At 44.2% G+C, this 278,925-nt stretch overlaps 4 protein-coding genes and 1 non-coding gene across 12 annotated transcripts; 2 read left to right on the forward strand and 3 right to left on the reverse strand.

The window, feature by feature from the left end:
• Positions 1–682: 682 nt before the first annotated feature.
• On the forward strand, positions 683–40,219 carry LOC142846496 (vomeronasal type-2 receptor 116-like). Its single transcript, XM_075967153.1, has 6 exons — positions 683–885; positions 12,546–12,834; positions 13,508–14,311; positions 27,938–28,165; positions 30,601–30,724; positions 39,303–40,219. Exons 1-6 carry the CDS (start codon positions 683–685, stop codon positions 40,217–40,219), a joined length of 2,565 nt encoding a protein of 854 aa, XP_075823268.1.
• A 13,043-nt stretch (positions 40,220–53,262) lies between these two features.
• Positions 53,263–87,913, reverse strand: Cers4 (ceramide synthase 4). Of its 7 annotated transcripts, none has more exons than XM_075970946.1 (11): positions 87,589–87,913; positions 63,611–63,784; positions 60,847–60,964; positions 58,611–58,729; positions 58,247–58,304; positions 57,434–57,484; positions 56,955–57,047; positions 56,582–56,710; positions 55,956–56,062; positions 53,824–53,980; positions 53,263–53,730 (listed from the first exon to the last, which is right to left on the reverse strand). In XM_075970946.1, the coding sequence occupies exons 2-11, from the start codon at positions 63,781–63,783 to the stop codon at positions 53,554–53,556; spliced, it is 1,182 nt and encodes a 393-aa protein (XP_075827061.1). In that variant the 5' UTR covers position 63,784; positions 87,589–87,913; the 3' UTR covers positions 53,263–53,553. The 7 variants fall into 7 exon arrangements, with proteins under 7 accessions (XP_075827061.1, XP_075827044.1, XP_075827066.1 ...); XM_075970929.1 differs by having other exon boundaries at positions 86,545–87,912; XM_075970951.1 differs by having other exon boundaries at positions 87,761–87,883.
• Fbn3 (fibrillin 3) lies at positions 83,545–235,389 on the forward strand. The gene is given in 51 exon segments (XM_075967288.1): positions 83,545–83,643; positions 86,612–87,214; positions 169,507–169,664; positions 169,849–169,905; positions 172,494–172,709; positions 172,809–172,891; positions 173,996–174,094; positions 174,264–174,362; positions 175,243–175,338; positions 179,637–179,834; positions 180,109–180,234; positions 184,024–184,176; positions 184,514–184,702; positions 185,914–186,177; positions 187,212–187,337; positions 187,744–187,872; positions 188,970–189,095; positions 190,710–190,835; positions 190,965–191,051; positions 191,217–191,390; positions 193,733–193,858; positions 195,250–195,372; positions 195,549–195,671; positions 196,603–196,728; positions 196,831–196,953; positions 198,600–198,722; positions 200,781–200,942; positions 201,525–201,593; positions 203,031–203,156; positions 205,764–205,880; positions 206,455–206,544; positions 206,547–206,603; positions 214,176–214,295; positions 215,718–215,843; positions 216,384–216,536; positions 216,683–216,748; positions 216,886–217,011; positions 218,057–218,083; positions 218,342–218,437; positions 218,562–218,684; positions 219,683–219,814; positions 219,953–220,078; positions 221,168–221,374; positions 222,698–222,823; positions 224,199–224,321; positions 224,924–225,040; positions 227,945–228,073; positions 228,170–228,289; positions 229,888–230,122; positions 232,163–232,313; positions 234,545–235,389. Coding segments are annotated over 51 exon segments (7,200 nt in total). The 3' UTR covers positions 234,869–235,389.
• Positions 211,304–211,410, reverse strand: LOC142842758 (U6 spliceosomal RNA). Its single transcript, XR_012909439.1, has one exon. It is a non-coding gene; the product is annotated as a U6 spliceosomal RNA (small nuclear RNA).
• An 8,571-nt stretch (positions 235,390–243,960) lies between the features above and the next one.
• Positions 243,961–252,013, reverse strand: Ccl25 (C-C motif chemokine ligand 25). Of its 2 annotated transcripts, none has more exons than XM_075956445.1 (7): positions 251,893–252,013; positions 251,646–251,691; positions 251,410–251,532; positions 247,694–247,811; positions 247,489–247,601; positions 245,380–245,476; positions 243,961–244,496 (listed from the first exon to the last, which is right to left on the reverse strand). In XM_075956445.1, the coding sequence occupies exons 1-7, from the start codon at positions 251,899–251,901 to the stop codon at positions 244,463–244,465; spliced, it is 540 nt and encodes a 179-aa protein (XP_075812560.1). In that variant the 5' UTR covers positions 251,902–252,013; the 3' UTR covers positions 243,961–244,462. The 2 variants fall into 2 exon arrangements, with proteins under 2 accessions (XP_075812560.1, XP_075812551.1); XM_075956436.1 differs by having other exon boundaries at positions 245,380–245,479.
• Between the last annotated feature and the right edge of the window lie 26,912 nt (positions 252,014–278,925).

Consider the following 278,925-nt stretch of genomic DNA (forward strand, 5'->3'; position numbering starts at 1 on the left):
AAAAACCACAAACATGGGCAAAATACATGCTGTGGACATATTAGATGAATTATAAGAACACTTTTTGAAACATAATCTCCAGTACAGGTAGACCTTAACCATCTAGTATATAATGATAATCTTGACCCCTGATTTTACTGTATCTTGATCTTTCAGTGGCGGGATTAGAGATGCTAAAAACAATGCTCAGTTTATGTGGTGCCAGGGATTAAACCCAAGGCTTTGTGCCTGACTAAAAATAATTTGGCTATCCACTGACTATCCTTAACTACACATCCCTCATGACAATATTTTTATCCATAACTGAAGGTAAAAGTTTCTTAGCACCAGCTTGGTCAAGTCTTTCCAGGAGGACTTCATTTCAGAAGGGAGCCCTGTTGTCAGTGGAACTGGATGAATCATGCCACTAGGGACTGGAGAAGATGAGCCTCAAGCATATTTTTAATCTTATATATTTTTTTTACCTGGTCTCCAGATGTGATGCCCCAGGATGAATGTTTTTCAGAATCCATCAGGGAAATATTAGTAATCTGAGTTGAAGGATCTTTGGGAATGAGAGTGGTCATCATAGCCAACAAAAACATTGGAATTTACATGAACAGGCACAAGTACCTGGGATATGTATACACCTGCCTGCTCTGAAAATTCAGACTCTACACAGTTTGACTTTGTAGATTCTTCCATGATGCTCCCTCTGCTTTTTATGTTTCTGGTTCTGCCGTATTCCAGCTATGTTTATTCCTTTGATCGTTCTTCCTGTGCTACAAAGACAGGAGTCAGTGTGTACAAGGGTGGGGATATGGTGCTTGCTGCATTTTTCCCACTTCACACTATTGTATATGATTCCATCACTGAAGATCCAAGCAGTGCAGGCCTCTATCATCAGTAAGTTCATTTTTTCATCTCTTTGTTTTCTGTCATATTTTCAAATAGATAATGCCTAGAAATATTATATGTGCATATATCAGTGCTGTCTACATCCTTCATTCCACTCTTTCAACTCCATATGCCAAGAACTGTTTCTACTTTATTTTTTTACTTGTTTTATTAGTTGTTTTGCTTCAACAAAACCAATTTTTTTTAATTTTTTTATTGAGAAAAGGAAAAATAAGTTTCCTCCTCCCAGCCTCCATTTTCCCTCCCCCTCCTCCCACCCTTCTCCCCCTCCCCCTACTCCTCTCCCCCTCCCTCTCCAGTCCAAAGAGCAGTCAGGGTTCCCTGCCCTGTGGAAAGTCCAAGGTCCTCCCCCCTCCGTCCATGTCTAGGAAGGTGAACATCCAAACTGGCTAGGCTCCCACAAAGCCAGAATATGAAGTAGGATCAAAACCCAGTGCCATTGTCCTTGGCTTCTCATCAGCTCTCATTGTTCGCCATGTTCAGAGAGTCCGGTTTTATCCCATGCTTTTTCAGTCACAGTCCAGCTGGCCTTGGTGAGCTCCCAATAGATCAGCCCCACTGTCTCAATGGGTGGGTGCGCCCCTCATGGTCCTGACTTCCTTGCTCATGTTCTCCCTCCTTCTGCTCCTCATTGGGACCTTGGGAGCTCAGTCCAGTGCTCCAGTGTGGGTCTCTGTCTCTATCTCCATTCATCCCCAGATGAAGGTTCTATGGTGATATGCAATATATTCGTCAGTATTGCTATAGGATAGGGTCACTTCAGGTTCCCTATCCTCAGCTGCCCAAGGAACTAACTAGGGGCATCGCCTTGGGCTCCTGAGAGCACTCTAGGTTCAAGTCTCTTGCCAACCCTAAGGAGGCTCCCTTAACTAAGAATTGTGGTTCCGTGCTCCCCTATCCAACCTTCCTTTATCCCAATCATCCTGTTTCCCCAAGTTCCCCCCATCCTCCCCTTATCACTTTTCTCTCCCCATCTCCCCGTACCCCCATCCCACCCCACCCCCAAGATCCCAATTTTCTCCCCGGCAATTTTGTCTACTTCCCATAGCCAAGAGGATAACTATATGTTTTTCCTTGGGTTCACCTTTTTATTTAGCTCCTTTAGGTTCACCAATTATAGACTCGGTGACTTTTATTTATGGCTAGAAACCAATTATGAGTGAGTACATCCCTTGTCCATCTTTTTGGGTCTGGGTTACCTAACTCAGGATAGTGTTTTCTATTTCCATCCATTTGTATGCAAAATTCGAGAAGTCATTGTTTTTTACCGCAGCGTAGTACTCTAATGTGTATATATTCAACACTGTCTTCATCCATTCTTCCATTGAAGGACATCTAGGTTGTTTCCAGGTTCTGGCCATTACTAATAATACTGCTATGAACATAGTTGAACAAATGCTTTTGTCATATGATAGGGCATCTCTTGGGTATATTCCCATGAGTGGTATTGCTAGGTCAAGAGGTAGGTTGATCCCGAATTTCCTGAGAAACCGAAACACTGCTTTCCAAAGTGGTTGCACAAGATTGCATTCTCATCAGCAATGGATGAGGGTACCCCTTCCTCCACAGCCTCTCCAGCAAAGGCTATCATTGGTGTTTTTGATATTAGCCATTCTGACAGGTTTAAGATGATATCTCAAAGTTGTTTTGATTTGCATTTCCCTGATTGCTAAGGAAGTTGAGCATGACCTTAAGTCTCTTTTGGCAATTTGAACTTCTTCTGTTGAGAATTCTCTGTTCAGTCAGTGCCCCATTTTTTAATTGGGTTAATTAGCATTTTAAAGTCTAGTTTCTTGAGTTCTCTACGTATTTTGGAGATCAGACCGTCAAGGTCCCATCAAAATTCTTCACAGATCTTGAGAGGACAATAATCAACTTTATATTAAAAAACAAAAATCCCAGGATGGCCAAAACAATCCTATACAATAAAGGACCTTCTGGAGGCATTACCATCCCTGACTTCAAACTCTATTACAGAGCTACAGTAATGAAAACAGTGTGATACTGGCAGAAAAACAGAGAAGTCGACCAATGGAATCGTATAGAAGACCCGAATTTACCCACAAACCTATGATCACTTCATTTTCGATAAAGGAGCTAAAAGTATACAATGGAAGAAAGAAAGCATCTTCAACAAATGGTGCTGGCATAACTGGATGTCAACCTGTAGAAGAATGAAAATAGACCCATATCTATCACCATGCAAAAAACTCAAGTCCAAATGGATCAAAGACCTCAATATCAGTCTGGACACACTGAACCTGATAGAAGAGAAAGTGGGAAGTACCCTACAACAGATGGGCACAGGAGATCGCTTCCTATGTATAACCCCAGCAACACAGACATTAAGGGCAACATTGAATAAATGGGACCTACTAAAACTGAGAAGCTTCTGTAAAGCTAAGGACACTGTCACTAAGACAAAAAGGCAAAATACTGAATGGGAGAAGATCTGCACCAATCCCGCAAAAACAATTTTTTTTTTAGTTTCCTTCCTTCTACCATGCCCTTTCTGAGACTCAATTCTTTCCTGATCATTCAAACATTCCTGACTGTCTTCCAGACTGTGTTGTAATTGAATGATATTCAATAGTACTATTTACAATCACAATACAAGCCTCTGGCATCGAATATTTCCAATGAGTATAAGGAACAGTCTCTTTCTTAGTAGTAAAGGATTTTTTTAGCTGTTTATATCAGCTTTTTGAGTTATTTGTATTAATTTAAGTTACTTGCACTTATATTGGTATAAAACCTCTGTCAAATGTATACTTGATAATGATTTTCTTACTCTGGGCTCTTTCTTAACCTGTTGATTACTGTGCAGAAGATTTTTAGATTTATGAAGAACCAATTGTCAACTATTGGACTTAATACTTGGACAGAATCCTTCCCTGCAATTCTAGCATGGTGGTACTGCCTATGTTTTTTTCTAACAGTTTCAGTGTTTCAGACTTCACATTACATCTTAGACCCCATTGAATTTAGTTTTTGTGCAAGCTGATAGATACAGGTTATTTTCATTTTTCTGCATGTGGACATCCAATCTTCTCAGAACCATTTATTGAAGATGCTTTCTTTTTTGGCATAGTTTTTTTTTGCATCTTAGTCAAGTACTAAGTTGGTGAAGTTACATGTACTCTTGTTTGGGATATGATTTTGTTCCATTGGTCTACATGGATGCTTTATGTCAGTACCATATCTTTTTATTACTATGGCTGTCTAATATATACTAGGATCTGGGATGGAAATCCCTCCAACATCATTCTTTTATCTCAAGATTGTATTGTAGTTTTAAATAAATTATAGAATAGATTTTTTATTTGTTATTAAGAAAAATAAGATGGGATTTTGATTGAAATTGCATTTAAATTCATTTCCTAGTGTCTTTCCTTCTTCAGAAGTTAAAAGTTTTCATTAAAGAAATCCTTTATTTCCTTGGTTTCATTTATTCTTAGTTTATTTTTCTTGAGGCCATTGTGCATGTGCTCATGGTCTTCTTTTTTGTATGTTTGTTGTTGATGTATCAAAAAAGCTATTGATTATGTAAGCTGACTCCATATCCTGCTATGTTACTGAATTTGATTATCATTTCTTTCCTGGTAGAATTTTTAGATCTCTATTCTATAGTATCATGTTATCTTTCAATAATAATAGTATACCTTATTCTTTGCTTACTTGTATTCCCCTTAATTCCTTCTCTAGATAATACTTCAAGAACAGTATTTAAAAGCAGTAGAGGTGGTAGACATTCCTGACTGGATTCTGAGAGGGATTGTCTCCATTTATGTTGATGATGTTGTCATTGGGGTATATATAAATATGGATAATCTTATTGTATTGAGGTATGTTTCCTCTAGCCCTACAATTAATGACCTTGATCTTTAATACATGAAAATGTTATCAAAGATTTTATGCATCTATGGAAATAATCATGTGATTACTATTGGGCATATATCCATTATGTGATTTATTATATTTATTTACTTGAGACATAGGTGGAACCATCCCCACATTACAGACAGAAAGCCAATTTGGACATAGTTGAAGATTTTTTTTATTGTATTCTGCTTGTAATATTTTGTTGACTATTTCTAATCTGTGTTCCTTAGGAATATTGGCCTATGCTGTTGCTATCTGTTTTTTTGTTTTTTTGTTTATTTGTTTGTTTGTTAGTTTTTAGTAGAGTGATACTGGCTTTGTAGAAGTTTGGGAGTGCTCATTCTGTTTCTTTTCTCTGTTAATAATTTAAAAAGAATCTGAAAGATTAAAAGTCTGCTAGAATTGTGTTGTGAATCCATCTGGCCCTGAACTTTTTTGGCTGAAAACTTTCCATTATTATTTTAATCTCCTCATTTTTATGGTTCTATTTAAATGTTTTATTTCTTCTTCGTTTAATGTTGGGGATTTGGCATAATATGGAAAATCATTTACTTTTTAACTCTTCCAAATTAATGAAATGCAGTTTGTAAAATTTTCCTTCATATTAGTATCAATTTCTTATGTACATGTTATAATCTTTCCCTGTTATTGCAGATTCTGCTAACTTGGTTTCACTCTTTCCCTATCTTTCTCTTTTTTTTTTTCTTTTTCGAGACAGGGTTTCTCTGTGGCTTTGGAGACTGGCCTGGAACTAGCTCTATTATATTATAATAATATCGTATCTTTCTCTTTTTAATTAGAAAAAAACAAAAATATGATATTATTATAATATAATAGTATAAGATCTTTAAAAACAAAATAGGATAAAACAAACAGGAAAAATATATTAAGACAAAGCATAAGACCTTTACAGATATAGAGACACAGCTTCACACACAGAGAAAACTCATAAAATTTGAAACTATTATGTATGTGTATATATATACACATATATATGTATCATGTATGAAGACAGAGAGACAGACAAACAATAAATAGGGAAAAAAGAAATAACTTTAAGAAAGAAATTCCAAAAAAAATGCATTAAAAACAAAAATGTCCAAGAATATTTGATTCATTTTGTGTCAGCCATCTACTGCTGGACATGTGACATTCACTTAAGTGGGGTTAGTATAACCAATGAGACTCCATTGGAAAACACCTGATTTTTCCTTCGCCAGTGGTTATCAACTGGAGATAGCTTTTGGATTAGGGAATGGGGCTTGTGTCTATGTCGACTTTCAGTGCTGAGACCTCATCTGGCTTAGACATGTGCAGGCCCTGTGAATGCTGCCAGACTATGTGAATGTGTATGTGTGTCAGTCCTGATGTGTCTACAAGTGACCGTTTCCTTGGAGTCATCCATCCCTTTTAGCTCTTACAGTCTTCCTGCCTCACCTTCCATAGGATTTCTGAGTCCTCTGGAGATGTATCTGTGGGAGACATTTCATTTATGACTGAATGTCAAAGGACTCTCTTTCTCTGCATATTTTATGTTAGCTACTTATGATTTTTATTTTCCTCTCTGTCCTTTGGGGCCTATATATTTGACCCATCTCATGTTCTGTTTTACCTGAGATAAAGTTTGAATCCCTTAGACATGAACATTAAGTTCCTGAAGACATCAATTTGGATGACAACTTTTCTGGTACAATTATTGTTATACTCTCAACTGTGTCAACCAAACCTTCAGTGACAAAGTCATTTATTTGTTTTTTAACTTTGGTCTTTGTTAATTTATAGAAGTTTACTAATATACTCACTTTATGGTTTCTCCTGATTTTTTGGGGGGTTTTTTCTTTTTAGTTGTTATATTATCCAGCTCAGTATGGTTTCTGACAATAGGCATTAGATTCATTATGCTCTGGGGAGGAATTTCCTTTATGGTTACACGAGACAACTGAATTGGATATGACATAGGGGTTTGTGAGAGGTCCCTCAAGGAGGTTCCCAATGCAAAGGATTGCATTGAATGTCTCTTGTTTATCTACATTCATTAGTCCAATGCCAGACTTTCCCATACCTTGTGTATAATCCAGAATGGAGAGACATTCTGATTGGATTATGCTTAGAAAAAACATTGTTTCTAGGAATGCAATGTTTACAATCCCTTTTAAGATGACTTGTTTACCAAATTGAAATACTTTATATTTCAATTTTCCCTTAAACTTCTGGAAGTCAACTCTTCTATCCATATATCATCAGGGTCATGAGATTTATTGTATCTCAGATGATGTGGGAGTCCCTTCTGTGTGCTGTCATTACCATTAATAAATAAATTGCCTTGGCCTGTTGAGAGGGCAGAACTGAGGTAGGTGGGGAAGACAGAACTGAATACTGGGAGGAAGGAGGGTGGAGAGAGACAGCATGGAACCACCAGAGTCAGATATGCCAAATCTTTGCCTGTAAGCCACTGCCACGTATTGATACACAGATTAACGAAGATGGGTTAAATTAAGATGAAAGAGGTAGACAATAAGAAGCTAGAGCTAATGGGACAGGCAGTGATTTAATTAATACAGCCCCTGTATGATTATTTTGATTTTAGGGTACAAGGATAAACAAGCAGCTCTCTTTCAACAAATTGGCATCCAATGTGGAGCAAACTAAATCCACTTTAAAGTTTGAGAGAGTTTAAAAAGAAATTCTAGACACACAAAAAAAAGAGAGTGAGAGTTTAACACTGCTTCTTGCTGTTTTCTGGCAGCATGCCTCAGCTCATTAAAAGAGGTTTCCAACTCAGCAGCAGCAGCAGAAACAATGCTCTGACATTTTGAAATATAGGTGTTTTGGAACGTGCTGTAAATGTGACCTCTGGCTTTTTTGGAAGACCCAGTATTTGGATGGGAATGTGAGCAGAGTGCTGTGGCTTGCTTGATGGCAACTTGTACTGGGTAATTGCCTGTAAATGGGTCTGTGTGTGTGGCTCAGAAACACAAGCAGATCCACCATGCTGGATTGAGCAGGGCAGCAGGTAGTAACATATTTGACCTAGTAATGTCACAGCATAGATTCTTAAGTGCTTAGCATTTAAGGAGCACTTCTCCTCAAAAAATAATTACAGATATGCAATAAAGACAAATTCAGAAAAAAAAAACTTATAAATGGGTCACAGTGTTGGATAAAAAGACAGTCATAGATTAAAGGAGTAAAGATAATGAAATAAATATTTAAAAACAAAAGAGTAAAAATAAGTCACATAAAAATTAGAAAATTCACAGAGAGTCTGGATTATGTACATTATTGTGTATTCTTTAAAATTTTTTACTGTAGAGGAGCTAAGTACAGAGGGACATTTCATTGTATGGGCTGCTAAGCTAAACCAGCAGGTATATTATAAAGGTATCTTGAATTTTGGTCTAAGGATAGGTTCCTTTGGAAAAAAGGTTCTTCTATCGTCTCCACAGAGGATGAGAACCTGTGGATTGCTTCCAGACTTATATGGTTTGATGGAACAAGACCCCCAGACAGGTCCCCATGAATACCCCAAAAGTACCCTCAAAAAATTACTTCACCCAATAAACAGCAGGAAGAAGTTTGGAGAGATATAACTATGCCCATATTCCCAAAATTCTTTATAATTGTTTGTTTATATTTAAAGGAAGATATGATATAGAGATTTGCATTGGTATGGATCTTGGTTTATTGATACAAATTTAAGGTCAATCTTATATTTATGCTCTTGATTAAGGTATTGTGATTGTGTAATTCATTTAAACATGGAATGTATAATTAAGAAATATAGGTTAATAGATAATCATCTATACTAGTCAAGCTTGTAGTCATGTTAGTTAGATTTTCTAGATGTACAGAAATGTATTTTAGATAAATAGGTATTCTTCAATTCTTTCAGAGACCTTCAAAATATCCTTCTGAAGTCTTTAATAGAGTTGAAAAATAAATATAGTTTTCTTTGCTTATGATAAATGACAGAGTAGATATAAATATTATAACTGTAATTCATGTTTGATACCCATTTTGTGATATGTAAATTTACTATGTTAAAGTTAAAGCCTTTCCTTTTATTGAAACAACAAAGGGGAGGTGATGTGGGAGGGAGTCCCCTATGTGTTCTGTGATTATCATTAATGAAAAAAGAAATTGCCTTGACCTTTTGAGAGGGCAGAACTTAGGTAGGCAGGGAGACAGAACTGAATGCTGGGAGAAAGGAGGGTGGATAGAGTCACCATGGAACCACCAGAGTCAGACATGCTGAATCTTTGACAGTAAGCAACTGCCATGTGACAATACACAAATTAATGGAGATGGGTTAAATTAAGATGTAAGAGTTAGGCAGTAAGAAGCTAGAGCTAATGGACCACGCAGTGACTTAATCAATACAGTTCCTGTGTGATTGTTTTGGTTCTGGCGACCAGGACAAACACGTGGCTCTCCTCCAAGACTCACATCCATTCCTCCAAAGGTGCTGACGTTGCCTTTAATGACCTAATTATTTTTACATTGAGAATTATCATTTTCAAAAGCCTGAAATTCAATTATTATTTCTCTAGTTCCTAAATTTGGTATCATTCTATTTACTGCTGATGCAAATCTTTGTAAGAAATCCAAGAAGATTTCTTTTGCGTCATTTACAAGATTTCAGTAAATGATTCAACCTTTCCTACTTCAATTCTGTACCAAGCAGTCAAAGCTGTTGCATGGCATAAAGCCAGGATGTGGCCATCATGTAGGGCTTGTCTTTCTATAATAGCATAAACTCCTTCTCCAAGAAGTTGATCTTGGGAGATTTCCATGCCTCTAGTTACACTCCATCAGAAACAGGTCCTCCATTTTGATTGTGAACCAGGTTCTAAAACAGCTTTAATTGTGTCCACCCAATCATTAGGAATAACTGTATTATAAATTGACCACAAGTTTAACATTTGCTTCACAAAAGGTGAATGCATACCAGATGAGACTATTGATTCCTTAATTTATCCTTAAATTTAACGTTGACACAGAAGTCCAATTAGCTATAACAGATCCTCTACCATTTGATAATTCCTGCAAGGTTATTCTATAATATTAAGGTTGGTTGTTTGGAAACCTTAGGTTGTTCCTCTCATTACAATGCAATGCCGAAATTCTTCTATCTGGATTTGGATAGCTCTGTGGTATGTTTTATTAAATTTTTCTAAGGCATGTATCTTGACAGTCAAGTCATACAACATTTTAAGAGACAAACCAAAGCCGGGCGGTGGTGGCACACACCTTTAATCCCAGCACTCGGGAGGCAGAGGCAGGCAGATCTCTGTGAGTTCTAGGCCAGCCTGGTCTAGAAGAGCTAGTTCCAGGACAGGAACCAAAAAGCTACAAAGAAACTCTGTCTCAAAGAGAGAGAGAGAGAGAGAGAGAGAGAGAGAGAGAGAGAGAGAGTAACCAAGAATTAACAAAGTTAGAACAAGGGTTACTAAAATGATAACAGAATGTCAATCTTAGTTTTTAATTCTTTCATTGAATTGTTCTATTTTTAAATCATGCATTACATAATCAGAAGAGACCTAACATTCACTATTGTAGTTGTGTTTTCCCACGGGTAAAGAAACTCCATTTTAACTAATTCCTCCCCTGAGAATCCTCAATTTTCTCACCAAGTAGAGCACAAATATTGTGGAGATATGTGGCTTATTGCTGTGGCATAGAACAGTAAAAGCCTGACTGAATTTCAAGGCATCTACACAGTTTGTCAACATCCCAAAAGGGGTTCAAGGGAAAACCCACCAGAAAAGAAGAAAGAAAAACCTAGCCAGTAGGGTGGTAACTCTGGCTGTGTGGAGCTCTGGCCTATACCAGAGACTGCAAAGCAAGAGGCAAATGACTTTTATTGTAAATTTGTACTCCAAAAATGGGTGTCAGATGCATCATGAATAATAAAAACCCAGAGACAGATATTTGACTTCAAACTGAATATCAAAAGCAGAGCAAGCGACCACTAGAGAGCTCTTCTACAAAATCGTCAGACTGAAAAGATAGTGAGTTTTTGTCCTATCCTGTCTCATAGTTCTCTCTAGTGCTGGTACTGAATCTATACAGCACCACTGCCTGGCCTGTATGGCTGATTAGTGTGCTTTCTGATCTTAGGAAAGTTTTATTCATTAAAACATAAGTAAAATATGAGTTTGAAAAATGTTCCATAATAATCTTCTGGAATTTACTGGAATCTGATGTATGTCCTGTTTTCATCTCTAATTTTATTTTAGAGGGCCACTATTTTTCTCCCCTTTTTGAAGTATTAAACATCTTCAATTTACTAAACAAAGATACATAGGTGCTTTTCTTGAACGTATTTCCTTGTATGCCTCCATTCCCAGCTATTCTTTCCATTTTCAAGCTGCTAGCATGCTCATAGTCTACTTTGTTCATCCAATATCATGTCTACTTTCATGTCATCTGTATACTTATCAGGTTTTATGTATCTACATGATATCTAGGACTTACCAATGATAAAACATGATATTTGTCTTCCTAGGACTGACTTAATTCACTTAATATGATTAAATTACATCCATGTTCCAACAAGTGACATAAGTTCATTCGTTATACCTAAATAAAATTCCACTGTACACATGTACCACGTTTTTTTTATTCATAGTTCTGTTATTGGACATTGAGGTTAGTTTCATAATATAGCTCCTATGAGTAGCACTGAATATAGTTTATGATAAGTGTGTGCTTCTCCTGAAAGTAGTATTTTTGGAGTACTTCTCTGTTGGAGGAGGAGCCACTTGTTCATCCCAGCCACCCCACTAGCTTAAACCCAAAATAATTAAACAGAAACTGTATTAATTAAATCACTGCTTGGCCTGTTAGCTCTAGCTTCTTATCAGCTAAATCTTAAATTAATTTCATCAGCTGTTTTTTATCATACTTCCACAGAACTCCCTGCTTGAGACTTTCCATGCACATACCCCATACTCAGGCTCATTGTTTTTATTTTGACAAAATCAAATGTTGATATATATGTCAGCCATGAGAATGTGCTTCACAGAATCCAAACACAGGGATTGCAATTTGCAGAACCCAGCTCCTCTGCACTGAAATCTGAAATTTATTCTGAATTTTTCCCCCAGGCCATGCTTCCACCTGCTTCGCTGACATAGCCAGTGACTGAATATTACCTCTGGGCCCACAGAGAGATGCTAATCTCATTCATGATACTCCATTTTCATGGCAAGATAAGATTACCTACAGAAAAATGCATCATTATTATTTCACACCAAGTGGATATAAATTTTAAAATGCTAACGTTATAAAGATACAAACATTTAATCTCTAAAAGTGATTATATTGCATGCAAAATTAATAGTCATTGTTGAATATTTCATCTGTGTAATATTTTTTCTATTAATGTGACAAAATACCATAAGAAAAGCAAGCTAAGGGAAAGGATTTGTTTTGGCTTATAATTATAGAGAGATTCTATCCATCCCGTTAGTTTGGGCATGACAACAAGAAGAGAAATCACCATGACAGGTGCAGAAATTGGGCTGGTCACATTGTATTTTCACTCAATAAATAAGAGATTGAGTCTGAACTGAAGCCAATATATAATGTCTAAAGACTTGTCTCCACTGACAAACTTCTTTTAGTAATGCTCAAACTTTTGAAAGTCCCAGAGACTTCATCAATGTCATCAGCTGAGGACAGAGTGTTTAGATGTGAATATATGGGAGATAGTTGACATTCAAAAAACAGCACACTTAAATATCCTTGTGTCCTCTGTTCAGGTTAAATATAAAGAACTACCAGATTGTCCTGGCAATGGTTTTTGCTATTGAGGAGATCAACATGAACCCTCATCTTTTACCCAATGTGTCTCTGGGGTATGATATCTATAATGTCCTGTATAGTGAATGGTTGACATTGGATAGATGCATCACTTGGCTATCAGGGAAGAAATATATAAGTAATTACAACTGCAGGAAAGAAATGAAGTCTGTTGCTGTACTCTCAGGAGTATCCTGGATAATATCTGCCCAGATAGGAACACTGCTGGGACTCTACAAATATCCACAGGTGAGGACGAGTGGAGTAGAGAGATGAAAAACAATTACAAGTTCAGGGTCATCCCAAGGTGAAAAACGAACATGAAAGAAAATTATGCTTATACATCTGCCAAAGTTTATAATCCCATAGAATAAGTGTTCAGTGACTTGGTGACATATCCACATTTCCTTGGTCTAGGACAGAGAAAAGGGATAGGCAGGAGCAGACAGTGATTACCTGGAACTGTGAGTGATGAGGAATTTCCTAGAAAGCTCTCAGAAAAGTAGGATACCAGTATTTTAATGGTATTATGATCTAGAGAGATGACTTTGGGAGTAAAGTATTTGATTCACAAGTATGAGAATCTGAGTGTGAATCTCTAGCACTCACATGAAATATGGCCATGACAGGACATATCTTTAACCTCAGTTCTGGTAAAGCAGAGAGTCTCTCATTGGAAAATCGGGCTAGCCAAAACAGTGAGCTGCAGGTTCACTTAGAGATCTATGCTCAAAAGAAAAAAATATTAAAGTAAAGAATAACAAGGTAATACTATTATCAGCCTTGACCTCGTGTACACATGTGTACAGATGTGATGATCAAATTCTCTTCATCACTCCAGCTGATTCTACAAGTCTGTCATGATTTGACCCATGCTTTATGGTTCCTCCTCTTAATTCTGCTTTTACTTCTTTCATTTTAGCTGACCATTGGGTCTTTTGATACTAACCTGAATAATCACGATCAGTTTCCCAATCTCTACCAAATGGCCTCCAAGGACACATCTCTGGCCAGTGGCATTGTCTTATTGTTGAATTATTTCCACTGGAATTGGGTGGGGTTGATTGTATCTGAAGGACAAAAAGGTGTTCAGATAATCTCAGACCTGAGGGCAGAAATGGACAGAAACAGAATATGTATAGATTTTGTGGAGATGATCCCAGTCAGTAAAGTATCCTTTTTGGCACAGGAACAATTGAATCCTACACGGGTTCTGAAATCATCAGCAAATGTGATCATCACCTATGGGGACAGTGACTTTCTGAGAGGCTTCCTGTCTTATTTAAAGCAGACTTTAGTTACAGGGAAAGTTTGGATCATGAACTCAGAATGGAATGATATCAACCATTCAAAGCATTTCATTTTGCAGTCATTGCATGGGAGCCTCATTTTCTCACATCACCACAAAGAACTCCCTGGTTTCAGAAATTTTACCCAAACTCTTCACCCTTCCAAATACCCAGAAGATTTTTACCTTCAAAGGTTCTGGTTCTACTTTTTTAACTGCTCATTTGCTGATGACTGTACTACAGTTGAGAACTGTGTGCCTAATGTTTCCTTGCATGACTCACCTAACAACCATTTTGATAAGGTCATGACTGAGTATGCTTACAATACATACAATGCTGTGTATGCTGTGGCCCGTGGCCTTCATGAGATGCTTCTTCATCAAGCAGAAGTAAAACTATTAAGAAAGACAGAAGAGTTGATGTTTTCAGCCTGGCAGGTAATTTCCCATTGGATTGCTCATAACATAAGCAATGTGATTTTTCTAAGTTTATGCTTTAGGAGGTCATACTTCTTATCTTAGATTCTCTAAGAGTACAAAATAAACTACTAGAAACACTTACAAAGGTGTAAGTAAAGGTCTATACAGAAATGATTAAAAGTAAGGGAAAAAATGTGTCTAAATCCACATCAGTATTATATATTGACAGATCACTGGTTTCTGTATAAAAAATATAGAATATATCCAATCTTGTGAGTCCCAGGAGATTCAATGGAGGCTGTGGACTTCAACTGAGAGGCCAGAGCTAATTGTGAAGGATACGGTGTCTAGGCACATGGAAGGAATCATACAACATGGAGAATGGAATCTGCAGGAAAACCTGAGGAAGGAACCAGCTGAGAGTTAATTACACTTAAGTATGTAGAGTCCCATCCATGGAGAAGAGGCTTCAAAAGAAAATGAAAGAACTGAATTGGCTAAAAAGGGATACTTCATAGGACTACCACAACATACAGCAAAGCCTGCACAGACAGACTGGGCGTTGAAGATGAATGAGGGTAGAGTTCCCAGGCATATGTGATTCCACAACATGCAATAAAGACCACAGAAGAAGGTAGGGTTATAGTTGTCACAGAGTAAGTTGCTCTGTAGATGGAGGTTTTTCTGTTCCACCCCATCTTGCCCCTGCTTTAAATACTCACCCAGAGGCTTACTTTATATATAAACTCTTTGGCCTATAGTTCAAGCTTATTAATAACTAGCTCTTATATTCAAATTAACCTATTTTTACTATATTTATTGAGCTATATATTTTTTCCATTCACCTCCCTTCCTCTCTCCTCCCCTTCTACTTTCTTCCATGATCCCCATACTCTCAGTTTACTCATGAGATCTTGTCTTTTCTACTTCCAATGTAGATTAGATCCATGCATGTCCTTTTTAGGGTTCTCTTTGCTGACTAGGTTCTCTGGGATTGTGAAATGTAGGTTGGTTTTTCTTTGCTTTATGTCTAAAAGCCACTTATGAGTAAGTACATATTATATTTGTCTTTCTGGCTTTGGGTTTTCTAGATCCATCCATTTGCCTGCAAATTTCAAGATGTCATTTTTTTCCCACTATGTAGTACTCAATTGTGTAATTGTGCCACATTTTCCTTATTCATTCTTTGGTCGAAGGGCATTTACATCATTTCCAATTTCTTGCTATAACAAATAATGGGGCTATGAACATTGTCAAGTACGTGTCTTTGTGGTGTGATTGAACATACTTTGGGTATATACCCAAAGTCTTGAGATAGACTGTTTCCTAACTTTCTGAGAAATCACCATACTGATATCCAAAGTGGTGGTATCAGTTTGCACCCCTACCAGAAATGGAGAAATGTTCCCTTTACCGCACATTCTCTCCAGCATAAGCCGTCATCAGTGTTTTTTATCTTGGCCATCATGACAAGTGTAAGATGGAATCTCAGAGTTGTTATGATTTGCATTTTTCTGATTGCTAAGGATGTTAACCATTTCCTTGAGCATCTTTCAACAATTTTATATTTGTCTGTTGAAAGTTCTATGTTTAGATCTGTACCCCACTTTTCCTGAATTATTTTAAATTAGCCCATTTCTATTAATCTATATATTGCCAAGTGGCCGTGGCATTTACTGATCTATTGGCATGTTATTTCTTGGGCAGCTGTTCATGTCTCTCTTGACTCTGCCCTTCTTCTCTTTGTATCTCTCTTTAGCATTCCTGCCTAGCTGTATTCTGCCTTGTTATAAGCAAAAGAAGATTCTTTATTAATCAACGGGAATAAAACATATCCATAGCATACAGAAGGGTTATTCCACAGCACTGCATAGACACAGACAACTAATGTGATTTCAACAGAAGTAATAAGTTAAGAACTGGGACTAAAAGATACAAAAAAGGAGAAGTCGAAACATCCTCCCTTGTAGATGATAATATTCTATACATGAGAGACCCTAAAGACTCCGTCAAAAACTCTCAGACCTGACACAGTGTAATTGCTGAGTAAGAGAGCAAGAGCCAGAATCCACTGAGGGTCTGAATATGAATCTGAGCCCTTCAAGGGAGTAGTCCTAAGCCAGAACCCCTGTGGGTCTGGGCATGAGTTTAGGACCTCCCAGGAACTAGGCCTGAGCCAGGATCTCTGCCAGTCTGGGCATGAATCTGGGACCTCTGAGAGAGTAGGCAGGAATCAGAGATCTCTGCAGGACCAGATGTGAGTCTGGGACCTCAGAGGGAGTATTCCTGAGCCGGGAGCTCAGAGGGAGTATGCCTGAGCCAGAACCTCTGTGGGTCCAGGCATTGGTTTGGGACATCAAAGGGAATAGGCAGGAACCCAGAGCCTTAGCAGGTCTGAGCATGAGTCTGTGACCTCTGAGGGAGTAACCCTGGCCCAGGTCCTCTGTGATTCTGGGTGCACCTGAGGCTGAATACTCCAAGACAGTAGACTGGAGCCAAAAACCTTTGCAGGATCAACTCCAAGGCAGGGATTTCTGCAGAGGGGATCAAGACTAGGATTTGCAGAAATAGTGGAAAGCCTGTAACCTAGGCCAAATTAGGCCTGAGACAGCAAACTCCAAGGGAGCAAAGCAAAGCACAGGAGCACTGAGCTATCTCCAGGAACATAGAGTAACCAATGGGGCAGCTAGAACTGTAGAGCTGTACCATGAGGAACAACCATCTGAACTTTGGATTCTTTGGTACCTTGAAGATTATTCAACAGAATCTCAGACAGCCTCAACCACATCTATTAGAGGAAAAGATGAGTAGAAAAGGTAAGAATGCATGTAACACCACAAAGAACAACACAACACTAATAAAACCTAAAGATCCTACAACAGAAAGACCTGAACAATCAAATATAGATGAAGCAGAAGAAAATGACCTAAACAAATCAAGAGAATGTTCAAAACTCTTAAAGAAGAAATGAGAAATTCCCTTAAAGAAATGGAGGAAGAGACAAACAAAAAGTTGGAAGACATCAGCAAATCCCTCAAAGAAAATCAAGAAAATGAAACAAAACATATGAAAGAAACTATTCAAGGTTTGAAAACTGAAATAGAGACAATAAAGAAAACATAAGCAACGGGAATTATAAAAACAGAAATCATGAGAAAAAGATCAGGAACCACAAATGCAAGCAATAACAGCATAATACTGTTATTCTAGAAGAGATAGAACAGAGAATCTCAAACACTGAATATGCAATAGAAGAAATAGATTCATCAGTTAGAGAAAACATTAAATCTAACAAAAGCTTAACCCAAAATATCCAGGAAATATAGGACACCATGAAAAGGCCAAATCTAAGAATAATAGTTATAAGAGAAGGAGAAGAAGTTCAACTCAAAAGCACAGAAACTATATTTAACAAAATCATAGAAAAAACATTCCCAACCTAAAGAAAGATATGCCTATTAAGATACAAGAAGCTTACAGAACAGCAAATATATTGGATCCAAAGAAAAAGTACTCTGACCACATAATAATCAAAGCACTATGTAGTAATAAGGAGCTGCGGCGGGGCTGCGTCCCCAACACCCCAGCCGCCTGCTCGGCTAGCTTATGCCCCGAAATAATTACACGGACACTGTATTCTTTTAAACACTGCTTGGCTCATTCCTACCTGGCCTCTTCTAGGCTAACTCTCGCACCTGGACTAGCCCATTTCTTATCATCTGTGTAGCACCGGTCTTACCAGAAGATTCTAGCCTAAGTCCATCCTGGGTCAGAGCTTCAGAGCTTCATCGCATGTGTCTGCCCAGGAGCCGGGAGCATGGTGTCTCTCTGAGGCGTCTGCCCGGAGAGGAGAGCTGTCGAGTCTGACCTTACTTCCTCTTCCTCCTGACATTCTGTTCTGTTTACTCCACCTACCTACGTCCTAACCAATAAGATGGGCCAAAGCAGTTCCTTTATTAGCCAATGACCTTCCTCCATCAGCACTAAACATACAGAGTAAAGAAAGAATATTAAGAACTGCAAAGGGAAAAGGCCAAGTAACACATACAGGTAGCCCTATCAGAATAACACTTCTCATTGGAGACAATGAAAGCCAGAAGATCATGGTCAAGCATTATGCAGACATTAAGAGACCATGAATGTCAGCCCAGACTACTATACCCAACAAAACTGTCAATCACCATAGAAGGAAAAACAAGACATTACATGACAAAACTAGATTTCACTAATAACTAGTCACAAACCCAGCCTTACACAACACATTAGAAGGAAAACTCCAACCCAAGGAAGTTGGTACACCAACAAAAAACAGAGACAACTAATGGTCTAATAGCGGCAAATCCCAAAGAAGGGGGGAAATGCACAAATTAACATCAGCAACAATGAAAACTAAGTTAACAAGAGATAGAAATCACTGGTCATTAACATCCCTTAGTGTAAATGGATTCAACTCACCTATGAAAAGACACAGGCTAACAGATTAGATATGAAAAAAATGAATATATCCTTCTTCTGCATGCAAGAAACATATCTCAACTTCAAAGACAGACATTATCTTAGAGTAAAGGGTTGGGAAAAAATATACCAATCAAATAGACCTAAGAAAGAAGCAGGTGTAGCTATCCTAATATCTAACTAAATAGATATCAAGCTAAAATCAGTCAAAAGAGATAAAGAAGGTCATTTCATATTAGTCACAGGACAAATATATCAAAAGGAAATCTCAATACTGAATATCTATGCCCCAAATACAAGGGCACCTTCATATGTAAAAGAAACACTTCTAAAGATTAAATCATACATTAAGCCCACATACTAATAGTGGGAGATTTCAACACTCCCCTCTCACCACTGGGCAGGTCAGTCAGACAAAAAAATGAATAGAGAAATAAGAGAACTAACAGATGTTATGATTCAAATGGACTTAATAGACATCTCCAGAATATTCCATCCAAACAGCAAAAACTATACCTTCTTCTCAGCACCTCATGGAACCTTCTCAAAAAAATGCTGACTTCGAGTTTCAGAAAAAAAAATCAATAAATTTATCTTGGCTTGGAATTAGGACAGACTTTCTAACAATGTCTAAAATGGTCCAAATCACACTTCTACCATTTTGTACTATGTATTTATGTGAAGCAACATATTTAGTATCGATGATTATAAAATCAAAATATCAACCAGCTCTCAAAAATATTTAGAATGTTCTGCCAAGATTTAACTCTTTGTGTAAAATAAATAAACATATCCAACACAGCAAAAAAAAATTGACCACATACTAGGTAACAAAACTAACCTCAACAAATATAAAAAAATGAAATAACTCAATGTACCTTATCAGATCATCATGGTTTAAAACTAGAAGTCAACAGCAATACTAATTCCAGAAAGCCCACAAACACAGGGAAATTAAACATTGCTCACCTAAATCATAAATGGGTTGAGAAAGAAATAAAGAGAAAAATTAAATACTTCCTAAAATTCAATGAAACTAACCACACAACATACCCAAATCTATGGGACACAATGAAAGCAGTGTTAAGAGAAAAGTTCATAGCAATAAATGCCTACGTAAAGAAGCTGGAAAAATCCCACACTAGTGAATTAACAGAACATTTGATAACTTTAGAACAAACTCTCCCAAGAGAACTAGATGGCAGGAAATAATCAATTTGAGAGCTGAAATCAACAAAATAAAAATAAAGAAAACAATACAAAGGATCAATGAGACAAAGAGTTGGTTCTTCGAGAAAATCAACAAAATAGACTAACCCTTATCCAAACTAATTAAAAGGCAGAGAGAGAATATCCAAATTAACAAAATCAGAAATGAAAAGGGTGACATAATAAAAACATGGAGGAAATACAAAGAATTATCAGGTCATATTTTGAAAACCTGTACTCCACAAAATTGTAAACATAAAGGAAATGAACAATTTCTAGATAAATATCACTTACCAAAATTAAATCAAGACCAGATAAGCAAATTAAACAGACCTATAACTGCTGAAGAAATAGAAACAGTCATCAAAAGTCTCCCAAACAAAAAAAGCCCAGGACCAGATGGTTTCAGTTCAGAATTCTACAAGACTTTCAAAGAAGAACTAATACCTCAAGTTATTCCACACAATAGAAACAGAAGGAACAATACCAAATTCTTTTTATGAGGTTAAAATCACCCTGATACTCAAACCACAGAAAGACATTAATAAGAAGGAGAATTACAGGCTAATCTCACTCATGAAAATTGATGCAAAAATACTCAATAAAATAATGGCAAATGGAATCCAAGAACACATCAGAACCATCATCCACAATGATCAAGTCAGGTTCATCCCAAAGATGCATAGATGTTTCAACATATTAAAAAAAAATCTGTCAAGGTAATCCACCATATAAACAAACTGAAAAATAAAAACCCCATTATTATCTCATTAGATGCCAAAAAGAGATTTTTTTAATTAAAAATTTCTGCCTATTCCCAGCCTCCCATTTCCCTCCCTGTCCCCCCACTCCGCTCCCCCTCCCTCTCCAGTACAAAGAGCAGTCAGGGTTCCCTGCTCTGTGGAAAGACCAAGGTCCACCCCCTCCATCCAGGTATAGGAGGTAAGCATCCAAACAGACTAGGCTCCTACAAAGCCAGTACATGCAGTAGGATCAAAACCCAGTGCCACTGTCCTTGGCTTATCAGTCAGCCCTCATTGTCAGCCACATTCAGAGAGTCCGGTTTGATCCCATGCTTTTTCAACCAACCTTGGAGCTCAACCGGCCTTGGTGAGCTCCCATTTGATCAGCCCCACCGTCTCAGTGGGTAGGTGCACCCCTAGCAGTTTTAACTTCCTTGCACATGTTCTCCCTCCTTCTGCTCCTCATTGGGACATTGGGAGATCAGTCCAGTGCCCCAGTGTGGGTCTCTGTCTCTATCTCCATCCATCGCCAGATGAAGGTCCTATGGTGATATGCAAGATATTCCTCAGTATGGCTATAGAATCGGACCATTTCAGGGTCCCTCTCCTCAGCTACCCAAGGAACGAGCTGGGGACATCTTCATGGACACCTGGGAACCCCTCTAGAGTCAAGTCTCTTGCCAACCCTAAAATGGCTCCCATAATTAAGATATATACTTCCCTGCTCCCATATCCACCCTTCCTCCATCCCAACCATCCCATTCCCCCAAGCTCTCCCCATCCTCCCCTTTTTACTTTTCTCTCCCCATTTGCCCTTACGCCCATCCTACCCCCACCCCCAAGATCCCAATTTTTGCCCAGCAATCTTCTCTACTTCCAATATCCAGGAGGATAACTATGTTTTTCTGTGGGTTCACTTTCTTATTTAGCTTCTCTAGGATCATGAATTATAGGCTCAATGTCCTGTATTTATGGCTAGAAACCAATTATGAGTGAGTACATCCCTTGTTCATCTTTTTGGGTCTGGGTTACCTCATTCAGGATAGTGTTTTATTTCTATCCATTTGCATGCAAAATTTAAGATGTCATTGTTTTTTACCGCTGAGTAGTACTCTAATATGTATATATTCCACACTTTCTTAATCCATTCTTCCATTGAAGGGCATCTAGGTTGTTTCCAGGTTCTGGCTATTACAAATAATGCTGCTATGAACATAGTTAAACAAATGCTTTTGTAGTATGATAGGGCATCTCTTGGGTATATTCCCAGGAGTGGTATTGCTGGATCCTGGGGTAGGTTGATACCAAATTTCCTGAGAAACCACCACACTGATTTCCAAAGTGGTTGCACAAGTTTGTATTCCCACCAGCAATGGATGAGTGTACCCCTTCCTCCACATCCTCTCCAGCAAAGGCTATCATAGTGTTTTTTATTTTAGCTGTTCTGACAGGTTTAAGATGGTATCTCAAAGTTGTTTTGATTTGCATTTCCCTGATCTATAAGGAGGTTGAGCATGACCTTAGGTGTTTTTTGGTAATTTGAACTTCTTCTGTTGAGAATTCTCTGTTCAGTTCAGTGCCACATTTTTTGTATTTTTTTTATTATTTAATTAAAAATTTCTACCTCCTTCCATTGCCCTCCCACTCCCCCATCCCCCTTCCCCTCTCTCTCCAGTCCAAAGAGAAGTCATGATTCCCTGCTCTGAGGGAAGTCCAAGGTCCTCCCCCCTCCATCCAGGAGTAGGAAAGTGAGCATCCAAACAGCCTAGGCTCCCACAAAGTCAGTACATGCAGTAGGACAAAACCCAGTGCCACATTTTTAATTGGGTTAATTAGCATTTTAAAGTCTAGTTTCTTGAGTTCTCTATATATTTTGGAGATCAGACCATTGTCTGTTGTGGGGTTGGTGAAGATCTTCTCCAGTCAGTAGGTAGCCTTTTTGTCTTAATGACAGTGTCCTTTGCTTTACATAAGCTTCTCAGTTTCAGGAGGTCCCATTTATTCAATGTCGCCCTTAATGTCTGTGCTGCTGGGGTTATATATAGGAAATGGTCTCCTGTGTCCATGTGTTGTAGAGTACTTCCTACTTTCTCTTCTATCAGGTTCAGTGTGTTCAGATTGATATTGAGGTCTTTAATCCATTTGGACTTGATTTTTGTGCATGGTGATAGATATGGATCTGCTTTCATTCTTCTACAGGTTGACATCCAGTTATGCCAGCACCATTTGTTGAAGATGCTTTCTTTCTTCCGTTGTATAATTTTAGCTCCTCTGTTGAAAATCAGAAGTTCATAGGTTAGTGGATTAATATCTGGATCTTCAATTCGATTCCATTGGTCAACATCTCTGTTTTTGTGCCAATACCAAGCTGTTTTCATTAATAAAGCTCTGTAATAGAGTTTGAAGTCAGGGATGGCAATGCCTCCAGACAATCCTTTATTGTATAGGATTGTTTTGGCTATCCTGGGTTTTTTGTTTTCCCATATAAAGTTGATTATTGTTCTCTTAAGGTCTGTGAAGAATTTTGATGGGATTTTGATGGGGATCGCATTGAATCTATAGATTGCTTTTGGTAGAATTGCCATTTTTACTATGTTGATCCACCCAATCCAAGAGCAAGGGAGATCCTTCCATTTTCTGGTATGCTCCTCAATTTCTCTCTTCAAAGACTTAAACTTCTTGTCAAAAAGATCTTTCACTTCCTTGGTTAGAGTTACCCCAAGATAATTTATGCTATTTGTGGCTATCGTGAAAGGTGATGTTTCTCTGATTTCCCGATCTGCTTCTTTATCCTTTGTGTATAGGAGGACAACTGATTTTTTGGAGTTGATCTTGTATCCTGCCATGTTACTAAAGGTGTTTATCAGCTGTAGGAGTTCTTTGGTAGAGTTTTTGGGGTCGTTTATGTGCACTATCATATCATCTGCAAATAAGGAAAGTTTCACTTCTTCCTTTCCAATTCGAATCCCCTGATCTCCTTATGCTGTCTTATTGCTATTGCAAAAACTTCAAGCATTATATTGAAGAGATATGGAGAGAGTTGACACCCTTGTCCTGTTCCTGATTTTAGTGGAATGGCTTTGAGTTTCTCTCCATTTAATTTGATGTTAGCTGTCGGCTTGCTGTATATTGCTTTTATTATATTTAGGTATGAAACTTATATCCCTAATCTTTCCAAGACCCTTATCATAAAAGGGTGTTGAATTTTGTCCAATGATTTTTCAGCATCTAATGAAACAATCATACGGTTTATTTCTTTCAGTTTATTCATATGATGGATTACATTGATAGATTTTTGTATGTTGAACCAGCCCTGCATCTCTGGGATGAAGCCTACTTGATCATAATGGATAATTTTTCTGATGTGTTCTTGGATTCGGTTTGCCAGTATTTTGTTGAGGATTTTTGCGTTGATGTTCATGAGTGAGATTGGCCTGTAATTCTCTTTCTTGGTTGAGTCTTTGTGTGGTTTTGGTATCAGAGTAACTGTAGCTTCATAAAAGGAATTTGGTAATGACTCTTCTCTTTCTATATTGTGAAATACATTAAGGAGTATAGGTATCAGGTCTTTTTGGAAGTTCTGGTAGAATTCCGCATTGAAACCATCTGGTCCTGGGCTTTTTTTGGTAGGGAGGTTTTTGATAACAGCTTCTAATTCTTCGCGACTAACAAGTCTATTTAGATTGTTCACCTGGTCCTGGTTTATCTTTGGTATATGGTCCATTTCTTTTACATTTTCCAGTTTTGTATCATACAGGCTTTTGTAGTAAGATCTAATGATTCTCTGAATTTCCTCTGTGTCTGTGGTTATGTCCCCCTTTTCATTTCTGATCTTATTAATTTGCATATTCTCTCTCTGCCGTTTGATTAGTTTGGATAGGGGTTTATCAATCTTGTTGATTTTCTCCAGGAACCAGCTTTTTGTTTCATTGATTCTTTGGATTGTTTTCTGTGTTTCTATTTTGTTGATTTCAGCCCTCAGTTTGATTATTTCCATTCTTCTATTCCTCCTGGGTGAGTCTGCTTCTTTTTTTTTTCTAGAGCTTTCAGGTGGGCTGTTAAGTCTCCAATGTGAGCTTTCTCTGTTTTCTTTAAGTGGGCACTTAGTGTTATGAACTTTCCTCTCAAGACTGATTTCATAGTGTCCCATAGGTTTGAGTATGCTGTCTCTTTATTTTCATTAAATTCAAGGAAGACTTTAATTTCTTTCTTTATTTCTTCCTTGATCTAAGGGTGATTCAGTAGTTGACTGTTCAGTTTCCATGAGTTTTTAGGCTTTCTGGGGGTAGCATTGTTGTTGAATTCTAGCTTTAATCCATGGTGATCCAACAAGACACAGGTGGTTACTAATATTTTTTGTATCTGTGGAAGTTTGCTTTGTTATCGACTATGTGGTCAATTTTCGAGAAGGTTCCATGAGCTGCAGAGAAGAAGGTATATTCTTTCCTATTTGGGTGGAATGCTCTATAGGTGTCTGTTAAGTCCATTTGATTGATTACCTCCATTAATTCTCTTATTTCTCTGTTAGGTTTCTGTCTGATTGACCTGTCCATTGGTGAGAGAGGTGTTTTGAAGTCTCCTACTATTAGTGTGTGTGGTTTGATGACTGCCTTGAGTTCTAGAAGTGTTTCTTTTACATAAGTGGGTGCTCTTATATTAGGGGCATAGACATTCAGGATTGAGACTTCATCCTGATGAATTATTCCAGTTATGAGTATAGAAAGTCCATCTTCATCTCTTCTGATTGATTTTAGTTTGAAGTCAATTTTGTTAGAAATTAGTATGGCCACACCCGCTTGTTTCTTAGGTCTGTTTGCTTGAAAAACCTTTTCCCAACACTTTACACTGAGTAGATGTCTCCCTTTGTAGTTGAGGTGTATTTCTTATAAACAGCAGAATGTTGGATCCTGTTTTTGTTTCCAATCTCTTAGTCTGTGCCCTTTTATAGGTGAATTGAGTCCATTGATATTAAGTGATATTAATGACCAGTGGTTGTTGACTCTGGTTTTTTTATTTATTTATTTATTTATTTATTTATTTATTTATTTATTTATTTATTGGGGGTAGTAGAGTTTGTGTGTTTCCCTTCTTTGAGTTGTGCTTGTGAAGGGTCGCTAGATGTCTGAGTTATTGTTGGCAATGTTGGATTCCTTGGGTTGTGATTTTCCTTCTATTACTTTCTGTAAGGCTGGATTTGTCGCTACGTATTGTTTAAATTTGTTTTTATCCTGGGATATTTTGTTTTTTCCATTGATAGTGAATGATAGCTTAGCTGGGTATAGTAGTCTGGGCTTGCATCCATGGTCTCTTAGTTTCTGCAGTACCTCTATCCAGGACTTTCTAGCTTTCATGGTTTCCATAGAGAAGTCCGGTGTAAATCTGATAGGTTTACCTTTATACGTTACCTGACCTTTTTCCTTTGCAGCTCTTAATATTCTTTCTTTAATCTGTATGTTTTGTGTTTTGATTATTATATGGTGAGGGGATGTTTTTATTGATCCAGTCTATTCGATGTTCTGTATGCTTCTTGAACCTTCATAGGAATATCTTTCTTTATGTTGGGAAAGTTTTCTTCTATAATTTTGTTGAATATATTTTCTGGGCCTTTGATCTGTACTGCTTCTCCTTCTTCTACCCCTATTATTCTTAGGTTTGGTCTTTTTATTGTGTCCCAGATTTCCTGAATGTTTTGTCATGAGAATTTGTTAGATTTGCTGTTTTCTTTGATCAGTGCGTTTATATTCTCTATGGTGTCTTCAGAATCTGAGATTCTTTCTTCTATCTCTTGTATTCTATTGGTAATGCTTGTTTCTGTAGTCTCTGTTCTTTTACCTAGATTTACCATATGCAGCTGGCCCTCAGTTTGTGTTTTCTTCAGTGCCTCCTTTTCAGTTTTCAATTCTTGAACTGTTTCCATTACCTGTTTGATTGTCTTTTCTTGGTTTCCCAGGATATCACTTATGGATTTACTCATTTCTTCAAACTTTTTGTTATACTTGTCATCTATTTCTTTAAGGGAGTTTTTCATATCCTGTTTAAGGGACTCTATCGCTTTCATGTCAATTTTTTCCACTTTTTCTGGATTAGGGTGTTCAAGTCCTTCTGTTGTAAGATCGCTAGGTTCTGGTGTTTTCATGTTGTTTTTCAGATTGTTGGAGGAATTCTTGCCTTGGCGCCTGTCCATCTCTTCCTTCAAATGCTCTCTGATGGCTCTTCTGGTACAGGATCAGGGCCCCTTGTTGGCCAGGGACCCCCCATGGGTCTTCTGTTGCAGGTTAAGGGCCCTTGCTATGCAGGTACCCCTCCAATGGGTCTTCTGTTACAGGATAAGGGCTCCTTGCTGGGCAGGTACCTAGCAGACAAAGGGTCTAGCTTGCCACTGGCAAGCTGAGTGAAACAAAGGAACTCCCGCCACTCACCTCTAGGTCCCAGACCCAATACAGATTGAGCTGGGGTGTCTTGTGGCCCCGAAGGAGGGGAGGGGTGCCTTAGGGAAGCTGGGATGGGATAAGAAGAGAAGGGCAGTAGCTGCAGGGAGAAGCCCCTGCAGAATGACCAGAAAGATCAGGGGGTTGAGGAATGTCTGTGCTCTGTGTCCCAGGCTTCTGCAGCCCGCCAGTCAGAAACACACTCACCCCCTCCGATTCTTGAATTCTTTATGAATTTTGAAGATCAGTCTTCTATCTGATGTTGAACTGGTGAAGATCATTTCCTGTTTTGTCAGCTGCAATTTTGTCATATTGACTGTGTCCTTTGCCTTAAAGAAACTTCTCAGTTTCAGGAGGTCCCATTTATTAATTATTGCTCTCAGTGTATTAGTGTCTGTGCTACTGGTGATATTTTAGGAAGCAGAATCCTGTGCCACTGTGTTCAATGCTACTTCCCACTTTCTCCTCTCTGAGATTCAATGAAACTGGATTTATGTTGAGGTCTTTAATCCAATACGACTTGAGTTTTGTACATGGCAATAGATGTGGAAAGCTTCCAGGTTTTCTTTCACTTATTGATTATTGTGGTGCTTATAATTGAGAATTACTATCTATTGCAAAGATAGTTATTTTCAAAAATATTTTAATATTTTAGTTAGTCATAGGCTGCCATTTGCCCTACATTCTTGATAACTATGTCAAATTTGCTTTATTCATTAAGGATTTAAACAATATAATACTTTCCCAAACACTTCAGTTCTTTCTCTTTGCTCTGGTACCAACTTCATAAAATAATATATCTTTTTCAGCTGCACTCTTTTCTAAAAGACATGGAATTTACTAATCATGCTGGAGAACAAGTGAATTTGGATGAGAAAATGAAACTGAATGTAGAGTATGATATACTCAACTACTGGAACTTTCCAGAAGGTCTAGAACTTAAGGTGAAGGTTGGACAGTTTTCTCCATATGGTCCACTGGGTCAACAATTATCTTTATCTGAGGACATGATAGAATGGGCCACAGGAATTACTGAGGTGAGTTGAGTATAATTGTAATGCTATGAACTACACATATTAAAACAGATCTCCTAAACAAAAAGCTATCTGCAATGGATACTTTCTTGTAAAGGAAACAGTAATTTCTTCCAATAGAGTCTCTCTTCGCAGAGGACTCCATTCCCAAGAATCTCGGTTTCATTTTTGTAGAGCTTTTATATCATTTTTTTTGGTTGGGAAATTTTTACCTTATTGGTCTTTTCTTTATATGTGTGTGTTTCTTGAGGGTTTTATTTGTTTTCAGTTTTGTTTGCTTGTTTTGTAAAGAAAGAGCATGGAGTTGAATGGAGGAGGAGATCTGAAAGGAATTGAAGGAAGAAGCATGATCAAGATATTTTGTGTGAAAACGTCTTTTAATGTTTTTATACTGAACTACATATTTTTCTTTATATTTTCTGTTGCCTGTCAGATTTATGATTTTATGATATACTGATATTTTAAGTTTTCTCTATAAATTTTAGAAATATAAATATATAAAATATTATATGTTTTGTTCGTGGACCCATACAAAATTTAGAATATTTCTATTTCTGTACAGAATGAAATATAAATTTTAAATTGGTATTGTATTGAATCTGTAAGTAGTTTTTGGTAAAATGGTCATTTCCACAATATTAATTCTACCAATTCTTGAATATGTGATGTCCTAACGTCTTTATGGGATTCAATTACAACAATAAATACAATGATTTGACAGAAATATTCATGTTAACTTGCAGTAGAGGACACCTGTGCATTTTTTCCTAACATGGATCAGAGATAGCATCACTAGAGTACTGATTGGAGAAGATATCATTCACAGGTTTTGAGATCTAAGGGTGTCCATAATTCCTTCAATAGTAAATTGAGAAAGGTATTGGAGAAATGGAAATAGAGAGTAAAGTATGAATAAAAATCAAAGTGTATGGTTTAAGGCCACGGATCATAGCAGTTCACCAAGGCAGCAGTAGGGGTGATTTCTGCTCAGGGAATGGTTTCAACAATGTCCAGCAGGAATCTCAGCTCCAAGCTCCTCTGCCTCATTTCAGTTCCCATCTGCCCACCCAGTTTTGCTCCAATCTGAAGGGGCGTGGTCGATCAGTATTTAGAATTAACCAGACCAGTTTAATATAATAGATTCAGCTTTTAATAAACAGAAGAAAGAGAACTTACAAAACCAGGGTTCCAGCAATCTAGGAGCGCAGGGAACAAAAAATGGAGGAGGCAAGCACACCTGGATGTTTTCTCTGTTTTTCTGTGGCCCCAGGGGGACACACCTTAAACAGAATGTGATTGGGTGAAGTTCCCCGTCACCAATCATCAATCGACTCACGGCTAGCAAACTGGGTTGACATGTTCCAGCTGCTGTTTTCTAGTGTGTCCATGTACAATTGCCCCTCATTGACGGCTACTTTTGTCCTTGACCTCATGCAAGTAAGATGGTGAAGCAGCTCTAGCTTGACTGTTCCTTTCGAAACAAAAGCGCCATGTAGGCTTATTTTGTTTTCCTTCAGTTCTTTCTCTGCTAAAAGTAGAGTCTATTTGGTTTTTTACTATGACTCTTGTGACTCTTGTCTTTTACTGAATCTTGCAAAGGCAGCGTTTAATCCATTGTCATACCCAGCAATTCCTTGAACCAAGAATGTGCTTTTTAAATTTTAGACTTCCATTTTAAGGAAGAGAATTTTCTTATATACTGTATGAAACTAGAACATGCTCATTTACCAATATGCATCTAAATGCTCACACATTTCATATGAAAATATGCACAACATCTGTTGGGGGTTTTCATTACTGACATATCTTTAGGTTGAATTTGAATGATTCTAGGACTCATAGCTGTTACTTTGGTGGGATAAGGCACTATGGTGTTGTTTGTGGCAGTAGAAGACAATCACCTCATGCCAGGAAAAAAAAGAGGTAGGATGAGTCCATTGCCCTAATACACAATCCAAGGGCAAGCCTCCAATCACTAACTTTCTCGCCTTTGAAAATTTATTTTGTTTTTATTTTCACTGTTTATATGCACATTGGAAAAAGGAACATTTATCTGCATGATGAGTGCAGGTGCCTATGGAAGCCAAAAGAGGCTGTTGGATCCCCTGGAGCTGGAGTTACAGGCAGCTTTGAGTCATGTAATGTAATTCATGAACTCTGCAAGAGCATCCCACGCTGTTAATACAGAACCATTTCTCCAACCCCAAGACCTCTCCACTTAAAGACTTCACCATGTCTCAGCAGCACCATAGGCTGAAGGTCATCACCGTTAAGGGGGCATGTGGTGTCCAAGCTATAGCAACATCCAATCAGTTGATTAGTTATGGATACAAAAACTATGTTCACTAATTTTCCAGTTCTACTAATAATGTACTACTATAGTAGTAGGTATAATTCAGATTTTGAAGTATAACTTGCTCACATCTGATTGTCTTCAGACTCCCCAGTCTGTCTGCAGTGAAAGTTGTAGTCCTGGATTCAGAAAATCCCTCCCAGAAGGAAATGTGGCTTGTTGTTTTGACTGCATTCTGTGTCCAGAGAATGAGATTTCAAACAAGACAGGTAAGAGTGTCTTATGGAGAAATTCTCTACTTCTGATTAACAGTCTTTTTATGAAGATTTTAGGCATCTAAACACTGATTCTTACATTTGTTGTTCAAACACTTTACACACTGAGCCATCTCCCTAGCCCAAGATGTTTATTAATAAGAAAAAGAATATTAAGCAAAGTGTAGAGATACACACCTTCTGCCCTCAGGAGACAGAGGCAGGCCAACTTCTGTGTGGTTACAACCAGCCTGTTCTACATAACAAGTTCCAGGACAGCCAGGGCTACATAATGAAAACTACTGTGGGACAATTGTTGTACCTTGTCAATTGTATTTGATTGGGAAGTAGCCAGGCAGGAAGCATAGGCCGGGTGAGCAGGCAGGAAGTAGAGGCAGGGCAAGGAGAATTCTGGGAAAAGAGAAGTGCATTCTGTAGTCATGATTCAGACACAGCAAGATGTGACTGCCTCACCAGAAAAAAGTACCGAGCCACGTGACTAACATAGACAAGAATTAAGGGCCCTTGTAAGTTGTAAGAATTAGTCAACAAGAAGCCTGAGCTAATGGACCAAGCAGTTTATAACTAATGTAGACCTCTATGTGATTTCTTTGGGACTTAACGACTGAGGGAACTGGGAGGACAGAAAATCAGACATCGTAAAACTGCTTCAAAAGTTATTTTAATAGCAAATAAAGTTTCTTCACATTGATGTTTTTGAAGCCAATCACAGGGCTAAGGGGACTGAAGCCTATGTGTATCCACCATCTTCTCTGTGTCTTCTGAGATGGTGTGTAACACATGTAGAATGACTAGATTGTTTAACACTCACATTCGTGCACTGTCTCTCTCAGGTTTGGGTACACAAAAGGTGATTAGCCAAAGTGATTTGAAGCTAAAAGTACTTGAAATTCCTCTTTGCTTTTTTACACACTGGAAAGAGCAGGCAGAACATTTGAAATGAGCTAGACAAAGTTTATTTACAAATTCTTCACCACCTTGAAGTCAGGTCAAATGTTCCCCTACTGGGTGTGTCTCCCAATACCTCTGAAAATGGGCAAGGGGTTGCAGATCGTCAAAGATCTGTGCTGGGAGAGAGAAGCACAAGCACATGATCTGCCAACCTCATTCCAGGAGCCCTCATACTTGACTCCTAGCTTAACACATAGGCAGCCCTCTACTCCCCCACACTCAGAAAGGCTTCATCCATTTTCAAGGGAAGCACTTTCCACCTCTCTGCAAGTCTGAATCCCCGATACTCTATAACTCTTAACAGGTTTATGTCAGAGGTGCACCCCAGATGGTGGATTATGTTGACAGATTTTCATATGTTGAACAATCCCTGCATATCTGGGATGATGCCTATTTTATCATGGTGAATGATTTTTCTGATGTGTTCTTCGATTCAATTTGCCAGTATTTTATTGAGTATTTTTTGCATCAATGTCCATGAGTGAGGTTGGTCTGTAATTCTCTTTCTTAGTCTTGTGTGGTTTGGATATCAGAGTAATTATAGCCTCATGAAAAGAGTTTTACAATGTTTCTTCTGTTTTTTTGTGTGAAACATTTGCGGAGTATTGGCATTAGTTCTTTGAAAATCTTGTAGAATTCTGAGCTGAAACCATCGCATCCTGGGCTTTTTGTTGGTTTGTTTGTTTGGTTGGTTGGTTGGTTGGTTGGTTGGTTGGTTGGTTGGTTGGTTGGGAGATTTTTGATGGCTGTTTCTACATTTTTAGGAGTTATAGGTCTACTTAATTTTATTATTTGGTCTTGATTTAATTTTGATAAGTGACATTTATCCAGAAAGTGGCCTATTTCCTTTAAGTTTTCCAATTTGGGTGAGTACAGATTTTCAAAATATGACCTAATGATTCTTGGGATTTCTTCTGTGTCTGTTTTATGTCCCCCTTTTCATTTCTGAGTTTGATAATTTGCATATTCTCTCTGCCTTTTGGCCAGTTTGTATAAAGGTTTGTCTATTTTCTTGATTTTTCTCAAAGAACCAACTCTTTGTCACATTGATTCATTGTACTGTTTTTATTGTCTCTATTTTGTTGATTTCAGCTCTGAAGTTGATTATTTCCTGCCATCTAGTTCTCCTGGGTGAGTTTGCTTCTTTTGTTATAGAATTTTCAAGTGTTCTCTTAATTCACTGGTGTGGGGTTTTTCCAGCTTTTTTATGTAGGCGTTTAGTGCTATGAACTTTCCTCTTAACATTGTTTTCATTGTGTCCCATTAACTTAAGTATGTTTCATGGTCATTTTCATTAAATTTTAGGAAGTCTTTAATTTCTTTCTTTCTTTTTTCCTTAACCCATTGGTGACTCAGATGAGCATTGTTTAATGTCCCTGTGTGTATAGGCTTTCTAGAATTACTGGAATTATTGTTGCTGTTGAATTCTAATTTTAAACCATGGTGATCTGGTAAGATATGTGGGCTTGTTCCCAATTTCATATATGTTTTAAGTTTGCTTTGTTACCTAGTATGTGGTCAACTTTTGAGAAGGTTCCATGAGGTGCTGAGTAGAAGGTATTTTCCTTTGTTTGGATGGAATGTTCTATAAATGCCTGTTAAGTCAATTTGATTCATAACATCTGTTAATTCCTTATTTCTATGCTAATTTTCTGCCTGACAGACCTGTCCATTGGTGAGAGTAGAGTGCTAAAGTCTCCCACTGTTAGTGTGTGGGGTTTAATGTGTGATTTAAGCTTTATAAGTATTTCTGTTATATATGAGGGTGCCCTTGTATTCTGGGCATAGATGTTCAGTATTGAGATTTCCTCTTGAAAGATTTTTCCTGTAACTAATATGAAATGCCCTTCTTTGTCTCTTTTGATAGATTTTAGTTTGAAGACTTTTTTTTAGATATTATGATAGCTACACCAATTTGTTTCTTTGGTCCATTTGATTGGAAAATTGTTTTTCCAACCCTTTACTCTGAAGCGATGTCTGTCTTTGAGGTTGAGGTGTGTTTCTTGTATGCAGCAGAAGGATGAATTCTGTTTTCATATCCAATCTGTTACCCTGTGTCTTTTTATAGGTGAGTTGAGTCCATTTATATTAAGGTATATTAGTGACTAATGATTGTCACATTCCTGTTATTTTAGTTTTAGTTGTTGGTGATGTTATAATGTATGTTTTCCCCTCTTTGGGATTTTCTGATGTGTGATCATCTGTGTGTTTTTTGATGTAGTCAACTCCCTTGGGTTGGAGATTTTCTTCTAGTACTTTGTATAGGCTGAGTGTGTGGCTAGGTATTGTTTGAATCTGGTTTTTCTTGGAATATCTTGTTTTATCCATCTATGGTGATTGAAAGTTTTGCTGGGTATAATAGTCTGGGCTGACATCCGGTCTCTTAATGTCTGCATAACACTTGACCAGGATCTTCTGGCTTTCATTGTTTCCATTGAGATGTCAGGTGCTGCCTTTGCATGTAACTTGGTATTTTCCCTTTGCAGCTCTTAATATTCTTTCTTTACTCTGTATGTTTTAATGTTTTGATTATTATGTGGTCAGGAGACTTTTTTGATCTAGTCTATTTGGTGTTCTGTAAGTTTCTTGTATCTTTATAGGCATGTCTTTCTTTAGTTTGGGAAAGTTTTCTTCTATGCTTTTTTAACTTATATTTTCTATGCTTTTGAGTTGGACTTCTTCTTCTATACCTATTATTCTTAAGTTTGATCTCTTCATGGTGTCCCATATTTCCTGGATATTCTGTCTTAAGCTCTTGCTAGATTTAATGTTTTCTTTGACCAGTGAGTCTATTTCCTCTATTTGAGATTCTTTCTTTCATCTCTTGTATTCTGCTGTTTAAGCTAGCATTTGTGGTTTTCAATCATTTTCTCATAATTTCCATTTCTATAATTCCCTCAGTTTATGTTTTCTTTACTGTCTCTATTTCAGTTTTCAAGTCTTGAATAGATTATTTTACTTGATTGCTTTTTCTTGGTTTTCTTTAAGGGATTTGTTGATTTCTTCCAGATTTTCATTTGTCTTTTCCTCCGTTTCTTTGAGGAAATTATTCATTTCCCCTTTAAGGGCCTCATTCTCCTAAAGTTATTTTTAGGTCTTTTTTCTGGTTTATCTATATTTGGTTGCTCAAGTCTTGCTGTTGTAGGGTCATTAGCTTTTATAGATGTCATGTTGTTCTTTGTGGTGTTGCATGTGTTCTGACCTTGTCTACTCATCTTTTCCTCTGATTAGAGTAGTTGGGACTATCTGTGTGTAGTGATAAATCTTCCAGGTGCCACTGAATCCAAGGTTCAGATGGTTGCTCCTCATGGTGCAGCCAGGGCCACAGTTTCCATTACCCCTTTGGTCACTCCATGTTCCTGGAGGTCCCTCAATGTTGCCAGGGATTGCTGTGTAATACGAAGGGTCATTTGGTGCCTGCTCCCACAGAGATTGCTTGCTTAGAGCTGTTTCTGCTGTGGTTGCTGCCTTGGACCTGCTCTAGCAAAGGTTGCTGGCTCAGGCCTGTTATCTTAGAAGTCACTGATTCACACTCGTTTACACAGAGGTCTCTGATTTGGGCTTGCTCCCTTAGTAGTGGCTTCCATGTACCTGGTCCTGAGAAGTCTCTGACTTGGTCCTTATCCTGTTATGGTCACTCCCTTGTACATGCTCCAGTGGAGTTCACTGCCACAGGCTTGCTCCAGAGAAGTTTGCTTGTTTGGGCCTGTTTCAATAGACTTCCCTGGCCTGGGCCCACTCCCATGAAATTTCTTGACTTTGGGCCCACTCCCTCAAAAGTCCCAGGCTTGGACCCAGTCCCACCGAGGTCTCTGGTTTAGTTCTACTTCCTCAGAGATCCCGGACTCATATCTGTACCGGTAGAGGTCTCAGGCTCCAGCCTGCTCCCTCAGCAGTGGCTCCCTTGTACCTGCTCTAGTGGAGTTTGCTGCCTTAGTTAGTCTAATTTCAAAAGTCTCCATAATCTATGACAGTCTCCATACAGTTTACAAGTACAAGTTCAGTTTCCTCTGAGACTCATGCAATCTCTTTAACTGTAACCCATGTAAAATCAAAATGAAAAAGCAGGTCACATACTTGCAACATACAATGGCAAAGAATATACATCACCATTCCATAAGGAAGAAAATGCAGCATACAGAGAAAATACTAGACCAAAGCAAGACCAAAAGTCAACAGAAAAACTCTAAATTCTGCATCTCTATATCTGATGCCAAAGCAATTTCCAGTACTCCAACTCCGTCCAGCTTTGTTAACTGCAAAACACACATCTCTCTCTTGGACTGGTTCCACAGCCAGTCTGCAGCTTTCCTCAGCAGGCATCTCATAACTCTGGCATCTCCAACGTCTTTGGGTCTTCAACAAATCCAGGCTACACCTTCACAACTTCATACAAAGGCGTTTCTCGGTTTACATGCACTCCCCTGACACACACCCAATCTCACAAGCTTTCCTTAACTGTGAAAGGAGATCCCATAACCTCTTTCATATATTCTTGACTCTAAAATGCAGAACCATGTAGCCAAAGCTGCCAAGTTTTACTCTTGGTAGAGCTGGAAGATGCCCCCTACTTCCATTACATTTGCACTAGCTTTCTGTTGTCATGGTTTCATTCACTGCTTAAACTTTTCTTTCATTTTTTTCCATAAGTTGGAAGATATTCTGGGTAGGGTCTTCCAGAAGTAACCACTCCCTTTATTAAATTTAGCATGGGGCTTTTCTTTAAATATTTATTTCTGTCTTAGCTAGAGTCTCTATCGCTGTGAAGAGACACCATGACCATGGCAGCCCTTATAAATAAAAACATTTAATTGGGGCTGGCTCACAGTTTAGAGGCTTAGTCCACTGTCATTGTGGCGGGAAGCATGGTGGCATACAGGCACACATTGTGCTACAGAGGTAGCTAAGAATTATACATTTTGATCTGCAGGCATCAAGAAAAGAACTGAGTGAGACATGCTGACATCTCAAAGCCCAACCCACAGTGACACACTTCCTCTAATCAAGTCATGGCTATTCTAACAAGACTACACCTCCTAATAGTACCACTTCTCTATGAACTATGGGAGGAACATTTTCATTTAAACCACCACAGTTCCCTTGAGCTCTGGATTTAGCTTCTTTACACTTCATGGTGTTGTTTTTTTCCTCATACTGTACATATTATACTTTTCGATGCTCAACTTGCTTCTTTTATTATAGATATACATAAGAGTGATCACTAATAACCATGTAACACAGTCAATTTTAAGCTGTCTTGAAATAACCTCTTCCAGGGTCATTAATCCAAAACTCTTCAATTTAGCATCAGGAGATTTTTGGGAAAAATCAGAAGATACCCAATTCTTCTGCAAAATACGAGAAAAATCTCTAAGCTATTTATTAATATTCTTCTCTGAAATTTCTTGAGACAGGCCATCAAATCTACACTGTTTGCATCACCACTGCCTTCTATTAGAATGGCCCATTAAGCCCCACTTAAATCATCCAATTACTTTGCAGGTCCAAAGTTCCAAAGTCTTCCACATTCCACCAAGAAGCATCATGGTCAGTCCTGACATAGCATTAGCCCATGCCTGGTATCATCTTCTGTATTAATCATTGATCTAATGCTATGTACCAACACCATAACCACAGCAGCTCTTATAAAATAAAGCCTTTAACTGAGGCTTGCTTACAGGTTTAGAGGTCTAGGCCACTATCATCATGGGAGGAAGCAGGGCAGAATGTAGTCCGACATGGTGCTGCAAGAGTAGCTGAGAGTTTTACATTTGGGTCTGGAGGCAAAAGGAGGAAAGCCCCTTGGCCTGGCTTGGGTTTTTGAAACTTCAATACCTACCCCCAATGACACACTTCACTTCCTCCTACAAGATCATACATCCTAATCCGTCCAAAGTAGTGCCACTTCCTGACATCTCAGTACCCAAATGTTTGTGACCTTTAAGGGACATTTTTATTCAAACCATCCCAAAATGCATAGCATAAATAAGGAAATCAAAGGCTACTTTGGGAGACCATCCAAAACCTCCAGGTGATCTTAGGCCATCTGCATCATGTGCACAAGCCCACAAACATGCACACACACACACATACACACATATATATAACTAAAATTTTAATATCTTCTTTAATAAAAATTAATCTAAAAAAGAATCCAAAAAAGAAAATAAATAAAATAATAATAAAAAGAATTCAATGTTGTTGTAATAAGGGCGGCGGGCTGCGTCCCCGGCACCCGGCCGCCCCCACTGCTAGCTTTACCCAAAATAATTACACGGAGACTGTATTCTTTTAAACACCGCTTGGCGCATTATATCTAGCCTTTTCTCGGCTAACTCTCGCACCTGGACTAGCCCATTTCTTATAATCTGTGTAGTCCACAAGCTGGCTTACCAGGAATGATCTTAACCTGCATCTGCCTGGAGTGGGAGAACCATGGCGACTCTCTGACTCAGCTTCTTTCTCCCAGCCTTCCGTTCTGTTTACTCCACCCACCTAAGGGTGGGCCTATCAAATGGGCCTAGCAGTTTCTTTATTGCTTAACCAATGAAATCAACAGATTGATATATGACACTCAAACATCACAATGTCTATATATGAAGTGAATTCCTTCCCAAAATTGTTGTGTTAACACATTTAAACAGCCCACTTTTTGGTGTTTGTTGTTATTTTCCAGAAAAGATCTCATAAAGGCCAGGCTGTGCCCTAACTTGCCAAGTAGCTGAGTCAGGCTTCGTACTTCTATTTCTCCTGATTCCACATCCCAAGTGCAAGAACTACAGATATGCACCACTATGTGGCAAACTGTTAGAATTCAATGCTTACTTACTAAAATGCATTCAGACAGAAGAAAATCAACCAGAGAAGTCAGTTCACTGAGAAGCTCCATTTGAACCCCATACCTAAAAATACCATTACAAGGAAAGAACTTGAGAAACCCCTTCTTAACTCACTAAACTTATATTGTGTGTGTGTGTGTGTGTGTGTGTGTGTGTGTGTGTGTGTGTGTGTTCAGGAGTGTGGGTGTGCACGTGTCATGGTGCACAGATGGAATTGGAGTCAGTCATCACCCTCCCTCTGCCTGAGATCACGTTTCTTCACAGATGCATCAGCCAGGCCAGATGCCCCACGAGCTCCTGGAAAATATTGTCTGTCTCTCATCTTATAGCAGGGGTGCACTGGGATTATAGAGGCTTGTGCTACAGCATCCAGCTTTTATGTGGACCCTGGGAATCCAAACTCAAATCATCAGGCTTAGGCAGCAATTCATTTACCCAGTGAATCAGCTCTCCCCAGCCCAGGAAATATTTTGTGCGAATTCATTATTGTGACCAAATGGAAGATGTATATTGTAAGTAAGTATGTAAGATTCTATAATGGGGAAAATAATGATATCAGAATCTTTTAAACAACACAGAATTGAATTAAGAGGAGAAACTGTAGCTTTGTTCATGTCACATTGCAGGAAATACACGGTAGTCATATAATTCCCCATAAAACATTCTTTCATTTGATGCCTGAAGTAACAAGGAATATCTATTAGGCTAAACTACTCAAATGAGTGGAGAAAGTGGACAAAAGAAAACTAACCTGAAATAACAAATATACATGCTTTCACCAGATGCGGATCAGTGTGTGAAGTGTCTAGATCATCAATATGCCAACACAGACCGAAACCATTGCCTCCAGAAATCTACGACCTTCCTGGACTATGACGATCCCCTGGGGAGAGGGCTGTCATGCATAGCCTTGTACTTCTCTGCACTGTCAGCTCTCGTTCTTGGGATCTTTCTGAAGCAGCAAGACACGCCCATCGTGAAGGCAAATAACCGCACTCTCAGCTACATCCTGCTCATCACCCTTAACTGCTGTTTTCTCTGCTCTTTTCTCTTCATTGGCCACCCCAACACAACCACTTGCATCCTGCAGCAGACCACATTTGGAGTGTTGTTCACTGTGGCTGTTTCCACTGTCTTAGCCAAAACTATTACTGTGGTTCTGGCCTACAAGGTCACTGCTCCAGGAAGAAGAATCAGGTGGTTGTTGGTAACACGGGCACCTAACTTCATTGTTCCCATCTGCACCTTGTTCCAGATTATCTTGTGTGGGGTCTGGCTGGGAAAATCTCCCCCCTTCATTGACACAGATGCACACTCTGAGCGTGAACACATTATCATCCTGTGCAACAAGGGCTCAGTCACTGCTTTCTACTGTGTGCTGGGATATCTGGGAGCTCTGGCCTTGGGAAGCTTCACTGTGGCTTTCCTGGCCAGAAACCTACCTGACACCTTCAATGAAGCCAAGTTCCTGACATTCAGCATGCTGGTGTTCTGCAGTGTCTGGGTCACCTTCCTCCCTGTCTACCACAGCACCAAAGGGAAGGTCATGGTGGTTGTGGAGGTCTTCTCCATCTTGGCATCCAGCGCAGGGCTCCTAGGTTGTATCTTTGCCCCCAAGTGCTACATCATTTTGTTCAGACCACAGATGAACTCTATTCAGGGTCTCAGGAACAAAATACACTATAGGTACAAAGCTTAATATATTTAGTATTAACATTAAAGTTAGCACATGAAGGAGATTTCATTATTACATTTTCATATATATATATATATATAGTCCCTAATCATCTCCCTTACATACTGATACTGCATCCCCTCTATCAACCTCTTCCTGTATCTTCCTTATCTTAAAAAAAATCCTCATTTCTACACTCATCTGTGTGTTTCTCTACCCCCTGTCTTTTCCCAACTCACCTCACATACTTTCACTCCTTTCTTGGATACCTTGTACTTTCAGGCTGAGAAGAGAGAGAGGGAGGGAGAAAAAAAGAGAGAGAGAGAGATCCAGCTCCCTGTGGTATTTATACTAATGACTATGGCTTAAGTCACCAAATTTAATAATTTCTGGTTCCAAAATTTTCCTTTTAAATGTTATGACTTTATCTACTTTAAGGCTGAAGAAATGCCACTGTGAATATGCTCCATATTTACTTTATCTATTCACCTGATAATGGATATCTGTGTGCTTCCTTTACTTATCACCATGAAAGTACAGCAATAATCATGGATATGCAATTATCTCTGTAGATGTCTTCTGGGTCTATATACCTAGGAGTGGTATGATGGATTGAATGGTACTTCTTCTTTTAATTTTGTTAGGAACTTCTACACTGTTTTCTACAGTGGCACAAACATCCTACTAAACATGTAACAAAATTCATTAAGGAAAATATAGGATGTGTGGTCAGCTTTCTAAGGAGACCAGTGAACTTGTGGTGCTGACTTTCCCTGTGATCTAAACTGCTGCTGAAATTCACCACCACCACCTCTCTAAGATGCAGGGGAGACATACAAATTAGCAGATGTGCAGACTACAAGCACAAAAAACAAGAAACATAAAATAGGAAGTCAACATAGTTTCCCTGAAAAAGTTCAACTGGTGAACTCAACATTCTGGAATAGGTAAATTATCAATAAAATTCTGGTGTAGGAAGTTCTTCTATCTATGTGTTGTTTTCATTGGTTAATAAGGGAACAGCTTTGGGCCTATAGCGGAGCTGTAGGGGAATAGAGCAAGATGGGGAAAACTAAACAGAATTCTAGGAGAAAGAAGGGCAAAGTCAGGGAAATGCCATGAAGCCACCACCATGGGAGACAAACATGCTGAAACTTTTCTGGTAGGCCACAACCTCGTGGTAATATAGAAACAAGTTAAATTAAAATGTAAGAGTTAGTCAATAAGAAGTTAAAGCTAATGAGCCGAGCAGTGATTTAATTAATACAGTTTCTGTGTGGTTATTTTGGTTCTGGGTGGCCAGGATGAACAAGTGCCTACTCCAACAAATTGGCACCCACATGGCCAAGTAAATCCACATGAACCCAAGAGGGCTTGAAAAGGAATTCTGGGAAAAAAATAAAAAAACAAACAGAGTTTAACACAGCTTCTTGCTGTTTGCTGGCAGCTTGCTGCAACTCCTTTAAGAGATGTTTTCCTAATTCAGCCTTAGCAGGAAAAAAGCCATGGTTGTTTTTAAATGCTGGCTTTCTGGGCCACACTGCCAGGAAGACCTCTATCTCTTTCAGGACACCAAGTATTTGGATGGGGTTTGTGAGCAGTGTGCTGCAACTTGCTTGCTGCAATGTGAACCAGCTTTGTACCTGGAACTGGGGTGGTGTGCACCAGCTCAGAGGCACAAGCAGCTCTGCCATGCTGGACGGCGTGGAGCAAGCAGAAAGTAGCATATATTTCAAATAATGATGCAGCTTAAGTTTTAGACTGGGCTGGAAAGCAGGAAGTACTCTGTATGCCATACTAATGGTGCAGCTTAAGATTTAAGAAGTGCTTAGCATTTTCAAAAGCTCTCTTGGACAGTAAAGAATTATAAAAATGCAATAAAGACAAATCCACCTGAGTCATAGTGTCGGATAAATGTACATAGGTTTGGGAGAGAAATGAAAAAGAGTATAGAGAGTTGAAAAAGACCAGCAGTCATAGATTAAAGGAGTAAATATAATAAAATAAATATTAAAAAGCAACAGAGTAAAAATAAGCCATGGAAAAATGGAAAATTCATAGAGACTCTGGACTATGTATATTATTGTGTTATCTTTGATTTTTTTTTTTTTTGCTGTGAATGAGCTAAGTACAGAGACATTTTATTGTATGGGCTGCTAAGCTAAACCAGCATATATATTTTAAAGGTATCTTGATTTCAGAATATGGGTCTAAGGATGTTGCTTTGGAAAATAGGTTCTTTTGTTTTCACAGAAGATGAAAACCCATGGATTGCCTCCAGACTAATATGGTTTGACACAATAAGACCCCCTGAAAGGTTGCTGTAAACACCCCCAAAAGAAAATAGTTTAACCAATAAACAGCAGAAAGCAGTTTGGAGAGAAATAACTACATGTATAATCCCAAATATTGTCTAGAAATGTTTGTTTATATTTAAAGGTGGATATACTATAGAGATGGATACTTTGCATTGGTATGGATCTTGTTTTATTGATATAAATTTAAGGTTAATTTTATTATATGTATTTCTGCTCTTGATTAAGGTATTGTGATTGTGTAGTTCATTTTTTTAATATTTATTTATTTATTTATTTATTATGTATACAATATTCTGTCAGTATACCTGAAGGCCAGAAGAGGGCGCCAGACCTCATTTCAGATGGTTGTGAGCCACCATGTGGTTGCTGGGAATTGAACTCAGGACCTTTGGAAGAGCAGGCAATGCTCTTAACCACTGAGCCATCTCTCCAGCCCCTGTGTAGTTCATTTTAAAATGTAATGTATAATTAAGAAAGATAGGTTAATAGATAATTATCTATAATAGTCAAGCTTATAGTCATGTTAGTTAGATTTTCTAGATAATATATATATGTCAGCTATATATAAGGAAAGATTATATATATATATATCAGCTAGCTACAGATTCTTCAAATCTTTCAAAGCCCACAGAATATAGCATTTAAAGTGTTTTAAAAATTTAGGACTTTTCATGACAGTGAGACACATTTGCTCCTGGCAGCACCAATGTACTTCAAAAGCAAGATGGGAATTGAAGAGGTTCCTTATGGAGTTTGTTAAGTAAACTGGATGCAGGAGCCACAGAGAAATGACTGCTCCACTTGCCTAAAGGTGAGATGGTCCTTTGGGGTTCCTGCTTCATGAAAGAGTCTGCCAGACATTCTGCAGGACACAGAAGAAGTTACTGACAAACTGCCAATATACGCTGAACTGTCTTTGAAATTTCTTGCTTCATGAAAGAGTCTGCTGGATACTATGGGCCAGCAGGCTAAAGATGTATGCCCCAACAGTACAGAGGAACTTTGGGTGACTGTCCAGACAGTGAGATGTCTCTGTCAGTTCTACAATTTTGGAAGCTGCTTGCAATGCACTTCCTGTTTACTTAAGTAATATTATATCCTTCTAGAGTCTTTGATGGAGTTGAAGAATTTATAGTTATAGTTTTCCTTAGTTAAGATAAAAATAAAGTAAATATAAATATTGTTACTATAGTTCTTGCTTTATACCTGTTTTGTTATATGTAGTTTTGCAATGTTAAAGTTAGAGCCTTCATTTTTGTTTAAACAGAAAAGGGGAAATAGTGTAGGAGGTCCTTCTATGTGTTGTGTTCATTGGTTAATAAACGTACTGCTTTGGGACTTTAGCAGAGCTGTAGGGGAACAGAGCAAGGTGGGAAAAACTAAACGGAATTCTGGAAGGAAGACGGGCAGAGTAACAGAGACTCCATGAAGCTGCTACCACTGGAGACAGACGTGCTGAAATTTTGCTGGTAGGCACAACCTCTTGATGATAAACAGATTAATAGAAATGGGTTAAATTAAGATGTACAATTTAGCCAATAAGAAGATAAAGCTAATGGGCCAAGCAGTGATTTAATTAATACAGTTTCTGTGTGCTTATTATGGTTCTGGGTGGCCGTGTGGAACAAGCACCTCCTCCAACAACAAAAAATGATCAAAGACCCGAAGGAGAATATCCACAGGCAGATTAATTCCATACATATCATCAATACCTGTAGACAAAGTTATTACTACAGAGGAAAATGGCAGCAAGACAGACAAAAACAGTAAGCACCATGAGAAAAATGTTAGCAGTGAGACTGTGATGAGGACAGAAAAAAGTGTTGAAAATTAAAAATAAATCAAATAAAAAAGCACAGTGGGAAGCATGAACAATGGACTCAAAGAAGCAAAAGAAAGACTGCCAGACAGAGAAGGGTGAAAAAATATTACATACAGATACCAAGAAGCAAAAAATAAATGAGCGTGACCACAATGTCCATGAAAGATCAAACCCAAGAACCCATAGAACTAGAAGGAGTAACATAAACACAAAAGGTGCAGGATATTCATTCAACAATATTACAGCAAAAAAAAAATCCCAAGTCTAGAAAACATTCAGACATTCAAACACAAAACACATTCAGAACCCCAAACAGTCATGACCAGAGAAGTACCTTCCCATGGCATATTACAGTCAAGATGTCAAAAATACAAAGCAAAGAAACAATATTTAATGCTGTGAAGGAAAAAGCACCAAATCACTTTGAGGTCCCACTGTGTAGGGTGGCCTTTCTGTATGGCGCTAGGCCATGTGTCAAAAACCCCTAGTCCACAATCTGAGCTCTTCACGCCATGCTAAAACTGGCTCCTGGGCTACGGCTACAATGGCTGCATCTTGGTGAGTCCCTTTTTCTTGTCTATGCTATAGGGCTTTGGGGGGACCCATTCATACTTACTTTTGTCGATCATCAGACTCTTGTCGAAGCCATCAGCTCACGCCAAGAGTTTAATCTCAGCAGTGGCCAGACCTGCAAGACTGGGCCTGGCTGAGGTGGACTTTATTTGCGCCAGGGGTGCCTAGCATTCCATTTCCATGACCCCATTAGGCCTTATAGCTATTTTAGTTGGCATGCTGTAAGAGACTTATGCCACTTGGTTGGGCATTGACTTTATGCCTCTTATAAAATCTTTATAAATTGGGCCTGTCCGATACAATGTCCCAAACAGCTAATTTCCCTATGCACTAAAATTTTTGTTACCATAAAGACAAATGAGCAGAGCTTACATATGTCCATGGTTTGGGGGCTCTGTGCTCTCACCCTTTTCTTAGTAGCAATTGTCTCAGAGCACCAGTCTTGGTGGCTAAGGCCACAATGCCTCCAAATTCTCGGTCATCTGGGAATTGGGACCCTGACAATTCTAGCTGGACCATGCAGCCAGAGGCACTGGAACCTCCCCCACCCCCTCAAGCCTATACTACTCAGCCCCCTTCTGTGGAGCAACATTCTCCACATTCCTCTCCTTCCCTGTCTACCTCCTCCCTTCTCAATCTGGAGGTTCAAGGCCAACTTCCACCTTACCCACCTTCCTCCTCTCCTCCCCCTCCTACCTCATCTCCCCACCCTTGGAACCCCTCTGTGAACTGGGCTAACCTCTCCCAAACCTCCCCAGTCTCCTCCCATACAAGATCACACCATAGCGCCACCCTTCTCTGTCCTCTCCAGGAGGTGGCAGGAGTTGATGGCATTATGAAAGTTCATGTTCCCTTTTATCTTCCATCTCTCTCTCAGATAGAAAAGAGTTTTGTTGTTTGTCTCAGACCTATGATTTTACTTGGCATGACTATTATGTCATCCAAGCTTCTACTCTTGCTTCTGAGGAGCGAAATAGAATTCAGGTAGCAGCTAGGGAATATGCAGACCAGATTCATTTGGTAGACAATACACTCCCTGTGGTATAAATGGCTGTGCAGGCCACAGAACCACACTGGGACTACCAACCTGGCCAAAGCAGCCAACAGAGGCAGGACATCATGGTCCATTGTCTTCTTTAGGGTATGGAAATTGTCTCATAAAAAAGTAGTTAATTTTGACAACATCTAGAAGTTTTTTTTTTAATTGGTTACAAGAAACCATGGTCCAATATACCAGGCTAGATCCAGCCTCCCCAGCAGGAGCCATGGTCTTGGCTACCCATTTTATTTCTCAGGCACAACCATATATTAGGAAAAAGTTAAGAAAGGTTGAGGTGGGTCCCCAAACCCTTATAAGAGAATTGATGAAAATGGCCTTTAATGTTTTTAATGCCAGAGAAAAATCGGCTGAATCTTCCCAACAGACAAGGCTACAACAGGCAGCTACTCTGCAGACCCAGGCTTTAGCAGCTGCCCTAAGATACAGGAAGGGGAACAAGGGAAGGCGCCACAGGGCTCTAACCTGAGAGAGCCCAGCCTAAGCCAACCTCACAAGTAAGCTGTTACAAGTGTGGCCTAAATGGTCATGTGGCATGATATTGCACTACACCTCCTCCAAGGTTATGCCCTATCTGATAGCAACCTGGACACAGGAAATCATAATGCCCCCATGTGGGCTTGTCCTCTATGCCATGCCACAGAGGTCCAGCCTCACCAATATCAGCAAGTGAAACTGTGCCAGCCTTTAAAATTCTCAGCCTTGCAGAGGATTGATGCTGTCCAGACTGGGTATATCCTGTAACCCTATCTGTGCCAAGGGTAAAGCTGTAGGTAGCAGATAAGTCCATTACTTTTATTTTGGACACGTGAGCTACATATTATGTTCCAACATCTCACCCAGGCCTTATGTTCTCCTCACTAATTTCAGTTATGAGGGTAGACAGGACCTGTTCCTCCCCACTTAAAACTTTGCCACTGCCCTGCATTCTTGCAGGACAATTTTTCTCATTCTTTCTTAGTGATACCTGCTTTTCCAGCACCTTTACTGGGTCAAGATATTCTTAGCTGCTCTTTGTTCCACTTCTTGGGACCCCTTTTTGACCCCACCCATCTCCAAGATCATATTTTACAGGTTCATTCATCCTACCAAATGTGTGCCCAGGCCAACCCACAGAGGGCTCTCCACATGCGTCAGTCTCTACACCAGCTTTGTGGACACCAGGACACCAACCAGACAAAGATTGGCAGGTTGATTTCACTCATATGCCTACTCATAAAAAACTCCATTATCTCTTAACACTTATGGACACTTCTACAGGATGGATAGAAGCATTTCCGGTCTCCAGGGAAATAGTAGATGTGGTGGCTCAGGTACTCTGGGACCACATCATTCCTTGGTTTGGTGTCCCACGAACCATCCAGATGGACAATGGACTCATCAAACAACAAGTAACCAAGCTCTCCATTGAACTCAGGTTACCTTGGCCTCCCTTCCCCCATTGCCCTGACTCGCCTCAGGGCCACCCCACATTCCTCTACAGGCCTAAGCCCTTCTGAGCTGCTTTATGGCAGGCCCCTTCTCCTTATCCATCACCTCCCAGCCCAAACTCCGCCACTGGCAGGGTACCTACCCTACCTCTCCCTTTTAAGGTCCCTTCTCCATTCACATGCTGACAGTTGTTTCCCTGCCCCCACACCAGTGGGCCCTAATGCCCCTAAACCTGCCCCACTCTCTTCAGGGAACAGAGTACTCCTCAAATAGTTAACTCCTAGGTCTCTCGAACCTAGATGGACAGGACCTCACACGGTAATTCTCACCACCCCTGCAGCTGCCAAGCTCCTGGGACACCCATGTTGTTACCATCTCTCTAGGCTCAAGTGGGCATCTACTCAGGAAACCTGGTCTGTGCAGCAGACAGGAACTTCCACCCTCCGGTATTCCAGGATGCCACAATGAAGGGCTTACCTTCTTTTCCACAACTGAGGAAGTTACTGGCCACCATGCCAGCACTGCAGAAGACACTAAAGGAATACTATAAGCAATAGAAGAAATTTCAGTCACTAAAGCAGAGGAAAGAATAGATTTCATGGGCAGACTAGCTGGACAAAGGTGATCTGGAAGGAGTCTATTGACAGGGGTGGGGAAGGAGGAAGAGTAACTAAGAAGAGCATGGAGGACTGGGGGCTGTGAAATGACTCTACTTGGTATTTCAGTGGTGAACACAGGTCATTACATGTTAGTCACTGAATGTAGAATACAAAAAAAAAATAGGAAGTCTAGTTTGGCGTGACAGTTCACACATGTATTTGTGGCAGTTGGGAGACTGTTGGGAGGACAAGTTTAAGGGTAATCTGGGAGACAGATAAAATCCTGAATTAAAAAAGAATAAGATGGAAAATATGAACACTAATGTGAAGTGTAGTCTTTGGGTGAGGATGTGTCATTGTGGATTATAACAAATACACCACTGTGATGGAGGATGTTGACAGTGGGAGAGGCTTACACTTGATAGGGAAAGGGAACAATGAAACCTCTGTGCCTTCCTCTCAGTGTTCTAGTAAACATCAAGCTCTAAAGAATCCTTATAAAATAAAAATAAAATTATTCTTAGATTAAAAAAACTAGATTCAACTATATATTGTCTCCAAGAAACACACCTCATTGATAAAATCAAAAGATAGAAAACATTCCATCAAGAGCATTAAAACCAACCACACCAAATGTTGGGACTCCAACTTCATAAAACAAACATTAAATGGAAAAATAGGTTCTCATATTAGTAGGTGAATTCAATACCAAAATCTCATATAGATAAGTCATCCTTACTAAAAGTCAACAAAGATGCACCACAGTTAAACTATATCATAAATCAGATGGACTTAGCATATTCCTAGAGAATATTCCACCCAATCAATATTAACCACTATATTTGGCTATAAAGTTCTTTTTAGCAGGGAATGATACCACTTAGAGTGGGCAGGTCTTCTCACTTCAATTAACCTAATCAAAATACTCCCTTACAAGTATGCTTAGAGGCCCATCTCCCAGTTGACTCTATAGCTCAACAAGCTGACAATGAAGGTTAACCATCACAACTAATCCCATTTTTAAAATCCAGAATTACTCTGCACTAAAGTTATTAGTAAGGCCATTGTGTGTTTTAAGTTTATTGGTCCTATTTTCGTTTCTTGCATTTACATAAAGAATAATGAGTTTTATTGCAGCATCTTCATACACATGAGTAGTTACATTTTGTTCTTATTCAGTCACTCTTTACACTTCCTGTTCATATTCCCCAGGTTGTCACCTCCTATTTGGTTCTCTTTCCTTTCTGTTTCCATGTCACATGTATTACATTCTTCATCTCTTTTAAGATTGCTTCCTCCTTTCTCATGATCCCTTATATTTTCATGACCTATAAACATATAAATGTAAACACATACATATGCACAAATGTTTATAATTTAAAATCTAAGTTTTTCATAAAAGAAAACATTCAGTATTTGTCCTTCAGAGTGTGGCTTATTTCACAAGACATGATTTCCTGTTGTATCAACTTTCTTGAAACTACATGATTTATTCTTTACAGCTGCATGTGTTCATGTACCTCTATGTATGTCTGCTCTGTGTTTTTTGTTGTTGCTTTTCTAGGTTGGTTCTCCTTCCCAGGCTGGCCTCAAAACATTGTAAAATAATCTTTTTGTATACTTAATATGAGTCACTATGATTGGTTTAATAAAAAGTTGACTGGCCAATAACTAGGAAGAATTTTCAGGACAGAGACAATGCTAAGAAGAAGAACAGAGTTGTGAGGAGACTCTAGAGATGCAGAGAAAGCAGCATTGGTTTCACAAAGTAAATGTAACCAAGTCATATAAAAGAACATAGATTGAAAAATATGGGTTAATTTAAGATATATGAACTAATTAGAAAGAAACAAATCTAAGCTATCAGCCAAGATTTCATAATCTTTTATTTCAAGATTAATAAGAAGTCTCTGCATCATGATACGGGAGCTGGCTGGCGGGATAGAGAAAGACTTGCAACATATGGCACCCAATGTGGGGCCACATACGGCCTGAAAAAGATTCAGAGAATTTGCAACACAGAGTCAAACATGGTTTCCTGGTGGCCATAGTCTCTCGGATAGGCTAGAGGCTAGCGGTATAGAGGCATGCCTCTTTTAAGAGGCCTTGCTAATAAGCACTTGAATAGGGTTTATGAGCAGTGGGCAGTATGCTTCTTCATAGCATGAGACTAGGTAGAAATGCCTACAGCATCATGGACATAGAAACTTCCCAGAGTTGGGGTAGTAAACATGACTCTGGTCAGTACCTCTACCATGAGCTAGGCTCTCAGAAAATAGACGGGGTGGAGCCAGCTACCAGCACACCATGAGTTAAGCTTCACTTAAGATTTTGTTCACGCAAACAGAAAAGGTTACACATATAAAGTAAAACGGGTTTAGATGGAAAATAGCCTCTATACAAGACAGAGTGCATTTAACAATGTATGTAGGTATAAGAAAGAAAGGTATAGTCATAAACAAATAAAGTAATAAAAATAATAAGTCACACAAAGATAGGAAATATACAGGAAGTCTGACCCTGTATCATTAGTATTTTATTGTGACGTCTGTGAATTTTTTTTAATGCGGATAAGCAAATGACAGCTGCTGGTAGATGAGATTGTGAAAGGGACTGCTGAAATAAACCAGCCTAGGAACTTTAAGAATGCCCTAAATAAACCAGTCTAGGAACTTTAAGAATGCCTTAACTTTCAAACAGAATTCAAAAAAAGTCTTGCTTTGGGGAAGAGGTTATCCTTTTGTTTCCTGTGGAACAGGAACAGGTTGTGGGTCTGTTCAAGATTGATAAGGGATCAGATTTGATCAGAGAAGACCCCCTGAAAGCCTGCTTACAGATATAAACCTAAAATAACTACAAGACAGACAACATATATTTTACCTGCTCAAACAAACAACAACAACAACACATCTTTGGCAGGTTCATATACAACACATATCCCATACTTGTGTTAATGTATGTTACCTTTCAAAGTTTGTGTTTTCAGAGCAAGGGGATAAGACGCCAATAAAAATGGATGACCCAGGTGATGCAGCCTCTCAGAGTGCCTCTGTTGCAGTTTCCTCAGAGTTCTGCATCCAGAACAGCTTCAAGGCTGCTGGCTGAGATGGTCCATCCTCACTGACTATTCTAACCAGAACTTTACTATTATCATAATTTTCTCACAGTCCTCCAAAGATGCCATTACCTCCAGACAACAGAAAGCAGTTTAGAGAACACAATGCACCCATTCCCAAGAGGTGGGGTGGGTGGATTTTGGGGGTTTTTTTGTTGTTATTGTTGTCATTTGTTGGGCTATAGATGCTTCTCATTACTTGGAGGGGGTTACAATTTGTTACTGGTCATGGTCAGGGAAAAAGCTAAATGAAGGAGTTTAGATTCAGGGATCTTTTTCTGAAGGTAAAAGGAGAAATACGGTATAAAAATTATGGGATAAAAGTGTGCATTGTTGAGTTTATTTTTGAACAACCACTGTTTCAAATATTTTACATTGGTATGGAATTTTTGGTATATTGATAATTGTTCTTACTGTATAGAGTTTTATTTTTTTAAAGTTAATACCTTTCTTTTCTATTTAGAAAATATCTGATAATTGTTCCTATTGTATATAGCTTTACTATGTTAGAGTAAATTTTTTTCCTTTAGACAAAAAGGGGGAAATGCTGTATAATAGTCTTTTATGCACTGTTAATATGTGCCACTAATTGGTTTGATAAAAATGGCCAATAGCTAGGCAGGACTTTCAGGACACAGAGAATACTGGGGAGAGGAAGGGCAGAGTCGTGGAGACACCATGGATACAGAAAAAGCAGCATGGGCTTCACAAAGTAAAGGTAACTGAACCACATAAAAGAATATAGATTAAAATATTTGGGTTAATTTAAGTTATAAGAACTAGTTAAAACAAACCTAAGCTATTGCTCAAGCTTTCACAATTAATAAGAAGTCTTTTGTCACAATTTGTGAGCTTAGTAGCTGTACAAACAGACTCACATCAAACCTATGGTCTTTGTGCCTTAACATCCACAGTACTGTGATTTCAGGCTTGTAGCCATACTGGTTTTGAACCTTCAAATTCTCTCAAAGCCGTTTTTATCTTTAGTATCCATCATTCTTCCTTCTCAAATGCCCCTTCCTATTCTTTCTGGGATTTCCATCCATGCACTATCTACAACATTTTTCTCTTTCTCCTTTTTTTTATTTATTCTTCCTTTCATCTCTTTCCCCTATCCCCGTTTCCTTTCCTTCTGTGATCTTGTCTTCCTGGTTCTTTCAAAAGTCTCTATGTAATCTCTGCCTGTGTTACTTAATGTTTATTCCCCTTGAATTGTTAATCTCTCAACAGAAGCTATATTTCTCCTGTTTTCTCCGGTATCTCCCAAGAAGACAAACTCCACATGTCATCTCACCACCTGCTCTACCCCGAGAGCAGGCCCACGTTCTTTGCACATTTTTTTTTATTTTATTTTAGTTGTTTCTATCTTAGATTTTAGTCCAGCTTTCTCTTCTGGGTAACTGTTCCTTGACACTCCCTCCCACTTCTTCTTTGGAGACTGGTTCCTGCTTTGTATTAGGCTTGTGTGTTTTTCCAGTCTGCTGGCTTCTTTCTTCCTGGTGTTAGATGACAGTCATAGGCTGCCATGACAGGCTCTGCTTTTTGTCCCCACAGCATTTATTTTTGGATATCCCCTGAGATGGCTCTCTACTCCCCACTGTTTCTGCTTTGCTCTCTTCCATGACACTCAGTCCCTCTTGCATACTCCTAAAGACAGCATGGTCTAACCACACACGGATCCTGTGGTTTGATTTCTGACTTAAGTGACAATGGTGACTAAACTTCCATCTTAGAAGAAGAAGTTTTCCTATAGCACTTCTGAAGACAATGACCTCACTATCCTGGGTATAAAGACCCCAGTGTGGGGCTGCAGGTTGCTTTAAGCAAGAGACTACAAGGGCATGCTTGGGTCTCTGCTCTACCTTCTGACTTGGATGAGGAATACTGTATAGCTTCAGACAGAGAAGCTGCATCTAAGCTTAATAACATCTTTCCTGTAGCCAGTGCCTATCAGCTAATAACAATGTCCTTGGAGAGCTACTCTGGAGGAGAACATGGTGAAGGCACTGACCGGGGGATGGGGAGTATCTTCAGGCCATGATACTATATGTGTGGGAATAGACATAGATCTTGATGCGGCAGTGAGGAATCCTGTCAACAGAGGAATGGAGAGGAAAAACTGTGAAGGGAACCAAAACTCTCAGGCAGAGACTTCATCTCTGTTGAAGTTTTATTGGTCCTATGAGCCAAGGCTCCCCACAGCCCCCAGGCTACAACCTGAGGGTGGCTCTGACCAAATGCAGAGTCCACTGCTCCCCCAGGCTCTGTCCAGTTGCTCAAAGGGATAAAGGGAGACGAGATAAAAAGGGAAGTGCTGGAAACAGATCACCGGTCCTCTTCCTACCTTGAGGAGGACCTCCCTGTCTCCCAGGGTCACCAGCCCAGCATCTGGATATCCATCCACAATGCTGGAGGGCAACCCTCAATGTCAGTCCTAGGTTGTCTATGTGGACTGGGTGTGCCCATTGGCCAGACGCCCAGCTGCCCGGCTCCGTGGGCCATTGGCGATGGCTGGGCCAGACCCTCGAGTCACCCCGTTCTTCATTTGAGGACTTTCAGGAACTGCCCCGTCATCACTGGAGTCTGATTCTTCTGCATCACTACGAATGTCCTTTGCCATCTGCGAAAACAGACGAGGCCAGAGCTCAGAACATAGTGAGGAGCACTGAGACAAGGAGGGGCATTGGGATCCGACCCCGTTAGGCCTCCATACCTGACCCTTCCACAGGAAACTGAAGATCATGCGCAGGATAAGACAGAACCAGTACACATGAAGGATCTGCAGCATCACCAGGAGCACATTAAAGTAATAGTAGCCGAAGAAGGGACTCTTGTTCTTGATGGAGTCAAACAGAGTGGAATAGAGGACCCTAAAGCAGGAAGCAAGGAGTTTCACCAGCCTGTATAGCTCCCCATTCTGGGAACTTGCGTGGATCATCTGTGCTCCTGAGCCTCCCTAGTGCCCACTCCTGAGATGGTATCTCCCTTGACCTGCTTATGCTAAGTCAGTGAAGCATATAAGTGTATCAACTGACCTTTCTCTACCATAACTACAAGGCAGTAACAAGTGTACCACTGGCCCTCCCAGGCAACCCTTTATTATTACCCATCTGTCCTTAGATACAGTGTAACTCTTTACATCAACCTGAGACTTACATACTCATCAGTCAGAGACAATGTTCCTGAACCCACTATACCGACTCTGCAAGGTCACAGCTCTCGTGTCCTACACATATCCTCTATCATCAAAACTAACCCTGATGCTATTTCATATGCAAGAAAGAAAAATCCAACCACATCCCCTTGATTAATCTTTGTCCCTAGCTACTTCTTTTCTTTTCCCCAATGCTCTTATGCCTTCTAGAAGACCAAATGCCTATCCCCCCTCTCCTCTGCTGCTGCTTCTGCCTCCTCTTCCTCTGCACTCTCTCCCTTCCTCCTTCTCTCCTTCCTCCCTCCTCCATACTTACCTCTCCCTCCTCCACACTCATCTCCCTCCTCCGCACTCCTCCTCCATCTTCTTCACCAACTTCCACTCCCTTCTTTAGTCTTTCCTTCCATCTTTTTTCATCTTCCTCTCCTCTTTTCATTTTCACTTTTTGCTCCATTTTATTATCCATCTTCTCCATTTACTTTCTTTCTTTTCCCCTTCCTTCTCTCTCATCCCTCTGACTCCTTCTCTCCACCCAACCCTGTACGTAAGGGGCACTGAACAAGACCTTTATCACTGAACTTCACTACTGGTCCAGTCTTCAGCTCTCGGAACTTCTCCATCTCTCTCCAACAAAAACAAGAGAGCTCTAGGAGTTGGGTTGTATCGATACTTTTGCCCCAGATGACACTGCCCAGCTCCCTGCTACAAATGCCTGCCACAGGCTGGCAACTCCTGCATTTACACACCCACCCTTCCAGACAGCCCAAGCTGACAGGCCATCTGCCTCCATGTCTACCAAGGAGCATAAGACCCTCAAAACCAGCACGGAGCAGCTAGGGTCCTGATGCCTCCGGAAGTTTCTCCTAGTTTTGATGGTGTCCCCTTCTGGTCATCTCTTCTCACCTGCTCTGGTTTATCTGCCCCAGCTTCCCACATCTGCCTCAGTCCTCCATGGCTCCCACCTCCCTTCAGATAACATCCCATAGAATCCTTCATTACTTCCCCTGGCCACCTACCTGCATGCACCTTATCCTTCTCTCTGTTCCAAACTCATTTCTGTTCTTCCAAGACTGGAACACACTCAAGTCTCGGAGTCTTTACATATGTTGCTCTCTCTTCCTCTATGATCAGTATGGTTCTTGAGCCCCATTCATTCTCTATACACAACAGCTATCAGTGAAACACCCCTGAAGAGGGACTAATCCAGGGCCAACTACCTGCAAACCTGCTTCCTTCACAGTTCCTAGTTTCATTTTCTCTTCAGTGCTATCAGTCCCTTGTGCCTTGTGGTCTGTTGCTTGCCTGTCTATCCTTTTCCTCATCCATATCAGTTAGCTCCAGGGCAGACACTTGCATTGCTCTCTCTGATATTTCTTCACTCCCTAACACAGTTCAGAGACTCAACAAATATCAAAACAAATGTTTACTAGACAATTTTAGTAACCAGGCACTCAGACAGCCTCCTCCTCTCTCTTCCTGTCTTGGGAGTGCACTCTATTAGTACTGTACTCAGTTTCTGTTTCTCTGACTCTGGGCCTTTGCATATGCTGTGCTCTGGGCCAGGCACACCATTTCCTGCCTCCTGGAAATACTTCAGCCAACACCTCCAGTTCCCTGAAGTAGAGCACCAAGGGTGAGGCCTTCATGGATCCTGAGCACACCCTCCCATCTCCCTGTCCCTCAGGACTCACTGGGTGGGGAAGAATATGAGGCGAGTGTAGAAGAAGACTAAGGAGAAGATGATGAAGAGAGCGTTGCACACTCGCCGAAAGTGGGAATAGTTGAACATCTTACAAGCCTGGGGAGAGCAGCAAAGAGAAATAGGTTTAGGACCAAGAATCCATGCAAAGTGGTGGATCAGACAAGGGGAATCCTTTACTTGGGGACAAGAAGCTATGGGGGGAGCAAGTGATTGAGCTAAGGTTGTATCTCCAGAACTATGTAGGAAGGACCAAAAAAAAAAAAGAGTGATAAGACAGGGATAAGACACAGAGTATTTCATCTCCAGGGAGACTGGAGCATGGTGCCTCAGTTCCTGAAAGGCTGGAAAAGGCAGGGTCTCACATCCAAATGAGTCAGACAGGGATAAGGACTTCCTGTCCCAGAGAGACCAAGAGGAAATGGGCCTTACGTTGCTGGGACACTAAAGAAGGAAAAGTGAGGTTTCTTCTCCCAGAGAGATTGAGGGATTAAGGCATCATCACCCTGGCAGATTAGGAGAGACAGGGTCTATCAGATAGCCCAGTTGTGGCAGGGCCTCCTCTCCATGGCCAGGAAAACAGCAGGGTTGGCAGGGCAAGTGGAGAGGTGAACCTACCTCCAGCAGGTAGTCGGAGCAATCATGCAGCAGCAGCACCACGGAGCCAATGCGCAGCAAGTTGGAGCTGTAGGAGAAAGCTATCAGCCCCACGGTCACAAAGTGGTGCACCACCTGCTCCTTGAAGTCCTGCAGAAGACAATGGGTCACCACTGGGACAAGCCTCTGTGGCTGGAGAGCCCCATGCCTGGAAGCAAGCCTTTTCAGGAGATGTATAAGGCGTCTGGATCCCATACCTTCTGCCAGGAAGCAAGAGCACCTCATAGTGCAACGCTGAGGCCAATTCATCCCACTTCAGCCTCTCCCCAGAGATTAGAGCGCATCGCCACCATGGCGCCCACACATCCAGTTTGACGTGTTACTCATAACTCACCTTGCGTTTAATGTCAAAGGGCAGAGTGATTAGCAGTGAAATGTAGAAGCCCAGCTCCAGAAGATACCACCAGTACAGGGCCAGATTCAGGGTCTATAGCAGGGTGAGGAAAGATTAATTGTGATGTGTGGCGGTGCCTCCCTGGAAGGGACCCAGATGAAGATTCCCCCAGGGGAGGAGCCTCATCATCCAAGCAACAAAAAGGGCGGGGCCTCATCATACAGGCAGCTAGTGGGGCGGAGCCTTACCATACAGGAGCTAGTGGGGTGAAGCCTCACCATATAGGCAGGGAGTGGGGCTGAGCCTCATCATACAGGAGCTGATGGGGCGGAGCCTCATCATACAGGCAGGGAGTGGGGCGGAGCCTCATCATACAGGAGCTAATGGAGCGGAGCCTCATCATACAGGCAGGGAGTGGGGTGGGGTCTCTCTTGCCTGTGACCACAGAACTGAGTTTCTCCACAGTTCACTTGACTCACCTGCTGTGGGTAATTTTCCCAGCACAATGCCAGTGTCCACAACCATGGCTCCTATGAATGAACAAAGGATCTTAAGCTCTCTAAAGGCAAAAGCCAGCCTTCTACCCTGGATCTGAACCCTCCACAACCAGGACTTCCACAGCCTTCCATGTAACGATTCCACTCTGCCCTGCTTTTATGCTTTTCAAGCAAGGGGCTCACTGTGTAGCTCACATGGTCCTCAAATCCACTGTCTGTCTGCCCACAGCGGCTGAGTGTTAGTTTTGACTGTCAACTTGACACAACTGAGAATCACCCAGGAAGGTGGTCTCAATGAGGGATTACCTCGATAAGGTTGGTCTGTGCATATGTCTACATGAGACATTTTTCCTATTTGGGTTAACTGAGATGGGAAGACCCATCCTGAATGTGGACAGCACTATTTCATAAAGCAAGCCTTGGGCTGAATGAAAAATAGTGAGCTGAACACTAACATATATGCATTCCCTAATGTCTGTTCCTGACTAGGGATGTAAGTGACTCCCTCAAGCTACTTCCCCTGCTATGGTGGACTGGGACGTCGAACCATGAGCTAAAATAAATCCTTTCTCCCTTCAGCTGCTTCTCAGAAAATTCTATCACAGCAACAGAAAAGGAAAGTAGGGCAGCATGCTCTCCCCACCATAGCTCAGCCCTGCTCTCTCCTGCTTGTTCCAGTTCTGCCTCCCACTCCTCCCCCAGCAGATTTATTCACTGCAGATGGTCAGCTCCCAGCGCAAGGAGGTCTTCAGTAAGCTTGTGGTTGTGGGATAGGTGACCCTCAGGTTTACTCACATGGTAGAGGACAGAGATGCCACCCACGAAGGAACACAGATAGAAGACAAACCTCCAGCTGCAGAGGGGGAGGAAGCTAGTGAGGCAGCTGCCAAAAGAGCAGTGTCCAGGCCCCAGAGGTGGAGCTTCATCTGACAGGGAGACTGAAAAAGGGTGGGGCCTCACATCTCAGGAAGTCTGGGAAGGGAAGGACCTCAAGTGACGAGGAGGCTAGGGAGGGGTGAAGCCTCATCACCCACAGTCTAGGAGTGGCAGGGCTTCATTATCCAGACAGATTTGGAGGGATGGGACCTCATCACCAAGGAAGGCTAGGCGTGGGGCCTTATCATTCAAAAAGGCTACCTCCCCTGCACTCCATAATTACCTAGCTTCACAGAATTTCTTGGACAGGCAAGGACGTTCCAGGTTCCGACGTCTCCTGAACCAGCGTTGAGTCTGCCGCAGTGTGAGACCACATTGGGCAGCCAGGAGGACCATCTGGGTCTGAGCAGAGGATAATGAGGGAGAAGGGTCACAGTGGCCTAGTACTGGTTTCCTACTGTTGTCCCCAGATGCATGGGTCCCGCTTTGATTCCCACCCCACCCCCCTCTGGAAGCTCATCTTTCCCACAGAGCCATATCCACTATAGTGAGAGGAAAGAGAGGTTGTATGGGTGGAGAGACCTCCAGAACACTGGTCCTGCTTATACAACACACAAGTCACTGGTGGAGCCTGGCATCAAGAATGAGACTGGAGAATGGGGGATACAGCTCTGTGGTGCTTGCCTAGCATGAACAAAGTCCTGGGTTCATCCCCGGCACAAGAACATTTATGAGGATGAGAGGCAGGCTTTTCTGCAGCACTTGGGGAGTTGAGTCTCACCCTACCTGTTGCTTAATTTTTATTGTCAACCTGGCACCACCAAGAATCAACTGGAAAAGGGTGTCTCAATACTGCCCAGAATCGTTTGGCTTATGGCCGTGTCACTGGTGAATTATCTTGATTATTGACTGATGGGAGAGCTATCACCCCTAGACAGATGGACCTGAGAGCTGTGTTAAGAAATCTGGCTGAGCACAAGCCAGAGGTAGCAAACCAGTAAGTAGTATTTCTCCATGGCCTCTGCTTCGATTCCTGCCTCAGTTTCCTGCACTCACATTCCTCAGTGATCGCCTATTACTTGAAAGCGTGATTCGGAATGAACCTTTTCTTCTCCAACTTGCATTCAATGTTGAGCACAGCAACAGAAAGCAGACTAGGCTACTACGCCAGGCAGGCATTTCGTTCTCTACTCTATAGAAGCTAACCTGCCAGCCAGGCTGTTGGTGTATGCCTTTAACCCCAGCACTTGAAAGCCAGAGCCCAGCGGACTGTGAGCTTAAGGTCAGACTGGTCTACAGAGCAAATTCGAGGACAGCCAGAGTTACACAGAGAAACCCTGTCTCAAAAAACAAAAGCAAACAAAAAAGCTACTCTGTCCCCAGCCAGGATACACAGACTTCACTTGCACCTTCCCCTAGATAACCTGGCCCAGACCAAGCCAACTGGGTAGCCCCACCAAGGATGGGAATGGAAGCAGAGTCACAGGACAGTTTCTAGCATTCCAACCACTGGAACAGACACCTTGTCTCTCTCCAGAACAGGGAAGAAACCTACTCTTCTCACTGTGATCCCAGAATCTGTTTGGTGAGTGAGCATATGGCAGATGCCCCACACTAAGAGATGTGGGGACTCATATCCCAGGAAGCCTAGCAGGGCTTCTTAAGTCCCAAGAAGTCTGGGATCATCAGGGCCTCACGGCCCAAAAAAAAACCTAGAGGTGCAGGGGCTTATTATCCCGGAATGCTGTGAGTACCAGAGCTTCCAACCCTGGGGAACCTGAGGATAGGATCTTCAAGTCTCTGGAAGACCTGAAGGGGCAGGGCCTCATGTCCCAAGAAGTCTAAGAAGGGGCAGATTCAAGCTTTGATATCTTTAAAAGGCTTCCCCAGGTCCCAGGGAGACCAAAAAGGGTGGGACTTCATAACTCAGGAAGCTTAAAAGGGGGCAGACCCTTATGGCTCAGGGAGATGAGGGGTGTGCCCTCACATCTCAGAAAGACATGAGGTGAGTGGTCCTTGGACTTCCCACAGGGCAGGGAACCCTGATTGCTCTTTGGGCTGACGAGGGAGGGGGACTTGATGGGGGAGGAAAAGGGAAATGGGAGGCGGTGGCGGGGAGGAGGCAGAAATCTTAAATACATAAATAAATCATAAAAAAAAACATTAACCAGAAAAAAAAAAAAGACATGAGGGATAGGGCTTCAAGACCTAGGGAACTGAGACTAGGAAGGGCGGTCTCATACTGGGAGAGAAGTGGTTCCAAGCTGCAGGGAGCCTGAGGAGGATATGACTGGTCTACTAGTCTTAGCACAGCGGGGAGAGGTGGAGCCTCGCATCCAGGAGATGAGGGGTAGAGCCTCAGGTACCAGGGAATCTGTGGACTCAAGTAGAATGTAGGAAGGGGGCACTTATGAGTGAGTTCAAGGTCTCTGTGCAACCTCTAATAGTACTAAAAAGGACTCTGTTTCCAGATCCCAGGGACACCCCCACATACATGTCAAGAGGATGTTGGGGCTCACCTCCACGGGTCTCTGCCCCATCCTGAGGAAGTATTTCTCCAGCACTGGGTTGGGCTTCATCTGCCTCCTGATTTGATCCCGCACACCCATCCACCGGCTCAGGGGCAAGGCCACAAATCTGAGTACAAAGGGAGACATAACCCAGGAGAACTCAAATGAATGGGGTGTGACCATAGCAGGAGGAAATGGGGGGAACCTGAGGCTCAGGCAAGCGTCATCAGCATGTATGGTTCAAATCTACTGAACAGAGGGTTTGGAAACACACAGCCAAAATGCCCACGCAGGAAGGAAATTTTCTACCACTACACTCAGCCACAGTCCCTAGACCAAACCTAGGAAAAGGGACTAGCATCATCTTCAGGATAGGGATGTTCAGGCTAACTCACAGGGAACCCATGTTCCTTCACCCATCCTCAACCAGAACAAAAGTCCTCTGCATCTTAGTCTGCCTGTATGAGGCTCCTCAAGGGAGGGGCATCACCGGTTAAGTCCTACAATCCCTACTTCAGAGAAGGAACCTGGCTAATCAGTCCCCACATTGCCCACAAGAGGGTGCCCCAAGACCACAAATGGAGATTGAACGCCATCATTAGGGTTCTAGTATCTAAACCTCACTTAAGAAACTAGTCCCTCAAAAAGGAAGGAAGGGAGGGAGGGAGGGAGGGAGGGAGGGAGGGAGGGAGGGAGGGAGGGAAAGGAAAAGGAAAAAAAGAGAAAGAAAGAAAGAAAGAAAGAAAGAAAGAAAGAAAGAAAGAAAGAAAGAAAGAAGCAAACTAGTCCCTCTGAATGTGGTTGACAGTTGGGGCAGACTGAGGGGCCAATGACAATGGCACTGGGATTTGTCTCTACTGTATGTACTGGCTTTTTGGGATGCTATTCTCTTTGGATGTATACCTTGTTCAGCCTGAATGTAGTGGGAAGGGCCTTGGACCTTCCACAGGGCAGGGTGGCTTGCTCTCTCTTAAGATTGGAGGGGGTAGGGGGGTATGTGGAGGGAGTGGGAGGGAAGTGGGAGGAGGCGAGGAAGTGGGAATTTTGATTGGTATTTTTTAAACAATAAAATAAAATAATTTTTTAAAAAAAGGAACCCGAGGCCTAGATCCATCTACTGAAAAACTCCTGTTAGATACCACAGTGGTGGAGTGGGAGACCAGTCTCTGTTGAGTACTTACCCCACATGGGGAAGTCCAAGCTATGATATCGTGTCTGCTTGCTTGCTTGCTTGCTTGCTTGCTTGCTTGCTACAGTCTCCCTATGCAGCCAGCCTATGTTCAAACTGGCAATCTTCCTGCCTCAGCCTTCCCAATGCAGGGATTACAGTCATGTACCACCATGCCCAGCCTAAGATCACCACTTAAATGTGAAAATACACCCATCTGGGCTCCAGTGGTGAAGCTGGGCACAGTACCACCCTACTCTCCTGTCCATTAAGAGGTGTGGCCTTGTTGGAGGAAGAGTGTCATGAGGGGGTGGGCTTGGAAGTCTCATATATGCTCAAGCCACACCCAGTGTCTCAGTCACTTCTTGCTGCCTGCAAGACATAGGACGACGCTCAGCTACTTCTCCAGCACCACATCTCCCTGCAAGCCACCATGTCACATGATGATAACAGAATAAACCTCTGAAAATGTAAGCCACTCAAATTAAATGCTTTTCCTTTATAAGAGTTGCCATGGTCACGGTGTTTTGTCACTGCAATAGAAACCCTAATTAAGACATCTCCCATCCCTGTTTTTCCCAGCTCCTATGGGAAAGCAACCTTCTTTGAAGGCCTGTCTAAACTGGGTTTCCCACAATTCCTACATACCCAGCTGATCTACAAATGTTACTGAACATGTTACTTAGACGTGTTACTAAAGCACTCGGTGTCTCCATTTCTTCCCTTGTAAAGCAGGACTAATAGTAGTTCCCTCTCATATATGGGCATCATGAATTGAGCTAAGACATGCAGACATCTTAGAGTTGTATATGGCAGAGGTGCCTTCAAAAGTATATGAAGGGACTAGGGAGATAGTTCAGTAAAGATGTTTACCACACAAGCATGAGGACATGAGTTCAAATCCCCAACACCCATGCAATGACCTGGATTGGCCATATGCCTGCCTGGGGGTTGTGGGTTGAGAGAAAGAAAGATCACCCGGGCTTGCTAGTCACCCTGCTGGGGGGCAGTAACATAGTGACAGGAGTATGTGCTCGACTTCTGCACACATATACACATTTAAAAATATAACTTCAGCAAATGCTCCTTAGATCACTCACATCCTGCCTGTGTTCAGGGGGCTGAGAGCTCAGAAACCCCTTGATGGTGGGAACCACAAACCAAGTGCACTTCTGGTTAGGGCTTGACGCTAAAATGGGATCCTCCTGAGACAGACCAAGGGCTCTGTCTTGAAACACAAGCTTAGGAGAATTGCAGAAGTCTGGAGATGCGACTGAGATGGCAGAATGCTTGCAGAGCACGAATCGGGAGTGGTAGCAGATGCCTATCATGAAACACTTACGAAGTGGAGGCAGGAAAGCAAGATGTTCACGGGGCTAGAGAGGTGGTTCAGCAGTTAAGAGCACTTGCTGTATTTCCAGGAATGTAGTTTAGATGCCAGCACCCAAACCAAGTGGCTCCTAACCACGTGTAACTCCACCTCTGGGGAATCTGACACCATTTTCTGACCTGTGGGCACCTGCATGCTCATAGTACACATACACACATACACATGCATGCATGCATGCAAATGCAGGGCTCCACCAGCCACAGCATGGCACTCACCTCTCAAAGACGATACGCACAGCCACCAGGACCAAAGCCACTGGCAAGGCAGCAAGCATGTGGTGAGGGTGGGCGAACACCAGGCCATCTCGGTCCTCCAGCTGTGCCCATGTGCTGTTGGGTGGTAACCAGTACTTCTCCTGCCACAGCCACTCACTGAAGCTGAACAACATGCTGTGGAGACACAATCAGGTAAGTGCAGAGCAACTCAACTAGAAGCGTGTATACCATGGAAGAGGCTGAGCATCCAAGCCACAGAGCATTCTACTTGAAGGAACGTCAGAAGAGGGAAAGACTGGAGAGAAGGCACGGTGGTTTAGAGCACGGACTGCTCTTCCCAAGGACCAGGGTTCAATTCCCGCCTCCCACACAGCAACTAACGGCCACAACTCCAGCTCTAGTGGAGTCAAGGCCTCCTGGTTCTCACAGGCACTGCACTCGTGGTGCATAGACATACATGCAGGCAAAACACCCATACACACTGGGGTGGTCTGAATGGGAATGCCTCCAGAGACTCACATATTGAATGTTTGGTCCCTAGTTGAAGGACCTTTTAATTTAAGAAGAATTAGGAGCTATGGCTTTTGGAGAAGGTGTGCCACTGAGGTGCTAACTCTAGGCCCAGTGTCCCTCTGCCTACAGGTCAGGAATATAAACTCTTAGCACCAGACTTGCCTGCCTGTTGGCACACTCCCTGCCAGAGTGATAATAAACCAACCCTCTGAAGCTGTAAGCAAGCCCCAATTAAATATGTCTTTTCCTTCCTCAAGATCCAGCAATACCACTTTGGGGTATATATCCAAAGGATGCTCAATGGTAACACAAGGACATGTGCTCAACTATGTTCATAGCAGCATTGTTTGTCATAGCCAGAAACTGGAAACAACCTAAATGTCCCTTGATTAAAGAATGGATAAGGAAAACGTGGTACATTTACACAGTGGAGTACTACACAGCAGAAAAAAATAATGACATCTTGAAATTTGCAGGCAAACGGATGGATCTAGTAAACATCATATTGAGTGAGGTAACCTAGACCAAGAAAGACAATTATCATATGTGCTCACTCATATGTGGTTTTTAAACATAAAGCAAAGAAAAACCAGCCTACAAATCACAATCCCAGAGAACCTAGACAACAATGAGGACCCTAAGAGAGATATACACAGATCTAATCTACATGAGAAGTAGAAAAAGACAAGACCTCCTGAGTAAATAGGGAGCATGGGGACCATGAGAGAGGATTGAAGGGAAGGGGAGGGGAAGAGAGGGGAGCAGAGAAAAATATATAGCACAAAAAAATCAAATAAAAAAAAAGAAAAAAGAAAGAAAAAAGTGATTAGGCAGTGGTAGAATAGCTGGACATGCTAAAGCAACATTGAGAAAAGTCATTCATGGCTATAATGACTGGACATATTTGGATGTAGAGATTACAATTACTGTGATGAGAATAAGAGTAACTAATGTAGAGTGCGCAATGCTCCATGTGTGCCACAGAAACTTGTCTGTTTTCACTGGGACAGGGAAACAGACTTGAGAGCGTCAGTAGAGTATACAGAACTGGGTTAGCAAGCCATCACCTAACAAGGACAACTAAAGAAGTTAAGAGGTTAAGTAAATTCCACACATTAGTGAAACAAAAAGTATAAAAATTAAATACAAAAAATAAAAATTCTTCTGCCTAAATGTGAAAAAAGTCAAATAGTAAAGAATTACCTAGAATAAGCACTGAAGTTCCTTTTTTTTTTTTTACAGCAACCCTGATTCTTTCCTTTGAGAAGACTTTCTTAGAGTTGGCTGTGTATTCTTCCAGACATTTCACTATCCACATGGATGAGTTTGTTTAAAGTAACTTCCTATAATAATCTTCACAAATATATGCATTTATTTGGCTTTTATTACATTTAATAATAGATATGGAGTATATTTCTATTTCAACATTACAGATCAATATTTTTCTTACTATTTTATGTTTAACTGGATATAAAGAAAATCACAGGCCGGGTGGCCGTGGTGCACGCCTTTAATCCCAGCACTCGGGAGGCAGAGGCAGGCGGATCTCTGTGAGTTCAAGGCCAACCTGGTCTACAAGAGCTAGTTCCAGGATAGGAACCAAAAGCTATGGAGAAACCCTGTCTCGAAAATCCAAAAAAAGAAAGAAAGAAAGAAAGAAAGAAAGAAAGAAAGAAAGAAAGAAAGAAAGAAAGAAAGAAAGAAAGAGCCGGGCGGTGGTGACGCATGCCTTTAATCCCAGCACTTGGGAGGTAGAGGCAGGCGGATCTCTGTGAGTTCGAGACCAGCCTGGTCTACAAGAGCTAGTTCCAGGACAGGCTCCAAAACCACAGGGAAACCCTGTCTCGAAAAACCAAATTAAAAAAAAAAAGAAAGAAAGAAAGAAAGAAAATCACAGTACAATTGCATCATCTGACTAATAAGAAACCAAAGGACTTTTCTTTTAATTCTGTAGACTTTCACTGTTTTCCTTTTATTATTGTTTGATCCCTTTGTTCTATTTGTTCTCTGAGTTAAAGTTTATTTTATAAGTTGCCACAACCATGGTGTTTCATCACAGCAATAAAACAGTAACTAAGACACACATAAAAATAAATAAATCTTTTAAAAGTCAGTAAACAATACTGTAAACAATACAGTATACAAGTCTCTGGTTTGTCTGAGAAAGCATTTCCATGGTTAGATCCTGGAAGTTCTTTTATTTATTTATTTATTTATTTATTTATTTATTTATTTATTTATTTATTAAGGATTTCTGCCTCCTCCCCTCAACCGCCTCCCATTTCCCTCCCCCTCCCCCAATCAAGTCACCCTCCCTCATCTGCTCCAAGAGCAATCAGGGTTCCCTGACCTGTGGGAAGCCCAAGGACCGCCCACCTCTATCCAGGTCTCCTAAGGTGAGCATCCAAACTGCCTAGGCTCCCCCAAAGCCAGTACATGCAGTAGGATCAAAAACCCACTGCGATTGTTCCTGAGTTCTCAGTATTCCTCATTGTCCTCTATGTTCAGCTAGTCCGGATTTATCCCATGACTCAGTGGTTCGTCTTCGATGAATACAGAAAAAAGGAGGAAGAGTGCTTAGAGGTTGCAGGGCACGTTCTTGGGGCTGCATTGTGCCTGAGCCCTGCCTCTAATCCTTTTTATCTGCTTCCTGACTATTGTGTCTCAAACTGCTCTGCTCCGCCACACCCTCCACATGATGTAATGATGCTTTCCAAGTAGAAACGGAGGATAAATCTTTTGTCCATTAAATTGTTTGATATATGTTTTGTCACAGTGATGAAACCACTTAACTTGAGGTTTGATGTCTGCTGGTGTGGTTTGGTTTTCTTTATTTTGTTTTGTTGGGAGCAGTTGTTTCATTTTTCTTTTCTTTCAATATGAAATTTAATAGAATGAACTACATAAAAGCCAGAGAGGCATAGCAATTTATCTGTAACCCCCGCCCATAGGAGGTGAAGGCAGGATTTTCCCAGAGCATGCTAGCTGATCAGAAGGGCTGAAAAAGCAAGCTCAGGTTCAGAAAAAGACCTTGCAAGGATGAGTAAGGTAAAGGGCTGATGTGGGAGTCCCCTCTGTCTGCTATCCAGGGTGACTGTACAGGCAGCAAGATGTCTCTGTCAATTTTAGAGTTTTGGAAGTTAATAACAATGCACTTCCTGCTTACTTGGGTAATATTATGTCCTTTGGGATCTTTGATGGAATTGAAGACAAGATAATTATAATTATAAACTTCAGTTATGATAAGCATTTCATTTTGGTTGGTTTAATTTCTGGCTTGGTCATGGACCAGTTACGTAACCTTGGTAGTAGATGACTTAATCTCTGTGTCTCAGCTTCCCATCTGTAAATGGGATCCACAATAATCCCTTCCAGGAGGACTGGGAGGTTGGGAAGGATGCCTCGAGCTACACAAGTGACAGTCAATAATGGTCACCAGAGAGAAAACTGATGGTCTGTGAAAGATTGAGAAGTCATTGGTATATGGCAGCTTCTGGAAGATTCTTTGTGTTGTGGGGTATATAGTGGTATATTATTTCTGTTTTAATAAATAAGCTTGCCTGAAAATCAGAGGGCAAAGCTAAACCACAAGAGGTCAGGCAGTGGTAACACACACCTTTAATCACAGGATTTGGGAGATAGAGGCAGACAAATCTCTATGAGTTCGAGGCCACCCTGGACTATACAAAATTGATCCAGAAAACAGATCCAGGTGGTGGTGGCTCGCACCTTTAATCCCAATACTAGGGATCCCATGCCTTTAATCCCAGCATTAGAGAGGTGGAGACAGGAGTGATATGGCTGGGTGGAGAGAGAAATATAAAGGGGAAGAGACAGGAACTCGCAGGAGTGTGGAGTCTGAGGTTGGTGGAGAGCACTGCAAGATTATCCCTTTGTTTGAGCCTTGGCAGAGGTTAAGATTTCTCCAGTGGCTTGACTGCTTTGATTTTCTGATCTCCATCTTGAACCCCAATATCTGTCTCTTGAGTTTTTATTATTCATGCAACAAGGTAGTATATGCATATATGTACAAGTGCACGGGCCCATGCACGCACATGTGGAGCCCAGATTATAGTGGCTACCTTCCTAACTAGCTTGTTTTCCAGCTTATTTTTTGAGACAGGGTCTCTCACTAAACCCACAGCTTGCCAGTTGACTACACTGACTAGCCAGTGAGCTCCCAAGAGCTTCCTGTCTCTGATCCCCAGTACTGGCATTACAGGCATGTCCGTGAGAGCTGGGGACTTGAACTCAAGCCCTTTGCACACTGAGTCAGCACCGAGGCCTTGGATGATTTTCTTCATGCACCTTCCCCACCCCTATCCCCAGTTCTGAGAGTAGAACCCAGGGCTTTGATCAGGCTAGGCAAATGCTCCCCAGAAGACACATCCCCAGCCCTAACTAACACACTACCATTAGCTGTGACCCTAGTCCTTCATTGGTGATTTCTAGGTTTCCATTGCTCTCAGTAGTGCATTAGGCTGAGAATCCATCAGCCACTCAGTTTTCTGGTGAGCCCAGAGGGCTCATGATCCAGTTACATTCAGCAGGCTTCCTTGCGGAACACTGACCCGCCAGGGACATAGCCCTCAACACGTGTACTTCTGGGGAATATTTATAATCCAGATCCCCACAGGAGAAAAGTTCACATGATCCAGCAGTCAAGAGACAAAGGGGTCAGGTGTGGTGGCACAGGGTCCTCTCTGCACGGAAGGCTCATACCTGGCTGCAGGGTGGCTACTGTGCCTGTGGTCCCAGACTTGTGGGGTGATGCGGAGTGAGCTGAGTCGAGAAGGAGGAAACATAGCCTGACTTGCAGATGCCTGAAGAATCTGTTTCACTAAAACACTTAATTTTTTTAACCTTTACTTTTATTTTGTGTGTATGGGTGTTTTGCTTGCATGCATGTCTGTGCACCATGTATGTACAGTGCCCACAACGGCTAGGAGAAGGCGCCAGATCCCCTGGAACTGGAATCACAGATGATTGGGAGCTGCCATGGAGGTGCTGGGAATTGAACCTGGGTCCTCTGCAAGAACAGCCTCTCTCTTAATGAGTGAGCCATCTCTTCAGCACCTCACTACAAAATCTGAAACTCAGTATGTGATGCCATTGTGTCTGTGTGGGCACACGTGTGTCACAGCGTCCATGTGGAGGCCTGAGGACAATTGAGGGAGTTAGTGCCCCCTTTCCACTCAGCAGTTGAACTCAGGTCATCGACTTAGTGGCAAGCCAGAGGGCTTGCGGAACCATCTTGCTATCCTGTTTTTATTTTTACTGTGTTGAAGCAAAGTCTGGTGTAGCATGAACTGTCCTCAAGCTGTTTAGCCAAGGGTAGTCTTGAACTTCTGATCCTGCTGCCTCTGCTTCCCACGGGTAGGGCTGGCAGTTGTACGTCATCATTCTCACGGAGTGGAGTGCTGGGCATGGAAACCAGGGCCTCGTGCATGCATTTGCGTTCTGGGGAATTGCTCTACCAACTGAGCTACAGCCTGTTCCTCTTTTTCCTTTTTCCTTTCAAAATACAGTCCAAACCGGGCGACGGTGGCGCACGCCTTTAATCTCAGCACTCGGGAGGCAGAGGCAGGCGGATCTCTGTGAGTTCGAGACCAGCCTGGTCTACAAGAGCTAGTTCCAGGACAGGCTCCAAAGCCACAGAGAAACCCTGTCTCGAAAAACCAAAAAAAAAAAAAAAAAAAATACAGTCCAAGCTGCTGACCTGGGACTTGCTTTCTTCTGGTCTCTGCTTTCTAAGGGCTGCAATGACAGATGTGTGCCAAACCCAGCTCCTAACATTAAACTTTAGAACAATTTTTGAAAGTGTGTGTGTGTGTGCGCGCGCGCACGCGTGTATGTGCGTGTGTGTGTGTGTGTGTGTGGTGTGTGTGTGTGTGTGTGTGTACGTGTGTGTGGTGTGTGTGTGTGTGTGTGTGTACGTGTGTGTGTGTACGTGTGTGTGTGTGTGTGTGTGTGTGTGTGTGTGTGGTGTGTGTGTGTGTGTGTTTCAGTCCTCCCAGCAAGGGGGTCTGAGAAGTTTTCAGCGCCTTATGAAACAATGTTTCACTGCCCATTTGTTGGCTTCTGCTCTAGGCTTTCTTCTCTCCCAGCAGGCGATTCCTGGGGGAATTCCAGTTTCTTGAGGCCCATTGTTTCAATAGTCTGATACCCGGAAGTGAGGGACACAAGTTTCTGTTCGGAGTGTGCTCATCTCTGTCCGTTGGGACTTTCAGAATAGTAAGGATCAAATTTAAATACACAGGCCCCGGTTAGGCATGTCAGGGTAGGGCTTTTAGCTCCTTTTCCACTCCCCTTGCCTTTCCTTTCTCTCCTCCTCCCTCTCTCCTCAGCTTAGCTGGCCCCTCTGTTGGGCCCTTCAGCACAAAGCCCTGGTCTCTCCCTCCTTGCATACAGGGATATTTTTAGTTAGTAAGAGGGATTATCAGCCGAGTCCCAGGTGGCAGGGGCCTGGCTGGGAGTGGGGCCAGCTAGGCTTCAAAGAGCAAGCAGGCGGGGTGTGGGTGGCATGGGGTGGGGAGGAACTCAGGGGTAGGAGGGGTTGAGGATAATAAAAGCTGAGGCTGAGCGTGCTGGCCCAGCCACCTCTGCTAACTCTCCCATTGACCTCACTCACTTTAACTTGCCTTGTGGGCTGCTCTGACCCAACCCAGTTTGAGCACAGAAGCCAGACTCTAAGGGAAGGACAATGGAGGTCGGGAGGGTTTCCAGGCAGAGTGAGCCTGCTCGGAACTGCCTAGGAATCATCTAGAAAGCCTATAGTGCTGTGTACCTTCTATCCTAGCACTGGGGAGGCAGAGACTGGGGGATTTTGAATGCCAGCATATCCTGGGAAGACCCTGAGTTTAAGAACCAGGGGCTAGGGTAGGGGTTGGCTCAATTATGAGTGCTTGCCTAGCATGTGAGGGGCCATGGGTCCTGTCCTAGCACTGCAAAAATAACAGTAATATTTTTCATGGCAGATGTGGTGATATATGCCTATTAGCATTTGAGAGGTGGAGGCCAGACTGGGCAAGATTATATCTTTTAAAGCAAAGGTTGGGGATATGGCTCAGCAGTATAGAGTTTCTACTCCTACAGTGAGAAGCTGGAAGTGTATTGCTAAGCCCAAGAGAATCTTTATCTAGAATTTACTAGGGGACTGGGCTTGCCTATAATCCTCCAATAAGAGGGTGGAGGCATGGTTTGGCAGTAGAGAACAGGCTTAGAATCCACCATTGTGGGTCTGGGAGTGTGACTCGGTGGTGGAATCCCTTCCTAGAAATCCCCAATTTACCAAAGAAGCAGGTCGCTGGTAAAAAGGCTAGCGCTCTATCTATCAATCTATCTATCAATCTATCTATATCTATCTATCTATCTGTTTCTCTGTATCCTCCCTCCCTCCTCCTCTTTCCCCCCTCCTTCTCTTTCCTCTCTGCCTCTTCTCCCTCCCTCTCTCCTCCATCTCTTGCTCTCTCCCTGTCTCTTCACTTCCGTCCTCCTCTCTCCCCTTCATCCATCTTCTCTGGACCCCATGAGGTGAGCAGTCTGCTCTGCCTCATCACAAGCCAGGGACTACGACCTCTGAAACTGAGAGCCCAAAACAAATCTTTCTGCCTTCGAAGTTAACCATCTCAGATAGTTGATCACAAATCTGGAAACCTAACACCCCTACTTAAGTCAGCACTCCAAGCACCCACCACTACCACCTCACCCCACAGCCACTTCCATGAGGCTTGGAATGAACATGGCTGGGTCTGGGTCCCCACACAGTAGCATGTCTCCAGGGGTCCCAGCATCACGGTATGTGAGAGCAGGGTCATACAGGGACAGCTGGAGATGATGGACAGGTCTGTCATCCCAGTACTTGGGAGTAATTAAGTCAGGAGGATGGTAAGTTTCAGGCAAGCTTAGGCTACAACGTGATGCCCTAGGAAGGGGCAAAAAGGAGGAGTTAAAAGGAGAAAGGAAAAGGGAAGGAAGAGGAAAGGGAGGGAGAAAGGTAGGAAAGGAAAGAAATAAAAAAGAAAAACACAAGTTGGGTGGTGGCGCACGCCTTTAATCCTAAGACTTGGACCAGTGGCAGGTGATCTCTGAGTTCCAGGCCAGCCTGGTCTACAGAGAGAATGCCAGGACAGCCAGGGCTACACAGAGAAACTCTGTCTTGAAACACCAAAAAGAAAAGGAAAACACAATAACTATGTGCTTAAAATGTGTGGTTATATACACATACACACACATTATTTTGGAAGAAGGGGTGAGAAAAGGTCTCAGTGTAGCCCAGACAACATCAAACCCACTATGTAACTGTGATTACCCATAAGCTCCTGCTTCTCCTGCCTGCACCTTCCAAGTGTTGAGAGATTACAGGCACGCACCACCACTCCCAGCATACTCTGATGTACTTTGACATGTATCAAAACCCATGACATCACTGCCTCAGTCATAATGAGCATCTTCATTCCTCCCCTGAAATGCTCTCTGTGGAACCCCTCCTTCTCTCCTAGCAGAAGCAATCCTGACGTGCAGCACTTGGTCAGAAATCTTAGGGTTCCCCACTCTAGGATGCCTCGGGAAGATTGAGGAGGGGGAGAAAGTTGTGGCTTGGATAAACCTTGGAGGCTTTTAAGTGAAAGAAGACAAGGTAAACACTGCCATGATTCCAACAACAGGAGGTCCCTGGAGCAGTCAAAAGGACAGAGGCCTGGGGACATGGCTCAGTGGGTAGAGTTTACTGTGCAAGAATGAGGGCCTGAGCTCACGACTGTCTGGAACTCCAAAATCTGATACCTCACACAGACATACATGCAGGCAAAACACCAATGTACACAAAATAAAAATAAATAAATAAATCACTTAAAAAAAATGAGGGCCTGAAGGGTATCCCCAGTACCCAAATAAGAAAATCAGGCATGCCAACATACACCTGTTATCCCAGCCCTAGAGAAGTGGAGAGAAAGACAGGGTCCCTAGGGCCAATCTAGCTGAATCAGTGAGCTCTAGGTTCAGTGTGAGACCCTGTGTTAAAAAACTAGATGAACAATTGAGGAAGACACCTGATGCCTGATGTCAACTTCTGACCTACACATGCACGTATATGCACATGTACATACACACACACACACACACACACACACACACACACACACGGACTAGAGGTTGCCAGAGCTTGGCAAGGAAGAGGGAGAACCGAGAAGTTAATGTTTAATGATTACTGCTTGAATTGTGCAAGATAAAAACATTCTGTAAACTGGGGCACAGCTATGTGAATAAATTAGGAATGCCAAACTGTGCACTGTCTGGTGTGGGTAGATCAAAGAATTAAGAAAACAAAGCAAAATGCAAGGAGACAGTAATGGCCCCATTTCTAATTTATGTAATGGAAAACCACCAGCACAGTTCAGTTTGGGGTAATGACAGAGGCAGCCTCATCAGACTCACAGATGCCAATGATATGTTTCAGGCAAAACATAAAAACACTACCTGAGTTGGGTAAGAGGCAGCATGCCAGGAAACAGAGCTAAAGGGGAAACTGAGGCAGGAGAACAGCAAGTTTCAGTAGAGACTGAACTAAAGAATGAGTTCAGTGGTAAAGAACCTACCTGGAATCCAGTAGTAATGAGCTGGGTCAAGGCTAAATGTGAACCCTTGCTTAATATACAGGAAGCCCTGGGATCAATCACCACCATCACTAATAATAATAACAACAACAACAATACCTAGAAATTCTAGTCCTTGTGCAGTTTTTTTAAATTTAATTAATTAATTACTTAGAGATAGAGTCTTGCAACTTAGCCCTGGTTAGTCTGAAATTTGTTATGGAGGCCATGATGGTTTCAAACTCTCAGTCTTACTGTCTCAGCCTCCCAAAAGCACGAGGCTATTTAAAGTTAAACCAGTTTGTCCTGGGGGCTTGGTTAGCTCAGTTGTAGAGCTCTTTCTTGCTTGCCACACTCCAGGCTCTAAGTTCCATCCCCAATAACACACACACACACACACACACACACACATGCACACACTTCCCAGAACCCACAGAACACTTGGGCATGACAGCATGCATCTGTAATTCTTGCCCTGAAGATCAGAACCAGGCATACCTCTGAGCTAGCCAGCTGGTCAATCTAGCCAAGGAAAGACCTTTCTCAAAAAAAAAAAAAAAGCAGAATACACACACTTAGTCCCTCAGCCTTACCAGCTAGATATACATTCACTGCCACGTATGACTGGCAGTCACTATGCCTGCCAGTGGTGATCATCACACAACGTGATACCAGACAGGACTGGTCTAGACAATGGCCAGAAATAAGCCAAATGAAGATTCATGTGCCTGTAATCCAGCACTCAGGAGGCTGAAGCAGGGAAATCATGAGCTAGCATTAGCTTCACAGCAAGACCCTGTCTCCTAAAAAGGGAGAGAAGGGAAGGAAGAGGAGAGGAGAAATAGGGAGAGGGCAGGGAGGGGCAAGGGAGGTCCACTTTATGTTTTACATAGTTTACCATTATGTAAGAATGGATAGGGACCATCAAAGTATCTCTGCAGGTAAAGGTGCTTGCTGTCAAGTCTGAAGCCCTGAGTTCAACCCCTAGGACTCACATGATGAAAGGAGAAAAACTGACTGAAAATTCTGCTAGAGAGAAGGCTATGGCACCCAAACACAATGAAACAAAATTTAAAAAATAAAAATAAAAATGTATACAGCCTGAGCATCTTCTAGGACAACGTCGAAAAGGTCTCTCATACACATACATAGGACTAGAAGACTAGAGGGGGGGATGACCAAGCGGATGTGGCTCAGTTGGTACAGCTCTGGCCTAGCATGCATGAAATAATGGTTCCATCCCCAGTGCTAAATAAATCCAGCTTAGGTGGTGACTTGTTATCCAGAACTGGGGAGGTAGAGGCAGGAGAATCAGAAATGTAGAAACCAGGCTCAGTCACATGAAAACCTTGTAGTAATAGGAGTGGCGGGGCTGCATCCCCAACACCCCAGCCGCCTGCTCGGCTAGCTTTTGCCCCGAAATAATTACACAGACACTGTATTCTTTTAATCACTGCTTGGCCCTTTAGCTCTAGCCCTTACTGGCTAATTCTGATATCCCGATCAACCCATCTCTAATAATCTGTGAGCACCGGTCTTACCGGGAAGATTCTAGGTCGGAGCTTCATCGCGTGTGTCTGCCCGGGAGCGGGACATGGCGTCTCTCTGAGGCGTCTGCTCCGGAGAGGAGAGCTGTCGAGTCTGAGCTCACTTCCTCTTCCTCCCAGTGTTCTGTTCTGTTTACTCCTCCCACCTATCTTCTAACCAATGAGGACCAAGCAGTTTCTTTTTATTTAACCAATGACCTTCCTCCATCAAAACCTGTCTCAAAAAAGGAAATCTTAAAGAAAATATTAAAAGGTTGGGAAGATGGCTCAATGGGTAAAGCTCTTATTGCAATAACTAACACAGCCCTTGGGTTTGGATTCCCCGTACCCCTATAAAGCCAAGAGTGTGCATAGGTGTCTACAGTATCAGCACTGCCTCATTAAGACGGGATGTTCTGGGGAAACTCATGGCTCACCTAGTAGTCACCCCACACCCTGCCTCGATCACGGAAGGCAATGGTTGTCCTTTGATCTTTACATGTGCGTGATTGGGAGAGAGGAAAAGAACTCTTGAGAGCATTGACTCAGTGCCTGGTCCATCTCATGTAAATCCATACTGGGGGCCTGTGAGGTCCATGTTACCCAGGTTCTCCTAGGAGACAGGCTAGGTTCTGAAACCAGTAGATAGAAGCAGGAGGCTAAGAAGTTCAAAGTCATCCTCTGCTAAATAGCACCCTCATAACGGCCAGGTGTGGCAGTGTGAGAGATCAAGTTAAAAAAAGGGGGGGGAGAGGGACAACTGAGGAAAATACCCAGTGTTTACTTCTGAGCTCCACATGTCTATGTGTGTGTGCAGCCACACAAATAATAGGAAACAAAATTAATTTTTAAAGAAATAAGAAAAGAAACAAAGGTTTGTTTGGTTGGTTTGGGTGCTTGCTTGGTTTTTACTAATTATTTTGTTTGTTTATTGGCACTCAGCATTTGGGCCATAACATGTGGTAGTCAGAGGACAATCTATAAGAATCCATTCTCTCTTCTACCGTGTGGACTCTGGGGACCAAGCTCAGATTGTCAGGCTTGGCAGCAAACTGCTTTACCGGCTGAGCCATCTCAATGACCATTTCTTTGTTTTAATAGTGGGTCTCTGTGGCCTCAAGGCTGATATCCTCCTGCCTCAGCCTCTTGAGCGCTGTGATAACATGTGTGCCACCATGGCCAGCTGGAAAGTAAGTACACTTCTTCACGCTTCTTCCCTACACTAAGGGCCTCACCTTTCACCAGATTCCTTGCCCGGGTTTATGGCCCTTAACAGGGCATCTAGCTATGCCCGCTTCCAAGAACCTCGGCCTTCTCGTTCACCACCTCTCCGCGACTCCCGCTCCAATCCAGGCTGTCTTGTTCCCCTCTGTCCTCAAATCATGCTAGTCTTTGATCTACTGTCACTGGCCTTGAGGAAACTCACCCACTCAGAAGCGATGTTCAGCTTTTCATGAATTTCCAGATTTCCCTGTCAAGACCAAATTCACACATCCAACACTGCCTCATCATTTCTTGTGCAGACATGTCCCCCTAAGCCATCCCCCCACTACACTTCCTTTCTTTTCTACTCATGGCTGCTGGGCCTAGACTCTACCATCTACCCAGCCTTCAAAAAAAAAAAGGAATGCAAAATACCCACCCAGTCATAAACTGGAACTTCTGGAAGTCTCAGACAAAGCACACCTCGCAGAAAGCAGACCAACACAATGATCACGGGAGCCTGTGCTGCCCGTTTATGTGATTACTATACTCTATACATTCGGGGTGGGGGTGGGCATAGAACCAGGGCTGTGTGCAAAGAAAGCACTTTACCACATGGCTACATCCCAGAACGCATTCTGTTTTTCAATTATTTATTTGATCAATTATTTATAATTTATCTATTGTGCATTTATGCATGGATACATGCCATGTGTGCATGTGGAGATCAAAGGACAGCCTTGAGGAGTTAGTTCTCTCCTTCTACAGTGTGCTCCAGGCATCAAACTCAGGTCTTCAGGCTGAGCAGCAAGCACTTTTACTCACTGAGCCATCTGAGAGACCCCCTTTTCTCATATTATCTTCCTCACCCTTCCCTACTCCCAAGTGTATTTGCATCCATGCATGCATGTGGGTGTGTTTGTGTGTCTGTCTGTATGTGTGTGTGTGTGCACACACACATTCGTGCATGCATCCAAACTTGCCATCCTCTTGCCTCATCCTCCCAAGACATGCACCAACACACCTAGTTTATAAGTTTTTAAAGAGTTTGGGTTTATTTGCTTGCTTGTTGGTTTGTTTGTTTGTTTAAAAGTTTTGTTATTATTGGGGTTTTGGGGGGTTGGGGGAGCTTTTGTTTATTTGTTTTGAGATAGGGTCCCTAAACAGCCAAATGTGATCTTGAACTTCTCATCCTGCCCTCATATTCTGAATGCTGAGATAGGGGCATGCACCACCCTGCTTGGAGTTGAACCCAGGGCTTTATGTATGCTAGGCAAGCCCTCTACCAACTGAGCTGTATCCCCAGCCCAACTGTTCTTGATTAAATTCTCTATGTTAGAACCAGAAGCCACATGGAATAAGTATTCCTATTACAAATGGACTCACCTACTGCCAAATGTCCTAGGGTGCCTCTAGGTCATTAAAGTCACGTGACTGTTGTTTATTTTCAAAAGAGACTTTTACTTCCTCCCTTAGCAAACCAGCATCTGTGCAAGGAGAGCAACGTGGCCATAAAAACAAACACAATAAATCAAAATCAAGCTCCATCCTGGCACTGCTAATTCAAGAGAAGTGGCAAGTGGCTACTGCTGTAATCTTGTTTGATTTGGTTTTAGATTTGTGTGTGTGTGTGTGTGTGTGTACTAGAACCCATAACCACACTGGTTCTAGACAAGCATCCTAGCACTGAGCCATACCTCCAACCCCTCACTGGGAGGTGCTAGGCAGATGCTCTGTCACTGAACTATATTTCCAGCCTTTTTTATTGCTTATTTTGAAAAATTATTTCATTGAATTTCCTAGGCTAGCCTTGAGTTTACAATCCTCCTGCCTCTGGCTCCAAAGTACCTGGGATAGAAGGCCTGTGCTACCATGCCTGGGGCTGTTGCTGCTTTTTGTTTCACTTTTACTAAAGATTTATTTTTAATTATATGTAATATATATGTCTATGTGTGGTTATGTACACATAAATGCAAGTGCATGAAAAAGTCAGAATCCGGTTCCCCGGAACTGGAGTTCCAGGGGTTGTGAGCCAACTGAGAGGTGCTGGGAGGCAGATCTGTCGTAGGAACCACATCCGCTCTTAACAAGTGAGCCATCTCTCCAATCCCAGGCTTGTCATGTTCTAAAAATATAACAGCATCCATGCTGCCTCTGACCCTGTACCGAGGGAAGGAAGCAGAGAGGAGAGCGGCAGTGAAGGACACCAATCTGTAGGAGGCCCTCCAGATGTCATAGACTTTGTGGCAATACCCTGTGGAGACAGGAACAGCAGTGGGCACAGGGAACGTGTCTTTCTTTTAGCTCGAATGGGTGGGCTGAGGGTCCATGCCAATGATATAGCTCAAAAAGTGGGTCCCCAGTGAAAATATCACAGCCTTAAAGGTTCAGGGGTGTGATACTCACTGATGGTAGCAGCAAGAAAGAAGGCATCCACTCTGGCCCTCCTACATCAATCCGATAGCAGCTCATAGCTCAAACCTATCTCTTCTGATCACTAACCTGAGGGTTTCTTATGGATCCTGGCCTGTCAATTAAGGTCTCCATAGTTACCTAGCTCTTCCTACCACTCCACCCAGCCCCACTGATCTCCTTGACTCTGCGGCTCTCACTCTAGGTCCACAGATTCTGAAGATCCATTCAAACTTCAGAAACAGCACGCTGGGCCAACCTATGATGCCAGGTCTTTGGCTGGGCTGCTCCCTCCAGCGGAGTCCCCCAGTCACCATTCCCACTATCTGAGACCCAGCTGAGCTTGCAGGTAAGAAACTGCCTGCAACTGCTTCCAAGAAGCCTTCAGGATACCCATGCTGGCTCAGGAGAGTCATCACTTCCAGGGACTGTAGTGCCTCTGCTGGGCTAGGATTATTTTGCCTTGCAACTACCTGCTCAGGCACCTGTCTCTTCTTCTAGAATAGGGCTACCTAAGAAGGTAGTAAATGCACCAATTCCCCCTTGATGGCTAATCTTGGTGGTCAACTTGATCAGATTGTGGAATCAGCTGAGAGAGGTGCCTCTAAGGATAAGTTGAAGGTATCCCCTGAGAGAATTAACTAAAGGGAAAGGACCCTCCCGCAGTGTGTGCAGCATCTTCTGGTGGCAGCCTAGATATAAAGAAGTCTGGGGAGAAAACGGTACTTCTTTTGCCTACTTGTCTTCACTGGCTGCTGGTGGGTGCATCTACGTTGTTGCTGTTTCTGCTGCCACCATCGTATACTGACATTAGAACCTAAACCTATCTCCTTTGACTTTCTATTGTGGACTGAAGACCCTCCAAGAATCCTTCAGGCCTTCAGTGACAAACTGGGACAACTGAGGCACTCCACCTTTAGGACTGAGCGACTACTGCGTTGTCACCCACTCCAGTGTGCAGGTAGCCACTACTGGACTGCCCGGTGTATGTTATGCGAGCCTACCTAATAAATCCCCTTTGTAACATATATTCTTCCTATAAGTTCTATTCCTCTAGAGCGGTAATCCTCAGCTTGTGGGTCTTGACCCCCACAGGGATCATACATCAGATATTTACATCATAATTCATAACAGTAGCAAAATCAGTTATAAAGCAGCAGTGAAATAATTTTATGGTGGGGGGAGGGTCACCAGTACATGAGAAACTGTATTAATGGGTCACAGGACTAGGAAGGTTGAGAACCACCACTCTAGGGAACCCTGACTAACAGTGTCTATTGCCAGCTCCAAATCCAGCCTCAGCTCAAAATGCACCTCCCAAAGAGGCCTACACCAATCAAAATAAAGGCAATCACCTCATCCTCAGGCTGCTTCTAGAAAAAAGAAAACGCAGAAAAATCTTAAATGCTCTGCTTCTGAATGTGACGTCCAGGAACCTCTGACTAAATAAGACTTATCCCTAAGTCCTTCTGGCCTCTACCTACATCTCCAGGAAGCCACAGCTGAGCCGTCCATTAAGGACTGGTTGCTTCTATCATCTTGTAGATTGCTGTGGAAACGGAGGCACAGGATCACCCAAGATCATAAAGGAGGAAGCAGAAAGCTGAGACCCAGAAGGTGGGTCTGATCTCTACTTAGGCTGTATCCACAAGTACCTGGATGCCTGTCATCATTTCCTTTGGATACCCGTCATGCACCAGATCTACACGTGGGAATCTCCACAGAGAACTGAGTAGACGATATAGCTAACTCAGGAGTTCGTGTGTTTAAAAGGGCGGGGGAGAGATACATAGTATTTTTTTGTTAATCAGTTTGTTTCATTGTATCAGCCAGCAACTAGTCCTGTGGAGAGAATAAGGCCTGGAGGAGAATGAGAAGAGGGATCCAGAGGAACCTAGAGGCTGCATTTGAAAGACCTGGGTCAGAGGAAATGGCTTCTCAGTATAGGCCACAAGCAGGAGGGCCTGAGTTTTAATCTCCAGAAAGCACTTTTTAAAAAGAAAGCCAGGCCAAGGGGTGTGCACTTGTGATCCCAGAACTTGGGAAGCAAAAACAAAGAAAGATTCCTAGGGCCTGCTGGCCAGCCAGCCTAACCTAATTGGCAAGCACCAGGTCCCAGTGAGAGGCCCAGTCTCAGAAAAGATGGATGGCGCCTGAGGAAGGACACTGAGCTTGTCCTCCTCCTGTGCTTGCAGAGACATGCACACACAAAGAAGAGAGGGAAGGGAGGAAAGGGAAGAATAAAGAAAGAGGGGAAAGGAGAAAGGAAAAAAGGACAGACAAACACTGGTCAATAAAAACTCCTTGAGAAGGCAACATTTTAAATGCAGGAGACAAAGAAGAGAAACAGGACATTCTAGCCAGAGTCAACAGCCAGTCTAAAGACCCTGAGGCAGGGCTATGCACTGGATTCAAGGAACAGACAGTGGCATGGCCACAAGAGAGGGAATAAAGTGAGAGCAGGCAAGGGTCAGCCATCCACACTGAACTGTTCTCAACAGTCGCTCAGCCTGAGACCTGCATCTCTTGCCTCTGTCATTGTCTGTGTCCCCGTCATCTCCCAGAAGTCCAGGCCCTCTGCCTCCAACCCAGAAGTAAGCCCATTACACCTGTCACATTATAGAGCAGAACCAGGGTCAAAGAGTACCTGCCACCGATTTGGACAACTGCCCAGCATACTATCCAAACTCAGGAAAGACTCATGGTGACACACACCTTTAAAGCCACCACTAGGGATGTCTGTGAATTAAAGGCCAGCCTGATCTGCATGAAGAGTTCCAGGGCAGCTAGGGCTACATTGTGAGATTCTGCCTCGAAATTAATTAATTTGGGATCTCAGGGTTTTTTTTTTTAACCCCCAGCAATTCAGATCGAAATATGCTCAGTGAAGTCAGAGCAGATGATGCCTCAGTCTGGGGTAGGAGTGGGGAGGGTGCCGAGAGCGAGTCACCAGCTCTTGCCCATGTGAAGGGTACAGGGAGAGGGCACAAGTTTCATCTCCACCTCCTGGGAAGAGAGTGGCCACTGGTCCCATCCACAGAACACATGCGCTTGGCTTCTGTGGTTTCCCCTCCAGGCTCAGCATCTTTGAGTCTCCAGGCTCCTCTTACCTGCTACTCTGCTCTATGTATTGCCTGGCCTTTATCAACCCTTGCCTCCATACCAACGGAGTTCTTCCCCTGGCTAGTTCCTTCTCTCTACCCCTGGGCAAGAAGGAAATTTGGACCCCTCTAGGAAGTTTCCCTGGGCTACCTCACCATGTACAAAGGGAAGATGTATTGCCCTGGTTGAGGGGGTGGGGAGAGGTGTAGTCAGTCCTGTCTTCCTCTTTTTTTGAGTTCATTAACACTCATATAGAACAAAATTACAAAGCAAAAAGTTCTATCTACCCACCCATCCTCTCTGGGGTAAGGATTTTCCAAGGGTCTGCTGTGGTTGGTCTTCAGGTCCTTGAGAACCTTCAGGATCTTTGCCTGTTCCTCTTAGTTCATTCTCTGTCTCTCTGTCCCCCCCCCATCTATCTATCTCTATCTATCTATCTATTTATCTATCTATCTATCTATCTATCTATCTATCTCTGTTTCAGCCATACCAGCCTCCTTGCTGTGTCTCCAGTACATACCAAGCTTGTGGTGGCCTTGTGACCTTTGCACCTGCTCGTCCCTCTGCCTGAAGTGCTCTTCCTCCACATAATTATCTAGTTTAGGCCTCATCCTTTTTCCTGTCCCTTCCCCCAAGAACACAGGTTTCCCAATACCACCCAATATAGATTTGGATACAAATAACACAAGCAGTGATGGGAGGAAGATAAAGCCAAAAAACCTGGACAAATGGGGACACCAGGATGTGACTAAGAGAGAAAAATCCCTTTTTAGACAGTCATGGAACCTTAGACCAAAATATGGCTTCAGGAGCCCAAAAGGAGCTGAGTGCTAGCCACTCTGGGACATATGATAACATCACACTAGAAAGATACAGAGTCCAAACCGAGGGAAGAGACAGGCTTCTTTACGTTCCTCTGACAAGAGCTACTCTGAGTCTGAGGTGGCTTATTAGAAAGGGACCAAAGAGGACCTAGAGAAGGTCTGAAGGAGGAGGGAGGACGGCTTCTCAGGTAAAGGCACTTGCCACCGAACGACTCAATTCAGTCACTGGGACACACATGGTAGAAAAAAAAAACTGACTCCTACAAGTTTTACACATACACACACGGGGGGGGAGGGGGGTGGCACTGTGAATAAAGTAAAAATGCTGTAAAAGGCCAGGTACAAGTGGGAGGAAGATTCCTGTCCATGAATTCCCCAAGCAGGGCATTCGGAGACAGTTTCTTACTTATATTTTAATTAAAGCATTTATTTTTGTAATGCTGGGGATGTTACCCAGGCCTTCACACACGCTAGGCAAGAGTTCTGCCTTCACCCAGGTCTCCAGCACCTCTCAGCCTTTCTCTTATTATTTTTCACAATTTTATTTTTTCATGTGGGTGTGTGGAGGTGGTTGTACAAGTGCCATCCTGCGTATGTGAAGGTCAGAGGACAACTTGCAAGAGTTGGTTCTCTCCTTCCACCATACAGATTCTGGAGATCAGCCTCAGGTCATCAGGCTTAGTAGCAGGGGCCTTTACCCAACGGCTCACCATATTGCTGGCCAGCCTTCCTCTTTACTTAACCCATAGCACCTTTGGCTCATGGCTCCTACCTACTCCCTGCCCTCTCGTCCCGCCAGCTCCATCTTCTTCCTCCAAAGCTTGCGCTTGGCCACTCCTCCACCAGCTTGCTATCCGGAGGTATGATAGGAGGCAAATACCAGAAACAGATTAACAGATTGCTGAGCTGAATGTAACCCTGTTCCCCTCACGCAAGCCACACATATCAATCAATGGCTGCCCCAGCCCACCTAGTCCATCCAAGGTCCACTGAATTCTCACCCATCCAAACCTCCATTTGATACAGTCCCATCACTTGAACCAGATTAGTCACCTCTATTCCGGTCTCCTGGCTCCTGCCCTCATAAGCATCACACACACCCAGCAGTCTGTTCTCTGGGGTCAGAATAGTCTCTAAATTCCCCACTGAGGTCTAGTTATCCTGTTATCCTCCAGACCTCAAGGTTTTTTTTGTTTGTTTGTTTGTTTTTAGAAAGAGAGAGAGAGAGAGAGAGAGAGAGAGAGAGAGAGAGAGAGAGTCCACTGCCCAAAGAGGGCAGAGGAGAGCATCAAATTCCCTGTAGCTAGAGTTATATCAGATGGTTGTAAGCCACCTGATGCGGGTGCTGGGATCTGAACGCAGGTCCTCTGCAAGCAAAAACAAGCGCTCTTACCAATGATCAACCTCTCCATCCCCCAAGGATCTCAAAGTCCTTTCATATCTCTGCTAATTAGTCCTCCAAGCACCCAGCAGTGTGCTTAGAGCCTTGTACCTCCTGATCCTTTGGTTTGCAATGCTGCCCCTCTGTCCAGTGAACACAGCTCTCCATTTTTAGCTGAATCACTGTCCCCACTCAGGATGCCTTCTCTGACTCTCCCTGGGTCAAGTCATGCTACTTACTGTACTCGGTTCTGCCCTGAGGCAAGAACTCTGCATTTAAATGGGCTGGTTTCATCAGGCGCTGATTACTAGCCAGGCTTTGTCCTCAGCTCTTTAACTATATAGGGTGTTTAAGTGGTATCATTCCCATTTTACAGCTGGGGAAAATGAGGTAAACCTACTAGCCTGAGGGCTGCAGCACTCAAACGGGAGGTAGGTACAAGCCCAGGCAGTAGAATGTGGCAGCCTGGGGCACCCAGATCACAGGGGAGCATCCCCACTGCAATGATTTCTTGTGTCATCCCAGGAGTGGGAGGAAGAGACCTTTGCTCACTCTCCTTGTCATCTTTCATAAGCCCAGAGGCTCCTTCGCTAACTGTTCACTGTCTCCGAGGCACTATGCCAATGGCCTTGGGTTTGGAGGGGGATGGTGTTCTTCTTTTCACAGACTGGAGCGTGGAGGCCACTCCCAGGACCTCAGGAGTGTAAAGGCACTGAGATTTGTCAAGCACTATCCACAGCTGAGGGCTCATTAATACTCAAAGAAAGATATTGCAGACCCATTTCCTAGATTGGCAAGCAGAAAGTTGGAACCCTTTCCCACAGGCACGGGCTCTCAGTGTATATCTATTGCCCCTTTGCTCCTTGACTCCCGGAAACACTCCCCTTTGGGAGTGAGTGAAGTGAGAAGGGAAGCAAAAAAGATCCCCAATATTCCCTGTGGCCTGGCTGGGCTCAAGGCAGGCTGAGCGATGCTCTGGGAACTCCACCCAAACAGCAGCTATGGCTGGGAGGGGCCAGCTGTACAGGCTAGTGAGCTTCCAAGGCAACTTCCCAGTCTAGGATTCCTCTTCTCCAGAGCTCCAGCCAGACAATGGGCTCAGCTCACCCCAGCAGAGGTCATGTTGGTGCCTAAGAACCTTGGCTGGGCTCAGACTGCAGTCTTGGGGAGCCCTGTGTCTCCATATCCCAGGCAGTTCATGGGTTTTGCAAGCCAGGCTGGGTCCTACAAGCCTCCTCTTACCTCCACACTCTTCTTCTTTCAGGCCCCCATCCCAGAAATAAAGGGCTCCTCCATGCCCAAATCTATGGTTTATCTGTCAACCCAGTGACAAACTAAGGTCGGAGGAATGAAAGTTCAAGGCCTGCCAGGCCAACAGAATGAGTTCAAGGCCAGAATGAACAAGTTAGTGAGACTCTTGTCTCAAAGTAAAACATAAGGGCTAGGTAGATGGCAGCTCGGTGGGTGAATTGCTGGCTATACAAGCAGAAGAACCTGAGTTCAGATTTTCAGCACCCACGGGGGAAAAAAGGGGCATTGTGATATGTGCCTGTAACTCCGGTAGGAAGCAGGCAGGAGGGAAGAGGCAGGTGGCTTGTTTTGCCAAAACATCAAGCTCCTGGTTCAGTAAGAGACCCTGTCTCAGAAAACCGGGTGGAGAGCAACTGAGGGATGCATAAGAAGTCAACCTCTGGCCTCCATACACTTGAGCTCATACACACACGTGTACACACACACACATCTACACTACATGTGAGCACACACACATAAAGGAAGGAAGCAACCAAAGTGTTTCCGTGGTGGAGTGCCCCCCTCTCATGAGGCCCTAGATTCAACCTAGTTCTAGAGAAAGAATAATAAGGCCCCTTCCATTCCCTCGGCAGCCCAGCGCTGTCTCCACACAGGCCTTCCCTCGAGGACAACTTCCAAACATGCATGAAACACAGTTCTTCTGGGAGGAAATAAAGAATTTCTAACTTCTCATGTCTTCACACACTTTCCATCAGAGATCCTGCCAGCTGCCTCTGCCCAGGTCCTTTCAACCCCCTCCCCTCCCCATATTGGCTGCAGGTTCTACCTCTCAAGACACAATAGGATGGTTGCTGCTTGCTGGCTTGAGCATCCTCCTATCCATAGCTCTGAGAATGAAACTGTGGGCTCCTCATTGTCTTCCAATCCCTTGTCAACCACTCCCTACCTTCTTTCTTCCCTGTATACACTTCTGATACGTCAGCCTCTTTTGTGATCTGCAAACACACCAACCTGGGCCTTTCCCCGGGATGTTGTTGCCCGGGTCCAGAGAGCACTCCACAGCAGGTGCTGCGGTTGGCCCTTTCCCTCACACACCCAGGGGCTCTCTCACGACACTCTAACCCTCTACCTCCAGTATTAGGATGTGTGCTCTCCACGCTCCCAGCACCAGCTGAAACGTTGCAATCCTGTTAAAGACGTTTCTCAGCGGCTGGTCTACGCGGCTCCCAGACAATGCCCTGCTGTGTCTACGGCCGTCGCCCGCTCCGTGGCACCCAGCAGGAGCTCGGCACCGATTCTCCGGTGACAGACACTCCTGTGACGCAGCGCCCGTTCATACATCCGGATTCCCCGCAACACGGGGCCACGATAGCCCCTCTTCGCTCGCGCGCATTTTCCAGTCACGTCCACCTTCACCTTCGCCCTCGGGGGCCCAAAACTCTCTGGTAAAGGTAGCCCGAGCCCCCGACCTGCTGGGAAACCCTGAGAAGTACCTAGGGGACGGAATGATAGGGAGCTCATTGACCCTACCTTGGGGCCGAGTCCGGCTGGTCTTGGCCTGGGAGGCGAGACTGGAGGTCGCTGCGAGGGTTGCTTCTAGGCCGACGCCCCCGGAGAGGGGCACTTGCTTACCTGGGGTGCAAGCGGATGTGTGGAGCCCAGGCAGGGTGGAAATCAGCAAACCCGAAGATGCCGTAGACACGCGGGTGACCGCGCTGGACCGAGGGATTATGCTCGCCACTGAGCCTCCACCCACAGGGGAGGAAATAGAGCCCAAGGGGGCCTCGGGGAGGAGTTTGGTGGGGGCTTGGGCGTGGTCTGGGCGGGGGAGGGGCGTGACTTCAGTGGGCTCTGGCCCAATGTGCTCGGACTCGGCTTGCACAAACCGCTGGGTCTAAGACCCCTGTGCCCTAAACTGCCCAACCCACGTCCTGGCCTCGCCCCCACACCACCAGGCCCCTCCCTAAAGCCCGCCCCACAATCCTCGGCCGCCTCCAGACCCCGCCCTCAGTCCCTAGCCCCGTACCCTGAGACCCCGCCTCCAGCAGACCCTGTTTTGAGAAGCCAGGCTCCGCCCCAGTCTATGTCCGGCAGCCCAGAGCTTCTAAATCTCGCCCTCAGCCCCCACCCCGGCGCCTCCAGGACCCGCCCCCAATTCCACTTGGCACTCTACCCTGCACAGCCTCGCAGCGCTCCAAACCCGCTTTCAGGCTCTTTCTCTTGCTTCCAAGGTCTGGTCCCCCGGCCCAGGCCGGCTTTGTCAGGCCCGCCCCAGCTCCGGCCCTTCTGGGCACCAGGCCTTACTCCAATCAAGCTGTTGGTTTCTGCACTACCTTATCTCTGACCTTTTAACCCAGCACCGCCTGAAGACTACTGCTTCAGCTGGTCAACTTCTGGTTCCCGCTTCCCAGTCCTAGATCTCTGTGATGCTCTAGCTTGCAGGTCCGCCTGCGTCCTGTTTTTCGGATGCACTGATAGGTTCGGCGAAAGAGGCTTGGATTCTTCCACAGGCCTGAACTTCTTGCACAATTGGAGAGCGCTCTCCCACTGAGCTGTATCCCATTACTGCCCCACCCCCACCCCAACACTCATAGACTTTCACACCCTTTATGAACTTCCCATCCATGTGAGCCTCATCTGATAGAGGGAAGTGATGATGAGCACAGGACACAGGAAGCAGCTCTGGGCTGCTCCCCTCTTCCCCTCTATGTAATTACTTTTGCTGCAATAAAACACTCTGACAAAATCAATTTAGAAAGGAAGGCTAACAGTTCCGAGATGTGCAGTCTATGCTTGAGGGGAAGTCACAGAGGCAGGAGACTGGGGCATCTGATCACACTCTATCTGCAGTCAAGAAACAGCGATGAATGCTGGTGCTTAGCTCGCCATCCCCTTTTTATATACTCTAGGACCCCAGCCACGGAGCAGTGCACAGCAGTGGACAGGTCTTCCCACTTCCATCTAATGAAGACGCCCAGGCATATCAACAGGTGTCTCTCCCAAAGCTGATAACTGAGATTGAACATTACAGCCTCCAGCTAAGGGACTGAAGCAGACACCTGTATTGATCTTCTCCAGACTTTGGGCTCATTGTGGCCAGGCTTGTAGATTGGACGCTGGACCCTGGACCCATGAAGCCTGAGCTAAACACAGTAATAGTAATTCAAAAATGATCACTGCCTTCGTTAGGGGTTCTATTATTGCTGCTATGAGACACCAAAGCCAAACGCGAGTTGGGGAGAAAAGGGTTTATTTGACTTATACTTCTACATTGTAGTTCATTATTTAAGGAAGCCAGGACAGGAATTCAAACAGGGCAAGACCCTGCAGGCAGGAGCTGATGTAGAGCCCATGGAAGGATGCTGCTTACTGGCTTGCTCTCCATGGCTTGCTCAGTCTGCTTTCTTATAGAACCCAGAACAACCAGTTCAGGGATTGTCCCACTCATAAGGGGCTGGGCCCTTCCCCATTGGTCACTAATTAAGAAAATGCTTTAGAACTGGATCTCATAGAGGTATTTCCTCAACTGAAGCTCCTTTCTCGGATGACCATAGCTTGTGCCAAGTTGGCATAAAACTGGTCAGGACAATTTGACATTGTTATGACCTCTAAAATCTGTGACTATGATACTTCAGTTTCTTTTTATATTTATTTATTTATTTGTGGGGTCACAGTCTATATGTGGGGGTCAGAAAGCAGCTTGCAAGAGTCAGTTCTGAGAACTTCCTTCCACGATGTGGGTTCCAGGGACTGAAACTCAGATCGTCAGACTTAGCAGCAAGTGCTTTGCTACCTGACCCATCTCATCAGCCCCTAAATATGTTGCTTCCTGTGGTAAACAAGATTACACGTGGCATGAAATAAAGGACCTTGAGAAGGGTGATGACTCAGAACCATCTGGGACCCCGTGTCACCACAGGGTCCTTACGGTATTGCTTGCAGACATGAACCTGAGTTCCAGAGATGCCTGCCGAATATTGGACCCCAGAGCAGACTCTGAGCCCCCACTGTGCTATCTTCTTGTACATATTTGGACTTGAGTGTAGCGAGTAAGCTGCCCTCCAACATAGTAAGAGTGTGTGCTGATGCTTTATTTTTCTATTTTTTTATCTGTATACGGGTGTGCACATGTTTTTTTGCATGTGTGGGCATGTACTGTGCATGAGTGTGTGTGCATGTGGAAGGCCAAAGTTGATGTCAGGAATATCTTTGCTCATTCTTCCACCTTGTTCATTGAGGCAGGGTCTCTCAACAACACCCAGAGTTGGCCAATGTGGCTAGTCTTGCTAGCTAACTTGCTCTGAGGATCCCCTGTCTCTACCTTCCAGAACTGGAGTTGCAGGTGGGCATCATACACTGGCTCTGGAGATCCAAACTCAGGTCCCCATACTGTGTATATCAAGTACTATAACCACAGGGCCATCTCCGCAGCCCATATGTTATTTTACTCAACAGGTTTTTGATCACTTTGTTTTCTTCTTCTATTGATAAAGGGGAGCAATATAGTCTAGGCTGTGCTAGGATTACAGGTATGCACTGCTCTACCTGGTATTTTAGTGTGGGTGTGTGTCGGGGGGGGGTGTTACTAGAGATAGAACCCAGAGCTGCTAGGAATAGAACCTAGAGCCTTGCTCCTTCCTAGTCATTTTCTTTTCTTTCTCTCTTCCTCCCCCCTCCTTCTTCTCAAGACAGAGTTTCTCTATATAGGCCAAGCTGGCCTCAAACTCATGAGTCTTCTGCCTCCACCTTCCAAGTGCTGGAATAATAAACACTACATATGCCTGACCTCTGGACCTTTTGTAAATGTCATTTTTCAGGCTGTTGTAGTGGCATGTGCTTGTCATAATAGCACTCAGGAAGTAGAATCAGGAAGATCAGGAGTTTAAGATCATCTTCTAGGCACCATCATGAGTTCAAGATCAGACTTAACTACATGAGACCACATCTTAAAAAATAAAAAATAGTTGGGCCAGTGAGATGTATTATTGGATAAAGGTGATTGCTGCCCAGCTAATAAATCGAGTTCAATGCTGGGACCCACATGGTAGGAAAAGAATGAGCTCACACAAGTTGTCCTCTGACCTCCCACATGAGTGTCGTGGCACATACAAGTAAATATAATAAAGAATAAACTCATCCTCAACTGTCGAGTCTACTACTCAGCCACATGCATGTCTGGGAACAGCTGAGATTACAAACATATACCATCACTCTGGCAGGTTTGCGAGCATTTGTGCTGGTAACAACTCTGAAAATCCTACAAACTAGAGCCTCCTGGCCCAAGATCTGCTTGCAGGATTAGCCCTTTCCAACAAGTCCTTCCATGCTCCATCCAATCTCCTGCCATGCTCCATCACCCACTCTTTCTGCCTGTCCCTAAAGCCCTGCTCTGTAAGGATGGGAGTAGCGTGCAGGGGTATGGCTAAAGCCCAGTACAGCAGCCAGAAGGACTGAAGGCTGATCACACCTGTTCTCCCTGGCATGACCTTTGCCAAGCAAGATTCCTCTTCTCTACGGGAACTAGCAAGGGGTGGGCGGGGGGGGGGGGGTAGTTCTCTGTCCCTAGAGGGATTTCTGTTAAAGATCAGCTGGTTCCCACATAAATCTTTATGTTGTGTGATTTTGAATGCTGACACAGCTTCTCTAAACCCATTGATTCCCATCTTTGGAAAGGAAAATAACCATGCTGGTCTTGAAGGAGGGGGCTGCAGATATCTAGAGGGGTGGGACCACGGTTTCTACTTGGCCTGAGTGGGGGTCAGCACAGGAACTCTTTCCTCTGCCTAGAAGGTTCTTCTGCTGCCCCTTTCTTGATCCTTTCACCCACTTTAGTCAATGGCCGTCCCCCAACAGTCTTCTCTTTCCTGGTTCTCTTTTCCTACATCCTTGGCCTCCCTAGAGAGTGCCCACTTCCAACCCCATCCATCCCAGTGCCAAAACAGCCTGGACCAGGGCCTTATGCACAGAGAGCTGCTGCAGGCTAGGATAATGGTGGGAAACTCCCTCCTGGTTGTCTGCCTGCTGCCTGATCCTGTGTGCTACTTTGTGTAATTGTGAGGGTGTGTCTGTCCCTGGGGACATTTGTCTTCAGGACTGGGTAGGTAACTTTGTGTGTTGGTTTCCTCTGTGGGTTGATCTGCTGTGTCTGCGTGTTTTTGTGTGTGTGTATCTCTGTGCATGTGTGTGTGTGTGTGTTCCTGTGTGTCTGCCTGTCCATGTATTTCCATGTGTTCGAACTGGTATGTGTGTTTCTCTGTATCTTTATTTCTGTGTGTCTGCTGTATTTCTGTATATTTTTGTTTCTGTTTCTATGTATTTCTGTCTCTGTTTCTGTGTATTTGTGTGCTTCTGTAAGTGTGTATACATTGGTATGTACCTGTGTATGTGTCTGTATATTCTTCTGTGTATGTGTGTTTCCATTGGTGTGTATTTCTATATATCTCTGTATGTATGTATGTATTTGCTTGTCTGTTCATCTGGGGACCTCTGAGAAAAGACTTTGACTTGGATCTCCCCTCTGTGGAAAGTGGTATGGGATCCTGCCTTGGCACTCACCTTAGAGATCCTGCAACCTGCTTTCATTTCTTTCTTCTTGTCTCCTCCCTACCCGCTCCTACTGTGCCTCAGTCTACTGAGTGCTAGACTTCTCTTCATCTTTCCTGAGAAAACCTGTCCAGTTTTCCAAGAGGCAGCTGGCACATGGCCCAGAGAGTTGGATAACCAGTTCATAATGGCAAGGCTTCCTGCCGGGCCAGGACCCATGACTGTTTCAATGTCTAAATGAGGTCACAGCCCAAGATAGGAAGGGGCATGGCCAAGTCATGTCCTAGAACAAGGGTCCTTAAAAATTCCCATTTTGTAGTTGGGTTCAGAGTAGAGAAGGGAAGGAGAGAGAGAGAGAGGAGATAGAGGGGTTCCGAAGGTTCTAAGATGCTTACCTATCCAATAGTGCTTTAAGCTATTAGCCCATCAATCCGTTGAAGTCAGAGCTCTCATGACTAATTGCCTGCTGCACTGGGGCCTAAGCCTTTACCACATGAAACAGGTGAGCTTTGGAGGACATTTATGACCAAAATTATTAACACATATTACTCTATTTTTAACTTTTTCAGAGCCTTGAACCTTTTTTAGCTTAACATTTCTAGGAACTCATGTTGGTGTGTCAATGTGTTTATTTTTGTATGTGTGTGTATATGATTGTATGTGTGTATATGTGTTTGTATGTGTGTATATGTGTGCTTATATGTTTGTATGTATATGTATATATGTTTGCATATGTGTATAAGTGTATGTTTGTATGTGTATGGATATGTGTGTGTATGTTCGCATGTGTTTGAATGTGTATATATCTGGATGTGTATATATATTATTTTTTGTATGTGTGTATGTATGTGTGTTTACATATGTTTGTGTGTGTCTGTGTATGTGTATATATGTTTATGTGGGTATATGTTTGCATGTGTGTATATATGTTTGTATTATGGATATGTGTGCACCTATGCATATATATACGTTTGTATGTGTGTTTGTATTTGTATGTGTGTATGTTTATATGTGTATATGTTTATATATGTATGTATATATTTGTATGTATGTATATATGTGTATGTGTATATGTTTATATGTGTGTGAGTATATATGTATGAGTGTATATGTTTGTATGTTTATATGTATGTGTATGTATATATATGTTTGTATGTGTGTTTATGTATATATGTGCGTGTACCACATATGAATGCTGGATTATAGATGAAAGTTTCTGTCCTGCCTGGTCTCACAGCTGTTCAGTCTTGAAGAAACATACAGAGGTTTAGATTAATTATAAATGTGTGACCTATTAATTAGCTCAGGTTTATTATTAACTAGCTCTTACAAGTTAAATTAACCTATAATTCTTTTCTATGTTTAACCATGTGACTTGGTACCTTTTCCCAGTAAGGCATTCTCATCTTGCTTCCTCTGCTCTGGCTGGTGACTGACTCTTTGCCTTTCCTCTCTCAGAACTCTCTTAGTCTGATCACCCCACCTGTACTTTCTGCCTGACTACTGGCCAATCAGTGTCTTATTAAATTAATATGAATGACAAATTTTACAGTGTACAAGAGCATTATCCGACATCATGGATGTAAATATTGGTTATCTTCTTTTATTGCTCTTCACTTTTTAGAATCTCTCACTACACCTGGAGCCCACTACTTTGGCTAGGTGTATTGATCAGAGAGTCCCTAAGACCTTAACCCACTCCCAGCCCTGGGATTATAAAATGAACCTCACTGTGGGAGTCAAACTCAGGTCTTCATGCTTGCACAAGTACTTTACTGAATGAGCTATCTACACAGGTCTTCAGTTTAAAATAGCATTAAAAACCAACTAGGAGGAAACTATTTCCTTCTAGACCAGAGAATAGAAACTCTGGCCTGGGTGGAGATCCAGCATTCCAGATGGGTGCATCAATCACCTGGCTAAGAATACCCCTCAAAAAGGTACATCCACCTTACGCCGTACTAAAGAGACAGGAGGACTAATTGTCCCTAAGTGAGAGGATGTGCTTGTCTTCCCAGAATCCCTACACTCTGTGATGTCTCCTATATAGCTCTGGTCCTGCAGCCTCCTAAATTGGTCTGCTTTTCTGAATTACTAAAAAAAAAAAAAGTTTAACTTTTTTTCTTTGTATCTCTTTTCCAAGCAGGCTTTCCATAAGGCTTTGGGTGTTACTCTTTCTCTAACACTCCCTCCCTCACATGAGGTACTTGTCTGCAGTGTGGCTGACCTCCATGCTGGCATGATTTCCTCTCTTACTCTTTCTGGACTTGACCGTCATTCCATCCCCCCCCCCCACCTCTGTTTCCCTTCAGAAAAGAGCAGGCCTCCCAGGGTTATCAGCCAAACATGGCAAAACAAGATCTGCATCTTATTTTAAGTTCTAATAAAATCGACATTGTGGTTTTTTTCTGAGTTCTTTTCAAATTCTTTTATTAACAAGACTAGAAGCTCAAGAAAGAACCTCAATTTCCCCAGCAACGTGTAGCGATTCCACTAGAACTTCCAAAATTTCAAGTGACACTTGGACCCTTGGAAGTAAATATTTCTTAGTGTTTGGGTTGGTTTGTTATTCTTGTCCTTTTTCCTTCCTTCCTTCCTTCCTTCCTTCCTTCCTTCCTTCCTTCTTCCTTCCTTTCTTCTTTCTCTCTTTCTTTCTTGTATTCATTAATGTGACTATTTAAAATGATCAGCTCCCAGGGGTTTTAAGCTATCCTAGGCTGGCACTTCTTACCACTGTCCTTTGGTTTATTTGTCTAAGATAGTGTTGCTGTGGAGCCCACAGACTCCTTACTAGTGGGATTGCAGGCAGATATCACTGTACCTGGCCGTCTTGTATGTGTGTGGAAGGGGGAGATCATGAGTGTGCGGGTGTGGGTACGTACATGTTTGTGAAGAACAGAGGTTAATTTCAGCTGTCATTCCCCACGCACCATCTAACTTGGGTTTCGTTTTGTTGTTTTAAGATAGGGTTTCTCATTAAGCCAAACTGACTAGCCAACAAGCCCCAGGGCTCTACCTGTATTACAGAGCTAGGACGACAAACATGCATCTCTGAGCTTGGCTTTTATGATAAAGGTTCTGGGTATCAAACTCACCTCCTCACTTTTCTCGGGCAAGCTTTTTACCAATTGAGCCATCTCCCTAGCCTACCCGCTTGTCCTTTCATATAGCTGCATAATATCACAAATGTCACACCTGAGAGGATCTTCACTTAATGACCCCCATGTTGCTTCTTACCCAGGTGACAGCAGATGGATTATCTATTATAGAAGTTTCCAAACCAATGAGCTTGTGTCCTGAATTAAATGTTTATGAGTGAAGTTACCCAGAGAGGCTGAAGGAGACATGACTCTGAACAGTATGCCAAAGGTTTCCCACAAAGATCCCCACTGTTATCAAACAGCCCTAATATCAGAGGCTTTATTAACTTGTTTCAATTTACATTTTTGTCACCTCTGTGCTTAAAAAACCAATCTGTAGTCTTTTCCTGGAAGGCTTTGTGTGATTTTTGGTTGTTGTCTTTTTTCCATATGCAAGGAGCTTGGACATACACACACACACACACACACACACACACACACACACACACACACACACACACACAGCAGTTGTTCAGCCCCATGCTGGGCTCAGAGCCCAAGGCCTTTGCTGTGTTAGTTAATTGTCCCACCTATATCCTCAGCACAAGTTGTATGTGTGTATTCATATGTGTGCATGTGGGGTAGGGGTAGAGGGTGTCATTCCTTAAGACCCACCAATCTGGGTGGGTAGGTCTGTTTGGTTTTATATATATATATATATCTGTTATTGTGCCATTTGTTTATTTAATTCAACTGCTTATGTGTGTGTTCATGGCTTGGGGCACAAGTGGAGGTCGGAGGACAACTTGCAGGGATCAGTTCTCTCTGCCTGCCCCGTGGATTCCAGGGATCAAGCACAGGTTGTCAGGCTTGGTAGCAAATCCCTTTACCTGCTTCACCATCTCATTGGTCCCCAGTCTTGCTTTTGTGAGACAAAGACTATTACTGGCCTGAGACTCATCAGTCAGGTTAAAGGGGCAGCCCCACAAGCCAGAGACCTGGCTAGTTAAAGGGCCACATCTCTTTTTATCTGTGGATTTTGGGGAGCACGCTCAGCCCACATGTTTGCATCGAAAGCTGTTTACGGGGGTGTCTCCTCGACTAAAGCTCTTTTTAATATTAAGAAATGGGATTCCTTTTCAATGTAAAATTAGATATTTGTATCTTACTTTTCTAATTATTGTTTTACTTCCTGTGTATGGGTTTTTGCTTTGCTTTGGTTTGGTTTGTCTGTTTGTTTTACCTGTATATGTGTCTGTGTACCATGTGTGTGACTGGTGCTCTCAGAAGCTAGAGGAGGCCATCGGATCCCCTGAAACTGGTGTTACAGGTAACTGTGAATGGAAATGAAACCAGGTCCTCTGGAAAAGCAAGCAGCCAGCGCTCTTAGCCATCTTTTCAGCCCTGTTTGTTGAGGGGGGGTGTTGATGTGTGTGGTTTGTTTGTTGTTTCCAAGGTTTTGTTGTTGTTGTTTAACTACTTTTGTCTCTGGGGGCAAGAGGACATCTACAAGAGTACAGTGGCCACAAAGGCCAGCAGACAGTGTCAGACCCCCTTGAGCTGGAGTCATGGCTTAGTTGTGAGGCACCAGATGTGGGTGCTGAGAATGGAGCCCAAATCTTCTGCAAGAGCAGTATAAGCTGTTGACCACTGAGCTATCTCTGCAGCCCCAAGAATTGACCTTATATTCTATGATAGGAGTGATAGTCCTTGTGCCCCTCACCCCACTTGTGCATCTTTACTTCATTTATGATGTTTCTGCTTATGAATCTATTTATGCTTTTATGAAGTGGAACTTAGTTATACTTTTTATGGCTTTTGCTTTTATTCCCTTAGAACCATATTTCCCACTTTCAAATTATTATGAGAGGAAAATATCCAAGTGTGGTTTATTACCTGGTTCTATGTTTCATCTGTGGAACTTTGATTCCTCTGGAATTGGCGTTGTGGTAAAGTTTGAGGCAGGGATGTGTTATGACTCACAAGTCCCCTCCACGTTCACACCAAACTTATTTTTTATTTTCTTCTTCTCATGGCTTCACTTCTCAACTCTTCCTCTGCTTTCCCTCCCCTCCTCTTCTACACCACCTTCTTTTTCTTTTTCAGATAGGGTCTGCTCTAGTGCTTGGGCTGGTCTTGAGATCCCGAGGACAGTTGGAACCGCAGGTTGTGCCCGACACAGGGCTCGCCATGCCCTGTAAATTGTTACTGTGACAGTGTTAAGAGGAGGGATTCCAAGAGATGATTTGGCCAGAAGGACTCTGCCCTCATGGATGGATTATTCTAACTCAGTTTCTGAATAAAAGTCCACTGTGTGCTTGTCCACCTGTGGATGGACACCTAGGATGATTCTGCTTCCTAGCTATTGTGAAGAGAGCAGCAATGAGCATGGATGTGAAATATCTCTGCATGTCCTTGGGCTACATGCCTATGAATCATATAGCTGGATCATATGACTAGTTCCATTTCTAGCTTTTGTAGTATCCCCAATACTGAGTTCCATAGTGGTCATACCAGTTTACACACCCATCAGGAGCAAATAAAGATTAAAGATGAGACTCTTTCAGAGCCAAGAGGACTCTGCTCTCCTGGATATGTTACTGTAAAAGTGGGTCCCTGATTAAATAAATTCAATGGGTCACAAAACAAAAGGAGAAAACAAACATCAAAGTGGGAGGGGCCTTGGAGGAAAAGGAGGTCAACAAGGGTGGAAGGGGGGATGAGGGAGTGGAAGTGAGTGTGGTAAGAATACATTGTATATAGCTATGAAACTGTCAGAGAATACATTTAACTTTAAAAACCTCAGGGTGTAGTAATGAAAAGAATACTTTGGCAGTAATCAACAACTCTCTAATTCGATTTAAGGCCCACTCAAAAAGAGGGAATCCGTGTCTGGTACTAGGAACCTAGCCAAATACCCAGGGCTAGGGAAGTCATGGATTGTGGAGAAATTATTTTACTAAACCAACATATCCTTAACTACGTTCTAAAAATCAATCTTTATACTTACAGATAAGTGTAGTCCTCATCCTTTATTGAGGAAACTTCTCTTTGCAACAGTTAGAGAACATTACAGAAAACCACAACCAATCAAAATGCAGAGTTGCAGAGCCCAGTTGCATTGAATACATCTGCAGTACAACTCCCACATTAAAGGCTCAGGGAACAATGCAGATGAGGCGCAGAAAGATCATAAAAGCCAGACAATCAGGGAGTTTACTGCGAGATCATATCTCCTAATAACAGCAGAAGTTACACCCATAAAGTCTCATCAATGTGACTGTATAACAATGAGCTGAACAAGGATGACACTGATCATCGCAAAGTGAACAAAAAAAAAAAAGCCCATGAGATCTCAACCGTACACAAATAGCTACAGCAAGTAAGGAGTGCTGAGAGCAGGAAAAATGGTCTTCCCTAATGAAGAGCACACCAACTGGTCATCCAATATTAAATGGTCAACCCTAAAAACATTTACATACAAGTGACATTTTATAAACTGGGCATGGTAGGGCGAGCCTTTAATCCCAGCACTCCAGAGGGAGAGGCAGGAGGATCCCTATAAACATGCCAGTCTGGTATATATGGAGTGACCCTGTCTTAAAAAAATAAGTGAAGAGCAATCGATGAAGACACCCACCAAAGACTCTGGTCTCCACGTGCACAGTGTATGCTCGCACACACACTGTGAACTGGCTAATAGCTTTCATTTTGAGAATTAGTTTATCCTTTCAATTATAACTGCATCTCATTAACTATAACAGAATGAGTTCATTGTTACTACTTGTATTTTTTTTTTAATTTACAGATTCTTCCTGCCAATGCTTCTGTTCCCTGTTCTGGGTTTTTGGTGCATGTTGTAATTGGGAAGAACCTTTTTTCTAAGAGTGAGCCAAACCTCAATAGAGTCTGCCTGCCTTAGACAGTCCAGGACAGAGCATAGAGACAAAAATATCTCAGTGGGTAAAAATGCTTGCCTTGAAAGCATGAGCTATGAGTTCAATCTCAAGAACCCACAGAAAATGCCAGCTGTGACGGGCTTGACGGATGTCTCAGTGGGTAAAGCGATTGCTGCACAGTCATGATGATCTGAGTTTGGATCCCCAGTAATCACATATAAAGCTAGGTACAATGCTGTACACCTATAATCAGAGCACTGGGTGGGTGGGTAGAGGGGAGCCAGAAACAGGCAGATTCCTGAAGCTCATTGGTCAGCAAGCCTATCTGAATGTATGAGCTACAGGCTCAGTGAGAAACCTTGCATGAAGAGATCATATACACAAGGTAACATTATACGAACTGAGTAGGTTGTGTGTCTGTGTCTCTGTAACAATAACTAAATAAATAGAGTCCATAAATTTGAGAAAGAACAAGGAGGTACATGAGAGGGGTTGGAATGAGGAAAATCAAGGAGGAATGATGTAATTATGTTATAATTTTAAAAAAATAAAAATTAATAGAATAAGTAAATAATGTGAAGATTGATTGAAGAAGATACCCGAAGTCCACCTGTGGCCTGTGTGTTGTAGTTTAGCAGAGGTGAGAACCACAATGTACAAGCCCACATGGAAGGTTATTGATAGGGGTGTAAAGAAGGGGGATCATGGAAGCCAGCCTCAAAAAGGGAAGTGGTGTAGAAAGAGTAAGGGAATGGGCAGAGCTCACTTTTAAAGGAGCTTTCCCATGCTTACAGAGATACAACCACGCAGCCCATGCACATAGATTACGTAGTGACATAGGGCCACGGGGCCCTGGGATGAGCATTTGCCTGAATACTGACAATGCATGCATGGCCATAGGATCCTGGGACTGGCTAGGATTTGCCTGAGTCCTGATAGCACATGTGCAGCCATAGGACCCCAGGGCTGGCTAGGCGATACCAGGAATGGTAACATTCTTCCCTCCTGTTCATTATAAAATGTGAGTTAGGGATAGCAAGTGGGGACAGGAAGTGGGGGCTCCGGGTTCTCGAGACTGCTTCCTGCTGACATGGGGGCATGCCATTTTGGGGAACCTGAGAAAGCAGGAGTGCTGGCCACATCCTAGGGAAGTTGGTTGTTTCACCACTGCACAGGCTCTGTGGAACCCTCTGGCACCTTTGGACCTGGCAGGATGCTGGCAGGGCAGAAGGTAAAGTTAACTTTAGGGAAAACATATTTTTCCTTAGATGCTGGTAACTGAGATAGGCAGTCCCCAAACCAGGGAAAGGAGGGATGGTACTTACCTGGAGTGAATCTGACCTGTTTTGGGTCAGCTCCTTGGAGCCTACAAGAATTTTCAGTTTACAAAAAGAGGTAAGTTCTAGACACATTAAAAGACACCCAAAGGGAATTTAAAATCCTGAGGTTGTGGCTATGATGATGTAGTGATGTAGTGTTTTGTGCTCTGCTAGAGCTAGATAAAAGCTTATCAGAATTCTATCAGTTAGTGTTTAAGTCACAGCAAGAAAGAGGAATCTGGAATATGCCTCGTTCTTTTAAAACACCTGTTCCTTCCCCGTCATCATGGAAACCCCTTAACGCTTGGGAGACACAGGTGGTTGATTGCTGAGGGCAGTCAATAGCAAAGAATTATAGTGAAGTCTGTTCTGTGAGTCTCCTTTTTGAGTTCAGGGGTGTGGATATCTCTCGGGTGGTGTTGTTTCTTACCACCCAAGCGTGTTTGACAGTCTTTATGTCTCCAGCTCTCTGGCTAATGGTTGGTAGCCCTGTAGCAACAGCTAATTAGTTTAATTAGAAATTTTGAATATCTCATTGGAGATCCATAGGGAGGAAATTGATGAAGCAGGGTGTGATTAGTAGAGACAAGGAAAAAGGAGAGAGGTCAGGAAGAAAAACATATAGGGTTCCCAATCCAGTAAAGCTGAGTACAGTTGTGGGGTGAAGCCTCATGCTTCTGGAATTGGGGACAAGGCAGTTGAGTTCAGTGTCATGGTGTCCTCTGAAACTTAAGGAAGCAGGGTCTTGTTGGAGCCACTGTCTATGAAGAAGGATTAGCTTGAGGTGGAGGGGTAAAGGGTTTGAGATAGAATAAATGAATCCAGTGAGGGAGGCCCTCAAGCTTAGCAGCTGTAGGTGTTACAAGAATTACTTTGAAAGTAATTTATGCCATTTATGGAGAAGGGGTGAGAGGCATTGGTCTGAAGGAGAGAGATCCCAGATGTTGATTGGGGATTGGCAGAGGTTGATGCATGGTCAGGGTAGGGAGTAGTCAGTTCTGTAGTAAAGTAGTAAAGTTACATAGGAGGGAGCAGACATGATAGAGCAGGAAGGTGAATAGGAGATCAGAGAGAGGTGAGGGTTTGGATGGGAGGCCAAGGGTTAGAACTGACCTTCCATACATGGGTTCAAAGGGAGACATGGAAAGGAGCAGTTTGGGGAGAGCCTGGAGCTTGAAAAGAGCCAGAGATAAGAGCATTACCAAGTCAAGGTAAGTTCCTGTGACATTTTAACAAGAATGTTTTTTAAGAAGCACTTGGCTCATTCTATCTTTCCTAAGGACTAAGGGTGATATGGAATGTGAAAATGCCAAGGGATGCTGACAGGTTTGGATAGGCTTTGGAAGATCTGGGAGGTAAACTCAGGACCATTGTCTGACTGAAAAGAGGTGGCGATTATGAATAGGGAATAATCTCCCAGAGAAGGAGGTGAGAGACTAAGCTCTTTTGTTAGTGATGGGGTATGCTTCACCCAACCTGAGAACATGTCCACTAGAACCAGGAGATACTTAGCTCATCTGACTGTGGGCATATGGGTAAAGTCAAGTTGCCAGTCAGTTCCCAGGAGGGAGCCCCTGACCTGGTGGGTAGAAAAGGGGGGCTACAATCTCCAGAGTTAGGATCTGACATTTGACGAATTTTACAAGAGGCAGTAATAGTTCTTAAGAAATGCAAGTCTTCAGGGGTAGGCTGGAGGTGAGCCTTGACAAAATGAGACAGAGCCTGGCTATTAGGGTGAGAGAGCTGGTGTAGATAGGACAGGATTTATTGAGTGTCAGGTTAGGGGTTAGGGTTAGGGTTGGGGTGACTGTGGGGATGTGGGTTGTAGTGTGTGGACTCCCTGAGATGGGTGAGGTGAGTCTGGGCCTTGGAAGGCTGCCGCTCTAGCTGCCTCTGTTATTTCCTTTAGAGATAATGGAGTTGTTGGTCTGATGCAATACATGGTGCACAGACTTACCGGTAAGTCTACATACACATAGATGTCCATACACATAAAATAAAAATAATAAACCTAAAAAAAATAAGGTGGACATCTTTTGAGTAACATTTGAGATTGTCCTCTGGCCTTCGCACAATGTGAACATATGTGCATTTGTGTGCACACATAGGTATATAGAAAGAAAGGAGAGAAGAGGAAAAGAAAGAGAGGGAAGGAGGGAGGGAGGGAGAGAGAGAGAAGAGATGGAAAGAAAGGAAGGAGATGGGGTAGGGAAGGGAAAGGAAGAAGTGAAGTGAAGGGCGGGAACGAGAGATCCAGAGCAGACTGGCAGGTGTTTGTTGGACATAGTGAACAAGGACAAGATTCAGTGTGAGAGGTGCAGAATGCAGATAATGTGGGTAGATGGGGGAGGCCAAGAGACGCATTCTGGAGGTGAGAAGAGCCGTATTCAAGGAACAGCAAATCTGTGGGCCAAAATCAACCTTTCTTCCTTAAGATGCTCTTGTTGGGTATTTTGTTACAACAGCAAATAACTTACCAGGTAAGGTGACAATGATAGCACCTAGGAATGAAAGTCCTGTGAGCAGGAGGTTTTTTGAGAAGTAATCAGGGAACACCTCTGTAAGATTCTTCCTGTCTTTCCAAGGGCTCTCTCAAGTGCCTCCCCCCTCAGCCATGTTCACATACACACAAGCAACAAAACAGGAGAAACACCTGGTCCTCAGCATCTTCTATCCCTTTCTAGTGCTAAGATTATATACACACACTACATCTGGCTTTTACATGGATGCTAGGGATCTGAACTCTGGTCCGCAGGAGGATTTTTCAGTCACAAGAAAGGCCTAGAAACAAAACTTGGATCCTGCTGGGCATGGTGACACACGCTTGTCATCACAGAATTTGAGAACACAGAGATAGGTTCAAGAGTAGCCTGAGCTGTAGCAAGACCCTGACTCAAAAAGAAAAGGGAGGTTGAGTATATAGCTACTGGTAGAGCGCTTGCCTAGCACACGCAAAAACTTGGTTTCCATCCCTGGCACCTACATAACTCGCCATGGTGACCCAGCTGTAATCCCAGCACTCAAAAGATAAACACAAGGGGATCAAGAGTTCAAGAATGAACTTGTGAATTTGAGGCCAGCTTGAGCTATCTCAGGGTGGGGGAATTCCTCCTGTATCCCACTAGATAAATATAACAAAATATCAAATAAACTTTAAATAAAATGTTTCATGAAAACACTATCCATATTGTTTGAAAGATCTAAAGATGGCCCATCCAGATGGCTCAGAAAGTTAAGATTCTTGAACTAAGCCTCACCACCAGAGTTTGATCTTTGGAGGAAGAGAATGAACTCCCACAAGAGACGTTGTTTAGTTCTTTCAAAAGATCTATAACGGGAGGCACCGGCATACAGGCGCAGCGGATGCGGGATAGTCCAAGCATGAAACAGTGAAGCCCACACTGAGAGCAGATCACCCCACTACAATTAAATCAAGTAGGTTTTTTGGGGCCAGGCCTCCAGAGTGGTAGGCCTTTTATTGGCGAGGTCCACGGGCGAACAGGGAGTCTGGTCCTGTCCCTGAAAACCCTCCTGAGTGGGGAGAGTGTTCTTGGCCTGTGGTGGGACAAGAAAACGGAGCGGGTGCATTCCCCGAACCTCTTGAACCCGGGGCTGGTACCCTCTGCTGGGGCTGCTCCTCCTCTACTGTGACCTCTCTCTCCCTGACCCATCCCAGCTTGCACCCAGGGGCCTCCTTCACTCCCCCTCCCTACCGCGCTGGGCCTTGGGATCACCCAGTTTAGCCTGTTTGGGCGCTGGGTGGGGAGCTTGGGGCAGAGGGCAGCTGGAGTTTCTCTGTTTTGGTGGCTGACCTTTTGTTGGTGAGGTCCCTGGCGAGCAGGGAGCCTGGCCCTGGTCCTGAAGACCCTTCTGAGTGGTGAGAGGGATCTTGGCCTGCAGCTGGAACCCAGGAAACGGAGCGAGGGCATTTTGTAAGCAGGGCCCCTGGCCAGCAGGGAAACCTGATCCTGTTTTAAAAGTCTGTCTCTAAAAATAAAAAAAAAAAGACCCATTAGATAGCATCGATAGGAGGAGATGGGTAGGCGCCAAGGCAAGAATTCACCCAACAATCTGAAAAACAACATGAAAACACCAGAACCCAATGATCTTACAACAGAAGGACTTGAACGCCCTAACACAGAAGAAGAGGAAAAAAATGACTTTAGGAAAGCAATGGAGTCCCTTAAACAACATGTAAAAAAACGCCCTTATAGAAATGGATGAGAAGTATAACAAAAAGTTTGAAGAAATGAGTAAATACGTAAATGATACCCTGGGAAACCAAGAAAAAACAATCAAACAGGTAATGGAAACAGTTCAAGACTTAAAAACTGAAATGGAAGCAAGGAAGAAAACACAAACTGAGGACCAGCTGGATATGGAAAATCTAGGTAGACTACAGACTACAGAAACAAGCATAATCAATAGAATACAAGAGATAGAAGAAAGAATCTCAGATTCTGAAGACACCATAGAGAAAATAAATGCCCTGATCAAAGAAAACAACAAAGCCAACAAATTCTCATCACAAAACATTCAGGAAATATGGGACACAATAAAAAGACCAAACCTAAGAATAATACGGATATAAGAAGGAGAAGAGTCACAGCTCAAAGGCCCAGAAAATATTTTTAACAAAATTATGTGAGAAAACTTTCCCAACATAAAGAAAGATATTCCTTTGAATATTCAAGAAGCATAGAGAACACCAAGCAGACTGGAGCAAAAAAAAAATCTCGCCATATAATAATCAAAACACAAAATATACAGATTAAAGAAAGAATATTAAGAGCTGCAAAAGAAAAAGGGCAAGTAACTTATAAAGGTAAACCAATCAGACTTACACCTGACTTCTCTATGGAAACCATGAAAGCCAGAAGGTCCTGGATAGAGGTACTGCAGAAGCTGAGAGACCATGGATGCAAACCCAAACTACTATACCCAGCCAAGCTATCGTTCACTATCAATGGAGAAAACAAGACATCCAGGAAAAGAAGAAATTTAAAAAATACGTAGCCACAAATCCAGCCTTACAGAAAGTAATAGAAGGGAAAATCACAACCCAAGGAATCCAACATTGCCAACACTGCCTACAATAACTGAGGCATCTAGCGACCCTTCACTAGCACAACTCAAAGAAGGGAGACACACAAATTCTACTACCAAAAACAATAAGAATAACTGGAGTAAACAACCACTGGTCATTAATATCACTTAATATTAATGGTCTCAATTCACCTATAATAAGGCACAGGCTAAGAGATTGGATACGAAAACAGGATCCAACATTCTGCTGTTTGCAAGAAACACATCTCAACCACAAAGCCAGGTATCTACTCAGAGTAAAGGGTTGGGAAAAGGTTTTTCAAGCAAATGGTCCTAAGAAAAAAGCAGGTGTGGCCATACTAATTTCTAACAAAACTGACTTCAAACTAAAATCAATCAGAAGAGATCGAGATGGACACTTTATACTCATAACAGGAACAATTCATCAGGATGAAGTCTCAATCCTGAATATCTATGCCCCTAATATAAAAGCACCCACTTATGTAAAAGAAATATTACTAAAAAAAACTCAAGGCAGACATCAAACCACACACACTAGTAGTAGGAGACTTCAACACACCTCTCTCACCAATGGACAGGTCAATCAGACAGAAACCTAATAGAGAATTAAGAGAATTGTTGCAGGTAATGAAGCAAATGGATTTAACAGACATCTATAGAACACTCCACCCAAATAGGAAAGAATATACCTTCTTCTCTGCAGCTCATAGAACCTTCTTGAAAATTGACCATATACTCGGAAACAAAGGAAACCTCCACAGATACAAAAAAAATCAGTGTCCACCTGTGTCTTATCAGATCACCACGGATTAAAGTTAAAAGGCAACAACAATGCTAGCCCCAGAAAGCCGACAAACTCATGGAAACTGAACAGTCAACTACTGAACAACACCTGGGTCAAGGAAGAAATTAAGAAAGAAATCAAAGTCTTCCTTGAATTTAATGAAAATAAAGAGACAGCATACTCAAACCTATGGGACACGATGAAAGCAGTGATAAGAGGAAAGCTCATAGCACTAAGTGCCCACTTAAAGAAAAAGGAGAATGCATACATTGAGGACTTAACAGCAAACCTAAGAGCTCTAGAAAAAAAAAAAGAAGCAGACGCTCCCAGGAGGAGTAGAAGACTGGAAATAATCAAACTGAGGGCTGAAATCAACAAAATAGAAACAAAGAAAACAGTCCAAAGAATCAATGAAACAAAAAGTTGGTTCTTGGAGAAAATCAACAAGATTGACAAACGCCTATCCAAACTAATTAAACAACAGAGAGAGAGCACGCAAATAAATAAGATCAGAAATGAAGGGGCTGGAGAGATGGCTCAGAGGTTAAGAGCATTGCCTGTTCTTCCAAAGGTCCTGAGTTCAATTCCCAGCAACCTCATGGTGGCTCACAACCATCTGTAATGGGGTCTGGTACCCTCTTCTGGCTTGCAGGCATACATTCAGACAGAATATTGTATACATAATAAATAAATAAATATTAAAAAAAGAAATGAAAAGGGAGACATAACCACAGACACAGAGGAAATTCAGAGAATCATTAGATATTACTACAAAAGCCTGTATGCCACAAAACTGGAAAATGCCAAAGAAATGGACATTTTTTTAGATAAGTACCATATACCAAAGCTTAACAAAGACCAGGTGAATGATCTAAATAGACCTGTTAGTCGCGAAGAATTAGAAACTGTTATCAAAAATCTCCCTTCCAAAAAAAGCCCAGGACCAGATGGTTTCAATGAAGAATTCTACCAGAACTTCCAAGAAGAGCTTATACCTATACTCCTTAATGTATTTCACAATATAGAAACAGAAGAGTCATTGCCAAATTCCTTTTATGAAGCTACAGTCACTCTGATACCAAAACCACACAAAGACTCAACCAAGAAAGAGAATTACAGGCCAATCTCACTCATGAACATCGACGCAAAAATCCTCAACAAAATACTGGCAAACCGTATCCAAGAACACATTAGAAAAATTATCCATTATGATCAAGTAGGCTTCATCCCAGAGATGCAGGGCTGGTTCAACATATGCAAATCTATCAATGTAATCCACCATATAAATAAAGTGAAAGAAAAAAACATATGATCATTTCATTAGATGCTGAAAAAGCATTCAACAAAATTCAACATCCCTTTATGATAAAAGTCTTGGAGAGATTATGGATACAAGGGTCATACCTAAATAAAATAAAAGCTATTTACAGCAAGCCGACAGCTAACATTAAATTAAATGGGAAAAAAAATCCCACTAAAATCAGGAACACAACAAGGATGTCCACTCTCTCCATACCTCTTCAATATAGTGCTTGAAGTTTTAGCAATAGCAATAAGACAACATAAGGGGATCAAGGGGATTCGTATTGGAAAGGAAGAAGTTAAACTTTCGTTATTTGCAGATGATATGATAGTATACATAAGCGACCCCAAAAACTCTACTAAAGAACTCCTACAGCTGATAAACACCTTTGGTAATGTGGCAGGATACACGATCAACTCCAAAAAATCAGTTGCCTTCCTATACACTAAGGATAAGGAAGCAGAGAGGGAAATCAGAGAAGCATCACCTTTCACGATAGCCACAAATAGCATAAAATATCTTGGGGTAACTCTAATCAAGGAAGTGAAAGATCTATTTGACAAGAACTTTAAGTCTTTGAAGAAGGAAATTGAAGAGGACACCAGAAAATGGAAGGATCTCCCTTGCTCTTGGATTGGGAGGATCAACATAGTAAAAATGGCAATTCTACCAAAAGCAATCTATAGATTCAATGCAATCCCCATCAAAATTCTTCACAGATCTGGAGAAGACAATAATCAACTTTATATGGAAAAACAAAAAACCCAGGATAGCCAAAACAATCTTATATAATAAAGGAACTTCTGGAGGCATTACCATCCCTGAATTCAAACTCTATTACAGAGCTACAGTATTGAAAACAGCTTGGTATTGGCATAAAAACAGAGAAGTCAACCAATGGAATCGAATAGAAGACCCGGGCTTTAACCCACAAACCTATGAACAACTGATTTTCGATAAAGGAGCTAAAAGTATACAATGGAAAAAAAGAGAGCATCTTCAACAAATTGTGCTGGCAAAACTGGATGTCAATCTGTAGAAGAATGAAAATAGATCCATATGTATCACCATGCACAAAACTCAAGTCCAAATGGGTTAAAGACCTCAATATCAGTCCGAACACACTGAACCTGATAGAAGAGAAAGTGGGAAGTACTCTACAACACATGGGCACAGGAGACCACTTCCTAGGTATAACCCCAGCAGCACAGACATTAAGGGCCTCATTGAATAAATGGGACCTCCTGAGGCTGAGAAGCTTCTGTAAAGCAAAGGACATTGTCATTAAGACAAAAAGGCAACCCACTGACTGGGAGAAGATTTTCACCAACCCCGCAACTGACAAAGGTCTGATCTCCAAAATATATAAGGAACTCAAGAAATTAGACCGTAAAAGGCTAATCAACCCAATTATAAAATGGGGCACTGAGCTGAACAGAGAATTCTCAACAGAAGAAGTTCAAATGGCCAAAAGACACTTAAGGTCATGCTCAACCTCCTTAGCGATCAGGGAAATGCAAATCAAGACAACTTTAAGATACCGTCTTACACCTGTCAGAATGGCTAAAATCAGAAACATCAATGATAGCCTTTGCTGGATAGGTTGTGGAGAAAGGGGTACACTCATCTATTGCTGGTGGGAATGCAAACTTGTGCAACCACTCTGGAAAGCAGTGTGGCAGTTTCTCAGGAAATTCGGGATCAACCTAGCCCTGGACCCAGCAATACCACTCTTGGGAATATACCCAAGAGAGGCCCTATCATACAACAAAAGTATATGCTCAACTATGTTCATAGCAGCATTGTTTATAATAGCCAGAACCTGGAAACAACCTTCAATGGAAGAATGGATGAAGAAAGTATGGAATATATACATATTAGAGTACTACTTAGCAGTAAAAAACAATGACTTCTTGAATTGTGCATACAGATGGATGGAAATAGAAAACACTATCCTGAGTGAGCATGGAATGTTCTCACTCATATTTGGTTTCTAGCCATAAATAAAGGACATTGAGCCTATAATTCGTGATCCTAGAGAAACTAATTAAGAAGGTGAACCCAAAGACAAACATATACGCATACTCCTGAATATTAACCTTCATCAGGCGATGAAAGGAGACTGAGACAGAGACCCACATTGGAGCACCGGACAGAAATCTCAAGGTCCAAATCAGGAGCAGATGGAGAGAGAGCATGAGCAAGGAACTCAGGACCGAGAGGAGTGCACCCACACACTGAGACAATGGGAACTCACCAAGGCCAGCTGGCCCGGGTTTGAAAAAGCCTGGGATAAAACCGGACTCGCTGAACATAGCGAACAATGAGGACTACTGAGAACTCAAGAACAATGGCAATGGGTTTTTGATCCAATGCACGTACTGGCTTTGGGGGAGCCTAGGCAGTTTGGATGCTCACCTTACTAGACCTGGATGGAGGTGGGGGTTCCTTGGACTTCCCACAGGGCAGGGAACCCTGATTGCTCCTTGGGCTGACGAGGGAGGGAGACTTGACCGGGGGAGGGGGAAGGAAATGGGAGGCAGTGGCGGGGAGGATGCAGAAATCTTTAATAAATAACTAATAAAAAAAAAAGATCTATAACCATGTTAAGTGGCCGTATCACCTACTCTATGTGTTACTGTCCTATTTTCACTAAATACATGTGCCAGCAAAGTAGTAACAGGACACTCCGGCAAGGCTCATTGTCTGTAAATACTTGCCGGTTTCTCGTGTTCCTCCCACACGGATTCTCAGAAGTGGAAAGACTGGCTTGAAAAGGCAGCCTGCTACTATTCCTGCTACGTGGAGCCAAGTGCTGGCCCAAAGTCAGCAATGTACACCAGGAGGAGCAAACTGACACAGGATTCTACAATGAGTAGATGCTATTAAAACCTACAAATTCTGCATCGTTTTTATTGACGATTAGCATCTTTTTGTGACCGTAATATTGATTCTTTTCACTGTTGTATTTGTCAATTGCTGGGCTCATTTTTTTTTCCTGATTGCCCTGTGTTTTGTTGTTTATTTTGAAACAGTGTCTCACTATTGATGTGGATTCCCCTCTATATGCTGTGAATATGTTTTGTTACAATTTGTTAGTAAAGAAGCTGTTCCTGCTAATGGCTTAGCAGAGTAAAGCCAGGCAGGAAACCTGAACAGAGATAGAGAGAGAAAGTAGGCGGAATCAGGGAGACACCATGTAGCTGCTGAAGGAGACAGATGCCTGATCCTTACCAGTAAGCCACAGCCTCATGCCAATACATAGATAAATAGAAATGGGTTAATTTAAGATGTAAGAGCTATCTATAAATATGCCTGAATCATTAGCCGAATAGTGTTGTAATTAAGATTACACGTTGTGAGTACACGTTGTGATTATTCGGGTCTGAGCAGTTGGGAAATGAAAAGGCAGTCTCCATCAACATACTATGTAGCTTCGGCATTCCGAAACTCTCTGTGTAGATCAGGTTGACCTGGAACTCATAGAAATCTATTGTCTTTTATTTTCAGGCATCAGAATGAAGCCAGGGCTTTCTGCAAACTAAACAAGTACTATTCTAATGACCTATGTCCTAGGCCTGTGTATACTCACTCTAAGTTAGGAGTTCTTGCTGTTCTTGTCTCAACACCTACATCAGACATCTCACAACAATCTCTAACTCCAAATCTAAGAGAATCTCACAACGCTAGGTTCCATAAGCACCTGCGATCACATACATAAACATACACAGAGACACTTACATTTTTGGTGCTACCCTAACTTGTGGTAGGAAAACACTCCACCATTGTGCTATAGTCCCAGTCCACATACACATAATCAAAAATGAATCTTTCAAACAATTCAGTGCCAATTTGAATGGAAGGCTCTAGCAAGGGAGTTATCAATGGAGTTGGATGTCACACAGGATGCTGTCTCTGAATCCTTGACTGAGACTGCAGGATTCGCTTTGAAGGTAACACATTTCCTGGCTTGCCCAGTTGGCACCAGATGTTTGTGGGAGGCCTCTCCACAGGACTGCTGGAGCATCCTTGCATGGCAGATGCTTTGTTCATATCAAATAATCCAAAAGACCAGATCTAACTGGAGCCCTTGCGGTGAGGCTGGAGGAAGCACAACCCTAGAAACATAGCCAAAAGATTCTGCATGGTCTTGGGTTCCCTCCCCGTTCTGCTTCCTGTCCCATGTAATGTGATCAGCCTCCACCTCTACACATGGCTCCCACCATGATGTTTAGGCTGACCTCAAATTCAGAGTAATGGAGACAAACCACCAAAGACTGAACTATTTGAAGCCATAAGCCACATAAGTCTCCACTCTCGATATTTAATCACAACAATGAAAACTGGTGAATACATTAATTTACGAATCTCTGCTCTTTCCTTTAAAATTCTGAAAACTATGTCTTTGTGCATAGGTGTGTGTTCATGAGTACAGGTATCTGATCTAGAGGCAACTGAACCAGGTCCTCCCCAAAAACAGTGTATATACTTAACCACTGAGCCATCTCTCCAGAACATCCAAATCACCCATTCTCATTTCTTTCTGTGTGGAATATAGTTGTCATGTCTGGAAGTGCAGCAGTTGTCTTGAGACCCTGTAGAGGGTCGGTTTTGAACTGCATAGAAACTCTGTGCAAGGGAGACTTGAGGTAGCATTCTTGCTGATAGGCTTGGCAAACCAAGTTGGGAGGTGGCAAACCTCTCCCATCAGTAGAGTGCCTTGCCAATGGTCAGTCCTTGAGAACACAGATGTGCACTGTAGTTCAAAGGCTCTGATTAGGTTATGGCTTGTCTTCTGATGAGGTGTTTTTACATATTATATTACAGCAAGTGTTTTTCTCATAACACCGAACTTTTTGTTTAGATTAGCTAGGACACGAAGCCCTCTAAATTAGTGGCAACCAAGTGACTAGTCTATGAAACTATTTTCATGTATTTTGGGAACCTAGCTTGAATCATGATTTGAGTATTATAAAAAGAGCCCTGGCTTTGCAATAAAGTATGCAGTTGTATCTCCTACTCTGCATTCCCTGCATCCTGATTTCTGTGGCACTACCCAGGGTCTTCCATAACCGAGGAAGTTGGGGAAGGGTTCCCAACAAGACCCTAAAGACAAACCCCAGATGCAAAGGAGGATAGGGCAATAAGATGGAAAAGGAGGTCACAGCTGGCTTCATGCATCCTCTGTATCATAACTGGATTCATCTGTTATGTGATAAAAAAGCAAACCATGCCTTTCCAGCCCTGCTTTCTTTCCATTCAGTGAGTTAGATTTTCTTGGTTTCTTCTTTTCTTTTTCTTTTTTAAAATTTTGATCATACATAATCAAATGTAATTCCAAACCTTTCCTGATATATTATGAAGCAAGGATGCGTATTTTGTTCTTAAATGATTAACTACAGACTTACAATGGTTTCAAAAAACAATTTTCAACTTTATGATGGTGTGAAAGCGATATGCGTTCAAAGAGAAGGTGTACTCTGAACTTTCATCTTTTTATGGGCTACTGATATGAGATATTATCTTCATGTGCTGGTTGGGTATAATAAGCTGCAGCTTCTAGCCAGTCATCTGATAACAAGGAAGCACAACCAGTGCCACAGAGTCACGACACAAGCCTAAGCACAAGCCCCAAGCATAGAGCCTGACACAGAACTCAGCCACAGAGCCAACTCAACCATAAGCTCCAGCCAGAGACCCACACAAAACCCACTGCAGAATCAAGATCCAAACTCTATTATGAAACCCATCCTCAGAATAAAGCCACAAGCCCAACTATAGAACACAGTCATAAAACCCAGTAACAGAATCTAACATGAAACCATGCCATAGAACCAAATTACAGAATCCAGTCATGAAATGTAAACACAAAGACAACCAAGTCATAGAACTCAACTACAAAATCCAACATAAAACCCAACTATAAAATTGAGCCACAAAATTCAACCATAAAATGCATGCCTAAATCCCAGCCTGAGAGCCCAACATGAAAGGAGCCACACAACACAGACATAGAACCAACGCTACCACAGGATTCATTAAGAGAGGGGAGGTATCAGGGTCACCAAAGGGTGCCTATGTGATTAATAACCAAAGAAACATTGTGATAGAATATTTCATGCTTACTGGATTTGTCACCATGGCTGTGCGCCTGGAGAAGAGTCCCTAGAGCCTGCTCTTACTCTTAAATGCAGCCCAAAGTGAGGGTTTCCCTAGCCAGGAACCAATTCCAGCCACCTGACTTCTTGATTCATCTGGCATTGTTAATTATCTACACCATTTTTTTTAACTTTTGGATTTTAGTTTTTAACCTTTTTTTTTGCACAACATAATGTTTTTGTTGTTAATACAAGTATTTAAGGAGCAAGCCCTAAAACAGTAAACTATGCTGTTGTCAGTATGACCATTACCTAGCAAAGTTTCTCTGTCTTTCCTCTTTACCTCCATTCCTTTTTATTTCTTTTATTTTTTTAAAATTTTGTCTAATTAACATTTTTCACTTATTTTACATAGGGACCACAGTTTTCTCTCCATCCTCTCTTCTTGTTCCTGCCCCCACACTGATCTACCCACCTCCCCATCCATTCCTCCTCCTCATCATTAAAAAAGGGACAGCCCTCCCATGGGCTTAAACAAAACATGGCACATCAAGGCTGGGCAAGATAATTAGTATGGGGAACAGGTTCCCAAAAGCCAACTAAGCCCCAGGAGCAAGTTCTGATCCCACTGCTAGGAGCCCTACGAACAGACCAAGCTACACAACTGTCACAAACGTACATGCAAGGGCCTACGTCCGTCCCATGCAGGCTCCCTAACTGATGGTCCAGAGTCCATGTGCTCCCAGGAGCTCAGGTCCACTGTCTCTGTGGATTTCCCCATCATAACCTTGACCCACTTGACTTGTACAATCCCTCCTCCCTTTCCTCGGAAGGACTCCGGAGATGGGCTCAGTGTTTGGTTGTGGATCTCTATGTCTGCTTCCATCAGTTCCTGGATCAAGACTCTCTGATGACAATTATGGTGGTCACCAATTTGATTACAGTAGATGGTCAGTCAGGCACTCAGGCACTCTCTCCACTATTGCTAGGATTCTTACCTTCTTAGTTGGGGTCATTCTTGTGGATTCCTGGGAGTTTCCTGGCACCAGGTTTCTCCCTAACTCCAAAATGCCCCCCATCAAGATGTTTCTATTCTTATTCTCCCCATCCATCCTGCCCCCAACCTGCCTCATGCACCCAGCCTGCCCAACATGCTCCCTCAAGTTCTTATACCTCATACTCCCCACCCCCAACCCCAGTTTACCCAGGAGATATCTTCTATTGCCAGAAAAATTCATGCATCTCTCTTTGGGCTCTCTTTGTTATCTAGCCTCTCTGGGGCTGTGGATTGCAAGTTTGTCACCCCCTTCTTTATGCTTAATATTCACTTATGAGTGAGAACACACCATGTTTCTTTATGGGTCTGGACTCTGTTCGCTAGAAACAAGCAAAGGCATGATTCTTTTAAGAGAATGCTTCTTGACTCAGTGGTAGCAGCAAAAACTGGATGGCTCCTTTAAAAAGGATTCCTGGTTTGCCAGCAAGAAGAGCTCTGACTCTTTCAGGAGGTCCAGCTATGGAGCATTTAAGTGGGGTCTGTGAGCAGAGTGCTGCAATTTGCTTAATGGCAACCCAATGTGTACCTTAAAATGGCTCTCAGAGGCAGTGAACATGCCTCCGCCATGTTGGACTAGGTGGAGCAAGTAGGCAGGGCTGTGTTGGCCCTAGTCATGCCCAGTTAGCATTTTAAAAATCATGAAAGATTTACTACTGGGTTAGTTATGGGCGTTGGATATTAGTTAATGCTGGCTGATGCTCCAGATAGCAAAATCGAAGGGCTATAGGCAGAGATCAAAGACAGTTGTTTACCTAATAGGTGAAATGCCCAGGGCTGCAGAGACAACGCATCAGAAGATGGAATGAGGTTGGAACTGATGGTAGAGTGCTTCTTATAACGAAGCACCACAGTATCACATGAGTCAGGCAGAGCAGTACGTGCCTGTCTTTCCAGGGCTCAGGAAGTGGAAACAGATCCAAAAGTTCACAGTCATCCTTGATCACATAGAGGGTTCAGTTATGGCCTGGACTACATAAAGAGACCCTGACTCAGATCGATAGATAGATAGATAGATAGATAGATAGATAGATAGATAGATAGATAGATAGATAGATAGATAGATAGATAGAGTTCAGTCAGTAAAATGTTTGCTGTGCAAGAATGAGGACCTGAGTTCAATCTCTCCAAACCTATGTAAAAAATATGGGCTCCTTGGCACAGGCCTGTAATTCCCATGCCAGAGAAGTATGGCCATTCAGTCTTAGTTGAATTAATGAACTCCAGCTTCAGTGAAAGTACTTGTCTCAAAAAATAAGGTGGAGAGTGATTGAGAAAGATACCAACTATAGTGCACACACGCGTGCACGCACACACACACACACAGGGTGACACACAGAGCTCTTCTTCCTTATAAATCTGATCACCTGTCTTTCTGCACCTTACACCTCTTCTCTGTCTCAGCCCCTTGTTCAGCTTGCTTTTCTTTAAAGACAGGACTCTGGGCCTGGGGAGATGGCTCAACAGCTAAGGAACTTTCTGAATAAACTTAAGGATCTGAGTTCAGATCCCTAGAACCTATGTCAACTCAGAGTGGGCATGGAAACCCACTTATAACTCCCTGAAGGTGAAGAAGGGACTCCCAGAGCAAGCTGGTTAGGGAGTCTGGCCAGTGGAATGATCCACATTGTAGACCTCTGCATTTGATCGGCAGACCTGGCCTTCATAGTGGAAGACTGATTCCTGATATTAACTACAGATCTCCATGTGCAAGCACACACATGTGTGCCTACACACGTGCAAGATAGAGGAGGCAGAGTAAAGACAGGACTCCGTCACCAGCCCTGTCTGCCTCTCCAGTCTGGATCCGTCGGGTTCTAACATGTGTGATTTCTGCTGTTTCTATCTTTCCCGGAGCTCCAGCTGTCTAAGTCCAATTTCCCAAATATATCCCAGAACCTACATGAACATTGTCATCAAACCCAAGATGCAGACTGAGTAGCATCTGACTCCGCTATAATATAGGCACTTAGAAGATGTTTGGGGGGGGAGACTACATGGTTGCCTCTCCTAGCCCACAGAGAAGTAAACGCATGGCCAATGCCTGACAGCTGCCTCTATCTCCTTTACTTCAGTCAGTCATGGACCTGTAACTCACTGTGTTGGTCAGCCAAGGAGTAGCTATCTAGAAACTGGTGATGGGACCTGATAAGTGGCTCAGGGATTAAGAGCATATAGTGCTCTTTCTGATGACCCAAATTCAGTTTCCATCACCCACATCAGGCAGCCCACAACTTCCTGTGACTCCAGTTCCTGAGGATCCAATACTCTCTTTGGATCTTATGGGCATTTTCACCCGAATGCTCACACCTGTACACTGACATGCATAAACTTAAAAATATATAGAAATAGTCTTCAATACCTAGCCTGTCTCGTCCCCCTTCAATGCTGAAGGCTCAAACATAAGAGTAACTTAATCATCTTGAGCACATGTGTGTGCACCCATGCATGTTCATGGGGAAGTATGTATGTGTGTTCTGGTGCACATGTACATGTATGTATATGCACATATATATGTTTGCATGAGCATATATAAGCCAGAGAACAATCTCTGGTGTCACTCTTCAGGTTCTGTCCCCCGTTTTGAAGTGTGTTTGTTTGTTTGTTTGTTTGTTTGAAACTGAGTCTCAGCCAGGTAGTGGTAGTGCGCACCTTTAATCCCAGCACTTGGGAGGCGGAAGCAAAAGAATCTCTATGAGTTCAGGCCAGCCTGGTCTACAGAGCAAGTTCCAGGACAGTTAGGGCTGTTACACAGCGAAGCCCTGTCTCAAAAAAAGATTAAAAGAGAAAGAAAGAAAAGAAAAGAAACTGGGCCTCTCATTGGTTTAAAACTTACCAGGTAGACTAAGCCATCTGGTCAGCAAGCCTTAAAGATCATCCTGTCTCCATTTTCCCAGCTTGGGGATTACAGGTCTATTCTGTATTCCGGTTTTCCTTAAACATTGTCTTTTGTGTTTGAACTCAGATCCTCACATGTGCATGGCAGGCACTTTTTGGCCTGAGCCACCTCTCCAGCCTCACTGAACTACCTCTGCTTTCCAAACATCCAAATCACTTAAAAGTGGCCTCCAGTCATTGTCCTCAGCCTGCAGCAGTCCCTGGATTTCTGGGAATAAACCTTTGTGGGACACACCATAACCGAAATGAGGACAGCGTCTGCAATGATGAAGCTGCACTTTGCTTATCCTCCCAAGAACAAGGCCTCTTCCAGCCACTTGTGGAACCATAACTCAAACAAGGAACACCCACACCCTGTCTATAAGAACACTGCTTAATTTTGCATACCTCTTTCCCTTTGCCACATATTCTTTATTTGTTTAAACCTAAGACTCATGCCAGGTCCCCAACGACAGACTCACGGTCACTGGAACCCTTTCTTTTTTTCTTTCCCCAATGTGGCCACATTCATCCAAATTTTCTGCTTTTCACCGGTACTCGTCTATATTTTTTGACATTTATTTATGTATCTTTGTGTGAAGACAGCTTGCAAGAGTCAGTTCTCTCCTTCCACCACGAGGGTCCCAGGGTGAAACTGTGTCTTCAGACGTGGCAGCAATCACCTTTACCCATGGAACCTTCTCCCTGGCTTAATTATCTATTTGACTGGGGTACTGGGAAGTTGGCTCAGCCTGTCCTCTGTAACTCCCACCAACAGGAGCAGTAACTAACAAGCTCTTAAAATCTCAGGCTGCTCCCACGGCTGTCATACCTGCAATGAATGCGTTCCCATGCCAAACTCTGGTTCTCAAAATCTGCTCTTGGCCAATATGATACCAGATTGTAGGTGACCTTGAGGAAGACAGAGGAAAAAGAGGAGGAGGATCTGTCCCAGAGGCAAGACAGCCTACCTTTCAGTCCGTGAAAGAAGTTAAGAGTTGTCTCGAAGTTTCTGCTATTGCTACATAACCTTATAGGCTGAGGCAGCCAAGATGTTGCCACTATTTCTCAAAGACGTTCCTAGTATGTCAGAACACAACCAAAAGGTAACAAAATGTAAGCAAGTTTGAGTTACATTCATCTTGTTGATGGGCACATTTTCCTGCTGTAATAATTCTCTCATGAGAGCCCAGGGTTTGTGGCTTAGTCACCTTGTAAAGATATCAACTTTGGAGAGAATACTGAGATAAAAAGATTTAAACAGAGATAGTAGTCTGTGAGGAGGAAGAGAGGTCAACCCAAACTACATGTATGTAAAAGAACTGAAAGGAAACTTGCTACTGTGCAAGCTAATTTAAAAATATTTCTTTGCAAATCAAAGCAACTTTGAGATACCATCTTACACTGTCAGAATGGCTAAAATCAAAAACACCAATGATAGCCTTTGCTGGAGAGGATGTGGAGTAAGGGGAACATTCATCCATTGGTGGGAATGCACACTTGTACAACCACTTTAGAAATCAGTGTGGTGGTTTCTCAGAAATTCAGGATCAACCTACCCCAGGATCCAGCAATACCACTCTTGGGAATATACCCAAGAGATGCCCTATGATACTACAAAAGCATTTGTTCAACTATGTTCACAGCAGCATTATTTGTAATAGCCAGAACCTGGAAACAACCTAGATGCCCCTCAATGGAAGAATGGATAAAGAAAATGTGGAATATATATGCATTAGAGTACTACTCAGCGGTAAAAAAACAATGACATCTTGAATTTTGCACGCAAATGGATGGAAATAGAAAACACTATCCTGAGTGAGGTAACCCAGACCCAAAAAGATGAATATGGTACGTACTCACTCATAAGTGGATTCTAGCCATAATTAAAGGACATTGATCCTATAATTCATGATCCTAGAGAAGCTAAATAAGAAGGTGAACCCAAAGAAAAACATGTAGTTATCCTCCTGGATATTGGAAGTAGACAAGATTGCCAGGCAAAAATTGGGAGATTGGAAGTGGGGTGGGGTGGGGGTAATGGGAGATGGGGAGAGAGAAGTGAGAAGGGAAGGATGGGGAGAGCTTGGGGGAATGGGACGGTTGGGAATGGAGGAAGAGTGGATTATGGGAGCAGGGAAGTATATATCTTAATTGAGGGAGCCATTTTAGGGTTGGCAAGAGACTTGACTCTAGAGGGGTTCCCAGGTGTCCAAGGAGATGTCCCCAGTTTGTTCCTTGGGCAGCTGAGGAGAGGGCGCCTGAACTGGCCCTATCCTATAGCCATACTGATGAATATCTTGCATATCACCATAGAACCTTCATCTGGTGATGGATGGAGATAGAGACAGAGACCCACATTGGGGCACTGAACTGAGCTTCCAAGGTCCAAATGAGGAGCAGAAGGAGGGAGAACATGAACAAGGAAGTCAGGACCGGGAGGGATGCACCCACCCACAGAGACAGTGGGGCTGATCTAATGGGAGCTCACCAAGGCCACCTGGACTGGAACTGATGGAGCATGCGATCAAACCAGACTCTCTGAATGTGGCTGACAATGAGGGCTGCCTGAGAAGCCAAGGACAATTGCACTGGGTTTTGATTCTACTGCATGTACTGGCTTTGTGGGAGCCTAGTCTGTTTGGATGCTCATTTTCCTAGACCTGGATGGAGGGGGGAGGACCTTGAATTTCCCACAGGGCAGGGAACCCTGACTGCTCTTTGGACTGGAGAGGGAGGGGGACGGGAGAAGGAGGGAGAGGGAAATGGGAGGAGTTGGAAATTCTTAATAAAAAAATATTTCTTAATCTTCTTCCTATTTAGTTAGTTAGTTTGCAGTATTGGGAATGGACCCAGAGTCTACATCAAGATAGGCAAGATTCTAAGCAATGAGCCAGGACCAGAGCACCTCACTAGGGTTTTCTAGGCAGAGGCTCTACCACTGAGCCATGGTTCCAGACCCAAATTGTTACAATGGAAATTCTTTCTCCATATGTGGGTTGAGGAGGTTGCTTGAGGGCAGGGCACTTATCTAGCATGCACGGAGTTCTAGGTTCCATTTTCATCACCACAAACACAATATTTTTTTATTTTTATTTTAGTGATTATATAAAATTACATTTCTCCCTTCCCTTTCCTGCCTTCAAACTCTTCCTTATACCTTTCTTTGCTCTTTCAAATTCATATACTCTTTTTTCATTAATTATTATATATATTTTATAAGTGTATTATATTTACATACATGCATATATTTAACATATATATTCCTAACTATAACTTGCTCACTCTGTATAATGTTACTTTGTATATGTTTTCAGAGCCGATCATTGGTATTGAATAACCAGTTGATATTGTTCTTCCTTGGGGAAGGCTATTTCTCCCACACCCAGCATTTCTCCATTGCTTGCAGTTCTTTGTATGGGACTGGGGCCTCATGGGCTTTTTTTTTGTCTGCTTCAGTATGTCCATTGATGTTTTCCTTGTTCATGATTGTTTAGACAATTGTGTTGGTGAGACATTATATGTATAGCTTCTGATATTCCTAGGAGATACAATCTATCCTCTCACTCTTAAAGAGCTTTCTGTCCTTTCTTCTACAGTGTTCACTGGACTTTACATGCAGGAGTTGAGGTGTAGAGGTATCCATTGAGAGTGGGCTTCACAACCCTGCATTTTGACTGGCTATGGTTTTCTGTAATGGTCTCTTTCTATTGCAAAGAGAAAGTTGTTTGACAAGGGGTGAAGACTACACTTGTCTGATGGAAGAAGGTCATTGGTTAATAAAGAAACTGCCTTGGCCCATTTGATAGGCCAGTCCTTAGGTGGGTGGAGTAGACAGAATAGAATGCTGGGAAGAAGGAAGTGAGGTCAGAGATGCCATGCCGCTACTCTCCAGGTCAGACACGATGAAGCAAGCCACCAGGTCAGACATGCCGAATCTTTCCCGGTAAGACTGGTGCTACACAGATTACTAAATATGGGTTAGGCAAGATAAGTCACCACCTTGTGGTGTTACACACATTAATAGAAATGGGCCAAGCAGTGTTTATATGAATACAGTTTGTGTGTTGTTATTTTGGGGCGTAAGCTAGCCAGGCCGGGAGCTGGGTGGCAGGAACGCAGTCTACAGCTCCTTCTACACTTGTCTGTGAATTTAAGGACAGATATTTAGACTGGGTTATGCTGGTTTAGTAAAGCAGTGGTAGTAAATGCTCCTCCAATGTCCATGACTCCACAATCACTGAGTAGATAGCTAGGTTTTCAGTGCCAGATTGACTTCTTGTCAATCATGTCTTAAATCCAATTAGGAAGTTATTGGCTACCACTAAGGTATGCATGCCACTGCTCCACTCTTAGGACTATTGTGCCACACTGGCCATTGATGTGGTTCATAGGCTCTATCGCTGGTAGGACTGTTGGTTGCCTCCCATCTTTGGAAGCTTGCATAGAGCCTTCTGGTACCATGAACACTAGTCCTCAGGGAAAGGGAATTCAGGTCAGTTCCAGCTCAGGGGTATATGGGTCCTGTGTCTGAAGTGCATGTTATCTTGATCAATAGGAACTTACTTTCCACACATAGGGGGTCAACCAAGGAAAACAGCAGTAGTCTGTCTGATTTTGGATGTTACTTGGACAGCCCTGGCCAACAACTAAAGAGGGTTTCTCCTGCCTAGCATTAGGTTTTCTGTTAGGTGGTCTTTGGCTTTTGGAGGGGACATTGTTAGTTCAATTGAGGAAAATTCACCTTTCAATTGTATACTTATATTTATGAACAGAATTATATTATTATTGAATTCTTTTTAGGTAAATAGCTGATAATATGACTCCTTATGGTTATTTCAGATATCCCTACTGTTATTTTATCTTCCTACCTCCTTCTGTATTTACCTACCTCACCCTTCCTAAAGAATCCTCCTTTTCCCAGATGAGGGACTATTTACTGGAATGAGTGTGGGTACTGTGCCAGTCACTACACCACTGACTATTCATATTGTCCCCTTCCCCATTTCCTGTGTCTCCTTCGCCAGTCCTCCAAAGAGAACCTTCTGTCACATGGATTTTATTTTTCTCCCTCCTTCCCTCCTTTAGAATCTGTTTGTCCCTTCTCATGGCCCCTCCCACATGCACACATCTGTAAATTTAAATCTGGATCCTGAATGTGAGAGAAAAGATATGGCATTTGTTGTTCTGAGTCTGACTTCTTCCACTTAACATGATGTTTTCCAAGTCCATCCATTTTCCTGACAATGTGATTTCATTTTTCTTTGTGGCTGAATAGAATAGCATCTGTGTGTGATTGCCACATTTTCTGTGTCTTCATTTGTCAGTGGACATCTAGGTTAGTTACATTTTTATTTAAGATTAACTTTTATTGTTATTTTTAAATATATATATTCTTGTGTGTCTGAGGGTGTACCTAGGATTATCTCTCCCTGTGTCACATAGTTCTTCTATTTTGGGGGGTTTTAGGAACTTCCACCCTTATTTCCAGAGTGGCTGCAGCAGGTTACAGTCCCATCATCAGTGGCTACAGGTTCCACTTTCTCCACATCCTCAAAGGTATTTGTAGACATCTCATGTTTTGGCATTTGTGATGTGTGCCTGGGCAAACAGGTGTCACAGCGTGCGTGTTGAAGTCAGAAGAACCACTTACAGGGCTTTATTCCCTCCTACATCTATGTGAGTTCCATGGATTGCACTGAAATTGTCAAGTTTGTGGCATGTTATTGTACCCAATGAGCCATCTCCCCAGACCAGGGTCTTTCTCTTTAAAATTTTTGTTGCATTTTAACTTTTTGTTTTGTTTTGGTTTGGTTTTGGTTTTTTTGTTGTTGTTTTGCTGTGTACTCCTGGCTGTCCTGAAACTCATTCTATAGACCAGGCTGGCCTCAAACTCACAGAGATCCACCTGTCTCTACCTCCCAAGCACTGAGACTAAAGGTGGGTGCCACCACTGCCTGACACACATTTTAATTTGTGTATTGGGATGGGGTGACCAAATGTCAAAGCATTCTTATGGGGGTCAGAGGACAATTTGTGGGTGTTGGCTCTTTCCTTCTTTCACATAGGTCCTAGGGATCAAAGTAAGGTCAGATTTGGCAGCAAGGGCATTTACTGATTAGGCCATCTCATTGACCCCTGTCATTCTTTCTTTATAAAAGCAGTCAATGATCCAATTGATATCTCTTAGCTGGAGACATAAGCCTTTCACAGCTGAGTTCTAATGGCCTCCGGGGTGGCTCTGGCATGCCTTTCTTGCATGCCTAAGTGATTCTGGCTCCCTAAAATTTTTGAACTCTCTCCTTATTGTTCCATCTCCAAAACAGTGCCTCCTCCTCTGCCTGCCTCAGGGTTACCCCTCTGATATCTGTATTGCATTGTATAAAGATAATCTTCAGAAGTCACTGTCTAGGTGTAAAGTCGGTGTGAGGAAGCGTTCTACATGAATGGACAAGTCATGTGGTGGTGCAATCTCCACACCAGGGCTCAATGGGGCCAAGACAGGTGGGGAGAGTCAGCCTGATCCCAGAGCACTTCAGCTTTGAAATGCTGTGGGAATAGCTCAGCAAAATGGCCAGAAAAGGCAGCTTTTGCTCCAGGCTCTGCATATTGTGAGTAGGAGGCAAGTCCAGAACCTAATCACAATTATTCTTAGGCTGTCTTTAACTCCCTCAACAGCTACTTTTTGCCCACTTTTGTATTTGATCTAAAATCTTTTTTAAAATGTATTAACTTAGCAGAGCACTTTCTACCAACTCAAAGGCTAAGAGCACCATCAGATGAGAATTGAAGCCTGTAAGAGAATCCCCACTCTGTTGGTACCCACCTCTTCTCTGATGGTTTCACTGTTGACAGAGGTTTCTGTCCACCATGTCCTGCAGCCTTTTAGTCCCAAAGAAACACATAGAGGTAATTTGTTGGGGGAGGCTGCTCATTTGTTCCCAGCTTCCCAGACCTGAAAGAATTACTCAGAAGCAATATTACTTGCAATACTGTTTGGTCAATAGCTTAAGCATATTTCTAGCTAACTGTTATATCTTAAACTAACCCATCTCCATTAATCTGTGCATCAGCACAGGGTCGTGGCCTACCAGCAAAGTTTCAGTGGGCTTCAGCAGAGGCATCTGTCCCTGTGGTGGCGGCTACATGGCTTCTCTTTGACTCTGCCTTTTTTTTCTTTCAACATTTAGTTTAGTTTTCCCGCCTAGCTCTATTTTGCTAAGCCACTGGCTGAAACAGCTTTATTTATTAACCAATAAAAGCAACACATAGACAGAAGGACCTCCCCCACCATTCCACCAATGCATTTAAAAAGTGTGTTGATTCTCCATCTTCTTTGCTATTTTTATAAAAACTTCCTGAAATTGCTTCCTCATTGCAATATGAAATCTGAGGACGCGGTCACTCACATTTGACTCCAGAATAAACTATCTCTTTTGGTCCTTTGGAAGGAGAACTGCTGTTTTGTTTTGTTGAATTTGGGGCGATGGGAAAAGGAAAGAAGAGGAGAGGGAAGGAGATGGGGAGGAAGGAGGCAAAGTAAGAGAAGGGGGACCCCAGGAAGGAGAGGGAAGAAAGGAGAAAAGAGAGAAGAGAGTGAGAGAGGAGGAAAATGGGGAAAGAGAGGAGCCAAAAGGAAAGGACAGTGCTGCGATTCTCTTCATTTCATATACAAGGAAGGAGTGGTGATCAAGGCAACACCAGGGGTTAAATGAGCTGCTCAGACACGGAGGGGAAAATGACACAGAGCTTCCAACTGACACTTGACAGCCCACAAAGCTGTTCTCCAGCCAGCTCTCAGCCCAGGTGCCAATGAAAGATGATCATTCACATCAAGCATTCATTTCAAAAGCAAGGGACAGTTTGGAAAAACATTAGCATTTCTGGACAGGATGCTGCACACCTGTCATCCTTGTACTTAGGAGGGGACGCAGGTGATCATGGGTTCCGTCACTGAGCTGCACAAGTGAGACACAGTCTCTAAACTGCAACAAATAAGTTATCGTATAGGGGAAGCCAAGAGGAGGGTAATTCAAATCGCAATTCAATTTTTTTCTTATTTTTATCATTTTAGAACAATTTTTAAATGTAAATTGATCTTGATCATATTCTTCCCCTACCCTAAGTACATCCAGATCCTTTCCTCCTCCCTACCCACCCAACTTTAAGTTCTTTCTTAAAAAACAAACCAAAAACCCAATAGGACAACAAAACCCCCAAAACCTAGAAAACAAAATATAACACACAAAAAGAAAACAAAAACACCAAACTGTAGAAATAAAAGCACAAAAGTCTTGTGGAGTCCATTATTTGTTAACCATGTGCTCCTGAACATGAGCCCTTTCCTGGAGTGCTCAGTATACCCAGTGCCACTCAGGATAAATGACAGTTCCACTGTTCACCTTTAATATAACAAAATGAAATATAACAAAGTAAAAAAAATTGTTTTGTTCTATTTTGTTTTTGTTTTTTCAAGACAGGGTTTCTCTATTTAGCCTTGGCTGTCCTGGAATTGGCTCTGTAGACCAGGTTGACCATGAACTCACAGAGATCTGTCTCCGCCTCCTGAAGGCGTATGTCACAAACAATGCCACACCAATGTGGGATTATGATTAATAGGGTGATATTTATTTAAGGGGGAAAGACTTACAGATCACTGTCCCAGGCAACAGCCCTCTACGCGACCAGGAGTCTAGACGCCGGCGGAGCAGGAAGTGAAGAGAGAGAGGAGAGGGAAGTGGCCGCTTTTTTAAAGGGAGAGAGACCACGCCCCAAGGGGCTGGTATCTCAGCAGTGATAGGCTGGAGGAGTGGGAGGACCTCCCGCAACACCTCCCCCTTCTGTTTAAATAAGAGAGTTCTAAACCTACTATGAAATTATATACAATAAGTATAAATATCCTATTCTAACTAGCTTAGGTCTTGTATAATAAATAACTTGGCCAAGTCATGAGAGAAAGTAACTATATTTATATAGTCTTCAACCCCATCAAAGATCTGAGAAGGGAAATAATGTTACCTGGGTAATTAGGAAGTTCAGTAAAACAACTTCCAAAACATGCAACAAATCACAGAGACAACTAGCTACCTAGGCAATCACCCAAAGTCACATTAGCAGCGTTGAAGCAACCAACTTTGGCTAAGGCCTAACATAACTGACACACCATTTTCAAAGGCAAGCAACTTTCAAAACTATCTTACCCTGTCTTGGCAGGATAAGACAGCCCTGTTTTATCCATTGATGCATGCTCTGTATCTTTGTCAGTGGTTGAGGTATGGGCATTTCTTTGCCCCAAGGCCAGTTCTGCCAAAAAGAAATGCTCCAGGTGGAGTGTCTTTGGTGCTCAACATTCTCTCGGGAATAGAGTGGTGTTGCCAGGAGCAATTGTGTCTCACTACCACAAAACTCTGAGTTAGATTAAAGGCCATTTTCTACAGCTCTTTGAAGAAGTTGAAGATTATCTATCTATACTGAGTATAATCTCTATATATCTAAAGAACCTGATTAGTCTAATTATAAATGACAAACTTAGATGACTATTAGTCTATATAATTCTCAATATCTATCTAACTTAAAGACTAAGACAATAAACGACTGTGAAACAAATGAGGACAATGACCTCCAAATATAAACAATGTACAAATATACATTGCAGTAGGTAAATATATATCAATACACAAACATTATATAAGTATCTTAATCAGAGGTAGAAATGTACACTGCAATATGGTAAATATATACAATATATATATATCAATACAATATATGTCAATACATAAAAAATGTTTTAAACAGAGGTAGAAACATGAATGCATACAATAGTCAATACAATTTAACTTTGTATCAATATACAAGAATCTATACCAATATATTTGTCTAACAACAGTAACTCACAATTACAAATCTATTATCCCATCATCCCTCTTTTTTTTTTTTTTCAAAATGATCCCTGAGCTTATAAAATTCCTCCCCCAACCCTCAATCATATACTAATTATAATCAACCCCTAAATGATGTCCCTAAACCCAAGGGCAAACTTTACTGGGAGAGGGGACGTCGTCCTCTAAAATTACTTCCAGCTGTCATGGGGGCGACGTTCTTTCTGGGGGATCCTGTGAAAGTAAAATGATGGTTAAATTTCAAGATCAATGTCTTTTAAAATTGCCAATAGTCTCTGAGTATTTTGTGCAGGTCTGGCCAAAATGTTGTATAAGATGTGCACCATTTCAGCTAACCAAGTTGGAACTGTCTTGTGCAGCTGGTACCCAAAGCAGGTCTTGTTGTAGCGCTATCAGTATCATGACGTCATATCAACCAGGTGGAGTTGTTATGGGGCCCCATCTTCTTCCTGGAAACTTCAAATGTCACTTCAGGAAAAACTCATTGTTCATTATGAAAAACTTAAGCATTAATCATATAGACATATATATATATATATATATATTCAATGAAAGACATGATAGATATATTCAATGAAAAGTATGATAGATATGAAGAAAAGCAAAGATGTTTTCTAAACTCATATTTCTTTCTGTCCCATATCATGGCTCTTGACATGAGACAGAAACTCCAGAAACTCTGGGTTTTTCTCTTACTAACAGGCTTGGAATTGGAGAAGGACTGAGCCAGAGTCCAACTTCAAAACCAGCTTTATAAATTTAGAAATATGGTTTAATATTACTTACACAACCCTTTCAGTTTTCTTGATATTTCCTATTGGGCAGGTATTTTTCCATCTGTCAGTATCCAAATATCCAGGGTCCCTTGAATTTTTCAAAGATGAGTGTTTTCCTGTGGAGATAAGAACAGAACCCTGCCCCCATTCTATATGTTTTTCTTACCATCTGTATGAATATCATCATTGTAGATAAGTTGTCATTTCTCCTTTCCAAGAGGTTTCTCCTCTTCAAATCGAAACTTTATTAATTTTGATGGTATCCACAATTTTTCTTCTCCTGTGGAAACAAGAGCAAAACCCCTTCCCCAACGTAGCACATCTCCTGGCTTCCACTGAGAGGTCAGCACATCTTTGAAATAAATTGGTTGATTTAGTTCAGCAGACTTTTCCATTATCCAATGTCTTTCTGCTGCTGTCGTTCCTTTCTCATTAGCGTTGAGAAAATTCAAGGTTAATAAAGCATTATGTAATCTATTTCTGGGGGTATTTTCAGTCCCTTTCTGTTTGTTCAGCATATCCTTTATAGTACGATTTGATCTTTCTATAACTGCCTGACCTGTAGGATTGTTTGGTATACCTGTAATGTGTTTTATATTATAATAATCAAAAAAGCATTTCATTTTCTTAGATACATATGCTGGACCATTATCTGTCTTTATTTGTGCAGGTATACCCATGATGGCCATAACTTCCAATAAATGTGTGATTACTGAATCAGCCTTTTCTGAGCTCAGGGCAGTAGCCCATTGAAAACCTGAATACGTGTCTATGGTGTGGTGTACATATTTTAATTTACCAAATTCCATAAAGTGGAACACATCCATCTGCCAGATTTCATTTCTCTTAGTGCCCTTTGGGTTACTCCCTGCAGGCAACGGTGTTTGATTATAGAAAGAACAAGTAGGACATCTCTTTATAATGTCCTTAGCTTGTTGCCAAGTAATGGAAAATTCTTTCTTTAGGCCTTTACTATTGACATGATGCTTCTTATGAAATTCTGAGGCCTGCAACACACTTCCAATCAATAATTGATCAATCTCAGCATTGCCTTGGGCTAGAGGACCAGGCAGACCTGTATGGGACCGGATGTGTGTTATGTACATCGGACAAAGCCTGTTCCTGATTATGTCTTGTACCTGGATAAACAATGAAGTCAACTCTGTGTCATCTGGTATAAATTCAGCTGTCTCAATATGCAAGATAACTCTTTCTGCATATTGTGAATCTGTAACTATATTAAGAGGTTCTTTAAAATCCCTTAGCACCATAAGGATGGCATATAATTCTGCCTTCTGGACAGAATTATAAGGGCTTTGTTCCACCTTACTCAATTCATCTGACTTGTAACCTGCTTTCCCTGATTTATTTGCATCAGTATAGAAAGTACGGGCTCCAGTTATTGGAGCATCACGTACAATTCTAGGAAGAATCCAAGAAGTTCTTTTTATGAGGTTAAGTCTACCACTTTTGGGATAGTTGCTATTAATTTCTCCCAAAAAATTAGCACAAGCTCTTTGCCACGGTTCATTGTCTTCCCATAACTTTTTTATTTCATCAGTAGTAAAAGGCACTATAATTTCTGCTGGGTCTATACCTGCTAGTTGACGAAGTCTCAGCTTACCTTTTATAATTAATTCAGAGACTTTTTCCACATAAGTTTTTAATTTTTTACTTGGTTTATTAGGTATAAATATCCACTCTAAAATAATATCTTCCCTCTGCATTAGAATCCCTGTAGGAGAAATTCTGGAAGGCAATATGACTAGGATGCAGCTAAGATTTGGGTTCACCCTATCCACATGTGCCTCCTGTAATTTTTCCTCAATCATTGTCAGTTCCTTTTCTGCTTCAGCTGTCAGTTCTCTTGGACTATTCAAATCTTTATCACCATCTAAGGTTTTGTTTAAATGAACTATTAGATCAGGTGTTATCCCAACCGCTGGTCGTAGACTGGAAATGTCTCCTAACAATCTTTGGAAGTCATTAAGAGTCTTTAAGCGGTCTCTCCTAATTTGTGCCTTTTGCGTTTTAATTTTCTCTAACCCTATTCTGTAACCTAGGTAATTAATAGAATTTCCTCTTTGAATCTTTTCAGGGGCAATTTGTAATCCCCACCTAGGCAAGACTTTCTTTACTTCTTCAAACATCCTTTCTAAAGTATCTTTATTTGAATCAGATAACAAGATGTCATCCATGTAATGATAAATGATGGACTTGGGGAATTGTTTACGAATTATTTCCAATGGCTTACTTACAAAATATTGGCACAGTGTAGGACTATTGAGCATACCCTGTGGGAGGACAGTCCATTGATATCTCTTATTAGGCTGAGAATTATTATAAGTAGGCACTGTGAAGGCAAATTTTTCTCTATCCTTTTCTTGTAATGGTATAGTGAAAAAACAATCTTTCAAATCAATAACTATAAGAGGCCATCCTTTTGGTAACAGAGAAGGCAAAGGAATTCCAGACTGTAGTGGGCCCATAGGTTGAATTACTTTGTTGACAGCTCTTAGATCTGTCACCATTCTCCATTTACCAGATTTCTTTTTTACAACAAACACAGGAGAATTCCAAGGGCTGGTTGATTCTTCAATATGGTGAGCATCTAGTTGCTCTTGCACCAGCTGTTCCAATGCCTGTAGTTTATCTTCAGCTAGAGGCCACTGTTTGATCCATATTGGCTTCTCAGTTAGCCATTTTAAAGGTAGGGCTGTTGGTACCTCTAAAGGTTTGGTATTTGCTGTATGTTCTTGTACAGCCTGAATGGCTGGTGACCTTTTTCCATAATACCTCATCATATCCTTCCCCGAATTATGAATTCCTGGAAATACAGGAATGTTAATCTGGGTATTCCATTGCTGTAGCAGGTCACGGCCCCATAAATTTATGGCAATATTGGCTATATATGGCCTTAGTCTTCCTATTTGCCCTTCGGGCCCTATGCATTCAACCCATCTTGTGCTTTGTTTTACACGAGATAGGGTTCCAATTCCTAGGAACTGAACATCTACCTCTTGAAGAGGCCAATTCGGATGCCAAGATTCTGGGGTAATGATACTTACATCCGCACCTGTGTCTAATAAGCCTTCAATAAAAGTGCCATTTATACAGACTCTTAGCTTTGGTCTTTGATCATTAATAGAAGTCTGCCAAAATATACGTTTACTCTGTCCTACTGGGTTTTTTGACTCATCCTCCACACGTAATTCATCATTTAGACCAGTATTACTTTTTACAGCAGAAATTGGAGCTTTTAATTTTCTTGGTGAGGCACGTTCTCCACTGTGACTGGGAATGACTGGGCCACTGTTGGCTTGGGGGCCTGCGAGAGGCCCCCCATGGAGTTTCCCGATGATATCGGATTGCCCCGTCTATCTGTTGTTGACCTACATTCGTTGGACCAATGCCTGCCTTTACCGCATCTCCTACATATACCTGAAGGCCGAGGTCTCCTATTTTTGTCATTCCCAGAAGAGATATTATTCCTAGAAATTCTTTGCCTGCAATCCCTTTGTAAATGTCCTAATTTACCACAATTAAAACACCTGGCAGTTTGATGTCTCCTCATTGCTTTGGAAATCACTTCTCCTACCCAAGATTCATCATTATAGCTAAACGTCTCAACATTCATCGTATGCTGAATCCATTCATCCATAGGTGCTGATCTAGACTTTAAAGGCCCAATTATCTTTTTGCATTCTATGTTTGCATTCTCAAAAGCTAGAGATTCAAGAAGTATTCGTCTAGATTCTGGGTCTGTTACCCCTATGTCCAGAGCCTTAATCAATCTTTGCAAAAAGTCAATAAAGGGTTCTCTCTGTCCCTGCCTAATTCTGGTATATGATTCAACCCTTTTTGCTGGATCTTGTATCCTATTCAAAGCATTTAAAGCTGCTTGGTGACATAGACACAGTACTTCATCATCATAAAGAGCTTGGACCTGTGGATCAGCATATTCTCCTGCACCAAGAATTTGATCTTGGAAAACCTCAATACCTTTTGCTCTTCCTTGCTGTTCCATATGTTTGGATTCTTCTCTGAAATAAATTCCAAACATCAAGGAAGGTCCCTTATCTAAAACTGCAGACACTAACTGATGGAAATCATGGGGGATAGCTCTAGCATTAGAAGCCCAAGTCTTTATCATTTCCTTTACATATGCATTGTGCAAGCCAAAATTAACAACAGCTTGCTTAATTTCTTTCAGATCATTCATTGCTATTGGTGTCCATCTAGCTTCTCTGACTCCCTTTGAGCCTTTAGAAGTTGACGCTTTGTCAGAATCAAGTATAGGGTATGTCGCTAGAACCTGGGTAAGCCAGTTCTAATAGCTGGTGGAGGCATTGTATCCTGTCCTTGTGCCTCCTTACTCTGTTCACCAGCTGCAATAATTTCTCCAATCTTTTCAAATCTTTTTATCATTGTCTCTCTTAAATCCTGAATCTCTTGACCTGTATATATTTCCAGTGATTTCACTGAGGTATCAATTTTTTGGTCCCCATTCTGCACCTGTGATTCCAAAGCTTTAATTTTTTCCTTCAAAGATAACATGTCCTCCTTAAACTTTTCTTGTATATCATGTAGATTCCCATCTTGGAGGTACATTCTGTCTGTTACCTTATCAAAACTTTGTGATAAACTCTGAAGGTCAAATTCAATAGCCTGAACCCTTTCAGGTAACTTTCTAATACCCTTGGATATGGAATCAATTTTGTCTGTCATAGTATCCACTTGTTCAGATAACCTCTGATTTTCAATAATTTTAATCCTGTCAATTAGTTGTTCATTATTAGTTCGTAAAGATTCTATCATTCTTAGGAGTGCCATATTCTTCCTTAATGATAGAATATGGAAAAGAAAACTGAAGCCTAGTAACAAGCAAATTAAGGTAATCCCATAATCATATAGACCTTGTATGATGTAATTCATTGTATTAGTAAATACAAAATTACTAATCCATTGTATTAGTGAAAACAAAGCAGTAAAATTTGCGTTAGAAACGAAAATTGCCATATTACCTATTGTCCAGCAGGTGGCGCTGTTGCAGAATCGCGATGAAAACATGGTCCTGTTTCAGTGCCTTAGTAGATGTTAAAAACTGGAAAACGCAAGTTTCTCAACAAAGTAAATGTAATTAAATCAATTCCAGAGATGGAACCAGAAACCCAGAATCCAGGGGCAGAGAAGAGCAATCTGGAAGCCGCTTATGCCTCCACGTGACAGAGTCACCCTGAGGGGTTGCAGCTTTCAGCAACCGCTTGCTCTGGTTAGCGCCACTTAAGAGTTGTGCTTGCGAGGGAGATTTAAAAACGACTCAGAAAAGAGCAAACCATGCGGGCAGAGACTACGCGGGCCTGTGGAGTTTAAATCCACGTGAAGAGGCCAAGGCCGCTGCTGCAAGTCACAGGCAGTGGCTGAGGAAGGGACGGCTCCCGCCAAGCCGAACTAGCGCCCGCCAAGCTTAACTCGCGGCCGCCAAGCTGAACTTCCGGCCGCCAAGCTGAACTTCCGGCCGCCAAGCCGAACTCGCGGCTGCGAGCCGGGAGAGGTTCTAAAACCAAACGTTGGGTGCCAAATTGAAGGCGTATGTCACAAACAATGCCACACCAATGTGGGATTATGATTAATAGGGTGATATTTATTTAAGGGGGAAAGACTTACAGATCACTGTCCCAGGCAACAGCCCTCTACGCGACCAGGAGTCTAGACGCCGGCGGAGCAGGAAGTGAAGAGAGAGAGGAGAGGGAAGTGGCCGCTTTTTTAAAGGGAGAGAGACCACGCCCCAAGGGGCTGGTATCTCAGCAGTGATAGGCTGGAGGAGTGGGAGGACCTCCCGCAACAGCCTCCCCAGTGTTAGATTAAAGTCCTGAGCCACCACCAGCCAAAACAACATTTTTAAGATGGAAAAAGAAATCTATGTATGGCAAATAAATGGATAGATGAAGCGTGATCCATGCCAACAATGGAATATTATTCAACCTTAAAAAGGAAAGAAATTCTGGCTGGAGCTGTTGGTCAATGGTAGAGCATTTAACTAGCATGTTCAAGGCCCTGGGTTCACTCTCTGGCAATGAAGTAAGGAAGGAAAACATGGTGATCTTTCTTTATAGATTTAGTTTTTTTTATTCATCTATTTAATGATTAATTTATTTTGTGTATGTGTGTATATGTGTATTTGTGTGTATAAGAGGTCAGAAGAAGGAACTGGATCCATCTGGAGCTAGAGTTACAGATAACTGTGAGCCACCGAGTGTGGGTGCTGGAAACCAAACTAGGTAGGAAGATCTCTTAACCACTGTACCATCTCTAGCCCATAATTAGTTATTTTCTATAGCCAGACACAGAACCTAGGGACTCCATGCATGTTGTGCAAGTGTTCTACCATGACCCTCCAGCCGCAGACCATCTGATGTAGATTTTTAGCACAACTGAAAGAAAAAGATAGAAAGTTATAGGGAGAAGGAGTGAGAACAAACACACACACACATGAGCAGGCACATACTGTATACACCACAGTATAAAAGTATTTCAGGTGATGGGGAGATATCTCCATGGGTAAAGTGCTGCAGAGCCTGGTGCCCACATAAAAGCCAAGTGTGGGGGCATGCTTCTGCAACTCAAGCACTGAGAGGAAGAGACAGGCTCATTGGCCTAGATGAAGCAGTAAGCTCCAGGTTCAGTGAAAGATCTTGTCTTTCTCCTCCTCCACTTTTTCCTCATCATCATTAACATCAACATGCGGATAGCTGGTCCAGTCAATAGAAGTGTCTTTACAATTTAAAAGAGGAGTTCAAATCTCAGCACCCACATTAGGTATCTCACAAATACCTGTAGTTCCTGCTCCAATGAGACCCTTGTGTTCTCATAAATTAAATCAAATAGTCCTTTTTTTTTTTCTTCTTTTTATTTTTTTAAGATGAAGAGCAGCTAGGCATGGGTGCATTACTTTAATCCTAGCACTCAGGAGGCAGAGGTAGTCAGATATCTGTGAGTTTCAGGCCAGATGGTCTACATAGAGAGTTCCAGGTCAGCCAGGCTACACTGTGAGACCCTGTCTCAAGAAAAGTGTCACTGGCCTGGCAGAAATGAAGATGCTCTAAAGAGACACTGACTAACATACTGATGAAATAAAAGATCCCAAACAAATGTGTTAGGCACCGTGAAGCCTAGTTTTGAACCAGTATATGAGTGCTTGTCCAACAGGTCTCCAGATGAGGCAAAAGCCCACAGGGGGAGTCTCACTCTGCAAGGACCCGTGGACTTCGGGACGGTGCAGAATACTGCTGGGACCATGATGCCTGCTTGCCCTCTTCTGTCTTGTAATATTGATGATTCTCTTAGTGATTTTAGTGTCATTTTGTCAATCATGCATGGGACAAATGTGGTCATTCTTGGAAACCCCATTTTTTTCTTGAGTATTTTCCCCTAAAATTCTTTGCGACTTGATGCTTCTCAGGTTTCTTGTCTGGGGATACCAGCTGTTGCTTCAGACCTGGGAGCTGTTCTGACTCAGTGCTGACAGGATCGGAGGCAGATCACCCCTATTACTGTAAATGTGACTTGAATGGGATTGTTGCTCTTGAAAATGTGTGCCTATGTCAATCACCTTTTAGTTTTGCAAAAATAGGATGCACCTGGCTCTATATTTGGCCAAGCTAGCAAAATGATAAGTGTTTTTGGTTTAAAGATGTTTTGATGTAAAACTTGGGGAAAAAACATATTCGACATATTTGTTTTTACCAGAGGTTAATGTTGAAAGATGGGAAAAACGTGTTTGTTAGTATTGGAAGAAACATGCTTGTTTTTGATGTATAAATAAAAATGGATGGAGCTATTGGGACCCAGCCACTTGTGTAAGACTCATCGGTGGTCAGACAGTTCATTTCTTCACTCATCAGTGGTCAGATCATTCATTTCTTCACATAACGCCTCTTCCCCAACTCAGGACCTGAACCTAGGCTGTGGTTGGACAGCAACAGAAATGGGAATTTCTCCAGGAATCTTATGCTGAGAGAAGGAAAGATCATCAGCAAAAGGGGAAACTTGTCTCCTAGAAAAAGATTTTAAATAGTTCTAACGACTATTTGAAGCTACCTTTTCTATTCAGACCACTTTACGGGATGAGACTGACACCCAGAAAAAAGTGGGTGGTCTGAGACCTGACCCCACCTTGGAGACTGCATAAACATGAATAGTCTTGGGGATCCATTTAAACTTTGATCTCACTTCAAGACCCCAAAGACAGGTTTGGGGGTCACTGGATCTCTTTGTCCCTTTTCTCAATGTGGAAGTCCTCCTTTTTGCTTTTCACATTTATTTGTTTGTTTGTTTATATTTTTGAGACATGGTCTCTCTATGTAGCTCTGTCTGTCCTGGAACTCATGATGTAGACCACAAAGCTCCTCCTGCCTCTGCCACCTCTGCTAAGATTAAAGGTGTGTGCTATCATGCCCAATCTTTGCTTTTCACCTTTAATTTAGCCCTTTTCTTTGGCTTATTGAGGACAGGTGACTGGACCTAACTTGGAGAACAGGTTGTGACTCCTAAGTTATTAGCAAAAGGGGTGAAGTGTCTGATGTCAACCTCTGACCTCCACATGCTCCTGTATATGTGAACACACACACACAAGCTCATGTGCATATAACATGTAACAAATGAATGTAGTATTTAAAACAAGAGACAACGAAGGATGTACTACTTTAGAGTTCTCACCTGCCCTCCTCTGGCAGCCATTCCTAATTCCCCTCTGCACCAATGCCCCTTCCAGCCTCCAAAGTGACCCAGTCACCAACACTCTTGTTTCCCCCTCTTTGCCCTATAGGGGGCCAGGCAAAACCCGGATCTAGGTTCTGTCTTTCTTTATGTGATGCACCTGGTCTGACACTCCCTGTGGTTCTCACTCACCCCACCCCATATCCTAGCTCAGAAGGCATGAGGTGGACACCCAGCAGGTGAGTCGCAAAGCTTCCATGGAACTCTTCTTTCTGCCCCAGATGCTTTGGTGTCTACAGAGAATTAACCAGTCAGTCGGGGAAAGGAGCCTATGCTTTGCTAAGACTAAGGGACAAATCTAATCACCCATCTGTCTTGGCTGACTAGGCCTCCTGCCAATACCCAAATCTTATCTTAATCTTTTTATGTTACACATCGGAGCCTGTCACCTCCTTCTGTAACCTCCTTGAAGAAGGGAAAGGTCATTGCAGAGACAATGAAGCAAAAGTGAAGGTTAAGTGGCTAGAGAGATGGCTCAGTGGTTAAGAACATTGCCTTCTCTTCCAAAGGTCATGAGTTCAATTCCCAGCAACCACATGGTAGCTCACAACCATCTGTAATGAGGCTTGGTACCCTGTTCTGGCCTGCACACACACACACAGACAGAATATTGTATACATAATAAATAAATATTTTTAAAAAGTGAAGGCTGAGTTCACTCAACACTTGGAAGGAAATGTGTTATGCAGAGAGACACGGTGCGGAAAGGAAACAGTCCCGCAGGCCAGTGTTGGTACACACTAGACAAACGCAAGGCCGTGGGCTGCACCCTTTTTTGTTTGGTTGGTTTTAGATTATAATAAAATCACATTTCTCCCTTCACTTCCTCCATCCAAACCCTGCCATATATATCTCCCCACTCTCCTTTAAATTCATAGCCTCTTTTTTCACTATTGTTATTGCATGTATATAAGTATATATATATATATATATATATATATATATATATTGCTAAATATAACCTGGTCAGTCCATATAATGTCACAATCTTTAAACATTTGTCCTTACACCCACAGAAAAGTATAGTTTTTCAACTTTCATCAAGTAAATTTCTCTTTGCAGTAAACAGAGGTCATTACAGAAAACCATAACCAATCAAAATGCAGAATTGGGAGCCCAGTCTCAATGGATACATCTACGAAACACTCCTGACCCTAAATCTTAGGGGATATTGCAGAAGAGGAGGCAGAAAGACTGTAAGAGGGTCGGGGAGTTTGCTGTGAGATTGTTTCACCTGGGAATATTGAAAGCTACACCCACTAAGTCTCACTCTCCACATGACTGCGTAAACATGAGCTGAACACATACAGCAATGAATACACCCAAGTGAACAGAGTTGAGGTGGGAGAAGCCTCTATACAGCAATGAACACACCTAAGTGAACAGAGTTGAGGTGGGAGAAGCCTCTATATAGCAATGAACACACCTAAGTGAACAGAGTTGAGGTGGGGGGAAGCCTCTATATAGCAATGAACACACCTAAGTGAACAGAGTTGAGGTGGGGGGAAGCCTCTATATAGCAATGAACACACCTAAGTGAACAGAGTTGAGGTGGGGGGAAGCCTGAGAGGCCTCAGTCCTACACAAATAACTACAAGCAGCCAAGGAGAGCTGGGAGCAGAGGTGGTTTTGCCCAGGGACGGGCATACCAATTGGTGGTCTAGTGCCTAACAGTTAGTCCTGAAGGCGTAAGTAGGGTGTATCCTTAACACAGAAGGAGAAGGAAGGGAGGAAGGAAAAGGATGGGAGGATGGAAAGAGAACAGAGAGAAGAAGAGGAGGAGTGTGAGGAGTGAAGAAAGAGGGGAGAAGGAAAAAGAGAGAGGAGGGAGTGAGATAAAGAAGGAGATAGTATAAAGAAAGAAGAGGAAGACTGAATGGGAGGAGAAGGGGTGGAAGGGGAGAAGGTGACCAGAGGAGTGTGTTCAAAGGTGTTGTCCAAGCTTAGCCTGGACGAGGGCAGAGAGTGAAGTTAAGGAAAGGTTCTTGGAAGGAAGAAAATTGGAGGAAGCCTTGAAAAGTTTCGTGGGACTCAAAGGGACAGATGGACTTGGAGGAGAAAGTAGGGCTGGGTGGAGGGCAGGATCTGTACAAAGGCCAGGTCATGGAAATTATGAGAGCTTAGTGCCTGCAGAACAGGACACCTGAGTGGCACCTGAGGCTGCCTACTGGGTAGATTCCTCCCTCTAGGTTTGCATAATCCATATAACTTCTCTATCCCATCATACATGGAGATGAGATTTTTCCAAGGACAATGACTACCAGGCCATCAGAGAGAGTATTGTTGAATGAAGCTAGGAGACTCTTTAGTTCATGCGTTGGGAGTGGGAGGGGTCCCAGGTCATTTGCTCACCACACAATCAAATCCTCACTACTAAGCTAACTGGGAACAGAAGGAAGAAAAGAAAACAATGCCACGTGAGCTGGCAAGATGACTCAGAGGGCAAAGACACTTGCCACCAAGACTGACACCTGAGTTTATGCTCCAGGATATATAGAAGGAAAGAATGTCCCCTGGCCTCTTCACTCATGCCCTGGTGTGCATGTGCATATACACATAGAGCTACATAAATGTATTTTTTTTAAAGATACAACATCACCCCCATGATACAATGTGAGCTGACTAAATTGGAGGGTAGAGCCAGGTCTGGGACCCAGGCTGGAAAGGGAGAGGATGAGCTAGCAAAGGCCCTGTTCCTACCCATGTCCTCGCATTTTATACTTCTAGAATGAATGAAAATTGTTAGGATCCAGAATTTTGCTCAAGTCACAATAGCTACAGCATCACAGACACTGACAGGCTCCCTACTGAGATTACTGCCTTTGAATCAGACATTGTCCTTGTTAAATTTAATCAACATTACACAAGACAGAGTTATTTGTGAATGTGGGAACTCTGCTGAGAAAATGACTCCATCATATTGAAATAGGCAAGTCTGTAGGGCATTTTCTTAGTTAACGATTGATGTGGGAGGGTCCCGTTCTCTGGCAGTGCCATCCTTGGCAGATGGTCCTGGGTGGTCTAATAAAGCAGGCTGAGCAAGCCATGAGGAACAAGTCAGTAAACAATCCTCCTCTGTGGCCTCTGCTTCAGTTCCTGTCTCCTGTTTCCTGCCTTGAGTCCCTGCCTTGACTTCCCTTAATGAATGTCTGTAAGCTATAAATGAAGTACAATAAAGCCTTTTCTCCTCAAATAGCCTGTGGTCATAGAGTTTACCACAATGCATTAATTAGAATTACCTAGAGGAACAGAACTAGTAGAATGAATATATCTATATAAATATTTATAAAGAGGATTTATTAGAGCAGTTTGAAGGCTATGGTCCAACTAGTTCAACAATGACTTTCTACCAATGGAAAACCCAAAAATCCAGTAGCTGCTCCGTCCATGAGGCTGCAGGTCTCAGCCTGTCTTCAGTATAAGGCCAGAATCCAGAAGGAATATGCTCTAATGCCAGTGGACATGAAGGCAAGCAGACAAAAAGCAAAAGCTTCCTTCTTCCATGTCCTTTATAGAGACTGCTACCAGAAACTGTGGCCCAGATTTAAGGTATATCTTCCCACCTCAAAAGATCTGGATTAAAGGTTCATCTTCCCACTCAAATGATTAAGAAAAATCCTTCACAGACGTACCTACCCACTTGGGTAGTCAACCTGACAATCAAGAATAGCCATCACACACAGCAATAAAAATTTAATGAGGACAGATTTCAGGTGCTGGGATTTCCCTCTTGAGGAATTGAGTTTACAGGCTCTGGGACTATCAAAATGCTACCATATGGCCATACATCCTGTTCCCCTTCTAGGAAATCAGAGAGCTTGGCTGACGTCTCACAGTGTAAACCTACTTCTACCCTACTTCCTCAAAGACACATTAGAAGAGATGCCCCCTAACTTTGTGATACTCTCCCATTCTACTCCAGAACCCCGGTCAAGCTGTGTGTCCCCGGTGCTAGCACTTGATTCTACTTAGAGTTTGTGCCACCATGATGTCGTCTGTCTGTCCATGGCATTAGTAACCTTTCTAATAAACTTTTTCTCCAGCAACCCTTCTCAGTGCGTCCCTTGAATTCTACATCAGAACCTTCTCAAAACCAACAGTGAGGTCCTCAAAGATCAAAAATGATCAATTTTGTGAGCCCAGGAGCTTGGTTTTCTTAGTAACTATGAATGTTATATACAGCAGCAGATAGCACTAGATTATAAGAACCATCTCTAGGCCACTTCTTTCCTTCTGAAACTTCTTGAACTAGGACCCCAAGTTCAAATCAACCTCAGCATTGTCTTCCATGCTCCTACTAGTATGGCTCATTAGGCATCGGTTAATGTGTTCAACTGCTTTTCTAACCCAAGTCCCAAAGTCTTCCGCATTTCACCAACAAACAACATGGTCAGGCCTGTCAAAGCAATATCTTACTCCTGATACCAACTTCTCTCTTAGTGTTCTATTGCTGTGAAGAGACACCATGGCCATAACAACTCTTGTAAAGGAAAGCATGTAATTGGGTTTGCTTATGGTTTCAGAGGTTCAGTCCATTATAGTCATGGCTGAGAGCATGATGGCATACAGGCAGACATGAGAAGTGCTGAGAGTTCTGTGTACAGATTGGCAGGCAGCAGGAAGAAGGGAGACACTGGTCCTAACTTAAGCACTTGAAACCCCAAAGCCCACCTCCAGTGACACACTTCCTCCAACAAGGCCACTCCTACTATAACATGGCCACACCTCTAACCCATGTCAAGGAGTGATTAGGCTTGACCATGCTGCTTGCTGGTGGAATGCCGAAGATTTTGGGACTTTGGATTAGGGAAACATTCCCTAATGACCAAGCATTCAAATATATGTGCCAATGGAGACCACTTCTGTTCAAACCACCACAGTGGGTGAGACACAGTCTCTAAAACCAGAGAGGCTGGGGAGAAACCTCCATGGTAAGAGAAGTTGCTGAGAAAGCAAGCAGAGCAGAGATTTTGATTCCCCAGTACAAATATAAAAGTAGATCACACATGCCTAAAACAAAGTGTTGGAGGGTGCAGACAGGTGGATCCAAGGATCTTGATAGCAAGTTATACTAGAATAAACCAGAAGCTCCAGAGCCAATGAATGACCCTGTCTCAAAAAATTAGAGGGGACTAGGCATGGTGGTACATATCTTTAATTCCAGTACTTGAGAATCAGAGGCAGGCTGATTTCTGTGCATTTGAGGCCACCCTGGACTATATGTCTAGTTCCAAGTCAACCAGGACTAATTAGTAAGATCCTGTCTCAAAAGTTAATAGATATATAGACATATAGATGATAGATAGATAGATGATAGATAGATAGATAGATAGATAGATAGATAGATAGATAGATAGATGATAGATGGTGAATAATTATCAAGTAAAATACCCAAAATCTTCCTCCAGTCTCCTTATACCTACACATGTACTCACACACATGTGCAGACACACAAAACCACTCACACACTCAGAATAAACATATGGATAGATAGCACGGTGGGGAGCAGGTAAAGAAAACACCCTACATTATTCTCTGACACCCACACGGATGCATACACATCAAATAAAACAAACAAAATAAGAAATGAAACCTGAACATCCAGGGTAATGGATTGACAGGAGTAGGGATGGGTTTGGCCTGTTCTCTCTGCTGTCCCAAAATTAGAGTATTTATCCTTCATCCTGACCAGCACAAGACAAAAACCCAGGGTGGGTCTATGAAAGGAACTAAGAGGAGTTGAGTCCCCTGAGGGGTTCCCACGCCCTTCTCCACTTCTATCAAGAGTTCAGGCTCTTGTCCAGCATTCCAGGAAGACACTCACTCATCTCTCTATTCCTTTTGTCTAGGCCAGAGATAGGCTATGAACCCAGCATGTGGATCGCTCTTGGGGTCATCTGGACATGCATGCATGCAGATTTCCCAAATTTTGGTTTTTGATTGTTTTTATTTTTATTTTTTGGAGACACAGTCTCTCTCTGTGTAGCCAAGACTCCCTGTTTGTGTATTTATCTGAACTCATTTGAGTTTATGTCTGGAGATAGCCACTTGCTGAAGCTTCTGCTTTGCCCAGGTGTAGGCATCTCTGGAAGTCAAATACCAGCATATACTAAAAGCCAAATAAATGAGACTAGCAAGATGACTCAGTCAGGGGGAGTGCTTGCTATGTAAGCATGAGGACATGAATTCAAGCTCCAGAACCCACACGAAAATGTTGAATATTACTATGCACTTGTAATGCCAGCACTAGAGATGAAGACAGGGATATTCCTGGGTCCTCTGATCAGCCAGTCTAGTCTAATTGATGAATTCCAGACCAGTGGGAGACCTGTCTTAAAAGAGACAATGTTCCTGAAAATAATACCCAAGACTGTCCTCTATCCTGCACACTGATGTATATACAATGTGAAAATAGCTCAATGAGTAAGTACTTGCTACACCAGCACCCTTGTACAAAGGGTCACCAGGCATGGCCTATAACCCTAGTGCTATGGGAGGCAGAAATAGGATGCTCACTGGTGCTTGCTGGACATCAGTCCAGCTCCAAGTTCAATGAGAGACCCTGTCTCATAGGAATAAAGTGGAGAGTGATAGCACAGAGCACCCAGTGTCTTCCTCTGGCTTCAATGTATGATACACATATGTGAACCCACAAACACGTGTGGTGTACCACATGTGTACACAACATATATACAAACATACACACACAAATTAAGTAAATAGTTTTTGTTTTTATTTTTGTTTTGTTTTGTTTTCTAGAGACAGGGTTTCTCTATATAGCTCTGGTTGTCCTGGAACTAGCTCTGTAGACAAGGTTGGCCTCAAAATCAGAGATACACCTGCCTCTGCCTCCAAAGTGCTGGAATTAAAGGCAGATGCCAACACTGGCTGATGTTAATTAGTTTTTAAGTTGAATAAATGGCCTTTGTCCCAGAAATACTACTTGATGACTTGGTCTTTTCCCTCTCTATTTTCTCTTTTCTGGGACAAGTTCTTTCTACATTGCCTAGGCTTGCCTCAAACTCAGCTTTCTTGTATCAGAGACTGGAATATGACAGTATATCTGACTTACTTCTCAGATGTGGAACAAAAAAACTAGTGAAAAAGCTTAAGCAACACTTTAAAAACACTAATATTGTTAGAACAGGTGATGATGGTGAACACCTTTAATCCCAGGACTCCAGAGGCAGACATAGACAGGAGAGAATTTCTTGGAATCCGTTCTCTCTTTCCACCTGGCTTTTACATATCTTTATTGAATGAGTCATCTTTCCAGCTCCTGAATTAAGAAGCTGTATGCATATTGATTTATATATTTTTTATATATCCCTAGATAGGTGTGTGTGTGTGTGTGTGTGTTTCAAATTTTGGATTAAGGGTGCCCATCTTGTATTATACATGTAAAAGTGTTTGGCACATACAAACCAAGTGAGCTAGAAAGAACTCATTTTTATGATAAAGTTACTCCCATGATAATTCCATGAACCTAGTAATCCACTCACCTCCCCACATCTCACACATTGTCTACCTCTGATTCTGAGGATTAAATTGATAGGACATCTTTGAACCACAGGTGATATTTTAATTGTTACCATATAAGTACTGATGTCCCTGGACAGCTGAACACGTTCACAGGCCTGCCTGGGTCTTCTCTGCTCAGACAAGTTGAACATAGCCACAGCCTACCTGGGTCCTCTCTGCCTAGGCAGATGGAATACAGCCATATAATGTCTGAGGCCTCGTGGCCCGGGCTAGCAGAAGACATCCACAGGCCTTCCTGGGTCCCACAGCCCAGGTGGGCAGAAGATAGGCACAGGTCTGCCTGGGTGTCCTTGTGGAAGGGGCCATTATGATGAGCAAATATATAGTGGAGAAATGGGAGAGAAAGAGAAGCAGACCAGTCCATGTGCTGTGGAAAGAGGCAGAACTGAAGAAGCAAAGGTATTGGGAAACAGGCTGCTGTGGGTGGCCTGACTGCCACCCTGGGTCTTGGTGATGTCTGGGTCCAGGCTGCTGCCAAGTGCCATGTCTGGCTCAGTGGTTCTACCCCATCTGGGGTCTGTGTTGACATCTGTGGCCCATGTTCCTGCCAAAGACCACACAAATACCCGATGTGAGGCCACCATCTATGCGCTTGTTGGCATCCAAGGGCTGAGCTGCTGCAGAAGTCATGCTGATCTGAAGTTATGAAGATGCCCAAGGTCTGGGCCGCCATCTGTGGCCATATTGGTGTCTGAAAGTCATGCCGTAGCTGGGACCATATGGACCTGAGTGACCTGCACTGCTCCCCAGGACCATGGTGATGTCCAGCCCAAGCTGCAGCCTAGGGCCATGGACCCAGCCTAGGACCATGCTGCCAAAGGGGCCACACTGATCTGGCTAAGCTGAGCTGCTACTGGAGCCATGGTGACATCCAGGCCTGGGGTTGGTAGGCAGTGTACCAGGGACCCGGACTGACCAAGTCAGCTACCACCCAGACCCACATTCAGGGTTTTGAGTTGGCTCTTCCCACATCTACCCCATCTATGACCAAGAAGGGACTGTCCTGCAGCACCATAGCTACAAGATCCCCATGACTCAGGGCAACAGCAGGAAATCTGAGAGGAGTTTTGGTGAGGGTCCAGTATTGATTGGTGTACCAGGGACCAGAAGCCTTGGATCTGACCACAATACATTATACATTACATAATGAACATTTGCAAGTAACGCTGAGTGGACAAAGGGTCTACTACATGACACACAGCAGCTCCCGATGCCAAAAGACAAATGAAGAGGTGATGGGGAGGTGGGAAAGATGGGAGAACAGGGTGACTTTTTGTTGATTTATGTGTTGGTTTTATTTTTAATTAATATTTTTTAAATTTTATTTTGAGGCATGCTACAGGGGTGAGGGGTGAATATGGAAGAACTGGGAAATGAGTGAGATCGGGTACATGATGTGAAATTCTCTAAGAATCAATAAAAAACTGTATTAAAAATAAGATACAAGTGTTAGTCAATTCTCTATCGCTATCATGAAATAACATAAGTACTTAAGCTACAAAGAGAAGAGGTTCATTTCCTCGCTGTTGGAGGTTCAAATCCAAATTCAAGTGACCCACTGGGCTTAGCTTCTGTTAAGAGGATTCCATTTCAATGGTAGGAACATGTATCTAAGAAAATGACTCACATCTTGAGCCAGGAAGCACATATTACTGGACCCTACTTCTTGATTTTTTTATACATAATTCTTACTAATTTTCTTCTTTAACAGTGCCATACAGGTCTATAACATATTCTGGCTACTCTCTCCCTCCCTCTTCTAATCTCCTCCCACCCCCTGTCAACTCTTTCCCCTCTCCTCCCTTTCTAGCATTCATATCTGTTTGCTTTGTGACCAGCTGTGTTTAATCATGGCAACCTGGTTAGGTGAGCATAGACTTGGAACTGAAGACAATGGGTGCCTCAGACAAAATCCATCAGTAGTCAATAATTCAGCAGGGTGGGATATGATCCCATAAGCCCCTCCCCTTCCATGATTGACTGTTGACAGTTACTGGGCGTTCATACTTGTAACGGATGTGTCATGTCCAGAAGATAACGTTTTGACCCTTCTCTCTGTATCTGGTTCTTGCATTCTCTGCCCCTTCAGTGACATTCACTGAGTGTGATAAATGTCCTAGTTAGGGCTCAGCACTCAGATGTCACTTATTCCCCTTACCTTGCACATCCACACTCTGTGCTCACCATCATTCTTTGCAAAGAGAAGCTTCTCTGGCTGAGGCTGGGTGTTTCTATAAACATAGATGTATGAATAAAGTCCAGTGCCTGAAAAACTAAACAATAGCTAAACAACTGTAGTAAGTTCCCCCTAGAGTCTCTACCTCTTAAGGGTGCACAGTACCCACTCCCACCCCCCATACTACCACCTTGGAAAACACAGATTTAGAGAGATATCCTTTCTAACCACAACACATTACTGTGTGTGTGCATGTGTGTGTGTGTGTGCTGAGACCGACCTCAAGATTTGCTAGACAAGTGTTCAGTCACTGAGTCACATTACCAGCCCTCTTTTTACCCTTTGGAGACAGGATCTCACTCCATTGTCTGGGATATCTTTAAACTCACTGTGTAGTCCACATTACCCTTGAACTACCCAACCTCTTGTCTCAGCCTCCCAAGCAGCTCTGACGACAGGCTTATAACACTAGGCTTGGTTGAGGCGATAACTTAATCTGCATCTGTGTGAATCTGTGGGCAATGTGTTTTATGAAGATTTCTTCCATTCTGCTGTTCATCTTTCTATTCTCTCTCTACTGATTCTTACAAAAAAAAATTCTAATTTTATTTTAATTTCTACTCACAGGATTGAGAGCCTCGGGCCTCCCACTTGCTCAGCCAGAACTTTACTGCTTAGCTTCAACACCCATATCTCTTAAGTTTCTGTTTCAATAAAATTTAGTGTCAATTTTTTTGTGGAGATTGTGTTTCTAAAAATTCACCACCAAACTCAAAGTCATCTAGGTTTTTCTCTTGTTCCCTTCTATAGACAGCAGGTTTTTGTGTTACACCAGGTCTCTGATTCTTTGTGTCTATGTTGGTGATTCACACACACACACACACACACACACACACAGAGAGAGAGAGAGACAGAGAGACAGAGAGACAGAGAGAGAGACAGAGAGAGACAGAGAGAGAGAGACAGAGACAGAGAGAGAGACAGAGAGAGAGAGAGAGATTCCAAAGAATTTCTCTAGACCTGACATTGGAGTAAAAGAATTACTTCAATGCTGAGTGTTGACCTTGGCCTTGTGCACAGTAAACAAAGGCTTGACTACTGAGCTCTATCTTTTGACTTTCTAAGACAGGTCCTCACTATGCACCTTAGCCTGACCCCGGCCTCCTCAGTGCTAAGATTATAGATGTACTCCCCTCAGGCCTATTCTATCTACTTTAAGGGAGGAACTCGTTCATATTAAGCACATTTATGCTGTTGTGCAGCTATTGCCATCTGAAGAAACTTCTCCAAACAAAAACTCTTTCCTCATTCCAAGCTAACTCTCCTTTTATATAAGCATGTCGTCTCTATTCTAGTCCCTGCTCCTATGAACTTGCCTATTCTCTGTATCTCATTACAACAAACTTTTCCTTTGTTAAGCTGTAAGGTTAGACTTTAGACATTATTATTGTTTGTGGGTCTTAGTTCAGAATCCAGGGTCCTGTATGTGTTAAGCAAGTACTGTTCAGCTAAGCCCCTCACTGGGAGTTCTAGGCAAGGGCTCTACCCCTGAGCCTTGCCCTCAACCATGAAATCTTTGTATAACATTTGTATATCTAATGTTCCCAGTATGTTCTGTAACAGTCTTCTCTCTCTCATTGAATCACCTTTGCTCCTTTGGTAGAAATCAATTGATCATATTTGTACATGTCTGAATTTGGGCAATCTTCCCTTTACTATTGATTTTCAATGTCTTTTTTTGCTGTTGTTGCTGTCAATACCATAATGTCCTATTTTCTGATTTAAGGGATTGTTTTGTTTCTTTTTATAACTGTGCTGGTTAATTTTCTGTCAGCTTGACAAAACTTGACACAAGCTAGAGTCATCTGGGAAGAGAGAACCTCCCCTGAGAAAATGCTTCCATTATATTGCCCACAGGCAAGCTTTTGGGGCATTTTCTTAATTGGTACTTAATGTAGGAGGATCCAGTTCATTGTAGGTGGTGCCATCTCCTGGGCAAGGAGTCTTGGGTTGTATAAAAAAGCAAGCCATTGAGCCACGGAGATCAAACCAGTAAGCAGTAGTCGTTCCTCCATGACTACTTCTTCCGTTCCTGATTCCAGGTTCCTTCCCTGAGCTCCTGGCCTCCTTTCATTATAGAGTATAAACTGTAAGTCCAGCACACCTTTTCTCCCAAAGTTGCTTTTGGCTGTGGTGTTTATCCTAGCAATCGACAACAAAATAAGATGACAGCCTAAGCTGACCTCAAACTTGCTAGGAGCTAACTTTTGATCCTCCTGCCTCCAACTTCCCAGAGCAGAATGACAAGCCTGTGCCTGGTTTTATGAAGTGATAAGGAAAGAACCCAGGGCTTCCTGAGTGCTAAGCAGCCCCTCTGTCAATTGATCTGTGTCTCCAGGCTTTGAACAAACTTTAGAATCTGTTTGCATCTACAACCAACAGTATCTATTAAAATCACAAACACATTCACCCCTTACCCAGCAGTCTCTGTTAGAAATCTTTCCCTTAGAAAAAAACTCACTGCCAGACCTCGGTCTTCAAGGTGGTGATCTCAGCTACCTGGGGAGGTTGAAGCACAATGTGCCTGAGTTCATGACCAGCCTGGGCAACCTAGGAAGATCCTGTCTCAAATAACTATGAAGAGGACTCAGTGATGCAGCAGCTGCCTAGAACCCTTCTAACACCCTCCTGCCTAGAACGTACAAGGTGCTGGGTTGACTCCACAATAGTGTTGGGAAGCTCATTCCAGTTTCACTGCTCCCATTCCAGACCCCACCCCTCAGAAAGTCTGCCATTGGTCTCCCCTGGAACTGCTCAAGACCACTTAGAAGCTTAAGATCTAGTCACCAGACGTACCCAGTGCTCTCTCTCCTGCCTCCCCGAGAATCACCTGGGAGTTGCTTCCCTCTGCTCTGTTTATTAAATCTGGATTTATTAATTCAGTCTGATTCATGCCAGACCCGAGTAGAATTGAGTTTTTCTGGTGACCCCGTGGCCATGGAAAGCCACTCTCCCTCCCCACCTCAGACTGACCCTTGCTTGGTAAGTCATCCATTCCAAACCAAAAGCCTATAAAGGGATCTAGGATCCCTTTTGAGTCTTCACCCCTTCTGGGGGAAAGGCTTCTGATTTGCCTTCAGAGCCACTGCAGTCCCAGGTGACTTCAGCCTGTTCTGGGATAGGGACAATCCCTGCCCCTTGGGCTTCCTTGGTTTGGGAGATGTCCTGCACAGGGAAACTCCAACCCCCCACTGTTTTGGCCCCAGACTTTCTGGGGGATGCTGCCTGCACCCACCACACCATCCCGCCCCGATCTCCAGTCTCTGGCTAATGGTTTGTGAGGGGATACTTCTGAGTCCAAGTTTGGTCCCCCACCCACCCAGCTCTTTCCCCTCTGCTCCTGCTTCACCCGTGACAAATCCATTCTCCTTGAACTCTGCTACACCTTACTCTCTCCTAAAAAAATAAAAAATAAATAAAAATCTCCTTCCAAATCCTCCAGTTGCTGTTCCAGCTCATTCATTTGGGCTTTCTTTCGATCTTGAGCATGCTGAGCTGCTACTCTGTCATTCTGGTATAAACATGATAAGTTGTTTAAACTTATGTTTTCACAAATCCAAGAAATTCTTGTGAGTTCCAGAGAGCCAAATTGAAGGACACACCTTTTTTTATACAAAAGAAAGCAGCTTTTGTTTTGTTTTTGTTTTTGTTTTTTGCCATGTGTTTTACGCAGTGGCATGCCTTTGGTAGAGCCCACCAAAAGCATCCACTTTGCCCAAGCATCCTGTTTAATATACGTGTGTGTATGTGATAACTTAGCTTTAACTCTGTGTATATGTGTATAAAACTTAAATTCAACTGGGTATAAATGCACATATGTTTACTGTTAAATGTTATAATTGTCTGTCCATTATCTCTCATTCCAGACTAAGAAAGCAATAAGTCTCATGTTTTAAATGTTTTAAATTGGTATGTTCTCTTAAATTTCTTGCAAAAATACGGTATATTTAACCCAAACCTGCTTTAAAATATTAAGCTGTTCTCTACTATTGTCAGTTCTACCGTTAAGCTTCTATTGCAAGCAGTTTTATCTTCTTTGCCTTTTACAAGTACAAATCTTACCTGTTAAGTTGAGAGCCAGTACAGTCGAGCTTAGACCCAGCTCTCCAGGCAAATTCTATGCTGTAGTTATAGCTTATCTATACCCCATAAACAGCCCTCAGCTGCTCAGAGATCTGGGGATATGGCGTTTAAATGTTTAATTATTAAAAGACTTTTCATAACAGAGAGAGACAGGTTGGCTCCTAGCAGCAGCACTCTACTTCCTCCAAAGAAGACAGAAGACAAATGGGCACACAACAACGTCCATCCGCAATTCACTTCAACTGCCAAGCACTGACCACTGGGAAAACTGCCTTCATCTAAACTGACGATCTCCAGATGTGGACAGAATCGCTGGAATCAACAGCCTAGCTGCTCAGGTCCAAGTAGACTTGTCTTTACAGATTTCTAACCCACGGGGATCTTCAAAAGCCTGGCAGGCCCTGTGCTGAACAGCAAAAGGCAAATGCAACCCTCAGCGACCATGGAGGCCCCTGAGGAGTAACTCTAGGTAGCCAACCAAGTAAGTTCTCTGTTGCTTTTTAATCAATAACTCAAGTAAATTTTATCCTTCTCAAAGATCTCTGATGCAGTTTGACAGCTGAGAAGTTTTGTCGGTTTAAAAGGACAGCCTCACAAAACAAATTTCAGTAAGATACAAAAATAGTTGAAAATGCTAACTGATGAAGGATACACCTTAAATAGGTCAGATACACCCCTATTCCCTGGTACTAAAAAATTTTTTCTTCCTAAATTTAACTTTGTCCTCTGTTCTGCCAATACCTTGCCAGGTCCAAGAGACACGGGACAGTTCCATACCACAAAACATGGACAAGAGGAAAGAGTACAGCTATCCCAGGATGTGACCAGCACCCAGCTTTCTCAGGTCCCCCCACAAAACAATGCCCACAAATAAGCAGGAAGCAGTCTTGAGAATCCACCATCACGATTCCTTTAACTGTTGTGTCTAACTTCCCGCCTTTTTATTATAAGAAAGAGATGGGAAGTGTTATGGTCTGCTATGTCACACGTGATGACAGAGCTCACGCATGCACACAAGGTCACATAGCTGTGTCATATGTATGTGATGAAACCATGCCGTACATGGGTCTCGCAGGACCTTTTAAGGTCGCTGGGGCAGAGAAGTATTTTTACCTGAGGGCTGTCCACACATGCGTGGCCCTGGAACCCGGAAGTGCCAGCCACGCTGGTTGGCTAAAATCATAACAATATGTCTAACCTTTTTGCTTTCACTAACATTGGTAAGATGCAACTAATTGAGCAAACCGTATTTCCAGATTTAACTTATATATGCTTTCAAAGTTAAGCCTAAACAACATTTGTCTAATTCAGATATACCTAACAGATAATTATACCCTGATCCGAAAGCCCTTCAGAGAGCTGAGAATATAGCATTTTAATAATAAAAAAGCTTATAGAGACATACCAGCTACTAGCAACATCCTGTATCTCCTCCAAACTGGAAGTTTGCTTTAAATGTGACAAAGCCAGTCATGCAGCAAAAAAAAAGCTGCTTCTTTTTTTTTTTTTTTTTTGTATTTCAATCCCAACTGGGATACCATAATCTTTATTTCTTTATTTTAAAAGAGTCTTGCTAAATATCAGACTGTTGGGGGAAACCCCAATACTCCTGTCTCTGCTTACAGAGTGCTGAGATTATAGACATACACAGTGGTATACAATTCAATTCTGATACCAAATGCTTCGCACTTTAAATTGCTGCCAAGACCCTGCCTAGACTGGACAACAGGGCACTGGGAATTGATTCCCCCACTTTACCAAGACAAGGTAGGTCACTCTTCCCAAATCCCTGCCCCACAGCGAAGTCTGTCAGATCTTCTGGACTCGGCAGTCAAAGACTGGTACTGCCTTTGGGACTTCTGCTCCCCAGTGACCACGGAGAAATCCGGGACTGCCTAGGTGGCTGGTAGTTGTCTCACTTCTGTTTGTCTTTCTCAGATCTGATGGCATTTGATGACTAGGGTACTGATAGCCTTACCAGTTTAACAGCTCTCCCCCAACCTTATCCTCTGCCCCGACCCTGGCCACAGCCAGCTTGGTAGCTCATTGGTTCATTGGCTAAGTTTCCTGTTAAAAGTACAGACAGGTGTGTGCCTCATTCACAGGTTTCATGGTTCAAGATAAACTGGTTTCTGATGTAACTTTGGAGGTTCAGAGTTTTAGCATTGATAAACACAACCTTGATGAACCGATAGAGGACCAACTACAAACAGTTTTCTTGGGGTCCTTAAATTTCTGTGGATTTTACTGCTCCCAGCTTTTAGAGACAGGTTAGCATTAGAGAGGGTTTGGAACCCTGCAGGTATGTTCAACTCCCTCCTCCTCCACTTGCCCAACCTCTTTCGTTCAGTGAATTAAGACTTAAAGGTGTTACTGAGAGTGTGGCTCAGACCACTGTAAACTCATATCTGTTGGATCTTGAGTTCAGTGCCTTCACCACTTGACCACCCTGGCGACACAAGGGATTCTTCTATAGTGGGGTTGGATTTGACTCACAGACTCAGTCACAGAAGGTTCAGCAGTTGCCAGTTGCAGATTCTATCGTCTGAGTTCTAATTTCTTTGTGTTGAGCAATTTAGAAACTGTTTGGCTCCTTTGGATGAAAGCTAAAGAAATTAGGACGAAATAGAAGGCAGGCTTTCAGATGGAAAGGAGCCATTTGGATGCAGCACGGTGTTGAGCTGTATCCAGTTGGCACGGGGCTGTCAGGAGATTGTTTTCACCTGAGGATGAGGGAAGACTTTAAAAAATGAGCCACAGAAACTTGAATCAGCTATTGCTTCTGCTGAATTTTTTTATCCACAGCCGGCTCCTCCTCCATGTCTCATTCTAAAGCAAAATCTTGAGTGGAACAGAAATGAAAGATTTATTTAATGACCATAATGTCACTTAGAGAATTAATTCCCAAGCCAACATTGACTGTGTTGGTCACCGTGCTGAGAGAGGATGCTCTTTGTGTTAGCTCGGTTGGAGAATCATATCTCCTCTGCATGGGAAGGGATTGAACAGATTCAGACCCGAGTATCTCACCTGTGGCCACATAGCTTCAGGCAGATGGGAGTAGGAGTTTGGATCTGCAGTTTGGCTGCACAAGGAAATCACCCAGAGAGCTATGAAGAAATGCTAATAACTGCTCCCACCTGCTGTGTCCCTCACTTAATTGGGCACTGAGGTTTTCTAAAGCTCCCTGGGTGATTCTCTTGTGCAACCATAGCTACGAATCACTGCTAATAAGTACAAACTACCAATTTCCTTGCTGAGGGAGGAACTAATGCAGGCTTAACTTTTGCTGCTGGAACACAGAAAAGGGATGCTGGACAGAAGCAAGTGCTGAGTCCTGGGTTCATTAGGACCTCATGTTCCATTTCAGCCTTGGGGAACAAGACAAAGCTGGCTGAGAATTTAAGGCAATGAATGAAGTTAACCAATGGTTATTAATTATTTTTAAAAAAGTATTGTCAAATATTATTTTTCATTTTTAAACTAACAAAATTGTACATATGTATGATTTGAAATTGGCAGGCATTGTGGAATGCCTAATTAACATGGATTTCTTCACGTTGCTTTTGTGATGTGAGTTCTCTAAATGTACTCTGAGATTTTTCCAGTGTTTGCTTTGCTGTCACCGTGTTGTTCAATAAATCTTCTCAATCTGCTCCTCCCAAGAAAAAAAAAAGGCTTAAAGGTGTGTTTCACTGGGCTGAAACCAGGCCCTAGGAAAAATGTTTATGCCTTTTACCCAAAGCCAAAGTCTTCTGCTATGACACCAAAGAAGAGAAATCAACTCCAACTGTTTACAGGTGCCTGAATGTTCCTGGGAAAAGCATGTCAAGCCCAACCTGCAGGCGGCCCTCCAGATATGCCATCCCTACACCAACTACGAGGACACCAACAGATTCAGAGCTGGCAGGTTGACTTCACCCACATGCCCACTCATTAAAAAAAAAAAAATCCTTTGTCTCCTAACTCTTGTTGACACTTTTATAGGATGCATAGAGGCATTTCCCACGCCCTAAGTAGCAGCAGGTACTTCCCTCGAGTTGGCATGCCATCTCCCCAAGTTCCTGGAACATTAGGGCTGGTACCACCTAGTCAGGTTCAAGCAGGCACCTATCCAGCAACTGGGGTCTGATTTTCCAAGATGTCCCAGTGAAGGGCATATCTGCTCTCGTGTCTCGCACATTCACCCTTTGTCTCTTTGTACAACCAGGGCATATCTCCGTCTCATTCTTTCTGGCCGTCGTCACTCTCCCCGCACCTAGCCCTATTTATGGGACCAGTGTTAAAAATCTATTTTTCTCCTTGTAATCCTGCCTCCTCTGCCTCCTCAAGAGACAGATGCCTGAGGTCTCCTGGAAGGCAGTTAACTAAATGCTTCTTCACCTTCACCTCCCACCGAGCATGCACCGCCCACCAACTCCTGACTCCTCCCTCCCCCTATTGTCCTTTGCCAGACTTGAAGTAGTCACACTTGAACCCGTACCAGTAAGTATCCAAATTACGTGATGTTGGGAAGCTCCACAGGGGTTTCACTCCTCCCATCCCAGACCCCGCCCCTCAGAAAGTCCATCAGCAGCTGCTCCTCTGGAACTGCTCAAGACCACCTTCAGGCTATTTAAGACCTAGTCGCCAGCCCTGCCACATGCTCTCTCCTGCCTTCCCAAGAGTCACTGGGAATTGCTTCACTCTGCTCTCTTTATTAAATCTGGATTTGTTAATTAGGTCAGATTCGGCTTATTGCATCAGCGGGGGAACCCAGTAACTGGGGATCCAATACTTAGCAAGTACCACAAAAGCAAAGCAGAACAAGTCCTTACAAAGGAGCACAGACAGAAAGTTGCAGCATGTTGAGCTTGCGCTCCTCTTTAGTGATGGTGAAAATAAAACCTGGGAATGAAGTGTAAGCTTCTCAGCGATGACGGCACTGAGTGAGTTGGGGTCCATTCACATCGCAGATAATTATCAAGCAATTTTTTAAATGAACTTGAACTGTAGTGAGTGGGCTGAGAAATTTCTTTAGATACCTTGATAAATAGCTATATTCAGGGCTGGGGAGGCGTAGTGCCTAAGAGTGCTTGCTGTGCAAGTGTGAAGACCTGAGTTCAAATCCCCCTCACCCCACCCCACCCCCAGCACTTATTTAAAGAGCTAAACTGTGGCTGCATAAGACTTTTCAATACTGTAGAAGTTGTTGGGACTTGCTGGCTGCCAGTCTAGCTCCAGGCTCGGTAAGAGACTCTGACTCAAGAAAACAAGGCAGAGAGCGATAGAGAAGGACGCCCAGCTTCTTCCTTTAGTCTCTGTGCACATGCACAGGCGCACATAACTCCCCTAGGTTCAGAGAGAGAGAGAGAGAGAGAGAGAGAGAGAGAGAGAGAGAGAGAGAGAGAGAGAGAGAGAAGAGAGAAGAGAGAAGAGAGAAGAGAGAAGAGAGAAGAGAGAAGAGAGAAGAGAGAAGAGAGAAGAGAGAAGAGAGAGAGAGAGAGAGAGAGGGAGCCAGTGCTGGTGAGATGGTTCAGTGGGAAAGGGCACTTGCTGCCAAACTCAGAAACATGAGCTGATTTCTCAGGACCCACAAAACATGAAGGAGAGGACTGACCCCCAAAAGTCATTCTTTGACATCCGTATGTTCACTGCGGCACAAGTGCACCATACACACATCACACCACGTACCACACGCACAGAGTGGGGGAGTAACAAGCAACTTTTAAACTTTTTACTAAAATATCATAGATTGAGAAGAATAACATTCTAAAACTAAATATCAGAGCAAGAAAGCTGGCCAGGGTGGCGCATGTCATCCTAGCACTCGGGAGGTAGAGGCAGGAACATCATTGTAGGTCACACAATGAATTCAAGGGCAGCTGGAGCTAGCGGAGACCCTGTTATGAATACGAAAGACGAGAGAATAGTTTGTTCCAGAAATACTAACTCCTAAACTAGATGTGGTGGCTCACACACCTTAAACCCGGGATTCGAAAGCAGAGACAGGAGGACTGCTAAGAGTTGAGCTCTGGAGAGAGGCTCTCTCTTTGGTTTTGAGAATCTCAAAATCTTTTTTTTTTTTGGCAAAATTCACACAACATCTTTCTTTAGGTATTGATTTCAACAGAAAAAGACATCTGGCCAAATGGTAATGGCACACACCTTTAATCCCAGCACTTGGGAGGCAGAGGCAGGCAGATCTCTGTGAGTTCGTGGCCAGCCTGGTCTATAAGAGCTACTTCCAGGACAGGTGCCAAAGCTACAGAGAAACCCTGTCTCGGAAAAAAAGAAAAGAAAAGAAAAAGAGAGAGATCTGGTCCATCTACATAACCATGATTCTTTCATATACCTTTTATTTAATTTTAGATTTATTTTACTATCTTATATGTATGAGTATTCTCCCCACTTGTATGTATGTGCCCCGTATGTATGCCTGCTGCCCTAGAAAGCCAGAAGAGGTTGTTATAGCTCCTGGAATGGGAATTACTGACAGTTGTGAGCTGCCGTGTGGGTGCAGGGAGTCAAACTCCGGTCCTCTGCAAGAGAAGCAGTGCTCTTAAGCACTGAGCCAATTTTCCAGCCCATCATACACATGTTTTAAACATTCTAGGGTTTTCTGAGATTTATTTTTGTTGTTTTTCATGTGTGTGTGTGTGTGTGTGTGTGTGTGTGTGTGTGTGTGCAGGCACACACAAACACAAGTAGGCCAGAAAAGAGAGCAGTTGTGAGCTCCTCAACATAGGTGCTTAGAACCAAATTCAGAACCATGGCAATAGTAGCCAGGGCTCTTAACCCCAGAACATCTCTCCAGTCCCTACGAGCCACATTTTTAAAGAAAACAAAATGACATTTAAATTTTTAATTACATTTTATTTGTGTGTGTGCACATGTGCATGTGCATGTGTGGGGGGGGGGGTATGTACATGCCACAGCACTTGTGTGGAGGTCAGAAGACAACCTGTAGGAGTCAGTTCTCTCCTTCCACCATATGGGTCTCGGGTATCAAATCAGATCATCAGGCCGTGTGCAAGGTTATTACCTGCTGAGTGATCACACACGGCCCAAGATGACATTTCAATAAGACACTTATTCCCAATGGACCCAAACACCGTCCCTTTCATTTTCTGTTGATTTGTGTGTTCATGTCTGTGCATCATGTGTGTGTGACTGTGTGGAAGACCAGAAATACGTGTCAGGTGTCTTCCTCCATTGTCTGTTATTTTTTGAGACAAGTCTCTCATTGACCTGGAGCTTGTTGAGTTTTCTGGGGTGACTGGCTTGTAAGACCCAAAGATCTGCTTCTTTGTATCTCCCCAGTGCTGGGCTCATACACACGGCACACTGGCTTCTCTGTGTATGCTAGGTTCCAAACTCAGGTCCCCTGGCTCTCACAGCAGACACTTTACTGACGTAGCCTTCTCCCTAGCCTTCTCGTTGGTATTTTTTTTTAAAGTATTTAGGAGGCATGTTATTTTCCTTTCCTGCACAAAGCATTCTAAATGTGGTATATATTTGCCATTTGCATCTCAGTTTTGCATGGCTTCATTTCTAATACTCACACAGAGTCACCTGGGCTACTGACCACCTAGAAGTAGCACCTTTCTGAAGAAAATTTATGCCACAAGGTATAACTGCCAGCATAATCATGGCATAACTTTCAGATTAGACCTGAGACCTGCTTCATAAAGAGGAATTCATGCCTGGTCCTTCAGTACGGATCAAAATCCCAGAACTTGGGAGGTCATAACTCTAGGAGGGACCCTACTGCTGTTGTTTTGCTAACTGATCATGTTGTCAAAGTGCCTTCTAAGTGTTTCTGTATATACATGTGCTCACAGCCTCTTTCTGCAGCAGGTAATGCAGAGACTCGTGTCTGATCAAGGTTGAGAATAAGTGGCCTTTGAATGCTTAGCCCTATATGAGATGTCTATATCGACCCCACCAAGGGAACACTGCAGAAGGGGGGTCAGAAAGAAAGTAAGAACTGGAGAATGTGGAAGGGTGCTGTGAATGGCCATTCTGGACCTGCCGTGGCCACTGCCCTCATGAGCTCCCTGCACAACGGTCTGCACAGGGTCAAGCCAAGTTCAGTCAACATTCCCACAGGCGGCTCATTACACTCACTGTGTTATTTTTAAAAGAAAAAAAAGGGAGAGGATATGAAGAAGGGGCATGTTGAAGTGTGTCTACAGAATTCAGACAGATGCATTGTATATGTGCGTGAAATTGTCAAAGAATAAATAAAAGATCCTTTAAAGGGGAAGGGAGAAGAGAGAGACGTGACAGTCAATGAGATAGTTCAGCCAGTAAAGGTACCTGCTGCTAAACTTAAGAACCTGCCTTCAATCACCAGGACCAACCAAAAAACATGGAAAAAAACAGAATCAATCCCTCCCTACAAGTTGTTTCTGACCTCCACGTGAGTACGTGGTGATATGTGGGTGTACACACACGCACAGACATGCACTTACATACGCACTACACAACACACACACACACACACACACACACACACACACACGAATAAAGGTAAATTTGAATTTTAGGGAGGAAAAAATGATCTAGGCCAAGACTTGGGTGCCCTCTAGTGACAAAGCCCCTGAACCGCATTTCTTGCCATCTGTGTCTTCCAATTTAGATCTGGTCCTCCTGCCTCCAGGATATACCCAGCCTCCCAGCTTTCCAGGCCCCCTCTCAGTCTGAACCCCATTCCAGTCTTCGCAAGGCACTGCCACCCATTTCTCCCACCCACACCAGGCGTGCTCAGATTTATTCATTCACTCGGTCTGATTCCGTGAGCTCTTATTGAGTACTGAGGATGATGCCGGAAAGTCCTTTAGTCAAGCTCGCACGTCTGGGTTTGAGAGCTTGCATTTAACCAATTCTGTCCTCAGGCCTTAGGTGTTTTTTGTTGTTGTTGCTGTTGTTTTCTGGTTTTTTTTGGATTTTCGAGACAGGGTTTCTCCGGAGCTTTTGGTTCCTGTCCTGGAACTAGCTCTTGTAGACCAGGCTGGCCTTGAACTCACAGAGATCCGCCTGCCTCTGCCTCCCGAGTGATGGGATTAAAGGCCTGCGCCACCACCGCCCGGCTAGGCCTTAGTTTTTTACAACTGATCCTGAGCTGTACACCTTGTGTGTAGGATTGTTGGAAAGACTCCTTGCAACAATAAATGTACTTGGCATACACAGTAGATGTTGGATTAATGTTTACTTTATTAATAAACTGCAGATTTGGGGCAGGGTAGGATGCTTCTAAGAAGAGCCTCAGCCATCAAGGTTGACCATGAGAAGAGAGCCTGGATAGGTAGAGATGGCATGAGTGTGTTTACTGTAGAACTAAACAGTATGCCCTCAGGGGTCAGCTCCACTCCCTGCCTCCTCTGGGGTCTTGCCTGGCCTCCACTGAGCCCTTCCCAGGTTCTCCCTCAGCCTCATTCCCAGGCATCCAGCCAAGCTCATCCAGCCATGTGCTGCAGCTTCCCGTCCACCAGCTGCTTCCTGAGTGCAGACAAAGAAGGCTCTGTCCCAGCCACCCACCCCAGCAAGCCCAGCACATTACACACTAGACTGTGAGTTTCCGCCCTTCCCCCATCCACCATGTCACTGGTATTGGACTTAGGGCCACAGTTTGGGCCCTAAGATAGTACTCCCTAGATAAGTCAATTAAAGTAGTCAAATTAAAAGTGAAAAGCAGATTTATTCAATGTGATCATATTGAGAAGACAGACAAAGAGACACAGTGACCCCCCCCCCTCAACCCCTAAATGTTTAAGTAGAAGCCAGAGCTGTTGTTAGTATTCAGGCATCTGTGCTGGCCTGCTGTTGGGGTCCTGACAGGATACGTCCTCAGCTGCAGCCACTAGGAGTACCTCCTGTGCACATGTGCTATGTTCTTTATGTTCTTGCTCTCTCATCCTCTCTCTCTCTCTCTCTTTCTTTCTTTCTCTCTCTTTCATCCTCTCTCTCTCTTCCCCTCTCTCTCTCTCTCTCTCATCCTCTCTCTCTTTCTTTCTCTCTCTTTCTCTTCCATGTCTTTCTCTTCTGCCACTCTTTCTTCTGCCACTCTTGTCCCCAGGGACTGGTCTCTCGCCCCCTCTCTGTCTCCTTCTCTGCCCCTTCTCTCTCCTCTTCCAAAAATCCTCCTATGTGTGCCCTGCTGTATGACATGACTCTCTCTCTCCAGCCAATTTTTAAATTATAACTTTGGTGCCATGAAACTTGACAGGCCCTCCCAGTACTCTGAGGCAGGCCGGGACCCTCGAACCTGGTTCACATACGACAACCCCACTTCTCCAACTAATGGAGCACTTGGCTCCTCCATCCAACACCGGCATGGTTGGTCAGACTCTCTTCTCACCTCTGGCCATTTTCCACCAGTGAGGACTCATCTCTCAAGCGTGGTTTCTTGCCTTGTGGCCTCGTTAAGCCCTGGTACCAGGTAACCACGGCTCTCTCGGGCTTGGAGCCCTTGGACCCTGCTCCGTGTCTGACGAATCACTGAGCAGCCTGTGCCTTCTTGAAATCGACCCTCTCTGAATTCCTGGGACTCTAGAAATTACAGACCATTGGGTCTCACTTATCTGCCTCATTCATGGGAACTTTGGCACCATCTATACCTCCAATTTGTGCACTCAGTGCCCAATTTAAGGGCTTCTAACCTCATCCGCCTTTGCTGTCAGATCTGGCCCAAATACCCCTTAGACACTGCATTCTGATCTGCTCTCTTCCACCTGCAACAAATCTGCTTTCTTGTTCAAGGTCGGCTTTGACTCCCATTCAATACTGGCAATTGGGTCTCTGACAGAGCTACCGGCCTCTGACGATTCCCCTTGGGTGTGAGGTTTCCTTTCTAGAGCACAGGCCTGTTTTCATCTTCTGGCTTTTCTCAAAGTCCTGGTACCAGACAACTGTGTTTCTCTTGGGCTCAGAGCCCTTGGACCCTGTTCCTGCGTGAAGACATACTGAACAGCTTGTGCCCACTCAGTCTGATCCTCCCTGGGTCCCTGGGATGCCAGTGTGTTCAGACCAATGGATCTTCTTTCTCTACCCCACTCACTGTGCCAACTCAGTCTTCCTCTGTCTCATCCTTGGGACCGTGTCATACACCTCTTCGCTCCCAGTGGGCTGTCTTTGGAGACCCACTGACCACTCCTTTCAAACTGAATCTGGCCTCAGTATTCGTTGGACCAGGCAGTTGTGGAACCAAGAAAGAATTCTCCACTTTCTTTTTTATTGCTCCAAAAGCTGCTTGTGTCTGTTCTCCTGCCCTAAATGTCCTGTCTGGGTCTGCTGAATGTGGGACTCAGAGATGGAGACAGTCCTCAGGAAAGATAGAATGAACTAACCGCTTCTTAAAACACACCCTTGTTAAAATGTCACAGGAACTTCACCTCTACTGGGACCCAGCACCCTTAAGCTTCAGAGGACACTGAGATCAACTGCCTTAACCCCGAATGCTAGAAGAATGAGGCTTCGCCCCGCAAACTCTACCAAATCAGAAAGTCCATATGGAAGTGGATGCTCTCCTTCCTGACCCCTCTCCTGGTTCTCCTACCTTTAACAACTACACCCTCCTTCATCAATTTCTTCTCTGTGTATTTCCAATGATACATTCAAAACTCTCTGATCAAATAACTAATTAGCTATTGTCACAGGACTATCAACTGTTAGCCACAGAGCTAGAGGCATAAGACTACTAAACTTGTCCAGATGGTGGGAACCAACAGCACCCCAGAGGTATCCATGTCCCCCAGATTCAGAAAAGAAACTCACAGAACAAATTCTAATGTAACTCTGTACTATTCTTTTATTTAAAAGGAGCTAATTCTATAATGGCCGCCCTCAGAAATCAACCACCTATGTCTCCTGGTAAATTAGATAGAAAGCAGGGGTGTAGGTGGTGCTGTGGTGATGGGGAAGGATAGTAAGACTCCAAAAGTTCAATTATCATATTACTCACTCATAATTGGTTTTTAGACATAAAGCAAGGATAACCAGCCTACAAATCACAATCCCAGAGAACCTAGACAACAATGAGGATGCTAAAAGAGACATACATGGATCTAATCTACATGGGAAGTAGAAAAAGACAAGATCTTCTGAGTAAATTGGGAGCATGGGGACCTTGGGAGAAGGTTGACGGGGAGGGGAGAGGTAGGGAGGGGAGCAGAGAAAAATGGAAAGCTCAATAAAAATCAATAAAAAAGAGACTCCAAAAGTCCATAGTCTTAACATTAATCAATGGAATTCTGATAAGCTATGAATCTGGCAGAGTACTATTTTTGTAATGTAGATTTCAGTACAGATTACAGTACTGAAATGGCAATGCTAATGTTTCTAAAACTTACCTTTTCACAAACTCAGAGAATTCTTATGAGCTCCAGAGAGTTGACTTAGATCTGTCTCAGACAGCATTTTGCTAGGACCAAGCAGCACCCAATGGTTCCACAGCGCCTGGACAATGAGGTAAAACAGCTAGCTACCTCAGGATGTAGGCAGGATCCTACACTCCTCAGGTCCTCCCAAAGATGATCCACACCCCACAGGTTAGCAGGAAGCAGTCTCGAGAACATGCTGTCCTCATTCCCACCTCATCTGCTACCCCTAACTACTTATAATAAGCAAAGCGGGGAGAGAAATGTTAGTATTCAGGCATCTGTACCGGCCTGCCCATGGGGTCCTGACAGGATCCATCCTCAGCTGCAGTCACTGAGAACACCTCCTGTGCACATTTGCTACATTCCCTTATAAAAGGTGGACCTTGCCACCTCCCCTCCCTCTCTTTCTCTCTCTCTTCCTCTCTGTCTCTTTCTCTTCTACCACTCTTGTCCCCAGGGACAGCTCTCTGCCCCCCCGCCCCATTCTCTGCCCCTTCTCTCTTCCAATAAACCTCCTATGTGGGCTCTGTTATATGACGTGACTCCCTTCATACCATTTTTAAATAAATTTTAACAGCTATTCATGCCATCCTCTAGTCAAGGTGTGACCCTGCCCATCGCTGACCTGTTCTGGGGAATTCCAGTTTTTAAGGGTCTGTTATTACCACAGTCTAACAGCCTCAGCCAAGGACACAAATGTCTCTGCAGATTATCTCCATCCATCTTAGCCAGTCAGTCACACCAGCCTGTCCCCAGTCCTGGCCTTGGGCTCTTGAACACATCCTACCTCCTCTATCCAGATCTTCAGCTCAAGATCACACAAGTGGACAGAATTACAGATACCCCCACTCTGGGCTTACAGCCCTAATGCCTGTCCCTAAGAGGGGCCTCTGGGGAAGCACAGAAAATCAAAGGATGGTGTATATAAAAGGGAGGGCTAAAGTCACATTAGAAGAATGGCAGGGGGTGTAGAGGGGGATCTCAGGGGTGTGACATCATAACACACAGCAATGCCATTGTGGGAAAAGGGAGAATGTGAAGCTCTTTGATGTCAGAAGGTGGTACACATGTGTAATTCCAGCACTTGGGAGGATGAAACAGGAGGACTGTGCATTTTTGACCAATCTGAACTACATGGCCAGATTGGAGTGGGGGACAGGAGTTATTCAGAACTTGGGAGACTGAAGCAGGAAGATTGGGAGTTCAAGTCTGCTGTGGAGCAATCTTTGTACACTGCAAATATGTATTGTGCTCATTGTTAAAAAAAACTGGCTGATGGCTAGGTAATATTTTGGAGGCAGAGAGAATGCTGGGAAAAAGAAGGGCAGAGTCAGAGGAGTCACCAGTCAGACATGAGAGGAAACAGGAGGTACAAGATGAAAGAGAGTTAATGCCACATGATAGAGTGTAGATATATAGTAATGGGTTAATTTAAGTTGTAAGAGTTAGCTAGTAACAAGCCTGAACTATTGGCCGAGCATTTACAACTAATAGTAAGTCTCTGAATAGTTATTTGGGCTTCAGTTGGTGGAGCAGAGCTGACCATGACAAAACACTCCATAGCTAATCTTAGTTGTCAACTTGACTACATCTGGAACCAACTAAATTCTAAACAGATGATACACCTGTGAGGGATTTTCTTGACTGGATAATTTTAGTTGGAAAGACCCATCCTAAATCTGGATCGCACCTTCTAGTGGCATAAACATACCAACTGGTTATTCAATCCCAAATGGTCAGCCCTGAAAACATATACATACAAATAACATTATACAGAATGAGCAGGTTGTAGTTCTGTATTTAGGAATATGGAAGTATATATATACACAGGCATATACATGTGTAACAATTAAAGAGGCAAGGGCGAGTGCATGGGAGGAGGGGTTGGAGGGAGGAAGAAAAGAAGGGAAATTATGTAATTATTATAGATTCATCAAAAAGTTAATATGAAAAAAAAAGACCATGAAGAAGAAAGCTTTTGGTTTTTGCCGGCTTGCCCTCTCTCTCACTGGCAAGTTTATCCGTCCTTCACTGGTATTAGAATCAGGAATTAGTTTTGGGGGACATTCTAATGTTGATTGAAGACCAGTAGTTCTCTAAGAATCCTCCAGGACTTCAGCACCAGATTGGGACTGGTAAAACACCCAACCAAGCGGACTAAACAGATATTTTCAAACTTTCCTTTGTGAGACAGTCAATGTTGGACTACCAGGACCACAGACTATAAGCCTCTCTAATAGATCACACTCATGTACACACACACACACACACACACACACACACACGAGATAGTCAATGTTGAACTATTGAGCTACCAGGACCACAGACTATAAGCGGCTCTAATAGATCACACTCATGTACACACACACACACACACACACACACACACACACACACACACACGAGACAGTCAATGTTGGACTACCAGGATCACAGACCATAAGCCGCTCTAATAGATCACACTTATGTATACACACACACACACACACACACACACACACTGTACTCATTCTTTAGTTCTGTTTCTTTAGAGAACCCTGCCTAATATGGTGAGTCTGAGGCCAGCACAGGCTTTATGAGACCCTATCTCATAAACAAATACCAGAGACCATGAATCTTTAGAGATGGTTCAGGGAGTAAAGTGTTTGCTACACAAGGACAAGAACCTGAGTTCAGACCGCCAGCATGACATTGTACTCATGTGACTCAGAGACAGGCAAGACAGGAAAATGTCTGGAGCCTGCTGGCCAGCTAGTCTAGACAAAACAATGAGATGTAGGTTCACTGAGAGACATTTTCTCCAAAAATAAGGTAGGGGTTATCAAGATTGCTTGGCAGGTAAAGACACCTGCTGCCAACTCTGGCTACCTGGGTCTGAGCCCCAGGACCTATAAGTTGTATGTAACATACATATCATGATACACGTGTACCTCAACACACATAATACACATAAATAAATATATGCAATTAAAAATTAAAGTGGAAAGCAATATTTGACCTATGTTGACTTTAGAAAACACTCAAGTACCAGAGACCAAGTGATTTGTAAAGAATGGAATCTTAAGCCAGGCGTGGTGGTACGTGTCTCTCATCTTGGCACTTGAAAGGAAGGTCCAGGCAGAAGACCATCCCAAGGTCAAGTTCTCAGCACAAATATTTATTTGCCCCAGAATGACAGAGGGCAGGGAATAAGAGACAAAGGCAGGAGACAGAGAATGAGGAAGAAGCAGAAGGAAACAAGGAAGAGGGGGCAGGGGTGTTTGTCCCAGGGAACAAAGGACTGCCTCTGGATAGACAGAAGACAGATATGGCCCTTAGGAAAACAGCAGTTTATAAAGGTACAAGGGGAAAACCTGTGTGAGGATAAGGTGTTTAGTTTTAATTGGGTATGTTAATCAGGATACTCAAAGGGGTTTCTGATTGCTGGACCTTGGTGGTTAACCTCAGGAGGAGAAAGTGGCCAAATAAGGGAATAGACCTTGGGGGCTAGCTTTAGGAATGTAATCTAATAATTTTTTAGCAAGGCAAAGGGAATGGGGGAAAGGGGCAAGGCCTGCCAAAGCCATGTTTGCCTCACTTGAGCTGGTCAGAGTCCCTTAATGAGTTCAAAGCATCTTCGTAGGGAAGCTAATGTTTGGTGACAAAGAACAATGTGTATGAATGTGTCTGATAAAGGACCCAGACATGGTGGCCCCTGTCTGCAATCCTGGCACTCACAAAGCTGAAGCAGATGGATCACCTCAAGTCAAAAGCTAGCCTGAGTCACACAGTAAGATCCTGAAAAGAAAATCAAGCCAGGGGTAGCGGCACATGCCTTGAATCCCAACACTCAGGAGGCAGAGGCAGGTGGCTCTCTGTGAGTTCAAGGCCAGCCTGGTCTACAAAGTGAATTTCAGAACAGCCAGGGCAGAGAAGCTCTGTCTTGAAAAACTAAAACTAAAAAATAAAAATAAAATGAAACAAAAAAGAGAATGAAAAGAAAAGAAAGGGAATTAAGTAGACAAAAAGTGTAGGGTCCTAGCAGGCACAAGGTGGTACTGGAATGTCCAAATAAGAGCCTAAGATTGTGATAGGTTTCAGCAGGAGTTTGGTGGAGATCAGAAACGATGGTAAGAAACGGGAATTCAAGATACTGAGATTGTGCTGAGGCGATGGCTCAGTCGATAAAATTGCACACAAAAACATCTAAGTTTTATCTTTAGAAACTGGAAGATCCCTGGGGCTTACTGTCCAGTAGGCCTAGCCTAGCTGGTCAGTTCTGGTCCAGTGAGAGATCCTCTGTCAGATACAAGATGACTCCTGAGGTTGCCCCAGCCTCTATACACACACACACAAACACACACACACGCACATATGCACACATGTATGCATGCGCACACACTCATGCACACGTACACACATACACCTCCCTACATATGGGACCTGTCCAGGTTTGCTTTATTCCTATACTAAACAACACAATCAAAAGTAACAGTGGGGGGGGAAGGGTTTAACTGAAATAAAATGAGATATGATATACTAAAGTTTAAATCAGGCCTGTCAAATTGAAACCACTCAACAATGCTTCAAACTGTTTTGGTTTTTGCTTTTGTTTTTTAATACAGCATTTCTCTGTTTAACCCTGGCTGTCCTGGCACTTGCTGTGTAGACCAGGCTGGCCTTGAACTCAGAGATCTGCCTGCCACTGACGCCTGAGAGGTTAAAGTTGTACACCACTACCACCTGGCACCTCTTCAGATTGTTTATAAGTATTTAGCTGGAGGCTTCACCCCACTCCTGGCATAAGCTTCCTCCCCTGGGAGTTGCCTTAGTCCAAACTCCACCTATGAGAAAGCCTGCCAACTGGTAACCCCTCCCCAGGGAAGGTCAAGACCACTCCCACAGGCTATTTAAACTGCCCCCCAGAGAATAAACACATGGTCTCCCAGTTTTGGGTGGTCTCCCCTCCTCTCTCTTTGCTTCTCCACGTTTTCCCAGGGTCACTCGGGAGTATTGTCATCCATTAAATATGGGTATCTTTTAATTGGGTCTGATTTGGTTTGATTGGGATTGTTTGCATCAGCAGAGAGGTTTGTTTGTTTGTTTGTTTGCTACATTCTAGAATTGCTATGATGATGCATGGTCAGCACATTTAGCTTTGGGGATTACACTGAGAAAGCTGATGTTTTGGGGGAAAGGGAAACTAAAACAAATTGGGTCTGCTAGCTACATAGAATTTTGCTGGGTGGAGTAACCATTTTAGATCCAAGAAACAGCTTCTGTCATATTCAAGAGTATTGGTGGTGAGTTATTCCCACAGTGGCAGTGAAATTGCCAGAAATGCCAATCAAGGAGATGCCTCCAGAGTCTAGGGGATGAAGCTCAGCCACAAGGGAGGATAAAATTCCCTAAGATCCCCCCCATGCGGGGTTAGATACAGGCTCAGCAGTATCTAGAGTCTGCATCTAACCAGTTCTAGAGCCTCTGCCTAGAATCCCCCAGTGGGACTAGGAGTGTGGCTCATCTACAGAGCACTTGTTTCGCGGGTGTGAGACCCTGAGCTCAGTCTCCAGTAACTGAGCTGGAACGCTGAATTCTACATCTTCTCTATGCTAATGTTTTCATTTTGTCTCGGCGGAGGTAGTGTCCCTGAAGATAACAACCATCTTCTATCCTGCACACGCCTGTGTAAACGCACATTAAACTAAAAGTCGATGTACATTTTGTGGACCTTTTCTTTTTTTCTTCTTTTTTAGGAATTTTTCCTAATTAAGTCATTTGAAGTGGGAAGACCCACCATAACCCAGATCTTTTGAGGTGAGAAGCTCCACCGTAAGTCTGGCCCACACTTTCTGGAGGCAGCCTATGTAAAGGACGTGGAAGAGGAAGCTTGCTCTCTTTGCCTGCTTGCCCTCACTCTTGCCCTCATTCCTTCCCGGGCATTACAACCTCCTGCTTTGAGATTCTGGCCTTATACTGATGACCAGCTGAGACAGGCAGCCTCAGGACTGAACAACTACTGGATTCTTGGACTTTCCTATGAACTTAGACAGCCATTGTTGAACTAGCTGGACCACAGCTTGTATGTATGTATATGATGTATATGTATATTTTATCAGTTTTATTCCTCTAGAGAACCCTGACTAACACACAGGTGAATTACCATACCTACAATTATCCTTGCCCCAGCAGGAACAGGGGAGATCTCCCAGGTAAGTCTTGGGGCCTCCCTGTGCCTACTACCTCTGATCACCCCGCACACCCCAGCCCCACCTCAGGACCACCCCTAACTCCATTGTAAACATGACCATAGGAGGTCAGTAGTTCCAGGAACCCCTTGCCTCTCCTTGGAGTTGCAAGCCAGCTTCAGGCCTTCCCCCAGCCTCAGCCTCTCTCAATTCTCCCCGCCCAGGCTGAGAGGTGCAACCGCACCCTCCCCCAAACCCCTCCCGCCCTCAATTCGGAGCTAGGCACGCGGCGGCTCAGCCCTCCCAGGCTTTTGCCTTGCTGCTCCCGGGGTCCCCTTGGCTTGCGCATCTTGTCAGCTGCCTCTTCGAGCAGCACCCTCAGGTAGGGAAAGGCGGTGCCTGTGAAACAGTGACCGCCGGGAACGCGGAGGAAGGGAGGTCCAGAAGTAGCGGAGGGAGGTCGGTTGGCCGCGACGACGGAGTGGGGGATTCCTTTGTCTGCAGCCAGGCAGCCCCTGGCCCAGCCCCCTTCCCCTCTCCACTATCCACTGGGCGCGCTCTTGTAGGATGCCGGGGAAACCCCGTACTCCGCAGGACCTGAGCTTCCAGTGTCTGATCTGCAGGTGAGGGCGGAGCGAAGCACCACCCTGAGGATCCCACAAGGTGCTGTAGCTTTGACAATGGTGACTGGAGGTCGCTGCCCAAGCACTCTCGGGGATGCCTCTTTCCTAGGACTCCTCGTTCTTCGCTGAGGCTGCAGAGGGGGGCGAGGGGGGCACATCTTCCCATCCAAGTTCCGCTTGCCTTTGAGGCAGCTTAACTCATCCAACTAATCTTGGGGACCTAATTTTCAGAGCTTGGGAGTGTGGGAGGGTCCGGTGAGTTGGCCATGTTAATCAGATCCCCTGGAAGCAAGACAAGTGTCCCTGTCCCCTTCCCCTGCCTGGTCGTGCCTCTACGTCAGAGTGTCTTAACCTGTGGGTCGCCACCCCCTTTAATAAATCATCTCCAGAAATATTTACATTACAATTCAGAACAATAGCAAAATTACAGTTATGAAGTAGCAACGACAATAATTCTTGGATGGGGTCATCACAACACCAGGAACTGTATTAAAGTATTAATACAGTTAATAAGTTAGGAAGGTTGAGAACCACTGCTTTAAGTTAACAAAAGCTTGGGAACACCCGGTCAGACTTTCGCTTCTCCTCAAAGGCCCAGAGTTTTCATTCTGCAAACTGTGTATGGGCTATGTATCCCAGAAGGCCTTAAACTCACTATCTTCTTGCCTCTACTTTTCCACAGGGTGTTATTATATGTACGCACCACCACACCAGAGCTGGCCCCGGGGATCAAACCTAGGGTTTCATGCATTCTGGGGAAGCACTCTGCCAACTGAGTTACATCCTGGTCTCCGTCCAAACCTTTTACAAAAGAAACATAACACACTGATTTTCTTACAGTTTAGAAATGTATTTAGTTTATGGAACGCGGAGTGGGGCGGGGCTGGGGCCAGGGAGGAAGCATGTGTGGAGGTCAGGGAACAGCTTGTGGGAGTTGGGTCTCTCCCTCCACCGTGTGAGTCCATGTGAATCAAACTTAAGTCCTCAAGTGCCTTTACTGGGCTGAGCCTTCTCACCAGCCCAACCGACTCTTTTGGGAAATCGCCTTGACCTGCTCCCACACTCATTCTTCCCGGCCAAGGATAGAGTCAACCGTTCTGGGAGGAGGAGATGGCTGGACCTTGCATCTTCTCACTAACCATGTGATAGTCTTGCTTTGTCCAAAGTGAACAAGATGCAAATGTTGTCAGAATGCCCAGCTGCCTCCTTTGACTTAGCCACTTATTTAAGTTTGGAATGTGTGATGTACACACATGTGTGGGTGCACACATGTACACATGTGTGTGGAGGTCAGAGGTCAACCTCAGGTTCTGTTCCTCAGGGTCTCTCACTGACCTGAAACTCACCAAGTAGGCTAGACTGACGAGTCAGTGAGCCAAGGATCTGCCTGCCTCCTCTTCCCCAGCGCTGGAATAAAAGCACGTCCTGTGGGACTGGAGTGGATGGCTCAGGGGTTAAGAGCATTTGTTGATCTTTCAGAGGTCCTAGGGTCAATTCCCAGCATCCATATGGAGACTTAAAATCAACTACACTCCAGTTTCAGGGGATCAAATGCCCTCTTCAGGCTCCCTTGGGCACCAGACACTTACATAGTGCTCAGGCATATATGAAGGCAAAAATAACCACACATAAAATAAAACAAAATATGAGAGAGAGAGAGAGAGAGAGAGAGAGAGAGAGAGAGAGAGAGAGAGAGAGAGAGAAAACCTCCATGATGCTTGGCCGTCTTATGTGGGTTCTGGGAGGTAAAATTCAGATCTCCATGTTGCAACGCAAGCCCAAGCCGTATTCCCAGTCTTTAACCAGTCCTTCTCTACCCTCCCAGCCAGAATTCTGGGGTGTCCTCAATCTTCCTTCCTCCTCTGGAATCCCCACCTACTCTTTTTGATTGTTTGAGTTCTCTGTTATTCCTTGTTATCAACCCTTGTCATCTGGCCCTGCCATCTCCCTGCCCAGCTTTTGCTGGACCCCACATCCCTTCCTTACTCCAAGCTCATATTTGTCTCTCACCAAAAATATTTCAAGAGCTCTCCATTGCCCTTGATGCACAACCATGGACCGCCTTCCCTTTCTCCCACTCTCTACTCCCTTTTCCCCCCACAAACCCGCTTCCCCAGAATCATTATCTATAGTGGCTTCACCTGTGAAATATCATATCCTGAGGCTAGATGATAGCTCAGTCAGTAAAACCCCTGCTTTGAAACTTAAAGGCTTTTGTTCGATCGCCTAGGACCCACTTAAATATGATAGCCCTGAGCATGTGTAGACAGAAGGATCCTGGGGCTCATTCACCAACCAGCCTAGCCTACTTGGTGAATTCCACTCCAGGGAGAAGTCCAGTCTCAAAAAACAATCTGACGGCTCCTGAGAATGACAGTAGACGTTGCCTCCACAAGCACGTGTGTATGCACACATGACAAACACACTAAAATCAATCAAACCCCTTTCAAAAGTCTGCTGTGGTTGTTCCCCTGCTCTCCCCTGCAGAACTGGTGTCTTCCCAGGCAGACTCCTCACAGCTGTCCATTCTATGGGGTGCCCTTCACCATGTAGTTCACTTGGCAGCTGACTCTGCTTGCTCCTTGCAGCCTCCAAAGACACATCATGATTCTGGAAGGCCCGTGTTGGGCAAGGAGAGAACCTGGAGGCTTCCTTACAGCCTGGGGTCCTGCAGCTCAGATTCTGCTGGCCTGGGTGGTTCTATCGTGCATGGAAAATGGTCAAGGCTACTGGGATGGGACCCTGGAATCTGCGAGTCCAGACCATGTGAGAAGGCGTGGCAGGCCTGCCATCATTTTGCAGGGGTGCGTGTATCTGGAATGCTGAAAGTACCTGGGGTGCAGGCAGGGAAGGCTATGCTGGGGTAAGGGGACTGGTAGTGACATCACCACTTTCTCCCAAAGGCCTAATGTCTGTGGTTCCCGCTTTCATGCCTACTGTTGCCCTGGCTGGAGGACTCTTCCTGGCAGGAACCAGTGTGTTGTCCGTGAGTGTTGAAGAGAGGAGATGGAGGGTACAGGCAGGGGATGCTTGGGGTCCTCCCAGCTACCTGTCAGCAATCCCAGCCTTGTCTACATATGAAGTTGGAACTTAGCTCAGGGCTGCTGGGTGAGCCTCACTCATGTCCCATGCTTTTGTCCTTAGACTCCATTGTGACTTGATGCATTCGTTTATCTCTTTTTAGAAAATATGTATTTCGTTTATTTTGTTGGGTGGGTGAAGCACGCCATGGTGTACATGAGGGCAGTTGACGGTAGTCGGTTCTCACCTTCGATCATGTAGCTCTTGAGGACCAAAACGTCATCAGACTTGGGAGTGAGTGCCTTTACCTTCTGAATCATCTTCCCCACCCTGCATTCATTTCCTTTGTCCTCCCATCTTGTTGTTGCTGTCTGGCTTTCCTGTTTTCCTATCTGTCTCCATCGGGCCTCTCACACTGTCTTTATGTCAGTCTTACACTCTCTCCCCCAACTCTAGCTTCTCTGTCTCCAGACTCAGCATCAGGGTCCTCACCACTCCAGCCTCTGTGCCCTGAAGTCAGCCCTTCATGCCCACATCATCTCTCCTGATGATGTAGCAAAATCCTGGAGCTGAAGGTCGCAGCACCTGCTCAGCCTAGATAGAGACTTGGTTGGGGTTATTTGCCATTATTCAGGGTATGAGCAGAGCTAGAGCTGGGGAAGACCAACTGGTTCACCTTGAGGCTTCTGGTGGCCTATGGGAATCTTTGGAATGAGGATGACATGAGACTTACATCCTTTCTCTCTCCCATCCTTCAGCATTCCCCCTCCATTCCCCCGCTCTCTTCCCTCCCAAGTGTTGGGCTGATATAGGCACACTACCACATTTTGCTGGGTAGTATTTAGTTAGTACTGTGTATGTGCATGTTGAGTGTGTGGAGGCACACGTACCATGATACACCTATGGATGTCAGAGAACAATTATGTGAAGTCAGTTCTCTTCTTCCTTTCCATCTTCACTGGTGAGTTGAGGTTGGATCACCAGGCTTGTGCAGCAAGTGCCTCTACCTAATGAGAAATCACTAAGGCCGTGGGTCCTGATTTTGATGCTGTACGCTCTGCCTTTCCAGCTGTCTGCAGGCATGCCTGTGGCAATGGCTTCTGCTCCCAGCCCAACCTGTGTACCTGTATGGATGGGACCCTGGCCCCCAGCTGTGCCGTAGGTAGAGGTGAGTGGTCAGTGGCCTCTTGAAGAAGGAAGAGAAGACCCTAGGCATCTGAATGCCACTAGGAGCCCAGGTTGTTTTTGTTGAAGGATAAGAGCCAAGCCAAGTAGAGGCCCTGGTCAAGCCTTCCCGGAACATCTTCCCCTTACTGTATGTTTTTCCTTATCCAAAGCATCACTGGGGTGTAGCATGAGCTGCATGAATGGGGGCAGCTGCCGAGGGGAATCCTGTCTATGCCAGGAAGGCTACACGGGCACTGTGTGTGGACAACGTGAGTACCCCCATTGCTGACCTCACTTACACAGAGAATCCCAGGAAATGGATTTGTTCATCACTTGTTCACTTTGATCAGAGATCAAAGGTGACAGGCTCATTGTTACAGCTGCACAAGTCGGGGACGGGGGCAGGTGTTTGTGCAGATGTGTGAGCATGTATGTATGCCAGCATGTGTGCATGTGTGTATGTGTGCATGTGTGTATGTGTGCATGTGTGTATGTGTGCATGTGTGTATGTGTGCATGTGTGTATGTGTGCATGTGTGTATGTGTGTATGTGTGCATGTGTGCGTGTGTGCATGTGTGCATGTGTGCATGTGTGCGTGTGTGCGTGTGTGCATGTGTGTATGTGTGCATGTGTGTATGTGTGTATGTGTGCATGTGTGCATGTGTGCATGTGTGTATGTGTGCATGTGTGCATGTGTGCATGTGTGTATGTGTGCATGTGTGTATGTGTGCATGTGTGTATGTGTGCATGTGTGTATGTGTGCATGTGAAGGCCAAAGATCGATGTTAGGTATCTCCATCAATTGTTCTCCATCTTATTATCAGAGACAGAGTCTCTTATTGAACCTGGAGCTCACCTATTCAGCTAGGCTACCTGGCCAGTGAGCTTTCAGAGACCATCTGCCTCTGGCTCCCCAGCAAGGGAATTACAGAGCACCATTGCTTGTGACTTTCCCATGGGTGATGAGGATCCGAGCTCAGATTCTCATGTTTACACGGCAAGCACTTTACTGACCAAACCATCGCTCATTAGTCAGTCTTACTCCCCCTGGTCCAGATGGCGGGATCCCTGGATAAAGAAAGGCTACTTAGGTCCCAGCCCCCTCTGCTTCCAGGAAACCTTCAGTCGTCCTCCCCTGTCTGTCCACAGCCATCTGTGTCCACGGCTGCCGTAACGGAGGACGCTGCATCGGGCCAAACCTCTGTGCGTGTGTCTATGGATTCATGGGGCCTCAGTGTGAGAGAGGTACTGAGAAGAATTCGGGGAGGAAAATGGGCCGTGAGCAAGACATGGCTGGGTTCCAAGTGCAGACAGATGGCTGCTTCGCTCCTTCCAGGGCAGTCTGAGGACAATGGGCTTCCTTTGCTCATCCACTCTGCATAGCAGTTATTGCTCATTGGCCTACTTCAAAAGAATTTGCATTGGGGGTTAGGGGGTCAGATGGAGAGATGGCTCAGAGATTAGAAGCACTTGCTGCCCTTCCAAAGTACCCGGGTTCAATTCCCAGCACCCATCTGACAACTGTCTGTGACTCCAGGGTCAGATCAGACACCCTCACATATATGCAGGCAAGACACCAATACACATGGGATAAAAATTAGCTCCTTTGTTTAGAAGAAAAAGAGTTTGTATTGGCTTGGGAATTGGAAGAAGAAAACACTGACCTTGGGATCAATTGCCATGATGAAGGGGATATAAAGGGCAGAGAGGTCATGAGCCATGGAGTGAGAGAGGACTTTCTGGGGAAAGAGACCTCTCTGCTGAATCTTGCAAAGGTTTTACTTTTAAATAATTTGATACATTTATTAATTTGTGTGTGTGCTCGTGCTACCATGCATGTGGAGGTCAGAGGACAGCTTGCAGGAGTCATCTGTCCTTCCACAATGGAGGGTTTGGGGATCAAACTCAAGTCATCGTGTTTGGTGGCAGTGCGTTTCCTCCCTGAGTCACCTCCCAAGCCAGGATCTTAACTTCTTGAGTCAGGTCACAGTGAGTCACCCAGGTAGGCTTCGATTTCATTATTCAGTCCAGGTTCATGTCAAGCTTACCCTTGATCCTCCTGCCTCAGCCTCTTAAATACCTAGGATCCCAGGCATGCGCCACCTTGCTCTCCCGACCCCTGGCTCTGAAAATGATCCACAGGGAATGGACACTTTACCGAAACCTCGCCCCACCACCACCACCTCGCCATCTCTCTCTGTCTCTGTTACTAGTGACTGAGCTCAGGTCTTATTTGAGAACTAAACAGGCACTCAACTGAACCACACTTCCAGCCATAGCCCCTCACTAGGGGATTCTAGGAGGGACTCTACCCTTGAGCCACTTCCCAGCCCCTCACTGAAGAACTGTAGGACCATGCTTAACAGTTAGCCATGCCCATAGACCTCTTTCTGCTTGTTTTTTTTAAATCGTATTTACTTACTTAGAAGATGATGAGGAAACAAATACCATGGCAAAGTGTGGAGGTGAGTGGGAAGCTTGCAGAAGTTGATTCTCACCTCCCATCCTGTGGGTCTGAGATGAAACTCAGGAGGTCAGACTTGGTGGCATCCACCCTTACTAGCTCAGCCATCACCTCACCAGGTCCCCTTTCTACCTTTTATTCTTAAAATGGTTCAGTTTACTATTTTAAAGTTATGTGTGTGGGAGAGTATGCGCACATGAAGGCAGGTGTCCGTAGAGACCAGAAGAAGGCATCAGATCCCCTGGAGCTGGAGTTACAGCCAGGTGGTTGTGAGTTGCTTCGTATGGGTGCTAGGGATTGAAGCAAGAACAGAAGATGCTTTTAATGGTTGAGCCATCTTTACAGCCCCATGAGGAAAAAGGAAATTCTTCCTTCCTTCCTTCCTTCCTTCCTTCCTTCCTTCCTTCCTTCCTTCCTTCCTTCCTTCCTTCTTTAGAGAAGGTTCCATGTGGTGCTAAGAAGAAGGTATATTCTTTGGTATCTGGGTAGAATATTCTATGAATGTCTTTTAAAATTTGAGTCATAACATCTATTAGTTTCTTATTTCTCTGTTAAGTTTCTGTCTGGCAGTCCTGTCCAGTGGTGAGAGTGGGATATTGAAGTCTCCCACTATTAGTGTGTGGGGTTTAATGTGTGAGTTAAGCTTTAGTAATGTTTCTTTTACATATGTGGGTTCTCTTGTATTTGGGGCACAGATGTTCAGAATTGAGACTTCATCTTGATGGATTTTTCCTATGATGAATTTGATTAATTTTAGTTTGAGATCTATTTTGTTAGATATTAGGATAGCTACACCAGCTTGTTTCTTAGGTCTATTTGATTGGAAAGTCTTTTCCCAACCCTTTACTCTGAGGTAATGTCTGACTTTGAAGTTGAGGTGTCTTTCTTGTATACAGCAGAAGGATCCTGTTTTGTATCCATTTTGTTAGCCTATATCTTTTTTCTTTCTTTTTTTAATATTTATTTATTTATTATGTATACAATATTCTGTCTGTATGCCTGAAGGCTGGAAGAGGGCACCAGACCTCTTTACAGATGGTTGTGAGCCACCATGTGGTTGCTGGGAATTGAACTCAGGACCTTTGGAAGAGCAGACAATGCTCTTAACCACTGAGCCATCTCTCCAGCCCCCGCCTGTATCTATTATAGGCAAAATGAGGCCTTTGATATTAAAAATATTAATGACCAGTGACTGTTAGTTCATGTTATTTTTGGTTTTGGTGGTGGTATTGTGTTGTGCATGTGTTTCCCTTCTTTGGGTTTTACTGGTGTGGGATTATCTATTGCTTTGTTTTTGTAGGTGTAGCTAACTTCATTGGGTTGGAATTTTTCTTCTAGTACTTTCTGTAGTGCTGGATTTATGGATACGTATTGTTTAAATATGGTTTTGTCATGTAACATCTTGTTTTCTCCCTCTATGGTGATTGAAAGCTTTGCTAGGTATAGTAGTCTGGCCTGGCATCCATGTCTCTTAGTGTCTACAGAATCTCTATCCAGGATCTTCTTGCTTTCAGAGTTTCTATTGGGAAGTCGGGTGTAATTCTGTTAGATTCACCTTTATATGTTACTTGACCTTTTTCCTTTACAGCTCTTAATACTTTTTCTTTATTCTGTATGTTTAGTGTTTTGATTATTATGTGATGAGGGGAATTCTTTTTTTGGCTCAGTCTATTTGGTGTTCTGTAAGCTTATTGTACTTTCATAGGCATGTCCTTCTTTAGGTTGGAAAAGTTTTCTTCTATGATTTTTTGGATATATTTTCTGTGCCTTTGAGTTGGACTTCTCCTTCCTCTATTCCTATTATTTTCAGGTTTGATCTTTTCATGGAGTCCAAGATTTCCTGGATATTTTCTGTTAAAAATTTGCTGAATTTAACATGTTCTTTGACTGATGGATCTGTTTCCTCTATTGTATCTTCAATGCCTGAGATTCTCTCTTCCATTTCTTGTATTCTTTTGATTATGCTTGCATCTGTAGTTCCTGATCATTTACCCAGATTTTCCATTTCCAGAATTACCTCAGTTTGCATTTTCTTTATTGCCTCTATTCCAGTCTTCAAGTCTTGAACCATTTCTTTCACCTATTTGATTGTTTTTTTCTTGGTTTTCTTTGCTTTCTTTAAGGGATTTGTTGATTTCTTCTAATTTTTTGTTTGCCTTTTCCTCCATTTCTTTAAGGGAATTTTTCATTTCCTCTGGCCTACCACCTCCCAGAAAGGAACTACAGATGAGACTCTGCCTGACGGCATCCACCTAGAATCCCCCAGTGAGGGGCTGAGGTTATTGATGGTGGCAAGAGTCAGTTTATAGATAAAGAGAGACTTGTCATGAATTGGAAGGTGGAGGAGCTGCAGGATGTATACCTGGGTTATGGAATGATGTCTTTGGAAACACTTCAACCAAAAGAGAAAAAAATGGAATAAGGACTGTAAGAGATGAGAAGAGTGTAGGTCAGTGGGGGGGGGAGAAGGGGGCCAGGGCAGGTGGTGGGTATCAAAGGCCCAGGAAGGCTGGGTACCAAGCTACCTCTGATGCCCTCCTTCATAAGGGGCCCGGAAAGGAGAGTGGTTGGCTTATTCTGGGAGGGGCTGTCCTTGGTCCTGTGCCAGCCCTATTATTGGAAGTATCTGAAGGGTGGGAGGAGCCAAGCAGTCACAAATGGACCCTGGGCACTGCGCTTGGGGAAACTGACGCAGCTCCCTTGTACTAGGTTTGAGGGTTCAGGGACATGGTGTCATGAGAGCCAAGAGGAGATTCATCCGGGCCCGGTGTGCAGTCAGAGGTGAGACGGGCTCTCCTGCCAGGTATCCGTGGTCTCTGCTTGAAGGCAGGGTGAGAGAGAGCAAGTCTGAGAAAATCTGAAGATTCTCTGCTGGAGGTTATTTGTGTGAAGGTACTGAATATTTTGAAGGATCAATAGGAGTTTGTTAGGTAGAAAAGGCATCATCTCCGAAAGGGGAAGTTGAAAGGCTCATTGGAAAGAAAAGGCCAGATATGTTGGTATAGAGGCCTGGGCACCTGCAGAGAACAGTGGAACAGAGACAGTTCAAAGTCAGATGCCTGTGTCTGTCTGTCCACAGACTTCCAGATGGGGCCCTGCTACCCCCACGTGAGTCCCGAGGGGTGCCAGCACCAGCTGACAGGTCTTATGTGCACCAAAGCTCTCTGTTGTGCCACTGTGGGCCATGCCTGGGGACTTCCCTGCCAGCTCTGCCCTGCACAGCCACACCCCTGCCGCCGAGGCTTTACCCCAAATGTTCATACAGGAGCCTGCCAAGGTGAGTTGTGGGGTATGCAAGGGAGAATGGAGCCCCTAGGTAGCCAGAGCTGAATGGAGATTCCCCCAACACATACACATACATACCACACACACACACACACACACATACCACACACACACCACACACACATACACACCACACACACATACAAACCACACACACACACACCACATACATAGACACCACAGACACATACATACCACACACACACACGCATGCACCACGAGTTGGTTCTTCTCTCTGACTCCCTACCTGGACTTTATTCCTGCAGATGTGGATGAGTGCCAGGTCATCTCGGGCCTGTGCCAGGGCGGCAGCTGTCTCAATACAGTGGGCTCCTTCAAGTGCCGCTGTCCTGCTGGACACCAGTTCAATATCAGAGGCGCCAAATGTGAAGGTAGGGTATGTGTGTGTTACCTTGGCTCCCTGCAGAAGGGTGGAGGGATTGGGCAGATGAGAAGCCTGGCTTCGACCCTGTCTGCCTGTGCAGATCTGATTGAGTGTCTTAGCGTATCCGGGCCCTGCTCTGGGGGTGGCTGCACAAACACGTTGGGAGCTATGTGTGCACCTATCACGAGGCTTAGTCAGAAACCTGGATGGAGCTCACTGCCTGGCTGAGATGGGCCAATGGGCTGAAGAGGGACACAGTGCTAAAATACCTCTCCCTCACCCCAAGACCATCATCACTCTGGTCACTGATACAATGTTCCTCTGCCTCTCTGGGCCCTTGTTTCCTCCCATCTAGCAATTGTCTTCCCAGCATCTATGCTCTCACTGACTCTGGTCTGGGGGTCCTTTTGACGCTCTTTTTCTATGTCCTTTGGCGCTCTGGTCTCCCAACTCAGTCTCTTGATTCTTCTGTTCCCTATCTTCCTAAAAACAAACATGCTTCCACTATGCCTGTTTGTTTCTCCGGTTCTATGCCCTTTGGGGTTGATGGACATATTTACCCTAATATCACACTTTATCCTTAACTTCTGTTCCCACCACACCTCCCCCACCCTGTTGTGTCATCTCTGTAAGCTCCCATAGCCTTCAACTCTATGCCCCCCCCATTCCCTCTGGTATCCATCTTTTTGCCAACCTCGAATCCTCCAGTCTTGATCTTTATGTCTTTCTATACCCGCTAACCTTCATTTCTGTGCCCCCGGTGATCTTCTAGCTTCAATCTCTGTTACTCCTCTGACCCTGTAGCTTTCAACAGGGGGCAAAATGATTCCCCTCCCAGCTTTCAACTTGGACCCCTTCTGACCGTTGAGTCTTTACCTTTGCTGTCTTCCTTCATTCACGTCCATGCCCTTCTGCCCATTAGCCCCTCTGTGCCCCTAATCTTTTAGGAACTGTTCTCACTACCCCTTCAATTTTTTTGAAAAGAAGAAACTGGGGCTCAGAAAAGCAAGACTGGCTTGGATAGACTCAACAAGTCCATAACAGAAATGCCTACATCCAGCTGCCCAGACCCACATGAGGTTTGAAAGTGCCCCTTGTCTGGATCTCCAATGCTTCAGCCAGTCAAGAGTGGTTCTACCTCGCACACAGGTGTCATGAGCTTCCAAATCTAGATAATTTGGGGGGTCCACAAGGCTGCCTAGGAATACGGATGTAAATGAAAGTGGAGAATGAACAGGATTCTGTTTGCAGTAAAGAGAAGGAGGTATGGCCCATTCTCAGCATCACCTCTAACCCCTCAGGCTAGGCCTGTATAAGACAGAACTAAGAATATTGTATTGGAATTTGTCCAGTCTCCACCTCCAGGGTCCTTCATAGCCATAATAGGAGGTCTTCCGCCAGAGGACCAACATGTCCTCTGGATTTCAAGGGACTGATCTAGCTACAGAATCCAATTGTCTCTGAACATGGACTTTGATTTGGTCCTGGGTGTGTTTGTTTGGTGTGTGTGTGTGTGTGTGTATGTGTGTTTGCCAGCGTGTATGTCTCTATATCGTATGCATGTATGATGCCTGAGGAGGTCAGAAGAGTGCATTAGGTCCCTTGGGACTAGAGTTACAGACAACTGTGACCCACCATGTGAATGCTGGCAACTGAACCTGGGTCCTCTGCCAAACCATCTCTCTAGCCTCTCAATCCTGAGTTTTTAGTTCTAGCTGAGTTGTTCCAAGACTATGTGATTTTACTCAACTGACTTTTCTTTTAAAAAAAATCTTAGTTTCTCCATCTATAAAATGGGGATAGTAGTCATACCAATCTTGAATGGTTGTTTTGAGGATGAACAGTGATAGAGCTGGGGATAAGGTTCAGTTGATAGAATGTTTGGGTAGCATTCACGAAATCCTGGGTTCCAGCTTCTGCACTATGTACAATGGTCATAGTGGTGTACATCTGTCAATTCTAGCACTCTAAGTGGACACAGGATGATCAGAAGTTCAACGTTACCCTTGACTACAGAATGAGTTTAAGGCCACCCTAGGGAGGCGGGGAAAGGGAGAGAGGAGAAAAAGAGAATACGCATAGCAAGATGTAGTGAGACAGAAGTTGAAATGGTTTGTAGATGACTGGTCCACAGTATGCTCAGTACATACATTGGATATAAGGAGTATCATGGGGAGGTTGAGGCAGGAACGCCTGTCAGCGAGTGTGTTTAAATCATTGACAGCTGTAGTTTACATTAAAATTCTCAATATTCTATCTCTTTTTTCCCTACTGGAGACACAGCTGTTTGTCAGACCCCATGTGGTTAGAGAATCTGGTTCCCCACGTTCAACCAAATCTAATATCTGGGTAACCTTGAACCATAGTGTTGTCGTCTTCTCATCTGAACAGGTCTCTTCTGAGTGGCCGTCTCTCTCTCTCTCTCTCTCTCTCTCTCTCTCTCTCTCTCTCTCTCTCACACACACACACACACACACACACACACACACACACACACACACACACCTGGGAAGTCCCCAGGTACACAGGGGGAAAAATTGGCATGACTTTCCAGCATAATGTCGGACAGAGCCAGCTGCCAGCAGCCCTCTCTGCTGGTGGGAGGAGTTTCTCAACCAAAGGACACCAGCTAGTATTTTCAGTAACTGAACCCAAAAATAAGCCTGAGAACTCTGATCTCCATGCAAAGCCATGGGCCCAAGAGTCTGGTGAGAAGCAGAGGAGTGTCTGTGTTTCTCATGCCAAGGTAACTACGGGATCAGTTTCTTCCAAGGGCAGTGGCTCCTAGTGCATCCACTTGCCCCATGGGAATGCTTCTCCATGCTTCCCTGTGACAGCCAAGGTCAGTAAGCAAGGACACATGGACATATTGCCTGAGTTTGCAACAGGTACCCCCCTACCGCTAAGAAGTAAGAGGTCTTCCTCGTTGTGCTTGAAGAAGAGTTTGCTGGTGGTGGCAACTTGAGATATTGGAGCCATGGTCCAGATGAAAGCCCAGTTCATCTTCTATAATGATTTAGAAAGCTTTAAAATAGGAAGTACTGAGCAGGGTTTACCCACATGCTAAAGTGTGTGTGTGTGCGTGTGTGTGTGTGTGTGTGTGTGTGTGTAGTAGTAGTAGTTTTCATGTCTGCTTTACATGCAGAAGGTCCTGGCTTTGGGCCTCAGTGGAACCACAATTGATGTTATTTATTGTGTATATTTTATTTATGTGTATGTATCGGTGTGAGTGTGTGCCATCTATGTGCAGGTGCCTGCAGAACCCAGAAGGGAGCATTGGGTCCCCTAAAGCTGAAATTACAAGGGGTTGTTGGCCACCCAATGTGAGTGCTGGAAACTGGACTCATGTTCTCTAGAAAGAAGCAAGTCTCTTAACCATGGAGGGCACCTCCTGCTTTGACTACCCCTTTCTGAAGCAGGATCTCCCTAGTCTGGAACTCACCACATTAGCTAGGGTGACTGACCAGGGATCCCTAGGAATCTACTCTTCTCTGCCTCCTCAGTGCTGGGATTGAAAATGCATGCCATCACACCCAGATTGTTTGCTTTTTATGTGGTTCTGAGGACCAAACTCAGACCCTGTACTTTCCATCTCTCCAGCTCAATGCCCGATTTTTCCTCAAGGCAACACTCTTCTGGGGCACTGTGGGTGCTTGGAGCACCCTGATTTATTGATGAGAAAACATAACTGTGACTGTCAAGGAGAGCCGTTCTAGAGCAGTGTAGGTACCACTGGAATTTGAAGCCATCTGTGCTCAGTTTGTGCTTAACTTCCCCTCCCTGTATCCTGTTACAGAGCGCCAGGTGGGCACCTGCTTCTCAGTGCTTATCAGAGGTCAGTGTGCCGCAGGTCTCACTGGTCACTACACTCACAGACAGTGCTGCTGTGACAAGGGCAGGTGCTGGGCGACTGGTCCATCCCCAAAGCTGTGTCCTCCACGGGGTTCTGGTGAGTGATAGCTTGAGCTTCTAAGTAGAGAGGTCATGGGTGGGATCTATGGTCTGGCTTCAGATTCTGTTCTATGTTTTATTATTGTTATTGTTGTTGTTGTTATTATTATTGTGTGATGAACCACCATATATGGACTGCCCATGCTTCAGCATTGCCAGGGCACAAATTTACTCACATTCATTATTGTGTGATGGGAGAACCATCCGTGCACGTGCATGCGGGAGTTAGAGAACAACTACATGAAGTCGGTTCTCTCCCTCTGCCTTTGTTCAGCTCCCCACGCTCGCAAGGCAAACACCCTTCATCACTGGCCTTCAAACTCTGTTCTTTGCAGGTGCATTCCTGAGACTGTGTGCCCAAAGGCTCCCACTGCTGCCCGCCTATGCAGACCTCTTCCCTGGACTCTCAGAAGTTGGATCCAATAACCTGGGCTCTGCCCTAGGGCCAGCACAACACAACCACCATGGTTCCAATGGGCATGGGCACCAACGTTCCACACTGAGCTCTGGCAACTCCAACAGTGGTGAGCCCTGGTGGGGTAGGGGGTTCAAAAGCTAGGGCTGAACTTGAGCCTGAGGAAGCAATTCTGAAGAAGGGAAGGAAGCTTCTCTTTGATGGAGTTGGGGTTTTGGATAAGGAGTCCCAGAGGGCAACTATAGTTGCCCTTCCATATTTACTGTTTAAACTAACATTAGAAAATACTGGAGAAGAAAACATCTGCCAACTCACTTCATTGTTTTATGAACAACATATAGGAACTATCTGTAGGAGCTGGCTCTTCCAGAGATCCAAATTGAAAGCCCACAACTGCCTGTAACTCCAGCTCCAGAGAATCCAATACCAGAAAAGTCTGGCCTCTGAAGGAACTTTGCACTTGTGTGCATACACACATGGGCACAAAAAAGTAAATCTTTTAAAAATAAATATATGCACACACCCAAACACCCACATACATACTCACACATAAGTTCTTTCTCTCTTTTACACACACAGAGATATACATACACATACACAGAGAGAATACTAGCATGGCATTGCTTGACAAAGGGAACACATTGCTTGACAAAGGGAACACATCTTGAGAAATGGACGACTTAGTACTTTTGCTGTTGTGTCAACATTTAGATCTTGCTTTCCACACACATATGTGGCGTTTGTGAATCACTTTATGTTGTCTTGGTGCAGTGGAAACCAAGGCTAGGGATTAGACAGTGACTTAGTTTTAGAATTTGCCAAGGACAACCTGACTCCTCAATGGTGGATTCTGAGCAAATTCTCTACTACTGAAGCCATGTCCCAGCTCCTGATTGGCAGATTCTGGACAGGCACTCACTCCACTGCTGGTCCATCATCCAAGCCCTCACTGGAAGATCCTAAGCAGGTGCTCTACTGCTGAGCAAATCTCCTGGCCATATTCTGGTATATTATAGTACATCCTATTCTAGACTATCCCAGTATATTCTAGACCGAGTCTCTACCACTGAGCCACATACCCAAGACTTTCACTGGGGATTCTAGGAAGGAGCTCTCCTGCTGAACTACAGGCATTACTTTGAAAGGTAAATGGACGGAGTTACTTAGAATAATACTTAGTACATAATAAGGACCCAGGCAGTGTGGTGACCTCAACCTTCAGCATGAGAATGCCACATCTTATCACTCTTTGAATCTCTCTCTGTTGGGGGTGGGGATCTCAGGCAAGTGATACCAACTGATAGTCCTACCAAAGTGTAGCAGTGATGGGACCCAGTGATCAACCATTCCTCTGTGCAGATGTGAGGCTGGGGCTGTGTTTCCTACATTGGGATGAGGATGACTGTGGAATTCCCCTGCCTGGCAAGTACCGGATGGACGTCTGTTGCTGCTCTGTTGGGACATCATGGGGAGCTGAGTGCAAGGTTTGCCCAGAGCCCAGCTCCCCAGAATTCTTCAAACTGTGTCCCCAAGGGCTGGGCTTTGCCAGCCAGGACTTCCTGTCTGGCCGACCATTCTATAAAGGTTAGTCTGGGGAGGGGCACACCAAAGGAGAAAGGTCCTGGAAGGGAAAGTGGTAAAGGGCACAGCAGGGGCAAAGGTCTGATGGTAGGAAGCATTATTTGCAGGTAGGAAGTTTAGTATCCAAGTGATATAAGACTGTCATCCCAGCACTCAGGAAGTAAAGGCAGGAGCACCAGAGATTCAAGGTCAGCTTCGGTTGGTCTACATGAGACTCTTTCAATATAAATCAAAAAAACAGGTTTGGTATGATAATGCAGTTGATGTAATGTTTGCCTTGCAAGCATGAGGACCTGAGTTCAATTCCCAACAACCATGTAAACTCTCAGGTACAAGTTAAACAGATGTAATCTGATAGCTGAGCAGACAGAGACAGATAGCTCCCCGGGACTCACTGGCCAGCCAGCCTAGGTCAGTCCTGGGACAGTGAGAAAGCCTGTCTGAAAAATCAAAGATGATTTTCCCTCCTCAAAGCTCCTGAGAAACAACAGTTAAGGCTGTCTTCTGGCCTCCACATACACAGGTGTGTGCGTGCGCATGCGCACACACACAAAGTGTGGCGGTACATGCCTCTCAAGCCAGTGCTTGGAAAGTAGAAGCAGGAGCTGCAGAATGAGTTTGGTACTGTATTAAAAAGAAGAAGAAGAAAAGAAGAAGAAGAAGAAGAAGAAGAAGAAGAAGAAGAGGAGGAGGAGGAGGAGGAGGAGGAGGAGGAGGAGGAGGAGGAGAAGGAGGAGGAGGAGGAGGGCAGGATGGCTCAGCAAGTAGAGGCATCATTTTCCTCTGAGGAGCCTGACACTGAGTTCAAGCCTCAGGAGGCACACAGTGGAAGGAGAGAACCAACTCTCACATTGTTTTTCTGACCTCTACAGTGTATGCACCCACATACATGCATAAAACATAAATATGAAAGACTTAAGAGAGAGGGATGTTAGCAAGCTCAAGAGGTAAGAACCTAGGGAAGGCTTAGGGTATGAATCCCAGACTAAAGACCTTCGGTGTGGTTTACCTGACCTTGTTTCCAACCCATACTCCAGATGTGAATGAATGCCAGATGTTCCCTGGCCTGTGCACACATGGCACCTGCCGCAATTCTGTGGGCAGCTTCCACTGCTCCTGTGACAAAGGCTTTGCCCTGGATGCCCGAGAAAGGAACTGCATAGGTAGGTGCCACTCCCCATCTGGTGAGGACAGGTCATGCATGCAGGAATTTGTGGGAGGGTCCCTGTATTGAATGTGAGGACAAGGTTTATTCTTCAATCTCCTTTTAACATACCCAGCTATGGGTGTGGCCTAAGACAGCTCACCACCCTGTCTGTGCTGCAGGGATCTCTACAGTCTATGGAGGGCCAGCCAAGACCACCTCTGAAAGGAAATATCTTGTGCCTTTTCTGTGTTCATCTGAGGCATTTCTCCTTCCTGGACTCAGCTCAGTTTTTGGGGGCTCTTGGGCAACCCTCGAGTCTACAGAGACCCAGCTCCATATGTCCTCTTATTTGAAACCTCTGGCCTGTAGATCCTCATGTTTGCCCACACAGACCTCTAGCCCATATGTCTCTGTCCCCACAGACATCGATGAATGTCGTATCTCACCTGACGTCTGTGGCCATGGTTCCTGCATCAACACCCCAGGCAGCTTTGAGTGTGATTGCTTTCCCGGTTTCACTAGTGGCTCTTTGCTGATGAAGAACTGCGTGGGTGAGTGGTGGCAGGGGGAGGCCATGGCAGAGAGAGAGCCATGGGCAGGAGAGACATCCAGAAGAGGGGTGCCAAGCTTGCTGCTGCTGTGCAGATATGAGGAGAAGCTGTAGTGTGCTGTTGGACTACCGTGGGATACTGCCATTAAGACAGCACATTGAGAATGTGTGCCTTTTGGGGAAAGGGGCTACCCCCAGAGAAACCATTTAAGAAGAATCTAGCTTGGGCATAGATTTATAATACCATCTCTCAGAAGGCTAGGGCAGGAGGGTTACCAATTCTATCTAGGCCAACCTGAGCTATATAACAAGGCCCTTTCTCCAAAATAAAAGAGGTCCCTGTCATTCACTTTGGTATTTACTCAGCAAACATGTCACACGCATTCACTGGATTGGGGTAATGCAGAGAGTTTAAGCACAAAGGGCTTCATAACTCCATGGGAAGACAAATGAAGTTGGTCTTGAAGGGTTAAAAAAAAAGGACACAAAGTTGGGTGAAGTAAGGAAGGGGACTGTAAGTGGGAGTAAGAGTAAGGGAAGATCAAAGTGTGTTCAAACTCTCAAAGAACTAGCTAAAGAGCCTTTCCCAAGAAAGCAAAATTCTTATGTGGTCTGATGGGAATAAGGACCCAGGGGACACACCTATTCTGTGAGGTCGGAAAGGTGGCTGAGGACACTGAGAGTCACTGAAGTGGAGAGCCCAGGAAGTGGCTGAGAGATGGGGATGAGTGGGATGGACCAGTGGTTAAAGGTGCATGAGGCCAAGCATAACAATCTGAGTTTGATCCATGGTACCCACATCATACAAGGGGAAAAGAAGCTGCCACAATTGTCCACTGTGACCTCCACACGCACGCCACAGTGGCTGGAGGAACAGCATGTGTGAAGGATCTGGGGTGCACCTAAGGGTTTAGGGAAATTCTGAGAAATGACATGGAGGCCAGAGGACACATGCAAAAGCCCCGGGGTGGGTGTGAGAGGTAGAAAGATAGGTTTGGCTGGACTGCAAACGGGTGCTGAAGGGATGCCACACAGAGAAGCTTCCCTAACCACCCATTCTCGGGTCAGCATCATCCTGCTGTCTTTCCACGTGTCCAGATGTAGACGAATGTGCTAGAGACCCACTGCTCTGCCAGAGAGGCACCTGCATCAACACGGAAGGGAGCTATGAGTGTCACTGTCCCCCTGGACGTGAGCTGAAGGCCCAAGGCACTGCCTGTGAAGGTGAGCTTGCAGCAAGGTATGAAAGAGGGGCAGGGTCTGGCACGTGCTCACATCTGTGTGTCTATCCAAATGCACAGTAAAAATGTGAGATGAAGTGTATGCATGTGTCTCTGAAGATCAACCTCTGTGTGTGTGTGTTTGCATCCACAAGATTGTGTGTGGGTGTGTGAGTGTGAAATGGAAAAGTGTGCGCGTGTGTCAACATATGTGCATGAGTAGTGGCTTGTATAGTTGTGTCTCGTGTGTGCAAGAGAGTGAGGTGGTTCATATTGTCCACCTGACAGGATCTAAAATCACCTAGGAGACAAAGCTCCAGCATGTCTGTGGGGGAGTTCAAGTTCCTACGTTAAGTTAATGGAGGTGGGGGATGCTCGACCTGAATGTAGGTGGCATTATCTATCCCATGGGCTGGGGTTCTGGTCTGACTAAAAAGGAGAAGGGAGCTGAGTGCTGTGTTCGTCCTGCTCTGTTTCCTGTTGGATGCAGTTGACCAGCTGCCTTATGCTCCCATCACCATGACTACCCTACGTGATGGACTGTATCAAACTGTGAGCCTAAGTAAATGCTTCTCCCTTGAGTTGCTTTTCTCAGACATTTTGTCACAGTAATGAGGAAAGAAACAAATACAAATGGGAAGTGTATCTGTGAACGCAGCCATGTGAATATCGATGAAGCTGTATCTGTGCAAAAGCAAGTGTGTTTGTGAATCTATGTGCAGGTGTGTGTGGATGTGCAATGGCAAATTTTTGCATTTGAGTATGTGTGCATATAGATGAGCCTATCAGAGGACAGAAGTGTATATTTGGATGTGAATGTATAAGTGATGAGCAGGTCTATGTATTTGCATGTGAATGGACATTGGTGTGTGTGTGTGTGTGTGTGTGTGTGTGTGTGTGTACCTATAAGAGTATATGTGAGGATGAGGTACAGATTCATGTTGGTACAAGGGAGAAGCATTCATGTTGGAGACTCTCCTTTCTGTGACCAAGACTGTGGTCCCGTGGTCTGAAGGAGTGCAGTCCAGCCTGGCAGGGAAGCCATGGCTACAGGAGCAATTAGCCACATTGTATCCATAGTCAGGAAGCAAAGTATTTATGAAGTGCAGCTGAGTTACAAAATGTCAAAACTGGTCCACAATGACCCACTTCTCCCAGTGAGGCTCACCTTCTAACGGTTCCACAGCCATCTCAAATAGCACGAGCCTGGGACCATGTTCAATCACAAGAGCTTACGATATGAGTAAATATAAGGCTGTGTTTCTGTGTTCATTTATGTAAGCACACACAGTATGAGTGTATCTGAGTATGTTTGGGTGTGGGTTCATATTTGCACAAGGATGAGTGTGTGCATATAAGGTGTGTTTCTATCATGCCTCTAGGTGTGAGCATGTTTCTTCAGGCAAATGCATGTGTCTACAAACGTGCATGACGTTGAGTTGCGCATGATTAAAAGATATATTTGTGAGCAGACAGGCAATCAAACGGTGGGATGCTGGTGCAAGCAGCCAGAGTGAGCTCACTGGGATGCATGTGATGGCGGATAGGGGATGAGGGACAGTAAGGCTGCTCTTTCACCTGAAACTCTGTCACCAGCCATATGTGTTCCTCCCACCAGACATTGATGAATGCACCACGAGTGACAGCCCCTGTCCCCATGGCCAGTGCATCAACGTCATCGGTGCTTTCCATTGCTCCTGCCACACAGGTTTCCAGAGCACTCCTGACGGCCAGGGCTGCGTGGGTGAGACTATGCCATCTCTACGATGCTCTCTGCAATTCTCCCCAGCCTTATTTCCAAACTCCTCTGACTTCCTGCCCCTAATCCAGCCCAAGCTCACCAACCTGGTTCCCCTCTTGTCTGCCCCTGCAGACATCAATAAATACCAAGTCCGGAATAGAGGCTGTGAAGTGCAGTGCACAAATGGGAAGGGAAGCTTCCAGTGCAGCTTTTGGCAGGATGCCCAATAGGAGGGCGTGCACAGGGTAGTGAGTGTGTCCTATGCCCTCTGCTTGGGATGTGAGCACCAGAGAAGGCCTAGGCTAGACAGCAACCTCACACAGAGCCTGGCAGGATCAGCCAGATCCCAAATATCCAAGCCCTGGGAAGGATCCTGAACTCTTCCTATGTCCCTGTCCCCCTTCAACCCATCCCCTATCCTTGCTTCTCAAGATGTGGATGAATGTGAAGACAACCTAGGCATCTGTGGAGAAGGCCAGTGTACCAATGTGCCGGGATCTTACCATTGCATTTGCTATGATGGCTTCTCAGTCTCACCGGACATGAAGATTTGTGTAGGTAAGCAGCGGGGGCTGGTGGTTAGGGACACACCTGAACACACCTCTCCATAGCCTGTGTGATCCTGTCATAGAAACAGAGACCTGCCCCCAACTTTTTTATTCCCCTCCGCATTTTACATTCACCATACGCCCAACACCTATCAGAGACCTATGCTTGTTCCACAGGCTATGCACTAATAACTACAGGCAAAGGGTGGGTGGGTGGTTGGTTGGTTGGTTGGTTGGTTGGTTGGTTTAACTAAAGGTGTTGAGCATTGTTCAGAACATAACTGTGTGCTGATCTCTGTTTGAAGACCTCCCCAAAGCTCTTTGGATAGCACAAATCCGTCTTCACCAGGCCACAGGCAGTTCTTCCTCCTGGGGAGTAGACGCATACTGGGCGCCTTGTCAGGGCAGAGCTGAGCTAGAGCAGACAAGTCCCCGGTGGTAACAAGCCCACCAAAGGCTTTCTAACCCAGTAGATCCTGAGAGTTTCAGCTAGGAGGAATGTCAGAGAATATCTTTCAGAAGGTGCTAATGAGAAATACAATTGAGGCAACACTTCTACCCAAAAGCATGTCCTGCTTTTTAACATGACAGGACATCACCTATGAAGTTCAAACTCCAGAACCATGCAATTCCGTTAGTCACCCCCAGAACTTTTCAAGCCAGTTCTCTAAGAGTTTTAAGTAAGTTTATAATTTTATTTGGGGCCACACTCATAACTATCCTACATGTAGTCTATAAGACAAGGGTTAGACACCCCAGCACACCATCCAAATATAAGTTAGCATAAACGCATTGACAAACCTGGCTAGCTTTGTGAAAGGCAGCTGAGTGTGTGGGGCCTCTTTCCTCTGCTTAGGCTGTGAGGACCAGAGAGGAAAACCTGGATATCTTGGTCAAATGCAGCCCTTGTTACATATATTTGAACATGTATTACTTTGGGGAACACATGTAAGTTGTGTTCCATGAAAAATGCACTGTGAAATGCTCATAGAAGACTTATAAATACCCTGACCTGAGCCAGCAGGTCGTTCTTCAGTGACAGTAGCCTGAGGGAGAAGACCAGGGGACCAGAAGATAAAGACAACAAGAAAGTTTAGGACCAAGAGGTCTTATACTAGCTATGTCTCATACCAATCAAGTTTATTAGGAAGGACAACATCTTATATATAGTTTTCAAGGCAGGCGATGGAACAGAGTCAGCACAAAGCCATCATACAATGGGATGAAGTCAGCGTGAAACTAATCAAGCCATGTTACACAAAGGGAGCATCATACAATGGGATCTTCATTGCATGAAGCTAATCAAGCCATGTTACACAAAGGGAACACAGTAGATCTCAACTTCATCACAATCTGAACACACAGCAGCCTTGGGACTGGTAACTACAGTATCTTCAGAGGAAAAAGTCAAGTTTCCAGGAACTAAAACCTTCACTCTTTTGAGGTGTTAACCCTAGACCCAGACTGAACCTTGGCAAGTCTGCCACTGGGCAAGGACACAGAGCTAGGTCCCGTTTGTCCTTTCATTGGGGCATTTGAGAAAACCTTGGATCAGCCTGACTCACTATCTAATGCTGGTCCTAGAGGGAGCGCTCAACCTGTGTTAGTAATTTGTTTCTGTTGCTGTGATAAAAAAAAACCCCAACAAAAATCAATGTAAGGGTTAAAGGAGTCTATTGTAGCTTATAATTTCATGTTGGAATTCATCTGTCTGTGTGGGAGGTCAAGGCAGGAACTTCAGACACAGGGTGGTCATGTCACATCCATAGTTAACAGCTGGGAGACGTGAATACCTGCATGCTCACGTGCTGCCTGACTCAGCTCCATGTCTCCACTCTTCCCTAGTTCAGGACCACCCACAGTGATCTGGGTCTTTCCACATTAGTAAACTTACAACAGTCCCCTACAGATATGCTCACAGGCCTGTTACGGCGTAAAAGAACGGCAGACAAAATTTATTATAAAATATTCAGCTTTAATAAGGGGACGAGGTTCCCGCGGAGAACAGGAAAACATAAGGAACCACGGGGAGCGCGCCCCCCCCCCAATCTTTATAAGTAAAAAATAACCTCAGGGGATCCCACCCTTGAAGCAAGGTGATTGGCTGGGCTTCCCCTACACAAGCCAACCCAGTGTAGACAGTCCTTCCCTGAGGATGTCTTCCTAGGTAATGCTAGGTTGTGACAAGTTGACATCAAAACTAACCATCACACTTTTCTTTGCAGACACCCACACAGCCTAGTAGGAGATTCTGCTGTGTGGCAACTACTCTCCTGCCTCCCTGCCCTAGCCCTGGCCCTATTCCTCTGCCATCACCCTACCCACATAACCCAGACCCTGTCCTCACCACAGATGTGAATGAGTGTGACATGAATCCCCACCTCTGTCTCCATGGGAACTGTGAGAACACAAAAGGATCCTTTACCTGTCATTGCCAGCTGGGCTATGCCATCAGGAAGGGAGCTCCAGGCTGCTCTGGTGAGTGAAAAGTCAGCCAGCTGGAGCCAGAGAGATCCAAAGAGCCAGCTTGAAGATCATTAGCACTGTCTCCATGCCTTAGGATAGAAGGCAACGAGACTCATTCTTACCGTTTCTACTAATGAAACCTCTTGACAATAAAGCACCCTGGGAGCCTCTTAAAGAGCTCAATGGAGGGAACCCCAAAGGAGAGAGCAGCATTCCCAAAGCAAGCAAGCCAGATGGTTTTCGCATGATACATGGATTAGTATTTAAACATCTAACCAGTTAGAGAATTCACATCTCAGATCAAACTTTAAACCCCAGGATATTTTCTCGATCCAGAATGACAGCTAGAAGGCTGGAATCAGGGGATGATGGGTGGGTAGGTTTCTTCTTGGTACAGAGAAAGGACCTGCCCTAGGCATCTCTCTAACTTCTGCTTATTGTTGGCAGACTGTGGTAGGATTTGATTCATAAGAACATTACACCCACAGCTGCCTTCATATTTGCCTGGTATTTGCCTGGTATTCTTCTCTGTCTGTCTGTGCCCAAATTCCCTCTTAGAAGAGCTGATTGAACCAGGATGCAAAACAAACCATGATAACACTGTAACTTAGTGGCATCTCCAAAGATCATCTTTAACTAAAGTCACCTTCATAGATGTGAGAGGTCACAATATTCTCTCTCTCTCTCTCTCTCTCTCTCTCTCTCTCTCTCTCTCTCTCTCTCTCTCCCTCTCTCTCTCTCTCTCTCGTGTGTGTGTGTGTGTGTGTGTGTGTGTGTGTGTGTGTGTGTTCTACATAGTGAAACCATGTCTGTCTCAAAACAACAAAATAATGGGCTTGGGTATGGCTCTGCTAGAGACCCTGCTTGGAGTGTACAAATCCCTGAGTTCAATAGCCAGGCTTTCTGAAGACAGACATACAGATTGAAATAGGTGGATGGATGATATATATAACCTTTATTAAAAAGCGATGGATGAAAGATGATAGACAGACAGATAAATAGATACCTAAAAAAATGAAGGATGGATGACAGACAGATGATAGGTAACTAACCTTAGAAAATGAATTGATTGGTGGATGAAAAATAAAATATGTTCATGTAAGTCAAAGTGGGGAATTATATAGAAAAATGTTTATTTAGTAAACAGTGGCTCACTCTGATTCAGAATTGGAACGCCTGGAATCTTGGTATAATTGCACTTAATGCCTACACGAGTCTTTCATGCTGCCTGACATTTCCAATCATTTCTGAGGGCCACTGCAAGTCAGATCCGGTGGCCTTGAGGCTTCTTTCTTGGGCTGTAGGAGAAAACCGAAGGTCCTTGGGAAGGCCAGTCTTCCATCTGTTTTTCTGTCAATGCCTCTCTGAGTCTTCCCTGCTGTGACTGTTCCCTCTCCCCTCAGATGTGGACGAATGTGAGTTTAAAAGACACAACTGTGACAGGCATGCCTCCTGTCTCAACATCCCTGGGAGTTTCTTCTGTAGATGCCACCCAGGCTGGACTGGGGATGGCTTCAAATGCCACGGTGAGTACCTAGGGGCAGAACATCGCTGAAAGGTGAAGAGGTCGATGGAAGGCAAGGCAGGGTGACGGCTGGAGACTAGGAGACGGTATGTGGGAACCATGTGGGTCTCGGAGTGGAGAGTCAGCCTCCCCACAGCCTCAGTCCATACCAGGGGATCCCGACTCTGTCTGCTGCAGACCTGGATGAATGCGCGATCAAGCAACATCGTTGTGCTCCGGAAGCTGACTGCCTCAATACCCTGGGCTCCTACCACTGCACATGCCAACCAGGATTTGTTGGAGATGGCTTATTCTGTGAAGGTGAGGTGGAGAGCAGGGCCTGAATGGGACAACCATGGTGCCAAAGTTGTCCTCCCCTGCCCCATGGGTACTAGAGGGTCTACGTCCTTAGCTCACACAGCCACTCTCTGCATGCCCACCTGTCCTCTCTTTTGGTTACCACATTTTTTCTGATTTTTAAAAAATTCTTGTTTTTACCTTGTGTGTGTGCACAGATGTGTAGGAGGATGCACACATGTGCAGGTACACATATATGTGAGTACATGTGGAGGCCAGAGGTTAACTTCAAGTTCCTTCCTCAGGAGACAATCACCTTGGGATGGTGGTTAGTTATGGGTTTTCGTTTGGCTGGTCTATTGGTTGGTTTGGGTTGGGTTGTTGTTGTTATTATTGTTGTTCGTTTGTTTTGTGTTTTTTTTTTTGCTTTGTTTGGAGGCATTTTTTCTGGTTGGGACCCCTAGGACTCGCCAATTAAGCTATATTGGTTGGCCAGTGATCTCCAGGGATTCAGGGATCTCCATCTCCCCAGAATGGATCACACATTTGTGCCACCACACCTGGCTTTTTCCACCCGGGTGCTGGAGGTCAAATTCTGATTCGTATGTTGGTGTAGCAAGAATTTACCAGCTGAGCTATCTCCGCAGGCTTTTTGCTCCGCAATTCTTTCATTATTAGCTTTTCCTTATGATCTACACCAGTGTAGTCAATTGAATCCTCTTCTTGCTTCCTTGACTGTGACTCTGTGTGCATCCAACTGGACTCTTCATGTCAGGGGTCCCCTTTTCGCTCCGAATCCCCCATCTTGGTTATCTGCCTATTCAGAGTTAGCATCTGAGCTCCCGGGGTTCTCACCTGAGATTCTGGACGAGAGTAAATGGTTAAATCCAAGGCACTTCCTGCCCATTCAATGTGGGTCCTAACCCAGTTGGTTCTCAGGCCTGTGCTCTCTCAGACAAGGATGAATGCATGGAGAATGTGGGCCTCTGTGATAATGGACAGTGCCTCAATGTAGCTGGCGGGTACCACTGTGAATGTGATATAGGCTTCAACCCTACCAAGAACCAGCGAGCTTGCTGGGGTAAGTCTCAGCCTAGCCCTGTCCAAGCCAGTGGGTGTATACAGTGGGCTAGTTTCCAGAGCATACGATCAAACATGGTAGGCTGAAATGAGGTCCCTACAGATGTGGACGAGTGTGCTCTTGGGAACCTGTGCATGTTCGGGAACTGTGAAAACCTGCCTGGAATGTTCCGCTGCATCTGTGAGGGTGGCTATGAACTGGACAACACTGGAAGCAACTGCACAGGTATGGAGTCACCCCGGCTGGGGAGCAAGCCATGTCCCCCCTACACCCACCTTGACTTCTCTTCTAAAATAGTTTCCGCTACCCCCTTTTGTGCATATGTGTGTATTTAGGGGTATGTACCTATGTATATGTGTCTGGGATACAAGTGGGTAAAAATGTATGAGTCCAGAGGAGGATGTCAGGCATCCTGCTCTATCCTGCCCCACCTTATCCCCCTGAGTCAGGCTCTGGAGCTGATCCTGGAGCAAAGCTGACAGCCAGAAAGCTGGAGCAATCCTCCTGTCTCCACTATTAGCCCTAGTGTTGCAGGAGAACATTCAAGCTTTTTACATTGGTGCTGAGAATTTGAACCCAGGCCTTTGTGCTTGTACAACAAGTGTTCTTACCCACATAGGCAGCTTCTTCAGCCCTCATCACTCCTTTATTTTAAAATTTTATTTTTAGATTTATTATTTTATATGTATGAGAGCTTTCCCTGAATGTGTGTAAGTACACCACATGTATGCCAGGTGCCCATGGAGAACAGAAGAGGGACTCCCCTGGAACTGGAATTACAGACGGTTGTGAGCCACCATGTGGGTGCTGGAAACAGAACTTAGGTCCTTTGCAATAGCAACAAATACTCTCTACTACTGAGCCATCTTTCCACCCCCACTTCCTGTTTTTAATCATTGTGATCATTGCTGTGTAGTTTCATTTCTGTTGGTTGATAAAGTATCCTGAAAGCAAACAACTTAGGAGAGAAAGGAAAGAAGTCAGTTTCCACCCCCAAGTCTACCACTGTGGGCAAACCATAGCAGCAGGATCTTGAGACAGCAAATCATATCACATTCACATCAAAGAGCAGAGAGAGAATAAATGTGTGGAAAATAAATTCATGCATGCTTGCTTCTATGCTTATGCAAAGAAGCTTCATTTCTCTGCCCCTCTAAGAGTGCTTAGGAATGGTGCAACTTCATCTTCCCACATCAGTTAATTTAACTAATACAACTCCCACAGACATGTCCCAGGCCAATCCAATGGAGACAGTCTCTCACTGAAACTCTCTTCCCATGTTATTCTAGGTTGTGTTCAGTTGGTTATTAGAAGTGACCATCACAATTGCCCTCTCATCATCTCCTGAGCAAATGCAGTGGCCCTCTGCACCACATCTGCTAAATGGCCCCCTACCCCAGTGTCTTTAATAACAGGTGGTGAAATTTTTCTGCATTCTTTCTAGGTGTCTTTTGCCACCACTAGCTTTCCTGCAGATGATATGTAAATATATGGGCTTAGTCATGTGTCAATAAAACTTTATTGATACAAATAAACACTGGCCACGTTTGGCCTTCAGCGTGGTTTTCCAACACCTCAATCAAAGGTGTTTTCTCATCTTAGTTTCATATGTTGGCTTGGGAAACCCAGGAATGAAGAGTGTAAAGGGGGATAAACCTAGGCCAAATGGAACTGAGCAGAGGAAGGGAGATTGCTGAATGGCCAAGGCAGACTCTTGAGGCCATGTCCTCTTTGGCTCCATCCAAGGGAACAACAAAGATTCATACTCCAGCACCTGAGTGGGCCCATTGAAATCTACGGCCACTCAGGAGAAAGGGAGGGATGGTGTACAGTGAGGTCTCTTAGCAGATGATGGTGTGTGTGCCTCACAGATGTCGACGAGTGTGCAAATCCTGTGAACTGCATCAATGGCCTGTGTGTTAACACCCCTGGCAGCTACCTCTGCAACTGCCCCCAGGACTTTCAGCTTACCCGCAGTGGGACCGGCTGTGTTGGTGAGTACACACCTGGCAGCAGCTGGGGAACTCAGGAGTCGGTATTACTGGCAGGGCTATGGCCTGGGTCACCTTGGATGTCAACTTGTGTAGATTTTCCTGCTCCCAACATGCAGGACAAGTGTGGGCTGAGAAGTCATCTGTTGTGATACTGCCTTCTGGACCAGACACACATGGTCACATGCACTCACAATTTTACACACGTGCATACCTTCCCTGCCCATTCAGGAATATATTCAACCACTACATACAAACATGCAGGCATATATGGAGGCATACACAGTTGTTACACATAGAAATACATGGTTCTAGTCAAGGACAACAGCAAACATAGTTACATACAAAGAACTACATAGGGTAAGACAGACAACTACACAGAGACATGCAATTATACACAGCATGGTTACACCCAGAGAAAACCACTGAGGCACACACAATTACCATAGAGACACACTTACAGAGACAAGGTTTAGACACACATTACATGTAGTTTCTTAGAAGACTACAGTTACCCACAAAAAAACACAACTGCGTGCAGACACAGTTACATAGAGAGACAGCAACTGCATATACAGAGGCACACACAATTACACACACATATAATTACAGTCAGAGACAACATCTATACATATATACACAGTTACAGTAAAGTTACACATGATATATATATAAACTCACAGTTACACAGACACAGGTAGATACAGAGACAACCATTACACACAAAGAAGCACAATTCTATACATAAGCACATACAGTTACATGTAAGGATATATATAATATAGTCAAAGATACCATTTGCATACATACATATACATGCAGTTAACATACAAGATCAAATTGCACACAGAAAAACCCTTAACTACAGATCCATAGACATACAGAGAGACTATTGTAAGACAGAGATACATAATAATACATAGACACACAATCACACAGAGACCTGTGGTGAGAAACAAATGACACGCACGTATACAAAGACACAGAGAAACATACACACAGATTTGCAACACACAGATGCATAGTAACACAGTAACAGTTGGGGTCAAGTTACACAAAGAAAAACCTGGCTCAAACACAGACAGACAGAGACAGTCAGTAATACACCTAGAAATCTGGTACCATGTTGTAGGAGACTGTTCCTGGCTGCTCAGCCCTGAAATAACCACACAGAAACTGTATTAATTAAATCACTGCTGGGTCTATTAGCTCTAGCTTCTTATTGGCTAGCTCTTATATCTTAATTTAACCCATTTCTATTAGTTTATACTTTATCATGAGGATTGTGGTCTACCAGCAAGGTTTTAACTGGCAACTTGCGTCTTTTCCCTCTGGCAGCTACATGGCATCTCCTGACTCTGCCTTCTTTCTCCCAGAATTCAGTTTATTTTTTCCCGCCTACCTCTATTCTGCCCTGTGCAGGTCCAAGACAGTTTCTTTATTCATTAACCAATAAAGGCGACACATAGACAAAAGGACTTCCCTCATTATTTCCCCTTTTCTATTTAAATAAAAAGAAAGATTTTAACTTTAACATAGTAAAATTACATATAACAAAAAGATATTATGCAAGAATTATGGTTACAATATCTATATCTACTTTATCTTTTATCATAACTAAGAAAAACTATAATTATAACTATTCACAAATGTACACATATACAGAAAAGTTATACACAATACAGTTATAGACAAAGGCAAGTTACATGCAGAGAAACACACTAACACAATATAAAGTTACATACAGAAAAACATAGTTACACATATCACATGGTATGCACAAATTCACAGTTACAGACACAACTAGACACATAAATACACAAAGTCATACAAAGATATACAGTTACAGTCAGAGATGGTAATTACACACATTTATGCACACAGCACATGGTACATACAAACTCACTCACAGTTACACACATACAGACACACAAAACAGAGAGGCCACAGTTACACACTCAGGAACACACACACATGCAACCAGGAAGTCATGGAGTTCATGGTAACACAGAAAAATACATAGTTTCTTCATGTGCTAACCACCCATTTTTGCCTGTGCAGATACCCAGACCGTGATCTGTTTCCTGGATGTGCAGGACCAAGATGACGGTGGCATTTCCTGTAGTGCAGAGATTGGAGTTGGTGTCAGCAGAGCGTCTTGTTGTTGTTCCCTGGGTCGGGCCTGGGGAAACCCCTGCAAGCTGTGTCCAGCAGGCAACACCTGTGAGTCCCTGCAGGACAGTGAGCCTGAGCCAGAGACTCAGAAGTTTGCAGGTTATCTCTGCCTGCAGAAGGCTTTGGAGGACAAGGAAGTAGAACCAGGAAGGAAAAGGATCTTCAGTCACAAAGCATGCCCTTGACAGTTCAAAGGCCAGGCCTCTCTCCAATTTTGCTTTCTATAAATTCTCTCTGTGTTTGTATTCAATCCATCGCTCAATCAGTCAGCAAACAATGAGTTCCTATATGCCTGTGCTAGGGACTAGGGATCCGGGGAACTGCATGTAAGGTACGGGCTTGGAGGATGAGTAAAGTGGAAAGAGTGAGGTGCAGTAGGACCAGGATCCCTCGGGATCCACTATCCATGCTCTGGATGGGAACAGATGTTTATACATATACCCCAACACTAGAGTATACTGAATCACTAGGCAGCCCCACAAAGCTGAGGATATGAATCATGGTTGGTTCAGCAAAGCAAAGGAAGGGGGACCCATGTTGCATCTTTTTCAAGGGGCCCGCTCCCATCCACTAGGTTTTACCCAAGTGCCTCTCTTCATAGTTCCTCATGTAAATCTGTTTCCCTTGCAGCAGAGTATAAGACCCTGTGCCCCGGTGGTAAGGGTTTCCGACCAAATCCCATCACTTTGATTCTGGAAGGTGAGTTCCTGACAGACTATTGATCCAGCTACGCACTGATGGGTCTTTCTGTCATTAGCATGGTCTTTCTGTCATTAGCACATTGCCAAGTGTATGGGGGGGAATCCTGGGGAAATATGTTCTCTTACTTGGAGGCTTTGTTGCAGAACCAAATTATGCATGGAAATTTTAATCTGTTCTGTCATTTCTTCTGTCAGTTGTTTATTAATTGAGCTTTCCATCTATCCACTTATCCATCCATCAATTCTTCCATCCATCCAACCACCCAATCTTTCAGACAACCTGTCAATTAGCCAGCCAGCCTTCATTCACCTATCTACCCATGGATACCTACCCACATACCCATCTATTCCTTTATCTATCCATCCATCCTCCATCTATCTATACCCATTCATCCATCCGGTCATCCATCCATTCATCATCCATCAAACCATCCCATTTCCCACCCACCCATATACTCCATTCATCCTCATCCTATCCATCCACTCACCCATCCACTTAACCACCCATATCGTTCACCCATGCTCTGTCACCATCTGCCTTAGTTACTTTCCTACTGTGATAGAATACCATGACTAAGGCAATCTATAGAAGAAAGAGATTGTTTAAATCTTACAATTCAGAGGTTAGAGCCCATTACCATCATGGCAGGGAGCACAGCAGCAGGCAGGCATAACCTCCTCCAACAAGGCCACACATTCTAATCCTTCCCAAACATTTCAACCAACTGGGAACCAAGTATTCAACATAGAGGGTCCAGTCCATTCTCATTCAGATCACCACACCATCTGCTCATTCAGTTACCCCCATTTATCCATCTACCCATCCATCCATTCATCCATCTGCCATCTACCCCCATCCAACCATTCATCTATCCATTTCTTACCTATCTATTCATCCATGCAGCATCAATCCCTCCATCTCCAAGTTAACATCCACTTTCCATGTACTTCATTGACCCGTCTTCCATCTACCAATATCATCTGCCTATCCTCTATTCTTATTTATTCATCTAACTACTTGCCTCTCTACCCATCCTTCCATTCATCCACATATGATCTTCTCATCCATTGGCCTACTTGCACACTCACCCAGTCACTCTTTTCATATCCAAGAATCAATCCTTCCGTCAGTCACTACTTTATATCCAGCCATCAGTCTTGGGGAATGGTGATGTTAGAAAAGATATTCTAGCCTGAGGAAACTATCGTGCATGAGGAGATGAAATTAAGGTGGAATTAAAGGAGTTGGGCTCAGGCCAGCACTGACTCAAGTATCCAGCCATTGAAATAGATCCTCTAAATACCCAACAGTCATGGAAATAACTATTGGGGGAATACTTTAAAGAGCCCATAAAGATCCCAAGCAGCCTGTGGGGATCCCTCAAGTCCTCTGCTGGATTTAGCTCTCCTACTCAGCTTCCTCCATTCCTGACAGACATCAATGAGTGCCAGGAGCTACCCAGTCTGTGCCAGGGAGGCAACTGCACCAACGCCTTCGGTACCTTCCAATGTGAGTGTCCTCCTGGATACAGCCTCAGTGAAGATACCCGCACCTGTGAGGGTGAGTGTGGACTCTGCCCGGGCTAGGCCGGGCACTTCCTCTCCATCCCTGCCATGATGCTCTGCCAAGCTCTCTAAGGTCAGGGATGCAAGGCTAACTGAATGCCCCGCCTTCCATCCTGTCCAGTCCCCTTCCTTCTTCCTTCTACTCCTTTGTAAATAACATAGCTTCACAGCAACCTTGATATTCCTCTCTTGAGCCAAAGATGACCAAGGTCCATGACTAACTGTGTGAAAAGGTCATGAGAAGGAATGGTCTCACCTTGGCTTCAAATACACTTCACATGTCTCTCTATTGTCCTTGATTGAGCATGTAGTAGTGCCCAACACTGACTCCGGGCCAGGGCTGTGGGCTACCACTGTGCTGGAGATCCTAAATTAATATCTATCTACTACAGTGTCCCCATAAGGAAGGGTTTTCTATTATGATCCCACATTTTAGATGTAGAAACTAAGGCTCAAGAGGATTAAGTGACTTCTAGGTGGTGTGGGTAAGCCTGAGCCTGACCATTCTAAAACTGAAGCCTGGGCTCTTTAATATAGTCAACAGGCCACAGCCACCCAGCCGCCTAGACAACTGGATGGATGGATGGATGGATGGATGGATGGATGGATGGGTGGGTGGATGGATGGATAAATAGATGGTTGAAGATAGATAGATAGATAGATAGATAGATAGATAGATAGATAGATAGAAATGGATAGATTTATACCTGATATCAGCTTATATTGAGATATTACCAGTAGTTGCTTGATCCTTGTGGCTGGTACCTCAGTAATTGAAATAGTCTCACAGCGGCTGGGTCACACTAGAGAGGCCAACAACCTGGTAGTTGCTCCGTCCATGGTACTGGATGCCTCACTAGTCTCAGTTGGGAGCTAAAAACCTTGAAAGTTCTTGAAGGGCCATCAGTTCTTAGTATGGAAACCTGGCAATACTGGTTTTACTATCAGATAAAGAATCCTAAGCTGCAGCAACAGGATAAATCAACTCAGAGGCAAGAAGAAAGGTCAGGTGAGCAATAGGCGAGTTATCTTCCTCCTGCCACACCCTTTCTATCAGGGATGTGCCCAGAAGGTGCCGTCCACATTTTGAGTAGGTCTTCCCACATCAATTAAGGCAATTGGGACAATCCTTCCGGTGAGGCTTCCTACTCATGTGCTTCTAATGTGTGGCATTAATACCAACCATGACTGTCATGGCGTACCATGTCCACAATATACTGTTGGATTCCATCTATTGATGTGCATGCATGTGTGTGTGTGTGTGCATGTACGTGCATGTGTACGTGTGCATGTGAGTGAGTGTGTGTGTGTGTGGTGTGTGTGTGTGTAAAACCTAAAGACTTTAATTTTGTGTTTACAAATGCAGTTCTCATGGAGGCCAGAAGAGGGCATCATATACCCTGGTGCTGGCTCAGTGAATGATCTCCAAGAACAGCACAGGCTCTTAACCACTGAGCCATGTGTCCAGCTCCTCTTCTAGAAATGTATTCATGTCCTCTTATCAACCTGATTTAGGGGCAGCATGCAATTATCCATTCTATAGTCTTATGGTTTCTGAGTTTCTGTATGGTTGGAAGTAATGGCCCTGATTCCTTAGCTTCTGTAGGGTTGGAAGTGATGGCCCTGATTCCTTAGCTTCTGTAGGGTTGGAAGTGATGGCCCCACTTCACGTTTTCATTGCTCTTGGTCTTTTTCGTATTGTCTCTTAGCGTCAGCCCTAGTTTCTGTTGCTGAGATAGGATATCGTGACCAAGAAACAAACAAACAAAACCATCATAGGGAGTGTCAGTGTGGGCACTCATGCCACAATGTGCACGTGACAGCCAGAGGACAGCCTTGGGTCAGTCTTTGCTTCCTCCTTATCTAAGACAGGGTCTGTTTGCTCTGTGTGCTCCAGGATAGCTACCAGAGCTATGTGGGATCTGGGGATGCAGACTCAGATCCTCATGTGTGTGCAACTATCGCCACCTTCCTGGCCCAAATATCTGTATGATTTTAAACTAGTGAAACCAAATAGAAGTCTTTTATATTTTCTATTTCACAAATAGAAGTGAAGACAATAAAGTGTCTTCAGTCGGCCTAGGGTAAGGAACCCCCTGGGGAGTCACCCAGACAGACTCTGACATTTCTCACATGGGGTAGGGAACACCCCGAGGGAGTCACCCAGACAGTCTCTGACATTTCTCACATGGGGTAGGGAACACCCTGAGGGAGTCACCCAGACAGTCTCTGACATTTCTCACATGGGGTAGGGAACACCCCGAGGGAGTCACCCAGACAGTCTCTGACATTTCTCACATGGGGTAGCGAACACCCCGAGGGAGTCACCCAGACGAGCTCTGACATTTCTCACATGGGGTAGGGAACACCCTGAGGGAGTCACCCAGACAGCCTCTGACATTTCTCACATGGGGTAGCGAACACCCTGAGGGAGTCACCCAGACAGTCTCTGACATTTCTCACATGGGGTAGGGAGCCCCCTGAGGGAGTCACCCAGACGGCCTCTGACATTTCTCACATGGTAGCGAACACCCTGAGGGAGTCACCCAGACAATCTCTGACATTTCTCACGTGTCCTCTTCCACCCTTCCCTCGTCTGCAGATATCGGTGAATGCTCCACACACCCAGACACCTGCAGCCCAGGCTACAGTTTAGGCAATCACACCGGTATCTGCCCTGCAGAGTTCCTGCAGGTCAGCAGTGGTAACAACTGTGTGGGTAGGAAGTGTGATGACTTGGGCTTGAGGGGTGGAAGGCTAGTGGTTGCTATGGGAAGGACTGCAAAGACCCCCAGAACCTTGGAAGGTGCAGAGAGCAGTATATTTGAAAGAAGAAACAGTACATCTGCATATATTTGATGTGCTTATATGTGACAAAATGATACCCCAGGACTTGGGAACCCAGAGTAATTGTGGGTAGTCCTCCCAGGCCATGCACTGGTCAACAAAGGCTTAAAGAGATTGGAGAAAAGACCTTAAGCCAAAGTGTTAACATAAATTCATGGATAAATCTCCTCTCCAATCTGCATTCTTACTCTGGCTTGGACCTGTTCCCATATCTTTTCTTTTTCTCCTTACCTATTATTTACTTATTACATGAGAAATGGGGGCTGTGTGGGCATTACGGCACACACGTGGAGGTCAGAGGACAACTTGCAGGATCAGTTCTTTCCTTCAACTGTGTGAGCCCAGGATTCGAGCTCAGGTTGTCAAGCTTGGTGGTAAGCGCCATTCCCAGCTGAACCATCTCGCCAGTCTGCGGCCCGTGTTCTTTACTCCCGCTTCAGCTGCAGACACGAGAAAGAGCATGCGTTTCCGGCACTGTCATGGAACATGTGGGAACACGCTGAACTTCAGTGTGACCCGGAGGATGTGTTGCTGCTCCACAGCATGGGGCAGGCCTGGAACAGACCCTGTGTGGCCTGTCCCACCCCTGCCAACTGTGAGTGCCCCAACCACTTTCTCAGTCTGGCCCCTCCCAGCACAGTACAGAGGGATACATGGTAGAGTTTGAGGCTTCTAGCCTTTAATTATCTGCTTTATTCTCTGTGTGTACCACACAAGTGGGTGTGTCTTCATGCGGTATATGCATGTGTGGGTATCCGATTGTGGGGGCCCAAGATCTACTTGGGGTGCCACTTTTTTATAAGCCTTCTACCTTGATTTTGTTTGTTTGTTTGTTCAGACACAGCCCCCAAAGATCCACCCACCCCCAAAGGCCCACTTACTTGAGTTAAGCCCCCCTCTTAAATATTCCACAGCCTCCCAAAGCAGCACCACCAGCTGGAGACCACGTATTCAAACACCTGAGCCTGTGGAGGGACATTGCACATTCAAGTTGTGGCACTAAATGTGAGGTTATAGTTGAGACTAGTTCTTATCAACAGTAGGAGGGCAGGCTTGGAGAGATGAGTTAGCAGTTAAAAGCATGCACGGCCCTTCCAGAGGACCCGAGTTTGGTTACCAGCACCCCTGTCAGGTGGCTCCCAGCTACCTCGAACTCGGTGCCTGGGGATCTGGCTCCCTCTTCTGGCCACCACCGGCACCTGCATTCATAGACTCAGACATATACACATAATTTAAAATAAAATAATCCTTAAAAGAAAAAAATAGTGGTTTTGATCTGGATTTTAATTTAGGGGTTCTTTTTGTTTTGTGATGCTGGGCTCTGAACCCAGGGTTTTATTCGTGGTAGGCAAGCTCTCTACCACTGAACTTCATCTCCAGCCCAAATACAAGTTTATTTAGTTTGCAGTGCAAAAGGCTTAGAAGCTCAGTGTAAAGGCACCAGCATCTGGAGGTGGGGGGGGGGGGCTATCTTACTGCATCCCAGTATGGTAGAGGGTGTCACAGTGTGCAGCAGAGCAAGTGTGCCAGTTTGGGTGTCTTTTCTCTTCTTTGAAAGCCACAATGCCACCTTGAGGCCCCACCCTCCTGGTCCTGCTTACTTCCCCTAAGCCCCTTCTCCAAACATCATCAGCGTCCAACCTTAGGACTTAGGTTTCTAACAAGGAAATTTCTGGGGGACATACTCTAAAGATAGCTCTAGGGAAGGCCAGGGAAGAGGCTCCTCTCTGGCAGCTCAAAGACTCATACTGAGACATGTCGGTTGTGTTGGTTTCATTTCTGTTGTAGCAGTAAAATATCCTGACAAAAAGCAGCTTAGAGGAGCTTGTTGTGAGTTTATTTCAGTTGACGACTGCAGGGAAGTCTTGGTTGGTAGCTAAAGATGGAAAGCATGCATTCTTGGTGTGCAGCTCCCCTTCTCCGCCCACACAGCCCACAAACCGGGGGACAGAGGAGCCTGGTTCCAGACTGGGTCTTCCCACATCAAGAAAGGCAGTGAAGACAATGCCCAGAAACATGCTCAAAGGCCACCTTGATCTAGGCAGTCCTTCATTGAGACTTTCTCCCCAGTTTAATCCAGGTTTTTATGAAGTTGTAATAAAACTAACCATCACATAGGAACATTGGGGGCTTAAATGCAAGAATCTTCCTTGCGGGAATGTTGGGGGCTGGAATGAGAGTCTTGAGGTAACTGAAGAGTGTGTGTGTGTGTGTGTGTGTGTGGTGTGTGTGTGTGTGTGTGTGGTGTGTGTGTGCGGTGTGTGTGTATGTGTGGTATGTGTGTACGTGGTGTGTGTGGTATGTATATTAGTGTGTGTGTGGTGGGTGTATATGTAGTGTGTGTGTGTGGTATGGTATGTGTGTATGTATGTGTGTGTGGTGTGGTGTGTGTGTGGTGTGTGTGTATGTGTGTGGTGTATATGTGGTGTGTGTGGTGCTTGTGGTGTGTATGGGGTGTGGGTGTGGGTGTGGGGTGTGTGTGTGTGTGTGTGTGTGTGTGTGTGTGTGTGCCGGTGTGGGTGTATTTACTGGTACATGCGCTTGTGGACGCCAGAAGTTGACATCAGGGTGTCTTCTTCAGGCAAGTCTCCACTCTAGTTTTTTAGAGCTCCTCGTTTATTTTGGCCAGAGTGGCTGACCAGGAAAACCCAGCGGTTTGCCTGCCTCTGCCTCCCTCATGATGCTAGAAACAAGCATGCACCACCAACCCAGCTTTTATACATGGCTCTGTGATTTAAGCTCAGATCCTCGTGCTGCAGAGGCCTGCACTTCATCAGCTGAGCCACCTCCCTGGTCCCCTCTTTAACAAGGGTTATAAGCATGGCTGGTGCTTTCTCCAAAGGAAAACACGTGGGAAGTCTCCCACCTGTGTTCTGGGAAGTACCCTGCATAGACTTGGGGCAGCCTTGAACCCAGAGATAGTCAACACAGAGTAAAGGAAGGTGGGAGGCCAGGTGAGGGCTGGGCTGTGGGTGCGTGGAGGTGCAGCACTCAGGGTGGGCAGCGGTATGGTCTGGGGTTCTGTTTTTCTCCACCCAGCTCCTCTGTGGAGCTAAGTGCCAGGGTTCATCACTGACATCCGCATGGCAAAGTTTCTTGGTGAGTGGTCACCAAACCTTCTACCTACAGCCTCAGATTCCTTTACCCAGCCCTTTCCCTTCCTACTGCCTCTTTCCTTTCTCCCTTCCCTCCTCATTGTTGGCTCCTACAAGTACCTGTGCTTCCCTAGCCCTGTGGCAACCCACAACAGTAACTGTGCAGGTGAGCTGCCTGGGTTGGTGGATAAGAGGCCCTATGACTGGGACACAAGACTCAGTAAGTAAAGGCAGTTTCCACCAAACCTAATAGCCTGAGTTCAGTCCCCAGTGATCAATTCCCTCTGACCTCTAAATATGATTCATAGTACACACATAAAATAAATAGATAAAACATAATTTAAAAAAGAATAGGTGGGGGGAAAGTCACCCAATCACTACAGGCAAGAGATCTGAGTCCCAGAGCAACTTCCAGCATGTCTCAGGGGAATCTGCTGTAGTATCCAGGTTCCTGTGTCTTATGGCAAAGAACTAGACCAGGGACACATGGTTAGAAATAGAAATAGAAATAGAAATAGAAATAGAAATAGAAATAGAAGGCTGGAGGCATGGAGCCCTGACTGCTCCTCTAAAGGACTCAGGTTCAATTCCCAGCATCCACACGCAGACTCACAACCAGTTCCAGAGGATCTGACACTCATTTCCCACCTCCATAGGAACCAGGAATGCACATGGTGTAAAGGCATACACACAAAATAAACACATAAATAAAATTTAAATTATTTTTAAGATGTATTTTTTTGTTTTGATTTAGGGTTTGATGTTTTTGTTTTTGTTGTTTTGGTTTGGGTTTTGGTTGTTCAAGACAGAGTTTCTCTGTATAACTGGACTGACTATCCTGAACTCATTTCTTAGACCAGGCTGGCCTCAAACTCAGAGAGATCCATCTGCCCCCGCCTTGTGAGTGCTGGGATTAAAGGTGTATGCCACCACTGCCTGACTTAACATTTACTTTTTAAGAACTTTTTCTTTTCCTTCCGAGATTATCATATAATTACATTATTTCTGCCTTCCCTCTCCTGTCCCCAAATCCTCCCATGTACCCCTCCTTGCTCTCTCTCAAGCTCATGGCCTCTTCTTTTGTTAATAGTTGCATATGTGTTTATGTTTATTCATATATATTCCTGTATCAGACTGCATAATGTTACTTTTATGTGTGTTTTCAGGGCTGACCGTTTGGTATTGGATAACCAATTAGTGTTCTTCCACAGGGAGGACTATTTCTCCCATCTCAGCATTCCTCAGTAGCCTGTAGTTCTTTGTTTAGGGTTGAGGTCTCCTGGGCTTTACCCTGTCCACTTTGCCTTATCTATTGTTCTTTGTCTCTGTTCAGCTTATGTTTGGGTAGTCATATTGATGAGACTTTATGGGTATAGTTTCAGACATTACTAGGAAATACAATACCACAGCAAATTTCTTGATCCCTTAATCCTCTGGTTCTCACAATCTTTACACCTCCTATTCTGCACTGTTCCCTGAGTTGTATAGTAGATGTATCCATTGGGATTGAGCTCCACAGCTCTGCGTTTAGATTGGTTGTAATTTTCTGGAGTGGTCTCTGTCTCTTGCACTGGGAAGCTTCCTTGATGAAGGGTGAAGATTACACTTATATGTGAGTAAAAAGACAAATATTTAGAGTGTAATTGGGGATCATGCCAGTTTAGTAAAGTGGTGGTTACAGGCTCTCCTTCTGAGATTCATGACTTCATTAAAATTGAATTATTGGCTAGGTTTCTAGTCCCAGGCATGTTCTCCCTCTTGTTGAATAAGTCATAGGTCCAATTAGAGAGCCGTTGGTGACCACCAAGGTATGTGTGCCATTACCACCCCTAGGGTTATCATAAGCTGGTCACTGTTGTAGATTATGGGAGTCATAGCTGGGTAGGACTGTCGGTTACTTCCTCCTTTGGCACCTCTGATCCCATGAAAGCTAGCCCTCAGCGGGGCCATTCAAGTCAGTTCCAGCTCTGGGACATCTGGTCCTTGCACCTGAATGCATGATGTGTCTCCAGCAATAGGGACTTATCTTCTGCCTCTGGGGACAACAGCAATGGCCTAAAATGTTTTGTGAGTCTCTTGAACAGCCCTCGAAACAGCTCTAAAGACGACTTTCTTGTGTCTGGTACTGGAATTTTTGTTAGTTGGTTTAGGGTTCTTGGAGGGATAGTTTTCAATTTTATTTATTTAAACTTTTTTATACAAAACTATGGAATGCTTCACATGTTTGCATGTCATCCTTGCACAGGGGCCATGCTAATCTTCCCTGTATTGATCCAATTTTAGTACATGTGCTGCTAAAGCAAGCACTTATTTAAGCTATGTAAGTATTTCTACAACCAGACTTACAAATATTATAGTGGTTTTTCAGGTAAGTGGTTAATAGTATGATTTCTTATTATCTTTTTCAGATATTCTTACTGTTATTTTACCTTCCTCCCTTCTCCTGTGTTTATCTCACTCCCTTCCCTAACCAGAGTCCCCTTTTCCCTATTTCCCTGACCAGATCACTTGTACCCAACTATTCCTCTGTTGAGTTGCTCTCCCACACCAGCATTGGTCCCTTTTTCCTTTCTTGCTTTCTTCAGTTACTCCAGGACATGTCCTCACATCTGAAGATTTGGAGCTAGGAGTCACCAATGAGAGAGAACGTGCAGTGTCTGTCCTTCTGGGTCTGGGTCTCCAGTGAGAGAGAACGTGCAGTGTCTGTCCTTCTGGGTCTGGGTCTCCAGTGAGAGAGAACGTGCAGTGTCTGCCCTTCTGGGTCTCCAATGAGAGAGAACATGCAGTGTCTGCCCTTCTGGGTCTCCAATGAGAGAGACCATGCAGTGTCTGCCCTTCTGGGTCTCCAATGAGAGAGAACGTGCAGTGTCTGCCCTTCTGGGTCTCCAATGAGAGAGAACGTGCAGTGTCTGCCCTTCTGGGTCTCCAGTGAGAGAGACCATGCAGTGTCTGCCCTTCTGGGTCTGGGTCTCCAGTGAGAGAGAACGTGCAGTGTCTGCCCTTCTGGGTCTGGGTCTCCAGTGAGAGAGAACGTGCAGTGTCTGCCCTTCTGGGTCTGGGTCTCCAGTGAGAGAGAACGTGCAGTGTTTGCCCTTCTGGGTCTCCAGTGAGAGAGAACGTGCAATGTCTGTCCTTCTGGGTCTGGGCTACTCACTCAATATGATCTTTTCTAGTGTCACTCATTTACCTGCAAAGTTCACGATTCCACTTTTCTTTACATAAATAGTATTCCATTGTGCATATGTACCATATTTTCATTATCCACTTGTCAGTAGAAGGGCATTTAGGTTGTTTCCATTTCCTAGCTTATTGTGCATAGAGCCACAGCGAACATGACTGAATAAGTATCTGTGGAGTAGGATGTCAAGTCCTTTGCTCATATCCAAGCAGAGGGAGAGTTCCTTTATTTTATCTTTGAGACCTGATATTTTGTCTTCTGTTTGACTCATTTTTACATGTAAGACTTTCTTGGATTTTTGCTTTTCCATATAAAGTTGAGTACTGTTCTTTCAGGGTCTGTGAAGAATTTTGCTGGGGTTTTGATGGGGCATTGCATTGAATCAGTAGATTGCTTTTGGTAAGACTGCCATTTTTGCTATGTTAATTCTACTTACCCAAGAGCATGGGAGATCTTTCCACTTTCTGGTCTCTTCTTTCATTTCTTTCTTCAAAGATTTAAAGCTCTTGTCATACAGGTCTTCCATTTGTTTGGTTAGAGTTATTCAGATATTTTACGCTATTAGTGGCTATTGTGAAGGGTGATGTTTCTCTGATTTCTTTCTCAGCCCATTTATCATCTGTGTAAAGGAAGGCTACTGATTTTTTTGAGTTAATCTTGTATCCTGCTACATTACTGAAGATGTTTATGAGTTGTACAAGTTCTTTGGTAGAATTTTTGGGGTTGCTTATGTAAACTATTATATCATCAGCAATAAGTGAGAGTTTGACTTCTTCTTTTCCAATTTGTATCCCCTTGACCTCCTTTTGTTGTCTTATTTCTCAAGCTAGAACCTCAAGAACTATATTGCATAGATATGGAAAGAGTGGACAACCTTGTCTTGTTCCTTATTTCAGTGGGATCACTTTGAGTTTCTCTCCATTTAGTTTGATGTTGGCTATTGGCTTGCTGTATATTGTCTTTATTATGCTTGGGTGTGTTCTTTGTATCCCTGCTCTCTCTAAGACCTCTATCATGAAGGGATATTGTATTTTGTTGAAGGCTTTTTCAGCATCTAGTTAGATGATCATGTGTTCTTTTTTTTTAGTTTGTTTATATGGTGGATTACATTGACAGATTTTCATATGTTGAACCATCCCTGCATCTCTAGGATGAAGTCGACTTGATTATGGTGGATGATTTTTCTGATGTGTTCTTAGATTCAGTTTGCCAGTTTAAATTGAGAATTTCATACATGCATGTGTGTTTTTGATCAAGTCCACCCCCAGCTCCCTGCCGTGCACCTCCTCCCATATCCCACCACCACTTTCCCTCCCATCTCCATGTGCTCTTTGTTAGACACGCTGAGTGTATTTACTGTTGCCCATATGTGGGTAGGTGTGGGGTCATCTACTAGAACACAGGCAACCTATTAGGAGCCATATCCTGGGTAAAAACTGACATCCTCCTTCTGCAGCCAGCAGTTGCCAACAGCTCTTCAAGTGGGGGTGGGAATTCATGATCTCCTTACTCATCCATCTTATTTATTGTAAAGGTATTTAAAAAGAAGAAGAGCTGACTATAGTTTAGGGCAAGGTCGTCTTGCAAATGGGAAATTTATGAAATAACAAATAGCAGATATACCAAATGGATGCATGGAAATCTTGAAGGGAACCTGCAAGCAGCTCATAAATCTTGCTTCCTGCTTCCCTCCAGGTTCATAAAACCAGCAAGAACAAACAACCCTTCCTTCCTCTGCTGCCCCTGTGTTCCAGAGTCTCAGCTTTTCCCTTAGACCCAAAACTGTCCCTGAAAGGGCTTGGCCCCCAAATCGCCTGCAGATGTTGGCCCAAGACCTCAGGGAACACTCCACCTCCTCTCTGGCACTGAATTCCTCTTCTTTTCTCCTCCACAGATATTGATGAGTGTCTGAGCCTGCCAGAGACCTGTCTTCCAGGCACCTGTCAGAACTTGAAAGGCTCCTTCCAGTGCATCTGCCCCCCTGGCTTCCAGGTGCAGAGTGGCCATTGTATTGGTGAGTGTCCAACCTCCTACCAGAGTGCAGTTCTGGGGCTCTTGGTTCAGGCCTTTCTCTCAGGGCTCAGAGAATCTTTTGTGATCACTGTAAAATATACTTGGTTTCAGTATCATTGTACTTCAGAAACTCCGTAGAATTCTGGTCCACAAGAATCATGTCATATACTTTAAACTAATTAGTCTAACTTGATCTTAACTAGCTAATTCACCAGGTTAGTCTTATATAATATATGCTAACCTGGACAAGAATGTCTGAGCAGGTGGATTAGCCTATGGGCAGAAATATAAGGAAAGCTCAATAACCTTGGGGTCTATGGTGACCCTACTCTCCCATCTCCCACTGCAGATACTGATGAGCCCACCTTGGAGGGGCAAATATGTCAGTTTGCCCATGATCTGAACCAATCTGGCCCAACTGCTGATAATCCAGTCTTCCATTTGTACTAACCTTTTACAATCTGGGCCAGTTTGACCTGCCAACATCTATTTTCCATTTAGGCTAGCCTTGTATAACCTGGGTTAACAAGCCATTCTGGCTTCAGCAAATTCACTGTTGTGTATAGAATGAACTCATTTAGACCAGTTCAGTCTGGTATTTTCTAATTTATTCTATCTAGTCTAGCCTGGCACATAAGCTAACTCCAACTAGTATAGGCAGAATATCTCTAGTCTCAATTAATTTTGCCCAGTTTTCAGTCTCTCTAATGATGACATGACTCGGCAGGTAAAGGCACTAGCTTCCAAGCTTGAGTTCTGTCTTTGGAATTCTCCCAGTGGAAGAGAAAACTGATTCCTGGAGGTTGTTCTCTGACCACCACATGTGTAGACACAAAATAAATACAAGTATAATAATAGTTGTTTTGGAGGCAAGGTCTCACTATGTTGCCCTGGCTATCCTGGAACTCTCGATGTAGACCAGACTAGTCTGCAACTTACAGACATCCTCCTGCCTCTGCTTTCTGAGTGCTAAGATTAAAGGTGTGCACCACCATGCCCAGCATTTTTTAGATGAACTTCAGAGTCTGGAGAGGTGGCTCAGTAGAGAGCCTACTGCTCTTGCAGAGGACCAACACCCCCATCAGGCGGCTGACAACTGCTAGCTCTAGAGAGATCCAGGACCTAAGGCCTCCACAGGCACCTGTACTCACACGCACATGCACATGTGGACACACACACACACACACAAACAGGCACACTTTAAAATCACAGAAATAAATTTAAAAGAAGAACTCCTGAACATGACCCCTACTCTGAACATAAAGACCTCTACATACACACTGCCCACCTAGTGGTGACTCCCTCCGCAACCACCAGCCCCCACCCTGCGTCCATGCTTAGGAGCACGTTGGAGAGCTAAACTCCCCCCACTTTGCTGGCGATACAGTTACCCCCATCTCAGCTCCCATCCCTGCCTCTGCAGATACTGATGAATGCTTGGAGGAGCCCCGCCTCTGCTTTCTTGGCACCTGTGCCAACAGTCCTGGGACCTTCCGGTGTCTTTGCCCTTCTGGCTTTGTCCTCTCTGACAGTGGACACTACTGTTTTGGTGAGTGTTGTGAGAAATATAAGCAAATGCCTGTTCCAGAGCCTACAGTTCAACTTAGCCAGTATCAACCATGAAGGGAACATAGGGCCCACTGGTAAGTCATACCCCAGCCTGCCAGTAAGAACTCAAGCTGATGGGCTGGAGGCTGAGGGCCTGCCCTACCAGGTCTTCCAACCCTCTGAAAATGCTCTTTGTCATTCTAAGAGAACTCTGATTCAAAAGCAATGGGTTGGAGTTTACCTATTCTACCCGACACAAGGGCCACGTTGAAAGTTTGTCAGCAAGACGCATGCACACACACAAGAAGTGGCTTGAAACACTGCTGGGAAGAATTCCCAGCTCATTCTCATTGGCCCAGAGTGCATCATGGGTTCACTCCCAAGCAATTGGGTCTAGCCAGGTGTGTGGCATATTTTCATTGGGTGCTAGTAGGAGCAGGGTTGCCCGTTCACTAAGGTTGGGATAAAGAAGATTAGCCAGTCAGGTGCAGCGCCTGGCTGCTTTCGTCCACTATTATGGTCCTCACCTCCCTCTCTGCAGACATTCGCCAGAGTTTTTGCTTCACCCGGTTTGAGGCCAGAAAGTGTTCAATGCCCAAAGCTTTCAACACCACGAAAACCCAGTGCTGCTGCAGCAAGAACCCTGCAGAGGGTTGGGGGGAGCCCTGTGAACTATGCCCTCAGAAGGACAGTGGTGAGTCCCAGCCACCCATCCTCTCTCCCTCCCTACGCTTTCTCCCTCCTCCTTTCTTCCCTCACCCTTCTTAGATACTGGGGACTGTTGTGCTGACACACACACACCCTCGACTCTTCTAATCCCACTTACCATTCTCTTTCCAGTTACTTTTCAGGAGCTCTGTCCCTTTGGCCATGGGGCTGTCCCAGGCCCAGATGGCTCCAGAAAAGGTAAGGCTTTCTTCTGGGTTCTAGGAACCCCTTCCTTCTGTCTCAGCTCTGCATGGATCCTCAAGCTTTGGAGTCTACAAGTTGCCCTGGAATCTACTCAGTGACCGGTAGACAGGCACTATGTCTCAACCCTGCAGATGTGAATGAGTGTTCAGAGAACCCTGGCATCTGCACTGATGGTCCCTGTGTCAACACTGACGGCTCCTTCCATTGCAAGTGTCCCTTTGGCTACAGCCTGGACTTCACCAGCATCTCCTGCGTTGGTGGGTAGCTAAGGAACCCTTCGCCAACCACTGTCACTTTCCTCATCCACGCACTCTCCTATCCTACCTTAATTCCTGCAGAGGTGATAAAATATCCTGACAAAAAGCAATTTAGGGGCAAGGGGGTGGTGACACACACCTTTAATCCCAACACTTGGGAGGGAGAGGCAGGTGGATCTCTGTGAGTTCAAGGCCAACCTGGTCTACAGAGCTACAGCCAGGGCTACTCAGAGAAAACTTGTCTCAAAAAGAAGTGTGTGTGGGGGGGGGGGAGTATTTCAGCTCACAATTATAGTCCATCATAGTGGGGAAGTCACGGCAAGAACTTCAACTAGTCCCATGATATCCAAAGTCAGGAGCAGAGAGAAATGAATGGGTGCATGCTGGCTTAATTGCATGTGCTCAACTCTGTATCTCCACTCTCACACAGTTCAGGACACTACATCTGGGGAAGGGAGCAGTCTACAGTGGGCTGGGTCTTCCCCCAGACACGCCCACAGGCCAGCCTGATGTAAACAATCCCATGCTGAGACTCTCTCCCTAGGTGTGTCAAGTTAACATAAAAGCTAAGCCTGCCTCCTCCTTTCCAATTCTTTCTTTTTTTAATTTATTAGATTTTTTTAAAAAATACCAATCCAAGTTCCCACTCCCTCCCATCCTCCCACTCCCTTCACACACCCTTCCACCCCACCCCCATCCAGTCCTCAGAGAGGGCAAGGCATATTGCTTTGTGGGAGGTCCAAGGCCCTCCCCACCATATCCAGGCTGAGCAAGGTATCCATCCAAAGAGAATGGGATCCCAAAAGCCAGTACATGCAGCAGGGATAAATCCTAGTGCCACTGCCAGTGGCCCCTCGGTCTGCCCCAGACATACAACTGTCAACCACATTCAAAGGGACTAGTTTGGTCCTATGCATGTTCCTTCCCAATCTGCTGGAGTTGGTGCGCTCCCATTAGCTCAGGTAGACTGTTTCAGACATTCACTTATTCTCTCATTTGTTCATTCATTTCTCATTGTTCGTGCATTCGTTCACCAGGGTTAGAGTTGATTCACCCATTTGCTTAATTGTTCGTTCATTTGATCACTCGTTTACTTGATCATTTGTTTACTTACTCAATTAGTCTGCACTCATTCACTAATTCATCTCTCCATTTTATCCTCATAGCCATTCACTCCAGGCTCCACTGGTTCATTCTTCCCTTGGCTTCTCCTTGCTCATTCATTCATCTCTTGTTCATTCAGCTGTTCGTTTCCCATGCGTTTATTTACCTGTCCAACTAATCATTAATTCATCCCTCCATATTCTCCCCTTACTCTTTACATAAGGAGACCCCTGTGGGGGAGGTATTTGCCCAAATGTCATTGAAGTTTCTAATGCGCATGTACTTTGAGGCTTTGAGCCTGGCCCTATGATGATCTGTGACAGTACGATGCTTCCTGAGCAGGATCAGAACTGTATAACAGGGATTCTCTAGGGCTGATCCGTAGGAGGCACCAGGGGTCCCTCAAAGAGAACCTGCCCAGATGAGACCTCTGCTGACCTCCACAGACATTGATGAGTGCTCCCTGAATCCACTGCTCTGTGCTTTCCGCTGCCACAACACTGAGGGCTCCTACCTATGCACCTGCCCAGCTGGCTACACACTGAGGGAGGATGGCGCCATGTGCCAAGGTAGGGTCTGCACAGACTGGCAAGGGGAAGGGCTCTCTGCTTCCTCACCAATGATCTTATGCTCTCCACTGTGTAGTAACATCACACCAAAACTGGTCCTGACTTCAAACAGATCCAGATGTGGTCTCAGCACTTCGGTTTCCTGTCTTTAAATGGAACTGAGCCCCAGAGGGTAAAAGTGAGCAGCAAAAAAGCTCACACAGAAGACAGCTGAACTAGGGCATGAAGTAGACACTTGGTTTTTGAAGGAGACATGGTTTTTTTTTTGCATTTTTGGAGAAGCAGTAGCTTTTTTGCTGTAACTGATTGGTACAGACTGGGTAATGGATAAAGAACAGAAGTATGGGACAGGATTGATGGCTCCGTGACTAAGAGCACTTGCTGTACTAGCATGAGGACTGGAATTCAGACCTAAGCACCCACAGCAAGATCTGGGTGTGGCCACATGAAGGCCTTTAACCCCAGCACTGTAAAGCCAGAAGGATCCCTGGGGCTTGTTGGCTGCCCGCTTAACTCTAGGTCCAGTAAGACCATCTCAAGTTAAAAAAAAAAAAAGCAGAGTGTGACAGAACAGGACATGGGACAGTCTCCTCTGACCTCTGTGCGTGTGCATGGATATGCACACCTATGCACATGTGTGTATATAACACACACGCACACACATGAATAACAATATATTTGGCTCATGGTTCTGGTGAAGGTCTCCAAGTGGCATCACGATATGGCACAAGACATCACAAAGCAAGACATATCGAGGTGCTAAATCAAGTCTGTTCTTATAACACCACTGAAGCCATGATGGGAGACCCATCCTCATGACCTCATCTAATCCTATCACCTCCCAAAGACCCCAACTCTAAATATCAACCCTATAAAGCTTTAGGGTTGTTTGTAGCACATGAACTTCTGCTAGGGTATGGAATCTAGGCTCTTCCCACCTGGAGCCAAGCTGTGGAAGGCATGACCTTGACTTACCCACTATCCCTGGTCATCCAAAGATGTGGATGAGTGTGCAGATGGGTCTCCGGATTGCCACACCCGAGGCATGCTGTGCAAAAACCTCATCGGCACCTATGCCTGTATCTGCCCGCCTGGCATGCAGCTCCAGCCCTCTGGGGAGGATTGCACAGGTACGTGGTGCTTCTAGGGCACAGGGAAAGCTACATGGAGGGGAGAATTCAAAGGAAGGGGGAACTTTCAAGGCCAAAGGCAACTGGCTTGGGGACTTTGGCCTCCCCTTCTGGCCTGCTTTATCCCTTCCATCTCAGATGAGGATGAATGTCAGGCCCAGTCCAGCCTCTGTGCACATGGTCGCTGCATCAACACAGTGGGAAGCTTCCAGTGTCATTGCGATGAGGGTTTCCATCCCAGCCCCACCCTCACTGAGTGCCATGGTGAGTGTAACCAGGAACAAGCAAGGTGAACAGACACTTGTGAGGTCTGGGACAGGGATGAGGTCAGGAACACTAACAAGACATGTAAGGAATTGCTGTACCATTATCAATATAGATGCATGAGCCTACACACACTCTGTAGAAGAGGTGTCCTCACTGTCCTCCCCTTCCTCCTATTTTTTCCCATCCACCTCTATGACTCCTGTAACCTTAGAGGCACCAGCCCAGAATGATCTCTCCTTGGGTTTCCCACAACAACCTAAGAACTGAACCCAGCAGAAGACCTTGACAGTACCTTCTATGTTAGGCACCTGTCCATTACTGTTCGCATCCTCTTCTCTCTTCTTCATGGATAAAGTACATCCCCTAGCTTCCGGCCAGATGATATTTATCTCCTTGACACCCTATTCCCATCCCCCAACACTGTAGCTTACCCCAAAACCAACTCAGCTTCTTTGCCCCCAAATCCCATCTCAGTGGTTGGAATACCCTGCACTGGCTTTCTGGAGTGACCAGTAGAGACTTCCAGTCTGTATTTAGCCCTCACTTCCCACCTATCTCTGATCTTATTTTTTATTCTATTTAATTACACTGTTTGTTATCAGTATTGAGGTTTTGGGGACCATTGTGTATAAGTGTCCCATGGCACGTGTGTGGAGGTTGGCTCTTTCTTTCTACTTTGTGGATCCTAAGGATCAAACTCAAGTTAGTCATCTCACCAGGCCTGATATTTTTCTCCTCTGTCTCTGTTGTTCTATCCCAAGCATCAACTCTTCCTACCCCCATTCCCCTGCTTACCTGCTGCCCATTAATTGTCCTTTCTCTCAAAGACACTACCCTCCATAGAGGTCACCTAACCTTCAAAACCTATCCCAGAGCTAACATTGATATTTGGGGAGGTGGGTAGCTTTTGTCCCAGTCCATTGAAGCAAGTGGGTGTTACCTGACCCATTCAAGGGTGTTTTACAATGCCCAGTGCCAACAGGAAGATGGTCCCCTATACACATATGCCTGACTTCCAGGCACAAAACAGAAGAAGATCCTGGGCAAGGCAGTTTTTTAACCACCCTTCCTACCAATTCTCTGCAGATACTCGGCGGGGGCTCTGCTTCTCTGAGGTGCTACAGGTCATGTGCCAGAGTTGGTCAAGCAGTGGTGAGGCTGTACCCAGAGTCGAGTGCTGCTGCGGAGGCGGCCGGGGCTGGGGTCCCAATTGTGAGCTCTGCCCCTTGCCTGGCACCTCTGCCTACAGGAAGCTCTGCCCTCATGGCAAGGGCTACAGCACCGAAGGCCAAGGTAAGTTCTCTTGAGGTCGTGTTGAAGCTATGTGACTGTGCTACAATGGTGTGAGCTACTCTGTGTGCATTTGCAAGTGTGTGCGTGTGTGTGTGTGTGTGTGTGTGTGTGTGTGTGTGTGTGTGTGTTCCAATGTGCTAGCAGATAGAACAAGAACAGTGTTTGCCCTGTACATGCATGAACTACAATGGCCAAGTGAGCAGGCATGGGAAGAGGTGTATGTGTGTGTTACTTGTTTGTGGTGTGTACAAACCTGTTAATGTGCTTGGGAGACCCTATCAGGAGGCATAAGTTCCTTCACAAGCTTGTTAATGTCTGTGTGTGTGAGCTGTGTGCCCTCTGTGTGTGAAAGCTTATTAATGATCATTGTGTTGCTCATGGGCGTAGGGGTCACTGGACTTTGTGAAGAGCAGCCCTTCACGTGAACTAGAAAGCTGTGGGGGTGGGGGAGTGAGTCTGTCAGGTGTTAATGAATTCTACCAAGTTTATAGGGTAAGTACATGACTGCATGCTTATCTGTGAATGGGTGTGAATCTGTCCACGTATATCACTAAGTGTGAAATGGTTATCCTGAGTAAACAGTAAACAGTAAAAAGGCTAGACCCCAGAGAGAAGTGCCTATTTTCAGTGTCTCTGGGGTACTAAGGAGCCATGGACTGGGTGCATGTCCCTGTGACTCAAGATTCTTCAGCAGTGTCTGGGTACGTGACTGTAGTAAGATGTTTATGAGTCCTTCTGAATATGTGTGCTGCTGTTTGGCCTTGAGGAGATGTTGCTATTTTGCTGATCAGGCTGAGGTAAATGCATGTGTGTGTGAGTATGTATGTATGTATGTAAATCTGTGTGTGTGCATGTATGTTTGTATGTGTGTATGTATGTTTGTATATGTATATTTATATGCACATGTATCTGTGTATGTGTGTATGTTTGTATATGTATATATGTGCATGTATGTGTGTTATGTGTATGTATGTGTATGTCTGTATGTATGTGTGTATCTGTATGTATGTGTATACATATGTGTATGTATGTATCTGTGTATATGTGTGTATGTATATGTGTATATTTGTGTTGTATATGTGTGTGTATCTATGTGTATATATGTATGTGTGTATGTATGTATGTGTATATAAATACTCAGTGGAATGAAGCTCTGTCAGCATGTTGTGCTGGCTCAGGACTGACCCATTGCCTTAGAGTAACATCCATGTGGTCAGAGTAAAGGAAAGCCCTCTGGAGAGAGGGCTTGTTGGTAGAAAACAAGGTATTCTTTAAGAGAACAAGAGAGCCAGCTAACCTCTGCCCTGCCCTGTTTGCCCCTAGATGTGGATGAATGCCACATGTTTGCTGACCTGTGCCACCATGGCGAGTGTATCAATAGCATTGGTTCCTTCCACTGTGACTGCCAACCTGGATATACACCAGATGCCACTGCCACTGCCTGCATGGGTGAGCCAAGTCCCACCCCCACCCTGTACCTTTGGTCTAGTTATACTTCTGCAAAAACTGTGTCACCCCCATTCCAATGGGGACTATCCACTTCGTATCTCTTGGTTTTCATGTACACTCTAAGGAACTCAAAAAAACAGACCAGAAGCAAATATTCATAGGCATTTCCATCCTGTTTGGGTCACATTTCCCGCTCCTATTTCCTCCTGTTATTTAATACATCCTAAGATTTTTTTTTCAGTTATACTGTGTGCCAGGTGTTCCTCCAAATCATGGGTTGCAAACTCTAATCTGAGGGACAAGTTGTAAGTAGAGTTTCTTTGGCATGCAGCCATGCCTGTGTGTTTATTCACCTCCAGTGACTACTTTTTCCTGATGGAAAGACTGTGCTAGTTAGTTGTGATTACAGCCACGCAACCCACTATGTTAGTTTGCTTTTCTGTTGCTGTAATAAGTCACCATGACCACATCAACGTATGGGAGAGAGAGTTTATTTGGGCTTACGCCTTAGAGGAATCAGAATGTGTCGTGACTGGGAGGCATGGCAGCAAGCAGCAGGCGTGGTGGCAGGTGCGGAAAGCCAGCAGGTCACATCTGGAACCACATGCACAAAGCAGAGAGAGAAAACCAGAAATTGCAGGAGTCTTTACATTCTCAAAGCTCAGCCCTAGTAACACCGTTTCTCCATTAGAGTTTCACCTCCTAAGTCTCCCAACAGTACTACCAACTGAGGAGGACCAAGTGTCCAAATACATGAGGCTGTGGGGGACATTCTCACTCAAACCACCACACCCATAAAAATAAACATTCATCCATCCCTCGGAGCCAAAGGGAATGTTTCCAATCTTCACTCCCCTATCAGATGCCAAACTGGGAGCTGCTTAAGCCTCCAGTATAAAATGGTCTCTTTGGGGCTGAACAAATGGCTCCGTGGTTAAAAGAACTTACAGAGAACCTGAGTTCAAAACCTGGGACCCAAATAACAAAGGCTAGAGCCACCTCTGCAAGTTGTCCTCTGGGCTCTACATGCACCAAATATGTGTGCCCTCCTCATATACACATACAGTAAGTAAATGTCACTCAAATTTTAGGGACAGGCATGGTGTCCTGTACCTTTAATCCTGTACCTTAATACCACTAAGGAGGCAGAGGCAGGTGAATGTCTGTGAGTTTCAGGTGAGCCTGGGATACTCAGTTAGCTCTTGTCTCATGAAAATAAACAAAAGAAATAACATTTAATAATAAAAGTTAAACAACTTAGGTGGTTCCACAATTTCCAATAAACAGAGTACGAGCAGGGGTCCCAGCCTGTGAGGCCCCCATCAACCCCTAGCCACGTCTATGTGATCCCCTCATGCCTTGCCATCCCACCTAGATGTGGACGAGTGCAGCCGTGACCCAAAGCCATGTGCCTTCCTCTGCAAAAACACAGAGGGCTCCTTTCTGTGCGCCTGCCCCCGTGGCTACCTGTTGGAGGAAGATCTCAGGAGCTGCAAAGGTGATGTCCTTCCCTCCCCCAATCCTCCCCATCCCCTATTGGTCTCAAGACGCTCTCAGTTGTATAGAGTAGATCCTACTGGAGCCAGGGTATCTCTCTTGCCATCCCTCCAGTGGCAACAGCACCCTGCTTGGAGTGGCAAAAGTGATCCCAGGCCCCACACCTAAGCCTGGACCCATAAGACCCACTCATAATTATCCCCTGAACCCCTACCCTTGAGCCATCACCTCTCAAACCTACCCCCTGAGCAGCTCCTCAAGCCTACTCCGCACTCTGTACGTACACTCAAACCACCATTGAGTTACCATCCTCAACCCCCCTGAGCCCTGCCCCCTTAGCTGGTCCCTTACGACCCCAGGCTTAAGCACCCTCCTCAAGCTGACCCTTGAATCCTGTACCATCAGACCCAGCCTCTGAAACTTCCTCTCAAACCACCCTCTATGCCCACCCCATGTCTGCACACCCTCAAGCCTGTCTCCTCAGTGCTCTCCCCAAGCTCCTCTGAGTACTGTCTTCTTAGCCTTCAAGTCCTTCGGCTAAGCTCCACCCTTGAGCACCCCTTGATCCCTACCCTCTGACCCTTTGGACCCCCTATACTGCAGACTTGGACGAGTGCACCTCCAGGCAACACAACTGCCAGTTTGTCTGTGTCAACACCATAGGCACCTTCGCCTGCCGCTGTCCTCCTGGCTTCACGCAGCACCACCAGGCTTGCTTCGGTGAGTTGTGTTGTCTGCTTCCTACCCCGCTCTCCAGCACAACCCTCACAGCCCTAGCCTTCACATGTGTGTGATACAAAACAATGTCAAATGCTCAATGCTCATCATGTGTCAGGCATGGAGGACATGGAGGTAATTGGAATGCAGTCCCTGGATACTCGCATCTTGGTGGCATCTAGAATCTTCTTCATTACCCTAGGGAGATGGGAGGCCTACCCTCAGAAATCCCTCTGGTCTAGGCCTGGGACTTCTCCCCTTGCCCGTGATCCATCCCTGCTGGGTCTCTCTTACTGAGCTTTCCCAAGGTGTTCTCCACACTCCAGGAGTTTACACAACCACTCTGGAGAAAGTAGTTCAGAAGTCAAAGCCACAGAGCTATGGCAGCTTGTGTCTTCTGGACCTGAGGGAACTAGAGCGCCCTCTAGTGCCAGCCTAGGCAAAGAGAGTACTCAGCCTTCCCCCAACCCTCCTGCTAGCACCAGCTGTGTTAATGATGTTCATAGACTATAAGATTGATGAACAAATGGGCCTGGAACTGACGTGTTAGTCTGTAAAAAGTGCCTGCTGCTCAAGCTATGAAGACCTGAGTTCAGATCCCCATCACTCGCTTTAAAAGCCAGGCACTTCTGGGGAGGTACAGAAAGTAGGATCCCAGGGCCTTGCTGGCCAGTCAGTCCAGTCAAATCAATAAGTTCCAAGTTCAGTGAGAAATTCTCAACAAAAAAGTGGAATGATTGAGCAAGACACCTGATGCCAACCTCACACACAGAAGCAGACACACACACTCCAATTTTTTAAAAAAAAATAATAAATGCACTGGGAATAGGTAAAGAGCTTGCTGTGCAAACACAAGAACGCGAGAACTAGAATTCTGATGCCCAAAATCTACGTAAATGCCAGTAAGCACGGCGGCTGCCTGTTATTCCAGACTAGAAAGACTAGAAAGGCGAAGGCATGAAATCCTCAGAGTGAGCTGGCTATTAAGACTAACCATATCGGGAAGCTCTCAGTGAACATGTGTGTGCGTGCACACACACACACACACGTAAACACACATGCATGCATCCACAACACGCACAAATGGAAAAACAAAAATTCCCAACAGACACTAGAGATTTCGTGTTGCACAATTGTAGAGAGGAGAAGCCCAAGGTCCAGGCACCAGCACAGTTGGTTCCCAGTGAGAGCTATTCCATCCCTAGCTTGCAGCCAGACACCTTCTTGCAGCCTCACATGGCCAGGAGTTGGGGTGTTCAGACAGATAGACAGACAGACAAGAGACAGAGCAAGACTCTTGTCTGCTGGTGTCTCTTCTTTTTCTCATTTTCTTTTTAACATTTATTTTTATTTTTAACTATTCTTAATTTCCTTTTAACATGTATTTTGCATGTAGGTGTGTGTTCGTGTGTCCATGGCATGTGTGGAGGTCAAAGGGCAACTTTCAGACATTAGTTCCTTCCTTCCACCATGGGCTCCAGGAACTCAGCCACTCGGGCTTGTCAGCAAGCACCTTTACCAGCTTAGCCATCTCACCTGTGCCCCTCTTTTTTTTTTTTTAAGATAAACAGTGTCTTGCTGACCTGTAGTTCACCAAACAGGCTAGGCTGGCTGGACACTACTACCACCTATGCCCAGCTTTTTCTTCTCTTCCCTAATAGTGTTTTACTCACTGAGCAATCTTTTCAGCGCGCGCACACACACACACACACACACACACACCTTTTTGGGCGGTTGGTTTTGTTTTGTTTGAGACTTTACTTTTTTTTCTTCTTTCTTTTTCCCAAGACAGGGTTTCTCTGTGTAGCCCTGACCCTTGCCTGAAGACCAGGCTGGCCTCAAACTCACAAAGATCTGCCTGCTTCTGCCTCCCATGTTCTGGGATTAAAGGTGTGTGTCACAATTGCCTGGCCTGAGGTCTTACTTATTTTTATTTCATGAGTATGGATATTTTGCCTGTATGTATGTATGTGTATCACATACATGTAGCGCTTGCAGGGGCCATAGATGGAGATTCCCTGGGACTGGAGTTATAGACTGTTGTTATCCACCACGTAGGCTTGGGAAATTGAACCAGGGTCCTCTGTAAAAACAGACAAAATGACTCTTAACCACTGAGCCATTTCTCAGCTCCACCCCTACCTTGTTTTCTGAGACAGTGTCTGTCATTAGGATCTGGAATTAGGATGAACTGGCTGCCCAGCCTCCAGGGACCCCCAGCCTCTGTGGGTGATGACATACCCCACATCTAGTTCTGAAGACGGAACTCAGGTCCTCGTGCGTGCACAGAAAACACTTAATGCCTGAGCTGGCTGCCCAGCCCTTCATTTCACTTTTTGTTTTGAGACAGGGTCTCTCTAAATTGACCTAGCTGACCTTGAACTTGTGATCCTTCTGCCTCTGGATCCTAAGTAACTGAGATTATGGGCCTGTGCAAGCACATCTGACTGCATATGGATTTGTTGACTCTTTAAGAAAGCGTTGGGATGTCAGGAGAGCATTTACTACTAAGCCCCACCCTCAGCCCAGTGTAGGTAATGTCTGACTCTCAGAGCTGGAACGTCTTAAACTCTAGCATGGTTAAGTCCGCTGAATTCTCATGCGAGAATGCAGACAAGTAGCTACTTTCTCTGTTGTGATGGAGGAGACTGGAGGAGTCAGCAACCCCAGGACGCACAGCCTTGAATTTCAAGCAATACACTTTACATTCAGTACCCACTAACACTGTGCGATTCTGTGAGCTAGGAGCTATTCATTTCTCATTTCACAGTGAAAGAAGCCAGCACGGGGGTGGGGGGTGGGTGACTCCTCTGAAGCCACGCTGTGCAGTGTCAGCACTAGCATGGCAGCCCTTCACGTCCACCCCCTAACCACAAAGCAACCCTGCCCGTTCTCTGTCCTCTATAGATAATGATGAGTGCTTGGCCCAACCTGGCCTCTGTGGCACCCATGGACACTGCCAGAACACCCCAGGCAGCTTCCGCTGTGAGTGTCATAGAGGCTTCGTGCTGGACAGCTCGGGCCACAGCTGTGAAGGTGAAGTAGCCTGTGAGTGGTTCTCAGTCTGAAGGATGACCCCCAAAACCACCCACCAATCTTCTCTCTTTCTTTCTCTCTTTCTCTGTGTCTCAGATGTAAATGAATGTGACAGACCCCATCGTTGCCAGTTTGGCTGCCAAAACGAGCTGGGGGGCTACCGTTGCAACTGTCCCCAAGGCTTCACCCAGCATTCCCAGTGGGCCCAGTGTGTGGGTGAGTGACAATGGGTGGGAGGAAACCAAGCATGTTCCAGGATCTTTCCAGTGCAGACAGTAGGAACCATTTCCCCTGCAGCTGTTATGACAAGCTTGTCCATCTATAAATAAAATGGACCAGCCTAAAAAGTTGACTACTGGGATGTCATTGGACTGCTGACCAAACATGGCATAGGGCTCAAGTCTATTTGTTATAGAGTGGTGTCTTGACTACCTGGAAAAAGTGCAGCACCAAAAGACTACCAAGTATGCAACAGAAAGAATGCTGTGATTGATTAGCAATGTCTTCTACAGGCAGAGCAGCAAGATTTGGCAATGCCTGCTGTAGATGCAGTGGGAAGTATGATGTGATTGATTAGTTATGTCTGCCCTGAGTACAGCAATGCACCTCAAGACACACATGCTGTTATCTTTGTATCTTTGCCACATAAATTTCAGAAGCTCTTGAGTTAGTGAGCGTGCCTTCTGTATGACAATTTTCCCCCTTTTTTGCTGCCCCAGGCTCTTCTTTCAACAACCTCATCTCTATCACTTTCAACATTTCTCCCATAGTATTTTTGTGTTTTCTTCCCTGTAACTCCTTCCATATACCCCTCCTTTCGTTCTCTCCCAAAGCCATGACCTCTCTTCTTGTTAGTTATGTTACAGACATATATGTATATGTAGCTTTTATCCTCTATCTTTGCGGAGTCCACTTGCTCTCCTGAGACCTGTGACGTCTCCTCAGCTCTTACTTTCACAGCTCTCACAAGCTTTGCAGCAGAGGATGGGAGTTGTGAGGGAGAATAATAGACAGGGGATAGCGGAAAACAGTCTGAGGGCTTCCGGCAAGCTTACTGGAGGCTTTGCACAGTAAAGGGTACTGTGGTTGATTAGTATTGTTTATTGTGAATACAGAAAGTAGGGGATGAAAGGCTCCTAGTATCGTTGCAGAGCCTAAGGATACTGCTCAATATCTCACAGTACTTGCTCCTACCACAGAATGACCTGACCCCACATGAGAAAGCTTGTTCTAGAATAACCAACCACTTGGGATACAGGGGAGATTTTGAGAAATGCCATAGGAGCCAAGAGTATAATAGGCTGTGGGTGGAAGAAGGCAAATATAGCTCTAGGGGGGGTTGTCTTTTTTATTGATTTCATTAAGCGATACAGTTTTCTCTGCTCCCCTCCCTTCCTCTCCACTCCCCTTTTACCCTCTCCTTTGGTCACCATGCTCCCAATTTACTCAGGTGATCTTATCTTTTTCTACTTTCCATGTAGATTAGATCCAAGTATGTCTCTCTTAGGGTCCTCATTGTTGGCTGTTTTCTTTTGCTTTATGTCTAAAAAAACACTTATGAGTGAGTACATATGATAATTGTCTTTTGGGGTCTGGGTTACCTCACTCAATATGATGTTTTCTAGCTCCATCCATGGCAAATATAGTTTGAGAGTTCCTAATGAGTCTCCTGGAAGCTTTACACAGTAAAGCGTACTGTGATTGATTAGTAATGTCTGCCATGGGTACAGAATAGAGTGGTGTGTATTCAAGTGAAAAGTTCCAGGTATACAAGGTTTCTTCCATTCTGTCTCTCCTTTTCTCTCTGCCTACAGATGAAGATGAGTGTGCCCTGTCACCCATGGCTTGTGGCAGTGCCTCTTGCTACAATACTCTTGGCAGTTTCTACTGTGTCTGCCCCTCTGGTTTCAGTTTCAACCAGGACCTTGGAGGCTGCCAGGATGTGGATGAGTGTGCAGAACAAGGCAGCCCCTGCAGCTATGGTTGTGCCAACACACCTGGTGGCTTCTTGTGTGGCTGTCCCCAAGGCTACTTCCGGGCAGGACAAGGGTAAGAGGTTCAAGAGGGATGGGCAAGAGTGTAGTGGTCACATTTTTCATGCCCTGATCACGAACATTGGGTTCTTATACCCACAGAATCCATTAACAAAGCTCCATCTGCCTGTGCATGTAGGTGCCTACATGCATACACAGAGAAGCCCAAGCACAGCCAGCCATTCATATGCCAGTATACATGAGTACATGGCTGTGTCATTAGTCCAATTTTTGTTCAAGCTTGTATTTGCCCACTACCTGGAGATATTTATAGGCTATCCATGATCCAAGTTAGTACACATGAAGAAACACATATGAACCCTCACACACAGAAATAAAATCCTCCCTCCATATTCATGGAAGATTGCTTCCTGTACCCCTCATATGTGATACAATTTCTGGGAGCCAGAACAAAAACATCTACTCACCCCAGATATGGAACCAGCAACAGATCAAAGTAATGATACCATTAAATTCCAACTTGGTGAGCCCCTGAGTTTACTACTCACCAATGGGATACTTGGAGGAGTGTGGATAAGAAGTTATCTACAGAAACATAGATGACCCAAAAGCAGATACATCAACGAAAGCCCATAGACTGGAGGGATGGCTCAGCAGTTACATGTCTGGCTGCTCTTACAGGGGTCCCGAGTTTAGTTCCCAGCATGCACATGGTGGCTCACAACCATCTATAACTGTAGTCCCATGGGATCTGATTCCCTTTTCTAGTGTTCAGACATACATGCAGACAAAGCACCCATATACATAAAATACATAAATAAATAAATCTTGAAAGAAAGGAAGGAAAGAACGAAGGGAGGAAGGGAGGGAGAATGAGAAAACAGGCCCAACTTACGTGGGTAATGACTCAGGGAATCTGAAATCTTAGAACTCACTGCAAGATTTGCAGGCACCTTAACAAGATGGAGTCTCCTCAGCTTTCCTTGATGCTTATATAACCGTGATGGGAGTGGGGGGTCTTATGCATCCAGTAAATTTTAGGTACCTCTTGAAATGTATGAGTTGCTTATTTCCTGTGTCTCATGGACCCTTTGTCAAGGACAGAATGATTCATCAACACCCAAAATTTGCTGTGCAATAACATCACCCCTATCTCATGGATACCCAAATGTAAGGCTGTTCTAGTCCCTTGTATAAAATAACATGGCACTTGCACAGGACCTACACACTCTAAATCATCACAGGCTGGGGATGTCACTTGGTGGGTGGAATACTTGCCTCATACATCCAAAGTCCTGGGTTTTATCTCAGCATTGTGTACACCAGCCATGGTGGTACAGTCCTGTAATCCCAGCACTTGGAAGGTACAAGCAAGTGGACCAGAAATTTAAGGTCATCCTCTGCTAGACAGCAAATTTGAGGTTAGCCTGGGTAACATGAGACCCTATCTTGAAAAGAAATAATCATCTCTACATAATTTATATCACATGATACAATATAAAATAGTATATGTAACTGTTGCACTGTTTTATTAAGGGGATATTAACAAAGAAAAGATGTCTAAATGTTCAGTAGGGAGTTAACTAAGACAGGCCTAACCACACAAAAGATCACAACACAGTAGACATCTTCTGTCCTTTGATAACCAGTTGAATATGAGGATGCAGAACCTGTGGATACAGAGTGTTGACTGTGCTTGTGGACAAGGGTTACTATACTCACATTATTAGCACACTCATATAGATTCATGCATCCCAGTGAGCACAGGTGTATGTACACACTATCTTCCATATACACATGTAGGCTCCTAAATATACATGTTTCTGGATATACACAGATACATTCTTCTATTCTATTGCATGTTCATCATCCCATTCTTGTGCTCATACCAATGCCCAGGTAAACCAAGGGACACACATCCCTCCTGTAGGTGTGCACACATGCACATACACAACCATGCCAACACACACACACATGCATATTTGTGTGATGGTGCCTGTGCCCATAGCTCAGAATGAGGTATGATGGGAGATGGTGAGGGAGGTAATACCAGCCTGTTTCTAAAAGTTTTCCCCATACCATCTATCTGGCTCAGACACTGCATCTCCAGCCCTGGATTCAGCTCTGGATCGCAGGCCACCCCAGATGAGGAAGAGTCACTCTCACCTGAAGCCTGCTATGAATGCAAGATCAATGGTCTCTCCCCTAGGGACCGACCAAGGCGCAGCATCCATGGAGATCATCAGGTGCCATGGGGGCCATACTGGGAGGGTCATCTAAGGAGTCCGCGGGTGTCTGAAGTAGACTGTGATCCCTCAAGAGAGAACACTAGCTCTAGGAATGTAGCTTAGCTGATAAATTATTTGCCTAGCATGAATGAGGTCCTGGATTCAAACCCCAGCACTGCATAAAAATAGACATCCTCAGCTCCTTAGTATGGTTGAGACTAGCCTAGGCTACATGAGACTCTGTCTCAAAAGGAGGAAGAGAAAATCAGGCAACCATTAGACTATGTGACTCAGCTTCTCCCTCATATCATGGTGCCTGACTGGATCCTCTATACATTCTCAGCTCGTGCCTTTTCTGGGGAGCATATCCCTTGGTCACTTTATCTCATTCCTGTGACAGTTAAGGCTCCTTCTAGACATATCCTAAGCAATCTGTAATAACCAAATGGGGAGAAAAAAAAGTCCCTGCCCTCATGATACTCTGATGGAGGAAAAAGAAATCATTAAGTAAAATATAGCATGCTTTATAACATATGAAAAATGAGCCATGTAACAGAGAGAAATAAAGCCAGAGTGGGATGGGCATGTTAGGGCTGAGAGACTTTCAACGTATAGTTAACTAATATGAATGGATTGTGAGTTACTTTGTCTTCTGATTTCTTCAGTTGGTATTTCCTTTAAGAAAAAACTTTTCATGTAGAAACTATCCCACATTTACTTTTATGTGTCGCTGCACTGCCTTTGGTTTTCAAGGAGAGTGGAATGGTTGCTGAGGATCCTGGGATGGACATAGCATGATTTAGAGAGAGGGATTTGCATTGTCTTTGCTTGCAATACCATTGATTGCCAGGAGGTGTCAATAAAAGCATTTGTTGTTTTGAGGAGCATGCCCCTCAGAAAGATATCCCAGAACCAGGGGCAGAGAGGCTGAAATAGCTCTCTCAAATGTAACGGCAGACCACTCCACAGGCATGTAAATGAGGTGAAACAAACACGGCACAACCCAAAGGGGGAAAAAGTAAACACAGATAACCCTTTGTGGAATCAGCTACATCACCCAGCCTGGGGTGGCCTGCCATTGAGGTTCATTGGCTTATTGAGGGTACTGTCTTGCTGCCAGGACCATGAAGGCACTTCTGAAGAGCTCAAATAAAGAAGGGCTTGTCATCTGTACACAAGGTCCTCTCAGAGAGAGCCAGATACAGGAAGTACAATGGAAGCCAGCGGAAGGCTCTTCTGAGGCCTCTCCTTGCTCTCTTTCTGTCCTAGCTGGATATTCTGTTTGTATCTCCATAGATTCTGGCATCTTTTTGGAGATGTGGGTTTTTCTTGCCAAAAAAAAAAAAAGCCCTTAGTTATAACACCAGTCCGCCAGTCCCATAGGCTGCCTCTGAACCCCCCTTAGGGCTCTGGAACTGCATGTTGCCTGCCTGACCTGTTTGCTGTGTTTTCAAGGCAAATCTTTGATTCCCCTAACTGTTGTTTTTCTTATCTGTTTTGTTTTTGGGGTGTATATATCTGTCGGTGTCTGTGTGTCTATGTGTATCTCTCTCATACATAGGGTGGGGGAGACACACATGAATACATGTGCTCAAGAATACCACCTCTGGAGACAAGAGGTCATCACTGTCGAAGAATTTTTCCCCACCTTTTTTTTATTTTAAATTTATTTACTTAGACATGGTAGTGATTGTGTGTGTATCCATTCATGCATAAGACAGGGATGTGGAAATCAGTGAACAACTGGTAAGAACGAATTCTCTCTCCTTTTCCATGTGGGTCTCAGGTTTCACAGCAAGCTCCTTTACCTGCTGAACCATCTCGTGAGACAGATTCTCTCTCACTAAACCTGGAGCTCACCGTTTGATTATATCACTGGCCAGCAAGCCCCTGGCATCCTCCTCTCCCCTCCAAGCAGTGTGACTGGGCGTGCGCCACCACACCCAGCTTTCTACATGGGTGCTGGAGATCTGAACTCAGATCTTCATGCTTGACAGCAAGCACTTTACCACCTGAGCATCTCCTGAATCTTTCTCCTCCTGGCTTTCTGTTGTTGTTGTTGTTGTTGTTGTTGTTGTTTGTTTGTTTGTTTTTTCCATCAAAGAACCAGATTTGGCCTTTGCTGTTAGGGCCTTAGCTGATCTTGGCCTTGTTCATAGATTGGTAGATGAAGAAACCAGGAACCAAGCATACCTACTTGCATCCTTGTTTACACAGTCTCTGACAGTTCACTTGGTCCCTCCCCCTAGGTTAGCCTGGATACCCTTGACGCGGAAGTCCCCTTGACCTTGAGCCTGAACATCTCACACCTGGGCCAAGTCAAGCACGTCTTAGAATTTCGACCAGCTCTTGAGAGTCTGGTAGGCCAGATCCGTTATGTTATTGCCAGAGGCAACAACCAAGGTTTCTTCCGAATGAGTCACCTGGCTGGCGTCAGCTCCCTGCAGGTTGGCCCTGGGAGACCAAGACCGGGGAAATACCAGCTGGAGGTGGTGAGTATAGCAGGAGCTCAGGGCCAACCAGGGCCGGCAAACCAAGCCTTGCAGCTAACAGTCCAACTGCAACTGCTCTAGCAGAAAGAATCTTCAGTGCACCTAGATGTCCCGTGACATCTGAAAGTGCATATTTTGCAACTGGCTAGAACTGATCTTGGAGGCAATGGCTAAGCAAGTTGAACCTCAAAACTCAGGAAAAGGGAAGCATTACACTCTGACCTCAGATGAACTCAGTCTTTGCAAACCTGGAGGACCCCCAACACCTCAACCTCGCCTGGACTCAGCTAGAAATCTCAGCATTCATCCCTCCACCCCACAGCCAAGGTCAGCAGCAGGAAGGACCCCTGGTGTTCACCACCCCTCGTCTTCCTCAAGCTAAAATTTCCAGACTACACTATGATTCGCCAAGGGTGTTGGTGGGACATGGGAATAAGTGTCTAGGGTGGGTGTGGGGTTCATCCCTCAGAGAATCAAAATGGAAAAGCCTTACCTGCCACATCTTGACTAGCAGATTCATTCCCCAGAGTCAGATCCAGGGTTCTAAAGATACTTTTCTTTGAAACTGGAGAAAACAATAAAGTCCTTGGGGGTTAAATCTGCCTATGGTGTTCTCAAATAAGTAGATGCTATCTCCTCTTACAAAAGCCACAGACACACACACACATACACATACTTGGGGAAGCTGGAGGATCCAAGTTGGTGCTGCCAGAAGCAGACTTGTCTCACTGTCATAAAAAAGAACCTTATGTTATTAAAACATCTTATATGTCATATTGTGTAGATCTCTGAAGTGCTTAAAGACCACATGTGTATCTAAAATATATCTCAGTTTGATCCTAAAAACATATCTAACATGATTACAAGTTTGATTATAATAGGTGACTAACTACTAACCAGAATTTCTATATCACCCTAAATGGTTTGTAATAATAACTTTCAAGGACTAAAAACAAGCTATATAGGTGCAATACCTAAAACAAGAGTAGAAATGTAGCTACAGTAGGTTCTAATAAAAATAACTTTAAATTTGCATCAGTAGACAAATATCTTAAAAAAGAGTAGAAACATATATCCAATATAACAAAAATAACTTTGAATTTGTATCCAAAAATCCATAACAATATAAAATATTTAAGACTAGTAGTTGTTTTTGTGGTTAAAAGTAGATTCAATAATCTACCCTTTTATCCTGTCATTTCTATATCATAGCACCCTTTCTTCTTTTAGAAAGAGATTGACTATGATCAATAACAATTTGTAATCAACCCCCTTAAATGAAAGCAAACATTCATAACAATATTTTGGGAATTTGGGCGTAGTTGTCTAGAGTACTTCCTGTTGATTGGTGGGCACTAGTCATCTTTGAAGGACCCTGAGAAAATCAGGATAATTGTTAAGTCTTGGCTGGAGTATTCTGTGAGGCTGACCCATCTCAGTCAGCAGCCAGGAAGATGTTCTGGATGTTGGATCACCTGGGCCATCATTTTCATTGGTGTCTGGTCCCTTTACTATAAAAATATATAAACTTTTAAAGGCAACATACACATCTGTATTAATGGGCGGTGGTGGCACACGCCTTTAATCCCAGCACTTGGGAGGCAGAGGCGCAGGCAGATCTCTGAGTTCGAGGCCAGCCTGGTCTACAAGAGCTAGTTCCAGGATGGGTACCAAAGCTACAGAGAAACCTTGTCTCGAAACCCCCCCCCCAAAAAAATACAAATATAAACTGTGTATTGTACAAAGCCAGCCAAAGGTAGTTTTTTGTTTTTTGTTTGAGCAGGTAAAATATGCATCAGTGTCCTATAGTTACTTTAGGTTTATTTTCCTGTGTCTATAGTCAGGATTTTTAGGGGGCTGTTCCTCAATCACTTAACCCAGAACGAATCCAGAGCTTCTCATTTCCTGTGGAAACAAAATCATAACCTCTTTTCCAAAGTAGCATATCTTTTGACTTGTTTGAAGTCGAGACATTTTTTAAATATATAGGTTGATTTAATCCAGCAGCATTTATAATCATATATCTCTTAGTAGCTTTTGTCCTTTCTCAGCAGCTAAGCAGCTTAAACATAACACACAATATCCATACTCTCTGTGTTTTCCACCTTTATGTGGCTTATTTTCTTTGTATTGATTTATTTTCTTTTTGAGAGTTTCACTTTATTATTTTTAAACTATATTTTTAATCTATGACTGTATGACTCTTTTTTCTCCCAAGTCTCTCTGTGTGTGTGTGTGTGTGTGTGTGTGTGTGTGTGTGTGTGTGTGTTTTAAACACTGTAATTTTACTATGTTAAAGTTAAAACTTCCCTTTTTTGGTAAAAATCTTTTTATTAATTTTTATTGAGCTCTACATTTTTCTCTCCTCCCCTCCCTGTCTCTACCCTCCCCTTCAACCCTCTTCCAAGGTCCCCATGCTCCCAATTTACTCAGGAGATCTTGTCTTTTTCTACTTCCCATGTAGATTAGATCTATGTATGTCTCTCTTAGGGCTCACATTGTTGTCTAGGTTCTCTGGGATTGTGATTTGTGGGCTGGTTTTCTTTGATTTATGTTTTAAAACCACTTATGGGTGAGTATATGTGATAATTGTCTTTCTGGGTCTTGGTTTCTTCACTCAAAATGATGTGAAACTTTCCTTTTTGATTAGACATAAAAGTGGAAATGCTGTGGGATAATCCTCTATATGCTGTGAATACATGCTGCTCTCATTGTTTGATAATAAAAACTAACTTGTCCTATGGCCAGGCAGAACAAAGCAAGGCAGGAAAACCAAATGGAAAGACAGGGAGAAAGAGGGGCAGAGTCAAGAGAAATGTGAGCCAGCTACCCAAGAAACAAGATGTCAGTGGACCAGTAATGCCACAGCCATGTGGCAATACATAGATTAATAAAAATGGTTAATTTGACTGGAAGAGCTAGTTAGTAATAAGCCTGAGCTATAAGCCAAATACTACAATTAATATTAAGCCTTTGAGTGATTATTTAAAAACAGTTGTGGGATGGGGGAGCAGAGACAGAGAAACCTCCATTTACACAAACCCCAAACTAGGCTGACAGTGGCAGCCTTTCTAGGCCCTGGTGGTTTTTCAGGTAATTCATTTGTTTGCTGTTTGTCTTGAAACTCTGAAGAATAGACAAGTATTCACAGAGTCCCCATTTGATAGGCAGAACAACTGATGCTCAGAGAAGTTAAGCAACATGGTCATGATCAGGCAGCTGTACTAGCAGCTATGCTGTCAATCACAGTGCCTGGCTCTGACTCAATGGCTAGACTATGTGTCATAATAATGAACTCTCTGCAGCTTGGGGGCACCTTTCAAATACTAGTATATTTGGTAGCCATGAAGCCTAGCCAAGGAAAGCAGTATTATCACATGGATACTGAGGTTTAGAGAATGCATGGGAGCCTGCTGTGATCACCACATATTGCACAGGCTAGAGCCTAATGTTTGGGTTTTTGTTGTTATTCTTTGTTTTATATTGTTTTGTTTTTGAGGTGGGGTATGTGTGTGTTTCCTGACGCTATATTCTGAAGCCTGGCTCCAAACCACAAAAAATCTCTCTACAAAGGAAACATTTGTTTTAGGATTGATTTTTGTTTTCTGTGTGTGTTGATGTTGCTGTGTTGTTGTTTGGTGGTAATAGGAATTGAACCCACAGCTTTACTTTAGAAATGCTAGGCAAGCATTCTACCACTGAGCTACATCCCTAGTTCTTTTTTTTAGCAAAGTTTATTGATGTTTTAAATAGGATCTCTGGCTGGCCTGAACTCTCTTTGTAGACCAGGCTGGTTTTAAACACATAGAGATATGCTTGGCTCCACATTCCTGAGATTTATGGTTTGGGAGATATGGTGGTTTAAATAAGAATGGCCCCGCGGGCTCATATATTTGAATGTTTAGTCATCAGGGAGTGGCGTACTCAAGAAGGATTAGTAGTTGTGGCCTTGTTGAAGTAGATGCAGCCTTGTTAGAGGAAATGTATTACTGGAGTGGGCTTTGAGGTTTCAAAAGCCCAGTGGCTCACTCTCTCTCTCTCTGCCTCTGCCTCTGTCTCTGTCTCTGTCTCTCTCTCTCTTCGTGCTGCCTGTGGATTCAAATGTAGAACTCTCAGCTACTCCAGCACCTTGTCTGTCTATGTACCACCATGATCCTGCCATAGTGATAATGGACCAAATCTCTAAACCTGTAAGAGAGCCCCAACTAAATGCTTTCTGTGGCCATGGTGTCTCTTCATAACAATAGAAAAAACTGAAAAATGAAACTTATGTCCTGACAATGCTGAAGCATGCATGGGCAGCCCATCTATGGCGGTTCTGTTGAACTTGTCCGTATTGAGTTTCATGGTCTAAGTTGATGAGGACGACTGATCTGCTCTCTTTCTGAAAGAGGCCATAACAATAGAACACTGACGAAAACAGGAGGGTTAGAGTCCATGTTGGCTGAGCAAAAGCTGGTATCAAGAACAGCTGAGAGCCTACAGCAGGCCGAGGGCACACTAAGAATGGTTGAATCTTTTGAAACTTCGAAGTCTGCCCCCATGACATACCTCCTCCACCAAAGCCACACCTCATAATCCTTCCCTAATACTTCACCAACTGCAGGCCATGTATTCAAACACATGAGTCTATGGGGGGTCATCCTCATTCAAAACACCACAATTCCCAAAAATTGGCGGAAGCAAAGCTGAACAACCAACCTCTATCTTCAGGTCTCTAGTATCTGGCCCCAGAGCTCTATCCTTGCTCCAAGTCTGACCCAGTGACCTCTGGGCATCCCATTAGGGCTAGCAGAAAGCCTCTTCATCCATTATCCAGATCTCCCATAGCCCCCAGAATCTGGACATGGCAAACACAATGACCTATATTTTACAGAGAAATTCAACACAGACACTGAGATTAAGATTTGGACCTTGACTGATTATGATGGCCCACACCTTTAGTGGGCCACACACTTTAGCACTGGGGAAAGAGAGGTAAGCATATCTCTGTAAGTTCAAGGCCATCCTGGTCTACATAGCAAGTTCCAGTCTAGTCAAGAATACACAGTGAGACACTGTTAAAAAAATTAATAAAAAGATTTAGACCAAGAGGCCAGCAAGATAGCTCAGTAGATAAACAGGTTTGCCATACAAGACTGACTTCTTGAGGTCAGTACCCAGACCCCAAAGTGAAAGAAGAGAACCCACTCCCTAGGTTGTGTCCTGAACTATGCACACCCACCACCACTATCCCACAACTGCAATGAATAAATAAACAGCTTTAGACAGAGAGCACAGGGTGTAATTCAGCTAGCTGTAGAGTGCTTGTCTAGTACACAGCCCTGAGCTAAAACCAGAGCTACATAAATTAGGGGTCTCATTTTATCAACCAAGTAAGGAAGCAATGGTCCAAGGTCAGGTCACATCCACCCTTCCAGGGGTCATTCCCCAAGGAGGAAGACTATTATAAGACTAGAGCACAAATCTTCTGTGAAGGAATTAACATGGAATTCAGCCCAGGCTGGGGCATTTCCCAGTAAAGCATGACAGGAACCTGAGGCAGGAGGGTCCCAAGATGAAGGCCAGCCTATACAAAGTGAATCACTGTCTCAAAAACAAAAAATAGGGCTAGAGAGATGGCTCAGTTGACAAAGTGCTTGCTAGATAAGCATGAGAAACTGAGTTCAATCCCTAAGAGCCACACTTTAAAGACAAAAAGACCAAGGCACCGTGGCATGCCCCTGTAATCCTAGCACTGAGGAGGCAGAACAGGGGTTCTGTGGCTGCTCTAAGCTAATCGGTGATCCCTCAGCCAAATGAGAGACCCCATCTCAATAAAATCAGGACTAGGGATGGGTAGCTGGTGAGACAGCCCAGGGAGAAGGCACTGGCCCGCAGCCTTGATGGCCTTCATGGTGAGAGGAGAGAGATGACTTCTGCAAGTTTCCCTCTGGCTCCTACACATGTTCTGCGGCACACACACTTCAAAATTTAATAACTTTGAGACAGAGTCACACTATGTTGCCGTGGAAGGACTGAAACTTGCTATGTAGACCAGACTGGCCTTAAGCTCATAGAGATGTGTCTTCCTCTGCCCTCTGAGTCCTGGAATTAAAGTCTGTGCCAAGATTCCCAGCCACAATTTTTAACTCTTTGTTGTTCTTGGTAACAAATAAACTCAGAAAATACAAATTTAAAAAAAGGAAAAGGAGAAGAGGTTGTTGAGGGGAGTGGCTGAGAGAGTGGGTATTGGAGAAGTTAAAGGGGAGAGTTAGTGGTGAGAATAATCAAAATACATTGTATGGAATTCTCAAAGAATTAATTAAATCATTATGTGTTTCTTTAAAAAAAGGAACAAAAAACCAAGGCAGATAGTGTCCTGAAGAGAAACCACCCATGATCGGCACACACATACACAAACATGCACACATGTACACACACACAGGTAAAACACACCAGGGGCAGAAATGATGGTTCAATCCCCAGCACTTCATAAACTGAGCATAGTGGTCCCCACATGCAATCTCGGCACTCAGGAGGAGGAGGCAAGAGCATCAGAGGTTCAACATCATCCTCAGATACCTAGTAAGTTTAAGGCCAGCCTGAGCTATATGGGATTCTGTCTCAAAAAAAAAAATAAATTTGAACTATTTGAGGGCTTGGGATAACTCAGTAATAAAGTGATAAGATGCTCAAGGCTTTGAGTTCTATTCCAAGCACACACACACACACACACACGCATGCACACAACCCACCAAACCCTCCCCCGCAAAAAAACCTGTATGGTTAAAGAAGAGCTTGAACTCCTGATCCTCCTCCCTCCCTCTGTGCTGAATGATGACTGAGAACCTCTACCACACCCAGTTTATGCAGGTATGAGATGAAAACCGAGGCATCATCAATGCTAGACAGTAACTCTACTAAATGAGCCACACCCGGGACCCCTAGAAGCAACTTTTGTTCTAACAGTTGGTCTTTGACCCCAAATCCTGACACAAAGCTCCGAAGACCTCGGGATTTGCCGCATGGGCTGAATTCCCTGAGTGTGTCGAAGGCTGGTCACAAGGAAAAGTGAGCCATGGATTAGATTTCTGCTCCACACAGGGGAGAAGAGTTGAAAGTACAGTTAATAATCAATCATGCTGTGTGGAAACACGTCCATAGAAATATCGAGCTGGGAGGTTCAAAGGGTTTCTAGATTGGCAAACACATCAGTGCGCCAGGAAAGTGGTGCATCCCTGCTGTGTGACACTTTTCCTGGGGAGACCTGAAAAAGCATCTACTCACCCCAGATAGAGGACTGCTATGGATAAAAGTAGCAATGCCCCGAAGTCCATCTTAACAAACCAATAGGTTTACTGGGCTTCCTTACAGCAGCAGAGTGAGGGCTTATGATGTGGGATGTCCTTCTGTAAATGTGTGGCTTTTATTGGTTGATGAATAAAGCTGTTTGGGCCAATAGCTTAGCAGAGTAAAGCCAGGTAGAAAATCCGAACAGAGATAGAGAGAGAGAGTAGGCAGAGTTGAGGGGATGCCATGTAGTCATGGAAGGAGAAAGATGCCAGAACATTACCGGCAAGCCACAGCCTTGTGGCAATACATAGATTAGTAGAAATGGGTTAATTTAAGATGTAAGAGCTAGCTAGGAATATGCCTGAGCCATTAGCCAAACAGTGTTGTAATTAATATAGTTTCTGTGTGATGATAGGGGTCTTGGTGGCTAGAAAATGAAAGTCCAATATTCTCTTACACGGTTACTCACAGTAGCAATAGTGGGGGCTTACTTACAGGATCATGAGTGGGGGCTTACAGGAGCATGAGTGGGGACTTACAGGACCATGAGTGGGGGCTTACAGGAGCATGAGTGGGGGCTTACTTACATCAGCATGTATGGCTCAAAGGCAGTTATATCACTGAAAACCCATCCTGGCCAGAGTGCAGATTCACAAAAGCTTCTGCAATCCCAGCACTCCCTGCACAGCTCTCAAGTTGGAGAGTCTCCTCTCCTCAGCAGTCCTTACTGCTGTTTGTATAAGCTCTGCAAGGAAGAGGCCTTGTCACTGGGTAAGTTTCAGGGACTTTCTGAATCTCAAGGAGCCTCCCTCCAGGATGAATATGGAAGTTAGAGGACACACTCAGTTGCCAACCCTCATCTCACACCTTGCTTGAAACAGAGTCTGTTGCTCACTGCTGATTACAACCATAGCTCATCTTCCAGGGGCATCTCCTGTCTCCATGTTACTACGGGAGCTCTGGGATTACAGACACACACTATCACATCCAATTTTACTTGTTTCTGGGGATTTGAACTCAGACCCTCGCACTTGCATAGCAAATTCTTTAACGCTGAGTCATCGCCTCAGTCCTGTTTTGGTTTAGTTTTTATTTATTGGTTGTTTGTTTGTATTTTGAGACAGAGCCTTGCTATGTATCCCACGCTAGCCTCAAACTTGCACTATAACCCAGATTGGCCTGAAGCTTGTGATTATCCCACCTAGACTCTGTGGTAGTTTGAATGCAATTGGACCCCATAAGCTCATAGGGAGAGGCACTATTAGGAGGTGTGGCCTTGTTGGAGGAGGTGTGTCCCTGTGGGAGTGGGCTTTGAGGTCTCATATATGCTGAAGCTACACCCAGTGAGACAGCTCACTGCCTATTGCCTTTGAGATCAAGATGTAGCTTCTTCATTCTCAGCTCCTTCTCCAGCACCACATCTGCCTGTGTGCTGCCATGTCCTACCATGATGACAATGAACTAAATCTCTGAACTGTAAGCCACCCTAATTAAATAATTTTCTATATGAGTTGCCATAGTCATGGTATCTCTTCACAGCAGTAGAAACTCCAACTAAGACAGACTCCTTCAGCAATACCAACCCTAGATCATCCATAGCTTTTATAACATCCTATAGAATAATCAAGAAATATAAGAAAAGTGATTCCCTGACTCCTGGGAACTGATCACCTAGCAAAATTGACTGAATGAAATAGGGGTCACAGGAACCCTGATTTATAGCAGGTAAATCTGAAATACTGGCATTAACTTCCTGAGAGCATTCTATATACCAGACATCACTGTGAGTAATTAGGTGGTTGTTGTTGTTTGAGATAGGGTTTCTCTGTATTGCCCTGGCTGTCCTGGAACTCACTGAGATCTGCCTTCCTCTGCCTCCCAAGTGTTGGGATTAAAAGCATTTGCCATCACCACCCGGCTCAAGTAATTAGTTTTTAATGGCTTTTACATTTTTTATTTTTAATTCTTTGACCATTTCACAAATGTAGGCATTTTGACCATTGTCACACACACCCTCCTCTAGTGCCCTCGGTCCTTTTGAATGCCTTCTTCCCAGCAAACCCTGCCCTGCTTTTGTCCTCTTTTCCTTTGTGTGTGACTCACTGCATTTGATTAGGGTTGCTTGTGTGAGCATGGGTGGGGGATTGTACACTGGACTATGGCAACGCTTCTGTGAAAAAAGACACCCTTCCCCCAGCAATCATCAACAGCCAATAGCTCCTCGGCATGGGGAAGGCCTCCAGAAATCCCTCTCTCATCCATGCTGAAACGTTGCTGAATCTTAGTCAAGTACAGGTAACTGTAGCTCCTGTGAGTTGAGTTCAGTGGTCATGTCATGCCCTGAAGACAGCACTTCAGGGGACTCCTCCCATTCTCCAGACGGTGCTCACTCTGAGTAACTTAATGGGTGATCTTTCTGGTCATCCTCACCACCCTGTAAAATAGACAGTGTTAGTATTGTCCCCCTCCTACAGATGGAAAAACTGAGACTCTGAGAGTTTGAGTTTTCAATGGCTCAGTCTTACATGGCTGTGTCCTTAACCTGTGGAACCAGATATGGTCTGCACAGAAACAGTCAGAACTGCACTGAACTAAATTACAGGACACAGGTATCTTCTTGATTCACGAGGAAAGTCTTCTTTCAGATCTGGCATCAGATGTGTTAAATTGAGGCCTAATGAGATTGTTCAGCAAGCAGAGTTGCTTGCCATGAAACCAGATGGCCAGAGGCTGATCTCTGAGACCCATGTGGTAGGAAGAGAGAAGCAACTCCCAACAGTTGTTTCTAGCCTCCACTGGCTCACAGTGGTATATCACTCATACGCACACACCCAAGCGTGCACGTGTGCATAGGCACACATACAATGTGCATGTGTGTGTGTGTCACATTGAAGCCAAGCATGGTAGCAAATGCCTATAACTCTAGGTATTTGAAAGGTTAAGGTAGAAGGAGCTAAAGATTCAGCCTAAGCTACAGAGTAAATTCAAGGTTAAGGTGGGCAACTTAATAAAACCTTGTCTCAAAATGCAAATTATAAAAAGGCTGGGGGAAGTGCTTACTAGCCTAGTATGGGAAGCAAATGTGAATGGTGTGAGGAGAAGGCACTTTCTGTTTTGCATATGGTTGAGCAGCTCTTGGCCCACCTCCCTGGTATTTCATGTTAACATTTATTTGTGCCCCCTAAGCCATGCTAAAGACATGAACCTAGGATGTCAGGGTGTGACCACACAACCTACAGCTGACTCCATGCTCCTGGGAGTAGACCCCATCCGCAAAGTGATGGATGAAGGAAGATCGCATGACCAAGAGTCCTTACCTAGGCCGGCCTAGGGTAGCATTCCTCCTGCTGGTAATTCTGAGGTTCCTTAACTTGGACTTTGCATGATTTGACTTCTTTCTTTCAGTATGAGAACCTGCTGGAAAATTGAGAAAGAAACAGGTAAGTGTTCCAACAGGGGCTGTAGAGATGGCTCTGAGATTAAGAGAACGTGCTGCTCTTACAGAGGACTGGGGTTGAATTCCCAGCACCTACATGGTGGCTCACAACCATCTATAACTTCAGTTCCAGGAGATCTGATACTTTTTTCTTTCCTTCCCAGGCACCAAGCCCACTTTTGAGCACATACATAAAATCAAACATTCATACACAAAATTAAAACCAATGAATTGTATTTTATTTATTTATTTTGGTTTTTCCAAGACAGGGTTCCTCAGTGTACATCTGGCTGTCCCAGAACTTGCTCTGTAGACTAGGTTGGCCTCGAACTCACAGAGATCCACCTTTCTCTGCCTCCTGAGTGCTGAGATTAAAGGTGTGCACCCTGCTTGAATTAAGCCAATCTTAAAATGACAAACATTTTGGTTTTTTCTCATTTATGGTTCCTACATTTTATATAGTCTAATAAAACCATGTCTGTATGAATTAAAGTAGAAATGAAATGAAACTCTTCAGGGAAATGGAGAAAGTGGGAGAAGAAGATGTTAGAAAAAGGAGGACAAATTTCCAGTCAGGGATGGTGCACACCTTTAATCCCAGAACTGGGGAGACAGAGGCAGGTGGATCTCTGTGAGTTTGGGGCCAGCCCGGTCTACAGAGTGATTTCCAGGACAGACAGAGCAGCTTTCTTGTCTCAGAAGTTAAAGGAAAAAAAAAAAGGTAGTACAGAGGAGTGGGAGATGGGGGTGGGTGTTCAATACACAATATATTTATTTTTCCCCATTTTTATCTATTTATGGTATATGTAGGGTAAAAGGACCAAGGAAAGAAATCTTGACCCTGACTTGACCCCCCATCACCAGCCTGAGACAAAAAATCCCACCAATCCCTGAACACAAAATCCCACCAATCCCAAGATCAGACCACAAAATTCCTACCAATCCCAGGCCACCCTGGAAAGCCCTCCCCACCCCACCCCCGCCCAAGAAACCATGTATAACCCTGTCTCCTGCCAAGTTTCCTGCTGCTTTTTGCACAAACAGAGGCAGCCACTCTCCTTCCTATGCCTTTCCAAATAGATCTTTTGTGTGGCGTTTGTTGAGTGGTACAACTTTGTGGTATTTCTTGGCTCCCAACTGCCAGGATACCTTTCCCTTCTGAGCTGTAACACTTTACAGTGTGCACGTATGTGAGCATGCATGTTTTCCTCACATGTGTGGGTGAGCATGCACATGTACGCCTGTGCATGTGGAGGCTCTCAATTGTCATTTCTCTATGACCTTATTCATAGAGGCAGAGTCTCTCAATCAAACCCAGAGCTGCCAGCTTGCTAGGTGGGTCGCATTTCTCCATGCTACGAGGCTGGAATTACGGGAAGACCACCACACCCACCCAACATTTACATGGATTCCTAGGGATCCAAACTCCAGTCCTCACACTTGCATGATTAGCAGGTGACCTAACTCCCCAGCCCCTGAAAATAAACTTAATTTACTAATTAAAACAAGGATGTACTGGAGAGACAGCTTAGTTGGTTAAAGTGCTTGTCATATAAGCCTGAGGACCTGAATTCTATTCAGTTCAGTAAGAGGCTCTTTCTCAAGGCAGTAAAGGCAGAAGAGCAATAGAAGGTTTGACCACCACATGCATAATGACGTACTCATGCATGCGCGTACACACACACACATTGAAAATAAAATGGAACCATGGAACCATTAGAAATATTTCTTAGTGGTAGCACACTTGTGTAGCATATTCAAGGGTCTGGATTCAGTGCACAGCACTGAAAGGGAGAAAACGTGGAAAGCTCTCGAGGAAGGACACGTGAGGTTGCTGCTGCACAGGAGCTGGATGTTGACGCAACTGATTAGCTATTCGCTCCATCTCTGACTCACTAGCAACTGACTCTCTTTGAAGAGAGTCAGCTAGCAGCATGTTAGCATGCTGAGCTCTTTTCCTTCCTGAGCTGTTGGCTGGGGGCTTACCTACCTGGGGTGCACTTCTTGGGACTGCCAACTGGCTTGTTCCTAGGCAACAAGATCCTCTTCACATCCTTATCCTCCGGGTTCGCACACACCGGGCCTTTCTGGCGGAAGTAGAATCTACAGAGGGTCGAAAGGTGGGTACCAGGTCAGGGCATGAGGATCTAAGGTAGGCATTACTCTCACCCAGCAACACCAAAGGTCCTGCTCACATCACAGCTGGAAGATTGCAGCTCCCACTCACTTCCTGCTTGCGATAACACTTAGCACGCTTGAGAATACTCCATTTGAGATTGGATTGGTAACCCAGGCAGCAGTCTTCAAAGGCACCTACAGAGGCAATTGAGATGGCTCAGTGGGTAAAAACGCTTGCTGCCTTAAATTCAATCCCTAGAACCTACATAGGAGAGAATCACAAATTATCCTCTGACCTTCACAAACATGTAGCAGTGTGTGTGTGTGTGTGTGTGTGTGTGTGTGTGTGTGTACGTGCGTGTCTGTGGCTGACTGGGTCATAGGCCCTAAGTAAGAACCTAATACTATTATGCTAATAAATAGACATAGTAATAAACTGTCCCCTACATTCCTATCCATATAAGTTATACCCTCATCAGTAAAGCTTCTTTTTGTAGTAGATGGCAGTTATCCAGAAGACCCACAACCGATCGACATTCAGGGTAAGAGACTGTGGAATTCCCCACTACAAACAAGACATCTGTATCATACTCCCTCCCCCCACAAGATTCAGGGATTATCTCAGAAGAGGGGGGCAGAAGAATTGTAAGACTCAGAGGAAGGGGGCGTCTTCACGGAAAAAAAAATGTTTTCTGGGCATGATGATGATGCACATGTCAGTCATAGGAGCTGTGATGAGCGCACAGACCCACACAAGATCAAGACAGATGGAATCTCAGCATGGGTGGCTGGGGAGCTCAATTCTGACCCCCATCTGAGGAGCTATTGGAAACTGATGGTTGCTAGGAAAGACTTGGTTTTCTTCGGAATCGTGGTCCCTGCAAGACTACCGCTGTTCTAATAGACGGTCCTTCAGCCATATACACACAGGCAGCATTAAATGGACTCAGTGGGTTTAAAAACAGAGAACATGAAGTTGGATGGGGATAGGGGTGATAATGGAAGAGAGGGAATAAGGAATAGATTTAATCAAAACATATTTGCATTGTTTGAAATTCTCAAACAATAAACAAAACAAATCACAAAAAGGTACCTGCAACTAGATGACCCAGCCACATCTGTGATTCCAGGGGCACATCAGTGTCAGGGACAACCAAAGATGTGAGTGTGTGTGTGCGCGCGCGCACACACACACACACATGCACGCACACCACCTTCTAGAGACAGAGGTCAACAGGCTGCCTGGGAAATAAGGAAGCTTTCTTATCTCAGCTCTTGATAGAAGAATGTGTCCAGGATTGTAGGGTGCAGACCGGCAAAGAAAAAGCCCAAGGTCCTTTCTGTTTCTGCTCTGAGGTAGACAACAAGTGCACACTTGGGGGGCACTAGCCCAGCCCTTCTTTCCTAAAAATGGTTAACATCAAGACACATGCACATGTGTGGGCCCTGCCTTCCAGAGGCTGGGGTAGAGGATCATGAATTTGAAGCCAGTCTGAGCTACATGAGACCCTGTCTCAAAGCACCTAGATTGTGACCAGGACTGTAGCTCTATTGGTAAAGTATTTGCCTAGCTCGTATGAGACCCTGGATTGGATCCCCAAGACTACATAAACCAGGTGTGGTAGTGCATGCTGGGAATCCTAGCTCCTGGGAAACAGAGGCAGACAGATCAGAATTTCAAAGTATTCCTCAGGTAGATAGCAAGTTGGAGACTAGCTTGAGATATGTGAGACCCTATCTTAATTTTAAAAATTAAAAAATTAGCTGGACGTGGTGGCACATGCCTTTAATCCGAGAACTCAGGAGGCAGAGGCAGGAGGATTTCTAAGAGTCTAAGGACAGCCTGGTCTACACAGTGTGTTCCTGGACAGCAAGGTATACATAGTGAGTCTAAACAATGAAACTCACACACACACACACACACACACACACACAAAGATATCCAATCCAGAGAGGCAAAGGCGCTTGCCACCAAGCCTAATAACCTGAGTTTGACCTAAGGATCCACATAGTGGAGGGAAAGAACCAGCTCCTGCAAGCTGTCCTGTTTTCTGCACACAGGCACTGTCACACGCAGGTCCATACAAATGCACATAAAGTAAATAAATACATATAATACATATACGTGTATAACTAGTGTAAATAGACAGACAGGTTACTCCACTTTCCTGGAGATCTCAGCTATATGGGCTGGCCTCTCCCACATGGAACCAGCCTAAATTCCTTTTCCTTTCTCCACTGATCTTAGTAAAGGCTAAACTGATCTGGCTGATCTTTGTTGGTCTCCCGGCTGGACTAATGAAAACTTAAAAGAATTCTCAGGCCGGGCCGTGGTGGCGCACGCCTTTATCGGGAGGCAGAGGCTGGCGGATCTCTGGGAGTTCGAGGCCAGCCTGGTCTACAAGAGCTAGTTCCGGGACGGGCACCAAAGCTACAGAGAAACCCTGTCTCGAAAAACCAAAAAAAAAAAAAAAAAAAAAAAAGAATTCTCCTAGCTACCAAATATCCAGACAGCACAGACGTAAATTGGACCTAGTGTCTCAGGGGTGTTTCAACCTGGCAGGGGAGGCAGAGAAGTTTTCCACACAAAAAGAGTGTGTGCGTGAGATGGGAGGGGTGCCCAGGAGAGAGAGAGAGGATTCTAGAAAGTTCTGGGAAGGAGTGCAGCAAATGAATAAACAACAACAAAAAAAAGTTGATAAGACGGTGGGTTCCTCTGTCTAGCCAGCCTTCAAGGTTATCTGTGACCTCCATCTGCCAAACCTTGACTCCAGAGTCAACTCTGAGTTCAAGCAGAGGCCAGTACAGTGGTTTCGGGGAGAGAGCTCATCCTCCTTACCATCCCTTCACTTTCGCTCTTTAGGACAAGGGGCAGTGGTATTAGATAAGAACTGGGGCTCAGGGTTCCTTGGCAAGTGTTTCCCAACACTGGGGGCCACTTTTCTCCCAGGATCAAAGGGCAGAGGCTGGGCCTGGCTCTGATAGCAGTCTCTAGAAAGAAAGCCAAGCCTCTCTCCTGGGCAGAGAGTGAACTCTGGAAGCTTGGAACTGTAGGACCTAGTAGAGGAGCAGGCAGAGCAGGAGGTAGGATCCTGGGTCCTCAGCCTGGCCAGGGACCTTGTTTTGACACCTGCTGAGACTCGGTGTTTTCTCAGAGGTGAAGCATCCAGTGGGGACGCTCCATGCTGAGAACTGGCCTTGAGCGACTGAATCCTCAAGTCTGTGCTTTCCAGGAGAGTGAGGAAGATGCCAGAAACAGTTCACTGACCCCTGGGCTGAGAGTATTTGTCACTGGATCCTTAAATTTTTCATTTCTACTTGGCAGATGAGAAACTGAATCCCATGAAGGACAGCCTTGGGCCCTTAGCTAGACTACACAGGGGAGAAAGGCAGGGAATCCACTTTGGACGAGCTTCAGGGCTCAGAGCTCAACCTCATATCCCTAGTTAGCCAGAGGAAGGACATCAGAACGCATTCTTGGCTATAAGTCCTTTCCCCCAAATGGAAGCCACCCTCTGCCTCCTACAGCCCCTAATCCTCTTGAGTCCTGTAAAGGAAGCATTCCAGAGTGGAGATGAGGGGTCCTGGAACAGGGAGCTGGCACCCTTCATCTCTATGCCTCCACCCAACCCCAACAGTGCCAGGAATTCTTGCTTTGCCCAACCTCTCAAGAGCCACTGAAGAAATCAAAGGATACAGAATCAGTGGAGATTTCAACACTTGGGAGGGGGGTTGAGTAAAGAAGCAACATCTGGAAAACTGGAGCAAGGAAAAGTATGGCTAAGGGCAATACCTTGGGCATGGACAATAGGCATCCAGGCCCCAACAAAGCAGGCGAGCAGGCAGGCAAACAGCCAGAGTTTCATGGTGCAGACTAGATCTTTTCTCCAGGTGCCGGAAGGTTGAGTGGGGCCACCTGTGGAAGTGGAAGGGAAGGATAAGGACACCAGTGTTTCAAGCCAGCCCCTGGAACTCTCTGAAAGAGAGGTGGGTGACAAAGGACCGCGCTCTAGTCAGAGGAGGACTCACCAGTGCCGGTGTGATCCGGAGAGCTTGCGCCTGCTTCTAGGGTGTACTGCCCGTGTGGAATCAATGGACTGGCTTCATCCTTTATAGTCAGAGCCCCACCCTGCATGACCTGCCCCCTCGCTTCTCTCCCTCCCTCCCTCCCTCCTGCTGCTCCTCCCCCTCCCCACCTGTTCTGTGAGACTTCTGCTGGGCTTCTACTTCACACAGATAGACCAAGCCCTAATTTGCATCTGTCCCTCCGGGTTACCTGTTTCATGAACCTTGAGGTTGCCTCCACTTTATCCAGGCCTCTCAACCAGCATCTCCTCCCACTACCTTATTATATGGGGTCCAACATGTCCCCTGTCCTCTCCCTTAACAGCTTTTTATCACCATCCTCATAGATACCTTCCTTTATAATTAACTGGCTTTTAAATTGCTTTATTACTTCTAGCTTTTTTACTATTTTGTCCATGGGCGGAGGCACACACATGCACCATGGCATACCTGTGGGGTCAGAGGACAACCATCTGTTATTTCCTTTCATCTTGTGGGTTCTAGGGATGGAACTCAGGTCGTCAGGCCTGGTGGCGGGTGCCTTTCCCCACTGAACCGAGGAGCTGAAATGCTTTTTCTTGCTCTGTTTTAGCCTTAAATATACTCGCTCCTACATAAATATATATATACATATATATGTGTGTGTGTATATACATACATACATACATGTGTGCATGCATGCATACAGAAAAGCTAAGCTAAGAGGCCTGTGGAAGAGAGACCTGCAGTGTTAGTCCCTCTAAGCCTGGCCACCTGAAGATATATTTTTCATTTCGTTCATTTTCCTGAAATTTCGTAATTTCACTTTTAATGGTTGAATAAAATTACAGTTGATGGTGCACTTTTAAAATTTTTATTTATTTGGGAGTTGGGGGTGCGAGAACCACATGGAGACCTGGGGACAACTCTGGAGAGTCAGTGGGACCCAGGAAAGTTATGAAGGCCATCAGGCTTAGTGGCAGGCACCTTCAGCCATCTTACCCGATGGGGCAGTGACACGTGAATTTCCCCCAGTATTACATGGGGAAATCATCTCACAAAACTGACAGAAATGCTCTCGTTTGGAGTGTGAAGCCAGGACCCAGGTCACGGCTGCTGCGGCAAGCAAAACAAGCTTCATTCTTTTTTCCTTTGGTTAACTTGACTCACTGGAGGATAAAGAAGTGTTTCAGAAGATCAGGCAGGGTGGGGGGAGGCGGCGGGAGGCCTGCCACAAGACCTCATAATTGATTGGTTTTTCCTTTTTATCTCCCTCCTCGGAGGCTGGCTACCCAATCCTCTCCCTGGCTATTTCTCACACTCTGAATCTCCTATTTCTCCGGCCCGATTTAGTCCTACTCAGTCGGGGCCTCTTGCCTGGATGGGGGTGGGGGTGGTGCTAGCGAACTGCAGGTAAATGAGGCTTAAGGTCTGGCTGGATGAATGGAGCGCAGAGCCACAGGCATCCAGGGGAAGGTGGAAAGTTGCGGTCTATGTTTGGAGAACAGCACCAGGGTGTACTGCTGTGGGCAGTTTTGAGGAATGGCACTAGAGGGTGGGAAGCCAGCGTATAACAGCAAAAACTGAATAGAAGAGTTTGCGGCATAAGGTGGGGCTTGTTGGGTGAGGTTTACATGGGGTTGAGGCGTGCAAATTCAGCTACAGCACCAGCTGGGAAGGAACGCAGCAGTCTTTTTGTAGAGGGGCTGCAAGTCCCACCCTTATCCCCCAGACCAGTGAACTTCTCAGGTCCCTCAGCCTGTGGATCCGGGTGGGGGAGGCTGGATTGGGACGCCGCAGCTCCGCGTGGCTGCAGGCTTGGAGACGCAGCGTGGCTAGTTGCAGCGTGGCAAACTAGCCGGCTGGCTATGGCCCATTGCTTCCCAATACCTGCTGAGACCAAGTTTCAGGGGGAGTTCCTTGGAATGTGTACCCACTTTCCCAACATGAGGATCAGGGCTTGTCCCGCAGGCTGCCTTCATGGGGAAAAGGAGAGTGAATCCAAGAGAGTAACTTGATACAGGTTCATATGCCTGCAGGTGCAGGCGTGTGGGCAGGAGACAGACGGTCAACGGTCACAAGGCCATGAATTAAAGACAAAGTTCTAGACTGGGGGCGTAGAGTTAATAGAGTGCTGGCCTAGGATGCATGAAAACTGAGGTTCTAATGTTACCACCACATAAAACTGGAGGCGCACATCTCTAATCCCAGCATGTGCAAAGACAGGTGCAGAAAATCAGAAGTTCAAGGCCAGCCTGGGATTTATGAGTCTCTTTCCACCACACACACGCACTGCATGAGTTTGGTACCTAGGTGGCTGAGACATCCAAATTCAAGGTCTACCTGGACTGCAGAGTTCAGAGAGTTTAAGAGCAACTTAGTGAGGATCTGCCTTAGTAAAAAGAGGGCTGCGGTAGAGTGTTTACCTAATATATAACCCTGTACCAATCAGGGGAGAGTCAGAAATGCTACAAATCCCAGTACTAGAGAATCCAAGGGAGAAAGATGATAAGTTTGAGACCAACCTTAGCTGCATAGTGAGATTCCCCTCTCAACAGCAAGAACAACAAACATTGTTCTTGAAATGTGTAGTCCTCCCATGGTGGAGGGCTGCAGAGCAGAGACCTGGAGGTCATCAGCAATGGTGCAGGTATGGGTACTATTTGAGCATCCCAGGCTGAAGTGAGGGTTCTCCTGAAGTCATTTTTGCACGTTGGACCCACAGCTCTCCTGAAGCTCTAGTAACAAGAGGCTTGCAAGCCTGACTGTCTGAGAGAAGCAGCTGGGTACCCTCCTTCACACCAGTTCATTTCATGGGGATACTCGGTACTCCAGGTAGCTGTCAGCCAGTCCTGACTCACCTTGTGCCAAGTGAACCCTTTCAGTTTATTTTCTTTTCCATTTTTCATGTGAGTGTGTGTGTGCAAGTTTTTGCATGTGTGTAGGTGTGAACGCGCTTGTATGTGTGTGCATGTGGAAGTCTGAGGTTGCTATCAGGAAACATCTTCCACCGTTCTGTTCATTGAGGCAAGACGGGCCATCAAGTCCACAGCGCGCTGAAAGGACTGCTCTCCCTAGAAGTCACTCCCTAGATGGATTCTCTTCAGTCCAGGATGGCCTTGAAGACCTGATCCTTCCGCCTCTGCATGCAAAGTGCTGGGGTTTCAGGCACACGCCACCATGCTCAGTTTATAAGGTGCTGGGGCTAGAACCCAGGATTTTGTGCATAGCAAGCCTCGTTTTTTGTATGCTTGAGGTTTTTATTTATTTCTAAATTAGCATGCAGAGTATTAGGCATTGTTATGGTGTTTCAAACGTTAGAATGTTTTATGACATTATTTTATTGTGTATATGTGTGAGTGTATGCAAGATAGAGGACAACCCATGCGAGCTGGTTCTCTCGTACCATCATGTGAGTCTAAAGGATTGAACTCAGGTCGTCTTCAGGCTTGGCAGCAAGCATTGTACCCCCTCATCACATCTTTTCACTTACTTTCACAAGCACCCACCATATCTTTAATCTTACTTTATGTGTGAGTGTTTTGTCTGCAAATATCTGTGCACCATGTGTGTGCCTGGTGCCCAAGAAGGCCAGAAGAGGTGTTGAGTCAGCTGGGACAGGAGTTCCAGACCGCATGTGAGAACTAGAAATCATGTCTAACTTCTCTAAAAGAGCAGTAAGTGCTCTTAAACACCGAGCTGGCCCTCCGCCCTCTTGGGGTTTCTTAAAGATTACTTTTATTATTTTAAATTATATGGAGGTGTGTGTATCTTTCAAGATAAGTGCACACCAGTGCAGGTACTCACAGAGGCTAGAGGCATCTCATTCCTAGCACTTAGGGAGTAGAAACAGGAGGCTCAGAAATTCAAAATCAGCCTCAACTTGTGTTTAAAGCCAGTCTAGGCTACTTGAGACCCTGTCCTAAGGGGGGAAAAAAGGACGGGGGCTGGGAGATGGTTCTGTGGATAAAGGAATTAACCAACAAGTCCAACAACCTGACTTTAATCCCCAGAACCCACACAGCAGAAGGAAGGACTGATTTCCACAGGTGTGTAGTGCATGCATATCTCTCTCTCTCTCTCTCTCTCTCTCTCTCTCTCTCTCTCTCTCTCTCTCACACACACACACACACACACACACACACACACACACACACACCCCAGAAATAAACAAAAAAAACCAAGCATACACTTTTAAATAAACAAGTATAGTTTTTTAAGGGGAAGAGAGCTGGAGAGGACTCGGCAGTTAAAAGCTTTTATTGCTATTGCAGAGTACCCAGGCTCAGTTCCCAGCACCAATATGGCAGCTCACAATCATTCACAACTCCAGGTTTAGGGATCCAGCACCCTCTTTTTGGCATCAGGCACACAGGCACACATGAGTTGCATACATAAAACACTCTTTTAAATAAAATAAAATAAATCAACAAAAATAAAAGAAGATTAGCTGAGCTGGGCGGTTGTAGTCTGAGAAAAACTACAAAAGAAGAACAAAAAGGAGGGTGGGTAAAAGTGGTTAGGAACATGTACTGCTCTTCCAGAGACCCAGAAGTTTCCTGCACCTGTGGTGGCAAAAAGTTCACAGCTGCCTGTAACACTAACTCCAGGGAATTTGAGTTCCTCTTTTGGCCTTTATGATCACTTGAACTCACCTGTACACACACACACACACACACACACACACACACAAAACGGGAGTGGAGAGAAGGCTCAGCAGTTGCACACTGCTTTTATAGAAGATCCGAGTTCAGTTCCAAGCACCCAAGCTGGGCATCTCACAAACACGTATAACTCCAGCTCCAGGGGATCTAATGCCTCTGGCCTCCAAGAGCACCTTGCAGGCACACAAACTCAAATAGACCAACGTATAATTAAAAGCAAAATTATGAAAAACAGAGAGCATGTTAATGTCCTAGGCCATGCTGTCACCATGGCCATACTGATCAAGATGGCCTGTGCTGCCACTGGGACCATGGTGATGTCCAGGTCTGTGGTCCTGCTGCAGCTAGAGTCTGTGTTCATCTCCGTGGCCCCTCTTACCACAGGGGCCATAGGGACCATGCCCATTGAAATCTAAGGGCTATGCTGAGCCAGCATCGTCCTTCAATGGCCTGAGAGAGTTGGTTCTGCCCCTTGCTGGCCGCTACAGCAGAAGAACTGGGCCCACCTCTCATGGGAGAGCTGGCTCCACACTTAGAAGAGATGGCCCCAGCCCTCACCACAAGCATGAGAGAGTGCCTGATGGCATGGGTGTAGAAGAGCTGACTCTGCCCCGTTAAGGTGCCGGGGAAGGGTGAGAGGCCCAGGGGCCTGGACTGACCAAATCAGCTACCTCCCTGGCACTCATTCAGGGCTTTGAGTTGGTCCTTCTTTCCCACATCTACCCCATCTATGACCTGCTGAAGCATGTGAAGGGACTGGTCCTGCAGAACCATAGCTGCAGGACCTCCATGACTCAGGGCAACAGCAGAATATCTAAGAGGAGTTTCTATGATGGTGTATGTGGTTCAAGAGGCTTCATTGCAGTGAATATTTGCAAGTAAACTGGAGAGGACAATGGGGTCTACTGCATGACACGTTGCAACTCCCAATGCCACTAAGATGAATGAAAAGGTGTTGGAGAGGTGGGTGATGCCAGTGGCATCAGTGACAGAGCATGGGTTGCATGGAGGAGCAGGTACCAAGCTGGGGAAGCTGGGTACCCTAGGCCAGCGTGGACATGGAACTAGAACCCCAACCCTGGCTGGCTGCCCCTGCTTGCCTAGGGCCCAGCCTTTTGTTCAGCCCCCAACTCTGCTTCTGGTTTGCCACTTCACCATTCTCTAGTGAGGCTTGCCTAGCGTGTATGAAGTCCTGGGTCTGACCCCTGCACTCTATAAATCTAGGTGTGGTCACACACACCTTTCATCCAGCACTCAGGAGGTAGAGGCAGGAGGACCAGAAGTTCAAGGTCATCTCCTGCTACTTGGTATATTTGAGGCCAGCCTGGTTTATCCAAGACTCACCTCCCACCCCTGTGCACTGGGGGTAAGACTAGGATGAAGAAACTCAGTGCTCTGGTGAAAGGGGTGGTGTGGAAATGGGGAAAGCCCAGAGGGACTCCCACTGCCACCTACTTTTCAAAAGTGGGAATGCAAGCCATATAGTGCACTCAGAGGAAGGGACCTCTCAAGGCCATGGGTGCTCACAAGGTTAGGGAGAGCAGAAGTTGACTTGCCTATACCCTGCTGTCCCACTTGTGCTCATTAGTTTTGTCAACTTGGCGCAAACAATAATCCCCTGGGAAGAGACTTGGTGAGGGGTTGATGGATCAGGTTGGCCTGTGGGAAGGTCTGTCTGGGATCATCTTCATTGACTTCACTCATGTGGGAAGGTCTAGCCTGGAAGTGGTCATCAACACTCCACGCTTTGGGGTCCTGGACTGTATAAGAATGGAGAGAGTGATCTGGGCACTGCTCTTGACTGTGGATATGACAGATCACCTCAATTTCATGCTGCCTTGACCTTTCTGAAGGGATGGATCTACCAGGGCAAACATGACTTTGGCAGGTCTTGTCTTTCCCCCATCCCTTCTGTCTTACTAAAAACCACTAGATTACATTCTGAAAGTGAGTACCCATATTCCCTTATTTGGCCACTTCCTCCCCTTCCTCAGACTGAATACCAAGGTCTAGCTATAAAGTACTGAAGCTCAGCAATCAAAAGCGCCCCCCCTTCCGCTAACCTAATTAACATATCCAATCAAAATTAAATGCCTCATCCTAACATGGGGTTTCCCTTTTTCCCTGTGTGCCATGCCTGTCTCCTCTCTATCCAGAGGCAGTCCTTTGTCCTTCCAGGGAATCCCTTTCCCCTCTCCCTTGTTCTTTTTCCCTTCTCCCTCATCCTCTGTCTCCTGCCTTTATCTCTTATTCCCTACTCTTTGTCCCTGTGGGGCAAATAAATCTCCTTTGTGTTAAGAACTTGGTCCTGGAGGACTGGAGAGATGTCTCAGTGGTTATGAGCACTGGCTGCTCTTCCAGAGGTCCTAAGTTCAATTCCCAGCAACCACATGGTGGCTCACTACTATCTATAATGAGATCTGGTGCTCTCTTCTGGGGTGTAGGTATGCATGCAGGCAGAACACTGTACATAATAAATAAATAAATAAATAAAGGCAGGCTTTTTTTTTAAAGATTTATTTATTTATTATGTACACAGTGTTCAGCCTCCATGTATGCCCTCAGGCCAGAAGAGGGCACCAGATCTCATTACAGATGGTTGTGAGCCACCATGTGGTTGCTGGGAATCGAACTCAGGACCTCCGGAAGAGCAGTCAGTGCTCTCAACCTCTGAGCCATTTCTCCAGCCCAAGGCAGGCTTATTTAAAAAAAAAACTTAGTCCTGGGGTGCCTCAGCTGGTCCCTTCACTCTCTGCAGGAATGAAGTGTAGCTTGCAATTGTGAGCTAAAATAAACAATCTCCTTTGTAGGAATTTGCATCAGAATGCACCCTGAGATCATGTGTTTGAATACTTGGTCCCCAATTGGTGGGACTTTTCAGGAAGGATTAGGTGATGGAGGAAGGTCATTGGTTAATTAAATAAAGAAACTGCTTGCCCTGATAGGTTAGAACATAGGTGGGTGGAGTAAACAGAACAGAATGCTGGGAGGAAGAGGAAGTGAGCTCAGAGAGATGCCATGCTCCCCTCTCCCAGGCAGACGCGATAGCTCTGCTCTCTGAGGCAGACGGGGATGCAGCCAGCCACCAGGTCAGACATGCTGAATCTTTCCTGGTAAGCGCACCTCATGGTGCTACATAGATTATTAAAAATGGGTTAAGAGGCTGAAACTAATGGTCCAGGTAGTGTTTAAAAGAATACAGTTTGTGTGTAGCATAAGCTAGCGAGGTGGCCGGGGTGCTGGGGACGCAGCCCCACTGCTCAAATTACTACAATTAGGAGGTATGGCCTTGTTGGAGGAGATGTCACTGGGGGGTGGACTTTAAGGTTTCAAAAAGTCATGCCATTCCCAGTTAGCCCTCTCTGCCTCATGCTTGTGGGTGGATATACAAGCTCTTAGCTACTCTCCAGCACCATGCCAGCCTGTCTGCTGTCATGCTCCCCACCATGATGATCATAACTCTGCCTCTCTGGAGCTGTGAACCCTAAAGAGATGCTTTCTTTTCTAAGTTACCTCCTTCTGCTGTTTTGTCACAGCAATTGAAACACCTTTCTCCCTAAACTGTTTTGTTGGTGTTTTATCACAGAAGGAAAACCAGGGCAGGAATCATTCCAAACCTCCCAGTAGTCCACTCAGCCCTGGGAGTGCGGTTGGAGAGAGTGGTTAGCTTATCCCCACTGTGACTCTGGGGTTCCTTAGGACTTCCGCTTCTACTTGTGTCCTGCCAAACCTGAGATGTTTCATTTGACAACTTGAGTTCTAGAATCATGTCAAAACAAACCCCTGTATTTGTCTGTGAGGGAGTTTCTAAACTTAGGTTAACTGTGAGTGTGGGCAGCACAATCCCATGACTGGAGTCCTGAACCCGTCCTTGTCTCCCCTGTAGGATCCCTTTCTCAGCAATCTGGAGTTGGGTAAGTCTTCTTTGGCCTTGGCAGGAACTGGGGTCTCCATCTCATTCACTCTGGCAGCATGGGAGGGCTCATCCATTGGAACAAATGCTCATGTACAATATAGTGCCCTCATGTCCCCTAGGACATAATAAACTCACATGACACTGTTGATTCACAGGAGAAAAGAGTGGTTGCATGTGCATCTACACAGCAAGCCTTTGTCACCAAAGTCCTGAAGGCCAACATGGATAAGTGCTTTTCTTCAAGAAGAAAAGAGTCTAGGATGACAAAGAGAGTCAGGCCTTCCATTAGGTGCCAGTCAAAGGCCTGGAGCTTTACTTTCTGGTTTTATGAACCGTGGATTATGAGGGGAAAATCCACCTTTAGTGGCCTTCAAACATGCGAATTTCTCCCTCCCTTTCTTTCTTTCTTTCTTTCTTTTTTTTGGGGGGGGGGTTGGTTTCATGCACCCTGCATTAATCAGGGTTTTGTAGGAGGAGGGCCCACTTGTACTTCCCAGCCGCCCAGCTAGCTTACACCTGAAATAATCACACAGAAACCATATTAATTAAATCACTGCTTGGCCCATTAGCTCTAACTTCTTATTGACTAACTCTTACATCTTAGTTTAACCCATTTCTATTAATCTGTGTATTGCCACGTGGCAGTGGCTTACTGGGTAAAATTCCCAACGTCTGTCTTGGGAGGCTCCATGGCATCTTCCTGACTTCGCTCCTCTTTCTCCCAGCATATAGCCTAGTTTTCCCCACCTAGTTCTGTTCTTCCCTGCCATCTGTATATCGCCACATGGCAGTGGCTTACTGGCAAAGATTCAACATGTCTGATTCTGGCGGTTCCATGACGATAAACTTGCTGGAACTTTGCTGGTAGCCACAACTTCATGGTAATACACAGATTAATAGAAATGGGTTAAATTAAGATGTAAAAGTTAGCCAATAAAAAGTTAGAGCTAATGGACCAAGCAGTGATTTAATTAATACAGTTTCTGTGTGATTATTTCAGTTCTGGGTGGCCAAGATGAAAATAAGTGGCCTCCTGCTATAAGGTTCTCTAAAGAAATGAATATATATGTGTGTGTGTGTGTGTGTGTGTGTGTGTATAGTATATGAACATATATATTATACACATATAAATTCATTTTATCAGATTCTGAGGATATGGATAAGGTATACCTAACTGCTTATATGAAATATATGTATGGGAATTATTAGAACAGTTTCCGGGAGGTAGTCTGGGTAGTCCCACAATAACTGTCTCCTGGCAGAAAGGCCAAGAGTCTGGTAGTTGTTCAGTTCACAAGACTCAGCAGTCCCAGTCTGGTGCTGGAGTCTTGGAGGATTCCTAGAGAGCCGAGGGTCTTTAGTCTAACACCAGGGAAGTAATGCCTCAGCAACAGGACAGGTAAACTTACAAGAGTGAGAACACTCAGGCAAAAAGCAAAAGCTTCCTTCTTCTAATGGGGCCTTTGAGGTCCAGCCCCAAGATCCTCTTCAGGGTTCAGATTGGATGGTACAGCAAGTGAAAGGCACTTTTTTCTTAGGATAGCTGAGGGCAAATGAACTCTCTCACATTTGCTGTTCTAAACAAATCTCTTTATCCTTCTGCTTCCATTCTAATTCTCTTGTCCTGATTCTAATTCCTGCTGGATTCGTCTCCTCTACCCTCAAAACTCCCCTTCTCACAGAAGCCTTGAAGTGATTGAAAAAAATCGCAAGAGTTGCTTCTCTTTGGTCAAAAGCACGTTCCTAGGGTCAGCGACACGTAGCTGAGCCATTGCCATGGCAACACAAGGTTCCAAAGTTACAGGACTAAGACTGTGACCAGTTTGGGGTGCACAGAGTCCAGTGACAAACTTTGCGACATAGGTCTGTTGCCAGCTACTCTTGGCAAACAAAGAATTGGCATGCCTTCCTTAGGATGCTTTGTGTAGCAACCTTGGTGGGACATCTGTGACTCTGACCTTGTGCATAGCTGTAAAGTTTCAAACTTATGATCTGTTTACAAAAAGCCTTTAGTCTAGCTTGAACTAGCTTGGAGGTAAAAAGTAAGATAATTGTGTGCAGTTTATGTTAGACTGATGAGAAATTGTTGTTTTCTGACATTAGTCTGAGTAAAAGAAACAAGGTAGGCTTTTAAGTGTCTACAGTCCTTTGGGACAATAGATCTAGTTATGAAGCATGTCCTAGTATATTTTCTATATGTCAAAATTATACGATAAATGAAAAGTCATCTTCCTGACTACCCACAGATATATGTGCCCAATACTATTTTCATGAGATAAACACGCTAGCAGTGAGAATACACCCAAAGCTTAAGGAAGAAATGAAAAGGCATATGAGAGAATTAGAGATACAGGCAACCAGTTTTCAGAGTCAGTGGTCTGAATCTCCATCAGAGTCTGGTGGGTCGATACCCAAATTATCAATTGCCATATGCTGTATACTTCCCAGGCCTCTGACATTTTTCCATGTCCTTTTATATGGGCTGCCACCAGAACATGGTTTAGCGTCTTTCCAGTTAAAAAAAAAAAGACTCCTTCACCAGCGTGGTCAGCTTGGGTTCTTGTTGGTTCCAAATGCAATTCACAGCCAAGATTAGTTACCACACACCTCAAGCTGGTCTCAAACTCTCTACACAGACAAAGATGGCTTTGAGCTTTGAACTCACTGTGTACCCAAAAATAGCCTTGAACTTTTGATCCACTTGCCTCACAAGTGCTAGGAATTGCACACATTCTCTACCATGCTTGGTTGATTACAGTGCTGCAGTTGGAACCCAGGACTACATCTGTTCTCCTCTCCACCACCCTGTGTAATGAAGTCTCAAGAGACCCTGCTCAAGTTCTGTGATGTACTGATCCCAGTCTCTGCCTCTGCCCCTTCCAAACACTGGATCTTCATGTTGCTGTGATAAAATACTTGAGAAATGAACTGAAAGGAGTAAAGAGGCATTTTGATTCCCTTTCAGAGGTTTCATCCTTTGTTTTGTTGCTTAAGGCTATTGTGAGTCAGAAGAGCATGGTGAGGGGCAAAGCTGCTCAGTTCAGGGTCATCAGGGAGGAGAGAGGGAGGGAGAAATTATAAAAAGAGCCTGAGCATAAGGTACAGTCCCCAAAAGCCAGGAGTAGTAGCACATGATGCCTATAATCCCAGTACTTAGGAAATGAAAGCAGAAATATCAACAGCACAGCCTCAGCTACACAGCACGTTTACTGGGCTTATTTACAAAGCATGAGTGAGGGGTTATAGTCAGAACATGGGTGACTCTGAAGCAGACACAGAAAAGACCTTCACCTAACATGGATGATGGCTTCCCCATAGCTAAGCTACATGGATCATGCCATCCTCAATGAATCTACCCCATCCTATGTTCACTAGCACCTCCTGAGACACGATGCTATTTGGCACTAGGGCAGAACTGCATAGAGATGGCTGTAAGGAGCAGCTGGACTCTTTTGTAAACCAGCATAGTTAATCTAATGACTATGGTGGCCGTTTTACTTGAATACTAAATGAGAACAAGATGGACGAATTGACTATGAGTGTGTGTGTGTGTGTGTGTGTGTGTGTGTGTGTGTGTGTGTGTGTAATTCCAGGTCTTGGGAAGCAGAAGAGGGAACATGGCTAAATAGAGGCTAGCCTGACCTATCTGACAAGTTCCAGGCCAACCTAGGCTACATAGTGAGATACCTCCAAATATCACAAGGCAATTTTTTAAAATGATGGGGTGGGACTGGAAGATGACTTGGTAGTTAAGAGCTCATATTGCTCTTACAGAGGACCCAAATTTGATTCGCAGCTTTCAAATCAGGAAGCTCATAACCACCTATAACTCCAGCTTCAGGGCGACCCAACACTTTTGCCTTTGTAGGCACCTGCAATCCCATGTACATATCCTATCCCCATACATACACATAATTATAAATAATAACAATAAAATTTTAGAAGAGAAAAAATAACTCGGTTGGCAAAATGCTTGCTATACAAGCATGAGGGCCTGTGCTCTATCTCTAGAACCCATATAAAAAGCCAGGCATGGAGGTGGGTACCAGAGAGACAGTGACAGGAAGATCCCTTGGGCTTGGTTGCAAGCCACCCTAATCTATCCCATGATCCCCAGGGCCCAATAAGAGACATGTCTCAGTAAATAAGGTGTGCAGAAATTTTTGATCTCTGGTCTCCACATGTACACATATACATGGGCACCTTCATATACACAAGAACGCAAAAAGAAGAGTTGGGTACAAAAAAACCAGAAATCTGAAAGAGAAAGTGATAGTAAGATCCTGTCATTTAATAGTTAGTTGGCTGGACTCTCTGTAGAGTGAGTCTACACAGATGTGGGGAGGATGAAAGTGTGATTTATTGATTTATGGTCTACTCTGGAGTGGCCAAGAATGAATGGGGTCACTGTCCTTAAGGTCCAGGACAACATGGGGAACAAAATTTGTGGGACTTTGCCAGTCTTGACCCCAAAGAGATAAGATGTCCATGATTGTGCTTGGTGGAGAAATACTGGAATGGGTATTAGGGGGTGGGTCCAGAGGGCAGTCTGTAGACTTAGGCTCTCAAAGGTGGCTCAGTTCAGTGACCTAGGTTTACCTTCTAGCTGAAATAATATTTTCCTATTACATTTATTTATTGTGTGTCCACATATCCACATAAGGAGGTCAGAGGACAACTCGCCCAAGCCAGTTCTTTCCTTCTAACATGTGTGTTCAGGGGATAAAACTCAGGTGACCATCTTACCTGATGAGCCATCTCAGCAGCTCTTCACACACACTTTTAAAAACCTTTATGTGTGTGTGTATGTTTAAGTGCAGAAGTCAAATGGCAACCTTGGATGTTGGTTCTCTCTTCCCACCTTGTTTGAGACAGGGTCCCTTGTTCATTGCTGCATATAGCAAGTATAACAATTACTTTTCTGCTGCTATAATAAAATGCTCTGGCTTATAATGAGAGGGCTAGGTGTCCATAAAGATGGGGAAGGCATAAGCAGAAGAGCAGGAAGCTTGGAGTTCATGACTCTACTTCCCAAAAGTTCCAAAGCCTCCCCATATAGCACCACCAACTGGGGACCCAGTGTTCAAATACAGGAGCCCATTGGAGGGACATTGTCATACAAAACCCTACATTAGGCTGGCTGGCCCAAGAGCTTTGGGCATTTGCTCGGTCTACCTGCCATATCTGTGTGGAAGTCCTGGTATTACACATAGGCATGACTGCAACCAATTTTGTATGGGCTCTAAATTCAGGTCCTCACTCTCCCACTTTACTAAATGAGCCATCCCCCAGCCTTCTTGAAGATTCACATTAGCCTGCTCACATATGGAGTTCCACAAACAGTTCAGATGGAATGACATCTCCATACCTGGTTGCTGCCTTCTCCCTATAGACTGGTCAGTCACCAAGTCCCATATATCCTGCCTGATGAACACATATTATGACTGTATTTTAATTTTTTGGTTTTTTTTTTTTTACAGACAGTGGTGAACTGCCATGCGATTGCTGGGAATGGAACCTGGGTCCTCTGGAGTTGCTCTTCACCACTGAACCATCTCTCCAGGCCCTTGTTTTTGTTTTTTTAATATAATTTTTTATTGATTTTTTTTTTGGAATTTCACATGTTGCACCCAAATCCTGCTCATTTCTCAGTCCCTCATTCACCCCAGTAATGTTCCCCACAAAAGAAAAATTTTCAAATAATAATTAAAAACAAAACAAAAAAACCCTTCAGTCCTCTGTCTTTCCCATTGTTAGGGTCCACAGATCACTGCAAAAGTCTACCACTCACACATACAATCTACAAGAGCATTTATTTCTTGAGAGCAAATTCCAGCATGCAAGGATCAGCCACATAAAATGGTAGTGGTCCCGAGAGAAGCTCGGAGTTAGGTCATCTCCAGCAAACACAATTGGTTAAGCAAGCAATGGTTACATTAGTTTAAATTTGATTGGCTGTGGCACCTTTGGCTAAATCAGGATAAGCCTAGCCCTGTATCAGAAAAGGGGGCACGACTTGCAGGATCTGCCCTTTTCTGATTGGCCGACTCTAGTCTGCCAGGACCAAGCAGGCTATGGGGGTGCCTCTGGCCCCTGGTACACTGTCATGGAAACTCTTCTTAGATGCCCTACTGTTGCCCTGAGTCATGAAGATTCTGCAGCTATGGTTCTGCAGGACCAGTCCCTTCACATGCTTCAGCAGGTCATAGATGGGGTAGATGTGGGAAAGAAGGACCAACTCAAAGCCCTGAATGAGTGCCAGGGAGGTAGCTGATTTGGTCAGTCCAGGCCCCTGGGCCTCCCACCCTTCCCCGGCACCTTAACGGGGCAGAGTCAGCTCTTCTACACCCATGCCATCAGGCACTCTCTCATGCTTGTGGTGAGGGCTGGGGCCATCTCTTCTAAGTGTGGAGCCAGCTCTCCCATGAGAGGTGGGCCCAGTTCTTCTGCTGTAGCGGCCAGCAAGGGGCAGGACCAACTCTCTCAGGCCATTGAAGGACGATGCTGGCTCAGCATAGCCCTTAGATTTCAATGTGCATGGTCCCTATGGCCCCTGTGGTAAGAGGGGCCACGGAGATGAACACAGACTCTAGCTGCAGCAGGACCACAGACCTGGACATCACCATGGCCCCAGTGGCAGCACAGGCCATCTTGATCAGTATGGCCATGGTGACAGCATGGCCTAGGACACCAACATGCTCTCAGGTTGACCAGAACTCAGGTATCCATATGACCATTGATATTAATAGGAGTCATGGGCATCAACGCAGACTCTGGCTGCTGTAGGGTCATGGACCCAGCCACAGTCCTTGGCAACAGCTCAGGCCCAGAAGTCACCATGGCCCCAGGTGGCAGTACAGGCCACCCAGATCAGTACGGCCTTAGCAAAATGGACCCTCAGACACCAATGTGGCCACAGGTGGCAGCCCAGGCCCTGTGTATCCATGTGACCTTTGGCAGCAACACAGGCCACAGAGACCCTGGTTTTGGTATGACCACAGACCCAGTCATGGTTCTCTGCAGCAGCCTGGACCACTAGATGTCACCATGACCCCAGGTGGCAGCCCAGGCCACTCAGATCTGCATGGCTCTCAGACAGTAATGTGGCCACAGGCGGCAGCCCAAGCCCCAGACACTGACATTGGCACGGCCTTTGGTGGTTAACAGGAGCCACAGACATCAACATGGGCCCTGGCTGCTGTAGCGGCAAGGGCACAGACACGGCCCTTGGCAGCAGACTAGGCCCAGATGTCACTATGGCCCCAGGTGGCAGCCCAAACTCAGGGCATTGGCACAGTCTTCAGTGTGGTAACTTAGGTCCGGAGATCCTGCCTCCCCTCATTTAAAAAAAAAAAAAAAGATGTGTTTGTAGCCATATGGTGAAGTCATAGAAAAATTCCCTTACCCCCACTTTACATAGACTCCAGGGATAGAACCTGGGCTGTCAGGCACCTTTATTAGATAAGCCATCTTGCTTAACCACCACTTCCCTGATGGGGGAGTGTCATATGTCAATCTGTTGATTTCATTGGCTAAGCAATAAAGGAACTGCCTTGGCCCATCTCATTGGTTAGAAGATAGGTGGGAGGAGTAGACAGAACAGAACGCTGGGAGGAAGAGGAAGTGAGCTCAGACTCCACAGCGCTCCTCTCGGGAGCAGACGTCCGCCATGCTCCCGGCTCCTGGGCAGACACACGCGATGAAGCTCTGAAGCTCCGACCCAGGATGGACTTAGGCTAGAATCTTCCCGGTAAGACCGGTGCTACACAGATGATAAGAAATGGGCTAGTCCAGGTGCGAGAGTTAGCCTAGAAGAGGCTAGATAGAGATGGGTCAAGCAGTGTTTAAAAGAATACAGTTTCCGTGTAATTATTTCGGGGCATAAGCTAGCCGAGCCAGGCGGCTGGGGTATTGGGGACGCAGCCCTCTGCCGCCCTTATTACTACACTTCCCCTGTTTGTGACATCCATGTCTGGTTTGCATAGTCCCTGCCCCCAACCTTCCTCCTCTTTAGACAGAGTTCCCCGCTTGACTCATGTTTTACTTTACTTTTTCTAGGTGGCTTTGATAAAATACTCCAACCAAAAACAATTGGGAGAAGAAAGGATTTATTTCCCTTACACTTCTAGATGGAAGCCAAGGCAGAAACTGAAATAGAAATTATGGAGGAACACTTATGTCTGGCTTGCTTTCTATTTTTTGTTTGTTTTGTTTTGAACACAGTCCTTGCCTACTTGCCTAGGGATGGTGCTGCCCACAGTGAGCAGGGCCTTCCCACATCAATCATCAGTTAAGAAAATCTCTCACAGCCATGGCCACAGGTCACTTTAAGGCAGTTCTTTTTTTTTAAGATTTTATTTATTTATTATGTATAGAAAGTCTCCCTCCATGTATGCCTGCAGGCCAGAGGGCGCCAGACCTCATTACAGATGGTTGTGAGCCACCATGTGGTTGCTGGGAATTGAACTCAGGTCCTCTGGAAGAACAGTCAGTGCTCTTAACCGCTAAGCCATCTCTCCAGCCCCTTTAAGGCAGTTCTTTTGCTGAGGCTCCCTCGTTCCTTCCCAGGTGACTCTAGCTGACAATAAAAACAGGGAGGATAGAATTTTAGTCCTTTTTGGCAACCCAGAAACTCACCCATCTCTGGGTCTGGGCAATCTTTTCTTCACTAGATAGATCCCAGGAAAGACCCTCAAGACACCAGTTTAAGACTTATTCTCAGGTTCACACTTCGCTACTCTTCTACACCACAAGTCCACCTGCCCAGGGATGGTACTGACCACAGCAGGCTGGGCTCTTCCACATTATGAATCAAGAAAATGACACACACATGTGCCCACAGGCTAATCTGATGGAAGCAATTCTTCAGTTGAGGCTCCATCTCCCAGGTGTGCTGCTGACAACCACAGTTAGCCTTTACAACTCTGGTTTTCTTACTGGGGAAAAAAGTCCTTCATGTTGAGCATGGTAATACTTGCCTGTGATCTCAGCTCTGAGAAGTGAGCAGGATCAGTGTTCAAAGTCCTCCTTATTACAGAGACTTTGATACAGCCTGGGATTCAGAACACCCTGACTGCAAACAAATTAACATCCCGCTTTTTATGTGCATGTTTTTATGCATGTATGTACACATATGTGGGCCATGTATGTACATGTTTGGAGGCCAGAAAAGAGCATCAGAAAGCTGGGTGCTGGGATCTGAACTCTGATGGTTGAGCAGTACTTGCTCTTAACTGCTCAGCCATCTTTCCATAACTGCCCCCTCCACACTTTTGTGTGGAGTGTATGTCAGATGCCTTCTTTTTTGATGCAGGGTCTCTCGCTGAAGCTGAAGCTAGACTACTGAGTTCCAGGATGCTCCCCGAGTCAGCCTCCTCATGTACTACAGAATCTGCTCTTTGCACAGGTGCCGGAGGATCTGAGCTCAGGTCCTCAAGGTTTTATGACAAGCTATTTACCACCTGGACCATCTCCCTAGTTTAAGCCTCCTGTTTTACAATTTTTTTTCTCAGCCAAAAGGCAATTTTTAAGTTTTAATGTTTTGTTGTTTTTAATTCTTGGAGAGAGTTTCATGTAGTCCAGGCTGGCTTCAAATTGACTACACAGCCCAGAATGACCTTAAGTTACTGAGCCTCTCACCTCTACCTCTTAAGAGCCAGGATTATGGGCCTGCACCATCATTCCTGGCTTGACAATTTTTCTTTAAGATAATCACTGTTGACTGGTTTGTGGACACTGAAATTTGTATTTCATGGAATTTTCACATGTGTTATCATAAATTATAATCATGGGGGATTCCAATAGGTCTTTATTATCTTACAATAATAATAAATAAGCATCATAAATCTCAAATTATGTATTATCAGACTGTTTATAGCAGTTTCCTCTCAGGTTAATTTTCCACTTTGGAGGAAATCACGACATTAGACGTGCTGTGGGGAGGAAAACATTCCATCCTGCAGGTAAGCTCCTTAAACTCAGGAAGTAAGTAACTCAAGGCCTTCGGGAAGTCCTTGAGACTGACCAGATCTGCTAAGCCCTTCCTTCCCCCACCAGGCACATGCTATAAGGACTACTAAGAGACGCTCTCAGACCAACACAGCAGCTTGGAAGGAAGAGATACCTACCTAGCTGCCTAGAAAAGGGGCAGTCTCCAGTCTATTGAACTGCCTGCAGGTCGTGTAGTCTGCTCCAGGTTTGCAGCTTTTTTTTTATTGTCACCCATGTGGAGGTGGGACATTTTGGTAATCCAGCTGACTAAGTCATTCCTGTCCCTGTAAGTAACCACCATAAAACTTACTGGTTTACTAAGTTGGACTTGGTGGCATCTTCATTCCGGTCTCTTGTTGGTTCCCTACTTGGGCTAAGTAGAAATTTGTTAATGTCTGAACCCCAGGAATAACGTCATACAACAGGCTAAATCAAGGTGCTGAAGGGCTGATCCTTCTGCAGGCTCTTGACAGTGTTCCTTTTCTGGCTTCCACAGGTCCTTCACCCCTGGTCCAAAGCTCAGTCACCATCTTTAGGGCTGGCAGCAGAGCTTTTCCCAGTCTTTCTGGCCCTGTTCTCTAGCTTCCCTTTTAGGGGGTGCTGTGCCTCCCACATTCTCTCAGATTCCAACTGTGGCAACAAAGTTCTGTCCCTGAAGTACTCAGCCAGGAATGGGTAGAGCAAGCCAAATTTTCAAAGTTTATTATTCAGGTTAAAAAAGCCAATGTAAGATTAGGTACTTACCACCAAATCTGCTGATTCCAGTTTGATCCCCAGGACACACATTAGGAGTGAACTGAGTACCCTGAGTTGTCCTCTGCCTTCAGTATGTGCACTGTGGCAAGCATACACATAACTAAATTTAAATTTTTAAAAAGCATAAGCAGAATAATCTCTGAATGGAGGGTGGACCAAGCCAATCAACAGCAACAGAAGGTACATAGCATCTGACAGACAGGTCTGGGTCCTGCATCCCTCCTCCCCTGGCCCACCACTGGCACAGTCTAATATCTTTCAGGAACAAGAAGAGGCTTTCTCAGAAGCTGTACATACCCATAATTCAGACTGTAACAATTAGATCCACAAATATGCTGAGGGCGTAAGTACTCCCAGCTGCTGAGAAAGAGCAAAGGTACCTTGTGTGTGCTCCTGTGGGGGAGGTGGGGGGCCTCTATGGGAGCCAGCTGGAATTTGCAGTCTGGCTTTTTTTTTTTTCTTCCCGAGACAGGGTTTCTCTGTAGCTTTGGAGCCTGTCCTGGAACTAGCTCTTGTAGACCAGGCTGGTCTCGAACTCACAGAGATCCTCCTGCCTCTGCCTCCCGAGTGCTGGGATTAAAGGCGTGTGCCACCACTGCCCAGCGCAGTCTGGCTTTTTACTAGAGCTTCCCTTCCTCTTTCTGGTTGGCTACCTTGTACCAGCTGCAAACTTTCTTATTCCCCTGCATTCCAGCACTGTGTGTATGTGCAAATGTATGTGGAGGCCACAAGTCTATATTGGGCATCTTCCCCAATCACTCTCAACCTTGTTTTTTGGTTTTTGAGACAGAGTCTCACTGTGTATCCCTAGTTGGCCTGGAACTCCCTATGTATACCAGGATAGCATTGAACTTAAGAGATCCGTTTGCTTCTTCCTCCTAAGTGTTTGTGTTAAAAACATGAGCCATCATCATGCTCAGCCACTGGTTTTGTTTTGCTTTTTGAAAGAAAGAGCTTTTCACTGTTTGGCTGGCTACCCTGCTTGGATAGCAAGCCACAGGGACCTTTCTGTCTTCCCAATACTGACTTCAGGTGTGCAATAGCTGGCAGCTGCTCCTGGGTTTTTTGTTGCTGTTGTTGTTTGGTTGGTTTTGTTTGTTATCTTTTTTTTCTTACCCTTTAACCACAGAATCTCACTATGAACCCCTGGATGGCCTAGAACTTATGTAGCCTAGACTAGCCCAAACTGCCAGCAATCCTCATGTCTCTACCTTCTGAATGCTGAGATCATAAGCATAGGCCAGCATGCCCAGCTTGCACCTGACTTTTTTACTTTTTTTTTTTTAAATAGACACTGGGGATCTAATTCTCATGCTTGCATACTGAACACTTTCCCAAATGAGTCATCTCCATGGTCCCTTATGGCTTGGATAATGCCCCCCCCCAAAGTTCCTATCTTCAGAACACAACAGACCATGGAGGCTCTGACTTCATTGATAGGTTCACAGCTGAATGAACCATGAGAAGGAGATGGGGCTGTCCTAGGAGGTAGGACCTAGTTGGAGGAAGCAGGTCACTAGGAGTGGCTATCTTGTGCCTATTTCTTTGTTCTCAGTCTCTCCCCATCCTGGGTGCCATGAGGTGGCATCTGTGCTCCGATTTATGCTTTCCACAATGACCTTCTGCCCCATCAACGGCCACAAGCAACGGAGCCAAGTGACCACGGTCTGAAACCACTGAAACCCAAGAGCCAAAATAAGCCTTTCTTCTATATAGTATTCACCTCAGGCATTTGTCAGTGACAGAAAACGAACACAAACAGATATCCACAAGCTTCCTTGAAAGGGCTTTACAGCAAACATCTGAGGCTTTGTGGGCACATATTCTCTGTTGCTAGAGCAACTACACAACTTAGAAAACTGTAGGATCTAGAGTTGAAGAGATGGCTGGCTTAGTGGTTAAGAGGACTTGCTGCCCCTACAGAAGCCGAGAGCTCAGTTTCCAGCACCCACATCAGGTGGCTCCAACCACTCATAGCCCCAGTTCCAGTGGACACCCTCTGCTGCCCTCCAGCACCTGCACACATATGCACATTCACACATGCAAACTCAGTTTTTGTCTGTTCCTGTTTTGTTTTACAAGTCAGGCTTTCTCTGTGTAGCCCTGGCTGTCCTGTGACTAGCTCCATAGACCAGGTTGGTCTTGAATTCAGGGAGATCTGCCTGCTTCTGCCTCTGAGTGCTGGGACTAAAGGCATGTGCCACTGCCACCTGTCTCACCTTTAAAAAAAAATCTTAAAAAAAACGAATGTACAGCTTACTCTTACCCAGTCTTCAGAATCATGCTAACTTCTCCAGCTTCCCTGTGATTCTTCAAAGCAGGCAGCTGGCGCCTCTTCAGTGTCCTCTCACCGCTCCTTTCCACTCAGTTGGGAAGCAAAGACAGGCAGATCTCTGTGAGTTCAAGGCTAGCCTGGTCTATACATTAAATTCCAGGCCAGCCAGAGCTAAAGCAAGTATATTAATAAAAAAAATTAACTAATTAGGGAACCAGGTATGGGGAATAATGGTCTATCATCTAATATTCCCAAAAAATCTAAATAGTCTATGCCCAACAAGATGGCTCAGAGGATAAAGGTGCCAAATAAGACAATCTGAGTTTGACCCTATGTGGTGAAAGAAGCAAATCAACTCCCTCAAGTTTCATACACAAATAAAAAACAAAAATTAATTTTTTTTAATGTAATTTTATTTATTTATTTATTTAGGTTTTTCTAGACAAGTTTTATCTGTTTAACAGCTCTGGCTGTCCTGGAACTAGCTCTTGTAGACCAGGCTGGCTTCTAACTCACAGAGATCCATCTGCCTCTGCCTCCCGAGTGTTGGAATTAAAGGTGTGTGCCACCACCGCCCGGCTAAAAATACAATTTTTAAAATCAGGTATTAAAAACAGAATATAAATAAAGGAAAACCAGGCATGGTGATATACACTTGTAATCCCAGCCCTAAGGAGGTGGAGACAGGAGTATCGTGAATCCAAGGTCATCTTCAGCTATACACCAAGTCTGAGGCCAGTTTGGGCTACACAGACACCATGTTTTACAAAGGGGGTCGGGGTGGTTGAGAAATGGCTTGTTGATTAAGAGCACTGGCTGTTCCTCCTGAGGACCTGAATTTGATTCCCAGCACTTACACAGTGGTTCACAGTTCTCCCTAACTCCAGTACCAGTGGATCACACACATTCTTCTAGTCTCCATGGGTACCAGACATGCATGTAACACACAGACGTACATACAGCTGAAACACCTGTGGTTGTTTGAATAAGAAGTGTTCACAGATTAGAAGGCTGGTCACCAGGAAGCCACACTATTAGGAGTGTGCCTTTGTTGGAGGAAGTATGCCATTGGGGCAGACTGTGAGGTTTCAAAAGCCAAAGCCAGAACCAGTGACTCTTTCTCTTCCTGCTGTCTGAGGAATCCAGAGGTAGGATTCTCAGCTCATCTCCAGCAGTATGTTTGCCTGCATGTTGCCATGACTGATAATGTACTAAGCCTCTGAAACTATAAGCCAGTCCCAATGAAATGTCATGGTGTCTCTTCCCAGCGATAGAACAATGGCTAAGACAGAAGTGAGTGGGTACCAGGAACTAGGGCATGGCTGTGATAGGCCTGACCATGCTTTTGTTTAGAGGAATATGAAACGCTATGGGACTCCGAACTAGAAGAGCAACAGGACAGTTTAAGCGGGGCTGAACGGGCCATACTACTAGCAGCATGGAAGCCAGTGCTGAGGGTTATTGAAATGCGGGGGTCCTGCTCAAGAGGTTTCAGAGGCAAAGAGTATTAGTATGAGGCCTAGAGACCATTCTTGTGATATTTTGACAAAGACTGTGGCTGCTTTTTGCTCATTTCTAAAAAGTCTGCCTGGGGTTAAATTGAAGAGTTTTAGATTAATGGGACTGGCAGAGGAGATTTCAAAGTAGCTTTATATTGACCCTATCATGTGGTTATTAGTGGTCAGTCTTACGCAGCTTTATAATGAAAAGGAAAAAGCTGCACAAGGAAAACTACAAAAAGTATAGTTTGAGGAGAAAGGGGACACCAGGAAGTATAACAGAGCTAAGGCCTGAGTTCAGAGAGAGAAAGAGATTAAAGAAAAGTCTGATGCTAAATGGAATAAAGGGAGTGGTAGCCTAAGGGCAAGATCTCACCCAGCTATGCTTCCAACCCGTGAAAAGGAATTAAGAAAAACCTTAAGCAATAAAGGAAACCATCAAAAAACAGAAAGCTTGTGAAGATATCATTGAACAAGGGGGCTACGTTCTAACTCCAGCAAGCAGCAAAACTTGGCAGTTTGGGCCTCCTGCTTCTGACTTTTAAAATCAAGGATACAAAAAAGGAGTTCTGGAAATCTCCCTCTGATACTAAGGAAAGCTACGTATGTCAGGCTTGTGTCAGGGTGTCCCTGCACGGACGCCCACATCGGGTGATGCTCTGAAGGTAAAGCCTGGATTGCCTTGGAGACCACCCAAGATGTTGGAAATGTCAGAGTTGTGGGATACCTGCTGAGGAAAGTTGCTAGCAAGGAAGGGAACCAGCCCAAGACAGAGAAGTGTGTTGCAATCAACAAAGCTAAAAGCAATTGGAGTTCTGAAGACATCAGACATGGAGATGCAGAGTTTGGAGTTTGTACAGCTGGTTTTCGGTCTTGTTTTCATATTTCCTCAGAATGCTCCCTTTAGGAATAGTAATGTATATTCTCTGACATTGTATGTTGAAAGTATGAAATATGCTTTTTTATATTTATATTTATATTTTACAGGAGATTACAGTTAAGAGATTGTCATGTATCTCAGATGAGACTGAACTTTTAAACAGAGTAGCCTATTACAGACTATGGGAAGTTTTGAAGTAGAACTGAATGCAATTTTGAATTATAATATGGCTACAAGCCTATGAGGCCCAAGAAGTGGTTTGTGAGGGTTTCAATAAAAATGGCCTCCATAGGGTCAGAGAGTTGAATGCTTGGACACCAAAGAAGGCACTATTAGGAAGTATACCCTTGTTGGAGGAAGTGTGTCACTGGGTTTGAGGTTTCAAAAGTCCAAAGCTAGGCCTAATGGCTCTCTCTTCCTGCTGCCTGGGGATTCAGAAGTAGAACTCTCAACTCTTCCCAGTACCATGTCTGCCTGCAAGCTAGCATGCTAATAATGGACTAAACCTGAGACTATAAGCAAGCCTCAAATGCTTTCCTTTATAAGAGTTGCCACTGGGGCTGGAGAGATGGCTCAGTGCTTAAGAGCACTGCCTGCTCTTCCAAAGGTCCTGAGTTCAATTCCCAGGAACCACATGGTGGCTCACAACCATCTGTAATGAGGTCTGGTGCCCTCTTCTGGCATGCAAGCACATATGCAGGCAGAATACTGTACACATAAAATAAACAAATAATCAATTAAATCTTAAAAAAAAAAAAGAGTTGCCATGGTCCTGTCTCCTCACAGCAATAGAACATGACTAAGACAATACCCATACATGTAATATATATATATATATATATATATATATATATATATATGTATATGTATATATGTATATATATATTGAGACAGGGTTTCATTGTGTAGCCCTAGCTTTCCTAAACTCGCTCTGTAGACCAGGCTGCCCTTGAACTCACAGAGATCCTCTTGCCTCTGCCTTAATGATTAAAGGTGTGCATCACTACCACCCAACTTAAATTTTTAAAAGATGAATAAATGATTTCACTTTTTCCTGATTGAAATAGGAACTTGCTGTGACCAAGGATAGTGTATGATTCTCCTGTCTCAGTTTTCTGAGTAGCTGAGACTACAGGTTGAGTATTACTGGGCTTCCTCTAAACACTTCATCCTTTAAACTGGCAATAATAGTTTTATCTCCATTTCTTTCTGGGTTTTTGGTTTTTATTTGAGACAGAATCTCAAATAGCCCAAACTGGCCTTCGACTTGGTGTGTACCTAAGAATGACCTTGAATGACCCTGATATTCCTGCCTCCACATCCCTAAGCCCAGGGTTAGGATTACAGTTGTAATCCCATTACAATTTACAGAGCTTTTTCACTGGGGAAGGTACACGTGCAGCAGCATGAAGGACACTGTAAATCCAGAGCACTCACTGCCATTATACTAACCCCTGCTGCCCACTGCAGGAGCCCTAGTCCTATGTGGCTATTTGATAAAAAAAAAAAAATTGAATACAATTTGGATTAGGGAGATAGCTCAGTTGGCAAAATGTTTGTCATAAATAAGAAAACCCAAGTTTGGGGCTGGAGAGATGGCTCAGAGGTTAAGAGCACTGCCTGCTCTTCCAAAGGTCCTGAGTTCAATTCCCAGCAACCACATGGTGGCTCACAACCATCTGTAATGGGGTCTGGTGACCTCTTCTGGCCTGCAGGCATACACACAGACAGAATAGTGTACACATAATAAATAAATAAATATTAAAAAAAAAAAAAAAGAAAACCCAAGTTTGACCCCAGAACCCATGTCAAAAAATGAAAAAGGGCTAGGCACAGTAGCACACGCTCGAAGGGGCAGACCGACTGCAGTGGTCTGAAAGTGGTCCCCACAGGTTCTCTGGGAGCGGCACCATCAGATGTGGCCTTGCTGGAGGAACTGTGTCCTTGGGGGTGGTTTTGAGGTCTCAGATGCTCAAGCCACATCTAGTATGGCCTTCTCTTCTTGTTGCCTGTGGATCCAGATGTAGAGCTTTTAGCTACCTCTCCAGTACTAAGTCTCACCATGATAATGGACTAAACTGCTGGGCTGTAAGTCAACCCCAGTTAAATGTTTTCCGTTATAAGAGTTGCCATACACCTTTAATTCCGGCACCCAGAAGGCAGAGGCAGGTGGATCTATGTGAGTTTAGAGTGAATTCCAGGACAGGCTCCAAAGCTACACAGAAATCCTGTTTTGAAAAAAAAAACAAATTAATTTTATGGTGCTGGAGAGATGGCTCAAAGGTTAAAAGCACTGGCTGCTCTTCCAGAGGTCCTGAGTTTAAGTTACAGCAACCATATGGTGGTGGCTCACAACCATCCATCTGTAATGAGATCTGGTGCCCTCTTCTGGCCTGCAGGCAGACATACACGCAGAACACTGTATACATAATAAATAAATAATAAAATCTAAAAAAAAAAAGTTGCCATGTCATGTTGTCTTTTCACAGCAACAGAAATCTTTTTTTAAAATATTTATTTATTGATTTATTATATATACAATCATCTGTCTGAGTGTATGTCTGCAGGCCAGAAAAGGGAACCAGACCTCATTACAGATGGTTGTGAGCCACCATGTGGTTGCCGGGAATTGAACTCAGGACCTTTGGAAGAGCAGGCAATGCTCTTAACCACTGAGCCATCTCTCCAGCCCAGCAACAGAAATCTTAATCAAGACACAAGTAGATCCCTGGGGTTCCCTGGTCTGCCACCCTAGCCTAATTGGCCAGGTCAATGAAGACACTTTGTCTCAGAAAAACAAGGTAGACCATGTGAGCCAGGCAGTGGTGGCATACACCTGTAATCCTAGCACTTGGAAGGCAGAGGTAGACAGAGCTCTGTGAGTTTCAGACCAGCCTGATTTACAGTAGAGCAAGTCCCAGGACAGCAAAGGCTCCACAGAGAAACCCTATCCAAAAATAAATAAATAAATAAACCAGAGGGTTCTGTCCTCTACATGCACGTGACCACACACACACACACACACACACACACACACACACACACACACACACCTGCTGTGAAATAATCCCTTTGTATACTATGAAAATATATTAGTCTCATTGGTTAATAAAGAACTGACTAGCAGGTAGCCAGCAGACAGGGAAGTATTCATGGGACAGCCAAACTGAGAATGCTGGGAGGAAGAAAGGCAAAGAGTACAGTCACCAGGAAACACAGAAGGAACAAGACATGCTGGAGGGCAGGTAAAGCCACAAGCCATGTAGCAATATCTACATTAATAGA

Source organism: Microtus pennsylvanicus, chromosome 1 (assembly GCF_037038515.1).
Source record: "Microtus pennsylvanicus isolate mMicPen1 chromosome 1, mMicPen1.hap1, whole genome shotgun sequence".
In the NCBI taxonomy this organism is placed as follows: Eukaryota; Metazoa; Chordata; class Mammalia; order Rodentia; family Cricetidae; genus Microtus; species Microtus pennsylvanicus.

What these genes read in the sequence shown, in the direction of transcription:
- Ccl25 (XM_075956436.1), bottom strand. An exon ending in TGCAATCTTCCAGCTGTGAT is followed by an intron (nt 247,602 to 247,693) that starts GTGAGCAGGACC and finishes GACCCTCTGTAG; the next exon opens with ATTCTACTTCCGCCAGAAAG. An exon ending in GCTACCCTAGGCCGGCCTAG is followed by an intron (nt 244,497 to 245,379) that starts GTAAGGACTCTT and finishes TCTATTTTACAG; the next exon opens with GGTGGTGAGGATGACCAGAA.
- LOC142846496 (XM_075967153.1), top strand. Translation starts at nt 683, where the DNA reads ATGATGCTCCCTCTGCTTTTTATGTTTCTGGTTCTGCCGTATTCCAGC. An exon ending in GACTCTACAAATATCCACAG is followed by an intron (nt 12,835 to 13,507) that starts GTGAGGACGAGT and finishes CTTTCATTTTAG; the next exon opens with CTGACCATTGGGTCTTTTGA. An exon ending in TGAGATTTCAAACAAGACAG is followed by an intron (nt 30,725 to 39,302) that starts GTAAGAGTGTCT and finishes TGCTTTCACCAG; the next exon opens with ATGCGGATCAGTGTGTGAAG.
- Cers4 (XM_075970946.1), bottom strand. Translation starts at nt 63,783, where the DNA reads ATGTTGTTCAGCTTCAGTGAGTGGCTGTGGCAGGAGAAGTACTGGTTA. An exon ending in AAGAAATTCTGTGAAGCTAG is followed by an intron (nt 58,305 to 58,610) that starts GTAATTATGGAG and finishes CCCCCTCTGCAG; the next exon opens with CTGGAGGTTTGTCTTCTATC. An exon ending in GTTTCCTGTGGAAGGGTCAG is followed by an intron (nt 53,731 to 53,823) that starts GTATGGAGGCCT and finishes CTGTTTTCGCAG; the next exon opens with ATGGCAAAGGACATTCGTAG.